Genomic DNA, 267,750 nt, shown 5'->3' with positions numbered 1-267,750 from the left:
GCAATCAGAAATAATGTCTTAACAAGTAATACTTTGACACTAAATTCATATCTATCAATTATCACTCCAAATGTAAGTGGACTAAATATTCCAATCAAAAGACATAGGGTATCAGAATGGATAAAAAACCAAGACCCATCTAAATGCTGCCTACAAGAGACTTATTTCAGACCTAAAGACACCTGCAGATTGAAAGTGAGAGGATAGAGAATCATTTGCCATGCTAATGGATATCAAAAGAAAGCCAGAGTAGCCATACTTATATCAGACAAACTAGATTTTAAACCAAAGATTGTAATAAGGGAGGAAGAAGGGCACTGTATCATACTAAAGGGATCTATCCAACAAGAAGATCTAACAATTGTAAATATTTATGCCCCCAACTTGGGAGCAGCCAAATATATAAAACAATTAATAATGAACATAAAGAAACTGATTGATAATAATACAATAATAGTAGGGGACATTAACAACCCACTTACATCAATAGACAGATCATCTAAGCAGAAAATCAACAAGAAAACAATGGCTTTGAACGACACACTGGGCCAGATGGAATTAACAGATACATTCAGAACATTTCATCCTAAAACCACAGAATACACATTCTTTTCGAGTACACGTGGGATATTCTCCAGAATAGATCACATACTGAGTCACAAATCAGGCCTCAACAAATACAAAAAGATTGAGATCATACCATTCATATTTTCTGACCACAACACTATGAAACTTGAAGTCAACCACAAGAAAAGATTTGGAAAGGCTACAAATACGTGGAGGGTAAAGAACATCCTACTAAAGAATGAATAGGTTAACCATGGTATTAAAGAGGAAATTTAAAAAAGAACATGGAAGCAAATGAAACTGAAAACATGACAGTCCAAAATCTTTGGGAAGCAGCAAAAGTGGGTTGAAGAGGGAAGAAAATAGCAATACGGGCCTTCCTAAGAGGCAAGAAAAGTCTCAAATACACAACCTAATCTTACACCTAAAGGCTGGGGAAAAAAAAACACCAAAAACAAAAACCAAATGAAGCCTAAAAGCAGAAGAAGGGAAATAATAAAGATTAGAGCAGAAACAAATGATATAGAAACAAGCAAACAAAAAAACCCAGTAGGACAGATAAATGAAACCAGGAGCTTGTTCTTTGAAAGAATTAATAAAATTGATAACCCCCTAGCCAGACTTATCAAAAAGAAAAGAGAAAGGACCCAAATAAATAAAATCACAAACAAGAGAGGAGAAATCACAACTAACACCACAGAAATACAAACAATTATAAGAGAATATTATGAAAAATTATGTGCCAACAAATTGGGCAATCTGGAAAAAATGGATAAATTCCTAGAAACATATAAACTACCAAAACTGAAACAGGAGGAAAATTTGAGTAGACTGATAACCAGCAAAGAAATTGAATCAGTAATCAAAAATCTCCCAACAAAGAAAAGGCCAGGGCTGGATAGCTTCCCAGGGGAATTCTACCAACCATTTAAAGAAGAGTTAATACCAATTCTTTTCAAGGTGTTCCAAAAAATAGAACTGGAAGGAAAACTTCCAAACTCATTCTATGAGGCCAACATTACCTTGATTCCAAAACCAGATAAAGACCACTAAAAAGCAGAATTACAGGCCAATATCCCTGATGAACATGGGTGCAAGAATGTTCAACAAAATACTAGGAAACTGAATTCAACACTACATTAAAAGGATTATTCACCACAATTAAGTGGGATTTATTCCTGGGCTGCAAGGCAATATTCACAAACCAATCAGTGTGATACACACATTAATAAAAGAAAGGGTAAGAACCACATGATCCTCTCAATAGATGCAGAAAAAGCATTTGACAAAGTACAGCATCCGCTCTTGATAAAAACCCTCAGCAAAGTAGGGATAGAGGGAACATACCTCAATATCCCATATACGAAAGACCCACAGCTAACATCATCCTCAATGGGGAAAAACAGAGCTTTTCCTCTACGGTCAGGAAAAAGACAGGGATGTTCATTCTCACCATTATTATTTAACATAGTACTGGAAGTCCTAGCTTCAGCAGTCAGACAACAGAAAGAAATAAAAGGCATCCAAATTGGCAAGGAAGAAATCAAACTTTCACTATCCACAGACAACATGATACTCTATGTAGAAAACCTGAAAGAGTCCACCAAAAAATTGCTAGCACTAATACATCAGTTCATCAAAGTCACAGGATACAAAATTAATGTACAGAAATCTGTTGCATTTCTATACACCAATAATGAGCAGCAGAAAGAGAAATCAAGGAATCAATCCCATTTGCAATCGCACCAAAACCCATAGGAATAAACCTTTGGTTAGTAATAAACCTAACCAAAGAGGTAAAAGATTTGTATGCTGAGAACTATAGAACACTTGTGAAAGAAATTGAAGATGACACAAAGAAATGGAATGCTCATGGATTGAAAGAACAAACATTGTTAAAATGTCTATACTACCCAAAGCGATCTACACATTTAATGCAATCCCTATCAAAATACCACCAGCATTTTTCACAGAGCTAGAACAAACAATCCTAAAATTTGTATGGAATCACAAAAGACCCTGAATAGCAATCTTGAAAAAGAAAAGCAAAGCTAGAGGCATCATGATTCCCAACTTCAGGCTATATTACAAAACTGTAGTGATCAAAACAGTATGGTACTGGCACAAAAACAGACACACAGATCAATGGAACAGAATAGAAAAACCAGAAATGGACCCACAACTATATGGTCAACTAATCTTTAACAAAGTAGGAAAGAATATCCAATGAGGAAAAGACAGTCTCTTTAACAAATGGTGTTGGGAAAATTGGACAGCCACATGCAGAAGAATGAAACTGGACCACGTTCTTACACCATATGCAAAAATAAATTCAAAATGGATGAAAGTCCTAAATGTGAGACAGGAAACCATCAAAATCCTAGAGGAGAACACAGGCAGCAACCTCTTTGACATTGGCCGCGGCAATTCTTACTAGACACATCTCTGGAGGCAAGGGAAACAAAAGCAAAAATGAACTTTTGGGACTTCATCAAAATAAAAAGCTTCTGCACAGTGAAGGAAACAATCAACAAAACTAAAAAACAACCTTCAGAATGGGAGAAGATATTTGCAAATGACATATCTGATAAAGGGCTATTATCCAAAATCTATAAAGAACTTACCAAACTCAACACCCAAAAAACAAATAATCCAGTTAAGAAATGGGCAGAAGACATGAGTAGACATTTTTCCAAAGAAGACTTACAGATGGCTAACAGACTCATGAAAAAATGCTCAACATCACTTATCATCCGGGAAATACAAATCAAAACTACAAAGAGATACCACCTTTCATCTGTCATAACGGCTGAAGTTAACAACACAGGAAACAACAGATGCTTGGGAGAACGTGGAGAAAGGGGCACCCTCCTACACTGCTGGTGGGAATACAAGCTGGTGCAGCCACTCTGGAAAACAGTACGGAGGTTCCTCAGAAAGTTAAAAATAGAGCTACCCTATGACCCAGCAATTGCACTACTAGGTGTTCACCCAAAGGATACAAAAATACTGATTCAAAGGGATACTCTACCCCAATGTTCATAGCAGCATTTTCTACAATAGCCAAATTATGGAAAGAGCCCAAATGTCCATTGACTGATGAATAGATAAAGAAGAGGTGGTATATATACACAGTCAGCCATAAAAAAAGTGAAATCTTGCCATTTGCAACGATGTGGGTGGAGCTAGAGGGCATTATGCTAAGTGAAATAAGTCAGAGAAAGACAAATACCGTATGATTTCACTCGTGTGGAATTCAAGAAACAAAACAGATGAATATAGGGGAAATAAAAAAAAGAGAGGGAGGCAAACCATAAGAGACTCTTAACAGTAGAGAGCAAACCAAGGGTTGGTGGAGGGAGGTGGGTGGGGTTGGGCTAGATGGGTGACGGGTATCAAGGTGGCACTTGTGTTGAGCACTGGGTGTTATATGTAAGTGATGAATCACTAAATTCTACTCCTGAAGCTAATATTACACTGTATGTTAAATAACTTGAATTTAAATAATAACTTGAAACATTAAAAAATAATTTTTAAAGGGATGTGTCATTGATTTGTTCATAAAAATGATGAAGTTTGGTGTATTCAAAGGGTAGTTTATTTGGATGAGAATCTCAAATTTATTTTTTCCATTTTTACTCTGCCTGCTTCTTGGGTATTTTTCACAGCTTTTATAAACTTTTTCAGACATACACTAGAGAGAATAATAAATGAACCCTCATATACTCAGCATTCCATTTTCAATAATTATGAAGCTATCCTTTACTTGCTTTCTCTTTTCTGTTTTTCCTTTTGCTCTCCCACCCTCCCTTACTTCCTTTTATCCTTTTCTCTCTTGTCTCAAACATTTTAAGAAGATCGCAGGTCATTTCACTCCTACATAATCCTCTATAGAATATGGACATTTTCTTACACGATCATGATGTTATTTTCACACCTAACAAAAAAGAACATTAATTCCTCAATATCATCAAAAACACACATGTCTGTCTCCTCAACATCATTTTTCAGTTGGTTTGTTGAAAAATAAGATCCAAAGAAGGTCCGTAATGAAAACTAGTTGTCATGTCTCTTTAGTCTCAATTAAGCTGGAGAATTCCCTTCCCACATGTTTCATATCATTGATTTGTGAGAGACGAATTTATTTTTTACTTTCATATATTCAAATTTTGCTACAAACAGAACTCCAAAAATTTGTACTTTAAGGAATCTTTTCTGCTCTTAGTCTTTGCCAGTTTACAAAAAGCAGACAGAGTTTCAAAACAAAATAACCAGTCTTGTGGTAAGGGTGGGGGTGGAGGGGGAGGGACATTACTCTGTTTTTATTAATTTATTTGGCTTCATGATATTAAGCAGATTCAGAAATCTCATTTTTCAAGGAGAAACTAAACATTATTGGGTGCGATGTAAGTAGTTCAGTCCCATTTCCCCAGCTTATCACTATTAACACGGCTTGCTTCTTTGGCGGCTTCATTTTTTTTTTTTTGAAAGGTTTATTTATTTATTCGACAGAGATAGAGACAGCCAGCGAGAGAGGGAACACAAGCAGGGGGAGTGGGAGAGGAAGAAGAAGGCTCCCAGCGGAGGAGCCTGATGTGGGGCTCGATCCCAGAACACCGGGATCACGCCCTGAGTCGAAGGCAGACGCTTAACGACTGAGCCACTCAGGCGCCCCAGGCGGCTTCATTTTTATCTCTGTAAGGACCTTGGAAAATGAAAGGTTAAATGGAAATCAAGATAAATTGGGACTGAGATTTTCAGTTCCTTATCTTGCCTTCTTCCTTATGAATGAAATCCTGACCTGACGTGAGGCGGAAATGTGTTTTCCAGCCTTCCTTGAAGATAGAGGTAGTACTACAATACATCTGGCCATTGAGAAGTAGGTAGAGGTGGTTGTGATGAGAAACAAGGAGAGCTTTCAAAAAATGGAGACAGACGGTTCATAGAGAAAGAAATAGAAATGGCCTTTAAACATATGAAAAAATGCTCAAGTTAATTCATAACAATATAAATACAAATTAAAACTACCTTGAGCTGTCATTTCTCACCGTGAGGTTGGCATAAATCCAAAAATTGGAAAGTTAACTCTTTTGGAGAGGTTTGTAAGGAAACAGCCATTTCATGAATACAAAATGATACAACACCTGGGGGGAAGATCTGGACAATGTTAGCAAAATTACAGATAAATTTGCCATTCAGTTGATAAGTTCCACTTCTAGAAATTTACCCTTAAAACATACCAGCACAACTATGAAGTCACATATGCACAAGATTTGCATGTATGTGTGTGTGTGCGATAGCCTTTTCCTGAGTTTCTTAAGTCCTATTTGATTATTGAAGCAAAAATCATAACATTGTCTAATGTGGTGTGCATCGTATGTAAAGGAAATACATAAAATTACTGTATTTAAAAAGAGGAGAGGGTGAAGGGACCTAAATGGAATAAGGCTTCTTCAATTCCCCCAAAGTGCTAAAACATTTATATCAGTAGGCTAGGGTAACTTGCCTATGTGTATTCTAATACACAGAGCAAACACTAAGAAAACCATACAATGCAATATACTAAATAAGCATTTCAAATAAATCAAGATGGGATCCTATGTGTCCAAATAATCTAAACACAGGAATGAGAAGCAGAGGAAACAAACAGAAAACAAGTAATAAAATGATGTACTTAAGCCCTTACATATCAATAATTACTTTAAATGTGGGTGGTTTAAATATATCCTTAAAAGACTGGCAGTGTGGTTTCAAATTGTTTTTGATCTGTGGGGAGTGGGACAATAGGCAAAATGGGTGAAGGGGAGTAGGAGATACAGGCTTCCAGTTACAGAGTGAATAAGGCAGCAGAATAAAAGGCACAGCATAGGAGATAGAGTCAGTGGTACTTAATAGTGTTGCATGGTGACAGATGGGCTAGACTTGTGGTGAGCACAGCATACTGCAGAGAGAAGTCGAATCACTATGTTGTGCACCTGAAACTAACGTAACATGTCTGTCAACTATACTAATATAAAATAAAATTTGATCTAACAATATGCTGCTTATAAGAAACTTACTTCAAATTCAGTGGTATAGGTTTAGGCTGAAAATGAAAGAGAAAGCAAAATGGCCAAAAAAGATTTGATTTTTTAAAGGTTTTGCTAACATCACTTAGTGACATTTCTTTCCAAATTTTTATGGAGAGTGGAAATTCAAAACCATTTTTATTTTCTGTCAAAGCCCTTGACCCATTTTTAAATCTTTTATTTTTTCAGCTTTATTGAGATATAATTGACATATAGTATTGTGTAACTTTAATGTGTACATGATTTGCTGTGTGTAGATATCACAAAATGGTTACCACAATAAGGTTAGCTAACACATCTATCACTTCACATAGTTACTGTTTTTTTGCATGTGTAGCAAGAACTTTTAAGATCTTCTCTTTTAGCAACTTTCAAGTGTACAATACAGTATTGTTAACTGTAGTCACCATGCTGTATGTTAGATCCCTAGAACTTATTTATCTTATAATAAGTGAAAGTTTGTACCCTTTGAGCAACTTCACTACTTCCCTCACCGCTTCCCCACTGGTCCCTGGAAAGTATCAATTTATTCTCTATTTCTATGAGTTTGGTTTTTTTAGATTCCTCATATAAGTGAGATCGTACAGTATTTGTTGTTCTCTGTCTGACTTAATTTACTTCACATAACACACTCAAAGTTCATTCATGTTGTTGCAAATAGCAGAATTTCCTTCCTTTTTATGGCTGAATAATTCTTATCCATTGTCCATGGATGGACTCTTCAGTTGTTCCCATGTCTTGGCTACTGTAAATATTGCTGCAGAGCACATGGTAGTGCAAATATCTCTTCAAGATAGTGATTTCACTTCCTTCAGATATATACACAGAAGGGGAATTGTTGGATGATATGATAGTTCTATTTTAAACTTTTTGGGGAACCTCCATAGTGTCTTCTGTGGTGGCTGCACCAATTACCTTTCCCATGAGCAGTGTACAAGGGTTCCGATTTTTCTACATACATGTAGCACTTCTTATCTTTTTTTGATAATAGTTATTCTAACAGGTGCAAGGCTGTAGTTCTTTGTGGTTTTGATTTACATTTCCCTGGTGATTAGTGATATTGAACACTTTTCATGTACCTGTTGGCCATTGTATATCTTTTTTTGGAAAAATGCCTGTTCAGGTCTTTTGCCCATTTTTAAATCAGATTATTTGTTTTTTTGCTATTGAGATGAATTCTGTATATATTTGGATATTAACCCCTTATTAAATAGAAGTTTGCAAAGATTTTCTCACATTCCTTAGGTTTCATTTTAATTTTGTTGACTGTGTCTTTTACTCTGCAGAAGTGTTTTAATTAGATATATTCCCACTTGTTTATTTTTGCTTTCATTGCTTAGCTTTTGGTGTCATATAAAAAAATCATTGCCATGATCAATATCAAAGAACTTATTAAGGCAAGATTTCATTCTTTTTTATGGCTGAATAATACTCCATTATATATATAATGGAGTACTGTATATATATCTATCTCACATCTTCTTTATCAATTCATCAATCAGTGGACACTTGGACTGCTTCTATATCTTGGCTGTTGTAAATAATGCGGCTGTAAAAATAGGGGTGTGTGTGTTTTTTGAATTACTGTTCTTGTATTCTTTGGGTAAACATCTAGTGTGCAATTGCTGGATCACAAGGTAGTTCTACTGTTAACTTTTTGAGGAATCTCCATTCTGTTTTCCACAATGGCTGTAGCAGTTTGTATTCCCACCAATAGTGCAAGAAGGTTCCTTTTTCTCCATATCCTTGCAGACACCTGTTGTTTCCTGGGTTGTTGATTTTAGCCATTCTGACAGAATTGAGGTGATATCTCATTATAGTTTTGATTTGCATTTCCTTGATGATAAGTGATGCTGAGCATCTTTTCATGTGTCTGTTGGCCATCTCCAAATTTCTTTGGAGAAATTTCTGTTCATGTCTTCTGCCCATTTTTTAATTGGATTATTTGTTTTTTGGGCGGTGAGTTTTATAAGTTCTTTATATGCCAGTAACTGTTTTGATTACTATAGCTTTATAATATAGTTTAAAATCAGGAAGTGTAATGTCTCCAGCTTTGCTCTTCTCTCTGAAGATTGCTTTAACTCTTCAGGGTCTTCTATGGTTCCATACAAATTTAAGATTTTTTTTTCTATTTCCATAAAAAAAAGTGTCATTGGAATTTTCATAGGGATTGCATTGACTCTATAGACACAATAGATGGTTTTGGCAATATAGACATTTTAACAATATTCTTCTGGTTCATGAACACGGGGTATTTTTCCATTTATTTACATTTTATTCAATTCTTTTCATCAATATATTATAGTTTTCAGTGTTTAGATTTTTCATCTTATTGGTTAAGTTTATTACTAAGTATTTTATTATTTTTGATGCTATTGTGGATGGGATTATTTTATTTTTCAGGTTGTTCATTGTTAGTATATAGTCTGGCTAAATGTCAATTTTATCCTTTCTAAGAATCAACTCTTAACTCTCGTTAATCTTTTCTATTATTTTCTTATTCTTTATTTCACTTATTTCTGCTCCAATGTTTGTTATTTCATTCCTTCTGCTAATTTTGGGCTTAGTTTGTTCTTTTTGTAGTTTCTTGAGGTGTAATGTTAGGTGGTTTGAGATCTTTCTTTTTCTTATGTAGGCATTTATAGTTATGAACTTTCCTCTTGGAACTGCCTTTATTGCCTCCTGTAAGTTTTGGTATGTTGTGTTTCCATTTTTGTCTCAAGGTATTTTTGGATCCCTTCTGATTTCTTCTTTGATCCATTGGTTGTTGAGGAATGTGTTGTACAATATCAACATATTTGTTAATTTTCCAGCTTTCCTCTTGTTACTGATTTCTAGTTTCATACTATCATGGTCAGAAAAGATACTTCATATAATTTTTATCTTCTTGAATTTGTTGAGACTTGCTTCGTGACCTAACATATGATCTATCTTAGAAAATGTCCCATTTGCACTTGGGAAGAATCTATATCCTGCTACTGTTTCCAGTAGCTACTGTTGGAAAGAATGTTCTGTATATGTCCGTTAGGTCCATTTGGTGTATAGTACTGTTCAAATCTACAGTTTCCTTTTTGATTCTGTATCTGGATGATGGACTATCCTTTGTTGAGAGTGGGGTGTGAAAGTCACAGCTATTACTGCATTGCTGTTTATTTCTCTTTCTTTTTTCCAGTTAGTATTTGCTTCATATATTTAGGGGCTCTGATATGGGGTGTAAGAATATTTACAATTATTATACCTTCTTCATGAATTGGCCCCTTAATTTATAATGATCATCTTTGTCTCTTTTGACCAGTTTTAACTTAAAGTCTATTTTAGCTGAAGTCTATTCCTTCTTTCTTTTGGTATTTGTTTGGAATGTCTTTTTCCATCCCTTTACTCTCAGCCTACATGTATCCTTAAAGCTAAAATGCATCTCTTATAGGCAGCATATCATTGAATCTAATTTTCTTTTATTTTTTAAAAATTTATTTATTTGAGAGAGAGAAACAGAGAGAGCAGGAGCAGGGGCCACGGAGAGCGGCAGAGGGAGAGGAAGAAGCAGACTCCCCATTGAGCAGGGAGCCAAAAACAGGGTTTGATCCCAGGACCCTGAGATCATGACCTGAGCCAAAGGCACTCACGTAACCGACTAATCCCCCCAGACTTCTGGATCTAATTTTTTTTTATCCACTCATCCATTCTATGTCTTTTGATTAGAGAATTTAATCTGTTTATGTTAAAGTGATTACTGATAGGTAAGGACTTACTATTTCTTTGTTAATTTTTTTTTTTTTTGGTAAATCCTTTGTTCATTGCTTCCTTCTTCTGTCTTCCTTTGTGATTTGATGAGTGTTGGTGGCAATATGCTTTGACTTCTATATCACAATCTTTGTGTATCTATGACAAGTTTTTCCTTTGTAGTTACCATGAAGCTTACATAAAATATCATACATTTATAACATCCTCTTTTAACCTGATAACAATTATTTATAGAATGCATATTATGTGCCTGTGTTTATGCTACTCACTGGGGAATTCAAAGTTGAATAAAAGCAAGCCCCTACCCATGAAAACCTTATAGTCTTTTGGATTAGACAAATGTTCTCTGGGCTGGGGAGTGCAGGGTAGAAAGGGCTTCTTGGAAGATTAGCAGGAGTTAGCCATGTGGTAAAGAGGGGAGAATTTCTTGGCCAGAGGGAATGCATATACAAAGGAAATGAGAAACAACATGTTTGGCATTTCTGGAAGAAAGGGTTAAATTCGAAGGTGGATGTGTTTTTAGACTGGGAAAATGGACAGGGACCAGGTATGGGAGGGTTTTATTTGTCTTACCAAGAAGCTTAGTGTTTATGCTGTAGCCAATAGGAACATATTGATAAATGGTAGCATAAATATCAGGTTTGTATTTTAGCAAGAACAGTATGGAATAGGGGGTGCTTCCCTGGAGACAGAGAGAAGAGTTAGAAGCTATTGCATTGTTCTAGGTGACAGACGGTAAAGACTTTGAAACGGGGCAGAAGCACTAGGGACAGAGGAACAGAACAAATTCAAGAAGTATTTAGGAGGTGAAAGTGTCAGGACTAGGTGACAATAGGATGTTTGGAAGTGAGGAGGAGGGAACAGTGTAGACAGAATTCCCAGTGTCTGCCTTGTGTGACTGACTGAATTGTAGATTAACTGGCATAAGCAAGGGGGGAGGGGAGCAAGGCTGGTGGCAAAAGAGGATGAGTTAAGTTTTGATCTAGTTGAATTTGACATACAGTTGGAGTTTGGTAGGCAGGTCTAACACACTGTGGAAGGACTGGGTCTGGAGATACGCGTATATAGCCAGGATTCAATGCCACAGCTGATATGCCTAGTGTGGGAGATGCTATGTCAGATTTGTTCATTCATTGATTCGTGTTTCAATATACTTTCTTCTTTTAATACTGTCAGGAACCTATGCAAGTGATAGAAATCGGATTTGAAATGTCATCAGCAATAGAGTGCTGGTCCACAGCAGTGGGAGAGAGAGAATACAACTCGTGGCAACCTCAGAGAGAGGCCAACAACATTTTAGAATCTGGAAAGTAGAGGGTTAGCTAACTTAGCAGACCACAAGAAGCTGAGTTCTGTCAACATTGACCAGAAATCACCAGCAACATACCTGGAGTTAAACAAAGTCATGTTTGTTTAGTCTTCCGCAGTAAGGGAGAACACACACCAGAGGAATCTTGGAAGCATCTCAGTATGGGAGAATGGGAAGGAATTCTTAGAGGGCTGATTTGTGCTGCATGATTCTAAAGGGGATTTAGGAAAGAGGATGGGATATAGTTGAGAACTAGGGGAATTTCTGAAATTGGATATCTTAGAAATCTTTGTTCAGGAAACTAAGGGAACAAAACCAGGTAGGGCATGTCACTGGCAGCAAAGCAGCAGTCACAAGAAAAGATTGTTAGTTGTTTTTGCAGCTGTGGTATAGCTTTGTATAGAAATACTGTTTATTTGACCTTGTCTAGTCCATGGAAACATTGTTTATGTTCTGTTAGGACTATCTGTTAGTCTGAATACCACCAGGCTGATTTTTATTTTCTCAAATCCAACTGCCTACAAAAGGGTAACTCCAAGAAGCAAGCCAATTTTCACAACAGTATCCTGGAAAGGCTTGAATTAGATACAGCAGGCATAGGAATGAATGGGATTGAACATTTGAAAAAGTCTATATGAAAATGAAAGTCTGCGTTAAGAAAGCAGTTGGGGGGGGTGCCTGGACGGCTCAGTTAGTAGAGAGTGTCTGACTCTTGTTTTCAGCTCAGGTTATGCTCTCAGGGTTATGAGATTGAGCCCCACATCGGGCTCTGCACTGGGTGTGGAGCCTGCTTGAGATTCTCTCTCCTTCTCCATCTGCCCCTTCCCCACTCTCTCTCTCTCTAGAAGAAGAAGAGGAAGGAGGAGGAGGAGGAGGAGGAGGAGGAGGAGGAGGAGGAGGAGGGGAAGAGGAAGGAGGAGGAGAAGGAGAAGAAGAAGTAGTTAGGATTTATTATGCACCGAATATTTGTGTCTACCACTGTCCCAAATTCATATGTTGAAATCCTAACCCCTAATGTGATGTTATTAGTAGGTGGGGCCTTTGGAAGGTGATTAGGTCATGAAGGTGGAGCCCTCATGTTTGGGATTAGTGCCCTTACAGAAAAGACCACAGAGAACTCCTTTGTCCCTTCCATCATTTGAAGACACAGTGAGAAGACAGCTGTCTCTGAACGAGGAAGCAGGCTCTCACCAGACACCAAAACTTCTCGTGTCTTGATATTAGACCCCCCAGCTTCCAGAACTGTGAGAAATAAATATTTGTTGTTTCAAACACTCAGTATGGGCACCTGGGTGTCTCAGTCAGTTGAGTATCTGCCTTCAGCTCGGGTCATGATCCCAGGGTCCTGCTCAGCAGGGAGTCTGCTTCTCCCTCTCCCTCTGCCTCTCCTCCCTGCTTGTGCTCTCTCTCTCTCAAATAAATAAATGCAAATCTTAAGAAAAATAAAACAGTTGATGCTATTTTTTGTTACAGCAGCCTGAACAAATGAAAAAAGCCTCTAGAACTTTTTCTCTACATACCCATGCTCCAGTTCACTACCCCAGTAGATGTCTGAGAGTTTCCTCTGTAGAGAGGTTGAATTAGAGAGACTGGATTTGGGAATATGAGAAATAGCAAAGGGAAGGGAGATTCTACTGGGAGGTGAGGGAAAGTTTGCATAATTAAGAGTTAGACTCTAGCCTCCTGCCCCAACTCAGCTGTCGTAAAACTAATTTTTAGGCTTACAAATGGGAGGATTCTTCTTTTGGGAAACCAGTTAATCCAAAGAAAACATTTATAGATATTAGTTATAGGGAAAGTGGGCCCCAACGGAAATAGCTGAGTCCCAGCCTGATCACCCCATAGTAAAACCCATATTTAGCTTCTAAGCAGCTTTTTTTATGCCTTACTCTTAAATATGGACAGAACCTGAGGACCATGAGAGATTTGAGAAAAGTATTTAATGTGAAAGAGAAAATGAAACAAACATTTTAAAAAATCTAGAGGAAAAGAGACAGTCCAAGGTGAAGATGTTATTGAATCCATGCAATAAGAAAAGGGTGCTCTAAAAATGAATATTCACTGTTCAAGAAAGAGGTTTTTGGAAATTAAAAACACAGTAGCTAAACTAAAAATTAATAGAAGCTTTGGAAGATAGACTTCTCCTTCAAAGTGGGAAAAAAAGAGTGAAATAAGGAGAGAAAAATGTAAGGAAATAGGCCCATTTTATCAGAACCTATCTTCAAATAAAGGAGTTCCCGAAAGACAGAACATAGAAGAGAGAAGAGGAAATAATCAAGGAAAGAAATATAAGAAAATTTCTCAGAACAGAAATACACAAGTCTCCAGATCTGAAGAGTCCACTGGGGACCCAGTAAATTGAATGAACACCAACAACAAAAATCCCACACAAATACGAAGCATTGTGAGATTTTAAAATATTAGGGTTAAAAAGATTCTAAAACTCTAGGGATGCGAGGGGAACAGATCACAAACCAAGGAGAGGTAAGCTGCAAACTGTAAGGCAATGCCTTCGAAATTCCAAGGGAAAAAGAAATCCCATCTATAATTCTATGGCTACCAGTGAAACGTGAGGGTAGAATAGAGACAAGACCTCAGAGTCTTTGCTCCAATGTGCTCTTCTCAGGCAGCTCTGGAGATGTACTCCATTGAAACAGAGGAGTGAATCAAAAGCAGAAGATGGAGGCTCCAGTAGATCAGAAACACGACCTAAGAGAAGGGAGAGGGATGATGGGATGGGTGATGGGAAAGGTGATTCCCAGAGTGCTCTAGCACAGCAGGCCTAGAGTACAAGCAACTCACATCAGAGCGGGAAGGTGGAGAGCTTGAGACAAAAGTACATTTAAAAATAAGTAAGTAGATAAACTAGTAGAGTAATTGTTATTTTTAAGATTTATTTGAGAGCGAGCAAGCAGGGGGAGGGGCAGAGGAAGAGGGATCAAGCCCCTGCCTCAGGCTCCCTGCTCAGTGGGGAGCCTGCTCTCCCTCTGCCTGCCACTCCCCCTGCTTGTGTGTGCGCGCGCGCGCACGCTCTCTCTCTCTCTCTCTCTCTCTTTCTCTCTGACAAATAATTAAGATCTTTAAAAAACAAAAACAAAAGGGTATGGAGAGGGAGGAAGGGACTGCAGTTGTACAGTAGAAGCCTAATAAAATGATTTAACTTTTAAAAATATATACATATATTAGTTTGATAAGTAAAGCATTATTTTAAAAAATCACAATAACTTGTACACATGAAACTAATATAACGCTGTATGTTAATTATACTGGAATTAAAATTAGAAAAAAAAATAAAATCAGAAAAACAAATGCAGCAGGAGAATTAAAAAAATGAAAGTGGATGGGCAGATTATTTCTTATGTTTGAACACATTGAAGGAGTTTTCATAGTTCTGAAATTTTGTAATGGGTAAATAAGAAATTCCTAAACGAATATTAATGGTGGTTATTCTAAATTAAACCCAAAGAACGCATATATTAATGTGGTACTTTTTTTCTCAGCATATTATCACAGTATGTTATTCAGTATCCGAGAACTTTATTTAATCATAATACTGTAAACACTGGAGAGCGACATTTTTTAACCATGTTGTAATTCTTCTGAGAGGATAAGAAGAGGTAGAAGTTATGCATGGTGAAGTGAGTTTTTGAGTGCTGAGTCCTCATCCTTCACAGAAAGTTAATAAATAACCTCTAAAACGGATTCAAAGGTGGTAGTATAAATACATAGAAATAGGGAGGTAAAAATACATCAAGTAGTGGAAAGGCTGTAAGGAATGGGACTTAGAAGTGGGGCTGGTTGAGCAGGGATTGCTATTTTTCTGTTTTTAAATCTAAAGTACTATTTGATCTTTTAGGAACATATACATCTCTCAGTTGGATACTAAAATTAAAATCAAGTCCAATAATTGTGAGAACTAAAACAAAAGTAAGTATTGAAAATAATTGAGGACTTACGTAAAGAAAAAAAATCAATAATATCCGAGAAAGGAAGGTAGATAGATGAAAACAACTGGAACCAAGAAGTAATCTCTCTGTCCCTGTCTCTCTCTCTGTCTCTCTCTCTCTGGTCTGATGCTGTCTGTGCATCTCATTCATTTTCCCTCACTGTGGATCAGGGTTATTGGTGCTCAGTGGGGACAGAGGGACTAGACAGGGATGTGGCTACTAGCAGACACATCCTAGCTAGGGGTGGCTCCTAGCAATTCTAGAGCCATTATTCTCGTAGTTTTGCTGATTGAGAACAAAGGATTCTTCCAACTCTTTTTTTTTTTTTTTAAGATTTTATTTATTTATTCGACAGAGATAGAGACAGCCAGCGAGAGAGGGAACACAAGCAGGGGGAGTGGGAGAGGAAGAAGCAGGCTCCTAGCGGAGGAGCCTGATGTGGGGCTTGATCCCATAGTGCCGGGATCACGCCCTGAGCCGAAGGCAGACGCTTAACCGCTGTGCCACCCAGGCGCCCCTCTTCCAACTCTTAATAAAGAATGACATACGCTTTTCTCTCCACAGCTCTCTTCTGTATCTGTGAAGGTTATTTTAGTGTTGGCGATTATGGAAATATTTGTAAATAAAGATTTTATTTCTTGTATTTGCAAATATATTTCATTTTTCATAACAGCTTAAAGCCTCATAATGCTTTCCAGTAATAGCTGTTGCTATTACCATTTGATGAGGAGATAAAAAAGAAAGCCAACAGATTAGTGACTAGTTTTCTTGGACATAACAACCAAAGTACCTACTTAGCAGTACCACATCTTTTCAGTCCAGTGGTGTTCCTTTCTTGTCCGAAGTTGTTCTTTCCTATTGCTGAGATCTTGTTAGAAATGCAGAATCTCAGGCCCTGGAATCTGAGAATCATTCGTCAGAATCTGATTTAGTTAGCCTGGGCTATGTTTGTTTTGTTTTGTTTGTTTTAGCTCCCCAGGTAACTAGGTTGTTAACTAATGGTCTGAACAAATCATGATTCTATTCCTGCTTATTTAATATTTATGACTGAGTTAACAGAGTCAGTGTTTTTAAATAGGTCAAACAGCCAGTGTGTTCATATAGGTCACCTGGGGGTCTTATTTTTGTAACTTTTTATTTTGAAATAGTTGTAGATTCATAGGAAGCTGCAAAGACAATACACAGGGCCTGTACCCCTCACTCAGGTTCCCCCAATGGTTACATTTCGTGTAACATGAGTATACAGTAGCCGCACCAGGAGATCCATATTGGCACAATGCGTTTGCGTGGTCCTGTGCTGTTCTGTTACCTGTGGAGATTCCTGTAACCATCGTTGCAGTAAAAATACACAACTATTCCAGAACCAAAAAGATCTCCCTTATGCTATCCCTTAATAATCACATGTTCCCCGTTTCCCCACTTACCATTGCACCTCTGCCAACTAATCTGTGTTCCAGCTCTATATTTTGGTCAGGTGGAGAATGTTGTATGAATGGAATCATATAGTATGTGGCCTTTTGAGATTGGCTTTTCTCACTCTGCATAATACCCTTGAGACCTATCCAAACTGTTGCCTGAAGCAATAGTTTTCTCTTTCTTTTTTATCTTGAAGTAATAATAGATTCATAAGATATTGCAAAAATAGCACAGAGAAACCTTGTTTCCCTCAATGGTACCATCTTAGATAACTAGGTACAGTGTGAAAACCAGGGAACTGACATTGCCACAATCCACAGACCTTATGCAGATTTTACCAGTTTTCTGTGCACTTATTTGTGTGTGTTTGAGTCTATGTAGTTCTATGCATTTTTTTTTTTTTAAGTGCATGGCGGGTGGAAGGGGCAGAGGGAGAGAGAGAATCTTAAGCAGACTGTGCGCTGAGTGAGGAGCGCAATGGGGGCTCCATCTCATGGCCCTGAGATCATGACCTGAGGTGAAATTAAGAGTTGGATGCTTAACCAACTGAGCCACCCAGGTGTCCCTGTTCTGTGCAATTTTAACATGTGTAGATTCATGTGACCAACACCACAATCAAGATGCGAACTACTCCAGCACCACACAGATCCCTGTGTTACCCCCTTACAGCCACACCCACCCCTCTTCCCTCTTCCCTCTTCCACCCCATCTCTAACCCCTGGCAACCATTCATCTGTTCACCATCTCCGTAATTTTGTCATTTTAAAAATGTCATATAAATGGAACCATGTACCTGTGACCTTTTCAGATTGACTCCCCCCCGCTCAGCATAATGCCCTTGAGATCCATCTAAGTTGTTACCAATATCAATAGATTGTTCCTTTTTATTGCAGAGCAGTAGTCCGTGATACAGAGGCACCACAGTCTGCTTAACCGTTCATGTATCGCAGGACATATTCTTGTTGCCATTTTGGGACTACTACAAAGGAATCTACTATGAATAATCATGTACCAAAAATGTGTTTAAAAAAAAAAAAAAAAAGCCCAGGCTCCAGACTAAGTAAATCAGGATCTCAGGGGTGAAGCCCAGGCATCAATTTTTAAAATATTTCCGAGAATTTCATGTGCATTAAAGATTTCTGAAACATAATTTGGAACTGAAAACCTAAAACCAAATTTAGTTTTAGAAATCTGTAAAATTGGTAGAAATCATTTACTAGTGACATTATCATTATTATGCACCTACCAGATGCTAGGCATTATACTTCTTTAAACCTCTTAACAACCCTGTGGGGCGTATATTATTCCTCTCTCTTTACATATGAGAAGGCTGAGGGGTGGGCGAAATGGGTAAATGTGGTGAAACGGTATAAACTTCCTTTTCTGAAATAAGTAAGTCCTGGGGATGTAATGTACAGCATGGTGACTATAATCATATTGTGTTGTATATTTGAAAAGTGATAAGAGAGTAGATCTTAAAAGTTCTTATCACAAGAAAAAATTTGTGACTTTGTGTGGTGATGAATGTTAACTAAATTTACTGAGGTAATCATTTTGCAATTTATATAAATGTCAAATCGTTATGTTGTATGCCTGAAACTGATATAATACATGTCAATTATTTCTTCAAAAAAAAAAATCTTTCCTTAGAGATGTCTGGTAAACATCCTGTATCATCAATTGTTCAAGAGAGAAAAATTTTCAAGAGAGATTTTCTTTTCTTCTTTTAACTCAAGGAACTATTTTAGGATAAGAGTTTGAAGAACCTTACAGGGGAAAAAAAAATCCCACAACTCATTGATTATAAAGAAAAAAGGATTTGTCTTCATTTTATTTTTTAAAAGATTTATTTTAGGAAGTGAGAGAGAGAGAAAGAGAGGGAGAGAGATCGTGAATGGGAAGGGGCAGAGAGAGATGCAGAGAGATAATTCCAAGCAGACTCTCTGCTTGGCCCAGAGCCGAGACAGGACTTGATCCCAGGACCCTGAGATCATGACCTGAGTCGAAATCATGAGTCTGGTGCTTAACTGACTGAGCCACCCAGGTGTCCCAAGAAGGATTTGTCTTTAAAACAATATCTTATGCAATTTGGAGCCAAGTAAACTTAATTACCATGTGAATGAGCCAGAAAGGCAAATTAATTGTAATAGGATAAATTTTGCTCTATATCCCAATTTTGGTTCTCTGTATCCATGCAACTCAAATGATATGTGGGAAAAAAAAAGAAAGGAAATGATCTCTATCTGGGGATAGCTACATTCATTGACCAAGCTATCTTTCTAAAGTGTGTGGACCAGAAGGAAGTGAGGGAGATAGACTCACAGATTTTTTTGAGGGGCGCCTTGGTGGCGCAGTCGGTTAAGCAACTAACTCTTGATTTTGGCTCAGGCCGTGGTCTCAGGGTAGTGAGACTGATCCCTGCCATGGGCTCTGTGATCAGCGGCAAGTCTGCTTAAGACTCTCTTTCCCTCTGCCTCTGCCCGCCCCCGCCCCCCCCCCCGCCGTGTGTGTGCGCGCGCACTCTCCCTCTTTCTCTCTCAAATAAATAATCTTAAAAAAAAAAAAAAGGAGAGAATAGAGAACTGTCTTTGAGTAGAATTTTTGAGAAGGCTGTTCTAGTGCTTGGCAATACCAAATGCCAGGGATACCAAATGCCAGCATGGAATGTCCACTGAATAATTTGATTAGTGGCCCATTGTCAGATGGCCTGAGAGAGAGAGAAATGATGGCTTCAGCCTGCACCTGTGAAGTTCAAAGTTTGAGCCTGCCAGATCTTCCTTTCCTGACACTCTGTCTTGCAGATTTTGGATTTGCTTAGATGGCCCTCATATTCAAATAAGCTAATTCCTTGTGATAAATCACACACACACACACACACACACACACACACACAGAAACAAAGGATTGGGCTGGAAACATAAGTTTTGGGAGTCATGATTATAGAGATGCCTATTTTAAACCACAGATTTCACGAAATTGGTTGGAATCACCAAAGGAGAGAGTATATAGAGAGAAAATGAGAGGAACAATGACTGAGCCCTGAGTGGTGAAAACATTTAGAGCTCCAACAGAGCAAGTGAGGCAGAAAAGAAAATGGAAGAGGAGTGGTCCCTGAGGTAAGAGAGACTGAGGAGAGTGTCATGTCACAGAAGCCATTAGAAGACTGTTTCAAGAGGGGAGAGGCCAAATGAGTCTAATGTTGGTAAACTGTTGAGTGAAATAAGTGACCATTGGATTTGATAATAACAATGACTCACTGTTTATGTAATACATTTTGGAGCATGTTTATGAAAACTGGAATGTCAGTTTTTTCTCACATAAGTCATTGGGAGGTCATTATGGTCATTATTATCTCGCTTTTCTTAGTGAGGAATCTAGGCTCAGATTTCAGGGAACTGCTCAGGCTTGAAGTAGCTGGTATGGCAGACCTGGGTGCCAGATTTCTTTATTCCGGCTCAGTTCTTTGATTCTAAATCCTGGTTGGCATAGGAATCACCTGTCGAACTTTCTAAAAATGCAGATACTCCTAACCTGCCACAAAAATGCCTCAACAAGGAACTATGGGATAAGGGCTGGGGAATGAACATTAAAAAGAAAAGAAATACAATTCAATGAGAAGTTCTAATGAGAGGCCAGGGTTGAGGATGACCTGTGTTCTGAGTAACCTTTTAGTTAGACTTCCTAGGATTAAAGTCTATGCAGGGTTTTGTTAACAGAGTTCGCAACATCAGCTGAACCCCCTTTGAGCTTCCTTGGAGTGGAAATGCTAATTAACCCAACATGTTAACGCATCAGTTCAATGTGCTAAGGTGTTTTCCTCTAATTAGTCTCCTGCTTCTGAGTGGAGAAAGCATTTCCCAAAAGACAGTTCTTTCCTTTGCAACTGAACTTCCAAATTAAACTTAGTTGTGTCATCAGGTGAATTTCCATGACCAGGTCTCCCAAGTTAAGAATCATTTGGTATAAAAAATACAACTCATGGGAATGTGTAGAGATAACTATCTAGTATAAGTTTATGAAATAAGAATGGTGTCCAAAACATGAGTATTTTTACCTATTACAAAGGAGAAAAATGTGCTTTATAGGTAATTTGTTTTCATTTTTATTTTTTATAGGTAATTTAAAACAAGGACTCAAATTGATTACATTCTGAGGTACTTTTTCTAAAATTTTAACAACCTGTGCTCACTGGGCATTCCAGCATTCTGTAAGAGGTCCTGCTATACCTCTTCTTCTTTTTTTTTTTTTAAGATTTTATTTATTTATTTGACAGAGAGACAGCCAGCGAGAGAGGGAACACAAGCAGAGGGAGTGGGAGAGGAAGAAGCAGGCTCATAGCACAGGAGCCTGATGTGGGGCTCGATCCCAGAACACCGGGATCACGCCCTGAGCCGAAGGCAGCCGCTTAACGACTGAGCCACCCAGGCGCCCCAACCTGCTATACCTCTTCTTTTTCCTGGGAGTAGTTAGTCCACACTAGAGCAACCCTGGAAGCAATCCTGCTTAGACATGGCACCTTAGAAGGACCCTTTTGCCTTTGCCTTTCACACATTATTCTGTGATGTCTTTTCCCACCCCTTCCTCTAAGGGCTTACTGCACATTAGAATCACTTGTGAGTTTAAAAAAAATTTGATGCCTACGCTCCTCCCTCCAGGAGTTTAGTTTTCTCAACTGCTGCTTCTATTACCATGTGTTCGGACTTGTACAGTAGCCTCCCCACCTTTAGTCTCTTAGTGAACTAATCCGTCCTACATATTCCTGACAGGTTAATCTTTCTAAAACCCAACATGATGTATTTAAAAGATTAAAGATAAAAAATGACCTTCTGCCTCTTCTCACCACGCACAAAAATTAACTCAAAATAGATCAAAGACCTAAATGTAGGAGCTAAAGCTATAAAATTCTTAGAGGAAAACCTAAGTATAAAGTTTGTGACCTTGGATTAGACAATGATTTCTTAGATAGGACACCAAAAGCACAAGGAATAAAAGAAAAAAATAAATTGGGCATCATTAAAAACTTCCGTGTCTCAGAGGACACCACAGACTGGAAGAAACATTTTGCAAATATACATCTGATAAGAGACTTGCATCTAGATATATAAAGAGCTATTACAACTTAATAAAAAGATAACTCAATTTAAAATAGGCAAAGGAAGAGGCATTTCCCCCAAAGAACGTAGACCATGGCCAATAAGCACATGAAAAAATCCTCAACATCATTAGTCATCAGGGAAATGCGAATCAAAATCACAATGAAATATCATTTCAACCCACTAGGATGGCTATAATAAAAAAAGACAGATAATGGCAAGTGTTGGTGATAATATAGAGAAATTAGAACCCCATACATTGTGGGTGGGAATATAAAGTAGTGCAGTAGCTTTGGGAAATGATTTGGCAGTTTCTCAACAATTTAAACATGGAACCATATGACCCATCAATTCCACTCCTAGGTGTTTATACCCAAGAGAATCAAAGACCTGCATCCACACAAAATCTTGTACCCAAATGTTCAGAGCAGCATTATTTATAATAGCCAGCACATGGAAACAAGCCACATGCCCATCAACTGATGAATGGGTCAATAAAATGTGATACATCTATACAATGGAATGTTATTCACCAAAAGAAGAAAGAAAGAAAGAAAGAACATATTGATACACGCCACAACGTGGATGAACTTTGAAAACATGCTAAGTGAAAGAGGCCAGTTCCAAATGACCATATATTGTATAATTCCATTGATATGAACTGTCCCAAACAGGCACATCTATAGAGATAGAAAGTATATTAGTGGTTATATAGTGTTGTAGGGAGTGGAGGTAGGAAGGGGGTGATGGTTAGGGGTGTGGGGTTTCTTTTTAGGGCAACGAAATGTTCTAAAATTGACTATAATGATAGATACCCAACAGTATGAATATACTGAAAGCTGCTGGATTATACACTTAAAGAAATTACCTTCTGAATTTTTGAGTGCCTTAGTCTGGTTTTCACTCATATCTATGGTTAGGGCTTCTACTGTGTTCAAACTTTTAGCTTTATCTCCTTTTATCCTTCTCCCTGTGCTAGGTGACAGCCGAACCGGTCCTCTCCAAGTTTCTCCAACAGGCCTTGCACTCTGCTTTCTTCTTGTCATGCCCTGCCTTCCCCCTTCTGCCTGCCATACCGTATCTTCAAAAGCCCGCAGGAAACACCTTCTCCTCCATCGGTTCCCACCTCAATTCCAATGCGAGTTTTGCTCAATCTTCTCAGTGTTTAGAAAGGCAGAAGGGAAACCTTGCCTCTTCCACCTTCTTATTCCCCAGGCTATGTCCATTTAATTGCTTTCACTCTCTCTTCTTAATTATTGCAAAATATGTGAGAAATAGAGTCCAAATTCCTTTGGCAGGAGAGGGGAGAGTTCAAAGTACACCTGTATTTTTTCATTTTGCTGTTTGTGAAAATGTTCATGTGTTGGTTAGCGTGCGTCTAGAAGCCGACCGTCAAGGTGAGGTTGCTCCAACCAGAACATACCTGAGGGAAGAGAAAGCTGGGCGTGAGTCAAGATTCCGGTGTCAGCTTATAACCCCCCCCCCCTTTCTGAAGGGCGTGGGATGGCAGGCACAGAGACTGTTCCTCCGCGAGGAGTCCTCCCACACCATCTGCAGTGCCTGCTCCCAGGAGGCCATGGGAGGCTCCCAGACACAAGAGGGGAGCAGGAGGACTGCCCCGCGATTATGTTGCCCACGGTGTCCTCTTCTTCCTTTACTCAGGACACGAGGAGAACTTTCCAGGTGGTGGTAATAAAGTACAAGAGGGACCCAATTATTTGTCTTTAATCACATGTGTTAGCTGTGGAATTAGAAATTGAAGAGCGGAAGCAAGAACGCAAAACCCTGTTCAGGAATCGGAAAGAAAATTTGAAATATGTTACGTGTGCAATTTTAAGGTCCCAAATTTTTACAGAAACTTGAGAATTCAGGAGTTGTTTTGGTTGAATATATCTTTCAATTCCAAATGTTCCTAAATTAAGATTTTGGAAAGTTATAAAAGTCTCAGGTTAAGGTCATCTAATCTGAAGTTTGCCCTACATTCCAGAGTATTACGCTTTTTTTTCTCATTAAAAAATACTGAAGGGGCGCCTGGGTGGCTCAGTTGGTTGGACATCTGCCTTTGGCTTGGGTCATAATCTCCGGGTCCTGGGATTGAGCCCCACGTTGGGCTCCCTGCTCAGGAGGGAGCCTGCTTCTCCCTCTGCCTCTGCCCCTCCCCCTGCCTGGGCACTCTTGCTCTGTCAAATAAGTAAATAAAATCTTTTAAAAAATTACTTAAGTAATACATGGTGTAGTAAGACCTTTCATCACTAAGGAAGCAAACATCCTTCAGTATCTGGTTTGTATGTACGGCATTTAGCCTATCCTCTCTCGTGTTCTGTACACATAGAAGCACCATACCATGTGTAAAAAGCATGGGCTGTGGGGTCAGACAAGGCTAAGCTCTAGCCTACTGGATGTTTTCCCTGGGGTAAATTGCTTAATCTCTCTGAGTCTGTTTCTGTATCTACCAACCTCCTGAAAGGATTGTTTATGAGGATTAAGTGAGATAATAATGATTTAGCATATAGTGTTTGGCACTTGGTTAAGTCTCAATAATTGGGAGTTAACTAGAGAAGTGCATACACATGTTCTTTTTTACTCAGTTATAAGCCCTTTTAGGACAGCAACCAGGTTTTATTCCCACAATGCCTAACAGAGTTGAGACTCAGTAAAGTTTGTTGAATGAGTGAGTGAGTGAGTGGAGTAATCTTTACTGGAGTCCCTGATATAATCAAGCAGTAAAACTTTCAGTAGTGAGTTTTTGTTTTATAATTTTTTTCCCCTGCGTGGTTTTCTTTTTTCTGAAGTCGGTCTCCTCTTTTTTTGTTTTTTTGTTTTTTTTTTCTTAAAGTAATCTCTACACCAAGTGTGGAGCTTGAACTCAGACCCTGTGAGATCAAGTTTCATGATTTTCCAATTGAGCCATCCAGGAGTCCCTGCTTGTTTGTTTTCATAGAAGATTTGATTGAAGTGGTGTTTTGTTTTTGTTTTTTTTTTGAATGAAGTTGTATACGCTCTGAATGTTTCATTTGCAAGTGTTCTTTCCCCGCTGTTTTCCATTCCTGCGGAGTGATGGAGATTTAGAGAACTCAGGGATTTATATCACAGACTTTTCAGTGAAATTAGCACTAAAATATTTAGGCATCACAGTCATGGAATCAATTCTTCTTCTTCTTCTTTTTTTTTTTTTTTAAGATTTTATTTATTTATTTGACAGAGATAGAGACAGCCAGCGAGAGAGGGAACACAAGCAAGGGGAGTGGGAGAGGAAGAAGCAGGCTCACAGCGGAGGAGCCTGATGTGGGGCTCGATCCCATAATGCCGGGATCACGCCCTGAGCCGAAGGCAGACGCTTAACCACTGTGCCACCCGGGCGCCCCTCTTCTTCTTTTTTTAATTCTGCTATCCTCTCTTTTCTTCTGTTTTTCTATTATGTATAGATAATCTATTAGATAAAAATCATCTCTAAAGTTCTTATTTCTTCTCAAAGAAAGCACTTCCCAGGTGAGAAATGGTATTCCAAATAAGAAACAGCAAAATAAATAGACCGTCCAGGTGAAAGGTAAGGGAGATGACTGATGGTGCAATTTAGCTTGGTGCCTGCCCTCCCCTTTTAAAACACTTTTATGGTAAAATATTGCACATTTGCTCAGAAACATGCAGCAATTTATTTGCACAGCTTAACAAGTATTTATAAAGCAAACCCCATGTAACTGGTACTTGGGTTAAGAAACCGAACGTTGTGAGTGTTTCATCCCAGTCCGTGTATCCATTTCTGATCTGAACCCCTATTCTCTCCGCAGGGGTAACTGTTATCCTTCTTTTATGTCAGCCATTTCTAGCTTTTCTTTATAGTTATACTGCATATGTGGGCAATATCCTTAAACAATATTGTCCGGTTTTTGCCTGTATATATTCTTTTGTATCTTGCTTTTTTCTCAACATTATGTTGTAAGTCACCCATATTATTGCATGGAGTTGAAATTCATTAATTTTGTTGCTGAGTGATATTCCCGCATGAATATACTATACACACACACACACACACACACATATATAATCCATTCTACTGAAAATACATTGCTTCCTATGTACCTTTTCATGTATATGTACATTTCATATGTAGTCTGGTTCATATGTACATACATTTTCTATACCCAGGAACATAATTGCTATAGAGTAGCAATCTTCAACTTTACTGGGTAGGTAGATCTTCAACTTTACTAGATACTACCGAGTTGTTTTCCACGGTGATTGTACCAATCTATAACCTCACTAGCAACGTATGAATAGAATTCCAGTGGCTCTTCATCTTTATCAACGTTTGGTATTTCTTTTCCTTTTTCCCTTTCTTTTCCTTTCCTTCTTTTTGTAGCAATTCCAGTGCCAGTATAGTATATATCATTGTGGTAATTTGCATTTCCATGATGACTAATGAAATTTACCTTTTCATTGGCAATTTGGATTTCCTGTTTTGTGAAGCATCTGTTTAAGTCTTACTCATTTTATTTATCGGATTACATACTTTTTCTCAGCAGATTGGGCTGTCCTTTCTTTCATGAGTAATATAGGTGGATGTTTGCAGAGTGGAGTTTTGTGGTCATAGCCAACGTTTTTGAAAATTGTCAAAAGCAGTTTACATTATTGGGGAAGAGGCTGTAATCAGTCAGTTGTCCTTTTTAGATGTTACTTCCAGGCGGTACATGAGTTTTTCTGCCCTTGAGCCTGGGCAAGTGACTCTTGGTAAGATTTGAGTAAGTGTCATCAAGGGAGAGCACAGGAAGGAAACTTTCCTACTCATTGCTATCAGGAGATTGTTTAATGGAGGACATCAAAGGATGTCCATTGCTTCGGGAAGGCCTCCAGTTAATTATTACCTAGAAGCTGAGAGCGGAGTATGGTCCGCTCAATCCCCTGAACTGGTGAGTCCCCTTTAATTAGTGTTTTGAAAACATTAAAATTCCCATCAGACTAATTAGTTCATCTGGAAACTCATGTTGACTTGGAAATGAGCCAAATGAGAAGGGGATTCTCTGAAATGATTTCCTGGAGGAATGTGTCTTTCCTCTCCTTCCATAAAGAAAAAGTGAAGGATAGAGAGGGTTAATTGCAGTTTCTAACCAATAAGCTGCTCAAGCATTTCTGCATATCTTTTTTTTTTTTAAAGATTTTATTTATTTATTTGAGAGAGAGAGAATAAGAGAGCACAAGAAGGGGGAGCAGCAGAGGGAGAGGGAGAAGCAGGCTTCCCGCTGAGCAGGGAGCCTGATGTGGGGCTCGATCCCAGGACCCTGGGATCATGACCCGAGCCAAAGGCAGTCACTTAGCTGACTGAGCCACCCAGGTGCCCCTCTGCATGTCTTTCAATGTTGTTTTAACATCGTAGAGGGGTTGACGCTGCAATATAATGACTGGTAGTTTCTACATGTGAACATTTTTTTCTATCCAGAGGATTAATCTTTTTTTGTTTGTTTGTTTAAGATTTTATTTATTTATTTGACAGCGAGAGAGACAGCAAGAGAGGGAACACAAGCAGGGGGAGTGACAGAGGGAGAAGCAGGCTCCCCAATGAGCAGGGAGCCCAATGTGGGGCTCGAGCCCAGGACCCTGGGATCAGGACCTGAGTGGAAGGCAGACTGAGCCACCCAGGCGCCCCCCCCCGCCCCCTGCTGAGGATTATTCTTATGAAGAGTTGTTTGTTTGTTTGTTAATAATGCTTGAGCTGGTTGGAATTTTGCAAATCCTTATTTATCAGACAAAAATGGAATTATAGCTTTTGATAAGCTCCACAAGAGCAGGGATTTGGAGCTCTTATATTCACCACCATTTTTCCAGAGCCTAGAGCAATGCCTGTACATGGCAGGCACTCAAGTATTCATTGAATAAATGAATGACCAAATGATTTTCTGGCACTAGAGGTGTATTGCAAGCTAATAGCCTGGTAACAGAAGGAAACGAAGAAGATGCTTGTCATTATGTGAACATATGCAGGCACACAAACTCAATGCTTTGATTTGGCTATGTTTATGACTTTCCAGGGAAAGAGATACACAATTTCTGTTCCTTTAAGAATAGTGTATATAAATAACTAATGAATATGATAATAGTTTTATCGTCATAAAACACAAGCAGTAAGATAAGGTTATAGTTCTTAAAGATAAGGTTTTAGCTCTTGAGGGCAGAAACTGCTTTCCCGTCTTCTATTTCTAAGGATCCGCTGACTCAGAAATGCCTACTCCAGGCTTTGTACATAGGAGGTTCTCAAAAAAGTGTGCAAAGGGTGAACATTGTTCCAACACAGTTTACCTGGAATTGGCATTTAATTTATTGCAAATCAACACATTCTTTGCAGCATTTTTTGCCTGTTGGAAGAAAGCCCTGAGGCGGGGAGGGAATAGGTGGGGCACATCATCTTCATCTCTGTGTTCTTAGTGTTCATGGCCAAGTGTATAATAGGCCTCAATCATGTTGGTTGAATGCATGAGTCAATCCTATAGAGAGGAGTTGGGGAACAGAGGGTGACTAACTTATAGAAGTCTTCGGGAGAAGACAAGATCTCTATCCTCGGATATCTGAAGGCCCAACCTGTGGCAGAAGGAGAGCCAAATGAGGACACTATGTGGAAGCTTCTAATAGGCAGATTTTTAATTGTCACATATCAGCAGAGGAACAGCTTGATCTTAAAACCAAAACGTGGAAGAGAAAACAATCCCATTTATTTTTTGGTCTTATTTTTTCCAAGGCATTTTTACGAGGCACCTCATTTCCCGATTACTCATTCCCTTATTTTCTCCGAGGTTCACTGTATGAGTTCCTTGATTCTGCAGGACAACTCCAGCTCTCACTCAGCATAGCTGCTTCCTGGGGAATGATGATTCTCTCAGGGTCATTACATAGAGATTTCAAGGCTTAGGATTCCATGGCTACAATCAGCTAAGGACAATACAGTTCTACCTTTGTCTAGGAGAATGAGATCTAAGACATGTGGTGAGATATAAATCAATTTTGGGACTGACTAGACATCCAGATTGCTCCTGATGAGTATCATATCGCTAAGGACTCCTCTCAAAACAACGTGAAAAATTAGTCTCTGTAGAAGGCACTGTATCTGTTGTTCTCGGCATTATTTGTGGATTACCTTGTTATTAATATGCATGGCGTCTTGAATTAAATATACTAGTTTTACCTTGATTTTTGTTGGGGTGATAAGAGTCTCAATTATTGGGCTACTACATATCAATCTCTTCTGCCTTAAATTCAAACCTCATTGCTTGTTTGAAAAATACAGGTAGTTTAAGAGAAATGTTATGACTTAGAGAGATAGGCCCAGAGAAGAAATAGAAAGTGCTCCAACCTGAAGTCTGCTTCTGAATCCTTATATAATCTTAGGTAAATTGCTCAACTTCTTAACATCACCTTCTTTTATGCATAAAGTAATGTGAATAAATTTACTATATTCTTTACTATATTCTTCCTGATGAAAGATGGAAGTATGGTTAAAAATTCTTGACATGTAATATTAAATTGCCCTGAAAATAGTGTTGAAGTGACTAACTTTGAAGTCATTAAGTCATACATTAAAAAAAAGTCTTTATGCATACTTCTAGCTTTCTTTACCAACACGGCTACATGGGACCTCAGTGGCTGAGGTTTACAGAGTGAATCATGGTGAGGAAGCAGAAATCACCTTGGTGAACTTACCCAGCAGGGAGAGGGATGGGATGGGAATGTGGTTCATTTGAGGGATGACCCCAAGAAAATGCCTGCAAATCAACCAGAGCAGACCATGTTCAGTCGTGCCTCACTACCCATGTGTGGCAGAAAGGTCGGTCTTAGGAAGCTTGGATTAGCTCTGGCTCACTACCAGCTGGCAACAACCCTGAGCAAGTCACTTAACCTCTTTGGGCTTCAGTCTCCTTGTAAGTCAGGAGGGTTTGGGTGAGATCTACACTGTCCAACAGAGTGGCCACCAGCCACCTGTGGCTATGAACACTTGAAATGTGGTTGATGGGATTGGAAACAACTGAACTTTAAATTTAATTTAATTTTTATTTTTATTTATTTATTTTTTTAAAGATTTTATTTATTTATTCGATAGAGCGAGAGACAGCCAGCGAGAGAGGGAACACAAGCAGGGGGAGTGGGAGAGGAAGAAGCAGGCTCGTAGCGGAAGAGTCTGATGTGGGGCTCGATCCCATAACGCCGGGATCACGCCCTGAGCCGAAGGCAGACGCTTAACCGCTGTGCCACCCAGGCGCCCCCTTAAATTTAATTTTAATGAATTCGAATTTAAATTAAAAAAACTAAAGCAGTGTAACAGTTTTTTTCTTTTAAATACAACTTTATAACATTGGTGGGACATTTCAAGTTAACTGTTGAAAATTTCGTGTCCTTATTGAAATGCATCACAAATGTAAGATATACACTATTTCAAAGTATGCAGAAGACTATAAACTATCTCATTAATAGTTTTTCTTTTTTGTATTGGTTACATGTTGAAATGATAATATCGTGGCTATATTGGGTTAAATAAAATATATTATTAAAATGATTTTTTTACTTTTTAAAAGTGACTACTTCCTAGTAGTCACTTTTTCAGACTTTTCTAAGTCTGAACTACATATATGGCTCATATTGTATTCAATTGGGTAGTAATGGGTTAGATGATTTAAAAAATAGAGCCTATTGTTCCAGGTAGCTATTGTAAAAGTTCAGCTCTAAGTGGCTTCGAGCTTGAATTTCAAAGACTTCAATAAGAGAGTGAGTTATAGGCCCCACTTGCTAGCTGTGTGACTTTGGGCAGCTACATGACCTCACTGGGCCTCAGTGTCCTCATGTGAGGGATAAACATATCTATCTCCTACACATCCATTAGGGTTAAATGAAATAGTATCTGTCAGGTGCCAGGCTGAATGTCCGTGACCCTGCTGAAATAAATTTTCTGCAATCTTCTCATCTCTCTTAAATTTAATGATTTATTTTTTTGTCTGGGGGCAGGGCACAAGGTGGGGAAGCGGCAGGCAGAGGGAGAAGAGGGCTCCTTGCTCAGCAGTGAGCCCAATGCGGGACTTGATCCCAGGACCCTGGAATCATGACCTCAGCCGAAGGCAGACGCCCAACCGACTGAGCCACCCAGGTGTCCCCTGATTGTGGTTTTTAATACCCATGCGGACCAAAAGGGGAAACCAGGACATGAGGGTTTTAGCACAAGCTCTATCTCTTAAAAAAAAGCCAGGGTGCAAGGACGTTTAGTCACAAGGTGACTTTGGAAACGGGAGTCTGCTGTCCTCAGGTTTGATCCTTCACATGATCAAGGGGCTCACTTTCTAGCTGTGCACACTCATGTCTCTCCCCCCTTACTCTTGCCTGATGGGCTTTCTAATTAGTTACAGTCCAGGCTTTTGAAGCTTCCTGCCCTCAGGGTGCAGGAATGTGGAAGGGCATAATAAGACTGTTTGGGAAAGAAGACATGCGCCCTCCTTTCCTGGGTATCGCTGTGGACCGTGGAGGCTCCCCTAGGAAGCAGGTGAGAGAAAACACTGTAGCAGGTGCCGGGGTCATTTCACTTTGTATGGGCTCCTCACGTCCTCCCCCCAACCCTAATCGCCAACAGGGTTCCCCAAGCAGAATGATGAAAAAGAAAAAAGGCAAGGAGTCTACACACTTTCTTTAGGAAACAGGGCAATCTGAAATGTTAAGGATAATAGATTTATGGCACGCTCTAGTTTTATTTCATCAATATTTATTCATCACAAGTTTTAATTTTATTTTATCAATATTGATTATTCAGAGTGATGACGAAAATAAGCCCTCAGGTCAGAGCAACCTGGATTTGGATGTTTGTCACAATACTTACTACCGTGTGTTCTTGGAAAGTGACCTCCCTTCTCTGAGTCTCAATTTCCTAGTGTGAATGTGAGGGCTCAAGAATTGGTAGTTACTATTATTTTGATCTTGTAATATTTACTTAAGATTACTGTTCAATTATTATTTAACAAACACATAAAGCTAGTCTTTTTTTGGATCAGGTTTTCATCTCTTGCCTGATTTCTGTTAAGGTTACTTTATTTCTTTCTTACCTGTGTAATCTATTTACCTTGATGCATAAAGCAAAGAATTATAAATCAGGAGAGAAACTACTCTCACTTGTGACTCTAAATAGTTCCTTGTCTCAGAGGGTGCTTGTTTCAGTTACGTTGCCCCCATGCGTGGTTGAAGTGGGATTCTTCTGTGTGTTCCCTGAGTCAACTAAGGCAACTGACATTATTTGATGTCCTCAGCCTGCTTCCCCCCCTCACCCCCAGCAGTACAGAGGCTCAAAAGGCTCTGATGAACTTGGCATTAGGTTTCTCTTCTAGAAAATGGGGAGAAATCACCAAGGGGATTAAATTAAAAAAAACATTTAACCACTTGTCGGTTTTACTCTTTAACACCAGCCAATCAGTGGCAGAATCCTGGGAAGGAAGGGCAAAAGCAGTAATCAGCCTTTCGGGTTCTTGAGTCACCTGTCTGTGGGCTGTGGAGCACGTAAAGTCTGCCCCACACCTCGCTGCTGCCCAGGATCTGGGCTTTGGGAGTAGATCTGGAAGCTAAGCGTCTTCCTTTCCTCTCCTATGAACCGCTTTCTAAAAACTCTTCCTAGATGCACAGGAACGCACCGTGCAGGGAGGCCTTTGCGCATCCCAACCCTGGGCCTGCGGCTCCTGAACTCGGGGAACGGGGTGGGTGTCGGACAGGATGGAACCATTTCGTTACCTGAACAGGTTCCCATGACCCCTCGCACATACTTTTATTTCTACACTTGTCACACATGATTATTTCTTTACAGCTTTGTCCTCGGCAGGAATATGAATGCCTCTAGTAGTGTTGTAAACTCCCAGGGGCACCGTTCACATGGTAGCTGGTGTGAAGGGCGCCTCCTGGCGGTGTGCAGTGCACAGCCTGGGCAGTCCTGCGGCCGCTCTGCCTGGGCATGGGTTGGAGCGGAGAGTTAGTAGATCGGCCTTGTACATCTTTTATCCGGGCATCTGGTACATGGCAAATATTTGCTCAACAAATATTTTTTTGCGTGAATGACACTGGCCCTCCCATTTATTTTAAGGTGATGTGACCCATTTTCCTGATCCTACTATCCTATTATTATGAGCTCCCCCTTCTCCCTATCCCAAAGGATTGGTATTACTGGTATTTTTTTGTGCATAGAGAGGTGAGCCCACGCCTGGAGGGAGCCGGGGGTGTTCAGGCTGCTTGATGCCCTTGGGGTCTCTCCTGCTGGGGTGAGTGGCCCTGGAGGGCTAGTTTGGTCCATGCTTGACCCACTTCTGATGCTGAGAAACAACTCAGTGACCTTCTGGCCTCATTTTCAATGTCACAGATGTGGCCCTGGAGAAGGACCAAGTTTGTATCTTCAGAATATAATAGCACAGAGTTTGGGTCACAGCTGCAGCAAAATCAGCCTGAAACAGACCCACAGGATGTAAACAAAGTGGGAACGAATTCCGTCCCTTTTCCAAATTTGGAGTTTGGAGCTGAGGAGTGAGATTGTGGGTGGATGATCTGTTTTGGATTCTTCTGACTTCCCGGATTCATACTTCAGGGAGGAGAAATTTGGCCCAGAATGCTAATGCACCAGGATGGGAAAGCCCGCGGATTGTGCCCTCACCCGTGAGCGGCTCGGGTTCAGGCGGGTAAGAAGTTACGGACGCTCCCCAGGGCCCAGGCCTGGGCGGCCTGCGGGTTTGCCCCTTCCTCTGCTCCTCTCACCTCACACTGCCAGTCTCGTGTTCTAGGGAAACAGCAGCCACATGGTTTTGAAGAAATTAAGCTTCTGAGTTCACCTGACCTGCTTCGTTTTTGCTGCAAAGGAACATAAAGGCACTTAGCAAATCCTTTTGTCCAAATCCATTGTGCTGCCGGAGATCCCAAACCATGTAATTCAGAGACTGAATACCGAGTCTTTCTCTCGCCGGTCCTGTTGTAAAAACCCTACCCCTCCTGCTCTGTGCCGAGGCGCCCCAGAAGGCCTGTAGAGAGATCACGCAGGCGAAAATGCACAAGGCGAGCTCCCATGACTGTGTTTCCTGTCCTAACCGAATGCATGTCCAGGCCAGGGGCCCAACAAATCCTCGGCTTCTTAGAGGACAGAAACGTTTCATGAAGCAAATGGGAAGAGACCCAGTGCCAAGTGTCAGGACACGAGAATACGGTTTTCCTTCAAATTTCTCAGGCAATTTGTGCTGCTGTCCTACCCCTGACCCCTGACCCGAGGCATCTCAGCTCACCCGAAATGCAAGCACAGCCGGGCACATACCAGGTTGGTGAAATCCAGCTTCTCTTCCCGAGGAGCCAATGGAAATTCATTTCGTTTATTAATAAAGTGTTAGTGAGAATCGACAGGCCATGCTACAAAATGCAGTTTAGGAAGGGATCCATCGATCTTTGCATGTGGTGCTTGCGATCCAGTCCGGGATTATGACTTGCGGGGTTTCTTTGCAGCTCCCCCCCACTTTGTTTTTAACTTGGCGGAGAAATAGGGCCTAGATTTCTCAGCTTGGGTGAATGAGTTGGGGTAATCCGTGAAGTTGCTGATTGTTTTTGCCTCTATGGCTGCAAAGCCAGGCACCTAATCACGTGCTCTGGAAATAATCATGGCGTAATGTGTCTTTACAGGGAGCCCTGTTTCCTTTTTTTTTAAAAAGATTTTATTTATTTAACAGAGAGAGACAGCCAGCCAGAGAGGGAACACAAGCAGGGGGAGTGGGAGAGGAAGAAGCAGGCTCCCAGCAGAGGAGCCTGACGTGGGGCTCGATCCCAGAACGCTGGGATCACACCCTGAGTCGAAGGCAGACGCTTAATGACTACACCATCCAGGCGCCCCAGGGAGCCCTGTTTCCTTATTGCCAAAATCACGGATGTCTGATAATTTAACTTTGTCAATATTGGTAGGTAGTTATGGGCTTCAATTTATGACTAATAATTGGCACAAACAGCAGATTTGTTTCTCTAGCCTATTTGCTCCTTTGTAGGTCATTAGGCATTTAAAGTGAGTAAAATGACATGCTGTCTTCCTCATCTTTACAAGTTTGTGAATGGGTCAGGTCTTCCGTAAAGGAAAGCAGAAAATAGGAATGCTTACTTTAAATGGCTTTCTAAGTGGCTTAGAAATTGGCAGAAACTCAACTCTCTAGAGTCAGCAAAAGTGAATTTATTGACTCATATACCGGGGAGTGGATAGCTTCAGGCACAGCTGGATCTGGGGATTCAAACCCTATCATCCAGGCAACTTTCCTCTATTGTTTTGCCTTGTCTGTTTTACAGGCAGGTGAGATGGGTGACAAAAGCCCGGAGCCCATATTCTCCAGCCTAGCAACTGTGAATGAGTATGGAATGTTTCTCTTCCATTGTCCTGACATTATTCTCAGAGAAAACACTCATTTGCTCAAGTTGAGCCTTGTGTTCATCTTTGAATTAGTCCCGTGGCCAGAGGGATGGTACATGTGAGCTGGACAGTCTGGACCAAGTACTCATTCCTATGGTGGAAATGGCAGGCATTAATCCCAGAAAAAGTTCCTTTTTTCTAATTGGCTCTAATTTAGTCACAAGCCCACCCCTGGTCGCATACATGACCAAAGAGTGTGATGTTCTTTTTTTTTTTTTTTTTGAAGATTTTATTTATTCATTTGTCAGAGAGAGAAAGAGAGAGAAAGTGTGCACAAGGGAGAGAGGAGCAGAGAGAGAGAAGCAGAGAGAGAGAAGCAAACTCCTCGCTGAGCCGGGAGCCTGAAGCAGGACTCGATCCCAGGACCCTGGGATCATGACTTGAGCCAAAGGCAGGGACTTAACCGACTGAGCCACCCAGGTGCCCCAAGAGTATGGTGTTCCAACTGGCCAAGCCTGAGTCACTTGTGTCACCTCTGGAGACAGGGACATAGGATAAGACTGAGAGTGAAGGAGGGGTGGTGGCACAAGAAAATTGGGGGACCAGCAGAAGGGAGAATAGAAGTTGGCTAGCTGAAACAACAACAAATATTAAGAGACTTCAGTAAAACCTTGCGCTTTTTTTTTCTTTTTAAAGGGAGGTCTACACCCAACGTGGGGCTCAAACTCACGACCCCGAGATCAGGAATCACGTGCTCTACCGACTGAGCCAGCCAGCGCCCTAGAAGCTTGCATTTATTGTTTAAAACTTTTGAGGTTGGATTTGTTTTCTCTTCTTTGCAACACTGTCTTGAGACCGAAGGAAGGGTAAGTTTACCCTGATTACAAATACTGTATTAATAGAGTTTTTTTTTTTAATTTTACACAGTTCTTCTCCCAATCCTTATAACAGCCCCATGAAGCTTGTATCTGTTCTCATTCTACAGGTGAGGGAAGGCAGGTACAGAGAGGTTGAGCAACTAACCCCGCACTATGCCACCGTAACCGGAGGAGCCCGTGCTCGCACCCAGGCTGTCTGCCTCTGCTTCTGCCTCTTCCACTCGGCCCCGTGAGAGAGAAGGAAGACTCAACTAAAGCAGGTCCAGTGTGACTGGGAGCAGGGCGAAGATTCAAGAGATCGTTCAGAGGAGTTAGCAGCCGGCTGTAGTGACTCACTGATGGTGGTGGAGGTGGAGGTGGAGGTGGAGGTGGTGGTGAAGAAGAGGAGATGACTCAGCCTTCCAGCTTGGGTGACTGATGGGGTGGATGCCGCTGCCATGAATTCAGACAGAGCTCACAGGCGGGGAGGTTCCCCAGCCTCTCAGGTACATCCCTCCTCTCATGTCAGCTCTTGAGCCACTACTGATGAGACCCAGGCAATAACCATCGCCCTTTTTCCTATGCCCGCCCCTACCTGGTGCAGCTCCTTCTGCTAGCCCTGGGATCCGGTGGTCGGCCTAGATCTAGATTTTATGGTGGTCTAGTGGTCTAGCCTTTCTGTCTTCTCTCAGAGTGCCCTCGGGACTCAGGGTCCTTTGCTGCCAGTTTGGACCTAGGGCTTGATGACCCTGGGGGTGAGTCCTGGGACTTAGGTGGCCTGCGTTTCAGAACACAGTAAGCTGCCTCAGTTTCTCCTCCCTAGTCCTCATGCTCTAGTGTTGCCCCGAGAACTGGTCTAATGGCTGGGCCCTGGTGTCCTACTCAACTTTTGCAATCCCCTTCTGTCTGACTTTCTGGTGTGTTAATTAGGGCCACACCTCACATGGACAAAATCCCTCCGTGAAGAGCTATCATCTTGACTCCTGAATATTGGCCACAGCTGGGAAGCCCTGGAGTGTTGCTTTGCTTGACGACTTGCATGGCCAGAAGCAAGTAGGCTTGCTTCTTCCAAGGCTGTGAGATCCTGCTTCCCCCACTTGGGTGTCCCAGCCACAGTCATCAGGTTTATTCTTGTTCATGTTGCTGACCTAGTTTCCTCCCCACTCTGAGCCTTTGCACTGGCTGGCCTCTGCTGCCCTGCTCTGCTCCCTGGCCTGCTTGGCTTCTCTTTGCCTCACGTCCCACATTAAATGCCATGTTCCCATTCAGTGTGCCCTGCCCTCTTCCCATCTCTTTCTACATCATCATCCCCATTTCTTTCCTCATCACACTAATATATTTGGAATTCTTTCATCTGGGTCCTTGTTTCTTATCTGTTTCCTCACTAGAATGAAAGCTCCTGGAATACAGGGGCCTCCCCTCTTACACTCACTGTTGTGTTGGAAGGTCTGGAACACTACCTGCTACACGTAGGTGCTCCATCAACTATTCATGGAGTGTTACTGAGTGATTCTTGATTGTTGAGACCACGTGACGCCTGGTCTGTGCCGGGGATGAAGGTGCGATGCATTTTGTGCCGGCTGAATGGGAGGGCTGTCCCCGTGGAGCTGTCCAGCTCCCTCTGCCAAAGCTGCCCACCTGGTCTGCAAAGCAGACTCCTAGATTCTGTTCAGAATTGGCCTCTCGAAACCCTTCCCTTGCCCTGACCTCCAAGCACTAGTCGTTCCTCTTCCGTGGTCTGGTAGCCCCTCTTTCCAATCTTTAATTGTACACCTTCACACGGCATTGTGGACTTGTTGGCGTACCTGTCTTTCTCCCCAATTAGGCTGCGAGCTTTCTGTCAGCAGGAACCCTACGGGGTTTGTCTTTGGATCCCTGGTGCCTGACACGGACTTAGGATTCAATCCCACAGTTATCTGTATGGAATAGACGAGTTGGTGGGTGCATTGGGAAACTGGGTGCGTGAATCTGATATGCAGGAGAGAAGTCAGGGTTAGTGACACAATCACTAAATTAGCAGATTTAACAGCCATTTATCCCAAAACCATGTCTCTAAAGAAAAAAGTCTCTGACACTTGGGCCAGCAGTTGCGAAAGAGCTCATGTCATCCTTATTGTGTCAAGTTAAGTTTATCTGAGCCATCCTCCCATTCACATCCCGTTCACATGCTCCTATTCACGAGCCTGGGATAGAAGAGGCTCTCTTGGGATAACTCCAGAGTCATGGTTCTGGCGTCCTTAGCTCTTGAATGACTATTTTCACCTAACCTGAGTTACAGTCTCCAGCTCTTGTGAGACCAGCCTCACTCATCATAACAGTATCTGTGCCGGGGAGGATGCCTACCTCATCCCGCCCACAGGGAGATTCAGTGACGTCAACAGGAAGGTTAGCTCAGGCTCATTCTGTTTTCTTTTGATTCATTGCATCCTTTGGTCTACTGTGTTATCACAGATTTGAGATCCACAACCGTAATTCAGTTGGTAATTTGATGTAATGCCACCCCTGGGGTGAAATTTTAATTGTGAAAGAAAATTAGTTGTTTATTCGCTAACCATTTATAAGTTGTGGATTACACGGCAGGCCTTGTGCTCGGGGCTGAGGACAAGGATGAGTAAGATCAAGTTCTTGTCTTTGAGGAGCTGACAGTCTAAAGGGCTATTCAAGAAGAGAGGGCAGATGATGTCGATCTGATTTGTGAGGGCCATGGGAGGGTGAAGTCTTGGGGGATGAACACAAGCTGGTCAGACAAAGGAGGGAGGGAACAGCAAGAACAAAAAACAGGAAAGCATAGACCCGGAGTGGTGTGGGACCAAGCAGAGTGGTCTCTGGGCCATGTAAGGCTCTTCAATTTTAACCTATGGACTGAGTGTTTTCCAAAATACATTTTAAATGATACTTGTTCTATGTGATGGTAATGGCTTTTGCATAGTAAAAAGGTTTTATGATGAGTGAATTTTGGGGAGCACTGACTTAAAAGGCAGTAGTAACACTGTCCAGTCAGTACCCGTTTTTCCTGGGCACCGTGCATCATCCTGTGAGGGACAGAAGGGGGTGCAGGGGAGAATGACACATACACCCTTGCTCGTGGGGCTTCACGCCAATGAGGAGACTAAGAGTCAAACAAATAGCTACAAATGATTTGTTAAGTATTTACAAGTGAGAGAAGTCCTAGAAAGAAGAATGTGTTACAGGATACAGGCTAGAATGGTTAATCAGAACAAGAATTGACATCTTTTAGCCCATGCCATGAACCAGACATTGGGTTAAAGGCTTCACAAACATTGTTACGTTTGAACAAAGCTAATTGGGACAATATGCTAATGTGTGTTTTGCATTTCCTAATGCTGGACATAGTAATAGGGCATTTCCCAAGTGGATTTGACCGTGGGATGGTTTTTTCACAGAACAGCCTTTCAATTCTATGGCAGTTCTGGCACGGGGAGCCATTGAGGGGTTCTCGACCAGGGAGAGATATGGTCAGGTTTCATTTTCCAAATGGTAGAAAACATTTACTCAGTGATCCTGGTGACTTAGAAGGGGCCAGAAATTTGACAAAAAGTTTAGGAATCGTCAACCTTGCCAGTAAAATAGAATTACCTTCACTTTTCAAAATCCTGACCTATTAAGGCTGAGTTTCCTACAGCAGTCTGTATTTTGTAGAGGTTCCTGGGTGCATAGGAAGCTGGTAACATTTGTTGCCTCTGGGGAGAGGTCCTGGGCGGCTGCATGACAGGGACAGGAGGAAGACTCCTTCCTGTAAAGTGGTGAGCCACAGTTACATACTACCTGTTACAGAATAAATGTGTGAATTAAAACAATCTTTATGGGTAATCCAGATGTAGACAGGGTGGGGAACCACTGGTGGGATTAATTAGTGAACTCAGAACAAAATGATGTGATTAAAATTTCCTAGTACAAGTAAGATGTGCTAGATAGATGTGATCATTAACCTTAAATGATTAAAGAAAGCAACTTTCTTGGAATGGGGAAAGGAGGTCAGACCATGAAGGGTTAAAGAGACAGAAAAAGGGGGAGCAGAGGCCAAAGACTGAAATTCTCTGGTGGGCACAACAGGTGAGCTGTCGGAACACTGACCCCTCTGCTCACTGACCGATGAGCTGTTGGACTTGGGGGTGTTTCTCAGTCCCACTCCACCCAGTCCTCACTGTAACACAGGAATAACATTAGCTGCCTTCGAGGGTGCTTGGAAAATCGAAGGAAACAATGAATGAAGGTTTTATGCACACACACACACACACACACACACACACACACTCGCAGAACTTAGCATAGCGCCTGTGCAAAGTGAGAAGATAGGGTAGACGTGGACATTTTTGTAGGGAGAGTGGAAGATGGAAGTTAGAAAAGTGGAGACAGATCAGGATCCTGGAGGGCATAGAGAGGGAGGCGAGCAAAGGTGCAGGCTGGGAGGGTTTCTTGGAGAGGAGGACCCTTTTCCTGTGGGAGGGAAAGGAAGGGGAGGGTGGGCAGGTAAAGAGGTGGCAACAGACATTTCAGGAGGGAGGACGGAAGCTGACGGAGATAAGGCAAAAAATCTTACTCCTCATCTCTGCAAAGAAAGAGGCAAGGTGGGAATTTCAAACAGTGTTTCAAATACTCACAGTATTTGATACGCAAAAGCCATGTTTTTCGGTTAAAATAAATTGGTGCCAGTCTGCGTATCTGATGAAAATATAGGCAGCCTCCCTACTGAGTCACCTCCCTGCTTCCTCTTTTTCAGTGCATTACCTCTGGCACAAACACTTTCAACAGGCCCTGTACTCTTTCCAACTTTTATTTTGAGCCTACTGTGCGGTAGGTCCTGGAAGGCCAGGGAGGTCCACCCAGTGAGAATAGTGCAGGTGGTAGCTCTGAGAGGGGTGGGGAAGAAAAGCACAGCTTAGCTCTCCTTATCTGGTGTGTGAACTTAGAGACTCAGAGAAGGCTGCGTGTTTGCAGTGCAGGAATTGGGTGGGCTTCTATTTGTAGAGCACACTGAAACGGACTTATTTCCCCAAACGGCCGATTGACATGGGATATGAACCCACTTGAGTACACATGTTCCATGTGGCCCAAGAAAGATGCTGGCACACTGTATCAAAAAGTGTGGAAAAGAGTATGTTGAGTCAAGCTTAAAAAATAATTTCTGCAACCTAATTGTCCAGTTTCTTAACAAGGACAACGGTAATGTTCGGTCCCTTCAGACCCAATGGCTCCTTCATAGCAGATAACTTTACTATTCTGAAATGAGATTCATAGATGACATAACCTACCAATACATTTAAAAAATAATATAATGCCCAAACTTTATTAGATAGGAAAATTAAAGTTATGTAAGTTACCATTAAATGGGTGAGTCTCCATGCAAATACTTGAGCATGGCTGCATCAGGACTACAGATGAAGGCCTCGGACAGTGACATCTACACGGACATTTACTCTGGATGCGGCAGCTGAAAACATAGCCCAGTTTCGGGGTTTTATTGTACTGGTAACTCAAATACCAACTAGAACAGCTTTGCCTATAGTGATGTGATTTTCTAAAATGTGAAGAACTATTTTTTAAATTAATTTATTTGAGAGAGAGAGAGAGGTTGGGGGGTAGGGGCAGAGGGAGAGAGCGAGAGAGAATCTTGAGCAGACTCCCTACTGAGCGCAGAGCCTGACTCGGGGCTCAATCTCAAGACCCTGAGATCAAGGCTCTGAAATCGTGACCCTGAGATCACGACCTGAGCTGAAATCAAGAGTCAGATGTTCAACCAACGGAGCCACCCAGATGTCCCCAAGATGTGAAGAACTTTTGAAGAAGTTCTGAGCAAAGCAAGTACACATTTCTCTTAATTTATACAATAATGCATTTTTGGAAAACTCAGTGGATATTGAAAAAAATGCAAAACACACTCAAACACAGGTATTTTGTGTATACATAAAATGAAATTAGGTTTTAGCTCAGATCATATAAACAGTTTTTTTCATCTACATGAATGTCCAGTGGGACATGGACATGGAAAGTTCCATGGCACTCAGGGCAATTCTTTGTTGTGTGGGACTGTCCTGCAGACTACAGGACACCTGCCACATCCAGCTGTCCACTCCAATCATGGGGCCAACCAAGACGCACTCCACAGATTTCCAAGACGCCCACCAGGGGGTGGCACCCTCCCCTTTGTGAACCACTGCGGCGGACGTGAATGTAATTGAACTCTGCGCTAGGAGAGGCTCACGAAATGCTTGTTGAATAGAATGATTACGAACCTTGCAGATCCTCACAACCATCGTTTTGAACTTTAATTCACACGGCGCAGAGGCTGTAGTTATACATGGAAGATCTAGACAGGGAGAGCCAAATGTTCTCGTCTTTCAAGCCTACCCCAACTGGTTGGCAGTAGCCCTTAATATCACCTATAGAATAATTTTGAGGGTCGTGTCCAGCTTATTCAATCATTCAGTGCTGTCTACTGGGCATCTATGCTAAGTACTGTTCTAGGAGCTAGAGATACAGTAATGAATAAAACGGACACAGATTTGGGCCCTCGTGGAGCAAACATTAGAGGTGTCTGCCATGAGATCAGGAACCCACCGGCCACAAATATGTCTTACACGAAACAGAAGAGTTACTCGAATCAGTACTAACTCGGGAGCTCTCCTGGAATTTTATTTTCAAAAAGTTCAGTTACCGATACTGGTTCATTTTCCTATCATTTGTTTTTTTCTCCTCAGAAAGTGAAATAGCCAAACAAAACAAAACAACCGAAGCAACTTCTAGTTAGTTGATAATTCTGACTGAATTCTCATGAATGGAGTTATTCCGTAAGATGTAAGGTTGTGTTAGAATTAACGAAGAGATATCACTTGCCAAGAAATGGAGACTTGGTCAAGTCAGGAACAAGAATTTATCTGAGAGTAATTAGGACACCCCAATTCCTAGCAAAATTTATGAACATCCTATCTGTGGGAAGACCTGGCCACCAACATTCCTCGGCAAACCTTAAGAATAAGACACATATCCCCAGCCACTAGGTGAGGACCTGCCCCTCATCGCTGTGGTTTTGTCACTGGGGCAAGTTACTTGGAGTTACTTGGCCTCTCTAGGCTCTGTGGCCTTACCTGCAGGGATATGTGGAGTACGTCCTCTTCGGGTCATGTGACTGAGCAAATAATGTTCCCAAAGCCCTGAGCACGATACCTAGTGCAGGGTAAGCATTACTCCCTGCAGACACAGGGTAAGGGTGGGTGGTTGGTTCTCTTCTTTCTAGGTTAGCAGGGCTGCTTATCAGCTCACGTGGGGTCTTCTTACCTTCTTGAACTCCAGGAGAGGAGATCATATTTTCTTGCAAACAAACTTATGGTTTCATAGATTTTATTGAATCTTAAAAGCGGAAAGTACATTAAATTATCTGCTCCGATCCCCGCACTGTACTGAGGAATAAGCTGAGATCCACGGAGGTTGTGAGATCTGGGACTAGACACAGTGTTTAGTTTTCTAAGGTCAGGCCTCCAAGACCTAATTAACCCATAAAGTGATGTGGGGTTTTCCAAAGTATGAATGTAGGACCACCTGTATTAGAATCATACGAGGAGCTTTTTTAATATGCAGGTTCCTGGGTCCTACACCCAAACTATTTTATCAGAATCTCTAGTGATGGGGCCTGGGAACCTGCATTTCATAGCAGGCCACACTTGAAGTCAAGTACCACTCACGATCAATATTGATTCATTTATGATATTATAAAGTATGCCCATACCCAGCACCAACTGAAGACTTGGTCACAGTGGATTTGAAATAGGAACATAAATCCGGGGCTGTTGAACTATCTAACAATTTCAGCTCTTGTTTCTATTAGCTTCTGCTTCAATTATCCAATGAGTTGTCTCTCTGCCAGGATAAGCTCCGTTCTGTGGCTCTTGTGAAATCGCATAAGTCAGTGTGGCTCTCTGCTCTTGCAAAAGCCCAAGAAATGAGTCAGTACATGTAAAGCCTTAGAACTGTGTGGGGCTCAAACTAAGTGCTCGATAAATGTTAGTCATTAGTATTATTTCTCATTAGAGCAAGAAGAGCATCTGCAGAGAGCTGATGCTGGTTTCTCGGACGTGAACTTAGATCATAGTATCAGTCTCCATTTGACTAGCGACGATTGACTAGTGACGATGGTTGGAGGCGGTCATTAAGATAAAGGAAATGGAGGATCCCATTAAGACGCCCTAAGTGCGGGGTACAGATCATACTCTCTTCTTGTTTTTGTTGTTTTTACCTGCGAAGGGAACGTAAGATCAGATATGACTTTACTTTTGACAGTTTAAATTGTTGTTTGCATCAGCAGAAATTACTCATATTGGGATGATGGTTCAGTTAGGGATTTATTTATTCTCCTACCCACAGATACACAGAGAACACACAAGTACATAGGCTGTTGTTGTATACTTTTTAGGTTGCTGTAAATTATTTGCGCATGTCTCAATCTGAAAAGAGAGATACAGTGTTCATGAACATGGAGATTTTCGGCCACAAAAGAATTCTTAACTGTAATAGGTAGTGTGTAATTGAGAGAATGTGAAAAGAATGAGGAAGCAGTTTCTTCAACATGATGAAAGGGGAAGGTGGCTCTTTTTTCCTTGAGCAAAGCATTTGTTAAATGCAAAAGAAACTTACTATGGACTCTGGAGGAATCTATGATGCCAGCATTTGCAACAACGCCCCCTGTCATCTATAGATCTTACCACAGTTTATGGACACTAATGAAGTCTCACCACACTCATACACTTCAGACTGGGTTTTCTTTACCTTTTACTGAGGAAAAGCAAGGCAGCAAATGTTTAAAGGGTTATTTGAAGTTACAGAGCTGGGATTTAAACCCAGTCTCCAAAGCTTCTGGCCCAGAGAGGAAGGGGACCCACGTGGTGAGTTTGACAGTTGACTCAGCTGACATTTTGTGGAGCAGGAAGTGATCTCCGGCAACTCTGAGAGGAAGGAGTAAGCTAGGAGCTCAGGGATGGTCTAGGGGACCAAGAGCAGGGACCAGAGATCCTGATGTATGGCGAAGGCCCGTGTACCTAGCGTCTCTGACCACCGCACTCTTTCTGCCTTACCTGCCGTGCTAATGAATACACACAGTGGGACTGCCATTCATACTGACTCCCCTGGATTTCTGAGACTGCGAGCTTCGAGGGAAGTGTGTGTGCCAGAGGGGAGCGGTCAGCTATCGGTGGGCAGACGTGAGTCACTTACCAAGTGAAGCCGCAGTAGGAGGGAAATCAAAGGGCAACAGGTTATGTTACTCCCTCTCACTTGTCATCTTGGCCCTCTTTAAAAAGGAAGAGAAAACAAAGCACAGGGTAGGTCTGAGATCAATCTCGGATGGCCAATTAGGTCAGCTACACCTCAGACATATTCAGGCCCTGACTTGTCCAGGACCCAAAATAAATGTCTGGGTCTATCAGAACTCTTGAATGGAGACTAAAAGTAATTTGAAATAACTCACTTTCTCTCTCTCTACCCTCTCAAGATGAATGTTTAAAGATCATGCAGGAGTATTTTCACATAAATGGAATAAGAATCAGAAAAGGGGGATGACCAGAAAGCCCCAGGAAAGGTTAAATGCAAGTACTGGGAGCCAAGTAGGAATCTCACAGGCTCAAACAGTATTACATTTCTGAGACTGAATCAAATGTGTAAAAATAGCATCGAATTATTTACCTCTTCCAAGAGAGTTACATACAAAATTGCAGGGGAACTTATTAGCAGAACTAAATCTGAAAAAGAAAGGTTATAGATTTACAAGGCTAAGTTGGAATAGGGGGAAGAAGGGAAAAAATTTTAGTTGCTGTTAGTTTTTATTCCAAATTGCATCAGTTCATTAGAAACAAATAGCTTATAAAGAGCTTAACACAACTCTAATAGAAAAATAATACAAGTCAGAAGTGTATCAACATATATTTTCTTCATTAAATAATATTAAAATAGTGACAGGCAGCAGTTAGTCTGGCTATATATACATGGATATTTACAGACAAGATTATGCTTACATTCTTGCTTACACCAATGTTTTGGAAAATGTTTAACTTTACTAAAAACATACACCAAAGTGTTCTATCTGACATTCTATTATCCACGTGTTAGTAAAGCTACATTATAATGGTAATTGATGTTCATGATTTGAAGGTATTGAAAGATCTCCAAATGTCTTCTGGGTTATCAAAGAAAGATAAAATGATATTTCATACCGTTCTTTAAAACTTTGATGTAGTTTTAATGGTGAGTTATTTTATGGCCCTCGAAAATTTGGAAAATCACCTGTTGTATAAAAACGAATTCTCTTAATCGGAGCATGCAATTCACTGGAAAAATCCATTCCCTAAGCTTGCATTCGAAGAGACAATTTGTGAAAAAGGAAACGTGGTCAGGGTAAAACATTTCCTCCTTTTACAAACCTCGAACTGGGTATGTCCCTCACCAATTACACAGGGTCCCTGGGGCCCCAACTTTCCGCAAGCGGTTGATCTCTATGGCAATGCCCGGCTGCTGAAGCCGAACGCCGCTGACGAGCCGGAGGCAGGCGCTGGGCGACCGCAGGGAGAAGGTCTGGCTGCGCAAGGCGAGGCGGCGTCTTCTCGAGAGTCTGGCATTGACTGCTCTGCCTTGCCAAGAGTCCGCAGAAGCCCCCGGGCCAGCCTGCCTCGCCTTCCCACGGCGCCTGGTAGGCGCGCCCCGCACCCCACCCCGTGGCCGCCCTGGAGGCCTGGGTGCTTCTGATGCCTGCGCTGGGACTGGTGGCTCCCGGGGGGACCCCACTTCCGTCGATGCGTCAGCTTCACCCTTCCTGCGCCCTCCGCGGCTATGACTCAGGTGAAGGGAGTCCATGTGGCCCAGCCCCCGGGTCTCATGCAGCCCTTCAGCATCCCCGTTCAAATTACACTCCAGGGTGGCCGGCGGCGCCCGGGGAGGTAAGTCACCACCAGCTTCCATCGTGCTGGGTAAGTGGCTGAAGGGCGGCCAGGACGAGTTGGCGGTTAGGTTTGGTCTGCGTCCTCTGAGGGCGCCCACTTGCCATGCCTCCCAGGCGTCTTCCCCCCAAGTCCGGACATCAGGGGGCGGCAACTGTAAGGGGGGAAATAAAAATCACACCCTACCTTAGAGGACGCGGCAACTCAACCCCATGAAGTCGAGAGAGACAGTTCTTGATGCAATCACACGAGGCTTTATTGCAGGACCAGCGCGCTGGGGCTCATCTCATAACCCTTGCAAGGGCAGCGGAGAAGAGCCTCGAGCTATGAAAGGGTTAGGTTTTTATGGGGGCTTGTGGGCGTGACCCTCAGGAGACAGTCATTGGGGTGTTTGCAGTTTCTACCCAATCAAGAGTCCAGTTGGCCAGTACAAACTGTCCAATAGGAAATTTTGGCGCGAGGGACTATCAGAGAGCTCCAGAAGATGCAGGGTGGTGGTCTTTCGGAGGGTCTCTCTGTGCGTCATCCTGGGTGGAGGGTGGGAGGGTAACATGCCGGGGGGGGGGTGATAGCTCTGGGTGGGATGCAATTAGGCACCCCTCCACCCAGGAGCTCGATTTATCTGTTTATCTTTCGCAAGCAGGCGTGCACAGAAGCGAGAAGGCGAAGCTGTGGTTAGCATTTTTCCAAGTGGGCCCCTTCCTTAAAGTATTTGGGGCGCCCAAACTTTGCTTAAGGGGATTTTCAGTTATGTTCCTCCACGTATGTTTTCTTGCAACCAAACGACTTCAAATATGTCCTTTCATTCCCCCCTTTTTGTTTTTGAACAATTCCAATCATGGAATAGTTGGATCCTCTGAGGGGTTTAACTCTTGGTATTCATGTCTTAACATGAATAGTTGCACAGTGCTGACTTGGCTACGGACAAATTGTATGAGACGATTCAGAACACAAGGGCCTAGGGTAAGGAGTAACAGAATAATTAGCAGTGGTCCTGACAGGACGGAAATTAGAGTAGTTAACCAGGGAGTTTTATTGAACCAACCTTGGAACCACCCCTGAGAGGCCTCTTGTTCTTTTCGTCTCTCTACTAATCTCTGTCTCAATTTAGTCATAGAATCCTTTATTACTCCGGAGTGATCGGAATAAAAACAACATTCTTCATTTAGGGCAACACATACGCCCCCTTGCTGCAAGAAAAGAAGGTCTAAACCCCTTCTGTTCTGTAAGACTACTTCCGACAAGGAAGTTAATGACTTTTCTAGGTGGGTAATGGATTGTTCTAACACTTTCAGGTCTTCATCAATTGACATCCGCAGTTCCTGATAGGATTGGGACCCTTGAACTAGGGCCGCCGCTCCGGTGCCTATGCCGGCAGCAATTCCCAATCCCAATAGGACCGCCAAAGAGATGGAGATCAATTCTCTCTTGTGGCGATCCCCGATTAGGGAACCACCTTGGCGGTATGAATCGAACCTGTCTTCAAAGGGGGCTGTCTCATAGTAGGTCACTTTGGGCAGCAACTGGATCATGATACAAAAGTCTGCGGACTGATTGAAAATACTAGTGTGCAAGCAGGGAGTTAGGCCGGTGTTGCAGGCCCACCATCCGCCCAGGGGAACTAAGTATTTACTGGTCACATTCTCATGGATAATCGTGGTGTTTTCAGTAATATTAGCCCCTGAAATAACATGGGTTTCACTGCATAAGGGCTGATATTCTGGAGTGGGATTTCCTATACAAAGACCCTGCCCAAAAATTTCTGTTAAGGTCAATTTTCCAGGTTTTCCCCAGTTACATCTGTCATCTCCTCCGGACACAGTGTAGTTGCCAGAGTGTACGATCCCTTGGTAGTAAGGAGGGATGGAGGACAAGCATAGCCAGCAGGCCTGTGTCAAGTTAGAACTAGTATGGTTTAAGGCCGTGTAGGCTCCCTGCACTATACTGAACAGCCGCTGCACAGGATGGTAAGTTTTCAGGGAGGAGTTAAGAAAGGGGTGGCGCCGGGGAAGCAGGTCTGCGGTCAGACCATGGGAGTCATAAAACCCCAAGTTCTCCCTTTTAGCCAGTCCCGGGATACTTTCCCTTTATTAGTGAAGGTAACGTTAAGGGTAGTGGCACTTCCTCGTGTCACGCTTATTAAGTCCCATGAGGAAGTTGGCTTCCACGGGGCTACCCCCGTGGTTTCACATCCCCAGCTTTTACAGAAGTAGTGGTCGAAACCTCCGCATTTGCGGACGATTGCCCTTGTTCGACCATCTTTAGGACATATATAGAAGGGGTCCGTTTTTAGTCTATGTTTGGCCATGGGGTCGCGACAGGCTATGTTTTGTTCATCTAAGATGTCCCAGGCATCTAAGCCTGAAACCAGTCTACAGAGATCGGGGTATAGGTTGGACCACCACGCCCAAAGGGGAACATTGTTAGAGATGCTCCATATTGGAGCCCCTAACTGAGAGGTGATTTCCCAGGTCAAGGTAAGTGGACCATGTGGGTTAAGGCTACTTATCGGTACTTGAATCAGCATCAGCAGCATACACGCGGCGCAGACGGAGTTTGAGGGGGTTGTCAGTCTTTTCCACAGTCCAATTCTTATCGGGGGGGGGCCTCCTTGACGTGAGACGCATGAATCCAAGCCGAGACGCCATCTACTTTGACAGCAGTTGGGGTTGTCAGCAGGACGATGTAAGGTCCTTTCCACCGGGGTTCTAGGTTACCGGCTCGATGTCTCCTTACGTAGACTGAGTCTCCCACCTGGAACCGGTGAGGTACCTGGAGGTCCCCAGGTCGGTAGGCGTCTGCTAATGATTTCCACAACGTCCTTTGGGTGATTTCAAGGGCCTTTAATCTGCTGAGTAAAGCTTGGTTAGTTACGTGTTCAAAGGTATAGAGGCCAAGGGAGGGGTAGTCCCATACAATATTTCGAAGGGAGTGACATTTAGAGAATTCGGGGTATTTCGGACCCGGAACAGGGCATAGGGAAGGAGGGCTATCCAGTCTGCAACGCCAGTCTCCAAGGACAATTTAGTTATGGTCTCTTTTATAGTTCTATTTATTCTTTCTACTTGACCTGAGCTTTGGGGTCTATAAGCACAATGTAATTTCCAATTTACCCCAAGGATCCTGGCTATATCCTGACTTACCTGAGCAACAAAGGCTGGGCCGTTGTCCGACCCGATTATTCTTGGGACTCCAAACCGAGGAAAAATTTCTTCTATAAGTTTTTTTGTGACAATCTGTGCAGTCTCGGTTTTGGTGGGGTATGCTTCTACCCACCCAGAGAAAGTATCAATGAATACTAGTAAGTACTTGTTACCATATCTTCCTGGGCGTACTTCGGTGAAATCGACTTCCCAATAAAGTCCCGGTCTGTCTCCTCTAAGTCTAGTTCTTCCGGTGTTTCTGGAAAAAGCTGCATTAACTTTCTGGCAAGGGATACAGTGCTTTACAGTTTCATAAGCTAATCTGTCTAGGTCAGGCAAAACAAAAGGGGAACTGCGGGCAGAAGTCACGAGATGTTTTTTTTTTCCAAAATGAGTCAAATGATGCAGCTGTTTCAGGAAGGCTTTAGCTTCCTCTTGTGACAAGGGAGTTTTTGGGTCCTTTGGCTGCATAACACTTTTATAAGGCAAAAGGCCGTCATTTCCTTCCTCCGAACTCAGCGTTAGGACGTTAAGTCCATGTGCAGCCTTCTTTGCCTCCCGGTCTGCCCTTTGGTTTCCTAGGGCAGTCTCCGAACCGTCTCCTTGACGTCCAGGGCAGTGTATAATGGCCACCTTAAGGGGTTTATGGACTGCTTCTAGGAGATCAAGAATTTCCCTTTTGTTTTTAATTTCCTTTCCTGCTGAAGTGAGGAGTCCTCTCTGCTTATAGATAGCTCCGTGTACATGGGCTGTAGCGAAGGCATATCTGCTGTCTGTATAAACGTTGACTTTTTTTCCTTCTGCTAAGCGGAGGGCTTGTGTTAGAGCGATTAGCTCTGCTTTTTGAGCGGACGTCCCTTCCGGCAAACTGCTGGCCCATATTACTGATTTTGAGTCCACTACAGCCGCCCCTGCCACCCGCTTACCTTCCACTATATAGCTGCTCCCATCAGTATACCAGGTATGGTCTGCATCTGGGAGGGGTCGGTCATCGAGGTCGTGCCGGATCCCAGTTTCCTCGGCGAGAACCTCTCGGCAAGAGTGGAATATCCCCGCGTCGTCTGGATCCGTTTCCGGGAGCATAGTGGCGGGATTAAGGGCGACTGGAGGGGCAAACTGTATCCGGTCTCGGTTGAGGAGGAGACTCTGATAATGAGTCATTCGAGCGTTCGACAGCCATCGGTCGGGGGGTTGTCTGACAACGCTCTCGAGTGTATGAGGGGCCACAATTGTCAGTTTCTGTCCCATAGTTAGTTTGTCAGCGTCTTTAACAAGGACTGCGACTGCTGCGACGGCCCTGAGGCAATTTGGCCAGCCTTTAGCAACCGGGTCAAGCTTTTTTGACAGGTAGGCTACTGGCCGTCTCCAGGGTCCGAGAGGTTGAGTTAGTACTCCCCGAGCTATGCCCTTTCGTTCGTCTACGTATAGAGTGAAGGGCTTCGATACGTCTGGCAACGTGAGGGCCGGTGCTGACAGCAGAGCGCGCTTGATATTATCGAAGGCTTCCTGCTGGTCGGCTCCCCATATGAAAGGGGATCCTTCTTTTGTCAGGGGGTAAAGGGGGGCTGCTAAAGTGGCAAAGCCCGGTATCCAGAGTCGGCAAAAGCCGGCTGTGCCCAGGAACTCCCGCACCTGACGGGGCGATTTGGGCACAGGTTTTTTCGTATGTCAGGCGCGGCTTGGCCTATAAACGCCATCGCTACTGAGGCTCGCTGGCCTTCTGAAGTCGGGTCGAATGGGGTGTACCTACGAAAAGCCTCCATCAGCCTTTCCAGGAAAACCGAAGGGGGTTCCTCAGGTTTTTGAAGCACCTCTCTTACCTTAGTCAAATTGGTGGGGCGCCTTGCAGCCCCTTTGAGACCAGCCACTAGAGCCTGGCGGTAGACCTGTAGCCGCTCCCTACCTTTGGGTTGACTGTAGTCCCAGTCCGGACGACTCAATGGGAAAGCGAGGTCTATAAGGTTAGGGAGAGTAGTGGGGAGCCCATTGTCTCCAGGGACGTTTTTCCGGGCCTCCATCAGGATTCTCTCGCGTTCCTCGGTCGTGAACAGAGTCTGTAGGAGCTGTTGGCAGTCATCCCAAGTAGGCTGGTGGGAAAACATTAAAGATTCTACCAGGTTAGTTAGGCGTTGGGGATCCTCAGAGAATGGGGGGTGGTTAGTTTTCCAATTATAGAGGTCTGAGGAGGAAAACGGCCAATACTGTAGGGGCTGGAGGCCATTCCCTTCGGGAGGGGGGCCATAGGCTCGGAGGGGAAGGGCCCGAGTGGAATCGGGTGAGATCCCTCGCCTGCTCCTTGTCCCTTGAGCTGGACCTCCTTCCCCACTTGCCCCGCTTTCTTCCCCCGTGGGTTCCATCGGTGGGGCAGAGGGAGGGACGTGCGGGTAAGGGGGAGGCCATTCTAGAAGGGCTGGATCTTGAGACTCAGGGTAAATCTTACGGGGCTCGCAGGAACATTGTTTTATTGTGGACGTTTTTACGTTTAGGGCAGAGGTTTGTGTAGGAGTCTGACTAAGCCACGGCTTTACCCAAGGAGGGGGGTTCTGGACGAGGTCCTGCCAGACAGTGATGTAAGGCTGCTGGTCAGGGTGTCCGTGCGGATTTGGCTGAAAGACAACAGCTTTGACTGCTAGAATTGGTGTTAAGTTGAATGACCCTCCAGGGGGCCAACCAACGCCAAAAGTGGGCCATTCAGAGGCACAGAAGGTTACCCATTTATTTTTGTTGACTTCTACTGACAAATTGTGGGCTCTCGCTCTTACTTCTGACCAATGCCAGGTGGTGAGACAAAGAGGGGTAGAAATAGTTTGCCCCATGGTTTCCTGCCGGATGGAAACCTGCCAAATGAAAAAAACGAAACAGACAAGCAAAAACGAAACAGACAAGCAGTAAAGACAGAAAGCCGTCAAGCGCCCACCGGCCTCTCCGACTCTTAAAAAAACTTGGGGTTAAGAGTGGACGAGGTCCGATATCCCTGGCCGTCTATGGGCAGGTGGGTCAGACCTTCGCCAGAGACCTCCCTATAAAGGGAAACCGAGCGTCCCCGATTCCCTTCCGAAACCACCGGGGCGTCCCCCGGGGGTGCAGCCTAGGGCGTTCGTGGCACGTCTACCCGCCCAACAGGCCACCAGAACCAGATCCAGATGTCAGTCAACCGACCAGATGGCAACAAGTGCCGTGCAGAGCAGACATATACCCAGATGTCAGTCAACCGACCAGATGGCAACAAGTGCCGTGCAGAGCAGACATATACCCAGATGTCAGTCAACCGACCAGATGGCAACAAGTGCCGTGCAGAGCAGACATATACCCAGATGTCAGTCAACCGACCAGATGGCAACAAGTGCCGTGCAGAGCAGACATATACCCAGATGTCAGTCAACCGACCAGATGGCAACAAGTGCCGTGCAGAGCAGACATATACCCAGATGTCAGTCAACCGACCAGATGGCAACAAGTGCCGTGCAGAGCAGACATATACCCAGATGTCAGTCAACCGACCAGATGGCAACAAGTGCCGTGCAGAGAAGACATATACCCAGATGTCAGTCAACCGACCAGATGGCAACAAGTGCCGTGCAGAGCAGACATATACCCAGATGTCAGTCAACCGACCAGATGGCAACAAGTGCCGTGCAGAGCAGACATATACCCAGATGTCAGTCAACCGACCAGATGGCAACAAGTGCCGTGCAGAGCAGACATATACAGCCCACGCAGACACAGAACAAGCAGCAAGCAGCAGGGGGATGGGTACCTCCAAGATTGTGGTCTCTCGAGACGTGGGGATGGTTGCCAATGTTTCCCGGCCAACGCACCAAATGTAAGGGGGGAAATAAAAATCACACCCTACCTTAGAGGACGCGGCAACTCAACCCCATGAAGTCGAGAGAGACAGTTCTTGATGCAATCACACGAGGCTTTATTGCAGGACCAGCGCGCTGGGGCTCATCTCATAACCCTTGCAAGGGCAGCGGAGAAGAGCCTCGAGCTATGAAAGGGTTAGGTTTTTATGGGGGCTTGTGGGCGTGACCCTCAGGAGACAGTCATTGGGGTGTTTGCAGTTTCTACCCAATCAAGAGTCCAGTTGGCCAGTACAAACTGTCCAATAGGAAATTTTGGCGCGAGGGACTATCAGAGAGCTCCAGAAGATGCAGGGTGGTGGTCTTTCGGAGGGTCTCTCTGTGCGTCATCCTGGGTGGAGGGTGGGAGGGTAACATGCCGGGGGGGGGTGATAGCTCTGGGTGGGATGCAATTAGGCACCCCTCCACCCAGGAGCTCGATTTATCTGTTTATCTTTCGCAAGCAGGCGTGCACAGAAGCGAGAAGGCGAAGCTGTGGTTAGCATTTTTCCAAGTGGGCCCCTTCCTTAAAGTATTTGGGGCGCCCAAACTTTGCTTAAGGGGATTTTCAGTTATGTTCCTCCACGTATGTTTTCTTGCAACCAAACGACTTCAAATATGTCCTTTCACAACCTTTCTTGTTGGTTTCCTCCTCCATTTGGGCTGCAAATTCTTGAAGGCCAGGGACCTTTTTTTAACTGACCCGGGGTCCCCTGGCACTAGAACATGGCCCAGAACATGTCCGGTGCTCAGTAAGTACCCCTTGGTTGAATGAAGGGGGGAGGAAATTACCACCGGCATTTGGTTCCCCTGGTGAAGCATGCTTGGGCCCTGGAATCACAGGCCTGGATTCAAACCTCGGTTCCACTCATTAACTAGCTACATAACCGTGGGCAAGTCATATAATCTCTGTCGGCCTCAACCCCTTGTCCATAAAGTGGAGATAGGAATAGTCCCTACATGCCTGAGCATACTTTCTACGTACTTCTCTCTACACTCTTCCATTACCCTCTCTATTTTAACCATTGTTATTAACCATCCACTTTGACTCCTTAAGGGAAGAAGTGAGAAAGGCTATCTTAAGGACCTTTTTTTTTTTTTCTCCCCAGAGGAATGCAAAACAGGGGGGCTGAGAGCCTTAAATGAAGCTACAGTCCTTCTGTGTGCTTCTGAGTTTGGGCCAGTGGAGCCATCAGAACTGGGCGCCGAACTGAGAGAGGAGCCATGCCTGAGGGTGTTTGAGGAATAGAATATTTAAAGTTTGCCGGGGTACATTTCTCAGCCAAGTTCACACACTGTATCTGGAAATGTGGGTGGTTTGTTGGTGGCTCAAGTGGAGTTGGGAGCTGAGTAAGTGGAACCAGTAAAGACCACAGTGGTCATCACATTACCCATTTCCGTCATCCTGTAACGACAGGCATGGGTATTCGAGAAAGGAAGGAACGTGAGATAGAGGGGTTTGGGCGGAGGTGAGGGTCGGAGGAGGAAGACAGACCAAGGGGGAAAGAAGAGATAGACACAAAAACACTTCTCTCTTTGGAATGCACTAATGCTTTTGTGAAAAGACAATTACAGCGAATTACTCTATGGCAGAAGATCAAATGACGAACAGAGAAGGAAACAAGTTTTAATGCCTTGTTCATAACACAATTAACTAGATAGAAGAGCAGTTGTGTTCTCCCCAAAGCAATACAGTCTCCCATTTTCATTGCTGGGATGCGCAATTGGATTATTGCCCTTGCCTCTTGCTGAACTCGATGAACCGTGCTGACTTTGCTCAACCTCATTTGCTGTTTCAAAAGAAGTTGTTAAACAATTTTATAATTAAAAAATAGAAGGATAAAAATAATTACCCAAGTCTCCTCTTAACACAAACAAATTACAGGGAAATATGAATTTAACATCCCAGTGCTTAGAAGTTACATACACATGTGAAAGGAGTGTCAGATGAATTACCAAGCTTTGATGAACAGCAGCATCTTTCTAAGGAACGCTTCTTGACAAGTCACAGTGTTGGAGGGAGAGGCTCTGGCTTCGGCAGGGATCACAGCCAAAGGAGCGTGTTCAAGCTCTTTGAAATCGAGTTTGCCTGAGGCTAAGCCAGAAGGTGCCTGGAGCAATGTGTGCAAAAGGGCTGGTGGGAAAATCAGTTCTGTCTGCAGGGAAGCCACAAAGGGGTTGGGTACAGCCTAGACTATGAATAAAACATCTCCAGGTAACACATTGGTTGGAAGTGGAAATATATTGCTGGCAAAAAGGAATAAAAATGCTATTTACTCTCTTACTGGCTAGACAGCAAAATTAGATCATGCTGAAATGCTTTGAGGTCCTTGGATGAAAGGCGCTTATAAATACCACAAAGTTAATTACAGGGATGTTTATGGTCTCAGAAAACTGGAAAAACCCCGAGAGTCAACAATAAGGAAATAGGTAAGGAATTTACGGCATATCCAATTGATGGAATACTATGCAGCCAATAGAAGGGTCACAAAGAATTGCTCCTGGCATAAGAAAGGGCTTATTATGTTAAGTGAAAAGAGAAGATTAAAAAACCCCCACTATATCCAGAATGATCTCATTCTATTTAAAACAGTATAGAGGAGGGGAATAACTCAGTAAGTGAATAGAAATTTTCTCTAAGTGGTAGAATTGTGGGTGATTTTTGTTCTCTTCTCTCAACTTTGCCACATCTTTCAAGTTTCCTCACGTGAGTGTATGAAAAGTACATTACTTTCATGAATCTTTTGACATTTGTTGAGGCTTTCTTTATGGCTCGGTTTGTGGTTAGGTCTCCTAACTCTTCCTTATATGTTTGAGAAGAATATGTATTCTGTAGGGGACAGTATTCTCTATTGTCATTTAGATAAAGCCCATGACTTCCTTTGCTCGAATCTTTTCCTCACTGATTTATCTGGTTGAGCTGTCAATTACGGAGGGAGTATGCAAAAGTATCTCATTTGTCAGTGGATTTGTCTGTTTCTTCCTCTAGTTCTTCAGTGAGGCAATGCTATTAGGTACGGATAAATAAGTACTGTTAGCTCTTCCAGGTGACTCTTTAATTAATATTATTACCTTCTTTACTTCTAAAAGGCTTTTTAACCTGAAGGTTCACATCAGCTTGCTTTTCTTTAGACTTTACCTGACAAACTTCCACCTTTCTACATCTGCGTGTCTCACGTGATTTCTCTCAGCATATTGACAATATTCCTGTCTTCTGGTTTCCATTCCTGTTATGGAGAAGTGAGATCTCAGCCTGTCATTCCATTTGAGGTTGGTCTGTCTTTTTCGGTGGCTGCTTTTAAGATTTTCTGTTGTGGTGTCTCTGCAGTATCTCTGTGATGTGTCTACGTGTGGGTTTCTTTTTATTTTATCCCGCAGGGCTTCTGGAATCTAGGACTGGGTTTTCGTCAATTCTGAGGTTCTATTATCTTTTTAAAATATTGCTTCTGACTTATTTCTCTTCTTTCTGGAATTCTGAATAGACCTTACGTTAGATCTTTCCTATTTATTTTCCATGCTCCTTCTCTTCTCTCCAGTATTTTCCATTACAGGGATTCTATGTCTTATACTCTGGGTATTTTGTGGTCCATCTCTCTGTTTACTAATTATCTTCTCGGATGTTGCTAATCTGTTAAATCTGTCCATGGAGTTTTTATTTAAATTATTTTATTTTTCATCCCTAAAATTATATTTGATTCTTTTAAATATTGGCCTGGTCATATTGTAGAGTCTTGCTCTTTTTGATATTTCTAATCCTTTCTTTCTTTCCTTAAACATATCACAGAAACATTTTTATATACTGTCCAAATATCTGAAGCTTTTCGTGGATCTGATTTTATTTTTTTCTCCCTCAAAGGCCCTTACAGTGTTTTATGACTTTTGAATGAGAACACATACTCCTTAAAATTTCATAGGATTCCTTTGGGGCTGAGATTGGAGGTGAGATCTTCCAGAGAAATTATGTATTTGCTTCTGCCAGTTGCCAAAAGGCACCACCTACTTGGGAAAACATTAACAATTCTTTTTTTTTTTTTAAGATTTTATTTATTTATTTGACAGAGCTAGAGACAGCCAGCGAGGGAGGGAACACAAGCAGGGGGAGTGGGAGAGGAAGAAGCAGGCTCATAGCGGAGGAGCCTGATGTGGGGCTCGATCCCATAACGCCAGGATCACGCCCTGAGCTGAAAGCAGACGCTTAACCGCTGTGCCACCCAGGCGCCCCAACATTAACAATTCTTAGGTTAAGGTTTTTGGATTTTTTGGGTAATGTGAACTCAGGCTGAAACTCTCGCAAGGATTATGTTAAGATAATAAAATCTGAGGGAAGATTGCCATTTCGTTCCTGTACTCAGCATCAAGGTTTGAGAAGGGCATTTTCCTTGCCATCTCCTATGGAGCTGTGTGTGAGGGGTGATTATTTCTAGTTCATTCTTATACTGAGTATGAGGTCATTGTCAGTCCATTTGTCTTTTTTGGGTTCTTACTTTAGCATAGTTTTTGTCCTTTGAGTATTTCCAACTTTTTGTAAGCTTTGACCAAAATTTTTTAGTTGTTTGCAGTTAGAGTATCTAGTCCACTATGCTGGTGAAATAGAAGTGTATTACTTTCATAATAATAAAAATTATCTGTGTATTCAGTTTTGGCAATTATACTATTCTTCCTCCCTAACATGAATTAGCTTCTTCACAAGAGATATATAAGTTGTCAACTTTTCATAAAGCCTTGGAATGAAGTGGACAGAAATATTAGAAAGAGAAAAATATAGTCTAGTATACTACCAGGTCTGTCTTATTTCTAAATTAGATCAGAATCAGGTTAGGCAGTTTTTTAAAATTTAAGTGTAATTGACATGCAATATCATATTAGTTTCAAGTGTACGACATCGTGATTCCACATTTGTGTACTTTGCAAAATGGTTACCACAGTCAGTCTAGTTACCATTTGTTGCCATACAAAGTTATTACAACATTATTGACGATATTCCCCATGCTGTAGATTATATTCCCATGACTTATTCATTTTATAACTGGAAGTCTTTACTTCTTGATTCTCTTCCCCCACATCACCACCACACCAAACTCCCCTCTGGCAACCACCAATTTGTTCTCTGTATCGTCGAGTCCGAGTTTTGTCTCATTTGCTTTGTATTTTAGATTCCACATGTAAGTGAAATCATACATTGTTTCTGTCTAACATATTTCACTTAGCGTTAACACCCTCGAGGTCGAGCCATGTTGTCACAAACGGCCAGATTTCATTCTTTTTTTATGGCTGAGTGGAATTCCAATATATATCTTCCATATCTTCTTTATCCATTCATCCATTGATGGACACTTAGGTTTTTTCCATTTCTTGGTTATTGTTAATAATCCTGCAGTGAACACAGGGGTATGTATATCTTTTCAAATTAGTGTTTTCATTTTCCGCAGATAGATACCCAGTAGTAGAATTGCTGGATCGTGTGGTAGTTCTCTTTTAAGTTTTTTGAGACACTTCCACAGTTTCCCATTGTAGCTGCACCAATTTACATCCCTACCAGGGGTGCATGAGGGTTCCTTTTTCTTCACATCCTCACCAACACTTGTTACTTCTTGTCTTTGTCCTTCTTTTTCTATTTCCTTTGGGTATAAAATTAAATCGTTTGTTTCTTTTTCTTGAGGTAGGCTGTATTGCTGTGAATTTTCATCTTAGAACTGCCTTAGCCGCATCCTGTCCGTTTTGGTATGTCATATTTCTGTTTTCATTTGTCTCTAGGTAAATTTTTAAATTTTTCCTTTCATTTATTCTATGATCCAGTAGTTATCCAATAACATGTTTTATCTCCAAGTATTTGTAGGTATTTGTTTTTTTCTTGTATTGAATTCTAATTTCATACCACTGTGGTCAGAAAAAAGCTTGGTATGATTTCAGTCTTTTTGAATTTATTGAGACTTGTTTTGTGGCTCAACATGTGATCTATCCTGGAGAATGTCCATGTGCACTCGAGAAGAATGTATATTCTACTGCTTTTGGATGGAATGTTTTATATATATCTATTAAGTCCATGTGGTCTAGTGTGTTGTGTAAGGCCAATGTTTCCCTACTGATTTTCTGTCTGGATGATCTAGCCATTGATGTAAGTGGGGGTGTTAAAGTCTTCCACTATTATTACTTCTACGATTACTACTGCCAACTTCCCCTTTTAGGTCTATTAATATTTGCCTTATTTTAGTGCTTCTCCGTTGGTTGCATATGTATTTATAAATGCTGTTTCTTCTTACTGGATTGACCCCTTTATCATTATGTAGTGCTCCGTTCTGTCTTTCATGACAGTCTTTGTTTTAAAGTTTATTTTGTCTGATATGAATATAGCTACAACAGCTTTCTTTTTATTTCCATTCATGTGGAATATCTTTTCCTGTCCCCCACTTTCAGTCCGTGTGTGTCCTTACTGTTTAGGTGAGTCTCTTGTAGGCTGTATATAGATGTGTCTTGCTTTTTTTTCCTTTTTCTTTTAATCCATACAGACATTCTGTACTGATTGGAAAATTTAGTATATTTACACTTAAATTAATTATTGATAAGTCTGTACTTATTGCCATGTTGTTAATGGTTTTCTGGCTGTTTTTGTAGTTCTTCGTTCTTTTCTTCTCTTTTTCTCTTCCTTTGTATTTTGATGATTTTCTTTAGTGTTGTTTAGATTCCTTCCTCTTTTTGTGTGTGTGTGTTTACTATCAGTTTTTGCTTTGTGGTTACTATGGGGTTCAGATATATCATCTTATGTATGTAACAGTCAATTTTTAAAAAATACTTTACTTATTCATTTGACAGAGAGAGCACAAGCAAGGGGAGGGGCAGGCAGAGGGAGAGGGAGAAGCAGGCTCCCCACTGAGCAGAGAGCCCAATGTGGGGCTCCATCCCAGGACCCTGGGATCAGGACCAGAGCCAAAGGCAGAGGCTTAACTGACTGAGCCACCCAGGCGCCCCATAACAGTTGATTTTCAGCTGATAGCGACTTGAATTACATTTAAACACAGTCCAGAACTACATGCTTACTCCCCTCTTCAGAGCTATTTTATATTTTTGATGTCACATTTTACATGTTTTTATTTTATGTATTTCTTAACTAATTATTATAGTTTTAATTTTACCACTTTGTAAATGATTAATTCACTACCTTTACTATGTATTTACGTGTGCCAGTGAGATTTTTTTTATTTTGTATGTTTTCTTGTTATTAATTAGTGCTGTTTCTTTTCAGCTTAAAGAAATCCCTTTAACATGTCTCGTGAGGTCAGTGTAGGAGTGATGTACTTCTTCAGCTTTTGCTTATGGGGCAGACTTTTATCTCTCCTTCAGTTCTGAACAATAACCTTGCCAGGTAGTGTATTCTTGGCTAGAATTGTTTTTCTTTCAACGTTTTGACTTTGCCAGGCCACTTCCTCCTGGCCTGTAACGTTTCTGCTGAGAAATCTACTGATAGCCTTATGGGGTTTCCCCATGTACATAACAACTTGTTTTTCTCTTGCTGCTTTAAGATTCTCTCTTTACTTTGAAATTTTGACATTTTAATTATAATGTGTCTGGGTGTGCCTCTCTTTGGGTTCATCTTATTTGGAACTCTCTCTACTTCCTAGAGCTGGATGTCTCTTTCCTTCCCTAGGTTAGGGAGGTTTTCAGCCATTATTTCTTCAAATAACTGTTCTGCCCCATTTTCTCTTTCTTCTCCTTTTGGACCCCCCCCCCATAACATGAATGTTACTCTACCTGATGGTCTCTTAAGTTGTCTTCATTCTTTAAAATTCTTTTTTTCTTTTGGCTGCTCTGTCAGGGTGAGTTTTATTGCTTTGCCTTCCAGCTTGCTGATGTGTTCTGTTTCATCCAGTTTGCTATTGAATCCCTTAAGTATATTCTTCAGTTCCATTATCATGTTCTTCAGTTCTGCGACTTCTGTTTGGTACTTTCTTATAATTTCTGTCTCTCTGATGAAGTTCTCACTGGGTTCCCTCATTCTTCTCCTGAGTTTGGTGAGCATCTGTATGATCATTACTTTGAATTCTTTCTCAGGTAGATTACTCATCTCTTTTTCTGAGGTTTCATCTTGTTTTTCTTTTTTTTTTTTCCATCTGGAAAGTATTTCTTTATTTCCTCATTTTGCTTGACTCTGTGTTGGTTTCTATGTATTGGGCAAAAGAGCTCCTTCTCTCAGTCTCAAAGGAATGGCCTTCGGTAGGTAATGAAACTTTTCATTCACCCTTTCCCTAGCTCTTGGTTGTCTGTCAAAACGTCGTGGTTGTCTTAGCTGCCTGATTTATTCTCTGTGTGTCCCAGCTGTTGAGGGTATGTCAAGACCTGTTAGTGTTCCAAGGGGAGGAGTTTCATTTACCACCTAGTTTAAGGCTGATTGGAAGCCAGACCCTCAGGCAGCAGCTGTAAAAGTGTGCAAATATATAGTCCTTTGGGGCTGCAGCTAGAAACCTAGCCGGCCTTTAGACTGGGTGATCTAGAGGTCTCCTGAATGAGAGTTGCAAAAATTGGGGCTCCAGACACGTGAATAAGGTCCTTTCTGGGAGGTCTTATTGAGTTACAGCAAGACCAAGAGGGTGTGCAAGGATTGTGTCTCCCTGCCTGTGTTCCCTGGGAGCACCTCTTAGCCTCTAGATATGCGGGAAACCTGAAGCCTGTACTTCAGGCTGAAGCTCCAGGCTAAGTAAATAGGCCTTTTTGACAGGAAGAGTGTGTGTTTCAGTCTGCTATCTGTGCATTGCCCTGGGGTGGGGTGGGGGTGGCCTGCCAAGAACTGTCTTTCTAATTAATACATTGGAACAATGTACAGTGGAACTCAGGAACACCAGCCTCTTGGCCAATAGGGTCAGGTGATCAAAGGTTGTCCGCTGTGTGGTTGCTGTCCACGCACACTGAAATTATGCCAGTTTTGCATATCAACACTTATATTTGGGTCTATTAAATCAATATATTGGAAGTGCCAGGGAGACCTAATAAGAAGCCTCTTCACGCATGGATTCCATGGGTATCTTACAACCAGCCTCCAGGATGACTTACAATACGAAGCAACTAAAGTCCAGTTTCAGAGCATGAGGGAAAAGACAGGGTATTGGTTCCTGGAAACTTACAAAATATCCAAATCTTACTTTATGGCTAAAACTCTTTATCATATTTGTTTATGAATTATAAAATGTACTGCTTCAAATTTCATTTAAAAACTTGTTTCCCCTGCCCATTCTCTGAGGGTGGGATGATAGAGGGTGAATAAAATATCAAAGGAGATTAAAAATCCCCAAACCATGTCCTTGATTCTCAAAGTAGTATTAACCCGGGAGTGCTGCCATCCTCTGAGGCTGGCGCTTCCCACGGCAAGCTCCTAGAACATCCTGGATTGCTCGACATTCCCCTCACTGTCTTTGAATTCTGAAGATATTGCCAGGGAGAAAAGGAGCGAGGGAGAGGAAGGGGAAGGATGTGGGGTAAAGTATAAAATATACTTTTGGAAGAAAACAACTAGCAAGTCCCTTGACAATGTTTTTGCTCAGCTTTAAATTTTAGTGAGCTTTTTATGCAGTTTGATGGTGTCTGAGTTTCTACCAATGTAACTGCATTTGTTTGGCTTAAGATTTTGTTAAAACTCTTAAAGTGGAAATACCTCTGGGACTCATACACCTACTGACCAAGGAACCGCAAATCAATGACAGTGACCATAGGAAGTGGTGGGACTAAGGCAAATTGGAGAAGAAATGCTGGTCCATAGGGACAGCCTCTCCTTGGCTTGGCCATCTGTTCATAGGCAGGAGTGTGGAATTTATGGTTTTTTTCAAAAGTCAGTAATCAGCATTTTTATGAGAATTCCACGATTTTTAAAGTGTTAGCAACTCCCACATTAAAAAAGCACACAGACAAGGCTAACAAAACACATCTGCGGGCTGGATGCTGTCCATGGGTTACCAGTGAGCAACCTTCGTTTTGGACTTTACTGTTCACTGGACCCCCATCGTGAAATAACTTATCACATCCTTTGCTGGTACAGAGCAGAGAGAGGAGAGGAGACATGTAGGGCCATTCGCACAGAGCTGTGAGTGAACAGAGAGGAGGAGAAGAGGGGTGGGGGGAGAGAAGACACCAGTGAAACCTTCATTTTTCTGAATGGACTGGCTATGGGCCACCAAGCCCCGTGGTAGATGGCTGCCTTTCCATGTCAAAGAACAATATAAAAGAACAAGTCAAATCCTACTATTTCCGGATGTTGTTAGTTCTGAATCTGAACTTTTTGAGTCATTCTTTACATATGGAACTCAGAGAAGAATGTAAAAATTATTTTCAGGGGGAATGGGCAGTATCCCTGACAGATAAGCAAGTTCATAACACTTATTTACATAACACAAATGAAAACTACTTACAGGTAATTCTTTTCTAGTCATTGATTAAGCAGGCTTCCTTACTGTTGTGTTATATGTAAAAAATATTATATAAATTATATTTTATAACACACAATTTTAGCTCATTTAGGTGGGCTTTTAGCCAAGCTCTTGACATGGGATTTCATTGTTGCTCTGAACCTGATCGCAGCCCTCAGGCGGATGGCAAATGGGACCATCCCTCCACCCACCATGCGTTGGTAAATGTTCCCTTTTCTCTATGAGCTTATTGAAATATCTTCCTCCTTCCTCCAAAGGACAGCCTTTTCTGCCTCAGGGAGGAATAGAAATATAGACCACACTGATGGTGACCTCCCAGACGTGCACAAGAAGCTACCGTCCAGTGCTGGAGAGGACCGAGCCGTGCTGCTAGGGTTTGCAATGATGGGCTTCTCAGTCCTCATGTTCTTCTTGTTTGGAATAACCATCCTCAAGCCTTTCTTGCTCAGGTAAGACACAGAGAAAGGAGACCAGGAATTTTCAATTCAGATCAGACCAAGCACAATAGTAAAGAAGAGGTTGGCTTTGGCTTCTTCAGCCCTCCTGACCATTGTCTAAGGGAAGATAGAATCATCTGTTTGTCTTTCAGGGCTGGGAGGCAGCTGGGGGTGGAGGAAGGGGTGATAAGAAAGTGGAAGATATTCCTTTGCCACTCCCCCTCTTCAATCTGAAAAATACTTTCAACAACTAATCCATACATTAGATATGCATGTAGGCAATAAATTCTTCCTTTAAGATATCAGGGGCATGTGGGTGGCTCAGTCAGTTAAACATCGGCCTTTGGCTCAGGTCATGATCCTAGGGTCCTGGGTTCGAGCCTCGCATCAGGCTCTCTGCTCAGTGGGGCATCTGCTTCTCCCTTTCCCTCTCCCTCTGTCTACCACTTCCCTGCTTGTGCTCACTCTCTCTGTCAAATAAAGAAATAAAATCTTAAAATAAAACCAGACAAGCAGATATCACAGGGAATGGTTAATTTATGAGCACAATAAAAGTTATTTTAAGTTTGAGTTTTTTGAGTTTGACAATGTCTACCCAACACATAGTAGTTGCTCAAGAGATATTAGTTTTCTTCCTTTTGTTTTTAAATTGGTTTCCTTATTAAATACATGGAATAACAGTTATCATTTATCAAACATACACTATGTGCCAAAATACACTATATTTTATCCTACTTAAGTCTATAGCAAACCCATGATGGTAGCATTATTTTATCATTTTAATTTTCCTTTTATAAATGAGAAAGCTGATACTCAGGCCAAGTAACTTCCCAAGGTCACCTAGCCAGTAAAGAACTTGCCTGTCATTGTGATATAAGACTCCTTGCCTCCTAATACTTAATTGAAGTTTGCAGCAATAGAAGAGATGGGAGAATTCACTAGGGAAGGGGAGGAGCTGTTTTATTCAGAGGATGGCTTACACAACATGGGGTACTTTGAGGGAGGGCAGTACTGGGTAGGGGAAAAGCAAGGGACAATTTCCCTTAGGTTAGCCAAAGAGTGATAGAAGGTCAGGAGAATAGGGAGAGGGAGGCCTGGGAGTTCAGTGAAGAAAAAGGGTCATAGGACAGGAAGTAGGTGGCTTTTGTTATTTATCAGATTCATCTCCTGCCATTCCTAAGTTACATTATTAGGGCAATAATGTGGAGGTCCCCATTGCTACAGCACCACAGTGCTACTATTAGAAGTGTCCAGGGGAATTTTCCCTTTGGTATTAGCACCAGGATTCTCCTTCTGCTTCTGATCAACCTGCTTTTATTCAGTGGACACCAGGAATCTTATATGTAGTTGTATTTCCTTCATTACTTTGGCTGCTAGGAAGCTCAGAGCCAAATTTGTGGCCCAGTTCTCATAACCGTAAGGGATCTTATGGTCTGCAGGATATATGATTGTACCTCACTCTTGATGTCTAGCTTTCTACCTTCCTTTTCCTATTACTCTCTCTCTCTCTCTATATATATATAGAGAGAGAGAGAGAGAGAAGGAGGGGGAGATCTGTATCTATATCTATCTACCTATCTAGCTAGTTACATTATACATATCTATGTAAGCTGAATAAATTGTGTGTGTGCATGTGTGTGTGTGTTTGTGTGTGTGCATACATGTGCACACATGTGAGTGTGCTTGTATGCAGGTCCAGGTTAGATTATTTCTTAAATGTGATAGTTTGGGAGATGGGTTGAGGATATCTTCCACAGCCTGATACCAAACAGTGGCTCGTATTTAAATTTTTTTTTTTTAAAGATTTTACTTATTTATTCGACAGAGATAGAGACAGCCAGCGAGAGAGGGAACACAAGCAGGGGGAGTGGGAGAGGAAGAAGCAGGCTCCCAGCAGAGGAGCCTGATGTGGGGCCCGATCCCATAACGCCGGGATCACGCCCTGAGCCGAAGGCAGACGCTTAACCGCTGTGCCACCCAGGCGCCCCTCGTATTTAAATTTTACTTTTCTAAGCATTTCTGGAAATTGTTTGCTTAAAGTAATGAAGTGAATGCTTAAGAGAGGTGCGTTCTCCTCTGTCTCTTGCCTTGTGATCTTGTGCCACCTCAGAGACTGGTTTTGCTCCACGGAAGGTGGCCTGGGTAGCTCATACCAGTCCGCACTCCCTTAGACTCCCATCTCTCAATCCAGTGATGGACCTTGTCTACTTGTGGGCATAGAGACACACAGTGTTATTGAGAGAACACGCTCATGTTTTCAGCTCTAAATACATCCCTGGTTCTACTTGAGAGGCCCGGTCTGGTCCTTGTGCGTGGAAATTCGGAGAGCTTAAGTTCCAACACAGATAAACAGGCACCTCTGAAATATCATTTTAAGATGCTTAGTCTAAATTAGTACAGAATTTAAGTTTGTGAAAAAGCAGGTGAGTGTTGAGCTATGGGAAGAACCTTATTTTCCATATTTGTATTTTCACTTGCCCAACATTTTATTCTTCTTAGGCTACATCCAATGGTTTTTTTATGCCCTGGCCTTGAGATTATTTTAAAAGGCATGGTGTCCCAAGTTTATTAAAGAAAATGCTTACTCATGACCAAAGATCTCAGTGGGAGGGCAGTGTGAACCTAGTTTCAATGAGGCTTTTTCAAACATTGACTTTAGAATTTGCTAAGCTCACTTCTTGTGTTTAAGTCGCCAGGAAATGAACACGGGGACCCACCTACGTGTGTGAGGGCGTGAGCAGCTGGTCCTGTACATTCAATCAAGCCTTTCCTCTCACCCTCATTTACTTTATTTTAGACTTGTCCTCTAATCATTTTATACATATCTGTCTTTTCAACACCACCACAAAATCTTCATGGGCAGGAGTTTCGTCTACCACTTCTCATAGCACCTAGAACATTCTGTGTGTGTCGTACATGTGCAAATTCTCAAAGGAACGTTTTCCAAGTAAAACTTAATTCAGGGTAACTTCTTGCACCTCTGCTATGTGGGAGGCATGGTGCTTCATGCTTTGAGGAACATAAAGATGAATAGGATACACCCCCTGACCTCAAGGGACTTACTGAGAGCAAAAGCATAGTAAGTTCGAATGAGACATTCTTTCTATGATTTCTATCTGCTCTTTGGAAGTAGAGAGAGTAAATGGAATTGTACCTTGTTACTAGGCTATGTTGACTAAGGGCCACACTGACTGTGGTTGGACCCCTTACAAAGGCACGTTTTCATCAGGACAGGCAAATGGGTACATCTTGAGATGACGAGGCATGAAAGAGGGTGAGATTTCTGAGTATGTGGTTACAGTCATATTTGTCAAAGCATGGTTTGCCAAATACGTGCATCTTAAATACGGCTAAATATAGATTCTTGGGCTTCAACTCAGATCGACTGAACCCAAATCTCCTGGAGTGAAGCCATAGAATCCACAAATTCTTCACTCTAACAAACTTGCTCAGGTGATTCTGAAGTTTGAAAACCATTGATCTAAGGGTTGGTGTAGTTAGAAATATGCCAAGAGGTCATAATTGAGATGAAACTTAGCAATTTGCTGTTTATTCCCTTTCTCAGTGTTCTTCATGTTCCCTAATCATTATGTGCCCTCTGTAATGGTTCTACCCTACCTTGAAATAGACAAATGCCTTGGGTTATCACATTAGAAACCTAAAACTAGGGGCGCCTGGGTGGCTCAGTTGGTTGAGCATTTGACTCTTGCTTTCAGCTCAGGTCATGATCTCGGGATCTTGAGATCGAGCCCTATATTGGGTTTCATGCTGGGCCTGGAGTCAGCTTGAGATTCTCTCTCTCCCTCTCCCTCTGCCCCTCCCCCCATTTGCTCTCTTTCTCTCTTAAAAAAAAGAGAGAAATATAAAACTAAATTTGTAGAGGGTGAAGATCACTTATTATTTTTTTTCCAACTGAAGCACTCAGAGAGAAGAATCAAACTGCACTATCATCCACACTCAGATCATGGATGACTGGATGGACTGTGCTTTCACCTGCGGTGTGGACTGCCGAGGCCAGGGCAAGTACCCATGTCTTCAGGTGTTTGTGAAGCTCGCCCATTCAGGTCAGAAAGCTCTCCTGCATTATAATGAAGAGGCTGTCCAGATAAATTCCAAGGTAATGTAAAATTCATGTGATTAAAGAGTTCTAATTGTAGCCCCCCTTCCATGCCTGACTGTCCCCAGCAGAGTGCAGGACCTGGGCCCATCTCTAGGGATAAATCTGTTTCCCTCCAGTGAACGCCTCTACAGTGGTCTAATCAGGATAAATGAAGCTAAAAGCATTCTTTCTTGGAGGGAAAAACAGAGTATATAGAATGGAAAGGAATTATTCCAATTTCGCAAACAGGTGTCTAGAATTTACAGGCTGAACCAGCAAACAGAGTCATTCATGGGCAGTCTTACTTTTGGAGGTCCCACTCCCCATCATATCAAAAATGTTAAAATGTACTCACAACCCATCTTAAATCAAGTAAACCATTTTTCTTATCAATGAAATTTAAAGATTATAATTTTGATTTCCATAGGTCACTAGATTGGCTCATACGTTTATAGTGTATATTTACACCCAACTATGAAAGGTAGGTTGTGTTAGATTCGTTGACATGCTATCCTTTGTTGTCTTTACTTAGGCACCAATCTGATGATTTCTATTTTCTGTTTTGGATGCAATAATTTTTAAGGTCTCAAACATTTCTGTAGGCCCTAAGCACAGTGCCCTGAGTGCCTAGTGGATATGCTAAAAAACCTCAAGCTTTTTTGGAAAAAAAAAAAAATCACCAGCTGACAGATCCCTTCACTGGTTCTGCCTTCTAGGAACCAAAGCCTATGTAGGACCCCTCTCTGTGGGCCTAGGGCAGAAGCCTCTACATGCCATCCCTTAGGGAAAGATTTTACTGTGGGAAATCAAGACAACTAGGCTAGAGGCATTCATAGGCGTTGAAAGCACATAGTGAGCTCAATAGATATTTGTTGAATGGACAAAGACCGAGTGCCTGTATGCGGAGAGAGCATGGCCCTTTCACGAAGCTGGTCACTGCCTCTTCTGCAATGTCTGTATTCTAAGAATTCCTTCCCACATTTCTGCTTTGTGCCTGGAAATGGCCATTTCCCTCTGTGCGCTCCCGCCCACCCTTCCCCATGAGCTCTGCAAGTTTCATCACCTTCTGAGATTGAAACTGTCCACCAGTAGCTTCAGTTTGAAGCTCTTTCAGAATCAAACCTGTTGTTTCAACGCTTGGTTTTGGGGACAGTGTCCTCATCTTTCTTCCTCCTCCATATTCCTAGTGCTTTTACACGCCTAAGTGCCACCGAGACAGGAATGATTTGCTCAACAGTGCTCTGGACATAAAGGAATTCTTTGATCACAAAAATGGGACTCCCTTTTCATGCTTCTACAGTCCAGACAGCCGGTCTGAAGATGTCATTCTCATAAAAAAGTACGACTCCATGGCTCTCTTCCACTGCTTGTTCTGGCCGACGCTGACCCTGCTAGGGGGTGCCCTGATCGTGGGCATGGTGAGATTGACACAGTACCTGTCCCTGCTGTGCGAGAAATACAGCACTGCGCGCAGAGATGAGGTGGGCGGCGAAGTACCTTCTGCGGAACAGCATCGATTCAAACTGTGGGGTGTGGGGAGGAGCCAAGAAAGGAGCAGAGAAATCTTACGATGGTGGCCAGATTAGAGTCTTGGCCTTCGGCTGCTGGGCAAGTTTTGCACCTGAGAACCTAATGACGCTTGCTTGCAGACTAAGCATGGAGAGGCAATTCACATTAAGTATGAGATCGCACACACGAAACAGCATTTTTAAAAAGCCTCAGGATGTGTTCCATCTATTCCGTTAATACACACAACTCGCCATCTTTTCTTCTACTCCACATTTCTTTCCACGTGGCCAAGGCAGCGTTTTCCCCTCACGGCAGCATGGGCTCCAGGTAGCTGTGCTTGATCTAATTTCGGCCCTCGTGGCCCTGTCGGTGTGGAAGACAATGAGGGCATCTACCTACTGACCACTGAACAACCAGCCGCGTTCTCTGCAACAGAGCTCACATCAAAATATTTCTCGAAAGAATCTTAGTGAAGAGCGAGTCATTCACTGCGAGGAAGATAATGATCTGGTAATTTCAAACAAATGTGGGCCTACCCTTCAACCTCCCCATTCATGATAAAGGAGAAAAGCTGCTGCCTAGCACATTCACGAAGTTTAGAGCTGTTCGTACTTAACCTTGCCGTGTACCATGTAATTTTGCTTTCAGCCACATTTTTCTAGTTAATTATGCTTTCCATAAGCTCATTTTATTCTTTGTGCACATGCTGGTGGGAGTGGGAGAGACGGCCAGAAATGTGAAGCAGGGAGAGTCTGTCCCGGGTGGAATTTAACATTCATGTCAGATCATCTGCATTGTAGACAAGTCCCGCGTGGAGAGTCAGCAAATGTCCGTCCTTTAATTAGTGACTCCACTGTGATTATTAACTAATGAATGTCACAAGGCTCTCCCAACAGGTGCTTTCCAGAGTAAGCTGAATAGGAGTTGAAGACAGAGTTCGTTCTGAAAACCAATGTGCCTTAAAGTATCTTAAAATTTTACTAAAAAGTCTTACATCATGGACAATAGAAAGAATAAGACTTTTGAAGCAACTTTTATACGCAGATGTAATCAAAACAGAAATTTTGCTTCTAAGTCAATATTATGCCTTTTTGCCATGGATTTCAAATCACAAATGACTAAATAGACTGAATAATTAGAGCAATATTGACTTGACAAGTAATGAACAGTTTTGGTGCTTTCTCCTCTTTCTACTGAGCATGGTAGAAAAAAAAACGTGTCTCAGAGGATTTTATGTGACTTTGTAGGCCGTAATTACAACTTTTCAGATATGTATCCTTGGGCAGTTCAGCTGAACTGAAAGGAAGGTTCAAGCCTCTCTCTTCTCATTTATAAAGTGAGGATAATCTCTTCCTTCATGGGGTTAAGGAACAAACAAGGGAGAGTATGTACAACACCTCGCTCAATCTGGCACTTCGTAAAAGGGCTCAAAATGTTGGTAGATAAAAAATTGGTTGCTAAGTTTCAATATTCCCCAGCCTTATCCCTCTTTTGGGTATATACCCAAGGAAATGAAATCAGTACCTCCAAGAGATAATCTGTACTCCCCAGCTCAGTGGAGCATTACTGACGAATGGCCAAGATATGGAAATAGCCTGTGTCCATCAATAGATGAATAAACTGTGGTCTTACGCATACACACACTGAACACACGTATACATGAGGTGTGTATCCATCCATACAACGGCATACTACTCAGACTTAAAAAAAGGAGACCCTGCCATTGGCAAGGACATGGATAAACCCAGAGGGCATTATGCTAAGTAAAATAAGCCAGACACAGAAAGGAAAAAAATTGCATTTCACTTATTTGTGGAATCCAAAAATGGCAAATACATAGAAGCAGAGTAGGACATGTTAAGAGTAGGATGGCGATTACTGGGAGTGGGGGAAATAGGGAGATGTGAATTAAAGTGTACAAACTTTGTTATAAGATGAGTAAGTCTAGAGATCTTACGTACAGCATGAAGACGATGGCAATAATACTATCTTGAATACTGGAAATTTGCTAAGAAAGGAGACTTCAGGTGTTCTCATCACACAGACACACACACCCCCACACAAAAGGTAACTACGTGAGATGATACATTGATGAGCTTGACTATAATCACTCGCTATACATGTCAAATCATATTGTACGCCTTAAATATATACAATCGTTATTAAAAAATAAAATAAAATTCAGTCAGCCTTGGTACCTTTCATTGGACAGCTGGTTATAGGGGCTAGGGTAGGGAGCTGTAGGAGAGGATTCCTTCCCACCTTCTCTTGGCTAAATATAACATACATTTAAGGTCCTGGACATGCCATTTAAGAGGTTACGGTAAATTATTTTGTATATCATTTTCCTGAAATAAAATAGATGTATGCACACATATTTTATAATTTTGCAAATTGAGTCTATAGATTTCTTAAGGGCACATCTCTAGTCCATTTCTTAGTTTGACATGCACCTAACAACAATTAATTCTTGGGATTTTTCTCCTAACAAATTGAAAACCACTGATTTGAAACCTAAAAAGTGAAAGTGTGAAACCTAAAGTGTTTCAATTGCTACAGTTTTCCACTCAGAGTGCGGCTACTTGGTTCTAATCTCATCTCAGGAAAGAGAGACATTATGCTTGGAGAATAGAGTCAATTTAGAACAATGTTAAATCAAAGTCACGCAAACCATTTGGCAAAGAAACAAAATTTAAGCAATTACTTGCTGTTAATTGCTTAGAAGTACAAAGTATCAATGCCTACATGTATTACTGGTCCAAGAAAAGCCCAGACTCCCCTTTTGCAAGGTTTACAATAACTGAAAGCTAAACCAGTTTGCCTAACCTCACTTTTAGGTTCTGGTCTTTAAATTTAGACTTGAAAAGAAGTCTGTCTGCATATACAAACACATTCATACGTGTATGTGTATACATATATTTCTGCTTGAAATACAAACACAGAATTCCTTATGCTTAAAGGAAGTTAATATTCAAACATATTTCTTTCAATATTCATCACTTTACCGGGGCAGAAAAATTGGCTTTTGAGGCATAATAATTTCAGGTTTTCAATCAACTGTTCTTAGTCATGACTTGGTAAGAACTCAAGTTCAGCTGAATTTTGATTATTAGCAATACTGGTTTGCTTTTAAGTATTCAAAAAAAAAAGGCAAAATATAATTATCACAGTTTTTTGTTTAAAATACACAGTACACTAAGGATTGTTTGGACACAAGTCATTTTTTCTTTTTCTTTTTTTAATAAAGAGCGTGATGTTACAGACTGCAAAGTTAAAAGAAAAGCAGACATTGACAGTTTCTGATGAGCACAAACAGTAAGTGCAGTCACAGGCCAAACTTCTTGCTGGGAACAGCAAGACTGGGAAGAGGTCTTAAACTTAGTGACACTGTATTATTCTGTAGTCTCAGTACAGTAACACATGCATCTTGCTGTGTCAAATCCTTTTTGGGCCATCATTAAAAGAACATTTAAAAACATTTTTCTCCTAATGAATGCATTATACCATAGGACTTCAATTCATTGAATGACAAAATATAGAGAAATAGATTTGCTACAATAAAAGGGGCCAAAAAAGGGTGGTGGGGGCTGCTTCTGGAAGCTTCCAAAGTCAACATTTGATGTGTTAGTAGTCTTCTTTTCGTAGTGCCACATTCTCCGAGATATTTAAAGTGTTATGTTCCAAAAGGATATATGCTTTTAGATTTTATTCAACCCAATTAAGCCCAAGGACAAAGTCACGTTGAAACTATTAATTGTATTTGAAACTTAGATTCCATAGCCAAAAACATTTCTAGAAACCACATGAAGTCCAAGCTCTCCAACCACTCTTTGGAACAAAAATTAAAACTGACAAGAGGCTGTTCTTATGAAATTGATAGATCATGACTATGTTTGGAAATTCATACTAGAATTAACAAGTTTAGTCTTATTAAAGATATTTTGAGAAGATATAAAACAATGAAAGTTTTCTGCCTCCTTGCTTACCTAGAAGGAGGAACAAAAATAAGAATCACCTAAAAATATACATGGCTCTTAGCATAACCACAAAATCATTGTAGTGACAGATTAAATAAGGTTTCAGATAGATTTACAGACTTAACTGGCTTACGAAATGCATTAAAAAAAACCTTTCCATACTTACCAACCTGAAGAATGGAGTCTATTGTTGGTAGTGAAAATCAGTTACCTAAACTACACTAAACGTACAATGGACCGATCCCCACCCCCCCACCCAGCCCCAACCCCCCACTAAAACTCATATGTAGTTGTGTAAAAATTAAGTCAGAAAATTTCCTTATGGCTCATAACTGTCACTTTATGCTAACTAGCATGGCTGTAATATTAGCATGTCTAAAACTAAGGAAAAGGAATGGCGCTTCATGAATAAAAAGGAAGAGTGAAACCTTAAGTGGAATACTCGGATGAAATAAGCTTATTTAAAAACTAACATCCCAACTTGGGAAACTCCTAATAACTTCTAAACACTTCTGAACTTTAGAACCTGATGTTTACACCTTTTATAAAAGATGCCTCTTGACTAGGACTAGCAAGCAGTGTGTACACAAATAGAAATGTGTGCAAATACACACACACCAATTTCACTAACAATAAAGAAAAGAGAACACAACTAATTTCAAATGCCGAATTCAAGAATCTAGTACCATAAGCCTCCTGGCGCTATAGCCTTTTCCATGGCTGCAGCAATGATTAAATTTTAACCAAAAATTTTTCTCAAGTCTCCATGCCATTAAAAATAAGGCATGCCAACTCTGACTTTTTATAAATCTAAACTACAGTGCTCTGGAAATTTCTGTAGCATCAGAGCCTGAAGTATTGAATTGTGACTCATTTATTTTTTTTTCTTATTAACCTTCTGAGGTAGAGTTACCAATCCAATTTTATCAGGACCGTAGTTATCTTGAGCTAAACCCCATCATCTTTTCAGAAAGTAAAAGTAACTTTTGAAAGAAAAGAAAAAAGGCTTCCCAGGCCATGGCATGTAAGACACACTTATAATTTTAATGTAATAATTAAAAAATAAAAATGGTTTGTGTTTATATTTTAAAAAACAGCCCAGCTGTATTACTCTGTCACCAAGAATCGTTATCTGAGGATCCTGTTAGTGCTGAGTTTTATAGGTTCAGCCCTCACAATCCCATCCTTGATGAAGAGTTATTTCCCTCAGGGTATGCACAATGTACTCCCAACTTTCTGCCTTCTCTTAGAAGGCTCCATCTAAGGCTGCCCTTAGAATTGCCCCTTCTGAGCAGGATGGATATGAAGAATGTGACTCATTCAAACAACTCCTCCCTGTTCTGCCCCCTCCTTCAACATTCCCCTCTTCTCAAAAACATCTGAAGTATGAAAGTTGTTTTTAAATAGTAGAAGCACCACAATCCCTTAACACCACATATGGTCTTTAAACTGAAATACGTTAGTGATGTCTTGGACATCAAAATCGATTTTTAAAGTGGATTCTGAGTGTGTGGGTCCAGCCCAGGTCTGCAGTTTGTGCAGACATAGAAACAAAAGAAAGTTAAAACATTCAGAAAAAGTTAACCGCTGGCTTTAAAATAATGCTGGAAATCAATTGTCTTCAAAGAGTTGGAAAGCATGGGCTATTGGTCAGAATATGAATTAGATGGGTTTACAAAATCATTAAGAAACAAATCCAAGTTTATGTGCTGTGAAATTTCCATGGTTCCTTTAAAATAGATAGGCTGCTCATATTTTTTTAATGCTAAATCACTCAATTTTTGATGGAAAAAGAATACAGATGGACTGTGTTTTCCCTAGGTGAAAATTACCAATCCATTGAAAATAAAATCCAAGAGGGTATATACATTCTAATCAAGTCATTGATTATTTTCCTGATTAATAAGAACTACACTTTACACAAAATACTTTATCAGCAGCTGTTTTCATCAAAAAAACCAATATTCATAGTTTCACAGTTGAAAAAATTACACATTAAAATATTTTACAATTCATTGTATATTCACCAGTTTCCCATTTCCTAAAGGGCTTGTAATATAAAGCAGATTAGAAGGGAAAACCTCAAAGTTGATTAACTTGACGCTGAGTTTTACAGAGGACACTAAGAACCACAAAAAGCTTAGGTTCTATCATAAAATAGTGACCAAATTCCATTCTTCTTTAAAAAATCCAATTAGAAACATCTTTTTTTAAAAACCAAATTCTACAATATGATTAACAGATTTCAAATTAACAGCAGTCTAAAAATCTTCAAAATAAATGATTTTGTATACTGAGAATATGATAAAAAGTTAAAACATGATTTTCAGATTATATCTTACTAGAATGTGTTTAAAATTAGGTTTTATTTTCTTTAAACCTGCTTGGTTCCCCCCCCCCCCTCCAAAATAGTCACTGAAGGAACTACTTCTCGAGTGACCAAATGAAACTATAAAGTCAATAGTTAGTTATACCACATTCAATGAAAAGGATGGTTGGCCACAGGAACTGACCAATCCATGGGAAGTGACACACCAAAGTACCTGGAAACGGCTGACCACTGACTTGACAGCCTAGTCACCCCATGTAGCATTCGAGTCAATTTTTGGTTCTTTGCCTTCTGAGCACTACCTGACCCTTTTTTCTTATTTTTAATGTTACTTGCTTAAGCTCTGATGGGATTCATTTAAAATTCGCTTTGCTTTTAGCTAGATCGCTTAATCTGCAGTCTTTGTAAAATTTGTCTACACTTCTTCAAATAGAATTAACTTGGTTGTAATAACTGTTGAAAATAAATGGATGAAATAAGCTATGTGGCTGTGTTTTAATGGTGGAGAGGTCCCAGGGGAAGGGGACTAGCTGGACTGATGTGAGACATGCAAAAATCATGTAACTTTCGTGCAAGGAAGCTTCAAAGCTTTTTTGGCACTCGGGTAAAACGCTGTTCTCTTAACAGTTTCCACCATCAGAGTTTCAGATTTGTACCATTTCATTGAGTTTTCCTGTAATTAATCCCTGATATAGAAAAGACTGGGATGTTAGTATGTATTAACTGAATATATCTAAAAGGCACAAAATGTTAAAGAAGTTTTAATAAGTTATGAAATCTACATCTGCAAAAGAATCTATTTGGCTTCCTGCTTAAAATGGGAGTTTAAATTCTTCTTAACTATTCCAAGACAGTTTACAGAAATAAGTTCCCCTAATCCTCAAATTAATTTTTCTTGTTGGCAATATTATATACATGCTTTAGTGAAGTACCTAAGTCTCCAATAATTAGGCCCTTTAAGGGCTCTAAAATAGCCAAATATTAAGAGTATTTGTATTAGAGTCCCTTGTTTACTATTCAAGACTTCTATTATAGGTAACTGATTTCATAAACGAATATCGTTAAGTGATGCTGTTTTACTAGAGTATATAATGTGCATTTTTTAAATAAAGTTGTATTCCAATAATATGCCTAATCTAGAAAACTGTCAGTAAATTATTGCACTTTTCTGGTGTGGCACCTGGACATTTGCTAAAGCTATTTCCTAGGGCATTAATCATTCATTTCAAATACTGAGTAAAATATCAGATTCTAGAGTGATGACTAGCGTTAGCCCCTACACCTTGGGTTAATGTTTTCCAAAGTGTTTAAGAATGTATCCTGTACTCAAATGCAATTTAATAAAGTTGGACAGTGAGCCCTAATTGCTTGGAAATGGGACATGATCTTAAAATGGTTTAAGGTCCTACTTTTATTATCCAGATATTGCATAAATAGCCTAAAAAGGTAAAAAGTTCATGGTTTCGATTCCCCCATATTATAAAGTATTATTCATGAGCATACCTCGGTAGAGGGTTTGAAGCAATCAGGAAGATATTCTATTGTGTTAATTTTGGTAACTAGTTTCATGACTGAGGCATTACCAACTATAAAAGAAGATGGAAAATGGGGGAGTCATATGAAAACAGAAAGAAATAAAACGAAAGAGGATGAACTTAAATCTGTTCTCCTTATGCAGTTATATACTAGTCATTGGTATAAATGGGATAGTGCCTGAGCCTCACCCACAGACCAAGAGGAAAGCTGACCATGCTGCTACGAACAATAAAAAATTTGGGGTGCAAAACAATGCATGACTATGGGACAGATCATGTAAATAAAGAATATATATTAATGATAGTTTCTATAATATAAATAGCCTTTAATAAAAAAAATAATCTTTTTAATAACATTAATACTCACTTCTATTTTCTGGAAACATGCATGAAAAATGTATTCAATTCAATTGCAAAAGGAGAAAAAAAAATCAACCTATGGTGAATACTGTACAATTCTGGAGCAAGAACTAGTCTTGCTCATTCTTTCTTTCTGATGATTATTGTACTTTGTGGGAGCCCAGAATTTCCCTGGGAAATAAGAATCAGATTCTTGTAAATACTGTCCAGAAAAAAACCCAAAAACACCACCTTATTAACAGGTCTCATTTGTGACTGCTTCCAAAACTTTGCAGATAAGACCCCAAATCGTCAAAAGGTTTGATTTATTAAAAAGGAAAAGTCTCTGGTGAAATCTCAAGAGTCCCTTCCACCCCAAGCATTTTTTCTTCATTAAACAAGGAGTCAAAAAACCCACTTCAAACTATAAATTGAACAGCAATGGAAAAATAAGAAATCTTCATTATTTTCTAATCTCAGTGTAATTTAACACCAAACTTCAGTTTCCTTGGACCAATGCAATATTAGACTTTTTGTGTCCACAATTTCAAAACATAGAACATTTGCAAGACAAAGAAAGAACATCATTCTTTTTCCTTCTCCATCATTTCTATATATTTTGGGGTTTTTTTGTTTTGTTTTCTTTTTTAAAAAAAGATACAAACAATCTTCAAAGTTTACCTTTTTGGACTTAAGGCATAACATGAAATTGCGCATTATTCTAAAGCTTAATTTTGAAATGAACTAGTTTAGTGCTCTCAAACCCTGTTTGCGTTTACATTATTTAAATTATATAGTATTTTATTTCTGTTCTTGTGTAACTTCTAATGCTGTTCATGGATTGTGCAATTCCTATGCAATCAGTCTTTGCCTGTTGACAGTTATTAACAGTGCAGTATAGAATCCAGATAATGAGCTTTCGGTTTCTCAGTTATCATTTCAGTTCAAAGCATGCTGCTTAATTGTGTGGAAGATCCAATCCATTTTTGTTGTCCAGCCACCATGATGTGCATCATTCATTTGTTTCATGAAATATTCCAAAGCCTCTTGTTCAGTTTTATCTAAAGCTAGGGTCTTTCGAATGTATGCAATATCATCAAAAGATTGTAGTTCTGGCATTCCAGAGCCAAGCATCATTGAGAAAAGATTTATGAAGAGATTGGCATGCTGCCGAATAGCTAGATAAGCCTTGTAACACATCTCCTGAAACCTACAAGTAATAAGAACAGTTGGATCAGTACGGAGCACATGGGGTTAATACCTTCAGGTCTTTGCTCAAACGTCACATCATTAGAGAGGCCTTCTTGGGCAAACCTATAAAAAATAGCATTCCTCTCCCCACTCCCCTTGCCAACACTTTCTGTTCTCTTCGCCCCATGCTAGAATGTAAACTCTGTGAGTCCATAAGGATTCTGTTTACTGCTTTATCACCAGCGCCTCAGAATAATGCCTGGTACATCAGCAGTTTACTAAGGATTTATTAAATGTAAGAAATGGTCCATACTAAAGCCTTTGGGATTTAGGCTAGGGGCAGGACAGAGTTGCAGATAAAATTAATTTTATACAAGGTTTTTGAAAGTACTTTAAGGTTTAGGTTTAAGATAGACTGATGATATATCAGAAGGTGGCCAGAAAAATTTTAAATAAATGTAATTACAGTTGACTGATTTCCTCAAATTGTAGGACTAAAAAATGTTGTCTTAAGCACTATACATTATTTATCAGTATAGAGAAGGTGTAGTCCAATTATTTAAACGGCAGTAAATAAAAACTTCTAATATATTAAGAAGTTTAAGAATCACTTTCTTAGGCCTTAATTAACTAAATAAATCATTTCAGGCCTTCATTAACTTAATAAATTGGTTTTTCTCCAATTTTCTTCATAACATTGCACAATAAATAAATACATTAAAATACTCAGGCCAGAATGTTAATAAAACGTATTTTAAGTTGCTTGAAAAATATTATTTTGATAGAACAGCAAGAATTCTGCACTTCGTATTTTTTCTTTCTTTCTTTTTTTTAAAGATTTTATTCATTTATTTGACAGAGATAGAGACAGCCAGCGAGAGAGGGAACACAAGCAGGGGGAGTGGGAGAGGAAGAAGCAGGATCCCAGCGGAGGAGCCTGATGTGGGGCTCAATCCCAGAACGCCGGGACCACGCCCTGAGCCGAAGGCAGACGCCCAACGACTGAGCCACCCAGGTGCCCCGTATTTTTGATTTCTTGAACTTACCTCTCAAATTCTCTTGTCTTTGTGCATTCCTGGGCTCCTTTACTAATCACTATTAAGAAATCTTGTGTCAAAACAAATGGCACACGTTCCCGTTTATAACCAAATTTTTTCTTCTTGTGATCCAAAAAGTGTCCAAAATCTATATGAAACAGCTTTCAAAAATAAAGAATTATATTATAGCTTGACAAATGCAGAAATACAGTATCCCAAATTAATAAATTTAAGAACGCCAAAACATTTTAAAAAGAGAAAGCTATTACTTGTCCATCATCTTTAACCATGATGTTACTATTGTGACGATCTCCAATGCCCAGTATGAAAGTAGCAACACAATATCCAGCACATGAACGTGTGAACAGGTCAATGGCTGCATCGTATCTGCAAAGAAGAAACAAACACCCGATGAGTAGTGTGTTAATACAGAGTAATCCCGTCCAAATTGGAAAAGATGGTCAAAGTCTATACTGAAGAGTGAAAACAATCACTGACATTAAGAGGAGGAAGTAATTATGTCCAAAGATTTGTGTTAGAAAGGACATTTCTGGATATTCTCTGACTAAAGTATAAGTCTTATAATGGTGAAAAAATACTGAAGGTGTCATGAAAAGATTTTTCTTCGAATCATTTTAACAATGAACTAGAAGTAAATTTTGAAATGTTCAATGTTGACCTTGAAAAAAAAGAATAAGCAAGAAGAAGAACACATTTAGATATCTAAAACTGGATGTATAAAGTTGAGTATATAGGGTTTCTCCAAAATTACAAGTAATTCTGATCGAACACAAACTCTCAAATTTTTCAAAAGGTGAGCATATTTTTTTTTTTCTAACAAAACCTTAGATTGACATAGGAAGAAGGGAATAACAGACTCACATTTCTCCTTTGTTCTTGTCTTTGAGCCACTGGTGGAGTGTGTGGCTGTTGAACTGCAGAGCGCCTTTCAGGCCACCTTTGCACTGAATCTGCATAATCGTGTGCGAGTTTCGCACCACCTCGATAAGTCCCACACAGTCACCGATTGACAGACAACCATAAGGTAACATTCTGAAAAGGATCAAGACATTTGCAATTAAGTGATGGAATTTCAAAACAGCAAATATTTTAATAGGCTAAAACAGGGATAATCTTTGTGTAAATCTGTCATGCATGACCTTTATTCCTTTAACTTTGGTTTTCTTTTAAAATTAGAAAAATACTAGAAAAATCCTCAAGATTATCTGCCATTGTGTGTTATAAGCTTCAACTGAGAAAGCACCTAATTGTATAAGAGACAAGCACTAAGATTATTGTGGCAATTAAAATTTTATAAACCTTTATGACTTTAAAAATATGGGTGAATTTCAGTTTGTTCAGCTGACATCTAAATACTTTAGGGCAGCAGTTCTCAAATTTTTGGTCTCAGGATTCCTTTACACTCTTAAAAATTACTGAGATCCCAAAGAGCTTTTATTTATGTGGGTTGTATCTACTGATATTAGCAATTAAAATAGAGAAAATTAAAAAATTAAAGTATTAATTCATTTAAAAATAACAAACTATTATGTGGTAATATAAATAACATCTTTTATGAAACAAAGAACTTTATATTAAAAAAACAATTCTTGGGGCCCCTGGGTGGATAAGTTGGTTAAGCATCTGACTCCTGGTTTCAGGTCAGGTCATGATCTCAGGGTTGTGGGGCTCTGTGCTCAACAGAGTCTGCTTCAGATTCTCTCTCCCTCTCCCTCTACCCTCACTCTCTCAAATAAATAAATAAATAAAATCTTTAAAAAAGAATCCTGGTTTCGGGTCAGGTCATGATCTCAGGGTCGTGGGGCTCCGTGCTCAAGAGTCTGCTTCAGATTCTCTCTCCCTCTGCCCTCACTCTCTCTCAAATAAATAAATAAAATCTTTAAAAAAGAAATTCTTAGTAAGAAGAGTGACACTTTCCCATATTTTCAAATTTCTTTAATGTCTGGCTTCATAGTACTGAGCTGGATTTCATATACACTTCAATTGTATTCAATCTAATGCAATGTTTTAATTGAAGCCTATGAAGAAATTCTGGCCTTGTACCATTATGCAGGTAGAAAAAGGGAGTACTGTAATAGCCTTTTCAGATAATTGTAGATATTTTTCTTTGATACTATTCCAAAACTTCAAAAAAGGTAGTTTCTCAAGTTGCAATACAGAATGTGAAACCATATCAATAAACTTGTCATACTCTGTTATGTTAAAATCCATTAGTCTATCTCGCCTCTGAATGGAACTTTTACCCATATGTGACTTTATCATATCCTGCATTGGTCATTTGGAAGATATTAGTTCACTGAGTTCCAAAGATCTTTCAGATGGTGACACTTTTCATTATACCAACTAAAAAAAAAATCACAATTGTTAATATTACCACTGATCTCATCAGAAAAGTCTTTACTTTGGGGGAGCGCTTATGCTTACAGTGGTACATACAAGTTTTTCCAAATTCTAATTTTTGCTTGAAAGCTCAAATTTGATCTTTGACAACATATCCTGTCAGTTGTTCACCTTCAAGAGATAGGTTCATATCATTCATTTTCAAGAAAATGTCTGCCAAATACCCATGTCTCAATAACCAGAGCTTATCTATTAGTTCTTTTTTTTTTTCTTAAGATTGTATTTATTTATCTGAGAGACAGAGAGTGAGAGAGAGATCATGAGCAGGGGGGAAGGGCAGAGGGAGAAGCAGACTCCCTGCTGAGCAGGGAGCCCAATGCGGGACTCGATTCCAGGACCCTGGGATCATGACCTGAGCCAAAGGCAGATGCCTAACCGACTGAGCCATTCAGGTGCCCTATTAGTTATTCTTTAAGTAAAAATGGTGTTCCATGAAAAAAGCAGCTAGTATGGCTTGCAACTCTAAAAACGCACAAACATCTTTACTTGATAAAACCATACTTGGGTATGCAGCAGAAGTGCTATATGGGGACTTCCCATTCATCACAGGGTAGCAAAAAGGACATGTAGTCAAGGGAGGTGTGAGCAGTTAAAGACACAATGAGAAAAACATCCCAACTGGCACATAAGTACTAATGTATGGTTTTTCTTGCTTTGTTATTCTCATAAACTACTGCCCATGCTTTCCATACTTCTTAAGTTCCTAAAAGAGTAATAGTCTATACTTATTTTCATTTTCTCAATTCCATGTAGCATAACTTCTATGCCTACCACTCTACTGACTCAAATCTTCTTACAGTTAACCATGAATCATCAAATCTAAAGGCTTTTTCATAGTCCTTATGCTCTTATATCCCCGGAAGAACCTGACACCATAAACTGTGAATCTCTCCCCTCTTTTGGGTTCTGCGAATTACTCACTCTGGTCTACCTATCCCTTTGACCATTTCTTTTATGGAATCTTTTCTTCTACCTGCCCTGGTAAATGTGAGAATTTCTTAAGCTTGTACTCCTGCTCATTCTCTCTTACTTTTTATTTTATTACTGTTGAACATGCTCATAGTTTAAAGAGTCACACAGTCCTATAAGGCTTGTGACATAACAAAACAAAACAAGCAGAGAATCCAAGTTTTGGCAAGAATAAATAAAAATGCTCTGACTTTTGTAAAATAAATTTTTTATTTAAAATCAAAATAAAAATTTTTACCTAAATTACTTAAGTTAAAAAAATTTAGAAAATATTCTAAGACTTAAAAACTTTTTGAAGATCCAGCTTACTTTCCAATGATCTAGCTTAACTTTAAATGCTTTTTAGCACAGTCACTAATTTACAATTAAATATTGTAATTATCAGAGTTATATAGTTAAATCCTTTACTCTGTCTAGTTCTGCATTCTCTTTTGTTTTGTACTTTCCTGGGGGCAGTGGTAGTAACGGCATGTGTATCTCTCAGACACAGAAAATTATACCAAAAGAGGAAGCTTGATCCGTGTAACAGTTTTGGGAAAGCAGAGGGGACTAAGCAAAGAATCAGGAGTTAAAAATTTCAAGTTGATGACCTAATTTTGTGCTTTAGCAAATTACTTGACATGTCCATTTTTCTTCTTTGCAACAAGACGATTCTACTATATGTTACTGATATATTTTTACATACTAGTTATCAGTCTTTACGACGCATACAAACAGACCCTAATCTGCTGTGCTGCTGCCGCGAGAGTTGACCCCTATGCCCACTTACAGGCAAAAACTCTTTTGAAGAGAGTGGCCTTTGCTGGAATGACTCTAGATTTGCAAAGAGATGAGAAAGAGAAGGGAACACTGTGAGAAACAGAAATGTCAAGGACAAGATGAAGCATGACAGAAAACTTAGACACAATTGTAGAAGGTTGGGCAGAAACCAACAGAATGGCAAAAGCTTTAAGATGAGTTCTTTTCATAAAGTTTGCTGTCAAACGGATTCAAGATTACAGGCTATATAAAGTTTTAAAATTAGAAAATTTATATTATGAAAGACACTTTCTTTTAACCTCTTAACTTCTGAATGAAAATAGGGGGCTTTTGTGTCTCCTATGTTCTGTCCTAAAAAGTGACACTCCAGACACAGTTGCAGTCTTTGCCAACTTACTAGAGATAGCTCTTCTTGCCTAGCTGAATCTCTTAGCTCTTCTACATTAAGGAAAAGGAAGACAAATGGAAGTAGCGTAATCAACTAGTATTAATTACTACTCTCTACATTTCTTCGTAGATACATGCCCCTTTATGCTTTATAACCGATGTTTACTAATAGTTAACTTTTTCAGGATAACTTTCAACATATATGTTGCCTTACTGGTTACCTACCGAAGATCAAGACCTTGATTTTGCCAGATATTTTCCATAATGCGAATTATTTGAAGTGTTAGCATATCTTGCCGTAAATCTGCAATTCAAATAATATGTATCACCACCTAATGCCATAAATGCAAACTTGAATGTCATGTCATCACGTTGCTTTCAAACAGAAAATAAATACAGCTATCTTTACTTTTCAAATTAATCTATAAGAAGCAATATTTTGATTTTTTTTTCATTTAATCTAGTTTTATCTGTATTAACTCAAATTCATACAAAATTATCAAACACTTTTAAATTTGGATACTATTCTTTTGGATAGAGAAAACAGAGACAAAACAAACATTTATGTTAATTATGTTTTAGGAGACAATATATGCATATTGTTCTGACATACTAAAATATCTTGATTCTTTAACCCATTTCTAAAGTATCTGCATAAACCCATCTGTATAACAATGTAGGATAAGCTAGCACGTATTTCACAAAAATTTTAAATTAAAACATTTAAAGTACTTATTTTTTTGAATCCTTAAATTTGAACCTGTGTATAAATATTGGGGTTAACAGGATTCAGTGCTGAAATGTCATTTCCCAATGGAAACCCATCAATGATTCTCCCCTTGCTTCCTGCCACAGGCTGTTTTCCAAGTACATTAGGACCTTCTTTTATATGATTTCTTAGCAGACTACACCTTTCTTTTGTACCATATTATAATTTTATTTTTGTAATTATTGTTGAATGTCTTCTTCCTGCTAGACTATAAACTTTTAGAGGGCAGGGACTCTGTTTTTATTCTTACAATTTGATGGCCTACCACATCAAATATTTATGGAATGAATGGCTACTCACACAGCTAAGTAAATTATAGTTAGAAACTTCTTTCAGGCCTTTCGATTCTAAATTTAGTATTTCTTTTCTTTTTAATAATTATATATACATTTGCTAAAGGTTAAGACATCTGTTTTTAATATTATATATTTTACCACATGCATATTCCTTAAATGGCTTTCGATAGTCTTCATGGTTCAAAAATACCTTGTGTATAAAAAGATAGCTAAATTCATGCATCATAAGTTCATTAATACTCTTCCTTACCATCCCCATTTTTAAAGATGATCTCATTGTTCTGAAAGAGTAACTCTGACATGATGTCTGGGTTCTCCCAATTCAACCACAGTGGCCTTTTTGCAGAGGACATAATTCGACACTCTTCAAGCCTTTAAAATAGTTAAAAACTTTACTAGGCACCTTGCTTTTTAAATTCTTTTTAACCCTCAAATTTATTAAAATACACAGACAATATAGTTTTTTGAAGTGTTATAAAAATTTAAAACCTTCTCAATTTCATTTATGAATTCATTTCTAAAGGAGCATAAAGAAAAAAGAAATATTAAGCTTAAAACTTTCTTATATAATAGCACATGAATTTTTGACAAACATAGGGGCATGCCACTCGTTTTACAGACAGTACATTTCATTTTTGAAATGAAACCAGAAATTCTGGCCAGAGAAAGTTTTAACCTCTATTATTAAAATAATAAAAACTCATTCTGACCAAATGCAGTTCTGAACTTAAGAAACCCGAACAACTTATTTTGCAAGGTAGGGTAATGGGAGAGGAAAGCATATATAATTGAACATTCTAATTATAATGGACATTTTAACTTTTCTTAAGATTTTCTCCAGGAAGGGTCCTTGTTTAGATATATCAATAAAACTTCCAAAAAGGTACATTACCTGAGATTTCCTAGTTGATGAGCAGGATTTAGAGGAGACAGAAAACCTTGTAGAGCATCCATGAAATCTGGTCGCCGCATCTGCTCAACTAAAAACTTCATCTGTACCTGATAAATGAGCATAATCATGGTTAGAAACTGATTTCATGAAAGGTAAAACTAACTGTTAATCTCTTTTGTATGTTGGAACCTCAGTATTGTAGAGTCCATGAATCCATATCCTGTATTCTGATTAGAAAGGTTTCTATCACACAGAGCAACACACCTCAGGCAGAAGCAAGAGGGGCAGCGCTGTGTGCTGTCCTGTGAGAATTCTGCATGCTGACACAGGCAGTGCTTTGGCTCTAGAGCAGGGCTTGGTCAACTATGGCAGTTTTTGTAAATCAAATTGGACTGGATAGAGCCATGCCCATTCATTTAGATACTGGCTGTTTTCACATTAGAACAGCAGAGTTGATTACAACAGAAACTGCGGGGCCTGTGAAGTCTAAAATAATTACTATCGGGCCTTTCAAAAAAAAGTTTGCTGACCTTTGTTCTAGAAGACAGACTATGGAGATCTCAGGTTAGCTTAGTAACTTTACTTTTAAGCTTTGCAGAAAACAGCATAGTCATGTTCTCTCTATTGACTAAAAAACGTCTAGTAAGGCTAAAGGAAATTGTTTGGAAAAAGACTTAGAGAAACATTTGTTACACTGAGTCGCACAGTATACTCAGGTTCCGGTATGTATGCAGAAACATCTCTTTTTAATCAACTGAAACCGGAGCCCAAACTGCTGAGCAATATCATGCAATAACTGCCATTTTATTTTAGGAAATTTTCATCTATCAAAAATATAAAAGATAAGTGGGGGACAAAAGAGGTTAGAAGCTAGGAATTCATGATAAATTCATTTTCATGCTGTAATTTTAGTAATAGTTTTTTTTTTTCTTTTCTTTTTTGCTATGGATAAGTGAGCAGCTGGAAAATCTAGTTATCACTGACTAGGGCAGCTCTTGCTCATGTAAAAGCAGTTCTTTTTCTATCACTATCAACCCTAATGTTAGCACACTGCTTCCAATGCTTTATCATTGTCACGATAATGCATGAAACCACTCAAAGAAGTTGCTTTTGTTCTTATGGCATTTTCAGTTCCCTATCACAATCCCATTTAAGCCCATAGTAAAGTGAATAATGACTTTCACGTTCCACTGTATCAAAGCCAACCTGCGATATGAAAATTCCACCTAAAAGAAATGCCTATATTTGCAAATTTAACTAATATCTAGTTTCTTTTTTTCTTACCTGTTACAATATAGTAAGTTTTATTCTTTCAAAGCAGTCCAGTTCCCTCTAGCTCATGATTCCAGCATCAGAAACAGTACAATCACTATTACTATTTTTAAAATTTTTTTAGAGAGCAAGTGTGAGCAAGGAGGGGGTGCAGAGGGAGAAAAAGAATCTTAAGCAGGCTCCACACCCAGCGTGGAGCCTGATGCCGGGCTTGATCTCATGACCCTGAGGATCATGACCTGAGCCAAAATCAAGAGTTAGATGCTTAACCAACTAAGCCCCCCAGGCACCCCCCACAATTATATTCTATCATTTATCTGAACTTCTATTTCACAAGTTCAATAAAATCAACTCACCCACTCTATGACATTTAGATTAATACAGTAACTTTCTTTAAAATTTTTTTCATGCAGTATCAATGAAGATGTTGGAAAAATTCATTCGGTACTGCCAATTTACATTCTTTGTACTTGGGGACTAATATACTGGGATTTTTTTTTTTTCCCCATTTCATTAGAGGTGAGGAACGATCTCACTTTTCACTACAGGATGTGGCAGATTGAAAAAGGATAGGAAGGAGGAAGAGGTCATAAAAAAGCCTTACATTTCATATTCCTCAGTTACACTAGGCTAGATTACCGATCACCAGAATGTGTGATAATGTTCACTGCAGGACTAAGAGTCCATTTTAAACTTAGAAATGTACAAATTAATTTCTTTACACTTACTTTCAGGGTCATTACTAAAAAATAAATGACATAAAATAAGGAAAAATAATTTTAAAAGTGAGGGCTGTGTAAAAGAGAAGCGAGGGAAAGAAGAAAGGACTAACATTTACTGGGCACCGCCTGCACTCTGGGGACTGTGATGTGTGCGTCAGTGCACCTCGTGTAATTTAATTCTCACAGCCACACTATGGAGAAAGCATCACTGCCATTTATAAATGAGGACAATGGACCTCAAAGACTAAATAATGTGTCTAACATTACCCAGCCGAGACGCGGTGGCACTTGGATCCAAATCCTGATATGCTGGATTCTAACGCCCACAATCCGCATCTACACCAGCCTCTCAAACCACCCTGCCCACTGCAATGAAGAGTCTCGAAAACAAACTGAAGATTCACATACCTTTTGTGTTTCATCCTTCTTCTCTTGTTTGAGAATGTCAGTTAAGTTAATGAGCTTTTCCATAGCCTCAACTTGCCTATTTAGGTGCTTCAAATACATCCCGCATGCACGACAATAGGACTCCAAAAGGAGGCCAAACCGCTGACTCACCGTTTTATTGTGCATCTCAGATCTAAAAGAGCAGCATAAGATTAAAAAAAAAAAAAAAGACCAAAACACACACACGCATGCACACACACACTGCATTATATATATGGTCTTAAATAAGTACACATATACAGTCTTTTTTAAAAAAGTATGAAAACCCATTTTCAATATCCTATAAATGTTACAATCATACTAACAATAAAATGATTTAAAATCTATCATTTGGAAGCAAAATAATGAAGAATATAAGATAGTTCCTGGAAATGTAAATTTAATAAACTAGCCTTTAGGCCTATTTCAACTACTTTTCATTTACTAATCTTAGCACAAGATCTATTAACTATAGAGAACAAACTGATGGGTTACAGGAGGGGAGGTGGTGGGGGCTGGGTGAAATAGGGACGGGGATTAAGGCGTGCACTTGCTTTAATGATAAGCACTGGGGGTTGTATGGAAGTGTTTAATTATTATATTGTACATATTGTAATATTAATATGTAATACTAATATTATACTGCTTGTTAACTAACTGGAATTTAAATAAGAACTTACAAGGAAAGATATATAAACATGAAACAAATAAATTCAGGACAAAAGTAATAAAATGAATAGGGAAGGAGTGAAGAGTGAGTGAGTACTATTTGACTCTTGTGGCATACATGTCCCTTTTCTATACTGTCTTTGAATTTAAGTTATTTTAAACCTAGCTCTGAGATTCCATTTTGATTCATTTTAACATTTAAAAAATCAAGTTAATTATTAAAAAAATCAAGTTATAAATCTTTCTAAATTTAGAAAACAGTGTATGGCTTATGATCTCAGAGTATTAGATCATATTCTACAAAATACTTTTAATTCTTTTATTTATTTATTTACTTGAGAGAGAGAGGAGAGAGCATGAGAGGGGAGAGAAGAGAGGGTCAGAGGGAGAAGGGGACTCCCCACTGAGCAGGGAGCCCGATGCGGGATGCGGGACTTGGGACTAGGGGATCATGATGTGAGCTGAAGGCAGTTGCTTAGCCAACTGAGCCACCCAGGCGCCAAAATACTTTTAATTTTTAATTAGCTTGTTTTCTAGTAAGAAACTTGGGATTTCTGTCATTATTATTCTGAATTCCAAGGCAGGATTTTTTTTCCCCTTTATTTTGGGTATTTTAATCCACACATACAGTAAAACCAACTGTAATATTAACCAATATCAATCTAGCAAATTTCCCTTTGCTTAAAGTAAAATCAAAGTCTTTAAAAATATTTTAGCTCTCATTTCTGTGTAAAATTCAGTTTTGAATTATACTGCTTATTTAATATTAAAGAGGAAAAGTTGAAGCGAAGCCTACCACTGGTATGATACACTTTCATTATGGAAACTTTTTCAGACAAAAACAACAGTATATAAGTAATATTTATAGATCTGTTAAGAAAGCAAGTAATATATATCTAAAGAATTTAATGGGAAAATAATGTGACTTACTTTAAATGCCAAAAGAAAAAGTGCCCAATCCTTTGATTAGTCAATGCTTTCTTGAGTAAAAATCTCACAAGCAGGTTATCCAAATACTGTTCATATTTTAGGACCTATGTGATTAAACACAAACATAAAAACAATGGTGCATCAATAAGGGTCAATTTTTAAAGAAAATTTTTTAGAAAGTAAGTAGGCACTACTGGTAACTGATTTTTAAAAAAGCATAAAATCAGTAGATAAAGATCCACAGTTTGGATAAAGTTGCATGGATTTAGAATAAAACATTATTTTACTATTTTACATTATTTTACCTGTACTAGCTGAATTAGGTACTGAGAAAGCTTGTCATCTGTTAAATATTTTTCCAAGCACCGGACAGCAAAACCTCGAACCATGGGATCTGGGTAATTACAGTCCAGAAGCTCCATAGCCTGTTCAGGTTTGATTGGAGGCCAATCTTTTACTAAGCAGTACATCTGTTACGGGAAAGACAATAAATCATATTTAAAAAGGAAAGACAGTTGTGAGTGAACGCTCTAAGACATTGTCTTAATTTCTTATTTTACTTTTTTTATAATAATATGTTTTTATTAGATTATGTTAGTCACCATACAGTACATTCCTAGTTTTTGATGTAAAGTTCCATGATTCATTACTTGCGTATAACACCCAGTGCACCATAATTAGTTAAGAGCTCTCCTTATGAATTTGGTGTTTAAAATGTTCAAGTCTAATTAACTGTATCAGAGGAAGTGGTGTGAATGGTATTTTTCTCCACTGTATTATCATTATTAATATAAAACATAGTCTATATCACCTCTTATATTTATGAAGACTCTCTGAGAGAAAACAATTTGAGCGACACCCCACTTTTAGACAACGGTTATTCTGTAATCTCGAACATGCATTTACCTGAGCTACTTCATCTCTAGAATTCCATTTAACGGACAGAAGCAATTTGGGTAGAATTTCAGGGATGGTTACACAATAGTGTCTGTGTGGAAAAGACAAAACAAAACAAAAAACATTCTTGCATGTTATTCAAAAGGCCTAGATATCTAAATTTTCAACTATATAATCTTTCCAAATACTTTCAAAACTTAACATTACTAGTCTTCTTTAAAATCAAAAGAAATCAGCATTTAACACTATAGTTGCATTTTTATGCACATATATACTTAGTTATAATGTCAAGGAAGACAAAACAAAAAATCCAAATGAAAGACAGATACTTTGAAAAAATTATGAATTTATTTCATAACACTATACAGCTCCTTTTATTTACCTACTTACCCAACAGAAACCATGAGAAAAATCGCCACTTCTACTGTAGTCACTGGACAAAATTTATGTTTCAATGGACTTTCTATAGAAATGCACTGCAACTGCTTTATTTAAGTAAACCAGTGTATAATTCCCAAGTAGTGGGTAATTTCTTCATAAATGAAAATAAAGCACTGCACTGTTACTTTGAAGAAGTGTAAGAAAAAAATGGAAGGAACACCTAAAAATTGAAATATCTAGACCAACTACATCACAACTAAATTGATCTAAAGCTACAGGTTTTTTTTTTTTTTTTCGGATCTTGAATTTCATTTAAAAAGCCCCCCAAACCAAATCCTAAAAAAGTCATATCAGGGATTTAGAATTTTAAAAAAGGCTTCAAGGCTTGAAGGTGGAAAGTTAGTACTAATGCAGCATGATTTTCTAGAAATATTGACATTTATCTACAGTTTAAAAAAGAATAATGCTTATAATAAAGTCATGTAAATTATGCTTTATGTACTTTAACAGGTATGGTAGAACCCGCAAGATAAGCCAGAATCAGTTGTTTCTTCTGTAACAGAAGAAACAGGGAATCGCCATCTAAACATTTACCTGTGGCTCCACAGAAAATCTTTCTCTTGCTCAGTGATTTCAGATAGAGGATCTCGGGTACAAATTGCTCGGAGCTGTTCTTTATCATTTTCTCTTAACTCGTTGTCTCTAGCTAATCTGTTACTCTGCAAAAAAAGTAATATCTTATATGATTTCCTTTGCTACATTTTCCCCTGGATTCATGAGTGATCTACAAAAAAAGACAATGGCCAACAACTTTACATTGCTTATTAACTGTTATGAACAGTTTATTCTCATCACAAGCCTTTATTTTCAGGGATAGGGGAGAATCAACTTAAGGCAGTATTTGAGGAACAAATCCAGTACCTTAGTTAACATTACCACCAGCCACAGAACAGTAACTGCCAAAGTGAGTCAGGGACAAGACCAGACTAGGGTACTAGAGGGTAGAAGTGAGTAACTGACTTCTCTTCCTGATGAGGCCCCTTCCTAGTATTCTATTAACTAATCTGCTCATGTTTCTGGAATAATAAGAAATAGTAAAATAATAAAATAAAAATGTAAATTCTTTCATAATCTTTGCTAGAATACATCCTTATAATCACTGCAAGGCTTTCAAATTCAAAAAGTAAAAATAAATAAGAGAAAAAAGGAAAAGAAATACCCCCATTAAAACACAGGACATTAAATGTTTAGAAACTACGGTGAAAACATCATAACCTTTGGTATAATTCCAAGATTCCAAGTAATGTATTTATTCCCTTTAAATACAGATATATTAACTGCATAATGAGTAATTATGAATGTATATTAATATATTATGAAAACAAGTATATATCCCTTAGAATGGGTTACACATATTCACAATGGCTAAAAATGAAAGCAGGCATCCATGCCACTTGGTTTTTATTAACATTTGTTAACATTTTATGAACATTTATATGTTATTAATTTATCCAACAGTATGAAGAAATATTATTGGCACATATCCATCAACAAATATTTATCAAAACATGTACTGTGTGCCTTGTTTTGTTCTTACTGCTGGGGGTCTTAAATAGTAAAAGAACCTGCACTAACAGAGTCCCCGTTATAGTGAAAAATTAAACGAACAAATAAAAAAAATTGGCAAGTTGATATAAATACTTTGGGTGATGTAATGGAGAATGAGAGTGGCTACTTAACACTGGGTGTTTGGAAACGACCTCTGAGAAGGGAATATTTAATTCGTGATCCAAATGACAAGAAAGAACCGCCCACACTAAGATCAGGGAAAAGACCACTGCAGATGGAGGAAACAGTGAAAGTGACCCAAGGAGAGAATGAGTTTGGCGTGAGGGAGGAATAGGAAGAAGATCTGTGAGCCTGAAGCCTGGTGGACGAGGGGAAGAATGATGGGATGTCACGTTCAGAGCACATAAAATTTGCAAGTCAGGGTAAAAGGTCTGGATTTTATTTATGTTTTATAAAGATTATTCTAGGGGCTTTGTAGACTGAGGAAGCACTTAGGAGGCTACTGTAATACTCCAGGTTAGAAATAACAAATACTTAACCCTCGATTCACCAGGAAAAATAGTCATTACCATTTATCATCTCGGTCCAAGGGACTCTTAATATTACTGGCTTATTTTTTAGTTGTTTTCATTTTTAATACAAAATAACTTAAAGGATAAACAACTGTGAAAAAAATTTTGTGAAAAACAATTGTGAAAAATAACTTTATTAGACATTGTATTAAGAATATAAACACAGCAGAACCAAATTCAGAATCCAAAATGGGCAACATCCTTTGAATATCATTAACTGCTTGCTCCTCAACCGTCATGCATGAGTCTGGAACATACGCATCTTGTAGATACTGATTCCTGACTTCAAATGCATATCTAGTAAGTTCTAGCTTATCATTATTCCTGGTTTTTCTTCTTGTACTTGATTGTCAAAATGTAATACTTTTGAGAACTTTTGTAGTAATCCAAGCAATTTTATATTTCTACATCACCTTTTTCCTTCCACTCATCTTTGCATACACACCTGCCTGTGATGTTTATCCACTTAAAAAGTGTATCAAGTAAATTTTGGTATACAGCAGCATTAAAACTGGAAAGAAAGATGAGGTGTAGTCCAGGTTCTCATAAAAAAATATTGTGTGTTGAAGCTATTCCTGTTGAATGACTAACTGAATGTGAATACCATATTTCCTTTTTGTTCTTGGAAATATATTGTTCACTGATCATATCTTGAGTTCGAGAAAATTCACATAGGATATTATTTGATGTTTTACCTATATGATCAATTTTACCATCATCATTAGAGTCTGGAGTAATGATTCTCAAGTGGCGTAATTTTGTCCCCTCTATCTCCCAGGACCTTTGATACTGTTTGTATCTTAGATTTACAACAGTTTTCAATAGACCCAATGGTAACTGAAAAAATGAACCAGTTTTATTCTATCATAAACAAATTTTTTTCTTTGAAGAAAAAATTCTTCTAAGAAAAAAAGTCCTAAAATATTCAGTCCTTACAGAGTTAGAACTGCTCAAATAAGCTCAAAAGCTAACTGAGACAGACTCTGATGGTAAAGTGAATGTATGAATAAAAACAGGAGATAATTGAGTCTTAAAGTGACTTGACTCTCATAATTCAATTGGTTTATAGGTATAACTAATGGTACAGGACTATGGACAATTCATGGGAATGCTCATCAATATTTCAATCCCAATTTCAAAATTAAGGAGCTTCTGTTCAGTTACAGCAGAACAGTTAAGAGTAAGAGGCTCAGTGATACTGGATAAGTTATTTAAACTCCTCAAGCCTATTTCCTTACTGGCAGTATAGAGATTATAATAGTACTACCCTCATAAAGATTGCTTTTAAGATTAAATGAGATAAACCGTGAAAATTGACTGGCATCGCATTTGATACACAGTAAGCACTTGATAAATGTTAGCAATTATCAAAAAGAAATTAAAGTTACAAAATAGTGGCTACATTTTTCAAGAAAAAGAATTCCTTTTTAATGTGAAAAAGTTAATTGTACTTTTATATCTGATAGAATTCAGTAATGTTTTAAAATTAATTTGTACTTATCAAAATACCTGCTACATATCTCTGAAAGTATATTGGCAGGAAGGTTATGATTATCACTAATCAGTTGACAAAAGGGATTTGTAAACTCCTTACTGAGAACACAGCTATAAACTAAAAGTTCCTCGGGGCAGGATTCCAGCTGCCCCTGGGTACAGCTATTAGCCAGGCAGGCATATTTCAGGACCTCTTGGCCCCAGACTCATCGGTTGGTCTAGCTATAAGGTGTCACCAGGCCAAAGAAAAAGGGATAAATTTGGAAACTAGGGAAAGTGACAACAAAGAACAAAAATATCTTCTTCTCTTAGCACTGACACCTTTGCCCTTGAGAAGTAAGAGTTAATGGTCCTTGAACCCAGTTATACTGTGGTTCCAAAGTAATGGCCAAGATCAGACAACTTGATCCATATTTAAACTCCATTTTATATGTAATCTTTTCTAGGGGTCTGGAGTATGGTGGTAACTCTGCTTCCAAGCTCAACCAATAACATACTCATATTTTTGTTTCAACTTTAAGGTTACTATGTCAGAGGAGTAAAAAGTTCTTTCTTGAAACCAATATATGTTAGTTTTTCATCCCAACCCTCTGTAGTCATTCTTGGCACACTACTGGTTTTTCCATCATAGCACCTACCATGATTTATAATCTTATATTTCTTTTACCATGTTAATGTCTGTTTTTACCATTAGACTGTATATGCAAAAGAGGTCTCTTTAGGTCACAACTTTATTACCTAGTACCTCTCATACAATAAATATAAACATGTAGCTGGCATTCAATAAATATTTGTTAAATGAAGGCAGGCTAGGGCTCTGAATAAACTAAGAAGAGGCAGAACGGCATTAGCATATGGAGAATGTGATTATATTGCAACTCTGTCCAGAGCCCATAGGAGCTACGCCAGCGTAACTAAAACATATGAACCCTTCTCCTAACAAAGAGGAAAAACCCAAATCCACTGATTATGATTGATACTTAAGAAAACTCAGTCATCTGTCTTACCAGTCCTGCATGGGAATAACTAAATCCTGCTTCCCGAGACACCGACCAGTTGGCATGCTCTTCAATCACTGACATATCTGGGAACTTGACCACACTGCTGAACCAGTCAAACTCCAACTCTAAGCATGGGGTTTCCTAAGAGATGGAATAAAAGTTATCATCTATATTGTGCCTGACAGTCACAAAAAAAGGAAAAAATTCTAATTTATGATAATAAAAAGCTTACTTTATTTGGATTTGACCCAGTAACACCAATAGGGTTCAGCAAATCTTCTAATCCATGAGGTACTGGCCAAAGATTCAGAGCCATTTTTCCAGATACTAGAGTATCTGTGTAATCAAACAAGTTTATATTTCCCCAGGCCAATGGACAGTGTTCCTTCAAAAATGAACAGAAAAATATTCACTACTCTGTGGATTAAATTACAAAATGCAAAACACTTTTCTTCCCCAGAAAGAATTCAATAACTATCGCTACAGTGGTATCTATAATAAGCCACATCAATTTTTTTTGAAAATACAAATACTTTGTTTTCCTATTTGAAATTACATGAATTTTTCTTTAATTATAAATAGGAAATATGAACCAAAGCAAGCCAGGCAGATATTGGCCTGTAGTCACCTAATAGATATTTGTGGATAGTCACTCTGTATGTTTAAAAAATTGTCAATGCGAATTCAGGACATGCTCATCATAAATAAACTCGGGAAGCTCTTCTGAGGTATTCTACCATGACACATTTATTTATTAAAAATTAAAAAATATTTGACTAATTATTTTAGATAAAGAAAAAATCCTTTCTTGATAAAAATTCAAATCAGCAGTATAATTAGGAGTTTTTTAGAGGTAAATATAATTATTCCTTCTGAAATACTTTACCTCTTTAGCACCCTTTCGGCCTTTAACAGAACAAATGGAAAGGCAAAGTCGAGCAGCACGAGGAAGATCAGGAATGTATATATCATAATTTAGCCATTCATTCCACCTATGTAAAATTTTGAAGAAAAAACAGAATTTATCAAAAAAGGCTTTATCCAGAGTATATAAACAACCTCTACAAATCATCAAGAAAACGAAAAATCAAATAAAAACAGGCCAGAGATCAACTGAATAGACATACTTCACAAGATCATATCCAAATGGCCAATAAACATAAAATAGTAGTCAATATTATTTGTTATTCAGAAAATGCAAAATAAAATCTCATGGAGATATCACTATACAAGAGATTGGCTAAAAACTATAAAGGCTGACGATACCAAGGCAGGGTAAGGACATGTAGTAACAGGAAATCTCACACATTGCTAGTGATCAGTATTTGCAAATATCCCCCAAGTGTTAACAATCCAAATGTCCAAAAGTAGAATAAATTGCAGTATATTCGTACAATGGAATACTACACAGCAATGGAAATAAACATGTTACTTACAATATGGATGAAATCTTACAAACATGAGTGAAAGAAGATAGACATAAAAGAGTATCTATTCCTTGAGTACATTTATATAAAATTCAAAAACAGTTCAAACTAAGAAATAATGCTAGATGTTAGGTTAGTTGTTGCCCTTCGGGAAGTGAGAAGGTTAATGGGAAGGGGCAATGTCATATTTCTGTAAATGTTCTACTTCTTGGCCAGCATAGTGGTTATATAGGTATTAACTTTGTGATAATTCACTGAAGTTTATGATTATGATCTATATACTTTTATGCATTTGTGCTATTCCTTAGTAAAAAAAAATAATTAAAAACAAACTAGTTTATAGAAAAGGCACATGAAAGAGGGAAACTAAACAAGAGTGAGATTTCCTTTATGATTATAATTATATTTACTTTATATATGCTGTAGTTTTATTCAGAAGAACCCATTAAGTCAGTATGTAAATAAAATGAAGGATATGTAAGCAGAAAGTATTTGAAGTTGAGAATAACTACTTCACAAGAGGTAACAGTTAACATTCATAATAAGAATAAAAAGTTGCTATAGAAAGTGATGACAAAAATTATTCAAATATTTATGATAAATTCAATTTACTGGATATTATATGTGAAATTATGTCTATATTTGGTGGACATATTTGTAAATAGCCAAGTACCAACACATTGTTGTTGTTGCTTTTTTAAGGAGTTTATTTATTCATTTGAGAAAGAGCACATGCAGGGGGAGGGGTGGAGGGAGAAACAGACTCCCCACCTGAGCAGGGAGCCCAACGTGGGGCTTGATCCTAGGATGTGAGATCATGACCTGAGCTGAAGGCAGTTGCTTAACTGACTGAGCCACAACAGGTGCCCCACAACACATTGTTTTGTCTTGTTTTGAAACATTATAGCAACAGTTACCAGTATAAACTCAGAAGCCAGACTACCTAGAGTAGACTCCTCTTCCTATTATTTTATTAAATGTGTGACCCTTTGTGATGTGATGAGCACTGGGTGTTATACACAACTAAGGAATCACTGAACACTACATCAAAAACTAATGATGTACTATATGTTAATTTAAATAAAAATGTGTGACCCTTGCTTTTGTCTGTTTTTTCATCTGTGAAAGGATACTACTACTACTACTTACTCCATAAGGTTGTTTTAAGATTAAATAAGGTAACACAAGTAAAGGGGTGCCTGGCTGGCTCGGTCAGATAACACAAGTAAAGTGATTAGAATAGTAATTGGTCCACAGTAAAAGTTCAAGTGCTAGACGTTAATTTAGAAAATTTCTTGAAAAGGCTTTTTCATAATTCTATTTATTATAAATAAAATAAGACTTAACAATAAAATGGTATAAAATTCTTTTAGTTAGCCAAACTAAGGTATAAATTTTATCAGTAAAATAAGTTCTACTTATGGAAAAAGAAAAAAAAAATATGGTCCTTTGATAAAGTGAAGGCTTACGTTTAAATGGGAGAACTCAGTAATTAGAAATTCTAAAGGGAAAAGAAACAATAAATGCAAGTAGAAGAAATACTGTGGGATCTGGTAAGTCCACAATAACTCAGGAAAAACTAAAGATACATGTACTTACTGTACCTAGGAATTTTTATTACTTCAAAATCTTTAGAATTGCTCATAATTAATGAGAAATAGTCTAACACTTTCTAAGAGAGCTATCCTATAAATGTAGTTGTTCAATACTATGCTAATTGACCAAAACATGTTTCTCCCTTCCTCTAAAGTCCAGACAAACACGTGTGTGCACACACATCAATTAAATTCTTTATTTTTAGGCAATGGTTTGGTATGTACAGTCCAAATTTATTTTGATTTTTGGAGAGGACTGGTAACATCTATGAAGAAATCAGTAAGTGTCTACTTTATTTAGCATATGGGAAGTACAGATATGGAATAATTACTTAATCTCAGTTAGAATTTTTTTAAAATCAACTTTGCTACCTTTCTAATAACTTCATATTCTTTTATCCTTGATTTTAATTTTGTGAATACAGAAAAGTTAAAAAATCTACTTAAATCCTCATACTATTACCACAGGGATTTTACCCTTTAACTAGAGAATTCTTTTTTATTAAATATTTTAATTTTAATTCCAATAAAGTTAAACATAAACTATTATATTAGTTTCAGGTGCACAATATAGTGATTCAACAATTCTATACAGTACTCTTCATAAGTATACTCGTAATCCCCATCACCTATTTTTCCCATCCCCCCATAACCTCCCCTCCGGTAACTCTTTGTTTGTTCTCTATAGTGAAGAGTCTGTTTCTTGGTTTGTCTCTTTTTCCCCCTTTGCTCATTTGTTTTGTTTCTTAAATTCCACATGACTGAAATCATATGGTATAGTATTTGTCTTTCTCTGACTCATTTTGCTTAGCATTATACTCTCTAGCTGCATCTATGTTGCTGCAAATGGCAAGATTTTTTTTTAATGGCTGAATAATATTCCAGTGTGTGTGTGTGTGTGTGTGTGTGTGTGTGTACACACAGCTCTTTAGCCATCCATCTATCAACGGACATTTGGGCTGCTTCCATAATTTTGCTATTGTAAATAATGCTGCTATAAACATAGGAGCACATATAGCTTTCCAAATTAGTGTTTTCGTATTCTTTGGGTAAATACCTAGTAGTGGGATTACTGGATCATAGGGTAGAACTTTTTTAATATTTTGAGGAACCTCCTTACTGTTTTCCACAGTGACAGTACCAGTTGACATTTCCAGCAACAGTGCACGAGGGTTCCTTTTTCTCCACAAACTCACCAACACTGTTGTTTCTTGTGTTTTTGATTTTAGTCCCTCTGACAGGTGTGAGGTAGTATCTCCTTGTAGTTTTGATTTGCATTTCCTTGATGATGAGTGATGAGCATTTTTCATGTGTCTATTCACCAGCTGGATGTCTCACTTCTTTGGAGATGTTTGTTCATGTCTTCTGCCCATGTTTCAATTGGGTTAGTTTTTGGGTGTTGAGTTTTATAAGTTCTTTACATATTTTGGATACTAACCCTTTATTGGGTATGTCATTTGTGAATGTCTTCTCCCATTCAGTAGGCTTTTGTTTTGTTGATTGTTTCCTTTTCTGTACAGAAGATTTTTATTTTGACGTAGTCCTAATAGTTCATTTTTTACTTCCGTTTCCTTGCCTTTGAAGACATGTATAGCAAGAAGTTGCTACCTGTGTTCTAGAAGGTCTTTCATCCATTTTGAGTTTATTTTTGTGTATGGTGTAAGAAAGTGGTCCAGTTTTATTCTTCTGCGTGTGGCTTTCCAATTTTCCCAACACCATTTGTTGAAGAGACTGTCTTTTTTCCATTGGATATTCTTTCCTGCTTTGTCAAAGATTAGTTGACCATAGAGTTGAGGGTCCATTTCTGGGTTCTCTATTCTGTTCAACTGATCTATGTGTCTGTTTTTGTGCCAGTACCATACTGTCTTGATGATTACAGCTTGAGGTCTGGAATTGTCATGCCTCCAGCTTTGGTTTTCTTTTTTTTTTTAAAGACTTTATTTATTTGTCAGAGAGAGGGAGAGAGCACAAGCAGGGGGAGCGGCAGGCAGGGGAAGAAGCAGGCTCCCCGCTGAGGGGGGATCCCCGATGCAGGACTTGATCCCAGGACCCTGGGATCATGACCTGGGCTGAAGGCAGATGCTTAACGGTCTGAGCCACCCAGGCATCCTTGGTTTTCTTTGTCAACGTTGAGTCTTTAGAATTTTCTATATTGAATATCATGTCCGCTGCAAATAGTGGAAGTTTTACTTCTTCCTTACCAATCTGGATGCCTTTTATTCCTTTTTCTTCTCTGACTGCTGTGGCTAGGACTTCCAGTACTATGTTGAATAAAAGCGGTGAGAGTGGACATCCTTGCCCTGTTCCTGATCTTAAGGGGAAAGACCCCAATTTTTCACCATTGAGTATGATGTTAGCTGTGGGTTTTTCATAGATGGCCTTTATTATGTTGAGGTATATTCCCACTAAACATACTTTGCTGAGAGTTTTTATCATGAATAGATGTACTTTTTCAAATGATTTTTCTGCACCTACTGAAATGACCATATGGTTTTTATTCTTTCTCTTATTATGTATGGTATTATGTTGACTTATTTGCAACTATGGAACCACCCTTGCATCCCAGGAATAAATCCCACTTGATTGTGGTGAATGATTTTTTTAATGTATTGTTGGATTTGGTTTGTTAATATTTTGTTGAGGATTTTTGCAACTATGTTCATCAGAGATACTGGCCTGTAGCTTATTAAACAAATTTACCTTTTACTTTTATAAAACTAGTTTACTTTTGGTACTTGAAACAACTAGGATATATCTACCCAATATTATTTTGGGGTCTTTGGTTGGGGCTTGTTGAACTCCTTAGAATGTTTATAGTTTTCAACAAATTTGGAAAATATTTGTTCAGTATTTCCTCAAATATTGTTTTTCTGTTCCTCACACAAACACCCCACCCAACCTGTGACAGACATGCAGTATGGGCAGGAAATAAACTTTTGCTGTTACAACAAAAATTTAAAAAGATCCTGTAGTTGTTTGTTTCACAGTGTAACTTCTAATTTAAGTGATGTACTTTCTGACTGACAACAGTTCAGGTACGGTAAGGAACTATTTTACTTCCTCCTGGTAGAGAAGGTTATCACCTCTTTGAACTTCACCTAGGCTCTAGAATGGTGGCCATACCTAGCAACTTATTATAAGACCCGAACTTTTTCTTGACTCTCCTAGAACTCAGTCTAAATTCATTATAAAATTTACTTCCGGAGGTTTTACCAGTTGTCTTTATTGGTAGTCTACAAAATCCATCTTTAATCTTTAATAACAATTTGAGTACTCTTAAAATATTTCTATTATATTCAGGGTAGATTCTTAATTCCCAAATGATTCTATAAAGAGCCAAAGAAATAACAGGATGGCAAACTGTTGGATTATATTCCCTTTTATTTCTTCACTGTATTTCGTATTTCTAGGCAGTAATCATTTAAAATGTTCCCCCAAACCCCTCTCAGAAACTGATTCGTTCCCAAAGACTCTTTATTTGAATGTCATAAAGATCTACTCTTGTGAGTGATGTGAGTGCCTCAGAGTAGTCTGGCTCTGAAGTTGTTTGCCAACTCTCATTTCTTCTTAATGGAAATGGAAATGGAGGTAAGAATAAAATACGAGGTTTATGGATTTAATGTGGGGAAGCATCAGCACAAAATGTAACCATATTCTGTTCTCTACTTGATACAATGGAAAGAGAGAATCAGAAAAACCTTTGGATAAAATTTTACAAAGAATCGACAAAATGATCCTGTGATAGATACTCATTTGACTGAAAGTCCTTATGGTCTATATGTAAATGCCTGGTAATTTAACTGACTTGTGTGAAACTAACAATGCAAAAAAACATTACTACTTTTATTGATTACATTGCTAAATACTAACATGGCTTTTAGAAATATAAATCTATACACTTCCTTACCTGGGATTGGAACAAGGTACTCTTTGAGTGTTCACATTATCACATAAGGGTTCTCCTCCATGATAGATACCTGTTCGAACATAGATCTTAAAAAAGAAAAAAAGTATATGTATATAAATACACACAAACATAACACACACACACATTATAGAACCAATATTAAACAATGTTAAAATAATATAACTGATATGAATGAGAGAATCCACTTAAAATTTCTGTTCAGATGTAGCTTTTCTGTTCTTTCTTCACATATATAATAAGTTAATACTAATGCAGACTCTTCACCAAACAAAATGTGTTGCTGCCTTTAAGAGGGACATCAGACTATAAAAAATCAATAAATAGACTCACAATCCCTTTAGGCCAGGTATGTAATTCAGAGTTTTTCATATTTTAGAAAGATAAATTGGTATATATACTAAATATTACTTCATATTCTTAGCAGTTGAAACAGCACTGCATAAAGACATTAATATTTCTGCAACAAAACACATGTATATTTACACTAAATGGGATAATAAAGACTATAATATAAAGAGATAATAAAGACTATAAAAATTCTTGCTTCAGGTTAGGTCAGGTTTTGCTGCCAAATGAATTCTGTAAAACTCTTGGTTTTAAGAACTTAGATTTATGGAAATTAGAATTATTAGAATATAAGAATTATGGATATCAGCATTATAGACAAAGGACTGTAAGCTGTGCAACATCTGAGGGAGAGGAGCGGTTTTCTAGCTATCTGAAAACAGTGCAGGTCAATAACTATACATTGTTGATAACAAAGTTTATATAAAATAATTTATATAAAATAATAAGCATCAACACTTGACTTTACCTTGTCAATGTCTCTAATATTTACATTCACATAGGTTGCACAAAGGATTTTTATTCTGAGTGCACTATTTATAACCCAAAGGGATTTTGTAGATGTTTCTCCATTCATATATGGTGTAGCTGTGGAGATGCGTCTGGAATATGAAGGCATTGTGAAACAGTCCATTGGCAGTTGGGAGTAAAGGCTTTCTTTAGCCATCAGCATCAAATTGGGCATCCTCCCAAGCATTATACAGCTTCTTATATACTGTAAAAGATTAAGAGGGGAGGGGAAAAGCCATTTCTTATAAGGCGTTTCATTTTAAAAGCAATAAACATGTAAGCAAAAAAAAAGAGAAAAGAACAAAGGAATTAAAAACAATGATCAGAGGATACGCCTTATAAAAAAAGCACTGTTTATATCTGAACAACGTTAATCAGCTTATCCATATATCTACAGTCAGGCCCCAAATATTAAATATATAAAATCTAAAGGAAAAAAAGCATCCATTCTCTCAAATTCATCATCAATCTCTCAAATTAAATATAGTATATATATTTTTAAACTTTAAAAAAATTTTATTTATTTGAAACAGAGCGAGAGAGAGATGGAGAAAGCACAAGCAGAGGGAGAGGGAGACCTATGTGGGGCTCGCTCTTAGGACCCTGAGATGATGACCTGAGCTGAAGGCAGATGCTTAACCAACTGAGCCACCCAGGTGTCCCAAATAATCAGAGTATTAAAAATAAACTTATGAAGCTATTCACTAACATTAAGCACTGAATTTTCAAGAAGTATGTCCTAAAAATACAGATACTTGTCCCCAACTTTTACATTTCATATTAATATTTTTGAAGCTTGTTACTCACCTTATACTGACTTAGAGGGTATTTTTCAAGGAAGTATTCATCACATCCACACACTTTTAAAATATACTTGCCCTGATATTCTAAAACACAGAGTTTTAGTTGTTCAGATGATAGCAACATACTTCTAGTTTTTTTCCTGATTGCTTCAGCAATTACTTGTTCTGGCACACAGTCATGGTTGATTTTCAGAGTATACTTCTGCTTGTCATTATTTGGAGACACTATTACCCAAATCACCACTATTATTTGCCCTATAACAGGAAAACATTATTAGATGCAATCACCATATATACTTCATTTTTCAAGAGACAAATTTCAAAAAGTACGTACTACCATTATTCTAACCATAATCAGAAATGACTTATAATCAAACTAATTAAATACAGGTAAATATCAGGTGGAAACCACTAATCTTCAAATATGATAGAGCTGCCAGGCCATGCCCAAATCTCATGTTTTATGGCAAGCACGCAAAATTGTGACTAGAGGGTCACAATACCTGAGGCCAAGCTAATTTCCATTCTAAACTGCATCCCATACTTCATGAGCACAACCCCCATAAAGACTGACTCATGATGGTATCAAAGGTTCAACAGTACCTAAAGTAGAAGAGATTTTGGTAACTATGGGAAAGAATCATGGAAACTTAATGAAAATGCTGAATCAGAGGGAGAGAAAAGATAGTGGAAGAAGGGAAAGAATATGAATTTTTAAATGTTTTCCTTTTAATATCAAGTAAGCTGGGAGGAGGGGGTAAGATGATGAAAATGGAAAGATTACAACTATGACAGAGTGGTCCAAGTGTTCACAGTACAATTCTTTCAACTTTTCTGTAGGAAAATTTTCATAAAGAATGCTGGCGGAAAATGAAAAGAGACTTTCATTTTAAAAGGTATGCTAGAGTAGAAAAGAATTTCAAATGAAGATTTTATGTTATACTGCATTAAACTACTTTGAATAATATGAATGAAATAGTAATAAGATATCTTAACTTATTCTACTAACAGAATTTTGTATTTAATAATGTGTGAAAGCTAATTTACTCTAAAACTTCAAAATGAAACCTTCACTTTGTTATGTTGAAAATACAGATATCTCTCTGATACAAGGATATTTTCACTTCCGAACAACAGAGTGTATAAATTTCCATGTTCACTTAATTCTAGAAATTGATACATTGTCAAAAGTCAATCTATATATTATCACTCATGATCAGATTTAATTATTTTATTTAATATTAAGAAATTTATTTTTCTTTCTTTATATATATAACAAAAATCTGCACATTTTCCCCAAAATTTCATTAAGTATTTCTTTCTTATTTTTTTTAAAGATTTTATTTATTTATTCGACAGAGAGAGAGACAGCCAGTGAGAGAGGGAACACAAGCAGGGGGAGTGGGAGAGGAAGAAGCAGGCTCATAGCGGAGGAGCCTGATGTGGGGCTCGATCCCAGAACACCAGGATCATGCCCTGAGCCGAAGGCAGACGCTTAACCGCTGTGCCACCCAGGCGCCCCTCATTAAGTATTTCTATTTATACTTCTTTTATTTGTAAAAAGATAATCAGCTGCAACTTTATAATAATGAATTTCAAACTCAAAGTTCTTTAGTTTTATTTTAAGATACACAATTCACAGGGATCAGCACTGTATGTGCACAATTCATACAATCAATAAATATTTAAAACACACATATATATTTGGCACTCGGCTGTATCTTGTCAGTATAAGCAGTCCCTGTCTTCTTCAAGAAGCTTATCATCTACCTGGGATAAAAAGAGATAGACATTTTTACTATAGTAGCCAATTATGGCAGATTCACAATTTTCTTACCTTTATCTAATTTATTATATATGTGCTTTGGCAGTTCTGGTGAGGATTCTACATTTGGAGGATAGACATACATTGCTCTACTATGAGGTGAATTAAGATCCCGAAGATCCACAGCTTCTTTACAAACATTCAGAATATTTCTTCGGAAGTCCTGTACTTCTGGATCTTTAACCATATCAAATTCACACACTGGCATGCCAATAGCAAAACCTTAAAAAAATTATATAAAGAATATAACATTCTATTAGACATACAGTATGAACATATTTCTTACAAATGGGGAATTGACACATTTGGAAGATCAAAATAAAGAAGTCTCTCTGGGTTTAACGAAATTTTGATGAATACATAGAATAAATTAAGAGTTGACAAAGACTAAAATATTTTTAACATATAATAAATAATATACTCAGCAACTTGGAGGGAAGCAGCAAACATCCATATAATTTTTAAAAAAGAGTAACAAAACAAAACTGGGATATAACAAATCTAAGTCAACTGTACAAATGATATTTCCTAAAGAAAAATTTTTAGGATGCTACCAAGGTGTCAAAAATCGTTCCTTAGCCAAGCAGTCAAAAAAATACTTTTGATTTGTAATGGTTTTTATTTCAAAATCTATTGATTCAAAGTTAGAAAGCTAGTTAACTGATTCAGACAGAAATATTTTAGTAATGAGAAAAATAGTTAAGTTTCATAGTTATTTGATTTTAGAATAGGATGACAATGCCATTTAGTCAAAAACTGTGTCATACCAATTTCTCGATTGAGGATCTTTTCTTCTCGGTTGCCTACTGGCTCAATTACTTTTAAAAAGGGTTGAAAAAGCCGAAGGTCACAAAGTCGTCTTGTTTCATCAAAAAATTCTTCCCTTTCTGCTTCTTGGGTAACACTTACGAAAATGTAAGAAGATTCATCTTGAAGAAGTTGATGGAGAGGGTACTTTCTTGCTTCTTTAAATAATTCATGCTTTATAGTTATTAGTGTAGCCTCACGGAGGCATTCTAACGTCACTATCATTCCATTTGGTAGTAAACATTCTACTAGGATTCTTGGGGGCATCAAGTGGATGCCCCACAGTTCACCTGATGATGGTCTTGGAGGCATTGTTCTGATCCTTTACAAGTTTTACATATAAAACTATTTTAAGGAATTAGATGCGTGTCTGTCCCAAAGCAGAAATCTAAACCAAAGGAAAAAAAAAAACATATGTTAAAAGAAAACTAAAGAAGAATATATTTATGGCATTACTAAATGTAAAAACTCATTTTCTGTAGTTTGAATTGATTAGGGTATTAATAATTTATCTTAAATACTTTAACAGAGACTCTTGCTCCAAATTAGGCTGAAAGAATTGATTCCAAAGTAGGAATTAGAAAAAAAAAAAACACTTGTATTTAATTATATTTAATAAAATCATTTAGTTAAAAAGATTTTATTTTAATAGATTTTTTAAGGTCAGGTCTTATCAAGACAGAGCCAAGGCTTTGGGAAGAATGAACAGTAAGTTGTAATTGAAACTAACATTCCCATCACATATCACCTTTATCATTCTATTTTATGGAGCAACAGAATTTGGACCGGAAAGGATCTTTTAGATCATGGGTCCAATGCTCTCATTTTAAAGGTGAGTAAAGGTGAGAGAAGTCAAATCTTCCTTTTCACTCCTTACCTCTACCCTGTGGTAATGAGAAATTACATGGCTTAGTCTTTTTCTTAAATTAATCTTTGTGATTTCCTTCTTTGTATTGATTATTGTCTAAGTGACATCTTAGACCATTCTTCTTTTAAAGTATAATTTATGTATATATTCACTATAATATAAAGTGTCATCAGTGCATTTTCCTTGAGATATGGTGATGAATTTGAATGATCCATCTACTTTATCAAATAACCCAGCCCTAATACTTCTGATTGAAATGAACTGATCTACACACAAATGAGACCCACTGACTCTCTTTGTTAGTAAAATGTTCCAACAGTGTTAAGTACTTGTGATATTTTTTAAAATACAAAGTATTATTATGATTTGAAGCCCTCATTTTTAAAGATGTCAAAAATCTCCGGGATTCTTTAGAAAATACTGCAAAACCCACAAAGCCACAAATTTATTTTGTGCTGTTTATGTTTTCTTTTATTCAGCAATCTACACTGTAAAGGCATAAAAAAAGGTAAAGTGAGAGACACTATAAAAAAGAAATGAAAATTAAGTTAGAGAAATGAATCAAAAGGGCCCAGATAACTTATTATATTTGATTATTCTATGAGGCACTGTGGACAATAGTCATAATGACACTTTGTTTATTCACTAAAAATGTACTGGAGCTAAAAAAAAAATGTCCTGGGGCTTTTCCACAGGACCATGTTAGGTCCTGGGAATATGATAATGAAGAAGACAGACAGAGCCCTTGCCCTTACAGGGCAAAGTCAAGAGTGTGAAGATTATGGGTTTGTTAGGTATAGGATAATTAAATTCACATGTAATTAAATCCAGAAACCTGTTTTCTCTGACTCCCGTATGTCATACCCATCAACATCTAATCCATCAACAAACTTTGTTAATTCTATCTCTTGAATCTGTATACTCCACTACCACTCTTAGTACCTTGGGTCAGGCCACTACTATTTCTTGTCTGGACTACTGCTAAAGCCTAAATGGTCTCCCTGGATCTAGGTTTGCCCCCTACAATCCATCTTTCACTTTACAGCCAGTGTGAGCTAGCCAGGGCAGTAGGGTCTACTCTGAGCAGACATTTTTGCTGTTTTAGTTGCAAACAAATACTTATAGTATGCTTCAGAGTTCTAATACATGAAGATGTGAGAAATAGAAATACCAAACATTCCAAGCCATCCCTTATCTCTAGAAATATAGAAATCAGTTGGAAGACAATACAGATGTAAAACGATTTTTAATAGTTGAAAATCTTTCTTCAAATTTATAAAAGAGACCCATTAAAGTTATAGGATTTAAAATATAATTATTCTATTTCCTACACTTCTAAATGAAAATTCATTGGTTAGTAAAAGGACCAGATGGATCAATCTGTGTGCATAATTATAGAAGTGACTTAAGCTAAGCTTTTTAAAACATACAAAAAAATTTGAAGAATGCAAGGGAAATGCCAATGATTACTTTTAAATGATGATCTGACTGCATAAAAAAGTTCAAATAAAAACAAAACCAAACCACAAGCCACACCAGAACAGCAGCTGTGTTTATAGTTTTCTTTGTTGAATGGCACTAACAGGTCCATGTTATGGAATCATAGGGGCAACTATTTTATATAATGAATAACACCTCAGAGTCTCGTATGTTCCCTAAGAATTACCAAAAGAGAAGTCTAGTATAGTAGAGAGATCACTGGTTCTAATCTTTATCCTACTATAGTATATTTACAGTTAGCTAACAATTACTAAATACTCCAGACACACCCTTCTCATTCAGAGAATAAATGTGATCATAGCTACAAAACACTTGGAGATCCTGGAAGGCAGGCACTGGTTGGCATGGTGGTAGTACTAAATAGAAGAGAGATGATGCTAACTTTCTTATTTGTTTTCTTATGTCAGGCCTTACTCTGTACAAGCCATTACCTCAGAGCTCACATGAACAGAAGCAGAGAAGAGGGGAATGGAGCTAACATTACTAGTCAGTATACACCATACACTTAGGTGGCAATAACCCTTTCAGGGTAGGTATTACCATTTTATATATGAGGAAACTAAAGATCAGAGAAATGAAGTTATCTAAATGTTAGATACAGATTTTGAATCCAGGTCTAGATGATTTCAAAGTGCACACTGTAACCATGCTGCTATTTGGGCTTCAGTTATGGCCAGGTAAGACTCACTGGTGGTGAATCAGAAAATGGGCTCTAAAGTTACACTGGATTCGAATTCTCACTGCCTTAGTAAATAGCTGCCTTGAGCAGTTTAATTCATCTCACTGAACTTCATTCTCCCCATCCCGTTTTGTTAAGTTGGGATAATGGCAGAAAATTCATCAGATTGTTGTATTAGATGAGGTAATATATGAAAAACATGTAAGCAAAGAGGCTGGCATACAGTAAGCATTCAATAAATGTTGAATATTAATAAACCTGTAAAGTATACCCACACTACCTTTTCAAGCTATTATGAATTATCCAGGGCTGGCACCAGATAGGAATGGGAAAAAGACGTTTGAGTTCTTTTACAGAGGGAGGCAAGTAAATAAGGAGCCTTATGAAGGAGTGCTAGTTTCAAGAGCTGAACTGGTAATGCAAGGCTCACCTACCAGTCTGGAATAGTACCGAGTGGCTCAGAGGCTGGTACTTTCACAGCTGCCTCTAGTTCCTTGGACTCCTAACATTCCTATTTAAATGGTACAGCTATCAGCAGCTTAAGTAAGGACTCCCTTGCTAACCCCTCCGCCCTTTTTGGGCGCGGGGGTGGGGGGGAGGGAGAAATACCTACTTGTGTTGGGCTCTAAGCTAAATATTCTATGAAAACTAAAGTAAATAAAATGCTTTCTCTTCAGTTGTTGAGGGACTCAAACTTGGAGAATGAAAGACAAGAACAACTTTGACAACGGAAAATTGTTGTAGGACAAAATATGAACTTTAGTAAAGTCACAGGAAATCTCTAACTGCTTGAGGAGGTTAGGGAAGGCATCAGAGAGGTAAAATCTAAGTGGAATATTACAGATTAGTAGGGATCTTGCAGGGAAGGAAAGGGGTAGCTTGGACATGGGGGAGCTAGATGAAGAAAGCGTTTTAGATTGCCACAAGAGTATGTGTGCAAAGTCAGAGACCACGAAAGAATGCAGCCTGTTCCCAGCAATACAAGTTGTTTTTTATTACTTGAGTCTGAAGTGCATGATAATAGGTAGGGTATGTGGCAAGGAGGGAGAGGGATGAAGAAGGCAGGGGCCAGAAAGGTGGGCAGACTCCTCGTTAAGGACTTTGAATTTTATGTGGTATGCTTTAAGTAAAGGGAGTCTTCTAAAGTATTTTGAGCAAAAGAATGACATGACATGTTTTTCATGATTTTAAATTTCAGATTTAAAAGAAATATATTTCTCTTTGAATATAGGATATAATCAAATAAGCATCAAACCAACGTGTAAAAATGGTATCTTTTCAATTTCTCTAATTTGGAAAAAAAAAAACCCTAAAGTTAAGAAATCAACATATATACATATGAACATTTTAAATAAAAGGGCCTTTACACTACAGAAGAAATTAAATGCTGATAAAGAAGGTGGAATTATCCAAATATAAGTGCATAATCTATTTACAAAGGAACTTACTTGAAAACAAGAGGGGGATAAATCACTATAAAGCTAATATTTAAAAATAAGAATCTCTGCAATTTGGCAGTTTGAAGTCACAAACATGTATTTACTAAAAAATAAAATACTTTAAGAGTAAGGAACTACTCTATTTTTTTTTTTCTTTCTTTTCTTTACAGACCCTTGTGTTGAGAGCTGACTTTCCACAGATTGCAATGAGCTATATTCCCCTATGTGGGAAACCCCAACCCAGAAGCAGGGTCTGCCAATGGTTTAGCACCAGGGTCCCCATGAATATGTACTGAGTGACCGTGAGGGGCAGCCCCCTTTCTGGTCATGCCCCATTTCCAGGGACAAGGGGCTCTGCACCAGACCCCAGCCTTGACACTACTGGGCTTTTGAGTTCAGAACGCCCAGACTAAATATTGATATACTGAAAAATCACAACTATTCAGGACTCTTAGGAAATAAAATGGTTTTACTTATCCTAACTTTTTATATATCTAATGATAAGCTATTTCAATTGGGGTGCTCCTGCTCTCTTAAAAGAGTATACATAACTCACAATTTACCCTTTTCTTGATGAATTACAGTTCTCATTATAAAACCAATTACTGTGCTATTCTGAAACACTATACAGCAAAGCACTTCAGTATTATTGAAGAGTCTGAGTGTATTTTTGGCCCTATCCCCAGTGACCCCAGGCTGGAGATGATGCTTTTTAAAATGGCCCCCATCCTTGTTTTCCAGTAGTCAACGGTCACTTTTCAGCTGTGGCCAGCCTGCCTATGATAGTAACCTCCTCTTCTTCAGTTGCTCATTTCTAGCCAGCAACAACACTGACTACGATTTTATAATAATCTCTAGACCAGAGACCAACAGACCAAATGATAATACCAGAGCCACTGCTGTATGAACTTAGGAGTACAACATATGTAACAGATACCATGCTGGTCGGAGATTTTGTTTTCTTCCTTGTTCCGGTGTTAACATTACTGTTAAAAATTACTGTGTTTGGGCAGGAGGCACTGAAAGTCTTTGGTTCTTAGAAGGCCTGAACCCACATTCATTTCTTGGTTAGGGCTGGGTCTGCATTAGCAGTCCAAGTGAGGGCAATGGTATTGCTCAGCTGGAGTAAAGACAACTTTAAGCACAAAATAAGCAGCAGAAATGAACAGTAGAAAAATAATTTCAGACTCTCCATTGTCACTTGACTTTTATAAGTTGAGGGTTTCTTAATTCATTGGACAATTTAATTTAAACATCTAATGTGCACTCTTTCAGCCCAAGAAGACAATGACATTTTGACAATTTGTTTTTTAACTCCTAAATTCAAAGCCTTTCCTTGCTTATATTAATATAACGGTATTTTCAGGTTTCATTGTTTTAGGCAAAGATTGTCAAACTATGGCCCACATGCCAAATCCAGCTCACCATCTGCTTTTGTAAATAAATTTAAATGGGAACCCAGACAATAAATTGTGTTCGTATATTGTCAATGATGCTTTCCCACTACAACAGAGTTGAGCAGATGCTATAGAGCCCATGGGGCTTAAAACATTTAATATTCGGTCCTTACAGAGTTATCCAATAAATCAACCTGAGAATTTTCTTTCTTTCTTTCTTTTTTTAAAATATTTATTTATTTATTTGAGAGAGAAAGAGCATGAGCATGAGTGAGGGGAGGAACAGAGGGAGAAGGAGAGTCTCAAACAGACTCCCTGCTGAGCACAGAGTCTGATGTGGGGCTCAATCTCAGGACCTTGAGATCATGACCTGAGCCGAAATCAAGAGTCGGATGCTTAACAACTAAGCCATCCAGATGCCCTCAACTAGAGAATTTTCTAAATGGACATCACTTAATAAATCATCCTTACCCCTGCCTTTTGGACCACAATCCTACACTTTCACTTGAAGTCCTCTGGGGCTGAGGTGGAGAGGAAGCATTAATTTTAAGCCAGTGAAGTTAAAATCCTGAAACAGGAAAGTATCTCAGAAGTCACTAAATTGAATATTTTCAGTGTTGGGAGATCTGATGTAGAAGTTTTTGTGGAGCACTTTTGTGGAGCACTTTTGTGGAGCACTTCTGAAGTTATCCCTAAACGTTATTTCTAAACTTCTTTATTCCATCGTTTCTGCCTTTTCTATCTCTTCACATGTTTGTCAGCTATTAGAATTTTCTCTGGGTCTTTTTACCCCCAATTCCTTTAACCATTAATTCAAGAGATAGTTTATCATCATCTTTGCCATCACTTAAAGTGTTCTTTTGCTAATTAATATTCATCTCAAAATGCAGCAACCAAAATCTAGTATGTACCTACGAATTATGAGCCTCTATAAATACATTCTAAGACTGCAGAGACTTTTTCTGACTTGATTACTTTAATGCATACTTTAGATATTTTAATTCAGGTTTCAATTTCAAAAGTGTATTATATTTAAAACAGTTATTTGTTTTTAAAATAATCAATATTACATCTGCATCAGAAAGTCATTAAAATAAGAAAGCTATTTTGAGGGGTGTCTGGGTGGCTCAGTCGTTAAGCATCTGCCTTCGGCTCAGGGCCTGATCCCAGGGTCCTGGGATTGAGCCCCGCATCGGGCTTCCTGCTCCGCTGGGAGCCTGCTTCTTCCTCTCCCACTCCCCCTGCTTGTGTTTCCTCTCTTGCTGGCTGTCTCTCTCTCTGTCAAAAAAATAAATAAAATCTTAAAAAAAAAAAAAAAAGCAAGCTATTTTGAAGTGTATGCTTGGAAATTTAGAGGGATATCTATACTGACTCTATTGGCAGCTTAATCACCTCAAACAGCCATAATCCGGTAAAATAAGCATCTTGTATCTACTAGGTATCTATGTTCCACAAATACAGAAGCTTCATAAGTATTTACCAAGTGGACCAAAGTTTTACAAATACTTATTTCTTATTTAACCTATACATTTAACCAATGTTATTTGATTTAATGGACACATTTATAAATGAGTATATTTAGATATATGTTGAAAAAATATTTTCCACCCTCATTCTCAGAGAGGTCCACGGGAAAACATTAACATGCTGTTTTGTTGCTAACTCAGTTGCATCTCTTTATTTGCTCATGAACTAGAAAATACACTTTCCTGTTTTTTTAAATTAACAAATGAATCCTTACTTTAGTGTGATTTAGAACAAAATAAAAAAACTTGCCTCTATACTTCCTACAGAAATAACATGATTAAAATCTGGATTAATAATTCTATGATCTGATTACTCTCCTTAAAAGTTACTTTAAATACTTCCAGTGAATTACTCCTTTTCTTAATGTTACCCAGCCTCTTACATGCATGTCTCTGATTATACCTTAATACATTCTTATTAAAATTATCTATATCCATATTTGACTTCCTATTAGACTATGAACTTTTTCAGCATAGGTCTTTTTGGGGTCACTACAGTCCTGGAGCATAAGAAGTAGGAAAACTAAATTGTTAAAGTTATCCCAGAGAAAGTCCCAGGGCCTGAAACAAAGAGAAGTAGCAATAGTAGTAAGAAAGAGATGGAAGAAGACACCTTATAAAGGGAAATCAAAAGCACTGAGAGATTAACTGGATTTGAAGGATAAGCAGCATAATTTTAAACAAATTTCACTGCAGTGAAATGCATGGGAAGCAAGTCTTTTTCGGTACAATTTTTCATGAGCCCCAGTTAGGGCCTCTAAAATTCTCTTCCTCCAAGAGTCACTGAGCTGTTGTTGGAGTGAGTCCAAAGGGACAGCTGTAATATACACTAGTGCTGGAAGGATGCATTTTATCCACTTCTTTCAAAATGCTGTCCTTCACTGACCTTTACAAGCTAACCATGAGAAAACAGATTTAACTCATTCTCTTAGTTATTCAGAGAGAGACCTTAACAACTTCAGGGTGTAAAACTGAGTTCTCATGACCATAGTATGCAGAAAATTCAAATTCCTTTAGAAGGGGATATAATTCATTTTCACTATTAAATTCACAGTGCTGTGAAATACACTTCAGAGATTTAAAAATACATTTCAGAGATTTAATGATTTATTTAAAACAAGGGTTTCCACATATGAGGTTCACAGATGGGCTTAGGAAGGGTCTGTGCTGATGGATTTTTAAAAAAATAATGACAAACAATTAAGGTCTAAGTAATGTCTATACCAATGCAGACTTTTTTAAAAAAAGATTTTATTTATTTTGAGAGAGAGAAAGAGAGAGTGAGAGCATGAGTTGGGGGGAGGGTACAGAAGGAGAGGGAGAAGCAGATTCCAGGCTGAGCAGGGAGCCCAACGCAGGGCTTGACCCCAGGACCCCGAGATCATGACCTGAGCTGAAGGCAGATGCTCAACCGACTAAGCCACCCAGGTGCCCCTGTAGACTTCTGATTATCAATAAATGTGCACAAGGACTTTATTAAGGTGGGTTAAAAGAATCTAGTGATTAGCAGAACTGAATGGGGTAAACAAGCATAAGAGGCACTAATGAAGTATATACTAATAAATAATTGATCTTAGATTATTAAATAATGACTTTAAATTCTATATTTTATATAAAGAAACCTTTCCAAATCTCAAAACGTGTAGTCACTAATTTTCCCAATTTGAACTTCAAAAATTCAAATTTCAGTGTGTGATAAAATTTCTTAAAATTTAAGCTCAAAAAGAGACTAAATATTAATAGGTAGAAGTGATGGTTAGAATTATAGGCAGGATTATAAGGAAAAGTAAGCGTAGTTAAACAAGGCAGAAAATACAACAGAAGATATTTCATAATATCATACAATTTAATAAGACAAATGACTCCACAGTGACACAGAGTTTTCCAGGAAATATTTCTTTTCTCTTTGTGAGGGAGTCAAGGCAGATCATCAAGTTTCACATAAAACAAGCAGCAGGCAGTCAAAAGTCAATGGTAAATTAGGCAACTCTAGAAACCCCATTTACTTTTTTAGATCCAGATGGTAGTATTTGGTAAGTTATGATTTCAAAACACAGAACTGAAAGAATGACTAGTACTTCAAATGAAAAAATGCATCAATATTTGCCTTATTTTTCTAGTAGTAGAATACTTTTGCTCTAATTCTTTGACTCCTTCTTATTAACCAGCCCACCTTGTGACTGATGGTGTATTGATAAGACAGGTGGACAGAATTAAGGGTGCCTCCTTCTGCCCAAAGAAAAGGACAAGCTAACAATTCCATAAAGAAAATCTAACCAGTGACTTGAGCTTTAACATCTTAATACCTGGAACAAATAATCAATGGAGCTGAAAACATTTTGGAAACCTCTCTATTTTTTTCAACTATGGTATTATTCAGTGTTTAGTAGCAAAGAAAACAACATATATGAACCCAGTCTAGTTCTAGGGGTAGAGTGGAAATGGTCTAACCAGTGTTTTTGCTTTTGCTCAGATCACTGCTCCATCATCCTCAGCTCTACCAACCCTACGGAGAACTCTGCAATTCTTCTTTAAGATTTTATTTATTTGAGAGAGAGCAGGGTGAGGGGGGGAACGGGCATAAGGATAGTGAGAAAGAGTCCTAAGCAGACTCCGCCCTGAGTGCAGAGCCCAACATGGGGCTTGAACTCACAACCCTGAGATCACAACCTGAACCAAAACCAAGTGCCCGTGGCCTGACTGCGCCTTGCAGGTGCCCCAACAGAACTCTGCAATTCTTTAGACTTCTCCAGGAGTTTCCTTATTTGCACAAAGTGAATAAAAATAGCTATTACCTCACAATGATAAGAGTTAAATGAAACAATACACGTAAAATCCTAGCATAGTGCTTGGAGCATGGAAATTCAATAAAGGTTCCCTCTCTTATCTATTGGATCCATGCTATCTAGATCCATGGGTCCAGAAAGGAGCCATCAAAAAATATTTTGATGCAGAATATTTTACCTATATATTTGAAATCTGTACAAATGTCTCTGTCCTCATCTTTATATTTGTCTCTGTATTCTTACTGAACTGCAAAATTCCTAAAGGATGAAGCCTGTATCTTTTTTTTTTAAAGATTTTATTCATTTATTTGAGAGAGAGAGAGAGAGCGGGCACACAAGCAGGAGGAGGGGCAGAGGGAGAGGGAGAAGCAGACTCCTGGCTGAGCATGGAGCCCTACGGGGCTTGACTCTAGGACCCTGAGATCATGACCTGAGCCGAAGTCAGATGCTTATCTGACTGAGCCACCCAGGCGCCCCTGAGGCCTGTCTCTGTTTAACTCAGCTTATACATTCTCAATAGAGCATAAGCATCAAATGGACATTTGATATATTTCAATGATAAAACATAAAACAATCAAATACAAGTCAGCAAAAGACATAAGAAAATAGAAGAAATATATACAACAATTCTTATTTTACAATTATGCTATACATAATTGGTAAAATCTACTTTACATGTGTACATGAGATAATATTGGTTTTCTTATTTAAAGAAAAAGAGGGAAAATGCAATGAGTGATAGAGATAAAAATGCAAAGTCATAGTAACAAATATTTTTGGTTTTTGGACTGAAAAAAATAATGAGCAGTTAGGAAAAGAAAGTGAAAGGGTATTACATAGACCATACCACTGATTTTCTCTTCATATTAAGAAAAAAAATGCCTTTTAATCATATTTGGTTTGATTGAAAGTATGCAGGAATGATCTTTTTGGGCTAAAAACCAACAACACAGCTCATCTCCTACATTGAGAATATATTATCTGGTTCACTGAAGCAATACTTAAAGGAAATTTGGTATAATGAGGACAGTAACTTTTTACTGAGAGAAAAAAAACTTTCCTTGTAATTTGTTACAAACTAGTCTCTTTTATATAAAGAGAGAAATCCTAAAGTATTTAAATTTTACAGCTGTATCTACATCTTGAAGGGCCAAAAGTATACTTCAACAAGACAGGGAAAATAGAACCCCAATTATGTACCTGGTCGTCTCCATGAAAATTTAACCAATATGAGATCAATGAAGAGACCAGCACATCAAGGAAGGAAGGAAATGCAAAATATGGAGGGGTTCTTGAAATGTTACTCTTATTTTCTGCTAAGCAAACATTTTAGCTCCCAGGGAACATAAAGAGAAAAGGACCTGAAAGCATAACCTTTTACAAATAAGTTTATAACCAAACTTATTACTGATGATAACTAAAATATGGGGCTCACAGTCCTTCGTAATCTCCCTTTACAAATGAGACTCATGTCCTATATACTTCAGGAACAAAAGCAATTTAGTATTTGGTATTACATAGATGTTGCCAACCACACACAGTTTCTTTCTTGATTTATGGGTTAAGAAAAAAGTATAAAAGAGTTTTACTTTTCAGCTTAAAATCAGTATGAGAACTAACTCTCCCCTGTTTTTCTTTCAAAAGCCCTGGGGGCTTCACTAAAAATAACTTCATTCTTTCTTGCCCTAAAGAAGCTAACACCATCCTGGATTTGGTTGATTTTGTAAAATTGTTATTTCCTGGCTGCTAATGATGGAGAAAGAAGAGACAAAAAGAGTACATCATCCAGGTCCTAGCTAATAAATTCACTGGGAAGTTTAAGAATATCTAGAGTAAACACTTTAAATGAGAACAGCTAGAAAAAGGTAACTGTAACAATGTGTCTTCTAGCTCACTGACTAGTCTTTTAAAGACCTGTAACAAACTGAATGCAAGATGTTTCCATAAGCCACCAGGAATAAGAACTTACTTCCCTTAAGTTTATCAAATGACTTTTTCTTTTTTCTTTATGTTTTTTCTAGTATAGTGTAATGCCTTTGTAAGCCTTTTCACATCTTTGAGAATACCTCAACAATCTTCTTTCAACTCTTCCTGCCACTATGGGTGAGGGTGGATGAACTTCTGGAAAACACTTGCTTCACACTATTTCCTTTTGTTTTCTCTATTTATCAAGAATGAACAGCTATCTTATTTCCTTGTATCATGGGGTGAAGACACAGTTTAATTACTACTGGGGCTTCTAGTGGTAGCTCTCTAGTACCTAGATGCATTAAAACTTGTTTGCACTCCACTGATTAACCTTATGGTCTTTCTTGACAATGATGAAAAGATGAGTCTTGTATACCGACCTTATACTGACATTATGAAGTGAAACTTGAGTTAGCTACAGATTTCTCAGTAGATCCAGTTGTTCTCTCCCTTGTACAGAACAGGTAGTTTGTGTCCACAAAGAGAAAAGAATCCCAAAATGATAAAATAGTAAATGTTCAGTCTAGCTCAGTCCAATAGAGAGAGCTACCTTAGACTGGAGATACTAGCAGACACAATATATTCATCTAATTGAATCTGGACATATTTCATAGAAGGTCTCATTGCTTTGGAGTATTATTATCAATTTTGACCAACTCAACATTCTACACTCAAAACCTGCCATCTGCTCCATTTTCTGACAGTAACAGAATAGTTTAGTATTTAATAGTAATGGTGAAAAAATTCCACTGCAAGTAATTATTGACTAACTTTAATAGTGATTTATCATCCTTCAATATTTGATCTCTGATAAAGGGGCTATTTCACTAAAGCAAAATCCGAAGTAATGATGAATAGCTATTTGGCAAGCAAAGGACACAAATCTCCCAGATCTCCCAGAAGTGCAATCAGAGAGCGAGGAGCTTAATTTCAGCACAAGCACTGCCTAGCCAAGATGTGAACAGAAGAGTTCTAGGAGTGATAGCAACAACAGTGTGGAGGCACGTAAGCACAAATATTTTAAAAATCACTTTTTTTAAGCCAATACAATACGGTCACAGTACTTCAGAATGATGAGAGAGAAATATTAGTAGATGGTCTTTACTTTGCCTTTTTAAACATTTACTGTTCACTTACACTTAATGTGGTGTAATATAGCACATATCTGGAAAGCTATTGTTACTATACCTTAAAATGAGCAATGAGAATGCCAAATTGAAATGGGTGTAACTGTGTAAAAATAGCAACGTAAGTGATCAGTAAGTAGAATATTTCTCTTATTCACTGATGTTTAATATGTCATCTGTTGACCACTTAAGGCATATTATTAAGCAATAAATTACCTTATTATTATTCAGTAAGTTAAAGTGCTTCCTTAGAAAATGTATCAACTGACAAAAACTTGTAAAACATTTAACTTAAGTCATTAAACTATTATCCCAACAACTGCTTCACACATTACAATTTATTAGGTTATCTTGCTGAAATTAAAATAAAGGCACAGGGGGCACCTGGGTGGCTCAGTCGTTAAGTGTCTGCCTTTGGCTCAGGGCGTGATCCCGCCGTTCTGGGATCCAGCCCCACATCAGGCTCCTCCGCTGGAAGCCTGCTTCTTCCTCTCCCACTCCCCCTTCTTGTGTTCCCTCTCTTGCTGGCTGTCTCTATCTCTGTCGAATAAATAAATAAAATCTTAAAAAAATAAAATAAAATAAAGGCACAGAGTGAGATGTAAGAAAGTCTGAAACAGAGAACCTAAAGGAGATAAAGTTTTAAACCTTCACCAGGGAGTAAGTCAAGAAAGGGAACGAATGCAAAGATTAAAGTGAAGAGAGAAGGGAACGTTCTGGAGTTGGAGAGAGGTATTATGGGGGACCATAGAAGAGACTTTTTTTAAAAAAATATTTTATATATTTATTTGACAGGCAGCGAGAGAGGGAACACAAGCAGGAGGAGTGGGAGAGGGAGACGCAGGCTTCCCGTGGAGCAGGGAGCCCGACGCGGGGCTCGATCCCAGAACGCTGGGATCATGACCTGAGCCTAAGGCAGACACTTAATGACTGAGCCACCTAGGCGCCCCAATAAGAGAGACTTCTGAGTCCATGCTCAGTAATGGTTAATTACAAGGATGTATACGTGATGGAGAATGCTGATGTGAAAATGCGGAAAGCATCTATTAAGGTACATAAAGAGCATATTCAAAACTCTATTTCTTAAATCGCAGGATTAAGGTTAAACTAGAACTAGACCATAAACTTTTATTGACTTATTTATTTTAACAAGATTTATTTATTTAAGAGAGAGAGAGAGAGAGTGCGCGTGCGCCCGAGCATGCGGGGGTGGGGTGGGGTCAGGGGGTGGGGGAGAGGGCAGAGAGAGAAGCAGACTCCCTGCTGAGTAGAGAGCCCGATGTGGGGCTCGATACCAGGACCCTGGGATCATGACCTGAGCCAAAGGTAGATGCTTAACCGAATGAAACACCCAGCACCCCTAGACTATAAACTTTTAACTTCATCTAGTCAATACTAATAATTACTAGGTGCCTAATGGTCTAAGTGATCACAATCTGATAGTCTCATACCAATTTGGTGGCACCTAAGAAACAAAGGCACAGAAAAAAATTCTTTAAAGTATTCCCACTGTCAATACTGTAAGTCAGAAATTCATCTTTTGGGGCGCCTGGGTGGCACAGCGGTTAAGCGTCTGCCTTCGGCTCAGGGCGTGATCCCGGCGTTATGGGATCGAGCCCCACGTCGGGCTCTTCCGCTATGAGCCTGCTTCTTCCTCTCCCACTCCCCCTGCTTGTGTTCCCTCTCTCGCTGGCTGTCTCTATCTGTCAAATAAATAAATAAAATCTTTAAAAAAAAAAAAAAAGAAAAAGAAATTCATCTTTTGTCACAAAGACCTCAAAATGATAAAATTTTTTTTCAAAGATGAAAGTATGAATTCTATTTTAATAGCATAATTAACAAAACCACAATAATTAGCTTATTAGTTAAAAAAAATCTATTTTCACATCTCTAGGAATCAGCTAATTAAAACGTGTGCTTGGTTCCTTTGTTCCAATTGGCCTTACAATACTAGTGTTCTTACCCATCACTAGTCTACTCACAATGGTATCATTAGCACTAAGATCCAAATAACAGTGCTGTATTTATGACTGCACTTTAGTTTACACAAAAGCAAAATTCTGAGAAGAGCATGAGTCATTATCCCCAGGGTAAAAAAATAATGTTTCTTTGGTCAGAATATGAAACTTATTACTGAAACCAGTAATTTAGCCTAGAAATTCCTTTTCTGAATAAATGGAACAGAATGTTTCTTTTCTCTACTCGAACACTCCAAAACTAGCAGAACTGTCCATCTGTCTGCTTTTACTACTCTACATATCTGGTGTGTGGTGACAGAAAAACAACCTTTAGTCTAACTATTTCCAGTACTGCTCTTTTGTTCTGTCCTGTCAGAATGTCATCTTCCCGGGACAAAATACAGAGAGACAGACAGACACAGACACAGACACACACCCCTCTCCCTGTTTGGGTAATCTATTACAAAGTCACTGTAAAATATGTAGAGAACATTCTAAAAGTGAATATTTATTTCCATAATGTTAAATGTTAGAAAGTTCTCAGGTTCATATTTTATATCTCATCTTAAGATATCTTCATAATTAAAAGGTAAAAGTTACAAAGATAAGGAACTATTGGGGCACCTGGGTGGCTCAGTCAGTTAAGCATCTGCCTTCGGCTCAGGTCATGATCCTGTGGTGCTGGGATTGAGCCCACATTGGGCTCCCCGCTCAGAGGGGAGTCTGCTTCTCCCTCTGTCTGCTGCTCCCCCTGCTTGTGCTCTCTTTCTCACTCACTCTCTCTCAAATAAATTAACTCTTAAAAAAAAAGATAAGGAACTACTAATGTTTTAAATGATTTAAAGTTTTCCCCCAAATTTTTCCAATAACAAGTTAAAATAATCTTTCTAGGATATTTTTCTGGCCTCTTTTCTTTTATTGGTACCTCTTGCTCTGCTTATTCATGATACCACCACTCTCTCAATTTCTAAGGTTGGACGCTTTGTAGTTCTCAACCCTCTTGCATGATGTCACTTCCACCCATTAAATCACCCACAAATTCATCACTTTTGGGGGAAGCATCTTCTCTATCACCACTAAACTCTAAAGAGTTCTCATATGGAATAATGATAGGTCTCTAATTCAGTAAGAACTCATAAAGCCATTGTTATCTACAAGACACTGATAAAGTGAAGAGGGGAAAGAAACATTCATATGTTTATATAAGTGAAGGTGAAAAGGAAAGAGTTCTAACCTTTATTACGTTACAATCTAAAAGGCAGAATATAGTAATTATAGGAGAAAGTGTATGTATGTGCTTGTTTAAGGGAAAGATGCTTAATGACTGGTAGGATTTCTGATAGGCACAAAATGAGGGGCCGGTTAAGCACGCAGTAAGAACTAAGGCAAAAAGCCCTGAAAACACAGCATCCAATTCCCTCCCCCAATTCGCTATCCAGTGTCACTAAAAGTGGCTACCTAAAACATATATCTAATCACATCACTACTCAATTAAAATAATATGGTGAATTTTTGTTATCTAGAATATACTTTAAACTCAAAGCCTCACCAAACATTACAACTATGCTCTGCCCTTACGCTTTTTCCCCACACTTCAAGCTCTAGTCTTTCTAGATCAATATTTTTCCTTTACAGTTTTCTTTGCCTTTGTAAGAAGGGCCCATGATCTTTCTCCTACGTCTATTCCCATTCACTGCTGTTTCAATCATACTTTTCCTTTAAATTCAGCCCAATGCTTTCCTTTCTGTCCCTTTACAGTCTCACTAAACTTGGTTTATAATTTCAGATTAACTTTAGAATCATTTTGTGAAATTCAAAAACAAAGATCAAAGCAAAACTTGTTTGTATTTTGATTGAGAAACTTTGATTTATACTAATTTAGGGAGAACTGACATTTTTACAAGATATCCTTCCTATCCAAGGATGTACTTATACTTATCTGTTTTTCAATGTTCCTTAGTTGTTACTTTTTAATTGTACCATAATTAACATACAGTGAACTGCACATATCTTAAGTGTTAAGTTTGAGGACTTTTGACAACTTTTTGTATCCACGTAACCACCATACAAAACAAGATATAGAACATATCTATTAACCCAGAACATTACCTCATGCTCTTTTCTAATTCACTTCTCTCTCTGCCCCTAGATTATCACATTTTGATTTCTGTAATCATAGGTTATTTTTGCAGGTTCTTGACTTCATATAAATTGAATCACACAGTGTATACTCTTTTGTGTTTGGCTTCTTTTGCTTAACATACTGTATCTGAGATTTATCCATATTGTTAATGTATCACTCATCAATTTTTTTAAATTGCCAAGTAGCAGTCCAAAATATATTTCAACTTGTTTATCCATTCTCCAGTTGTTGAATACATAGGCTGTTTTGGCTTTGGCCATGAACATTCTTACATTAGTTTTTTTGTTTTTGTTTTAGTGGACATACATTTTTATCTCTTTGGGTAAATACTTAGGAGTAAAATGTTGGGTTACATGGGATGCAGACTGACGACTTATCCTTAAGAAGGCTTGCTTGCAAAGTTGGCCCTTGGTTGGTATCTGGGAATTGGATCATGGATTTTGAAAGAATTTCCACCCCCTAAGTGATAAAAGTGGCTCACTGTGCCTAAATTGTTTATGAAAACAATATGTTTTATGTTTAACACCTGCTTGCCTTCTGGAATTTGGGTATGTGCTGGGCAGAGGGATCAGCCCAGCACAAAATATTTGTGTACTGAATCTAACAAGCTTCTCTAGATGTCTACATTTCTTGCATGTTGTTTCAACTTCTTGCTGGGGAAATTAAGTGTATCTTGTTTGACTCCATTGCAAGAAGATCCTTGGAAGCCTGCACCTAATCTACCCTGGATTTCTCCCCACGCACCTTTTCTTTTTGCAGACTGTGGTTTGTACCCTTTTACTGTAATAAACCATGGTCATAAGCACGATTACACATAGAGTCCTATGAGTACTCTTCGTAAACCACTGAACCTGGGGGTGGTCTTGGTGACTTCCCAAAACATAAGGTAAATGTTATGTTTAACTCCGTAAGAAATTGTCAACCAGTTCTCCAAAGTGATGGACCATTTTGTATTCCCACCAGCAATAAATGAGAATTCTAGTTACTCTATATCCTCATAACTAGTTAGTGGTATCGGTTTTTCTATTTTAGCTATTCTAGTGGTTACGTAGTGGTGTATAAAAACACTATGGTTTTAATTTGCATTTACTGATGACTAATGATGTTGAAATTTTTTCACATGCTTATTGGCCATTTGTTTATCTTCTGTGAAATGTCTGTTTGAGTCTACACATTTTTATATTAGGCAGTTGATTTTTTTAAATGTTGACTTCAGAGGTTCTTTACATATTCTGGATACAACTTGTTTGGTCACTTACAAGTACTGAGAATATTTTTTTCCATTCTGTGGCAAAACTATTCTAAAATGAATTGTGTTGTCTTTTGATGAGTACAAATTTTTAATTTTGATAAAGTCTTATTTATCTCATTTTTCTTTTATGGTCAGTGCTTCCTATGTCTTGTCCAAGAAATCTTTGCCTTCTTAGTAGTCTTAAAAGATTTCTTCATGTAAATTCTGCTACAGCTTACGAAGTTTATTTCTTAGATAAATGATCTTTTTGTTAATTTTATAAATGAGTTCTCCTCTTCAATTATATAATTGGTTATCGTTCATATAAAGGAAAACTATGGTTTATTTATATATTAACATTATAATACCAAAAAGACATACAGGAAAAGGTGGATAGATATGACTAAGTAAAAGTAAAAAATCTGGTTTGGCAAAAATACCACAAACCAAATGGAAAGACCACTGGCAAACTGGTAATGATATATTGGTAATACACAGGATAAAAGGCTATTTTTCAATAAGTCAATAAGAAAAAGATGAATAAGAAAACAGTACAAATACAGATTGCAGAGAAAGAAATTTAAATGGGATAAGCTTAAGAAAATTTAAAAAATGCAAATAAAACAATGATATATTTCCATTTTTTACTTATCAGATTGAAAAACATTAAGTGTTAAGTGTCTGCCTTTGGCTCAGGTCATGATGCCAGGTTCCTGGAATCAAGTACTGCATTGGGGCTCCTTGCTCAGGAGGCAACCTGCTTCTCCCTCTGCCTGCTGCTTCCCCTGCTTGTGTTCTCTCTCTCTCTGCCCCCCTCTCTTTGGTAAATAAATAAAATCTTAAAAAAAAAAAAAAAGAAAAACATTTGAGCTTGATAAAACCCATTACTACAAAGATAGCACTCTTAGAAAGTTGGTGGAAATGTAAACTTTCTAGAAGACAATTTTGACAATATGATTCAAAATTTAAAATGTACATATTCTTAGACTAGGCAATCCCACCACTAGGACTTTGTTATATGGATATATTTGTAAAAAATTCACCAAAAAGTAGGTTAAAGAATATTTAATGAGGCAACGTTCACAAAAGCAAAAACTAGAAACAACCTCATATCAACAGGAGAATGGTTATGTAAATTAATACAACACAGCTATTAAGATGAATGATATAGAACTGCATATATACTGATATGAAATGATCACCAAAATACAGTAAGGAGTCAAGGAACAGCTACAAAGCACTGTGTTTATAAAAAGGGAGGGAACAGACTTCTGATTTCAAAATATCAGTGTAAAGCCTTTTGTGCCCCCACTCACTCCTAAATGAGAGTAAGAAAAACAAACACCTTCTCTGATGAAGCTAGAAAACCATCACCCTAAACCATAATATACAGACAGGGTAAAAAAAAAGAATGATAAATGAGATGATGAATATTAAATTTAAGTGCCTATAGATAAGAAGGAAGCCAACTGTCACAGAACCTTAGAAAGGTCTCTAACTCCACTTAGTACAGTCAGTGACTTCCCAATCCTTCAGAAATCAGAAGGTGTAGTTTCTGGAAAAATTAAATCCAACTGACTTTGGATTTAAATAGACACAGAAGTAGATAAGGGTAAAGATGTGACTAAAACCAGAAGATTACATGAAGTCTAATGAGATTCAAAGCCCCTTTCTTCAGGATAGCTCTAGAACACAAGTACCTTTACACAGGAGGCAGTAAATTTTCTCCAGAAAAGGATCAAAAACTGATTAACCTAGAGAAGATCATGACATTTAGGGATTTCCTACAGCACAGTCCACCAAAGACAAGAGCTCTGCTCTCAAACTCCACTTTCCACCAGCTTTTAACGGTGTTTAAATATAAATGACAGTCAAGGATTTTTATGCATTTCAGGAAAGTCTCCAGTGTTAAGGACAGAGACTAAAACATCATGGGAGTGCTGAGGAACAGAATGATGGAACAGAAAAAAATATCAAGGAAACTAAAATATTCTAAGAGAAGGAACTATTGTATATCATTAACCAGATGAAAAACCAATAAGAAAAGAACAATTAGACAATAAAAGCTGAAAAAAAGTTCAATAAAAGTTTGAAGTTATAGTCAAGGCAATTTTCCAGAAGGCAGAATAAAAAGAAAAAGATGAATAATAGGAGGGAAAGGTAAAAATACAGAAAAAGAAATCCAGGAAGTTTAATACCTGATTTATAGGAATTCCAGAAAGAACAATGAAAACAGAGGTGAGAAAATATCAAAAAAGTAAGGCAAGAAAATTTACAAGAATTGAAAGATGTTAAGTCTGCAGAAAGCAGGACCTACTTAGCGCACAGCACAATAAATGAAAAATACAATACCTTAAAACTTCAGAACACCAGGCATAAAGAGAATAAATACTTCAAATAGAAAAATAAATAACTAAAAGATCAGGAACTAGAATGGCACTGGACCACTAAATAGCACAACTGCAAGCCAGAAGGCAGTAGAGCAACACTGCAAAAATTCTGAGTAAAATGACTTTCAATCTAGAATTCTACACTCACTTAAAATATCACATAATTGTAGGAGTAGAAAATGACATATTCAGGCATGTAAAATCTCAAAAAATTTACCTCTCAGTTATCCTTTTCAGTAAGCCATTAGAGGATATGCTCCTGTAAATGAGGGAATAAACCATGAAAGTATGGGGCACAGGAAATTAAGGCTACAACACAGGAAGCAGGTGGAGGGAATTTCCAGGATGAGAGCAAAGAGAAGTCTTAGGACAACAGCTGTAAAAGAGACCTAGGGAGCAGTCAAGATTAAATCAAAAACTGAAGGCTCTAGGAAGGATATCTCAGGAAAATAACCGAACTAATTATCTCACAGGTGAAAGATATTACAAAGATGGATTGAAGTGTGTGGGAAGAAACTCAGATAACAAGGGTAACTAAGCAAAATTTTTAAATGAGGTAATTATTTAATTAAAACAATAAAAACAAAACCAGAAAAGATATAACCACATGCATTATTTGCTTCATTACTGAATAATATTTATATGGTCATAATAATGAAAACATTAAGTGTTTATTTAACCAGTAATATTTAAATATATTACGATGTGAGATAAGGCAAAGTAAGGCATGAAAATAATTAAAATCATTTACAAGAAGAAACGAATGGATGTCAAGTATTGGTGGACCAAGAGATAGCGCTATACCCCATTATTATAAGCTAGAAAATATGAGTAGCTAAAATAGTTGAATGTGGTTTTCCTGAAGAATTATATAAGGCAAGACAAGTTCAGGGGAGAAGATGGGAGGAAGGAGGAGTAGTAAACTTTTAAATTAATCTTTCAGTAGTAATTTAAAATCACATGATTATATTTTTATTTCAGTTTATCTGAGGTAATTTAAAATTAGGTTCAATGTGTTTTGGTAACTGTGTTAACAGTTGTGAAAATTACCATCATAATCAAGTTAAAAACAGTTAATTCCTACGCCTAAAAATTTTCTCCCTTTGTAGTCAATCCTCAATCCCCATTTTTACCCCAGGTCCTAGGTAACTAACTACTAATCTGGTTTCTGTCACTGTGTATTTTTCTAATTCTGGAATTTCATAAAACTGAAATCATTCAGTATGTAATCTTTTGTGTCTAGCTTCTTTCACGTAGCATGATGTTTTCATTTTTAGCATTTATGTTTAGGTCTGGATCCATTTTGAATCAATTTTGGGTTTTGGTGTGAAGACTGTGTTAAGGATCTTTTTAAAAATTCCTCCAAATGGACATCTGGTTATTTAGAACCATTTTTTGAAAAGATTCTTTCCCCCTTGAATTACAATAGCACCTGTGTAACAGATCAATCATCCTATTAGGTATGGTTCTATTTCTAGACTCCAAATTTCTTCCATTCATCTATATGTTTATCCTTAGGCTAATACTGAACCATTCTGACCACTATCGCTTCATGGCAAGTCTAAAAATCAGGTATTGTAAATCCTCAGATTTTGTGCTTAAAATTTTTTTCTGCTACTTTATGCCTTTGCATTTCCAAATACATTTTAGAATCCTATTGTCAGTTTCTATGAAAAAGACTGACAAGATTTTGATTCGGACTGTATCGACTCTATAAATTAAATTTTTTGAGAATTGACATCCTAAACACTTAGTGTTTCAATTCAAAAACATGGTATATCTCTCAATTAATCTAGGTCTGAATTTCTGTCCGCAATACTTTGTAGTTTTCAGCGTACAGGTTTTGCATATCTTTTGATGAATTCATTTCTAAGTAATTATATAATGCTACTGTGGTTTTGTATTTGTTTTTTAATTTCATTTTGGATAGTTCACTGCAAGTATATAGAAATATAATTAGTTCTTATCATCTTGTATTCTACAGCCTTGCTAAATTCACATCACTAGTTCTATTAGTTTTTATTTTATTTTGCAGATTCCTTAACAACTTTTTATATACATGTCACCTGAGAACAATAGTTTTACTTCATCCTTTCTATTCTGTAAGTCTTTTCATTTTTTTTTTCTTGTCTTAATGCACTAGCTAGGACCTCCAATGTAATGGTGAATAAAAGTGGTGAGAGTAAACATCCTTGCTTTGGTCTTGATCTTAAATGGAAATGTATAAAATCATTTACCATGAAGCCTACCTTCATTCCTCCTTCTGTCCTTCCTTCCTTCCTTTCGAGAGAGAGCATGAGCAAGCGTGAGTGGGGTGGGGGTGGGGGTGGTGGGAGGAGCAGAGGAAGAGAGAGGTTCCTTTTTTTTTTTTTTAAGATTTATTTACTTATTTTAGAGGGAGAGCAAGCCAGCATGTGCACAAGTCGGGGAGGGGCAGAGGGAGAGAGGGAAAGAGAGAATCTCAAGCAGACTGCCTACTGGGCACAGAGCTCTACGTGGGGCTTGATATCACAACCCCGAGATCATGACCTGAGCTGACATCAAGAGTCAGACACTTAACTGAGCCACCCAGGCGCCCCAGTATATTGTTTTTTCATAAACATCCTTTATCAGGTTAAGGAAGTTGCCTTCAATTCCTACTTTGCTGAGAGTTTTTGAGTTTGTATTGAATTTTGTCAAATACTTTCTGCACGTACTGAGATGGTCATACGGTTTTTCAACTTTATCTTAGAGCATGGTACATTACATTGAATTGATTTTTGGAAGTTAAACCAACCTTGCATTCCTAGGATTAATCCCACATAACTATGATGTATTATCCTTTTTATATACTGCTAGATTTAATATGCTAATATTTTGTTAAGGATTTTTGTGTCTATGTTCATGAGGAATATTGTCTATTTTTTTTTTTTCTTACAATGTCATTATTTGGCTGTGGTATCTGAGTAATACTGGCCTCATAAAATGAGTTGTGACATTTTCTACTCCTGTAGTTTCTGAAAATCTGGGCAGAACTGGTATTTTTAATTCATTCATTGTTTGCCAGAATTACCAGCTATGCCTTTGGGGGCTGGGTTTTTTTGTTGTTGTTGTTTGAAGGTGTTACATTACTAACTGAATTTCTTTATATAACTCTACTTAGATTTTGTTTTTTTCTTCCTTAAAAAAAAAAGATTTATTTTTTTTTAGAGAGAGAACGTGAGTGAGTGTTGCAGGGAGGGGCAGAGGGAGAAGAGAATCCCAAGCTGACTCCATGCTGAGTGCAGAGCCCAATGCAGGGCTGGATCCCAGGATCCCCAGATCGTGACCTGAAATGAAACCAAGAGCTGGATGCTTAACCAACTGCACCACCCAGGCTCTCCAGATTTTCTATTTTTTCTTGAGTCCATTTTGGTCATTTGTACTTTTCAAGGAATTTGTCCACTTCATCTAAGTTGTCAGAATGGTACTGTAAAGTTGTTAATGATATTCTTTTATTATATTTTTATGTATCTATAGTATTTTTAATACTATCCATCCTTTCATTTTAATATTGTTAATTTGCATCTTTTTTCTTGATCATTCTTTTATCAATTTTATTGAGCTTTTTATTTTTATTTTTATTTTTTTTAAAGATTTTATTTATTTATTTGACAGAGATAGAGAAAGCCAGCAAGAGAGGGAACACAAGCAGGGGGAGGGGGAGAGGAAGAAGCAGGCTCATAGCGGAGGAGCCCGATGTGGGGCTCGATCCCGTAACGCCGGGATCACGCCCTGAGCCGAAGGCAGACGCTTAACCGCTGTGCCACCCAGGCGCCCCTTATCGAACTTTTTAAAGAGGCAGATTTTCATTTCACTGATTTTCTTTCTACTTTCTATTTCTTTGATTTCTGCTCTGATCTTTATTATTTCCATTCTTTTATTATTTACTTTGGGTTTAATTTACTTTTCCTTTTTTAGCTTCTTAAAACAGCAGCTTAGATACTGATTTTAGGCCTTTCTTCTTAGAAGTAGGTCTTTAAACCTATGTCTTTCTTAGCACTGCTTTAGCTATATACTGAATATTTTCATATGTTGTATTATTTTCATATGTTGTATTATTTTCATTCAGTAAAAATATTTTCTAATTTCCCTTGTGAGTTCTTCTTTTGGGTTACTTAGAAATATGTTATTTATTTTCTATGTATTTGGGGATTTTCCTTATTTCTTTCTGTATTGATTTTTTTTTGGCATTGATTTTTAATTTAATTCCTTGTGGTTGCAGAACACACTACATAATTCCAATTTTCTCATATTTATTAATACATTTTGTTTGCGGGTCAGCATATGGCTCATCTTGATGAATGTTTCAAGTCCACTTTGAATGTGGTGTTGGGTATAGTTTACTGCAGATGTCAATTAGGTCGACTTGCCTTACTCAGGTCTTCTTTATCTTGTTTTTCTGCCTACTTATTCTATCAACTGCTGAGAGAAGGGTACTAAAATCTCCAACTCTAAATGTAGAATTATCTATTTCTCCTTTCAGTTTTGTTAGCTTTTGCTTCATATTTTGTGTTTCTCTTATATATAATTAGAATTCTTATCCTTTCCTGCTGTATTCATTTCTTTATAATTATAAAATGTCCTTCTGTGTCTCCAGTATCACTCTTTGTTTTACAGTGTATCTTCACAGATATTATTATAGTTACTCTAACATTCTTGTGTCTGTTTTCTATGGAGGAGAATCACCCAACTTCACCATGCTGTCATTACTGGAAGATGCAATTATTTTAATAATGAAAATTAAATACAAATTTAAAAGGCGAATATAATGGTAGACTCAATATATTTTAAAAAGGAAAATATTGATTATAATTCTATACTAATAAAAATATGGATTAAAATAGATGTAAATATACATTCCTTTATCCTCTTCTATTTTTCCCCTAGAATTAATCACATGCTATAAACACTGGCTGCACTTTGGAGGGCAGAATATGATTGGGAAGTTAGGATAGAAATGGATATGCAAAATGGAAACCAAAATTTGGAAATAATAATTTGTCTCCTTTATTATACTCATTTTCTTTCCCTTAATCCATTAGTATTGTACACCAACACAAACAGGAAAAGTTATTGTTCCTTGTTATTCACAACATGAATGGACTGTGAATCTTTCATTATTAAGCCTGACTGAAGTTTCTGGTTTGGGATATTTATTATTTAATATGTCAAGGAATAGCTTTCTAATCATATTTTACTAAGGTTGTATGTTTTTGTGTGAGTGACTGAGAGAATATATGTGTATATGTGTTACTGATATCCTAAAGTTAAAATGACCCACTGTATTTCTAGCATAAATGCCATGTGATTGTGGAGTGTGCATGTGTATGTTTTCACAAACTACTAAATTCATTAGCTAATACTTTAAGATAACTAATACATGAAGTGAGGCAGGTCTGTAGTTTTCTTTGTGTGTACGAGAGAGCGAGCCTTTAATACAGTGTAAGAAATACTATAATAGCTTTTAATATATTGAATGTTTAAAAGAAGAATAATGAGGGGACATTAGCCTTAACAGACATTAAAGTTTCAGTTTAAAAAAACAATATATAGGGTATTGGCTGATGTAGATCCAAGGAACAGAACCAAGTACAGAAATGAACCCAAGTAGTTGTTGCAATTTTGAATGGGAAAAAAACCAGAATCTCTAAGTGAGGTAACAGGATGTATTATTTAATAGATGATCCTGGTAGAAGTGACTAGCCACGTGGAGGGGGACAAAAGTTTAATTTTTACTGCTTTAAGATAAAGAAAACTTTAAAATGTTCCTGCATGACATAAACGACCTGAAGGAATGGAAAAACATTATCATATTCTTAGATAGGAAGACTCAAGTTCATAAAGATCTCCATTCTCCCTTAAATAATCTAGACATTTAACATGATACCAATTAATACTAGTATGATTTGTGTGTGCAGAATTTATCATGATGACTCTAATGTTCAAAAAGAAAATTAGAAATAATAGCAGAAAACCCCGGAGAAATTAGGGGAGAGTTGGAAAAAGAAGGGAGAGAACAGGGTCTAGACCTGCCAGATATTAAAATATATTATAAAAGCACAATAATTATAATGGTAAGATATAGCTCATGACAGGTCACATCAATAGAACAGAAAATTTAAAAATAGACACAGAAGGTATTATATAATAAGGGTGTCATTTCAAATCAATAGGGAAAAGACCATTTGGAACAACTGGCTAGACACTTGAAGAAAAGAGTGGGTTCCCTATTTACACCTCACATTAAAAGAAATTCTACTTATAATAATAATCACAATGTAAAAAAAAAAGATAAAGGTACTACAAGAAAACATGAGATGTATTTTTCAAAACATGAGAAGGTGAAAGGAAGTCTTTCCTAAGTAAAATCAAGATGCCATAAAAAGATGAATAAATCCAACTACACAAGAAACAAAAAGTACTTTATGTACGGGAAAACTACCATAGGTAAAGACAAAAGATAAACTAGTAAAAATTATTTGCTACTCATATAACTGATGATGGGAGAAATCCCTACAGTATAAATAGGAATGACCCAATAAAAAATGGACAAAAAGATATGAACTGAGAATTCATAGAAAAATAAATGTAAGTGACCAAAAAACATGATAATTACACATCTTTATTCATAATAAAAGGCAAATTAAATGATATGTGTCACCTATTGGATTTTCAAAATAAAAAAACCCTGCTAAAACACAGAGCAAAAAGAAATATATTGAAAATAAGGGGTAAACAGATATATAAGATGAATCAAAGAGGTCCAACAACCAAATATTTATTATCCTAGAAGAAATAAGAGAAAAATGGAGAAAGAAAATTAAAGAAATAAAAAGCAACTGAGTTGGAGAGAATTTCATGTTTAGATTAAAAGAGACAACTGAGTAGAATGAAAAAAAAAAAAAAACCCACAAAAAACCACAACCAAAACCCCTCCATACTAGACAATAAAATATAAAGATAAAAGCCTAAAAGCTCTCAAAAGGGGAAAAATAGGTAATATGGAAAGGAACAATTGTCTTACTGGCAACACTCTTCTCATCAATAATAAAAGTAGTGAATACTGTACACCTGAAACTAATAAAACACCGTATGTTAACTACACTAGAATTAAACCAAAAAATAAACAGTAGTGAAAAACTGTACAGTAATTAAAGTCTGTTGGAAAATACTTTGACCAGGATTTCTGTACTCAGCAAATTATCATGTGTAAAGAAAAAATATAGGTATTTTCATGGGTTTTAGTTCCATGAACCAATTCTGAGTCATCTGATTAATTACTCTAGCCAACCAAAGACGGAGATCAAGAAAGAGGAAGATACCCATACTAGAAATGGTGGAACTGACCCAGTGGCCAAACAATAGAAATAACAAGTAAAAGCAATCCTACAGTAAAGTTTTATCAATCGTAAGAAATAATAAACCTAAGCTAGCAGATGAAATCTGTACGGCCCAAGTAAAAAACATTCAGGACGAAGAATAAAACTGGCTCTAGGCAGCATATAAAGGAATTGAGAAGTTACATAGTATTAAAGACATGTATATGAAGAATATATATGATTATTTTCACAACACAAAAAAAAAGGCAACTGGAAACTTAAAAAAAAAAACCCAAAATATACAATAAAATCACACTCAAAATATGAAACAAAACTGTACAATTTTGAGCAATTTATAGACTGTATGAAAAGAGGAACCACGTGACTGAAATACTAAAAATATTCTTTGTATAGTTCATGATGTTGAACACAGAGAAAGAAATCTAATCCTAGTGTTCTACTTAGTTGTGGAATAAAACATTTTTACATAATCATATTCATGTAAATAGTATGTTTCAACTATTAAAATCTACTTATAGTCAAAACATAAGTGGTTTTCAAGTATGATTATAGTACGGAATGTAAATGTTAACATTACCTGACACTGTAAAAATTATATAATATGTGGTGAAAGGGTAGAAGACTTGAAAGGAAAAATGGGGTAATATTGTCTAACACTGTGGGGAATCAGGACTGTTACTGAAAGCTGATGTGATAGAAAATGGAGATTTGAGTATGTTCAAAGTAGAAAGATGACAAAAGCTAAAGAAAGGGAGAATGGAAGGATAGTGAGATGCTGATTAAACACGGTAACAGAATTAAGAAACAACAAAATTCCAAAATGAAATTAAAATGCTCCAATTTACTTTCATAATCTTCAAGTCCGGTAGCTATTCATAGAGGCAATTTTTCAAATTCTCAAATGCTCCTATTATTGACCAATGCATATATTTCAGCTTAATATTGGGGTTATTATAGATATTTGCTTTTTATAAATATCTTTGAGACACTGACTAAGGAACTCTATTTGGAAATCTTTATAACATATAACAGTTTTTCAAGTGTTTAATGTATTTCAAAGTATGGTACCCTAATTTCCATTTTCTTGATTTCAGTTCCAGAAATATTGGCAGAAAAAGTAAAAAGCTGACAGCTGGGTATAAGGATATTACAAGATGACTCTAATTATCTAAAATGTTTCTTTTAAAAGAACAGTTGCTACTAAATACTTCATTGCTAACATTTGGTTCAAGCCATAGCTACATGTATTCTATGGCATACTGGATCTGAACTTTGCAGCTGGTGGTTGATTTCCATCAACACCTTAAGACTGAAGTCTACAGTAAGGCTAAACACATTTAAACTATGAAAATAGAGCTTTAAAAAATATGGTGGAAACCTACTTGAATACTCAGGCATATATAGCTTTTTGTCTTAATTGTTGCAGAATAAAATGTTACCTACATGTCAGCTGAATTTAATTAAACTAGCATTTGTGGAAACTCCATTAGGTACTATAACATGGTTTCTGCAAGGGATACAAGTAAGTTTCACAAAGTAGAGCACAGGCGGTTGGATGTGAAACTGAAAGACAAACAGTTTAATAACTAGTAATCAGTTCTTGCTCTGGAGGAATAGGTTTTATTTTATAAAGAGTGAATATGATGAGAAAGTTTATTGAAACACCTGCCCCAAACATGATCAACTGATAAATGAGTGGAGGGAGATGCTTAAAAAGGGGGTGTGTTTGTGTGTAATTTTACTGTGAGAGTCTACCTTACCTGTAAGGATCAAAACCAGAAAAGAAGCCAGGTATCTTAGGTGTGTGAATTTCAAGTCTATACTTACAAGCTGGGTAACTGTAAGCAAATACTTAATTTTTTAAGACCTCATTTTCCTCACTGAAAAATGGGACGAATTACTCCTTCCCTGTCTTCTTCATTGGATTGTTAATTACGTGACACTCATTTATTAAGCAGTATTATGGGCCAGGCTTATGCTAGAGGTACAAGATAGATAAAATGACATCCTTGACTTCAAAGGGCTTATAACCTATGGAGGAATACAGATGTGCAAATAAGTAAGCAAAACTTAGTACAGTGTGTATGTGCTGTAATAAACAGAGGCTACAGAAAAAGGAGAGGGAGAGACTGACTCTTGTTTAGGAAAGTTAAGTCCAGGAATACTTAACACAGATTACAGAGAAGCTCAAGATAGTGTACAGGTCAACAAGTTATTGGGTAGGGGCAGCCATAGCGATAGGGGCTTGGAGCAGCAGAAACAGCACAAGCATGATGAGCACAGAAGTTCAGAAAGGCCTAGGTGAGTTTGAGGCAGTTCACAATGGCTAGATTGCAAGGTGTTCAGCGAGGGAAAAGTATAGAAACTCCATACAGAAAAGTAGGCTGGTGCCAAACTGTGAGAATGACAGTAAATTAATGAGACTGCACTTTATTCCAAGGTCATTGTTCTTCAAAATTCTGTCCAGGGATCACATGTATAGGACCAAGAGTAAGAAGACTTATTCGAATGCACGTTCCCAGGCCCACTGATGCACTGAATCAGATTTTTTAGAGTCTGAGATAATTTACATTGTAACAAATTCCCCTGACGATTCTTAAACACCCAGAGCTTGAGAAGCAGCAATGCAGACCACAAGGAATTACTAAGCTTTAAGCAGATCAATTTTGTATTTTAGGATGAGTGATATTTTGGCAACAGCGTGGAAGCAGTGTCAATCTCTCCCCTGTTCTCTTCCACATAATCTATTTATTATAGCACATTCATGAAATTCTGCTAGCTATTTACACGTCTGATAATTTTGGCAGCAGTGTGGAAAGTAAAAGAAAAGTGGAAAGACTAGTCAGGGTGCTTCAGTGATACAGGAAAGAACTAAAATAAGGCAGTGACTATGAGAAGAGGTGAAAATGACATCAAAAGACATTTCCAAGAAAGAAATACCCAAGATTTGGTGATTAGTTGGATTTGGTAGTTCAGACAGGATAAAGGTTAACAGAAATTCCTAACTTCGTAAGTAATGATATTATTAACAGAAAAGGATCATATGAAATAGAATTGTGAAAACATTTGAAAACTGGAAATCTAAGGGTAAGATATTAATCAGGTTCCTTTATAGAGCACTTCCCACACTTCTTTTCTTAACTTAGATGTGGACTGTATTCATATTTCTTTTAATGTAAAAGTAACTCATGCTTATTACAGAAATTCATTCACTTAAATACCGACTGAAGTGTCTATTAAGATCCAGAACTGTGCTCTGTGCCTACTTAAAATGCAATGGTGTATGGATGAACCAAGAAAACAATGAAAACGCATCTGGGACAACCATTACTACCATTTTTTGATGTTCTCTCATCTTTTTTTCTATATTTTAGTTTATTTCTTTAGTTTATATAGTCGTGCTCACAGAGCATAATGATTTTCATCTTGCTTTTTCACTTCAAAAACATTTCATCAAATTATTGTAAATTCTTCATAAACAATAGTGTTCTACGACCACCTATTTCTATGGGAGATATAGCAGTTTACTTATAGAATACTTAAGCTGTTTTAAAATTTTCATTGTTATATATAATGCTGCAAATGAAATTATGGAATCACAAGGTATGTTAATTTTAAAGGCACAAAAATTGCTGACTTGCTTTCCAAAAGGGTTCAATCAGTTTAGACTGCCAATAGAAATGTATGAACAGGGGCGCCTGGGTGGCACAGCGGTTAAAACATCTGCCTTCTGCTCAGGGCGTGATCCCGGTGTTCTGGGATCGAGCCCCACATCAGGCTCCTCCTCTATGAGCCTGCTTCTTCCTCTCCCACTTCCCCTGCTTGTGTTCCCTCTCTCGCTGGCTGTCTCTATCTCTGTCAAATAAATAAATAAAATCTTAAAAAAAAAAAAAGTATGAACAAGCACATTTCATGGTACCTTCATCAGCAACAAAACCGTTAGAAAAAAATTCTTGCTAACTCAAAAAGTAAAAATACATCACTGTTTCTTAAAGTTTCACTTCTTTGATTATCTGTCAGGGAGAAACATTTTCCCATTTGCTTTTATTTTCACTTTAGTAAATGAGCCTGTTTTCTCAAGTTCTTTGCTCATTCATGTACACTGAACTTGGTGCTTTTGAAAGCATTTGTAGAAAGACCTTAAAATTTAAACATAAACATTTGGCTTTCTGCAACTGTGAAGTTGGGGAGATCTCAGCCTGGCCAAGAGCGTGGGATCTCACTGGTCTCCCAGCCCTTCAACCTTGCTTCCCTGAAGCCCCCCAGTAAAACGGCATGATCCAAACAAATAAACTAGAGATAAACCTCTGTCTGCTATATATTTGCAAATCTCTAACCCTGCTCTGCACATCTTTAATTTGTTCATTAGTACTGGAGGAAAGGGGGGTGGGAGAAAAGGACAGAATAAATGTCAATGTTCTGAGTCAAATGTAATGAACTTTTCCTTCATGAGTCCTTCCAGTTCTTTAACATTTGGAAGGTATTTCCCCATCCACATAAATATCTTTCTTAAATGAGACTAGCATAAGGATATTTACTCTATTTCATTTAACTCTTCAATCTACCTGGAATTTATTTTTGCTATGTATTTATTTTGCTACATAAAGATTCAAATTTATTTTGAACACTATTTAACACTCTCAAAAACATGCACTGAATGTCTTCCTTTTTCTACTGATTTCTGAGGATTCCTTCATTATATTTATAATATCTATTTTTGGGATCTTGATTCCCTTTTACCAACTTTACTATCAATGCTATGTTAGTATCCAACTTTTTTATTATGGTTTTATAGTCTGTTTTGATATCTGATAGGGCTATAGTGGTTAGCTCTTTGCCACTGTTCTTCGTTTTTCACTTAAGTTTTTTATCTCACTTTTTACCTCTTTAGTCTCTTGGGCAAAACAAAGAATCATCTTGTTAATTTCTCAAACACATTTTTAAAAAATCAGAATTCTGCTAAGCTGTAAGTTACCTTGAGAAAAATGGATATTTGTAATAGTCAGGACTTCCCATTCATGCACATGATACTCTTCTCCCTGCATCCCCCCCGCCTGTATCCCAGTAGTTTTCAAATTTCTTTATGTGAGCTTACACATTTCTTATTAATATAATTCTATATTTTCTGTCATCGTTATAAGTGATTTTTTCTACCACATTTTCTATTTTTCTAAAGATTTTATTTACATGAGAGAGAGAGAGAGAGAGAGGGAGAGAGAAAGTGCACTAGCAGGGGGAGGAGTATGGAAAAGGGAGAAGCAGACTCCCTTCTGAGCAGGCAGCCTGATGCAGGCTTGAATCCTGGGATCATGACCTGAGCTGGAGGCAGACGCTTAACCGACTGAGCCACCCAGGTGCCTCTCTACCCTAACTTTCCAAGTAACTACTGCTATTATAAAGGTGAACTACTGAATTTACAGTATTTGTCTTAAATCTAGTTACTCTACATTCTTATTAGTTCTGACAACTTCTCAGTTGACTTTTGGTTTTCCCGGAATGTAATCATATCACACCAAAAATGGGATTGTGCAGTTTCAGTATTTACTCCTCTTTGTTCTAATTCATGTCTTACTATAGTGGTCAGAACTTACTGAAGAATGTTATATGATAATGTAGTGATAATGGGTTTCTAAGTTTTTAATAGTCATTGCTTCTCTAGTATTTCACCATCAATTATTATTTTAGCTTTTAGTTTGATATGTTTTTGAAATTTCTCTTTATTCCTGACTCTTAAAGAGACAAAAGGAAATTATTAATTTCTTTTCCATGTCTACTGGTACGTTTATTTTCCTTATCAGATTCATTGACCTAGGCATTATAAAAGTCATATTTAGCCATCTTTGCATTCTTAGATATTTGCTAATCATAAAGTAGACTTAATGTAATGTTGAATTATTTTTATTTCTCTAATTCATAGCTGTTATTTGAGTCCTACATTCTTAAAGTTTGCTCAGGCTCATTTCTGGAACACAGCACCCTGGAAATACCTCTTTTAGTCACTAGCCATCTAGTGACAACTTTTCAGGCTCATAAAACCTAAGTGTCATATGGTTGGCAGGGAGGTTAGATATTCTGGTTCTGATCTAGAATTTTAAGCAAATGTCTCATTTCACTGTGCCGTCCCTTTCTTCTCCCCCAGTGTGACAGAAATCATGTCTTCTTGGTCTGATAGTCTTATCTTCCAGCTAGCTAGAAAGACTGGCACATGGCAGCTCAGGGTACACTTTTCTCTTTCTAAGGCTTTAGGGGACGTTCTACCTTCCTGCACAGATCAGATAGGACATCCAAAAAGTGGGTGTTTGTACAAAGGGAATGAATATTACATAAGGAGGTTAGAGTAATACGTAAATCTGTCCCCTTATTTATATGTCCTATCTTTTAGTTTTTCCATTTCTCTAGGTGGAAGAGTTAGCAGAAACCTACTCAGAGTTTTCATAAAATAATTTTGCATAGTATGGCTGAGTTTCCTTTGGCAAATCCTAGATACATATAAAATAAGAGATGGGAGAAAGGAAAGAAACATAAGAACCACTAAGTCCAGTGGTCACATCAGGACCAGATGTTGTCAGATAGCTGTAATTTCTAATATTCTATTTCCGTACTGTTCTAAAATGACTTACGACTAATTTATCTGGGGTATGAAGCAGATTTTTCAAAGCTTCAAAATTTGAGCTGAGAAAATACGATCACTGTATGTATATTTATATTTAAAAATTAAGCAGCTAAGTATTAAAGATTTTTTCCCAGTGATGCAATAAACTTTGTGCTTAGCAATGTGCTTGACCCTGGGTATATAGTGGCAAACAACACACAGTCTGTGGATGTACAGAATCAACATTTTCCTTGAAAAATCTCTTAAATCACTCATAAATTACAATGTACACACTTTCTGTATATCACCTTGTACAGAACCATTCTTTATAAAGACAGAATATATTTACAGCAATCTAGAACACACAATAAAATTATATGTGCAATATATAAAATATATGTATTTAAAAGGGTGTGGGTTTACGCATGTGGATGTATGTATCAGAGAAGATGCACATGTGTAGGTGATGGTCTGTTGTGCCCATATCTTCAGGCCACCTAGGAAATCAACACAATTGCTCAGCAAGTCTAAAACAGCAGTTTCTCTTCCAGCACTGGAATAAATTGCTGTTCTTTGGTTAAACACTATAGGTTTGGCATTAGAAGCCATGTTGTATGAACATTACATATGACTGGCTAACACAATCACACTCAACACTGTGAGATGTGCATACCTACACAATGAGATCAGTTGAGGTGACAGAGATTCACATCTTTAATCTCATGTCTATTTCAAAACAAAAGCTCAGTAGTAGGATGTGACTGCAATATTTAAATGATTACTTTTATCATGATTATACTTTTGGCTGAGTATATATAGCTGAATTCACATAAATTAAGTGTGATGAGACTCCACTGTAGTGATTAGATATGGAACTTTAGTTTCTTACTGTGTGTAGTAGAGAGACTACATGTGTACAGAAGTGCTATTGTGAGGACTAAGGGAGATAACATATACAAAGTCCATAATATTCCTCTTTCCCAGATTCATGATATTAAAATTTGGGTTTGAGGTAACTCAAAGTATACATACTAATGTGTACATTTAGAAAATCAAGGAAATTTTCTAACACAGGTTGTCAACTATAACTCTCCATGATGCCATTTTAAAATAAGCAGTTAATTATTAACTTGAATGCCTAGGTTAATCATAACCACATAGTATGGCAATAAACTCTTGGTCAGAACTAGGCAGTCCACTCTCATGTTTTGTTTAATTTTTTTTTTCATTGTGCATACCACCCCTTAAAAGAGATGAAATTCTATAGAGTTTCACATGTATAAAAAATGGTCAGAAGTATAATTAATGATCCTTTAAAAGTAACAAGAATTTTGAATAACTGTGCCAAAATTATAGATTCTTTTTAAAGCAATCTCTATATAAATTAATAATAATTATATATATATATATTTTAAAGTACATGGATTTTATTGTTACTATCAATCTGCTTTGAGAGACACAAGTGATGGGATCATCAGCTTGAGAAGAATAAGTTACAGCGTGTGACCATCAAGAGCAGCCTAAATTGCTAAAAAGTAGGAGGTGAGAAAACAAACACATATATTTACCAAAAACTTAAATATGAACTTACAGTCTGTCTCATTTATGTCAGGTGCCAACAAGATGATGCTGTAAAAAGTTGTATCAGTGATGCTCTGTAGGTAACTTAGTAATTAAAGGCAAAGAATTAGAGACTGAACTCATGGAAAAATCAAAACACATGGTTGCTTTCCTTATTTTCACACAAATGACTTGCAAGTTTTACACAATTTCCCATAAGTTTAAACCTGGTATCAAAATCATATACAAAAGAGTAAATATTATATTTAATAAAGATTTCATAACAAATATAATGGGTATAAGCAGCTTTAAAACATGAGAATTCTATAAAAGCCATGTAACACAGGGACTATGTGACAATATGACACAACTACGGTCCTTTAGTACCTGGAGGACAGGGAAAATAAATACCTAGTAGCTCGAAACAAGTACTGCTTCAAGGGCAGAGTGCTCTGAGGATATCTGCTGGGGATTTTGAGATTCCAGGAATTGACAGGGAAAAATCAATCCATAAGAAGATCAGGCTAGATGTGAAAAATGTACACCCATTTTCTTGGTATCATCTGTCCATCAAAACCTCATTCCTATCAAGCTAAATCTCCATATGCTAACTTCTCTTAGGAGCAGGTATGAAACAGAATTCAACCTAGAGCTTGAATGAAATTTTAAAAGTTGTAACAGAACAAAAAACAAGCAGTAATCAAAAAGCTTGTTAGAAGGCAACCTTACTGTTCACTCTCCAGAGACTGGATCCATTAGTAAATCCTCAGAATGGACAAAAGTTAATTCACTACCTAATGTTAAAGCCCCCAATTAAATTGATGAACATGGCATAGTTTGTGCTCTGAAGGAGCCTACAAATATTTATTGAGTGCTTACTACATGCTACGCACTGTTCTAAATGCTTTAATGTATTTGTCACTTAATCCTCATTACAATATTATGATGTAGGTACTGTTATCATCCCTCTTTTACAAACAAGGAAATGTCTATTAACCCAGAGAATATTTAACCCAGACAGGTTAAATAACTTGCCCTAAGCTACAAACTACTAATCTCAATAGTCTGGCTCCAGAGCACATGTTCTTAACCATTATGACATATATTTTGGAGAAAGAAAAGAAAATTAAAGAGGCCTAACTACACTGACCGTATTTTATGGATATTCTAAGACTGTCCTAACTTCAAATATTCTGTCCTATTGTCAAATTATTACCCTCATTTTGGTTGGAAAAAAAATTATTTACAAGAGAAATGTACTAATTTATATGCCTGATATTTAAACTCAACAAAGAACACCATAGCATGATATATTTGCTGTGCTTAGTAGTTATACATTAGTAGATACATTTAGCTACACATTAATAGTACCTGTGAACATAACATGGCTGTAAAAAATGCTGCCTTTTATTGCACACAATTAATCAAAATCATTCAAAGTGATTTTGAAGAAATCTGGAGTACCATAATATCACTAAGATTTTTGAAATTTGGTCATTTTTAGTGAAGAGAAAACAAATAACCAGTCTCCACACTATTAAATTACTAATATTCCAAACTACTTTGAGTGTTACTACCATTATAATTATCAAGACAAGTACAGAGGCTGCTTTGAAAAAGTCATGTTCAACTTTTACAACTGCTATATAGAGAAAAAGAATGCAAATATCTCTTCCATAAATATATTAAGATGCTACCTATTGGAGTCTCAAATGCAAATAATAATAGCCATTAGATTTTAAGGAAATCTTCATATGGAAAATAACTTTAAAATGATATTACTATTAATATTTATGATAAGTAAGAAAATGACAGTATGAAACACAGTTTTTCCTTTCCCTACTGTCATTTATGGTTTGATTTCAGATTGGACTTTAGTAGTCCTAATTTCAATCTTTTTCCCCACGATTTTTCCCATTAATGATGCTTTATATTTGATGATGTGCTCTATAAATCTCTATACACAGAACAGTAGCTTACTTAGCAAAAAATTCCACGATTTTTATTTTTGCACTTGCCAAAGTTAACCTCCTAAAGAAAACACACACACACAAACACACTTCACTCACTTTTAAGCTAGAGGCAGTCAACTGTTTCAAAATGCAATTGTACTTTCAGGTCTAGACCTGCAGTAAATCCATCAGAAAAGTTCTTGGGAAAGTATGATCTCTCAAAGACAAATAAGCCACAGAAATGTGCTTAGCTTGTTGAAAAATGAGTACATACTCAAAATAACTCTAAACAGGGGCGCCTGTGTGGCTCAGTCAGTTAAGTGTCTACCTTTGGTTCAGGTCATCATCTCGGGGTCCTGGGATCAAGTCCCACATCCCGCTCCCTGCTCAGTGGAGAGTCTGCTATTCCCTCTCCCTCTACCCCCAGCCCCCTCATGCTCTAACAAATATATAAAATCTTAAAAAAAAAACCAAAACCAAAAACCTCTAAATAATATCTCATAGCTTCAACAGTTTGCTGGTTAAAAAATATTCAAACCCTATAGGTGAGTAATTTGAACATTTATAGAAACAACAAATCAATGGCATAAATACCAATGCTTCTCAATCAAGAATAATGATTTTTGTCATCTTTCCTTATATTTATCTGCACAAAAAGGATGTGTGTGTGTGTGTGTGTGTGTGTGTATATATATATATATACACACACACACATATATAAAAGAGGCTTACTGTGCCTCTAGAATTATATTCCTAAGATTAGAACACATTTTCTGAAAATCATCTACTGGGATGGGTCACTAAAGGAGACTGTGGAACATACTTTCCTAGAAGTCTTTAACAAGTAAGGATGGTGACCAGTGGCTATTAAGGGTGCTGTGACAGGTTTGCTGGCCTTCATAACCCTGGCAACTGGTGTTCAAACGGATGACCTACTCTCAATGCCTGTCAGTCATTCAACTGCTCTCAGTGCCAGTAACCAAAATGGCCATGCCTGCAGTAAGTTTGATTCTCCAAAGTCACTGATGGTTTCAGAAAGAAAAAAAAATCTTTCCAGTCCATTCTTTTCTGATGGCAGCTTGTCTATGCCACAAAATTTCACACAGGGGCCTTCAAATATGTGCCAATTTATAAACAGGCAGACAAAAAGATTTCAGCTTTTCTGAAAATACAACAAACTGACACAGACGGTCTTCCCTTTTTAGGGAGTGGCTTACTGATTTTTCCCTGAAATTAAAAACAGAATTTAAAACACTAGGAATCGCACAGAATTTTGGAATTGTAAAGAACATTAGAAATTGTGTAGGTAAAAGGAACAAGTGCTAAAAGGTCAAGATCTAAAACCAGACGATTAGTTAACAGTTCAATGTGGAATCCAGATTTTAGATTCCTAATCCAATGTTCTCACCACAGCACACAGCCTCTCCTTAACCTATCAATATGGTGTTAAAAATATCTCCAAATAGCAACAGAAATATGCAACTAGTTAACAACTTACAGAAAAGTATTTCTGATATACTTCAAGTCTATACTCAATAAATGATCAACTAAGACTGGCACAGAGCAATTTGCCTACTTTTCAGACAGTTTAAAGTATACAGCTACAAAACTGATAAAAGGTAAGAAAACTATTTTGATTCTCAATTATGATTCTACTGCAAAAATATCAATGCATACTGGTCACTTACTTTTAGGCACTATGCTAGGTGCTGAAGGTAAGAACGAACATGATTTCTTCCTGTTAAAAAATTTTTACTAAAAATTATCTTCATAATATTGTTTTAAATTTCTATAGTACTTTTTTTAAAAGATTTTATTTATTTATTTGATGGAGAGAGAGAGAGACAGCCAGCGAGAGAGGGAACACAAGCAGGGGGAGTGGGAGAGGAAGAAGCAGGCTCCCAGCGGAGGAGCCTGATGCGGGGCTCGATCCCAGAACGCTGAGATCACGCCCTGAGCCGAAGGCAGATGCTTAACGACTGAGCCACCCAGGCTCCCCAAAATTTCTATAGTACTTTGTAAGATGCATCTCTCCACTGAATCTTACTAACTCCTGAGTTAGTACTGAGTTTAGAAAGAGAATTATGATCAGAGTATATGATTCTATTCTGTTGCAGCTTTTTTTTTCAAATCACAACACTGACACTTCTGGCTTCCACCACACAAATATTTAAAATCTGAAGTGTACCAGATAGGTATGATCTGTAAGAATTCTTACTATTTTTTAAATCCCACCTTTATTTCAAATTATTCAAATGGTAATGCTGGTTTTGATACAAAGACTCTTTCATAACAATTACAATTATATGCTAAAAGTTGCTAAAACTTAATTTCTAATAAATGACAACAATTTTGATAAATTATCAAGGTAGCTACTAAAACAATACAGGAGAAATGAGTAATTGTTGGGCTAAATATGAAATATGTTATTCTTGTAGTAGATATAAACTTGGAATAATGGTTAGTATGTATACATTTTTCCTTTTTAATTTTATGTAATTTGGGATCACTTAAATTATCGCATTAATTATATGAGTTATTTAGCAAGCAACATAATACAATTCCTATCCTAGCAATGAAGAAAAAGAGGCAAAAATCTGATATAATCTGCCTTTTCTTCCCCATACACAAATACGAAGTAGCAGTTTGGGACTGGAATTTAGTTCCTTAACCCTCTAGATCAGAACTCTCCATAATCCACACCAAAAACAGCTTCATCTTAAGAAATATTAAACTTGAAAAAGCTCTAAGCTACCACATTTATTATAAACTTACAAATTCTTTATCGGCACATTTTAACTTTAAACTCCCCAAACTATGATTTTAGGGAGAGGGAGGAAGAGCACCTAAAAATTTCTTAACCAGGATCAATCAGTTCACAGAATAAAGTATTAAATGCAAATAAGATATAGCTATAAAACATTATTGGTATATTTAAGGTTTAATAACCTTTTCCAATGATGGAAATCTCCACACCTTCAAGTTGAATCCTCAGACTTCACTATGTGTGGCTTCATATTTCTTTTTTATGCTCTAACATTTTAGTTTCTCCTCCCCAATTTTTAATTTTTATTATAGTATTTTCCCCAAAATAATTGGTTATAAAATTTGCTTTATTTTTTTAATTAAAATTTTTAACATTTATTTCTTTGAGAGAGAGAGAGAGCACGAGCAGAGGGGAAGGGGCAAAGGGAGAGGGAAAAGCAGACTCCCCATAGAGCAGGGAGCGCAATGTGGGACTCAATCCCAGGATCCTGGGATCATGACCTGAGCCGAAGGCAGACGCTTAACCAACTGAGCTACCTGGGCACCCTAAAATTCACTTTAAACATAAACTTAAGGGAAAACTCAGGCATACCAATTCGATATATATAAAAATAAGTGGTATCAAGAAACTTCAGCAAATAGGCATTATTATACTGCATGTAAGGTTACTCTGTATTACTAAATAAAGTCTAATATAACTATCTATTTAAAAACATGGCTCCCAAATGGAGAAAAATATCAATAATTTCAGTCTATTGATAGCTGAAATTGCTAATCTGACATCAAGAACAATTTTACCTTCTGGATTTGGTCCTGACCAGAGGTATACAGATTTTTTTATAATAATATTTTTTTATTATATGTCAGTCACCATACAGTACATCCCTGATTTTTGATGTACAGTTCGATAATTCATTAGTTGTGTATAACACCCAGTGCACCATGCAATACGTGCCCTCCTTACTACCCATCACCAGCCTATCCCATTGCTCCCACCCCCCTCCCCTCTGAAGCCCTCAGTTTCTCAGAAGGGGGAATGAAGCATGACATATGTATATATTTTTCTATATCTCTTAGAAACTACTAAATAAAGATCCCTGAGCTTTGATGAACAGAGATTTCACCAAAATTTCTGGGTCTTCTTTTACAAATCACCCTTAATTTTAATTTGTCCCCCCCCTTTTTTTTTTTAAAGATTTTATTTATTTATTTGACAGAGATAGAGATAGCCAGCGAGAGAGGGAACACAGGCAGGGGGAGTGGGAGAGGAAGAAGCAGGCTCATAGAGGAGGAGCCTGATGTGGGGCTCGATCCCAGAACACCGGGATCACTCCCTGAGCCGGAGGCAGACGCTTAACCGCTGTGCCACCCAGGCGCCCCTAATTTGTCCCCCTCTTTTGGAATGGTCAAGTCTGATTTCACTTATCTTTGGAGATGGTGTAAGGTCACCTGACTCTCTCTTCCTTCATATTATTTACTACAGTTGTATTGATAGCTTGGCACTTGATATCCTGTCATGGTTGAAACTTCTAGGCACAATTACTTTCCAAATAGATTAACACCTGGGTGTTTGACAGTGCAATGGGGTTCTAAGAAAATGAAACTAAAAGCCACAGTGGTTTGGGTCCCTAGTCACATCTATAATGCTAGCAGTTAGCAAAGTGGCCAACAGGATTACACAAACTATGTCTTTCTGTTACCTCAGGTAAGTCCACTTATGAGACCTAACACCTCGTAAGGGGAAAGGAAATGAACATTTATTAAGTGATACAGAACAAAAACTCTCTTGGATCTGTATTTCATTTAATTCAACAACAACTCTACTGAATAGTAATTATTCCCATTATACAGATTAAGAAGTCTGTCCAAAGTAATCCTGCCAGGAACTGTAAGAGCCAGGTACTGAACCAAGGAGCTTCAGATTCCAAAGCCAATACTTTTAGTACTCATAAGATTTTAAGGCTAGACCACTGAATAGCATGTAGAGCACCTGGTACAAACTCTCTGTGTCATATAAGAGGAAACAGAGGCCCAAAAAAGTTGAGACTTGTCTAAGGACCTAATACTTGTGGTGAAACTGGGATTTGAATTCAAGTCTCCTGACTTCCAGTGCAGGTCCATGCATAATAATGATCCTTATTTTTGCTTGTGTGTGTGTTTGGGGTTGAGTCTTGCTTGGTATAATTTATATATATTTTATAACGTCTTGACTGTCTCCAAATGAAATTATATGTGTGGCAAGTTCAGGGATATACATTTTTAGTGACCAAAGATATTAAATGTATTTGGCAGGAATAAAAACTTAATTGGTGTTTGTAAATTATTACATGTTGTAAAGAAATCTCTTGCCAATATACTTATTTACTCAGTTAGTAAGTGCTTATTATGTACTGGCTACATGCTTGGCAATAAGAATATAACTGTATATAAAATAGATTCCCTATCCTTCTCATGGAACTTATATCCTGGTGGAGGACATACAAATAAATAGGCAATTATAATGCAGTGAGTCAATGCTATGACGGTGGGAATACAAGATGCTACGGGAACAGGAAGCAAGAATACCTAACTCAGACTAGACTTTTTGAAGGAGGTGGTATGAAAGATGAGTAGGAGTCAGCTAGTTAAGGAAGAGGTATGGAGTGTGCAAATATTTCAGGGAGAGCATTTGCTCAAGAGATCAGGGAAAGGCCAAGGAAGCTGTGGGAGGAGAAATGAACCCAAAGAGACAAGCAAGGACCGAATCATACAGGTCCTTGAAAGAAAGGGCTTTATAATCTTCTCTGTTACTATTACTTGGGGAACTTTAAAACAAACAAATCACAGATGTCTGGGCCCTATCTCAGACCAATTAAATCAGAATCTCTGGGAATGAGATCCTGGTACTGGTACTTTTAAAAAGCTAACTAGATGATTCTAATGTGTAGCCAGGATTGAAACTACAGTTTAAGCTATACAGGGAATTAAAAATATACACTTATTACTGGAAATAAAGAAAAAGGTGATCTTAAGTAATTAACTTCTCTGGGCCTTAGTTTATCTATTAAAAAGCAGGATGAAGCAGGTTAGAGGTAGCTTGAGATAGTGAAATGACTCAGAAAACACTGGTTTTGTCAATGAGCCTGTCATCTGACACCTGTATGACCTTAGATTAAAATGTCATTTCTCAGAGATAGTAATTCTGCCTGCCTACAGGATTGCTGTAACTCAAGACAACACTTAAGAAAACAGCTTGGTAACTGTGCTAATAAAATATAAACCACAATATTACATGATTTATGCTGCTAAAATTGCACAATTTTAAAGATCATATTTTTACCAAAGATGAGATCTTTTATGATGCTTAAGGAACACATTTCACTTAAAGAATCTCACCTATCTTGGAATTCAAGATATTAAAATAATAAAACAGAGAACTGATCCTTTTAATGCTACTCTAGTTACTAAAGAGATCAATTGGGATTAAGTTAGCTCTTTTCAAATAAACAGATCAACAGCGCAAATGCCCTTTAACAACAAATGTAAAAATTCTTTGTTCAGTAAAGGGCTCTAATCAGGAAAGCTACACACAAAGTAAACTACTTTAGGAAAAACGTTATTATGATCTATCTTCTTATACAAGCATTTTATTTATAAATTTAGGTGTTTTGTTTTTTTTAAGGGAATACTTATTTGGGATGGAGAGGATCTTAATCCTGACAGGAAGGAAGCTCTGCCTCCAGAAGGACTGTTCCATACACAGAGCCAGGCAAAGTTACTGTTCTTTTAGTCTCCCTTTTACATATATCCAGCCCCATGAGAATACACACATTCATGCAGTAATCTTTCAGTTCTAGTATAGTATTGTATCGAGTGACATCTCTTCCATGCTATATCCGGTTCACTTAAAATTTAAAAATTTTAGTTACATAAAAACAGTGTTTTGCATTTACATATGGTTCATTTTTAATTCTTCAACTAAAACTGACAGAAATGCCTTTCAAACTTTAAACTCACAGTCAACTGAATATTAAGTTAATATTAATTTACTTTCTTGCTATTTCCTCCATAGAGCTATTACTATGATGATATGCTATATCATTTCTTTCAATCACCTATTTTGTGAAGAGAAGCATTATTTTACAAAGATGAAAAATGAACAAGAAACTTTTGAAAAAAGTTATGGATGACATTTTATTTAATTTTATCCCAAAACACAAGACAAGAAAACTTAAAAAACAAAACAAGCACCAACACACACACACACACACACACACACACACACACACACACACACACCTCCCCTACTGGGCCCCCTTCAGATAATTTTGGTTGATGACACTGCAGAACAGTTAATCTGATAATTAAAATTTTCCATAACGTGTGATGTTTAGCTAGAGATCTATGCTGTCAACCAGAATTCAACACTTCAGTTAAAAAGCTTAAAACTTGAAGACACAGACATATTAACAAATTCTTACACTGCAGTTGCTTCAAGGGCCTCCTATTAAAGACATAACGTATTCTGATTTATCCAAATTAAATTAGCAACATGGTATCTTAAGTATTTTTCAGGTCTTTTCTCAACATCATCACACAATCCAGCATGAAAGCAAATTTGTAAGCAAATACTCCCGAAAATCTATTCTCTAAGGAGAAACGCATGCGACCAATACTGCTTGCGGTGGTTGAGATGTGGCCACTGAAATCTTCCGACTTGAGTTACCAGGAGTTTATCCACCCAAGTTTTCGAGGGGTTCTCCCAGGCCTCACAAACTAGATTCAAAACATCATCTCGAAAACCCAAGTACCGCATGTGCACAAAGGCGCTGGAATGAGGAAGCTTTTCTAAAACGAAATCACAACTCTAATTCATTAAAGAATATGCAGGCTGTTTTCCTCAAAGCCCCCTCTTGTTACGCTGCCTTACCCTTTATACAACTATGTAAACAGTTCCCCAGTTATTGACATCTAAGAAAATAGCTTTCGATTCCTAAGTCTGGGAACTAGCCACCATCACCACTATTCCTTTAGCATCCTAAAATAAACCCCTCAAGCCGCGGTCAAAACACTGGCTGAACGTCTGGTGTTTACATAGTCCAATCCTGGGCGTACCCTACCTTTCTGAACCACTTAGGAGCTGTGAAACGGGCATCACATAATAGACTTAGTAAAGACACAAATCACGAGACAACGTCTCGGGTCTATGAATGAAAGATCCAATACGTTTGATTGTCTCGGTTAAAAAGAAAAAAACAACCTCGAGAGGAAGGGTGGGAGGGGAACTGCGGGGTGGGGGGAGCGGTTTTCCTTCCCTGCCCCAGCCGGGCGATTTAAACTCAGCGTGAGGCAAACGCAGGGTCGCCGGGCTGGCGGGGCCGGAGTCCTGGGGCATGACAGCCCCTGTGGAACAGCTCGCGGCTCCGCCAGGATCCCTCACGCCGCGGTGCTCGCGGCAGACCGGCCACCCGCGGGCCCGGTGGGCGTGCAAGGGTGCGGGGGACCGAGCTACCGCGACCGGGGCGGCGGCCCTGGGTGCACTTCCTCAGATTCCAGCCGCCCCATCCCCAAAAATGAGAGAGGAAGGAAACCAGGAACGAGGCGGCGGCCAGGGGGAAAGGAGAGTAAGCGGCGAGCCCTCGCCTCTGCATCTGGGTGAGGCCAGCAGCAGGCGGGGAAGAGGGAGCTGCGATCACAGGCGAACTCCGCCGCGGGCCGACGCTGAGAGACGACCCGTGGGTAGCCCCCGCCCAATACCACCGGCGCGCCGGAGAGGCCCCCACACCCACCCCGTTCCCATCCCGGCCGCGCCCGCTCCCGGCCAGTCCACGCTCTACTCACGCTCGGGGCTCCTCCAGGTTCCGCGGCTCTAACCGCATCGGGTCCCAGCCCCGCGGGCGGCGGCGGCGGCGGCGGCGGCGCCGAGGGAGAGGAGAGCGGGCGGCACGGCCCCCGCCTCCCGGCCCCTCTCCCCCGCCGCTCCGGAGCTGCCCGGCCGGGCCCGAGCCCTGCCTCGCCGGCGGCCCCAGCCCCAGTGGCCGCGGCAGCAGCAGCCCAAGACCTCAGCGGCCGCAGCGGCGGCACCGGAACTGCCGCTTTCTCCTTCTAGCTCCCTCTCCTCTCTAGCCCCCGCCACACGCCCCCGCCCCCGTCTCCTTTCTCTGTCACCCTGTTTTTTTTCCTTTTGTTTCCAGAATAAACTTTATTGGTCTCTTTTTCCGCTCACATCGTGTAAACAAACAACGAACTCTTCCCCACCCCCTCGACTCCCCCCCTCCTCGCGCAGAGGAGGGTAAGAGCTGAGGAGTGGCTGAGCCTACAATACCCCGGAAGCAGATGTGCAAAGGAGAGGAAGTGAAATTACTGAGACCGGGAGGGGGAAGTGGGCAAATCGGGTAACAGTGCGCCAGTGCGCCTGCGCCTTGCTTTTCCGCCCGAAGTTCGGGTGGTGGAGGAGACTGTTTCTGGAGCGCGTGTGTTAATGCTCGGTCTTTTGCAGCAGTGAGGATGTTGTGTCATCCTAGGACGGCATATGTGTTGTTTATCTGTTTCCACGGGCACTAGGCAGGCTAGCGTAGAGATACGGGAGTATTGGGATCGAATGATTTCCTTCGCTCATTTTACGAAATGAGATTTCCTTTCGTTTGGAGGCGAGAGAAGGGGCCTCGGTGGCTAACCGCCGCTGTCAGTGGCTAACCCGAAGTGGTTATGGATACTAGAAAGAAGGCATTTTAGGAAGCGTTGCTGCGCGTCCTTCTGCCAATGTAAAGTTATGTTATAGCCCAAATCGGAAGAGGAATACACTGCCATTGCGCTCTGCAATCCCTTGACTCGCTCCGGGGAGACCTTTTGCAATGCTTTTTTTTTTTTTTTTTTTAATGCAGATTTGGATTAGCTTGTAGGATTCAATTCTGACTTGAGAAGAAGAGGTTTTTTCGCGTAGTGCCATGGAGACTTCAGAAAAGCCATCTTAGCTATAGATTTGATTCAAGTTTTGGTGCTGCGTGCCACAGAAGCCCACTCCCCCCCACCCCTTTCTTGGAGAGTAATGTGATCTGTTGCCTTTTGAGATCGCTGCTAGTAAGGGTACAGTGTTCTGCGTGTTTCTCCCCCTGGTGGTCTTTCATTGTATTGAAAAGGCACAGGAGCGTGATTGTAAGTCTGCAATGCAAGTCCGCAAACATCCGTTCTTTCTTGAATTTTTAAGTAGAGGACTTGGAAGTGACCCACCCTAGAGAGGTTACAGTCTTATTTATCATCTGAGAGCAAAAACTGGACCAATAACCAATTTTTGCTCGAACACCACACGTCCATTCGCAATCATAAATGTGATTCATTCCTTTATGTTGTCATAGTTTCATTTGACTCTTTCTCGTTTTCTTTCTTTTCTTAAGCTCTGGTTTTCATCTCACATTCCAGGGGTCTATGTTTCTAAATATCTTTCTTGAACCAGGGTTTTTTTCCGGCAGTTTCAGGACACGATGTTACTCCAGGGCAGGGAATTTAAGGGCGGGGGGGGGGGAGCAAATAATACTGAATCAGGAGTCAAAGAAACCTTAAGGCAGCATGTTCAAAACTATGTTTCCAGGCACAGAGTTTTGTGAGATATTAATAGGTAGACTTTGCTAGGTATATTTTTCTTTCTAAAATTTATTTTTAAATAAAATGTTAATTACATTGTATAATTTTTGTTATGTGATGATAGGACTTAAATCATGTGTCATAGCAGAAAATCCCATAACCTGGTACTTGAATGCATGATTATTCATTTTGCAGGAGTAGCATTTATTGCCCAATTCTCAGTCGATGCATTTGGTTTATTTGGTGACCATTGATCTATCATGTGTTTTATCTTGCTTTCAAAGGTGTTTGCACTATTATTCAGTGTGTACAGTATGTTAGACATCTATATGACAAAACTCATTGCTCAAGTATCCTGTGGCTGTAGGAAGAATGTTTTAAAGGAAAAGTTGAAATAGCAATTCTCACACTGTCAATCAAATGAAAAATGGAATACTTCAGAATTTAAGAATTGCATTCTAAATTTTTCAAAGTTAGGAGGTGAAATGTCCAAGATGAAACAGTTATTCTATTCTAATACATTGAAAATATGGTTAACAGCTACTTGCCTTTTGGATTTATTTCCACTGGAAATAAAGATAACTGATACTTGAATATGCATTGTGCTCCAAAACATTCTCTAACAGAGCTTAAGTCATTGCTGAGCTTCGAAGTCACTTGAAAACAAGAATCGGTTTGGTTATGCAGCAATGTACTCTGGGTGTATAAAACTGCCAAGTTCAACAGTGAAAACGCACCAAAGGATAACAAAGTGAGCTACTGTATAGCACTTTTTGATTCAGTTATGGTCAGAAAACGTATAATTTATTTTCAAGTTGTTAAGTTTGTTCTGCCCCAAAATATCTTACTGAATGTGCCATTTGCACTTACAGAAGATCGTTTTATGTTCATTGTTGAGTGGAATGTTCTATAAATGTCAATTATATCAGGTTGGTTTATAATGCTGTTAGGTCTTCTGTATCTTTACTGGTTTTCTCTACCAGTTCTATCAATTTCTGGGAGAGAAGCATTGATGTCTCCAGCCATAATTGTGGATTTGTCTATTTCTCCTTTCACTTCTATGTATTTTTGCCATATATTGTATATTTGAAGCTCTGCTGTTAAGTACACACACATTTAGAATTATGTTTTTGATGATTGACTCTTTTTAACATTATGTGCTATATCTCTTTGTCCCTCGTAATAGCCTTGTTCTGAAATCTATTTTTTCTGTTATTAATATAGTTACTCCAGCTTTCTTTTGAGTAGTATTCCCATGATATATGTTGGTCTCTCTTTTTAATCATCTGTGTTGTTATATTTAAAATGTGTAACTTGTAGGCAACACATAATTGGGGCTTTTTTTTCTTTTTAAAATTTATGCCAGTCTGACAATCTCTTTTATCAATTGCTATGTTTAGATGATTTACATTTAATGTAATTGTTGATATGGTTGGATTTTGGCCTACCATTTCATTATTTGTTTTCTGTTTGTTCCTTATGTTTTTTCTGTTTCTACTTTCCTGCATTCTTTTGGATTATTTGGATATTTTTAATTTTACATTTTAATTTATATATTGTCTTTTTGGACATCTTTCTCTCTTTTGTATTTGCTTTATGGCTTACAGTATATGTACATAAACTTTCAGTGTCTACTGAGTGTTAGAATTACATCACTTCAAGTAAATTGTAGGAAGACACTTTGCAGTCATAGGTCCTCTCCCTCCACTTATTGACTTTTATGTCATAGTTTGTATATGTGTTATATTTATAAATATGGAAACCCTTTCGGATAATTTTATAGTATTTGCTTTCAACAGTTATACATATTTTAGAGAATTTAAGTGGAAAAATAGTCTTTTATATTTCCTCACCCATGTCTATTTCTTTTCTTTCATTCCTAAAAATCCATGTTTCCTTCTGATATCCTTTCCCTATAGCCTGAAGAACTTCCTTTAGCATTTCCTTTAGAGTGGTCTGCTGGTGACAAATTCTCTTAGCCTCCCTTCCTCTGAGGATATTTTTATTTTGTTTATGTTCCTAATGGACATGTTAGCTGATTATAGAATTCTGGGTTAACAGGTTTTTCCCCTATGGTTTTTAGAGATGCTTTACTACTCTCCTTAGGCTCCACGTGCAGTCATTCAAATAGTTTATCCCCATATGTAATTTGTCATTTTTCTCTAGGTTATTTCCATATTTAACATTTTTTCTTTCAATAATTTATCATGTGTCTAGATGTTTTTTTCTGTTTATTCTACCTGGGTTTGCTGAGTTCTTGAATTTGAAAATTTATATATTTTGCTAAATTTGGGAAGTTTTCAGAAATTATTTCTTCAAATATTTTCCTACCCCAATTTCTTTCTCCTCTTCTGGGAATCCAGTGACAAGAATGCCAGACATTCTGATATTGTCCTACCTGTCTTTAAGGCTCTGTCCATCATTTTCGATCTTACTTATCTCTCATATTGGATGATTTCTATTCATCTGTCTTCTAGTTCACTTACTTTTGTCTCTTTTATATCCATTTCTGCTATTGAGCCCACCCAGGAAATTTTAAAATTTCAGATACTGTATTTTTCAATTCTTAATTTTCTAACTGGCTCTGGTTTCTATATCTCTCTAAGAACCTGTATTTTCCCATTCATAAATTTGTTTGTCCTTACCTCAGGGAGGATAGTTAGTAATACCCTACAGATATTTTTATGAGGTTCAGTGGGAGAAACAGCTTTTAAGGGAAGAATAGCCAATTTTACTGCCTTTAAAAAAATCCAGCATTGCTAAGAAAACAAATTTTGCACCTTGATCACAACCAAGAACAATTTTCTTACACTCAATAGCTATGATTAAAATTAATTCTGTACTTGCTAAGGATATTTTCAATGCCATTGTATAGTCTAAGGATTTGCACACTACTCTGCTAAAATATTTCTACCTAGGAAACAAGAATATGTGTATTTGTGCTACGCTTGTAGTTGGTCAAACCAGCTGTGTGAGAAGGATAGGATTGTGAGGTTCTGATAGGAGGGCCATTTCAATGTCAGGTAAAACAAATCTTTTAATTTAGCCAAGTAATTTTTAGTGTTCCCAAACCCATGAATACCTGAATATTGAAAAACCAGCAGTTTATTTTCTTCTTCCCTTTTGTGAAACATTCTCATGTGAAACAGAATTTTTACATTATGTGACAATAAAAACAAATTGTAGAGGTGAACTTGAGTTTGCAGTAAGTAAGAGTGTCCACTTCAACAAACATCATTCCTGGCAGTTAGTGGGTGTTGTATGATAATAAGGCTCTGTTCTTATTACAATGTTGGGTTTTGACAAATGTAATTTTATAAGAGCTTCCTCACTCAAATGTTATTTTTATTCCTTTAAAACTAATACATAACAATAATGAAAAGTTTAAAGGGAAAAAAAGTATTCCTAAAAGATAAAAGATGATTATTTTTACTTCCATGTACATCTTCCTAGTCTTTTTTTCCCCAAGGTATATACACAAAAATTATTTTACAAAAGAAGTAACCAAAAATTACAACCAACTTAAATAGTAATCAGCGATAAAAAGAAACAAACTACTGATACATGCAACAATTTGGATGAATCTCCAGAGATTCACCTTTTGTAAACAATTTATTATGCCTCTTCGCCATTTTCCTGGCCTCTTCATTTATTTGAAGTGCTGTATTTTTCATGTAATAAATTCCCATATGCATCTGAATCTGTTTCTGGACTTTACTCTGTTCCATTAATCTCTGTCTATGCTAGCATAGCGGTATTTGAATTATGGTAACTTTATTATTCATTTTGATATCTGATAGGTCAATTCTGTTTTCACTATTCTCTTAAAAAATGTATTGGCTAATCTTTCTGAGAAATTTTAAATTCAGGAAAGTACAAAAAAATTATATAAAACACCCATTTTCCTGCTACCCAGAATTAACAATTGTTTAGCAGTTTGTTATACTTGAGTGAAATTTATTGTTTTACATCAAAGAAATAAAACATTGCAATAAAGCTGAAGTACCATTTGACCCCTACCCAAGTTTCATTCCAATTTCTCTTCCCCAGAACCAAATGCTATTTTTTAATTTGGTATTTCTCCTTCTTAGTTTTATCTGTATTTTTCATACTTTTACCTACCTATATTTAGGAACAAGAAATAGTATTATTTTTTTAAATTAATTTTTAAATTAATTAAATTTTAAATTAATTTAAATTAATTAAAATTTTAAATTTGTAAATTAATTTTTAAAATATTGTCATATATGCCAATCAATAGACAATTAAGTTATTTTCAATTTCAATTATTTCAATTTCCATATTATTTAAAAATTTCCGTATTACAAGCAACACTATGTTATCTATCCTTCTATGTCTCATGTATGAATATTACTATGTCGCTACACAAATTTACTGTTCTATCAGTTGTGGATTTCCCCTTATCTTTCCTAACTATTGATAATGTTAGAGTTTTAAACTTTTGCTAATTATCGAGTAAAAACTGACATCCCATCACCAATTTGTTTTCTTTTAATATTATTGCTGTTGAGTTTCCTTCTCTTCTTTTTTAAAAAAACTTTTAATGCAGTTAACACATGCACATAGTTGAACAGAATACAATACTAAAAAGATTATATAAAAAAACGGTAGTTTCCACACCTTCTATTTTATTTTTGAAGACAAACCCATTAAACTCTTCGGTTATTCCAGAAATTCATATTATAGAACTGTTTATTTCTTGTTTTAGCAATTTCTTGTTTTAGCTCCTTTAAGTAAACACAAATTTACACTCTCCCCTTATCCTATACTCTCAGTATAATTATCAGTTAAGAATTAATATTTACACTATGACTATATTAATATTTTAACTTCATAGCTAAGTAGTACATGTTTTTCTGTCTTGATAAGATTTTAATTTTCTTGCATTATTTATCATATGTATAACTTTTCTATATAGCTATTCTTACTCTTTTTCCCCACTTACACAACAATTATGTCATGTGCCTAATACTAGTTCTTGTCCTCAAGGCTCAGATATATGAGATAATCCATCAATTCCACTTGTTTTTTCTGAGACCTCTTCCTGGAGCCCTTCATCCTCCTGCTCTAGTCTGGACTGGTTAATTTCTAAGCTCCTGCTATCTGTCATCTGGGACTTCCCTTTGCTATTTCCTATTTTGCTGTCCTTGTTTCCTGAGTCCTGTGTTTTCCTCTTTCTTACTACTTCCTCATTTCAGAGGAGTACTGCTCTAGTAGCTTCTTGAGAAAGGGTGAGTTGGAAGTAAGTTCTTTGAGATTTTGGATATCTGAAAAGGTTTTTATTCTATTCCAGTGGTTTTCAACCCTGGTGGAATATTGGAATTACAAGGGAGAGTTTTTAAAACAAAACCAAAATCAAAAAACCTTCTCAGGCTCTGCCTCAGACCAACTAAATGAGGAGTCTGATATTAGGATCTAGTAGTTTTTGAGGAGATTCTAATGTGATACCAGAATTGAGAACCAGATTGCCTCAAACTTGAAATGAAGGTTTGGTTGGATGTGATAGGCAGAATTCTAAGATGGCCCTCAAGATTTTTTCTCCTTGAAGTACACGACTTGCATAATACCCTTCTATTAAGGGTGGGTGATACTAGTACATATAATGGATATTATTCCATGAATAAGTTTCTAATCAGTTTACTTTGAGTTAATCAAGAGAGATTATCCTGGTTGAGTCTGCCTAATTAGGTGAGTCTTTCAAGAGAAGGAGTTTATTTATATTTTTCAAGAATCCACTTAATGTCATCTTAAGTTTTAAAATTCTTTTTACAAGATTTTATTTATTTATTTGAGAGCGAGAGAGAGAGAGAGCGAGCGAGTGAGCAAGAGAGTACAGAGCGGAGGGAGGGGCAGAGGGAGAAGCAGGCTCCTCGCTGATCTGGGAGCCTGACACTATAGCAGCGGCTGGGCCCCATCCCAGGACTCCGGGATGATGACTTGAGCCAAATGCAGATGCTTAACCAACTGAGCCACCCAGGTGCCCTGTTTCAATGTCATTTTTAGATGGGAATTTGGAGGGAGAGGAATTCAACTTCTGTTGTCAATGTGCCGTCTGCTTCTATTTCAATGTATTGTTCTTGATAGGAATTTATAATCAGTTTTCTATGTTATTCTAACTGACTTACCCATCCACAGACATGGGAATTTATTTAGAATTGCATTAAATCTATAGGTTGATTTAAGAGGAACTGATATCTTTATAATACTGTCTTTTGTTCTAGAATTATTTATTTATTCTAATGTTCTTTGATTTATTTCAGTAAATTACCACCAGCTTCTTCATATAGAGCTTGTATATGTCCTATAATCTTGATAGATATTTCATCTTTTTTTATCGTTCTAGGGGATAGACCCCTACTCAAACTTCACCATTACATTTTTAAAACTGATTATAGAAAAGATTTGTATATTTATTTTTTATCTGATCACCCTAATAAATTACTGCAAGTTCTAAAAAATATAGTTGTTTTATTTAAATGTGTATAAACCTAATTTGTAAATATGTATCATGTTTTATAACAAAAATTTGAGATGAAAGCTATTTTACTAAGCTTGATAAATTTTTGTTAATAAATATTATTTCTTTGTTTTCTTGGAGCAATTAATCCGTGAAACCTTTTTTTTCTATTGCCTTTTTATGAAAACAAGCATTATATGTTGGAAGTTCCTCTTGATGGAGATATGTTCACACACCTTCATTTGAGAAATATTCTGTAATCAAATAAATTTGAAAAATGCTGTCTCGAAATACTCAACACCTAGCACAGTGCCAGGCACTTAGCAGTAGCAATAAGAAGTTACTGTATGAATGAATGTATTCAGTCTTCCTAACCATCTTTCAGAACTTACTGTATGAATGAATGTATTCAGTCTTCCTAACCATCTTTCCTTCAGGCTTATTCTTTAAACTCAGACAGATGGGAAATGTTTTCTAAAAACTCTCCAAGGCGAAAATTTTATAACATCCCTAGAACCTATGTTAGTGTTTAGCAAACCTCAATGTCAGGAAACTTCCTTACCCTAAGGCTATTTTGCTGTAGTTTAAGTCATTTCCTTTTATTCTTCCTTTAGTGCTGTTAGAGAACAGGTTACCAATCCTTGTGTATAAATCTCAGAAGAATGTCACATGGAACTAAAATTTAGTTAAAGATGTGCTTTAAAAATTCTTTTCTCCTCCCTTCACCATGATTCTCTAAAATTCGGAAAATTCTGATGCACATTAAAAAAGTGGAATAATTTATAGCAGAATATTAGAAAAATATGTCCAACAACTTTAGAGAAAAGAGATACTTAAATATGAAGATGTTTATCTCGTTCTCCTCAGAACTCTTTAAACAATGATTCTAAGCTTGGCTAATCTTTAAAAATGCCTGGGGAACTTAATAGATATAAAGATTTTTAGTCCCTATTGCAAACATAATGAACTTGAATAGCAGATGAGTGGTGCTTGGAAACTTGTAATTAAAAAAAAAATTCTACTCTAGAAGCTTTTAGGATGTCCTCTTTAATCTAGTGTTGATAACTAGAGTTCTAGAACAAAAGACCAAAACTAGAAAATGTTTTGGTTTGGGTCATTTTTTTTATACTTTGTACTAGGCAGTAAGGAGGCCCTTTTATAAAGTTGGAGATTTGTATCCTTTGAGTCTGGGAAAATTTTGTCTTTAATTATTTTCCCCCTTTTGTTTTCTTTGTTTTTCTTTCTGAGATTCCAGCTAGTTGGGAATTTAAGCTTCTGGATTAAAACCCTATTTTTCTTTCCATTTTTTGTATGGTAGCCATCTCTGATTTTTGTCAATTTTTCTCAACTTTACCTTTTAATGCTTCTATTGAATTTTTATTTTGATGGTCATACTTTGATCATATTTAATCGCCTGGAGCTATTCTTCTTCTTGTGTGGTGATTTAAAGTATGTCCACAAATTCTTCGAAGCTCCCATCAGAAAGTAGAGCCAAATAATACTACCTGTGAGTATGGGCGGGACTTAGTGACTTGTTTCTAATGAATAGAAAAAAAAGTACAAGTGATACTGCGTGACTTTTGGATACCAGGTCATAAGGACACTATGGCTTTCTTATTGTTCTTTCTCTGGATTACTTGCTCTGGGAGAACCCAGTTCCTATGTTGTAAGGACGCACAGAGTGTTATGGGAAGTTCCATGTAGTGAGGAACTGAGGTCTTCTGTCAACAGCCATGTAATGAGCCATCTTAAAGAGCATCCTCTAGCCCCTGTCAAGTTCTCAGAGAATTGCAGTCCCAGCTGACAGCTTGACTGCAATTTCATGAGGGACCCTGAGCCAGAACCATCCAGCTAAATTGCTTCCAGATTTTTGACCTATAGAAACTGTGTGAGATAGTAAATGTTTGTTGCAAGTTGCTAAATTTTAGAGTAATTTGTCATGCAGCAATGAAAAAGTAACATATCTTGCCTCTAAGTGCTCCTTTTTATAACATCCTATTCTTGTTTCTTAAATGCTTATCTTCTATAATTTTGCAGCACGTTAATAATTTTTGTTTATTTTAAATTTCTTTTCCTTACTTCATTGCCTCCTCCCCCCTCCAAGTTTTTGTTTAAATTCCAGTTAGTTAACATTTAATAGTTAGTTAAATTGCAGTTAGTGTAATATTAGCTTCGGGTGTAGAATTTACTGATTCAACACTTACATACATCACCCAGTGCTCATTATGGCAAATGCACTCCTTAATACCCATCACCTATTTAGCCCATCCCCCTACCCACCTCCCCTCTGGTAACCATCAGTTTATTCTCTATAATTAAGAGCCTGTTTCTTGGTTTCTCTCTCTCTCTTCTTTTTCTCTTTGTTCATTTGTTTTGTTTCTTAAATTCCACATATAAGTGAAATCATATGGTATTTGGTTCTCTCTGACTTATTTCACTTAGCGTAATACTCTCTAGCTCCATCCACATTGTTGCGAATGGCAAGATTTCATTCTTTTTTTATGGCTGAGTAGTATCCCATTTCATGTATATACATATATATACACACACACACTACCTCTTCTTTATCCATTCATCGGTCAACGGACATTTGGGCTCTTTTCATAATTTGGCAATTGTTGATAATGCTGCTATAAACATCGGGGTGCGTGTATCTGTTCAAATTAGTATTTTTTATCCTTTGGGTAACTACCTAGTAGTGCAGTTCCTGGGTTGTAGGGTAATAGTATTTTTAACTTTTTGAGGAATCTCCTTTCTGTTTTCCAGAGTGGCTGTACCAGTTTGCATTCCCATCAACACTGTAAGGAGGGTTCCCCTTTTTCCGCATCCTCACCAACACCTGTTGTTTCCTGTGTTGTTAACTTTATAAATTTTATTTATTTATTTTTTAAAAGATTTTATTTATTCATTTAAAGAGAGTGAGCACAAGGGGAGGGGCAGAGAGAGAGAGAATCTCAAGCAGATTCCACACTGAACACGGACCTGGAAACAAGGCTCCACCCCAGGACCCTGAGATCACGACCAGAACTGAAATCAAGAATCCAAGGCTCAACTGACTGAGCCGCCCTAGTGTCCTTCCTGTGTGTTCATTTGAGCCATCCTGACAGGTGTGAGGTGATATCTCATTGTAGTTTTGATGTGTATTTCCCTGAGATGAGTGGTGTTAAGCATCTTCTTGTGTGTCTGTTCGCCATCTGGATGTCTTCTTTGGAGAAATGTCAATTCATGTCTTCTGTCCATTTTTTAAAATGGATTATTTGCTCTTTAGGTGTTGAATTTGATAAGTTCTTTATGGATTCTGGTTACTAACCCTATATTGGGTATGTCATTTGCAAATATATCATTTGCATATGTCTTCTCCCATTCGGTAGATTGCCTTTTAGTTTTGTTGATTGTGTCCTTTGCCATGCAGAAGCTTTTTATCTGGATGAAGTCCCAATCTTTGCTTTTGTTTCCCTTGCCTCAGAAGACATAGCTAGCAAGAAGTTGCCCCAGCTGGTGTCAAAGAGGTTGCTTGCCTGTTTTCCTCTAGGTTTTAATGGTTTTCTGTCTCACATTTAGGTCCTTTTTGAGTCTATTTTTGTGTATGGTGTAAGGAAGTGGTCCAGTTTCATTCTTCTGCATGTGGCTGTCCAGTTTTCCCAACACCATTTGTTGAAGAAACTGTCTTTTTTCCATTGGATATTCTTCTCTGCTTTTTCAAAGATTAGTTGACCATAGAGTTGGTGGGTTTATTTCTGGGTTCTCTATTCTGTTCCATTGATCTATGTGTCTGTTTTTGTGCCAGTACCACACTGCCTTGATCAGTGCAGTTTTGTAATATAGCTTGAGTCCAGAATTGTGATGCCTCCAGCCTTGCTTTTCTTTTTCAGGATTGCTTTGGCTATTTAGGGTCTTTTGTGGTTCCACACAAATTTTAGGATTGCTTGTTCTAGCTCTGTGAAAAATTCTGGTGGTGTTTTGATAGGGATTGCTTTAAATGTGTAGATTGCTTTGGGTAGTATAGACATTTTAACAATATTTGTTTTTCTGATCCCCGGGCATGGAATGTTTTTCCATTTCTTTGTGTCATCTTCAGTTTCCTTCATCAGTGTTTTATAGTTTTCAGAGTGCAGATCTTTCACCTCTTTGGTTAGGTTTATTCCTAGGTATCTTATGATTTTTTGGTGCAACTTTAAATCGGATCAATTCCTTGATTTCTCTTTCTGCTGCTTCCTTACTGGTGTATAGAAAACTGCATTGTCTCTAATTCCTTTGCATTTTATTTATTTATTTTTTATTCAGGATAGTTGACAAAAGCCAAAGAAATGGAAGGGGCTACAGATTCTGGGAGTGAAGTGGGTTGTGGGGGGAGAGGAGGCAAGCAAATGGCAAATGTCTTCTACAGAAATCCAGAAAAGTAAAGTTGGAGGAAAAGATTGAATAGCCTATAAGAGAAAGAGATCTATGAATATATTCTAGAAGCCTTCTGTCTGTTTGTTTTGCTCATGATTTCATCAACGATCACTGCATTCAAATTCCATAATCCACACCATCTTTGGCAAAGATTTTTACTATAGTGTAAGTTAGAAGTACTCAGTGGTGATTTTACAGTGTTTTACTTGAATTCCCACGTTCCGAAAGCTGGATGATGGAAAAACCAAGGAGTTATATGGCTGTGTTAAGAAAACCTACATGTTATTTGTACAATAGATTGAGTGTTGAATTAGTATGACAGTGGTTTCCAGACGAAGCTAAAGGTCAATGGAATCACTGGAGACCCCATCACTTACTGTCTATGAGTTTGAGTAAGTTTCCCAAATTTTAAGAGCCTCTTTTGTAAAATGGGACTATTAATAGTATCTACCTTAGGGGTGTTATAAAGATGTAATCAAATAAGATTCTTAAAATAGTGTCTGGCACAGTGTTCTATGCCTCTTCTCCTTTTGCTTCCCCTTATGCTCTTCTTTCTTTTCCTCCTATTCTCATTCTTCTTCTCCATTTCTGCTTCTCCTTCTTGACCTCGTATTTCTCTTCAGTATTAATATTATAAAACAACGTATTATTATGAACCTTGACTCTGTCTTGGAGGCACTTCTGGCTTTTTGGCCATTTTCACAAGTCTTATGCATATGCTACCACATCACATTATAAAATATTGGTACATACATTTGTAAGTTAGAATCAGACTTTTAACATAGAAGCTTGATTTCCTGTAACACACCTACATCTCTTAGGAAAATTTTACAAAAGGCCTACTCTGAAAGAAACTGTGCTGGATAACAGCCATATAGAAACACTGCTCATTTATATGAGGAGGAGACAGTCAAATATAACACAGAACTCTCCACAATTACAGGCATTCTCAGAATTCTGTGACAATATAGAAGAGGGAGCTCTGCTTTGCTTATGATGGCCATTGAAGCCTTGGCAAAGAGAAAGCACTCAAGAGGATGATAGCGGGGTGTGCATGTGGGGAGTTGGACATAATTCCGGACATAGGACATCATATGCAAACTACAGAGATATGAGCTCTCGTGTTGTGATTGGAAACTAGCAAGTAACTATGAAATCTGAGGACCTACTCTATATCAGTTATATAGTAAACGGGGTATTCAAAGATAAAACATTGTTCTTGCCTGTACAAGAGTAACAAATTAAGTCCTCATGTGCTGTTTCAGGATTATAAAATCAGCATGAAGTACTCCCATTGCCTTTTGTAATAGTCAAAATATTTGTTAGTATTTGTTGAATGAAGGAATAAATAAATGGCAAATCTTACAGAATGCACAGGAGTCAGATAGAAGTTTTATTTTTCTTTCTCAAATATTATCATTATTTCTTTATTCACTCCAGTGCTTCAATCTTTATGTGATACTCAAATGTTTTATTTGGTCCTTCTGATTATTTGCTGCCACCTAGTGTAATAAAATTGATGTTATCATTTTTTCCAGTTTTTTGAAAAATAATTGACATACATCTTTGTATAAGTTTAAGGCATATAGCAAGATGGTTTGATTTACATATATTGTGAAATGATTACCATTGGTTCAGCTGACATCCATCTTCCCATATAGATGCAATAAAAAGAAAAGAAAAGGGGGAAAAAACGTTGCCTTTTTGGTGAGAACTCTTAGGACTTGCTCTTTTAACAGCTTTTCTATGTATCAGTGTTAGCTATAGTCATGTCATACTTTACATCTCTTGTACTTATTTATCATATAACCACAAGTTTGTATCTTTTGACCACCTTCCTTCATTCCCCTCCCCTACTCTGCCTCTGGGAACCACAAGTCTATTCTTTTCCTATGAATTTTTTTTTTTTTAAGATTCCACACATAAGTAAGATTATACAGTATTTGTCTTTCTCTGTCTGATTTATTTCACTTAGAATGATGCCTTCAAGTTCCATCCATCTTGTCCCCAATAGTAGGATTTCCTCATTATTTTTTATGGCTAAATAGTATTTCATTGTGTGTGTGTGTGTGTGTGTGTGTGTGTACAATTTCTTCATTAATCTATCAATGGACACTTAGGTTATTTCCATGTCTTGGCTATTGTAAATAATATTGTAAATAATATTGCTATGAACATGGGGGTGCAGATATCTTTTTGAGTTAGTGTTTTTGTTTCCTTTGGGTATATTCTCAGAAGTGGAACTGCTGGCTTATAAGGTAGTTCTATTTTTAATTTTTTGAGTACCTTCTTTATGTTTTCCATTGTGGCTGTACCAATTTACAATCCCACCAAGAGTGCACAGGGGTTCCCTTTTCTCCATCTCCACACCAACACTTGTTGTTTCTTGTCTTTTTGATGATGATCGTTCTAACAGGTGTGAGGTGATTTCTCATTGTGGTTTTAATTTACATTTCTCTAATGACCAATGATGTTGAACATCTTTTCACGTACCAGTTGGCCTTTTGTTTGTAATGCTGTTTTTAACCAACATGATTCTGGGGCGCCTGGGTGGCACAGCGGTTAAGCGTCTGCCTTCGGCTCAGGGCGTGATCCTGGCGTTACGGGATCGAGCCCCACATCAGGCTCTTCTGCTATGAGCCTGCTTCTTCCTCTCCCACTCCCCTGCTGTGTTCCCTCTCTCGCTGGCTGTCTCTATCTCTGTCGAATAAATAAATAAAATATTAAAAAAAAATCAACATGATTCTCTGTTGGTTTTTGAGAAGTACTGCCCTTCATAATTCATTTTAAAATTTAAGCCATAACTAAAGTTTGAAAAAAAGTAGGGAAGAGTCATAAATGATGGTGTTATTTAATAGAGCGTAATGATGATTTTTCAGATTAGAGTCTATGTATTAAAGCTAAGTCGGTGAGAGAACTCAATATAAGTCAGTGAAAGAATTCAAGGGATGGCGGGTACAGAAAAACTAATATAGTTTTAAAAATTAAGAACACTCTAAAGTAATATAATGGAATTTGATGCAGTTTGGAGTAACCCTCTGTCCTGTGTTGCTGTCCGCTCAAAGTTTCTCAAAGTTTTCCTAATGATCATTTTTAATGTTTGTATTTGTTTGTTTGTTTGTTTGTTTTTAGAGAGAGAGAGAGCACGAGCAGGGAGGGGCAGAAGGAGAAGGAGAGAGAATCCCACTCCATGCTCAGTGCAGAGCCTGAGGCAGGGCTCAATCTTACAAAACTGAGATCGTGACCTGAGCTGAAATCGAGAGTTGGATGCTGAACCGATTGAGCCACACAGGTGCCCTGATCATTTTTAATGTTTAAAAATTAGGTAGATCATGTAATCTTTTTGATAATTGAAAAAAATCCTAAGTAAATTAAGGTCAGAAAATACCATTTAATTGATTCCCTGGCTTTAATTGTTATATACCTATCCTACTGATGTTTTCTATTTCTCCCTCCATTCCCTCTCCTTTCTTTTTGCGTTCTGTGCAAAGGAAAATACTATTTTGGTTTTTATCTCACTTTTAGAAAACTTGTGTCTCTGAAGGAAATGTTGGCTGGGTAGGTCTGCCATGACATCATTACTAGACTTTCAAGGCAAGTGTAAAATTAAGTTGTTTTTGAAGCCAGTGCTTGCTGTGATGGAAGAGACTCCGGAAGGAGGACTTCCTGACCTTCCAGGCTTAGGGCCTCTCAGAGTTTCCTCTGAGAGGTACCAAATTAGAATGGGAATGCTTTATTAGAATATTTCATCTTCCTTCTTTTCCCCAATTCTCGCCAGTTGTACCATTAACATCATGGATTCCTACACAGGAGAAAGTCTTAAGTTGATGCCAGGAGATCTGGAATTCTAATTCTGGCTCCTGTAGCGAGTGGTGGTATGACATTAGTTAAGAGACATAGGCTACTCTGGGCCCCACTTTCCTCTTTTAGAAATTCAAGCAATGAGTTTAAACTTTTTGTTTGTTTGTTTGTTTGTTTTGGTCCTTTCCATCTTCAAGATGCAGTGATTTTTCTTACCATTTACTGAGCTTTATTTATTTTCCAGATTTGAAAGGAATGCAAACCTTGATTAGAAAACAATTCCTGAAGAGGGAGGGTCCCGCAGTGGAAGAGCTGTTGGAGAAATAAAGAACCATTCCTCTCTTAGGTCCATCCCCTAAAAGGTAGTCGAAGAGTTTCAGACATCCTCTCACGATTTAAAAAAGCTGACTGGATGAAGCCTGAACATGCGTTTCTGTTAGTAAAAGGATACAATATGCAGCGTTGGGAAGGATGTGAGTTCACGCTATGCAGTTTATCACAGACAGCCTAACGCTCAAGTGAGATAAAATGGAATGGAAGGCACAGGACAGTCCTGGAGGCACGTTGAAACATTCAAAACACCACAGGAGACGCAGAAAATCCTGACTCCTCACTGATAAGTTTCAGGCTGTAACCGTCTACTTGTGTTACTTGTGGAAACTGGAGCTCTTTTTTATGAAGTAATTACTGATTTTCTGGAGTGGTTTATGAAAATTGGTCTTATTATCAGCTCATAAATAGGATATTAGACTTAATGAACACATTCTTCAGATGATCTGAGAACAGAAAGAATTTCACCTTTAAAAGTGAGGCAATTTTACTTCATCTGGAGATAGCAGCATGGAACCACTTGACCTTATAAAGAAAATAAAGAATTATGTGTCAGATTGAGAGTCTATCACCATTAAGAACCTTTCCCAGGAGCTTGTATTATGGGAAAGAAGATTCAAGCCCTTCACTCTTTCTTTTCTATTTTCTTCTTTCTGGCTTCTATAGTCTATCCAAAGACATTTATTTAGCACCAGTGGTTCTGCATTATTTCAAGGACCCTTTTTAAAAAACATTAAGATAATTATGAGATGGGGGGGGCGCCTGGGTGGCTCAGTTGGTTAGGTGTCTGCCTTCGGCTCAGTTTATGATCTCGGGGTCCTGGGATCGAGCCCCATGTCGGGCTCCCTGCTCAGCAGGGAGTCTACTTCTTCCTCTCCCTGTGTACTCTCTCTTTTTTTCTCAAATAAATAAATAAATTAAAAAAAAACCCTCTAAAACAATAATGAAATGTTCTTCTCATGGTAATGATATTTTTGTATCTAATAATTAGAAGATGACCCAATATGTAAAAACGTGCCATGAATTTAGACCACTTTTAATGCATTTGATTAATTATGCCTTCCAATTCTACACATTCGAAATATAGTGTATATATTATCTGGAGATACTCTTCAGACTATAGATCATGTTAAGTGAGCAAAAGGATTGGATAATCTCTTGTATTGTCTCTAAGATCCAAAGATAGGAACCTGTCTACAGCTTTGAAACAATGAATCTCAACCAGGTTGGGGAGGGGAAGCCCTGAGAGGCAAGTTGGTTAAACTTTTGCTTCTGTAGTTAGTGTTATGAAAACAAAGGGTATATGGAAAGTATGTACATTCTTCCCCCTCAGACGTTCTCCTGCCTTGAGATTTGTGCACTGCTTTGCCAACTTCCTCACCGTCCCTCAGTATTTCTCTAGGAACCCAGGTTCCTGCAGAGCGGTTTCATGCGCTGGGAACATTTAATAAGACAAAACCAAACAAAAACACATAAATGCTAGGAGAAATGAGAAAATGGCATGATTAAGAATATTGAAAAAAAAAAACCCCACACCACAATACACTATCACTATTATATTTTCAAAGAAGATGCATCAAGATTAGAAAGAACATAATCTCAGGATGCCTGCGTTGCTCGGTTTGTTAAGCATCTGCCTTCAGCTCAGGTCATGAGCGCATGGGCCTGGGATCAAGCCCCGGTGTCTGGCTCCCTGCTCAGTGGGGAGTCTACTTCTCCTTCTCCTTCCTGCTTGTGCTCTCTCTTGCTATCTCTCTCTCTCTCTCTCTCTCTCTCTTAAATAAATAAATAAAATCTTTTTAAAAAAAGAACATAATCTGAACATAAAATTTTTTAAATTTTTATTTAAATTTCACGTAGTTAACCAACAGTGTAATGTTAATTTCAGGTGTAGGACTTAGTGATTAATCATTTACATATAATACCCAGTGATCATCAGAAGTGCCCTCCTTAATCCCCATCACCCATTTAACCCATCCCCCCACCCACCTACCCTCCAGTAACCATCAGTTTATTGTCTATAGTTAAGAGTCTTTTCTGGTTTGTCTCCCTCTCCCCTTTCTCCCTAAGTTCATCTGTTTTGTTTCTTAAATTCCACATATGAGTGAAATCATATAGTGTTTGTCTTTCTCTGGCTGACTTATTTTACTTAGCATAATACTCTCTAGCTCAATCCACGTCACTGTAAATGGCAAGATTTCATTCTGTTTTATGGCTGAGTAATATTCCAGTGTGTGTGTGTGTGTGTGTGTGTGTGTGTGTGTGTGTGTGTGTATCTTACCTCTTCTTTATCCATTCATTGGTTGATAGACATCTGGGCTCTTTCCATAATTTGGCTATTGTTGATAAAGCTGTTATAAACATTGGGGTGCCTGTGCCCCTTCAAATCAATATTTTTGTATCCTTTGGGTAAATACCTAGCAGTGCAATTGCTGGATTGTAGGGTAGTTCTATTTTTCATTTTTGAGGAAACTCCATACTATTTTCCAGAGTGGCTGCACCAGCTTGCATTCCCACCAACAGTGTAAGAGGGCTCCCCTTTCTCTGCATGCTTGCCAACACCTGTTGTTTTCTGTGTTTTTAATTTTAGCCACTCTGACAGGTGTAAGGTGATATCTCACTGTAGGTTTGATTTGCATTTCCCTGATGATGAGTGATGTTGACTATCTTTTCATGTGTCTGTTGGCCATCTGGATGTCTTCTTTGGAAAAATGTCTGTTCATTAACATAAACAAATTTAAATTGAATAAATTTAATTTAATGAAAATTGACTGCATTGCCCTCATTTTTCTTGTTTTCTAGCAGACTGGTGAAAATATCTCTTATAGACTGGCTATTTGGAATCATTATGCAGAGGATAAAAGTATAATCTTTGTTTCAAGTAACTTATAATTTTGTTGATTATTTTTATTTTTTCCTAGAATTTACATTCAAATCCTCTAAGAAAGACTCAGATAAGAACTTTGTTACATCCTTGTCGAAAAAAACTTCAAGCTTGGGTCTAGCTGCAATGTTTATTTGTTTATTTATTGATTTAGCCTGTTCTCTTACCTTTCTCTGGTTATAGTTCTTCATTTTATCATAAAAAATACTTTGCCTAATTTTTAAAAAACTATTTGAATTGGCTTATAGCATATATTGTAATATGATTAAATAAATAGAAGAGGAAATTGAAATAAGTGAAAAATGAAAATAAAGAAATAATATCAGAACACAAAAATACATGTTGAGAGTCCTGTAGAAACTTTAGAGGTGAACCTCACATTTGAATTGAGGATTCCTAATAGCCAAAAGAAAAAGAGAAGCAGATTGATAAACTATCTACTATGGGATAACAAATTACCTCAAAACGTATCTGCTTAAAAACAAAAACAAAAACAGAAAACATTTGTTATCTCTGAAATCCAGGAGTGGTGTGGCTGGAGGGTTCTGGCTCCGAGTTTTTCATGAGACTGAATTTAAGATGACAGGTGGGGCTGCGGTTCAAGGCTTGACTGGGGCTGCAGTGTCTACTTCCAAGATAGCTCATCACATGGCTGTTTGCTGAGATTAATGGCCTTAGTTCATCAATGGCTGCTGGCAGAAAGCATTAATTCCTCACCACGTCTCTTTTCATAGGGCTGGCTAGGTGCCCTTACAACATGGCACTGGATTTTCCAGAGTGAGCGATTTAAGAAAGAAGGCAGGAACCGTATTGCCCTTAATGATTTAGTCTTGGACATATTATTACTTCTGTGGTATTCTGTTGGTGACACAGACCAACTCTATCACATTGTGGGTTGCAACTACACAAGAATGTACCAGGAGATGGGGATCACTGGGGTTATCTTGGTGGATGGCTCCACAGTTATCAAATTAAAGGATTCAATGTTATTAATCTAAGAAACAAAGCAGTTTTGTGGGAAAAGGTTGTCCCGCCCCTCCTCCTGCCAGACTGAGACATAAAAGAAATTTATTTCATGGAACTACATAAAGGGGATGTTATGTGAAATTCTAAAAGATGGTTTCAACAATCTAAAAGACCTCTAGTATGAGTTGCATATGAATGTTTTTTATGTTACCTCTGGTTGGGAACTGAATGATTGTGTCCTCCCAAAATTCATATGTTGAAATTCTAACCCCCTATGTGGTGATACTAGGAGGTGGGGCTTTGAGGAGGTAATTGGGTTTAGAGGAGATTATAGGGATGGGCTCCTCACAATGGGAATTGTGCCCTCGTGAGAAAAGAGTGCGCGCTCTATCTGTTAGCCACGTGAGGATACAGCAAGAAGATGGCTATCTGCCAATTGGGAAAGGGGCTCTCACCACACACTGAGTATGCTGGCATTTGGATCTTGGATTTCTCAGCCTCTGGAACTGTAAGAAATAAATTTCTGTTGTTTAAGTCACCCAATCTATGGTGTTCTGTTACAGCAGCCTGAACTAAGACAGCCCTTACTGTAAACTAATGGCATAAAAACAAAGTATCACTAAGTGAGAGCACTGATATGAGAAATCTATACACTCAATGAAGACTCAAAGTGTTCAAACACATTATACAAGGATAATCTTGAGGTAAACTGAAATGATGCTTCTCAAATTGGGGTAAATTTATCCTGAAAATTATACATACTGTGTGTTGGGGAAACTTGAAACCAAAGAATTAACATGTCCCATCTTTCTGTAGCATTAAATTTACATAAATATTATAGAGAAAAATTGTGAATATTTTTTATTAAAACATCTTCTTACATAAATCTACAAGAAAGAAGAACAGTTTATCTTGTTTTATGTTTTTACATGTGTGTGTTTTATCAATTTTGTTTTACATGTATTCAATTTTTGCATGTTTTAGTATTTTTATATACCAGGAGTTACTGGGAAATTTGGACTTTTGTGTCATTGAAGAAATCTGGTTTATTTGTTCCTTCCCTCCTCCCAGTTGGCTGCATTATGACTGTGAACTCACCCCCTCCCTGTTATCCACCCTCTGACTCTGCCTCCAAAGTAGTGCTTTCAGAACTGGGCCATGTGATTTCTCAGTTAGCCTATGAAGGTTCACACATTAAGCTTTTTTTTTAAAAAGATTTTATTTATTTATTTATTTATTTATTTATTTATTTATTTATTTATTTGAGAGAGAGCACAAGAGGTGGGGCGGGGGAGGAGCAGAGGGAGAGGGCCAAGTGGACTCCGTTACTAAGCGTGGAGCCCCATGCCGGACTCCATCCCACCACCCTAAGATATGACCTGAGCCAAAATCAAGGGTCGGATGCTTAACAGACTGAGACTTGCAGGGGCCCCCACACATTAAGTATTTTGAAGAATAAGGTTCCTTTCAAACCTGTATTTATGTATTTGTTTATTTATGACTTTAATTATAGAAAATAATTTTCTCACAAATCAGCTCAACTTCCTTACACGATTTCCCATATTCAAGTCTTTGGTTTGTAAATATAAAACTTCACTTAATGTTACTTCTCATGGGAGTGAGTTCCTTTTTAATACAAATATACCTGAAATTCTGCTTTAAAATGAGTGTAATGCTTCTCTTTGTCTTCTTAAAAATGTAATATTTAAAACTGTATTTTCCATTAAGACCACCTATTGGTGGTGGCAAATGAAAATTTTGATGATTAAGCTTAAAACTATGAATATGTAAACTGTTATACTCAAATGAAGAAAGTAATGGAAAAGATCAAAGCTTGTGAGCAAGTGGCATTTTCCTTAAAGACTCCCTCATTGGCAGAAAAAAAAAAAGAGTTAGCATTATTCCAATCATAGTAGTGAGTCAGCTGCAGTAAGAAGCAGCAGTTAATAAAAAAATGTAGAATATACTCAGATGCTAGGTTCGGTGCAGTAGCAAACTAACCTCAAAATCTTAAGGACTTACGAGTACAATGGTTATTTCTCACTTGATCCCAGCCCCAAACTAGTCACACAGGCTTCTCTACCTGCATACGTCTATTTGGTGAGTGGTATATGTCTCTGTCATGGATGTATCTCTATGCAAGAGTCTTATTATTATGGAGATACAAATAGCTTGAACCTTAGTACGACTTACAGGGATACATTTTGAGTACCTAAAACCACCCATCTTTCAGTGGCTTTTAAAAACAAACCTCATGAATTATGAAGAAAAAAAATCCCTAAAAAAGTTAAACAAAAACAAAATTTAAAATTAGTTTCAGAACGCTTGTTGGCAATGAAGCTGCCGAATAGGAGAAAATTTTGTGAAGATTTGGTCAAAAGGTTTTGCTTCAAAAATTGGTACCCAAGCTGAAACAATGGAACTTTTTGAACTATACCATCAAAAGACACACTTTGATGTGCTTAAAACATGTACTCAAACAAACGTAACACTATTATGTTGAAGACAAATTCTCGATCTACTTTTCATTGATTTTTCTTTACTATTGTTGACCGTGAGAATATCTGTGAAATCATCTTTATTTGCCAAGGGCAAACAAAAATATTTTCAATAAGATATGTGAATTTTAAGTGAATAGAGGGGCAACTGAAAAAAAATGAATAAATGGATATCACATATAAAGCTATAGGAGTGCTTATCTCCTGAATTTATTAACTAATCCTGCATCATTTACCAAGAACATTTCACATGAAAAAATGTGCCTCTCTACTTAGCATGTTTAACAGATGGCAGAAATGACAGGCTGAGAACACTTTTATCGAAAACAATAGCATTGCTTCAATGAAAAATGATTTTGGGGGTATGTGAAGAAAGTTGAACTTGAGGATCATGAACCATTTGAGACTTTTAAATTTACATGTGATAAAAACTACAGATTTAATGGTAAAGTCTCACTTTCTTCATTGAAAATGTCTTTTGACAAGTAATCCCCAAATTGCAAAAGGTACTGACCCTGGATTAAGTCTTTCTTATGTCACTAGGGACATGTTCTCATAGGGATGCCTGACATTAGCCGGAGTTTCTGCTTGCACCCTATTATCTTCGTAGCTGCATTCTGAATGTCTCCTCTTGACGATTTCCCTTCACAGCTTGTGATGAATTAAAAACAAGCAAAATACAAATAAACATCTTGTCAGGCTCAGCCGCAGATTTATGGGATTCTGGGGTCTCCAAAATATTGTTACCTCAAGAGAGAAGAGAAAATTGACAAGAAATTGAAAACATGTTTGGTAGGAGCTTGCTTCAATCCAATTTTATAAAATCGATGCATTCACTGCTATAACATTTTGTCCATTTACCACAGGACATGCTGTTACTCATTTTCCCCCTGGCAGTACCTAATTTAAAACATTGTTTCTATATTCAAACAGACATATTATAAAACAGGATGCAAGAGTTCTAATAGCGCTTTTTATCCTGCCTGCCGCTCCTCATTGGGCTGATTAAGACTGTCAGATCCGCATTGTTTCTTGAAGTCTTTCCTGCGTAGTCCTGCTTCCTTTCCTTTAAATTTCGTAGACATCAACCTCCAATAAACCTCTGGCCCTCCTAACATTACCTTGGTGCCTGTCTACTCAAGTACCTGAAGTAATGCAGTAAGGCACCAGCTGTGAAGCCTGGGGATTGGATCATTCACCAACTGGCTGGCAATGACAGCCCCATTGCAGGTGGTATATGAGGCAAAGAGAGTTTATATAAAAGATGGCAGCCAAATTGCTAAAACTTCCACCCGTGATGATTTGGGAAAATGTTCTTGTGGAGGTGAGCACCTCCAATGGTGCAATAATTCAGGCTTCTGAAAAGTGCCTGGTGGTGGGTGGACATGCATGCTGAAATGAGGGCTGTTATTAAGTTGCATTGATGCCCCAACATCAGGGATAATGGAATGTTGAGGACATTTAGCAAACAATTGAAAACGAAGTATGAAGGTCATAGGGCCTCTTTGGTTAACTCCTAAAGGCCTTTATTTCCTGAACTGAGAGGACAGAGATTGCTGAAAACCATACTGGGGACTTAACATTTTGAGTCACCAAGCTACAAAGACAATTGAGTACTCAGCTAAGGCAGGACTGCTATGCTAAGGTCAGGGCTGTGGTTGGGAAGCTTGGGTCCCTGGCACATGGGATGGGGACATTTGTGTGGATTACCCCAAAGATTTTGAATCCTAGATTCCTTTGAACTCTCAGAGCCAGCACTGGTCATCCTCCTTATTAAAAGCTAGCACTCCCATCTCCTATTCTCTCATGGCCTCTCCTCTGCAAGGCAGCAGAGACTCCCTCAAGATCTGCCATTGCTTACTCTCCTGGCTTTCACGCCGGTAACTGAGATTAAATCACAGTATAGCCAGTCCAGTGACATACTAGACTTGCCCAAAAAGGGGAAGAAAGACCATACTACAAAGGAGCTGCAAGAATTGGTCAGCATGCACTGGCAGGAGCCAGGGAAAGTTCTTGATCAAAATGGCTAAATTTAAGACTAGACATGGAAGTAGTTATTGACTTGGGACCACTCTCTTGCAATACGAGATTTAACATCATGACAGGGACCCCAGAGCATAATGTAAAGTCATTGCCAGGGTGACTCTAAGAAGCTTAAAGAAGACGGGCCCATGATGAATGAAATTGAAATGCCTGAATTACCGTGGCTAATGGAGGAGGAATGGATTAAAAGGCTTAGAGATGGGGCATGCCAAAATGTTGATATTATATGCTGCCAGAAAACCCACCAGGGAATTAAGGTCCAAGACCCAGAGGACACACTATTTACCAAGGACATCATGAATGCACAAGTGAGAGGGACATCACTAATTAGGTCAGTGGTGGTTCTCCTTTGTAGTCTATGATTAATGGTAGGAGAGGCTGTCACATAGCTTGGCTTATGGTAGTAATAGGGACAATGGGGCCTCAAAGCTATAGAGCTACAGAGAACTCAAGAGAGAGTTAATAGAGCATGGTATCCCTAGTGACAAATGTAATATTTTGTGAGACTGAAACATCATCTTGCTTGATGCTGAATCTTGCTTGATGCATATGATTTAGAGACCTCCATAGGGCACTGTGTTCCCAGTAGGAAGTACACATGGGCCCAGGATCCAAGGGATTGAGATAGGACTAAGCCTTATTCATCATTATTCATAATGATCCATTGGAGGAAAGAGTGCTTCCTGTCCCTGAAATCCCCCTGCAACTGTGGGATAGAGGTCCTGGTCGCTAAAGGGGATGCGCTATCCAGGAGACACAGCTATAGTCTCATTGAACTACAAGATATGGCTATTGCCTAGGCACGTTAGATATTGTTTACCTAGGAATCTGCAGATGAGAAGAGGAGTCACCATCTGGACAGGGATAATTATCTCTGATCAGCAGGACACTGTTATATCATGGGGAAAAATATGAGAAGGACAATGTGGAACTCAAGCAATCCATTTGGGTGCTTCTTGGTTCTCCCTTGCCCAATTGGAGCTCTGACTGGAGAAGTTTAGCAACCATAGCTTGAAAAGTGAATGGTTACCTGGGGCTCAGACCCCTCAGGAATGAAGGTGTAGTTCACACCTACAGGTAAGCCATCAAGACCTGCAGAGATGACAGTTGAGGGTGAGGGAGAATGGAGGAGGTTAGAGGATGAGGACCAGTTGCAGTCTGGAAATCATCTATGAGAATGGGGCTATAGTTTGTTCTACTAACCTCCTTCTACTAATTTTCTCCAATAGCAAGAGAGGAGAAGATGCTTCCTAAATGAATGTGAAATAGTGGCTCTATTTGGTGCAAGGGAGGGACTGTGGTAGCCTTGGAGTTGTGCTATTCAGATCCCCCTTTAAGAAAGAACTTGCCATTCAACGGTGAGGTGTGCATTTAGCTGACAGCCTTCACTCTAGCACTTTGGAATCAACTGCAGTATTTGAGACAAAGTCACACTCTTTAGCCTATGACTAGGTGTTGGGGGTACTGAAGTCGGATTTTTTTCCTGCCTACTTCTGCTGGGCAATCTCTGCCTTCAAGTTTCTCATTGGGTTGGATGACAAGACTTATCAGATCTGCATTGTTTTATGAGAATGTTACATCTTTTGTACTGGTTCCACAGCTCTCAGACATTCTGTTTTTTGTTTTTTGTTTTGTTTTCTTTTGTTTTTTGTTTCCCCACAGTCTTTTTTCTCTTTGCTTTTCAGTTTTAGAGATGTCAGTTGAGATATCCTCAAGCTCGGACATTCTTTTCTTTGGTATGTCCAGTTTCCTAATAAACACATAAAGGCATTCTTCTTTTCTGTTATAGTGTTTTTGATCCATTAGAGCCCTTAGCATATTAATCAGAGTTGTTTTAAATTCCCAGTCTGGTAATTTCAACATCCTGCCATATCTGAGTCTTGTTCTGATGCTTGTTCTTTCTCTCTAAATTGTGTTTTTTTGCCTTTTAGTATGACTTGTAATCCTTGTAATTTTTTTTTTTTTGTCTTGATATCTGGACATGACATACTGGGCAGAATGAACTGCTATAAATAGGCCTTTAATAATGTGGAGGTAGGTGTGGGGGCAGGGGAAGTGTTCTATGTCCTCTAAGTAGGTCTTAGTCTTTAAGTGAGCCTGTGCCTCTGACTGTGAACTTTACACATGCTTCTTAGTCATTCCCACTTCCTTGAACCCCTTGGGTTGGACAAGTTGGCTAGAGTGGGTTGGAGTTTGGTTTTTCTCTTCTCCCAGGCCAGTTAGGCTTTGTTAAGACACTTGCAGGTTAGTCTCTGGTTAAACAGTATCTCCTGAGGGCAGATCTCACTAAGAACAGAATGCTCTTGCATATTTAAAAAATAGTTCCTTTTACCTCCCCACTGCTGGAAGAGCAAGAGGATTTTTCTCTGATACTCACTTTGAGAACCCGGTAGAACTCCAGGAGCTAAAACTTACAAGAGTGTGCCCCACCCCTTAACTAGATCCTCATGGAGTTTTTAACTCTCAGAATGGTCAATAGTGAACTTCCGGTAATTTGTCAATTACAGTTCAGCTTTGCCTACTCTAGCCACTAGCTCCCAAGGACGTTTCTGATAATGGGTTTTTGCTCCACTAAGTTGTGATTCTCTGTATTCTCTTGTTGGTCTCTCTAATTTTAGGGACAGTGATTTACCCTTGACCTCATTTATCTTCAACTCTGAGGAGAGTTGTTGATTTTTCAGTTTATTCAGTTTTTTACTTGTTGTTAGGGTGAAGTGGTGACTTCCCAGCTTCTTACATGCCAGACTGGAAACTGGAAGTGCTAATTTTTAAAATCATAAACAGATCTTGCATTTTTAATCAAATGCTTTTCCTGCATCTATTGAAATGATCACGGATTTCCGCTTTTAGTCTGCTAACATGCTTAATTACATAATTGGTTTTCTAATGTTAAGCTAATATATTTTTGGAATCAATCCAATGTGGCAAGCCATTTTTTTTTTTTTTTTAATTTTTAAGTGAACTCTACACCCAACCTGGGGCTGGAACTCACCACATCAAGATCAAGAGTCACATGCTCTACCAACTGAGCCAGCCAGGTGCCCCCAGGCCATTTTTCACACAGTTAATAAAGTGATCATAAAAGTAAGAATCAGATGGTGTTACTCTCTGTTCAAAAGAATTCAGCCTTCTCTTTGCACTCAGCATAAAACTCAAATTCTTTCTGTGGCTTCCATGATCTGGTCTTGCTTCTTTTCCCTCCTCCTCCTCCTCCTCCTCCTCTTTCTTCTACTTCTTTAAAGATTTTATGTATTTATTTGACACAGAGAGAGAGTACAAGCAGGGGGAGAGGTAGGCAGATGGAGCGGGAGAAGCAAGCTCCCTGCTGAGCAGGGAGCCCTATGTGGGGCCTGATCCCAGGACCCTGGGATCATGACCTGAGCTGAAGGCAGACGCTTAACCGACTGAGCCCCCAGGCGCCCCCCAACATCATCTTCTATCACTCCCCTTTTAATTCGTATTGAACTTTTTTCTGTTTCTCCACCACATCATACTAATTCCTGCCTCAGGGTTCTTGCCTTCTGACTGTAATGTTTTTCTTTTAAATCTTCAAGTGACAGACTCCTTCTGCTTATTCAGTCTTCTGTTAGACTATTACCTTCTTAGAAATATCTTCCCTACTAACCCTTCTCTCAGGTTTCTTCTGTTATGCATTCTCTAGTCCCTTTTTTTAAAGACACATTTTCTTCATAGCACTATGGCCCTTTGATATTATTTTATCCATGCCTTTATTTTGCATTTATTATTCATCTTCTTAATTAGCATAGAAGTACCAAGAACTCTGGGATCTTGTTTGCCTTCTTCTCTGCTGTATCTCTACATCTAGGACTGTGTCTGAAACATAGCAGACTTCGATATTTGTTAAATGAATACATGAATGAGGTGACAGAGTCCTCTGAACTAATAGCAACCTTCTTGGAAGTTAATCAGCAGGGTCTTTTCTAGTCATACCTTTCCAGCTGAAACTTCAACCATGGATATGTTTTTATTACTTGTGGTGATTGTTTTCCAGGCCCCTGCTCCTAAAGCAAAGGGAGGGTGGGTTGTCCTGCTCAAAAATAAAAACAAATTTGACACTATAGGCCGGGGACAGGTGATAACAAACCACAAACAGTTCTGTCAACTTTGAGTGACTCTCCTTTCAAAAGCACCTTGTGAGTCACGGTGACTGATGTTAAAGAACGTTAGCCTTGGAATGGGTCATTGGGACCTCCTCAGGTGTGCCTACTATTCTTTAATCCACTTTGAAAATACTAATGGAAGATGGTGCCATTTGAGAGATTTTTTAAAAAGCTAACAGTTAAACTGGAAGGAATTCTACATTTTTATCACATGTATGTATAGACTCATTAAATTTTATGTTTGGATATGAGCTCAGATCTCTAATCCAAAGCACTTATTATGCAAATAAGGAAGATGATTCTCCAAGCTATTAAGTGAATTACCCACAGTCACTTAGAAAACTAGCGTCACAATTGGGACAAGTACCTAGGTTTCTTTCAGTTCTTTCCCTTGGCACTAATGTCTTTCACTATAGTCATCACCAATTGTCTCAATGAAGTAGCTGGTACTTCACAGCAATACGCTCGTCTCTGAGTCCTTGCCCTTCTGACCAGTGATGTTGGATTCAAGGGTAGACATCTGACCTACTCTGGTGCAAGGGAATTCTGTTTCAAGGGTTTTAAAATTTGGACCGAAAGATAGAGCCTAGATTCAGTCTTCTCTGATGGTGTAATTCTTAAGCTGTAATGTTTGGGAGCTATTGGCATCCAAGTCTCCTGCCTGTGAGAAACAAGACTCCAGTGAAAGAGTGTGAATCCCATTTGCCCTAGGAGAGAAACCCAGCAGCATCTGAGTCCTTGGCTCATGGGGCCCAGCTGCCTTTCGCATAGCTGGGCTACTAGGAAATCCCCAAGATCCTTCCATTCCTTCTGCCCAAATCAGTTTTAGTTGTTTTCTGTCATTGCCACCAAGAAGTCCACATATTGAACAGCTGTAAAATTTCTAGCAATAGTCTAAGTTCCCAAGAAGAGGCAAATCAAGGAGAGGCTCTGTTAGGTGTTACATACTGGACATAACATTATCTTTTTATCCTAACAATCCTGTGAAGCTGGTCTTATTTTCTCCATATTTCATCCTAAGGAACTGTGGTTCAGAAAGAATCTATACTAGGTTAGAAGACGGCTAAGTAACTGCATTAGAATTTGAATTCAGACGATCAAATTCCGAAGCCTGCTCTCCTTCCAAGGAGTCAGATTGTCTTAAATTCTGAGCAATCCTTTTTGTGACTCAGAGTGTGGTATAGAGACTACCAGTGTTGTGTCACTTGGGAACTTGCTGGAAATGCATAATCTCAGTCCTTATCTCAGACCTACTGAAACATTATCTGCACTTTAGCAAGATCTTCAGGGACTTGTGTTCATAGTTAGAGTTTGAGAAGCTCTGACTGGGTGGAAATCTAGATTTTGGGGTCCAAGGGATCTACGTTGAACAACCTTGAACTATAATCCAGGGTTTCAGAATCACTTCCCTCATCTATAAAATGGGTAAATGAGTACATACATCACTGGAGTGGTTGTAAGGATCATAAAGCCACCAGCCCAGTGTCTGACATAGTAGGCTCTTATTTCACATTAGTGTCCTTCCTTTCCAACATTAAATCAATATATCACTCTTGCCATTATTGGATATCACTGATAAGGCCATACACAAAATGGTACAGATAAGACTATGTGGGTGCACAATGATTTCTCCCAAACAGAATAGTGACTGCAAGGGTGAAGGGTCGGGAAAAAGTATGGTTTGGCTTTTTCATAATGGGAGTGCAAAATTGAGATCACATTAGTGATGTCAGTGACAAAGAGACAGATGGAAACTAACTGGTCTGAATAAGAAAGACATTTTTAAAACAAAAGTTAACTTCAGTAATTTTTAGAATTGACAGAGTAAGTTATGCAGATTATGAAAGGAGAAGGATATTAGGCCAGGGAAGAAATAAGGAGTTTTCAGGAAAGTAGCCAGTTACTTCTGCAGCTTGTAGATCTTAAGACCTAAATTGGATAATCTTAAAACTCACAGGACACAGAAAAGAAATATGATTGCCATGATATTTAAAGTATTCTTTTTCTCTCTTGTATATTGATAAATCTGCCCACAAGGCAGAATGTTCAACTCTACTGATAGCATAGCAGATAAAAAAGTTACTTATATGCTTGAGTATAATACAGGCTTTGGTGATTTTTCTATATGCCAGCAATAATTACTTAAAATAATAGATTTCATTCAGTAAGACAAAATGTGTATTTTACTTATTTCAATTAATTGTAATAATATATAAAATAATATACCTATAATAAAAAAATCATCTTAGCGAAGGACATACAAGTCTTGAATCATTGTCGAATGGCTAGGAAGAGAAAGCTGTAAAATTTTAACTTCTCCCCAAATTAATAATTAATTAATTAATAGGTTAATGCAATTTGGATTAAAATCCCAATGGGTTTTATTTTATTTTATTTTTTTGGAATTTGACAATGGGATTCTAACATTAACCAGGAAGTATAAACAGCAAAGACTAGGCAAGAAAACAACACCAAAAAAGAGTAAACTATATGTATATATAGTTTACAAAATTTTTAAAAGGGGGCAGGCTTATATTGGTTATCTTTGCTTAACAAACTAAACAATTTGTTTAATAAATTAAACAGCATTCATTATATCACATGGTGTGATTATTAATTTTATGTGTCGACTTGGCTGGATCAGGAGATGTCAACATATCTGGTTAAAACATTATTTCAGGGTGTCTCGAGGGTGTTTCTGGAAGAGATTAGCATTCCAGTCAGTAGAGTGAGCAAAGTAATTGCCCCCAATCCCCGAAATGTGGGTGGGTATTATCCAATCTATTGAGGACTGAATATAACAAAAAGATGGAGGTAGAAGAATTTGCTTTCTCTCTTCCTGACTGCTTGAGCTGAATATCAGTCTTCTCTTGCCCTTGGTGCTCCTGGTTCTATAGAGATCTCTTCTTCCTGGAGGGAAATGTTAATCTGCAGGTTAAACCTTTAAAAAAATATCCCCACCCCCTTCTTTCGCTGTCCCCATTTTGCTGTGTAATTTAATCTTGAAGAAATCAGGTCATTTGTCCTATGTCTGGATTTTGTTGAGTGCATCCCCATAATGCAATTTAACATGTTTCTCTGCCCTCTGTTATGCCTTGCTAGTTTGGCATTGAATCTACAGGTTTGATCAGGAGCTGAAGGATGGGTGGTTTAAGAGCCTTTTCAACTTCGGGCTTTAGAGCTCATTCTTCTCTTTTCCTTATGTTATGTTCACCAGGCTCCTGGCTTACTTTCTGAGATCTCCTGGCTCCTTCCTCTCTTCAATTCTGGATGGTCTCTTACCTACTTCTCTAATCCGCACTATTTGCATTCTATTCCCAGCACTTTCTCCTCAGTTTGGGAATGGAGTTAGGGTTAGTTAGCTCTCAGTCGATAGGCCTCAAAGTGCTCCATTCCCTTCAGAACTCAAAACGTACTCACTGCGTGCCTCTGCCCCTGGCCTGGGCCGAGTTCCTTTCAGTTTCAGGTGCTGTCCTCAGATTGGCCCACTGAGCTTTCCAGTGAGTCCGTGTAAGCTAGTTTGGTATTCTCAGTCTGTCCGTTGCCCCTGCTGTTTCTCTCTGCTTTCTCTTGTTGAAACCACACAGCTCTATAGCTCTTGGTGGTTTGCCATATTGCCATTTGTATTTGGGGTTGTGGGGATACTTTATGGTAGTAGTTGTCTACAGTGTTTTGGGTTTGCTACTTTGTCTAGTTTTTTTAATCAGGCGAATTTAGGGAGATTAAAAACTCATGTCGGGGCTATCACCATTTCCCCACTATTTCTTCACACTTTATTTTTAGGTAAAAAATGTTAAAATGCTATTAAAACGCCTAAGAGATTATTTTGCTTGATTTTTGTTGTACTGCTTTGGTTAGAAAGGCAGGATTATGTTGAAAAGCAGGGGTTAGTGTGAGAGACAAATAATTTTGGAGGCTTTCTCTAGGATTTAAAAAATGAGGGAGATCTGGGAGCTATAATGTGTCACAGCCTGGGTATGAGTGTGAAGGATGTAGTCTCAAAGAATGATGGAAATTTACACTCCAAAGGGGATCTGACCTGACAAATTGCATCAGTCCATGGAGAGGAATGAGTAGTTCCCCTTTTTTCTGATTTTGGGAATAGCATGAAGACTCCTGGCTTTGATTCCCTATAGGCTCAAGCCATGACACCAAAAGTGTGTTGGAACTGTCTTCTTGGTAAATAAACTCACGCAAAATGTAGATTTTCTCAGTATGGGATCTAACATAATGAAAAATAATTATCCTTATTTCAATATGGGAGTTTCCTTCTGATAAATTCAGAAAGTTTCCCACATAATAGTTATACCAAGGAGACAACATTCCTATGAAGTATAATTGTCAGACACTATAATCCCTATTATAGAAGGGAGGAAACAGAAATATCTTTATCCAGTTAAGCATGGTGATACAAATGTACTAGTTATGTTAAATCAGGTCATTAAACTCAAGAGTGCAAAATATGTAAAAAAAAACAAAACTGAAATTGGTCTCAACGTCGAGACCTTATTCTACCTAAGGCCAGAAAACTTAATTTGGCCAATTCCACATGTACATCTGTCACCCACAAATCTCTTCTGTCCCCAAATCATTTCTGGTTAAAACGTAATCTCTTTATAATGATCTGACTCCCCCTTGTTCTTCTCAGGGTAGCCACTAAATTCTTGGGGGTGGGGTGTGGAAGCAGGTGGCAGGGGGAGGTACCTGGTTCTCAGATGCAAACATCCTTGGCTTTACCTCAGAAACTGATGTCTACTTTTCCATTGCTTTTGGATCACTGATCTGTGCACTTAGCTCTGTCCTTCTTCATTTTGACCTCTAAGCCTTTCCACCCTTTATAGTTGTCTCTCGGCCCCTTTTAATGGTCTTTAATGCCATAGATACTAAAGAACAGGTGTTGGGGCATTCCTCTGGCTCTTCATACCCAAATACTTCATGCTAACATGCTGCTTTCTGTTGGCTTATTAAAGAGAAGCCCCAGGACATTGGTTGTTTTCCTGATTTCCACCCTTGCAATAGAACTCAGATCTCCTCTGTCTTCAAATCTGAGAAATATATCTGGGGGTTCTGTTATTTCTAACTCCATAGTTTCTTTCAAGCTAATCTTGACTATGAGGGGGAGGTATAAATCCTTTCTTGAAGATACACAACAAAACCTCTAGGATAAGAAAAATTGTTCCCCTGTGTTTTTGGCGGATTGCATTGTTGCTTGTTATTAACCACCACCCATCACTGCTCTGTAAGATTATAATCCATGCCCACTGACATGTGATTTGCCTATGGAAGCTGTAGACTTCTTCTCCACTGACTTGGGGTTTGGCTATATGAAATGTTTTGGCCAACAGGATTTGACTGGACGTGTCATGACACACTGAAGAAAGAGCTTTCAGAGGCCTCATGTGTTTCTACCAGCTCTCTGGTTCTTCTCATGTCATGAGAATTGCCAAGTCCCATACAGGAGCTGATTCTTCAGCCTGGACCCTGGAACAAGAGGACCTAGGGAGCTGATCCACAGCATGTTATTAATAAAAGCAAGAAATAAAACTTCATGGCAATTACCATTGGGATTTCAGAGTTGTTTGCTTTTACAGTAAAGCTGACTTAAACATTGTGGTCTAATTTCTTCTTTTTTTTCTTTCAGGTCCTGAAAAGCTATTCCAAATCCAAACCTTTGACTTATAAGACTATTGTCACATCATGAGCTTCAAATATCTATTAAACAAACATCTGAGACTTGCCTTCTTCTTTTCCCCCGAGGCAGGGAAGGAAATACCCTCGCTGTTTGGGAAGAGGATAACACCAGAAGTAGAGGACATGGAAATGAATGTTTTGGACAGAGCTGGAGGGTGAGGTACTTCAGTTAATATTTCAGATTGTTATCCTGACATACAGAACTGAATGAAAGAATGAAATATACAGTTTGAAAACTCCCAAGTTATGTATCCTTTCTGTGCTTAAGGAATTTGTAGGGCAGATTAGTGATTTCTTTAAGTAACTATAATATGGAGTGATAAATATTAAGTGTGTCACCCAGGTGTGCAAAGAAGTGCTATGGAGCTCATTGAAGAAGAGGCCTTGAAGGATAAGTAAGATTTTAGAAATACAGGGATGCGGAGAAAAAGCACTTTGCACTCAAGATGCAGGTAGAGCTAAGTTACAGAAGCAGGAAAGTGAGTGCCATAGATGGGGCCTATCCACGAGTAAATGGGTAAATACGAGTGACTCTGTTTTGTTCATTATAGAAGACCGGTGGGAGGGACAGGTTGGAAAGGCTAGCAGAGGTCCTGTTGCAGTCCTAGCTAAAGAGTGTAGACTGTGACGTGGCTAAAGACCATGCAGAAAAGGGGCTGGAAAGTGGATTTCAGCAGCATTTATTATTATAAAAACAGTGTGTCCCTTTAAGATTTTGACACATAAAGTACATATACATAAACAGAGAATCAATTCAGAACAATTCTGTTTTCTACCTAGGCATGATAGATTACTCTCCCCCAATGGCCTGTGTACACTAGCTGTCTGTGTATGATTGCTAAACAATCATTGTATTTATGAAGTCATTTCCAGAAAACAGTCAATCTGGTTTGTTGTTGGTGGTACTGGATGGTGTGTTTCCGTCAAAGAAACAGCCTTAATTTCCTGCAGCAGTTGCCTACTACTAGGGTACATCTTGCTGTACTTAGATCTTCTTGACATTTTAATTAATGATTAAAAAATAAGCACATGGCCATGTGAATATACTTAATGGCACTGACCTGTACACTTAGAATAGTGAAAATGGTAAATTTATGTATATTTTGCCACCCCCCCGAAAATCTTTCTATGGAATAGTTTACAAATTAATAGAACTTTAGAGCTGGAAATTCCCGAGTTCATCTCTCAATGCCAACCCTACAGGTGTCGAGGTTAACTAGGAGAAGATGTGACATTCTAGCATCAGCCAATCTCTTCCTGGTCTTTTCTGTCCTGCAGGTAAGGATCCAGGGGTCAGGAGAAAGTCTGCTCTACCTCTTGCCCACCGTAGTACAGGAGTGTGTGTGTGTGTGTGTGTGTGTGTGTGTGCACACGCGCGCACACACGCGCTCTTGTGTGATTGGAGACCACTTAGCCGTTAGTCACGCTCTTCTTCCTCCACCCTGGGGAGAGGTGCCGTTTAGAGGTTCTGTTACAGCGCTTTAAAGGATCCTGGACAATTTGGCAGGACCTTAGGCGGCAACCAGCTGGACTGAGGGCGCGGCTGGAGTTGAAAAGGTCTGGATCTCAATGACAGGAGATGAAAGTTGCAAAAGCTCTCCCCAAGCATCTGCTCTGGATCAACTTTCCAGGGTGTACGTGATTAACAGCTCTTAGGACCTGTCCGCGGGGTGGTGCGCCCTTCTTCTGCCTCAAGCTTGTTTCCCATCCCGGCTCCAGCGCCGGTGCGCTCGCGGTGCCCGCACCTGTCCAGCGCGCACCCGGCCTGTCAGGGATGCGGGAGCCACCAGCGCGGCTGCCTCCGCCACTACTGCCGCCGCCGCCGCCGCCGCCGCCGCCGCCGCCGCCACCGCCACCGCCACCGCCGGGCCTGCTCTGCCCGGCACATGCGCAGTGGTGACGCCGAGCCGGCGCCTTCAGTCTCCTCCTCCGCCGCCTCCCGGTTCCGCAGTCACTTCCTGCAGCTGTTTCCCTGTGGGTCCGGCTGGACTGACTTTTGACAGTCAGCGTTCAGCTGCGGCGGGGGCTTGGCGGGGGCCAGCCGGGAAAGTTGCGCCGAGAGAGGCGGAGTTGAGCCGGGCCGAGCCGGGCGCGCGGGGCAGACGGCGGCGGGCGCCCCGGGTGGACGCGGCGCCCAGACTCCCTGCGCGTCCGGAGGGTTCCGGTAAGTGCAGGCGATCGCGAGCCTCGGGGCATTTAGGACGAGCCCGGGAGCGAAGGCGACTAGCGGTTCCTTTCGGGTGCGGGCTTTCCACCTGCCCTCCACGTGACAGGCTTGCGCTGCTTTTATTTATCTGTTTGTTTTTGAGCTTTTCACGTGTACCATTTGGATCATCTAGGCGTGCTGCTGCCTTGGCCCTCGCGCTCCCCCCGCCCGGTGGGAGACGGGGGATTCCATCTTCCGTGATGGCATCCTTACGGGATTGAGGTGCGTGTGTGTGTGCGCTCGTGTGTTTGCAGGCACGTATTAGGAATGTAAGGTATATGTGAGCGATGCTGAAGTGTCTGTAGCTTAGATTCAAATGTGTAGACGATTCCCTTGGATTCGGAGCCGTCATAGCTGAGACTGGAAAACATTCGCCAATTCACCAAGGCCTCTTCTCCCCCAGATCCCTACCTTCTTTTGAGTCTTCCTTACATGATATACCTTGCCTCAGCTGATTATTTTTCTATTTCTCTCTCATTCCTTCCCGATGCGTTCTGATGACCTCTGATTAATGCTCACCGTTTTCCCCTCGTTTCCAGAATTCCCAATTACTGTACAGACTTCCCTAGTTTGCTGAGGTGCCAATAACCTGTTCCTTTACACTGTTCTCTTTCCTCTAGATTTCTCCAAATGAGAAAGTGATTGTCTTTAATACAGTATGTGAAGAGTAGGCCCCAGTCCAGTCATGAAAACTGTGCAATGATCATCCGTTTTCTTTAAACAGGGTACACCACGGAGCTTTGACTTTATTGTCTCCTCAAAACCCCTTCCAAACCAAGACATTAACCACCATAAATCCTTCATTTATGTCACTTCAAGCATCAAATTGAATGGTTTTTAAGATCTGAGGAATATTTTATTTACATCAGCCATCGAGTTAGTTTCTTTTAATCTAATGCAGTAGTTGAACGGATCCGAGTCGCCTATGCTTTGGGTCTCTCTCTATTCCACCATTCATGCTTTCACTAAAGGCTTGGTTTTATTTCTTTTCGATTTATGCTAGTTTTTGTTTGCTAACATAGTAAGACCTGATGTAGTTGTCATGCACACAGCCTTTTTGGGAGTTACATGACCATTTCGATTGTTGAATATTACAAGAAATAAATTTGGAATATCTAGCTATTCTTTAAAAATTATAAAGATAAAATGTGATAATGGGTACATCTGTACTTGGCAAGAATTTTTTCTGTAATGCAGGGGATTTTATCACTTCTGGAAGGGGGCTTCTTGTACCTCTGGGCTTTGAGACTGGCCTTTATTTTGATGGAAACCTGTAGGCAACACTGGGGAGATGCGTGCTGGAATTTCCTCAAGTGGGAGTGAGCTTTCATAAAACAAGTCCAGACATGTCTAGGCAATCGGTAGTATTTGATTTTGTTTATATTGTCGATTTCCTTTATCCAGATGTTTCAACACCCTCCTCCATTTTCTCTTCTGAACTGGCAACTTGTCTGTGATGGTTTGGTATCAGTATGTCTGTGTACAGGTGGTATGTGTCGTCTTTTAATACTATGAATTGTTATAATTAGGTGGTTAACTTTTTGAATAAATGGTTTTTGTCTCCTTAGTTTTCCTTTTTAAAATGTCCATGCCTGTCTTTGCTTGATTTAATTGAGAGGAATAATATGATTACAGAGAATCTGACTTTTTAAAGCCCTAAATCTGTATTGCTTTTCTTCATGTTCCCAGAGATGTGGACAGCATACTTCTGTTTAAGAATAAAAAAATATTGTTCTGTTAAGTATTGTGATGAATGAGAAGTATTGTTGAATATTATGACTAATTTTTGTACTTTGCCTTTAACTACATTATTTTCCCATCACCCTGATACCTCTGCTGCCCCCAGGCCCTGAATTTAGTATAAAAGTTGTTACTTGATTGCAGTTTCCATGTGTATACTTATTAAATGTGGTAAAACAGACTTTTAACTTTTTAAAATTTTGGTTAATTTTAGTAAATGTATTATCGTCAGAAAGTATACACATTTCTCTTGTAGATGGAAAATTTCAGCAGTTTAAAATAGTCATATTTTATTGACCAAGGAAAGAGGTTTTTAATAGTATTGAGAGAGTGGAAGGAATAGTGTATTTTGGAATAGGGATTTTAATTTGGGTTAATTAGAATCATGGGAACTCAGAACGTGTACTGTGGTTCATTTTGAGATACTCAGGGCTAGAAAGCACCATCTGGGTGGGAGGCAGGAGAAATCATATATAAAATCGAAGAGGTATTGGAACATATTGGATCTTTTCTGAGCGAAACAGAATAATCAGTTACTTAATTAAAGGGAAAAGGAAGTTGCTGAAAGACTGGGGAACTAGAATTAAATGGGGGCTTCTGACAGTGTGATCCATTACTTCAGAGGACATTTACTTGATACATTGTTTTATGCAGATAATTTCTGACTAGAGGGAGAGAAGATATTCTGATTTTATAGGGGACTCATGAATATGGTTTAAGGCCATATGAGGTGGGGTCCTAAGCGCAAGGGCCTACAGGAAGCAGGTAAGTAACACAATACAGACAGCAGGCTGAGCGGGAAGGAGGTGCCCTGGAGAAGACAGACCTGGCTACTGGGGACAGTGCCTCTCTGCATTAACTAGCCAATTTTCCGTGTAGAACCGTGTGTCAAATATTGCCAGATCATCCTTTTATCAGGAGAAGCCATGAATCTCTTGATTTTAAAATGTTGATGACTAATTCAGTTTAAAAAGTGAAAGCAAAACACAACACGTATATTCCAAACAGAGCACATCTGAGGCTGCCTGTGGCCTACTGCAGCCTCTGCTGTGAGGAATCATTGGCTTACCTATTTAAATACTACTGGTTGATGGGAAGGAACTCTTTTATTTATTTTTTGTTACACAGTAACCGAGTTACTCCGAGACTTCCTTGATATTTTGCTAGCTCTGGAAGTGTTGTAAGGGTTCTGAGACATGGAAGTCTTTATTTTGCTCTTTTTGATTCATTTGGATGGAAAGACTAGTTTGGATGAAAAGGAGACATTTGCTGAGGTTCTTAGCCAGTGGTGTTTTTGTCTATGCATAATTATCATCGAGGGTATTTAAGTGTAAGTGTGCCTGAGGGAAGGGGTCTGGACTAGGTGACCTTTGATGTCCATTTCAGCCGTGTGACGTTTAGATTTAATTAGCCATGGATGCAATGCTATTAATGTTCATGGGCCAGAGGGACCGCAGTTGGAGCTGTGCCAAGCAAAATAAAGCGAAATCTATAAAGCTGTTCTCCGTGGAAGAGCATAGTGTCAGTGTGGATTAACAGACTGAGGAAGTCTGCTAGATGAGGCGAAAAGAAATCCCGAAGGTGGTTTGGAGAAGTAGAGGAAAGGGTCAGATGGTGTGGTCATTTACATGTTGTATTGCTGAGGTTGCAATTTTAAGTGAGCTTTTTTTTTTTTTTTTTTTTTTTTTTTTCTGTTGATTCAGATTTGAAGACCTGAGTTCTCATCGCCCATTGGATTATGCCCAAGACTTTCCTACCCAATGATCCTCTTGCAACACGCCGGGCTTCCTCTGCCTAAGCGGCCCTCATCCTCTCCTCCTATGTCAGTAGCCACCAGGTCTACAGGAACCTTGCAGCTTCCGCCACAGAAGCCTTTTGGGCAGGAGGCTTCCTTGCCTCTGGCAGGGGAAGAAGAGTTACCTAAGGGAGGGGAGCAAGACTCTGCCCTGGAGGAGCTATGTAAGCCCCTGTACTGCAAACTCTGCAATGTCACCTTGAACTCCGCGCAGCAAGCCCAGGCTCATTATCAGGTAAGGGGAGAAAAGAAAGCCATGGAATTTAGCGAGAGAACCTTTTAGGGCTTTGCCTATTTCAGAGTCTTCTCTCCAGATATGACCAATTGTGCCTGGAATAATCAAGATGGCTCAGTGAACAACTAGACATTAGTTTGTTTGATTAAAAGCCTAATGTTCCTACATTAAAAGAATGCTTCACTTTTCACAGAAAGAGATCTCAACCTAACTGTGTGGCTTTTGATAGCTTACTAGTCATTGTAGGCTAATGTACATCATCTATGCTTGTGTACAAACCTGTGAGCCTAAGGTGAATAGTTTTTGAAGTGTGATGTACCAAACTCAGTTCAGTGTCAAATTGTTTAGGAGAATTAGCCTTACAAATATTCTCTTCCAGCTGATACAGTTTGCATTAGTTCAAGGTAATCCGTCAATGAATGTTATGCTTTTTCTCTTTGACCTCTGACTTTTCCTATATAACCTATCGCTGCTAAAGAAAACACAGGTATTTTTCTGTAGTTGGAATAAAATGAAATTGGAATATTGAGCCTTACCCTTCATAGGAAACGTACTCTGAACTGATGATCATTTGTAAGATTTAAAGCTTTCACCTCCATGTAGAATATCTAGTGGAAAGGACAATTTTAAAGGGTGTTATTACCTAAGAACAAATAGAAAGCTAACCTTTGGCAAGAAACAGAGAGTACAGTATTTCTTTTTATTCTAGATTGCTATCCGTATACAATTATGTAATTTCCTTTTTTGGAGAAAGGAGACCCGAGAAGCAATTGAGGCCAAACGCCACTGAATGAAAGGATGTCTTCTGGGTCAGCATTGATTTGACTCTTTATTCTCTGCATGAATAGCTGCAATCATTAGACATCTGGTAAAAAGATGACTTACACACGTATTTCCTCTATAGTGACGCTCTGTCTCTAACGTAAAGTTATTTACTCTAGGTGGAAATCTTTTTTCTGTTTTGTTTGGATCCTAAAGACTGATGATTGTGTCACTTTGTGATCGTACCTCAGAAATACTTTGGGGGTGTATTGTTTTCCCTGGGATTGAGGGGAAGATATACTGTGTTGCTTCCCTGGAGTTCCCTTTGTTTGGGTTTGTTTTGCCCTCAGGTGCAGAGCAGTGAGTTAATTATATCTCGGATCCTGGCACCTGTCCTCAGTGGTGCATAAAGGCATCTTCTGGTTTCATTTTTACACTTCCTCCCCCTCCTTCAACCTCACTCTCATTCCCTCTGTGCACCACTCTCCAAACCATAGTGGTTTGGTACAGGGTCTTCCTTTGCCTATTTTGCCATTTGAGGGGAGTCGGTTAGGATGATGCTTCTGAAACCCAAGACCCAGGGCTGGCTTTCCTCTTCATTTATTCCTGTGAAACATTCCTGTGATAGCCTAAGACTCACTTGGAAAAATCAAGCTTGCGTTCTAAAGTTTTGATTTGTAGTTGTATAAAGCCCCTTGTAAGTCATTAGCTTGAGAGAAAACCCACTTTTGTGCCTTTTAAAGAAGAGTTGTTTACTTTTATGAGGTAAAATTCTTGGGCAATGTGTAATTTTAATATGTGTGTATGGCTTGTACCTCTATCTCCTGCCTTTTTTTCCTTCTAATATCACTTTGTCTCTCTATAGACAGTGATGGATGCTTCTGGTTATGCATAGAGAGGATTCAATTTGAGCAGGGTCATTGGATTATAAGGCTTAAATTAGATAAGAAACAGAATGTGCATTTATTTGGGTTTTTTCTTTGATTCTGCATCTTTGTGTGTATGTGTGTGTGCTCTGAACTTGTTAGTTGACAAGATTAGTAATTATACCTAATTTCAGCTCTGTCCATGATATGGTAAATATAGGAATTAGAAAATATGAGACTAGGGAAGGGAAACTTAGGTAAATGTCTCAGTAATCAGAATTTTTAAGTGCAAAAGTTGAAGGAGAAGGACAGCCTGTCATAGTGGATAATTTAAGCAGCCAAAAATTAGGGTAAAGATAAAGAAGAAGCTAGTGGGTATTAAGAAAGTAGAACCTAATGGAAAATTAAAAGTTTGGTTTTTTTTTTTTTCTAAGAGTTTGTTTCTAAGAGCTTAGAAGCAAAGATTTGAATGAAATCCATGTTATTCTTAAAGAGGGAGATTTTTTTCCTTTACAGAGAAATAAGCCAAAGCAGTTAGTATGTGAAAGTATAGAGCAATTTCATTAGGATAGTATAGAAGAAAGTTAACTTTAGAAGTAAAATCTGGATTTCAACAAGAAAGATATGGTCAAGATGAGAGAGTGTGGATCAAAGAGTAGATCAGAATAATAAACAATCAGAGCATGAACATACCTTGGAGGTGGGTGAAACTACCATAGACAGGAAACAGAAATGTCAGCCTGAAAGATGCGTCAAAGGCATCATACACGGTACATAGATGGGCAGTGATTTAAGAAGGTTACTGAAGACAAGGGTGGGACCAGTGAGTAAGGCTTACCAAGAACCAGGAATTATGTAGATTGGCAATGGTTGTAAGTAGACCAACACAACGAAGTGGTAGATGAGATGATGGTAAGTTTTATTTCTGAAAACCTGCTTTATAATTTTTAATACAGAGTGAAGCCAAGACTACAAATTCACTATTTCAGTTATGTGTGAGATAAAAGGGGTCAGTGGTAGCCTGTTTATAAGCTAGAAACACGTTTGTGTAAAGTGATAAATCACTGTGATTACATTTCTCCAAATGGTTGGGTCAGTTGGTGCCATTGTTGAAATCGCAGTTTCAAATTGCCCACGGTATTGTAAACAGCCTTCAGTCTGGGGTGAGCCGTGTTATACTAGAGTCTAACTAGATCATATTCCAGAAATCCAGCACACACAATGGAAGCTGCTCGATAAATACTTCCCTTTAAGCTCACTCCCTTCTTTCTCTGACATTCTGCCATTCCTAAGTTGGGGCTGCCTTAGCAATGACCCATGTGTATCTGTGGTCACCACAGATTTAGTTTAATTCTCAGGACTTGGCACCCAGTCAGTCTGCTTTAGAATACCCTGCATTGTTGTTTTATTTTTAATGAGATTACCTATTTTTACAGTCTCAAAATTATGGCTTTAGTTATATCTTAAAACCTTTGGAAGAAAAAACATGTCTTCATTTTATTAAAATCTGTCTGCAGGCTTCAGGTTACTTAGGGCAAGCCTGGCACGGAGTAACACAACACTGTGTTTGCAGCATACATGCCCAGAGGAAGAACTACTTTGGATGGAAGGTCATTAACAAATAAAATGAGCAAAAAACAAAAGTGGATAAATTTTGCTAGGGCATCCACAGCGTAAAATAACGTCAACCAATTTATCTGCTAATTTGCGTGTCCATTTGAAAACTAACTGCTCATTTACTCAAAGTACATTTCTAAAGTTTGTCGTAAATGTAGATTCCTATTTGTAATATTTAGCAGCCAAATAACAATGTTCCATATTCATTAGATTAATTTGAAAGGGAGACAGGATGCAGGTTAAAAGAAAGGTAGTTCTAGAGTTATGAGTCGGATTGTAGTGATCTTAATTCACCATCCAGAGAATGCAATTGATCTTATCCCCAAATTTAGAATACTGATTTTAGCACTTATATTTTAACATTGGCCACTCAGGTTGGGATGGCATGATCAGCAAATCAGATCTCAGCTAATTTTATGTTTTCAAAATTCTCCCACGTGGTTGTTTTCCAAATGAACTTGCAGTGGACTGAGAATCGTCAAATGCTCTTCATCAGGGGACAGAAGTTCTCCATGACGCTGCTGGTAGCTGCGTCTCGCCAGCTGTCTGCCTCCCCATCCCAGTGCCCCTACCTCATTTCTTCTTCGTTCCAAAGAGTACATATCTCTTCTTCTGACAGGCTGATTCCTCACTTTAACTCTGGATTTCCTCACCTGTCATCACTTCTTTACCTCGATCAAATTAAAAACCTGCTCAAGTTTTTCTATGTAAATAAAAATAGCAACAGCAGCCTTCCCTTTGCTTTATTTAATCCCTCTGGTTGGCAACTTTTCTCCTCTCATTAGAGTTCTGACAGGTGTAATTGTCCTCTCCTGGTCTTCATTTCCTATCCATTCTCTAGCCCGCCACTGCATTCTGGTTTCATTCCAATATTCTACTGAGAGGGTCCTCTCCATGCTCACCTGTGACCTTACAGGCCAAATCTAGCTCTTTCTCACTTGACCTTTTGTAGCATTTGCCACGGGTGGCAGCTTCCTCAAAACATTTAAAGACATTTTAACTCAAAACAATGCCTATGGAACAAAGGGCGTATAATGGAAAGCAGCAATCACCTGTGCTCCCTTCCTCTTCCATCCCCACCTTTTCTTCTCCATTTTTCCTTCCACCTCTCATCTTGCCTTGGCTGTTTTACTTTGACACTGTTAAGGTTAATCGCATTTTTGTTTACTCAAGAATCAAATTAAATTTTCCATGCTCTATTTGTAGGTTGATTCTCGTTGGACATTGACGTTCAGCATATGCATTGCTGTCAGCAGGGAAATATTGTTCCCTGCAGAGCTGTTTTCTTTCCTGTGTTTCCAATGTCACAGTCCCATGCTACTCAAGAGAGATGTTCAAATGGATGACCCTTTCTCGAATGCCACCAATAGCTTAAAATCATGCCCTTTTTAAAAGGTTTGTTTTGTATGTGGATTATAACGAGAAATAACCTTTTGTTTTTCCTTGAGTTTCTGTCACTTTAAAAAACAGGGAGAAGAATCTTACACACTTATAGAAAACAACTACTAGCTCCTTAATCTTTTTTTTTTATTGCTTACAGTCCATTTTATTCATCTTCATTAAATCCACTGATTTCTTGTTCTAGTTTGGACTAGTTTCATAACTGGATCATGACTTCATTGCGTAGCTTTATTGTACATCCTGGAGTTTTTAATTGCTTTTCTTCTTTTCCCTTCTTTTTCTTCTATAATAGATCTTTAGCATCACCACATTTCCCCCTCCAAACTCGCACACTTTCTATTGTATGGAATCCCTGCTTTATCCTAGATCCCCCATCACCCTGTTCCATTTGCCACTGGTTGCCCCTGGGGTTTGCTGCACAGCTGTTGAATTTGGATTTCTCTTCATTGCCCTTTGGCTTCGGCTACAATTTTCTAAATATGCAGGCTTTCTTTCTATTTTTCAGTCTCGTTTTGTTGGAGTACATCTTCACGTTACTTGAAGGAAGAAAGAATAAATATAAATGTATGTTACAACACATCTCCGTCTTTAAAATAAAGTGAGAGAGTAATAAGAAATTTTTTTGAGCCTTTGTATGTCTAAAAATGTGTGTATTTTGTCTTCATATGTGACTGTTCATTTTCCAGTTGAAAATTACTTTTCCTAAGAATGTTAAAGGGTGTACTTAATTGTGTGTGCATGTGTGTGTGTGTTTTGTTTTTTTGTAATCTAGTATTGATGGAGAGAAATCTTACTCTGATTCTTATTCTTTTGTGGGTGACCTGCTTTAATTTTGGGCTTTTTCCCCCCTGGAAGCTCTTAGGCTCTCCTTTTGATCCTCGATATCTGAAATTTTACAGTGATGGATGTGTTTAGTTGTGCGTCTTTTTTTTCATTTGTCTTGGTCAGCACTAGTTGTTCCTTTCAGTTTGCATATTCCTGTTTCTCTTGAGCTCTGGGGAATTTTCTTTGATACTGTTTCCTTGATAATATTCTTCTCTGTCTTTCCTCTGTCTCTTTTCCTGGTAATTCTATTAGCGCTAGCCTGGGCTAGCTGGATTGATTCTTTATATTGCTTATCTCTTCTCTCTTTTATCATTCCTTTATTCCTGAGAGGTGTTCTTGAATTCTAACCCTATACTGAATTTTTAAAAAAAATTTTGACATTTATGTCCTTAATTTTTAAGGGTCTTTTGATTTCTTATTGTTCCTTTGCTAGCATCTGTTTGACAGGCTATTAGTTAAGAAGATGAAATCATGGACTTTGGGGACAGACTAGTCTTCTAATTGTAGTCTTGCTACTTACTAGATGTGTGTCATTGGAAGATATATTTCCTCCCTTCTCTGTGTCTCTCTCATGAAGAAGAATTTGATGATGATACTAATGATACCTGCACATTAGTGTGTATAAGACATTTAGAACAGTTGCTGGTATCTGAGCTGGTCTTTAATACTGTTGGATTTTCCTAGGGTGCAGTGGAGCATGGTGGCATGGCTCTGGAATGAGGCTGTCCCCAGCTCTGCTGTTTACTTGTGGCTTTGGGCAAGTTTTATTTTATTTTATTAACTTTTCAGTTTGAATAACATTTAACTTACCAACCAGTTCCAAAAGCAGTACAAACAATTCCTGCATGTACCTCATCCAGATTCCCCAAATGTTAATATTTACATAACTATCCTACAATTCTCAAAATCAGGAAATTAACCCTGATAACAATAATATTATCTAATCTACAGACTACATTTCACCAATTATCTAATGGTGTCCTTTTTTCTGGTTCCAGGATCTGATCCTGGATGAAATTTTGCTTGTGGTTGTTTTGTCCAAATTAATGGACAGGTTTAGCTTTTCTTTGCTTTTTACAGTCTTGCAATTTTTGAAGAGTTGTTCTGTAGACTATCCCAATTTGGGTTTGATTGATGTTTTCTCATGATTGAATTGAGGTTATGTGGGGTTTTTTTGGCAAGAATACCGCATGGGGCACCTGGGTGGTGCAGTCGTTAAGCATCTGCCTTCGGCTCAGGGCGTGATCCCGGTGTTCTGGGATCGAGCCCCACATCAGGCTCCTCTGCTATGAGCCTGCTTCTTCCTCTCCCACTCCCCCTGCTTGTGTTCCCTCTCTCGCTGGCTGTCTCTCTCTGTCAAATAAATAAATAAAATCTTAAAAAAAAAAAGAATACCGCAGAAGTGATGTTGTGTCTTTCCCACCGCATCATATTAGGAAGGATGTGAATATTTTGCATCACTGATACTATTACTTTGGTCACGGGCTAAGATGGTGTCTGCTAGGGTTCTTCTTTGTAAAATTACTGTTTTTCTTCTTGTGTTTAATAAGTATCATGTGGGGAGATACTTTGAGACTATGTGAATATTTTATTTCTTATGGTGTTTTCATTCAGTAATTTTAGCATTCATTGATGATTCTTCCCTACCATGATTACTACTGTGGTGTTTGCCAAATGGTGATTTTTCTGTTTTAATTATTCTTTCTACATTTATTGGTTGGAATTTTACTTTAAGGAAGAACTTTCTGCTTTCATTCACTCATTCATTCAATCTCCATGGATTATGGATTCTTATTTTTATTCTGGGATATAATCTATTACTATCATTATTTATCCTGATGTTTGTTTTTTCCAGATTTGACCAGTGTGAGTCCCTTCAGGTTGGTGCTTGTGTCCTTTTGACATGTCCCTGTAATTTTTGTCATACTTCCTTATTTCCTGAATACAAAAGATTTCCAGAATTTTCTTGTATTTTCCCCATGCCAGCCATTTCTTCAAGGAGTCAGGTTTCTTTTTATTGGAGAATGGTATTTAGAAACCAAAATCTGAGTGCAGGGTGTGCATTTTGCTACTGGGATGTTATTGTTTCTAGATCTTCTCAGTGATAGAGCTAGTAATATTTATCTTTGTATGCACACATTTATATTTATCTACATTCATGTATGTTGAAAACAGAGTTCAGACTGATACTTCCAATTTCAATCAACGCAATTTCAATGGAAGGATGAACCTTCCATTTTTTCTTTATGTTTCACTCCTTTCTTTGATAGGGAAAAATCTAGGCTTTCCGTTAACTACAAACCACACACATACACACTTTCTCTTCCTCTCTCAGTATGTATAGTTTGGAGTTGAGAAGCTCTCTCCCCATGAAAAACAAACCTACTAACCAGGGGATAGCATTTGTGTTTTGTTCTTTTTGTCTGTAGCATAATATATAGTCAAAATACTGTTTTACAAAGTTACTTAGGTTACAAAGTTGCTTCCTGCTAAGGTTCTTGTTTTGTAAAGTTACTATTTTTCTTTTTGTGTTTAATAAGTATCGTGGGGGAGATACTTCAAGACCATGTGAATAGTTCTTTTCCTTCTCTCCCCATTCCCTATGGTTCTGTTATTCATTTTTCTATACAGTTAGGTTTGTTTGTTTCTATTTGTATTTCATTTCGGGTCCTTCCCAATCCTTGTTGACTATGATTGTTTTTCTAAGTTTGTGAAATGTTGATATAGTTATAAAAGTCAGAACTATACAAAAAAGTATATGTAGAGAAGTGTCACACCCTACCATCATTTGTAGTCCATTCTCATTCTCCTATTAGTCATACATTTTTTTTGTTTTTTTTCTTTTTTTTTTAAGATTGAAATGAATGGATTTTATTTTTATTTTTTTATTTTTTATTTTTTAAGATTTTATTTATTTGACAGAGAGAGACAGCTAGCGAGAGAGGGAACACAAGCAGGGGGAGTGGGAGAGGAAGAAGCAGGCTCCAGCAGAGCAGGGAGCCCAATGTGGGGCTTGATTCCAGGACCCTGGGATCATACCCTGAGCCGAAGGCAGATGCTTAACGACTGAGCCACCCAGGTGCTCCTATTTTTATTTTCTGAGAGAGAGAGAGGGCGAGAGAGAGCGAGTGTTTCAGCAGGAGTGGGCAGGAGCAGAGGGAGAGAGAATCCTAAGCAGGCTCCATGCTCAGTGCAGAGCTTGACGAGGGGTTCGATCTCATGACCCCTGAGATCATGACCTGAGCTGAAATCAAGTGTCAGACACTTAACCTACGGAGCCACCCAGGCATCCCTTTATACATTTTTAAATGATTTTACTACCCTGTTCAGTTATTTAATGTGTTACTATCTGGGTTTGTCAGTTTTTAATGGTATCCCAGCTAAATTGCCTATTGCATAATCAATGAACTTATTCTACCTTCTTCTTCCTTTTTCTGTCTCTTTTTTGTTGCATTATTTCCATTGTGTCATAATGAGTAATATTTGAACATTAATCTTTCATCCTCATCTCCACCTTTAATTTAGTCTTTGATCTACAATTATATCTATGAAAATACTCACCATCAGCCTTTTTGCTGAAGTTTTCCCAGTCATTTCTTAGTTGAATGAAGCCCCCAAAGATTCCTCAAGCAGGACTTATGAGTACTGAATTCCTAGGGTTGTGTACTTTTAAAATGCTTTTCTATAGTCTTGACCCTTGATACAGGGATAGTTGGCTGTACATAAAATTCTTACTTCACACTTTCATTAAGTTAAAAAAAAATACTTCTCAACTAATGCCTTGTTTTACATTTTATGGATGCCATTCTAATTCTTATGCATTTGTAAGTTATTTGATCTTTTTGCCTGGAGAGCTTGAAGTGTCATACCTTTTAAAGATATACTTCAGATCTCATTGTTCTAGATTAATTTTCCCAGATACCCGGTATGTCTTTTCAATATGCAGATTCAGGTCTTCAGTTACTTTTGGACAATTTTCTTGGGTTATAGTTTCAAATATTAGTTCTGTTTGCTTGATTTGTGTTTTGTCTTCAGGCACTCTGGTTTAACATAAAGTATTTCTTCTTTACCTGTCTCCCATTTCCATTGCTTCCTCTCTGGCCCTTTAAATTTTTTTCTTCATATTGTTTTATTTTTGTGATTGCATTTCTTTCTTTCTTCAGTACCTCTTACTGCGTTTTCATTTGTGTCTGTTTTCCTTTGGCATGTATTTACTTCTCATTTTTGATATAATTCTCTTTTTTCTTTCCTGAGTTTAATTACCTTTTTTTTTTTTTTAAATTTCTTACCACTTTGGCCATTTTTCTTTGTACATTTTGGATTCCTGTTTGAAGGTGATTTTTCATATCCCCAATTCTTGTTCGAATATATTTAATTCAGTTTGGAGTTTTGTCTTAATGGTTTTCTTCTGTTTCATGTGTTTTTTGGGGGTGGTTTTCACTTGCTGAGATACGTTGATTTTTTTTGGTAGTAACTTTGTATTGACTCGATTAGTTTTCATCTGTTCATTATGTGGATTTTGGGTGGTTTATGAGAGTCTTAATTCAATGGCAATCTCTTTTATAACCGTAGCAAAGTTCACTTCTTCAATAATTTTTTTTGTTTTTTTTTTTGTGGTGGTGCTGGTGGTCAGGAAAGGGTTTGTATGTCCTCCAGATTTTTTTTGCTCTTTTCTGTCTTGTAGGATGCTAGCTTTTCCTGTTTTGCTTTTTACCCCCCTTCACCTTCCAGTTGCCAAAAGTGAGCTCCCTTTTTTTTGGCTCTTTCTCCTCCAGAAGCCACTTTGCCACTTCAGGTCACGTGTACATTTAAGTCCCTGCGCAGCAGTCAGTGCTCTGCCACCAGATCATGGTTTAGTATCTACAGACCTAGGGTGGGTTTATTCTTCTTGGTGGTGGCTTGAAAGCAATTGTAGGCCTGCTGCTAGCTCCCTCTTCTGACTTTTCTGCAGTTTTTGTTAGACTGCTCTTGCTTACTGTGAATGCTTGTGGCAGGAGCATGAGTGATTGCTCACTGGGATTTGCTGTTTTTTCCCTTTTTTACTTACAGTTACTTTGAAGTCTGGGCATTCTGTGGCTTCTGGTTCTGTGGACGGCATGGCTTCTGTGTATTTTATTTGTTTTCCTGATTGTTCTGTATTGTTTGTAGAGGGCAGATGGGGACACACAAACCCAGGTACCTGCTGCCAAGCTTGCTAGAAACTCTTGGGCAAGTTTTTAACTCTCAGAGTTTAGTTTCCTTACATGTAAAATTCAGATAATAATTATACCTACTTGATAGAGATTTCATGAAGATTGCAGGAGTTAATATTTATGAAGTATTTAGAATATTGTCTGTGATGTAAGTGCTCAAAAATTGTTAGTTGCCATTATTATCGTAATGTTATAGATGTAATGTCAGCTTGAAAACTGTGCTGCTTTGGAAGTAAAATACTTGATACTATCTAAAGTTACCCTTCCTGCAGTACTGTGTACCTGTCTTCTGCCTTTTCAGGGTCAGGCTCTAGTGCCTGCACCAACTGTTCTTTGGTTCTTACTGACTTCCTTCTGTTGCCATGCAAACGAGCCTAAGGAAAACCCCTCTTTAAGACCAGACTTCCATCGACCCATTTCCCCCTTCTAACTCTCAACCCTATCTCCCTGTCACAGAACTCTTCTGAATAGTTGGCTATACTGGTTCTTTCTACTTTCACATCTCCCATTTTCTCCCCAAGCTACTCCGTGTGACCTTTTAACCCCTAACACTGCTGAAATGGTTCTAACAAAGTTACTCTTGATCTTTCATTTTAAACCCAAGCATTACTTCTCTGTCCCAATGTTACATACCCATCAGTAGCATTCGACCTGATGAACACTCCTTTTTTTTTTGTTAGTGTTGTTTTCAATTATTATGAAATACTTCAGACATAAAAATGTGCGAAAATAATATAATGAACATGTATATTGCCATTTAGCTGAAAGAGTGAAAACTATCCATTCACCTGAAGCCCCCAGGCATCCCTTCCCAATTGTATCCTCTCCTGTGCTCCCAGATGTAGCTACTATACTGAATTGATATTTATTGTTCCATTACTTCTTTTGTACTTCTGCTACTATGTGTTTGCTTATGTAATATGTGGTGGTTTTCATGTTTTTAACTCCCATATTAAAAAAATTATTCTCACATATCTTCTTTGGCAACTTGTTCTTTTCATTCAGCATTTTGTTAGGAGAGTCATTCATGTTGCCATGCATGGCCCTGGAATGTTTATTTTCACTACTGTTGTTGTATGAATAGACTATAATTTCTGCATTACCCTATAGATGGGCACTTCAGTTATTTTTTATTTTTTTAAAGATTTATTCGTTTATTTTAGAGACAGAGAGAGTTTGAGGAGGGGGAGGGGCAGAGGGAGAGGGAGAAAGAGAGAGAAGCAGACTCTCTACTGAGTGTGGAGCCTGATGCAGGGCTCATTCCATGACCCTGAGATCATGACCTGAGGCCGAAATCAAGAGTTGGACTCTTAACCGGCTGAGCTACCCAGGTGTCCCGACACTTCAATTATTTTTATTTTTCAGTGTAACTAATAGTCCTCCTAGGAACATTCTTATAGATATCTCCTTGTATGTGAGTTTCTGTTTGGTGATACCTAGAAGTATAGTTCCTGGGTCATAATGTATCTAACTAGATTCTTCTTTTGAAACACCTTATTCTAGGCTTCCATAATACCCCACACTTGTCCGGTTTTCATTTTATTTGGTAGGCCAGACATTCTTAATCTCATTTTCTGGGTCCTCATTCTCTATATTATATTGTACTAGGGCTTTGTCCTTAGCTGTCTTCTGTCTCCAGCTTTGATCTACTCTGATTTATTCCCCGTGCTAATCCCAGGCTGATTTTTATCAAATGCAATACAGTCATAGAACTACTTTGCTCAAAGTCCTTCAGAGGCTCCCTTCTGCCTCCAAAGTCCAAGATCTGTTTCACCATTAAGCCCCCTCAGTATCTCGACTCCTGCTCGTCTCCAAAGGATCCAGAAGACCATCTGTCCTTGTGGCTTCTCAACATAGCAGGCTGGGCTTTTGATCATAGTATTTTCTCTGTTCACAGTTTTCATTCTCCTCACGCCTTGCCTGCCTGGTAAACTTTTGCTCATTTTAAAAGATGACTTGATTTTCTCCTTTTCAGGGAAGCCTTCTCTGACACGTTTAGGCAGAAGTAAGAGATTCCTTCTCTCTGTTCTCCTAGCAGTGTATTCATTATCTCCATTACAATACTTGGTTCATTTACCCAACAAATTTTACTGATTGCCCGCTATATGCTAGAAACTGTTCTAGACATTGGGAATAGAAGAGTAAACAAGACAGGTCCTTATTTTCAAGGAGTCTACTTTCCAGAGAGTATAGAAGAGAAACAAACAAGTAAACAAACAATACCATTTTAGATTGTTCTAAGTGGCAGGAGGATAAACCAGACTGGTAATGTGATGGAGAGTGTGTTGTGCAGAGTAGGGGAGGATGGTGGGACACTCCAGATTCAGAGAGATGCCATTTGGATTAAGATCTGAAAGGTAAGAAGGAGCTAACCAAGCAGAGATCTGAGAGAAGAACCTTCCAGGCAAAAGGAACAGCAAGTACAAAGGACCTGGAGCTAGAATGAGTTTTATTTCTCATAGTTCTGGAGGCCAAAAGTCTGAGATCAGAATAATAGCATGGTTGGGTTCCGGTGAGGTCCTCTTCCACACTGTAGACAGCCAACCTCTCCTTGGATCCTCACATGGCAGAATGAGGGAGAGAGAGCTCTTGGACTTCTTTTTATAAGGGCATTGATTATCCTCATGACCTAATCACCTCCCAAAGGCCCCACCTCCAGATTACATCACACTGGGATTAGATGTCCACATATGGGAAGGAGCCGAGATGCCCTTCAACAGATGACTGGATTAAGAAGTTGTGGTCCATATATACAATGGAATATTACTCAGCTATCAGAAAGAACGAGTTCTCAACATTTGCTACAACATGGACGGCACTGGAGGAGATAATGCTAAGTGAAATAAGTCAAGCAGAGAAAGACAACTATCATATGATTTCTCTCATCTATGGAACATAAGAACTAGGATGATCAGTAGGGGAAGAAAGGGATAAAGAAAGGGGGGGGTAATCAGAAGGGGGAATGAAACATGAGAGACTATGGACTATGAGAAACAAACTGAGGACTTCAGAGGGGAGGGGGGTGGGGGAATGGGATAGACCGGTGATGGGTAGTAAGGAGGGCACGTATTGCATGGTGCACTGGGTGTTATACACAACTAATGAATCATCGAGCCTTACATCGGAAACCGGGGATGTACTGTATGGTGACTAACATAATATAATAAAAAATCATAAAAAAAAAAAAAAAAAAAAGTAGAGAAGCAAGTGCCTCAGAAGGAAATAAAATTCATTTTTTGCATAAAAAAAAAAAAAAGATGTCCACATATGGATTTTGGTGGGACGCTATCATTCAGTCCATAACAGAGGTGGAGATAGATAATTTGGGAGCTACTAACTTGTCAATTATATTTTAAAGCTATGAGACAGGGGAAAATAATGTGATGAAGAAGAGGGACAAGGGTGGAGCTTTGGATGTTGGAGCGTTGAGAGAATGAGAAGTGGTGGGGTTACAGGGCATCGTAGTAGACAACAGAAGGGAGTATCCACGGTGTTGTGCTGCCTAGAGTTAGAGCAGAGGGAAGCCACAGATGTGACCCCTGGATTTGACTCCCTGGAGGTCACCGTGACCATGGCAGAGCACCTGTAGGGCATTCCAGTGGTCAGAAGGTAGAACTCATCTCCTTACTTTAATTGACTGCTCACACATCTGTCTTCTCTTGAGTGTGTGCTGGTCCTTTTTATTTCTAGGGCTTAGCATATACTAGATGGTGAATGAATGTTTGCCTATAGGTTTGAAGGTCACAGTGCAGTCTGAAGAATAACACATTGTTTCATCTCATTTAGAATGCTTTCAGACCACTGGCCCTTCCTATCAGTTTCTATCAGTTCAAGGAATATAACAATGTGAATAACTACTTAAACAAAACATGCTGAGAGAGGCGAATACATTTTAAGAGAGGTTCCCAGTGCCTCCTGAAGCCATCCTGAAGTAGTCAAAAGGTCTTGCGTTGGATTCAGAGGGCCTGCCTGAGGCCCTGGCTCCGCAACCTGGCCCAGCTGAAGGAAGGTGCCAGGGCACGTCCTCCACACTCCATGGATTGCAGCTGCTCAGCTGTCATGTGTGGATAATATTAACAAATTCCTCTTACAGGAGTTTTTGTGAGCAGCAAATAAGCTAATGCACACGAGGGTCCTTTGCAAGTAAAAAGATACTCTGTAAGTGCTATTTTTGTAAAAATAATTGGATTATCCATTTCATTACTGACTTATAAAATAGATTAGATCACAGTGTAATAAAATTCGTATTTAGGCAGTGGCATATGAATGGCAAGTTGGGGGAGGAAGTAGATCACTGGAAAATGTGATACTTTTCCAGAAATATATAGGAAATTAATTTCTTTTGGCTTTGTTCCCTTCTCTTTCCCAGATAACTCATTCTGTTAGAACCGAGGCATCGACTCTTATTTTAAGATCTGGTGGGCTCTTTGCCCCAGTGTTGCATATATCTGAAAGAATAAAATGTAATTAATATTGCTTGGGTTTTTTCCCCATTTTTCTGTTTTTTTTTTAATGAATACATTAATTTAAGTTAACACATTTTTTCATGGTGATTACTCATTTCATTTTACTTCTAGGGTAAAAATCATGGTAAGAAACTCCGAAATTACTATGCAGCCAACAGTTGCCCTCCTCCTGCCAGAATGAGCAATGTGGTAGAACCCGCGGCTACTCCAGCCGTTCCTGTCCCTCCGCAGGTGAGACACACGTATCAGGGTGGGAGTTGTCCTCTGCACACATGCTCATGGACGAAGTTTGTCATCCAGGAGCCCATCAAGGTACAGTTGGGCAAATACTCCTGGAAGGTTCTACCTGGCACTTTTAACTCCTCGAACTGTAGTGCCGGGTTTAAAGCATGCCAACCTCCACGACCTGGAGATTTCCATTGGCTTTGGTTGTAATGCATGAAATGAAGAAAGAAATATTGTTACATGTGTCTTTCTCTTTGCATTTCTCAGAATTCTGGGTTAAATGACCCTAAATGTCTAGGCCATGCCCTGAATGAAAAGAGAGGTTTTTCAACATTTATTTCTTTATTGTAGTTAATCCCATTTACTTTATATTTTGCCTTCCAGCAAGGTCAGTCTTTGGAGAGTGCCCCTTTCTTACCTCTATGGAGAGAGCCTGTATAAACTTTTTCTGGACTTCGGTATATTGACACACACTTGAGATCCAAGTTCCTTTCACTGTTTGGTAGATAAAGCAGGTGTTTTAGGCAAGATAATGCTGTACTTTAATAGCCTCTGAAATATGAATTGTATTCCTTAATCTGTCTTTGTCCATAGAATAATACATGGTCATAAATAGTAATAACTCTCATTGAGTACTTACTATGCCGAGCACTCTGCTAAGCACTTTTCTACGTTACTTCGTTCAGGGCTGGGACTAAGGTGAGGTGAGGGATTCACTTGACTGAGGCACAAAATTTAAGAGGGAACCAAAACACAGTAATGAAGATAAATATTTTAATATAATATTTTAAAAATCCAAATTAATGTGAAATCAGTGGTAAACAAAATGTCAAAAGCTTAAAGCTGGGGTAAGTATTACTGATTTTCCTTTTGCCTCAGGCTGCGGTATGGCTTGGCATGGCACTATGACGGATCCTTTTTTTATTTAAAATTTTGACATTTTGCTTACGATGATTTCTTGAATTAGGTTTGATTTGTATAAACGTTCCATTAGCATATTATTTGTCTTGATTGCTGAGTTTTTTGAGGCACCCTTAAATTTTGTGCCCATGGCAAATGCTTGCCTTGCCTCATTCTAGTCCTGGGCCCTAAACGTCATTTCATGCTTCCAAGAACTCAGAGGTATTGGCCTTATTCCTCGGAGTGTAATTTATGGACCAGCAGCATTTGTCTCACCTGGAAGTTTGTTAGCAGCTCGGAGAAGCTAAGTAACTTGTCCATGGTGTTATGCATTTTGTGAAGTGGTGGAACAGGATTTCTTTGACCTTGGACCTCTACTCCTAGCCACCATGGTGTAAGTGTACTCTGAACGTCGGTTTTCCAGTCTTTAAAACATGGATGGCAATACCCCCGTTCCTCTAGCCTCATGAATTTGTGGGGTAAATGAGAGGGGATAAAAACAGAATTAGAGAACAGGAACATTCCCAGATAGTTCTTCAGGCTGAGCAGTTTTCAGGGCCCTGATTCCTGCTCTGGACAGGACAGCAGCTCCCAGCTTGGGGCTGTTTTCAGCTGGCCCCCCTCCCTGAGCAAACACCTGGAGCCGTCTTTCGTAACATAGCCCTTTGTGATTTTTGGAGACTGTCCCCCAGAAAATCTTCCCATCCAGGTGAATCAGTGCTGTTTCCTTCAGCTGGTCCTGATAGATATGCTTCCAGACTCTTTATTATGTATTTTATTCTCCTCTAGCCAAAATCTAGTTTGTCTTTTTTTGTTAACCCAACAATATTTATTGAGTATATACTATCTTCCAGGCACTGTGTTAGGTTTCCCTGAACTCGTTTCTCAGCCTGAATACCGTTGGCTGAATCTGCTGGTTATTTTTCCCTAGTTATGTTATATGCATAGCTAATTTGTAGACTTTTGGGGGGACAGAGGCTCATTTTTAACTGTATGTCCGCATAACCCTTCTGCTTTAGGTAACAAGCCCTATAAACAGTAGGCATTCATTAAATGTTCATTATGGATTCTGGAAGGACTTTACCTTTCTAATAATGTGATTTTAGGCTTTCCCTCTACTGCCCTGTATCTTCTGTGCTTCCTTTAAAAACTTTCTCCATGGAGATAGCAACAAGCCATTAACCGGTTTGGTACAAAGGTGATTGTAATACAAAACCATGATTGTCTCCCAGCCTTTTTTTCTTTTTCTCTTTGTTGTTGTTGTTGTTCTGGAATGAATTACATCCTCTCCTTATAAAGCTGAGTGCTTGTGGTCATACCCCAACCTTCGGTTATCTTTTGGCTGTTAGAAGAAACTTTGAGGGGAAGGAGGGCATAAGCTCCACATTTTTCGTAACTTTGTCTCTTGTGTCTTTGATGTCAGATGGGCTCCTTGAAGCCCGGAGGCAGAGTGATCCTGGCCACAGAGAACGATTACTGTAAGCTCTGTGATGCCTCCTTCAGTTCTCCGGCCGTGGCTCAGGCTCACTATCGAGGCAAGAATCACGCCAAGAGGCTGCGGCTGGCGGAAGCGCAGAGTCACTCATACTCGTAGGTATTGCCACCTTCTCCCAGGCCAAAGTGTTGTGTAAGACCGACTGTCTTTAGAGGGAAAGAGTTGAAAGGGACCCTTGTTTAGAAGCCTCACGCTTTTAAACATTTCTTTTCTTCAGAGAATCCTCAGAAGCCGGTCAGCGGCGGACCCGGAAAGAAGGGAATGAGTATAAGATGATGCCTCATAGGAGGAATACGTATACGGTACAGAATAATTCAGGTATCCCGCGGATTTCCATGTGCCTCGGCTGCATTCTGCGAGTGGTCTTCTTTATTTGTATTTCCTTTAACGGCAATAGACAGCCCTGAGAAGTTGGGGTTAGCGAATTGTTTTGTTCTGTTTGTCGAGTGGCTTTTCAAGCTGGTGTTTATTTCAGGTCTTATTTACTTATTTACTTTCGGTTTCGTATATTATTTACTTTGATTTTAAATTATAGTTTATGTTTTAAGGTCTTTGATCAGAGTCCCTTTACACTGCTTCTGGTGTTTGCCAGCCGAGAAATGTAAAATGCCTTATAAAAATGGGCTGCTTGGCTTAAAGGTGCACCATGTTAAATCTCCATTTGCTGGGGAAAATAAAAAAGATTGAGCAGTGGCTTTAAACTGGGGTAGTGAATCAGAATTACCGGGGGAGTTTTTACAAAATACACTTGCCTGAACCATGACTCAGAGATTTTCAGTCAGTAAATTCAGAGTGGAACCCAGATGGATGTGTGTTTTGAAAATGCTTGCTCAGTGATTCTGATATACACCTTTAATTTGGAGCTGCTGCGTTATAGGAATGTTTTCTGCATTTTCTGATTATCTCCAGTAGGGAGAGTTGGACTGAATAGTCCCTCATCCTCCCCCTATCACAGCCTCCAATTTACACATATACCAACAGAGGTAATTCATGTGAACAGTTAAGTCAAATGAAAAACAAAAAAGTTAATTGGAAAGGCAAGAGAAATATAGAGAAAAGGGACATATAGAAAGCATAGTGTAATATGATTAATAAAAGTATAATCAGTGATTATGCTAAGTGTAAATTTACTGAAGTCCCAGTTAAAAGACAAAGATTATAAGATTGGATTTAAAAATTCAGCTGAGGGATGCCTGGGTGGCTCAAGTGGTTAAGCATCTGCTTTCGGCTCAGGTCATGATCTCAGCATTCTGGGATCGAGTCCTGCATGGGGCTCTTTGCTCAGTGGGGAGCCTGCTTCTCACTGTCCCTCTGTTGCTCCCCCTGCTTGTGCTCTCTCTCTGACAAATAAATAAATAAAATCTTAAAAAAAAGGTTAAGCTGAGATGTAATGAGCACTGGGTGTTACGTAAGACTGATGAGTCACTGAACTCTACCTCTGAAACTAATAATACTCTATATGTTAATTGAATTTAAATTAAAAAAAATTTAAAAAGAAAAAAATAAAAAATTCAGCCGAAATGAAGGAAGCTGAGCTAGCTGTGTTAATATTAAATAAAATAAACTTTAGGACAGAGGGCAGTTTAGACTACATTTTCTGGCCAGAGGTCAGTAACAAAAAATATACTTAAAAAAACCCTACAAAATTTCCATTTGTTTGGAAATTTTAAAACACTTCTAAATAACTCCTGGATCAAAGAAGAAATTGTACTGGAAATTAAAAATTCTTTTTTTTAAAGATTTTGTTTATTTATTTGACAGTGAGAGAGAGAGAACACTCGTGCATGAGTGAGGGGAGGGGCAGAGGGAGAAGCAGACTCCCTGCTGAGGAGGAAGCCCGATGGGGGACTTGATCTCAGGACCCTGGGATCATGACCTGAGCCGAAGGCAGACACTTAACCGACTGAGCCACCCAGGCGCCCGGAAATTTAAAATTCTTAAAATCAAACAGTAATAAAAATATTATTAAACTTTATAGGATACAGTGAAAGTAATATTTTGAGAAAAGTCTTAAATATTTATTATAGTAGAAAAAAAAGCAGAAAATGAATAAGCAATGGTCCAACTTAAGAATTCAATTATATAACTGGGTATTTACTGAAGGAAAACAAAAGCACTGTTTGAAAAGATATATGAATTCCTGTGTTCATTGCAGTGTTATTTACAATAACAAAGATATGGAAGCAACCCAGGTATCCCTTGATAGATGAATGAGTAAAGATGTGGTGTGTATACACACACACACACACACACACACACACACACACACACACAGGAATATTACTTAGTCATAAAAATGAATGAGATCTTGCTATTTGCAACAACATGGATGGACCTAGAGGGTATTATGCTAAGTAAAAACAGAGAACAAATGGTTGCAAGGGAGAAGGGGGTGGCTTGGGCAAGATACAGGCTTCCAGTTATGGAGTGAATAAGACATAGGGATGAAAGGTACAGCATAGGGAATATAGTCAGTGGTACTGTAATAGTTGTATGGTGACAGATGGGCTACACTGTGGTGAGCATAGCATAATGTATAGAGTTGTGGAATCACTATTTGCACATCTGAAACTAACCTAACAGTGTGTGTTAGCTATACTTCAATAAAAACAAACAAACAAAACCCCCCAAACCTCAAATACATTAGTTGTAATTTGGTTTACCTATAAATATGTCACACTGAGTATTTTGAATGCTCAAGGAGAATTTATTTAGGTAATTATAGATTAGCTTTTTTTTTTTTAATGCAACAGGTCAGTAAATTCAGTTTAACATTGTTAAAAAAAAGAAGTCAGTTATCTAAAAAGAAAAGAAAATTACCGATAATTCTACCAACATTTTTTGTATATGTCATTCCCATCTTTCTGTATATTACTTCTTTGAAATAGAAATGTGATTATATTTTGTGATATTCTTGTTTCACTTAATAGCATATTATAATCACATTTTCATGTAATCAAAGAAAATCCAGAGTTTCCATTACTTACAGGGACTGCATGGTTTTCGGTCGCATTCATTACCATAATTTTTCAAATCATCTATCTGATCTCTCCTTTTCCCACATCCTCCCATTAAAACTTGTGTGCACACTGATGAAATAATGTCCTTGTTGATAAATCTCCATGCAAAAGTTCTCAGTGTTTTCTTAGGATAATTCTTAGAAGTAGAATTTTTGGATTAAAGAGTTAGCATAATTATGAAACTTTTCTTATCATGTCGGGAAGTTAAACAATTTTTAAAATATTATTTACTTTTGAGAGGCATTGTCATTTGGAGCCTGGGCTTGGCTCTACAGTAACTTTTCTGACACTAGCTGGAAGAATCATTTTTGCTTCTTAGATTGAACGAGTATAAAATTGTAATTTAAAAAGAATCTATTAATTTTGCACTCATTGAAAGCTGAGAGTCAGTGAATTTTATAATTTGAGCTTACCATGACAAATTACAGTGATCATCAATGAGACTGTCGTCATTTATTTAGTGACTGTTTTGAAGTGGAGACAGCATTTTTATCTCTTGCTTTAGCAGGTCCTTACTTCAATCCCCGCTCTCGGCAGAGAATTCCACGTGACCTGGCCATGTGTGTTACCCCAAGCGGTCAGTTTTACTGCTCCATGTGTAATGTGGGGGCAGGCGAAGAGATGGAGTTCCGGCAGCATTTAGAGAGCAAGCAACATAAAAGCAAGGTGTCTGAACAGCGGTACAGAAATGAGATGGAGAACCTGGGATATGTATAGTGGTCGTTGTATTCGGATATAGCAGCTTTTCCTGCCTCTTGTTTGCCTTCTGTCAGCGTGCCCTGCTTTCGTGGTCCTTTTGATCTGAGTACATTCCTCTGCTTAATGTTAATACGTGTAACCTGCAGTGGTACCATGAGATGTCAAGACCGGGGAAAGAAACTAATGTGCTTCTTAGGTCATGATGCGTTTTCAGGTCAGTTGTGTTGAGCTACTTAGAGCATGTGACCTACCTACCCCACGAGAAATACCTTTTTATCTTGACCAAATTCTGGTCAACCAGTAGCCTGATCACTTAGAGCTTTAACTATTTAAAAAGTTCACTTTCTTTTGCAGTTTTAGTTTTATGTACTGTTAAGTAAAGAATGTCATTGAGTTCTTACTTCAGATAATTATGGTAAAAACAGGTAAGCAGAGATTTTGGTTTCCCAGGGTTTCTTTGGAACCACCTCAACACAATGCCTTGCCAGTAGGATATACGATTACAAACTGCATTAAGGTCTTACCCAGGACATGTTTTCCCCTTGTCTTCCCATTACTGATTGAAATACAGATTTTCTTGGATTCATACACTTTCAGTGTGCTTGTAGACTTCCAAACGGTGAAATTTCATTTCCACTTGTGGATTTCACGCATTTAAATGCCGCCTTCTTCCTTCCTCCCCGCTTCCTCCCCCCTCCCCCCGTTGAATTAGCTTGTTTAATAAGCTCATTTTTATGCCCCAGCTATGTTGTGGGCTTTCCAAGCCCCCCCCCCCGCCCCTGTTCCAATATCCAATGCATTTAAGATAGATATGCTATTTTTTTAAAAAATATTTTTCAGATGGTTTCGGGAAATGTAAAGATGTGTTTGATTTTTCAATTTAGAGTTATTCATTGATAATAATGTACTTATATGATGGTCTCGATAGTAAGTTCAGATCTCTTGATATTTTTTTTGGCAGACTTTTTTGGTAAACTGATCCTTTTTTATCATGTTTACTTACATTCTTTCCTGTCTTGCCAGTTGGTTGGCTGCCCTGAAAAATACTACTACCTTACTGTTTCATAGATAGAGAGGAGTTAAAAAAAAAAAGTTTACCAAATTTTAGTATCATCCTTTCCAGTAGTTAAATACATGAACTTTGGTTTCCTTCTTTATAATTCAGCTTCTTTAAAGGTCATAGAAATACATTATGGATTACTTTGGTATCTGATAATGGTGACAGTATTATTATTATTATTATTATTATTACTATTATTATTATTTGGTTTTTAAAATAAGAAGCTCTAGTGTATGGCTAGATAAACTAATGGAGTACCCTATGAACTTTAATTAGTTGTATTTTATCTACTTACTATATTTACATGGATAAGACTGGTGCTCATCCATACTTGTTTTGAAAGGCCACATTCACCAGGGAGTTTAGAATGAGCAGTATCTTTGCACTATGGTCAATTCACATTTGATTGCTTTTATTACGAATTAAAAATAAAACTCCTATTTTTCCTTGAGAATTCTATAGGCAAAGAGATGGGGAGAAGGAAATTATAACCATCATTCCTTTCCTTTAATCCTAATGAGCAGTTTTTGAGCAATCTAGATCCATATTTAAAATTCAGTTTTGGGATAACCACTGGTACAGTACCAAGTTGCTCTTCTGTTGAAGAGGTGATTTTTTGAAAAATAGAATTGTTTAGTACATTTTTTTTTCCTCCCAGAAACAGGAGAATGAAATAACATTATTGAGATTCTATCTAGACCTGTGACTCTGAGTATACTAATCCTTTTATACAATTGATTAGGGCAACTTAGAGCTTATTTTAATGGTCAGTACGTAACTCATCTTGCTGCTAAGTATAATTTTTGAGTAGATTTTAATATTACAGTGCTGGCCACTTGGTTCTATAATTATTTAAAAATCTTATTTTTCCCCCTTGCTCTGTATGTCTGTGTGTGTATGTATATATGTATATGTACATACATACACACATACATATATATTTATGTGATACCGTAGAGAAGATTTCATTGGATCCTTATTTCAGGTAATAGTAAGAGATTGTGGATAAGAATTTACAGTTTGTAAAAGTGGCATTTATCCACTTTCAGTTTTTCCTTTGCGAGTAAAATTGAGGGATTTCCCGCACTCTCCCCACTTAACAATTTCGTTACATATATACAAAAAGCAGTGGACTTAAAGGCCTTGATGTTTTTCCTGGCCTTGCATATTCAGGTTTCCAGTCTCCCAGTGCCCTTAATGGATGTTATGAATGCATAAACGCATTTTCTTTAAAGAAAAAAGTTAGATTTATAGTGTTATTTCTTACTTGCTGTATTTCTTTGCACTAAAAAAGAGCTATGTGTTTGTTTATATGACACTTTAGATAACCATATTGCCTACAATTACTCGGTTTGCTCCTTAATTTCCAAACTGTAGGAAGTTGAGAACTTCCAAACAGTAGGAAGCTGATAACTTCCATGATCATTTATAGGGATTACATACACATCAGAAAAAAAAAATTGCAAATCTCTATGACAGTGGGTTGTTTTGGGCTTGTTACCTTGCAGTATTCTCCTGTGTTCCATAGGTGAAACAAAGGTGACAGAAGTTGTCAGAAAGGAAATACCTAAATAAATATATCTCTGCATGGTACAGTTTCTCATCTTCATGCATTCCTATTAGACAGTGTTTTTTCCCTGTCGAAGGAGGAGATTGTTACTACCACAGTCAGTGATACGTGATCTCCGTTGGTTTCCTTTTGTGAAGTCCAGTCCTGCTTTGTAATGTGCTCTAGAATCCGCACCCCGGGCTGCCCAAGGGTCATGTTAGTATCTTTTTATATGCTGTGTACAAGGATGGACAGAGGCCTAAACAACAGAAGACCTTTAGCCAAGTCAATAGATTTCAGTAATCGTCCGCAAGAAGAAATCATAGCATCAAAGTCTCTTTTCTCTGTGAATATCTTTGGTAAGTTGTCAAAGTCAATGTTAGAAGATAACACTTAGAAACTCTTCTTAAGATATCGAGGGCAAGAAGTTGTAAAGAAAAATTCCGTGTTCCAATTAAAAGATTGGACTGCTTATTGCCTTTGAAGTGTTTTTTTCAAAAAGTTAAGCTGCAAAATGGAGTGGGCCATGTAACTGCTTTTGACTCCACACTGAACAGAAAATACTTTGTTGGTCTCGTCTTTGTATCATGTACTGCAACTTGTAAATATGTGCACGTTTTTATTAATTTGTCTGCTTGTCTCTTATTGCACTGAATTCTGCAAGATGAATAATGTTTTATACCATTCATATAGAAAAAGTTCCCTCTCCAGCTCTTCCTCATTGTTTCCCCTTCTAATGAGTTGGTTAACTTAGAAAACCATTTAGGATTTTTTGAAACTCTGAGATTGAAGAATCATGGCTGTCTGAGACCATCCTTATGTTCCTCTGACTTACACAGCTGAAGGGAAGCATGAGATCTTCCTTCCACCTTTTTTACAGAACTGATATGCTTGCTTATAGCTACCTGTCTACACTTTCAATGAGGGGAATGGGATAAATATATATTTCATGTTTATATATAAACATATATATATATTTGCTTAAATCTTCCTCTGTAGATAGATTCTAAGAATTAGCAGTGGGATTTATGATTCCTTGACTTCTGAGTTGGCTGGGACCATGAGCAACAACAGTTTGAGGACTGTCCAGTGACCTGTGTAAAATGAGTCTTGCTTGTGTCAGGGGAGGCATGTAATTGTTGGGCCTGGTATCCTCTACAGAGAGGCCTAGCGATAGTGTATTTGGAATCTGTTTTGTTTCCTTAATATTGGAATGTAGGCTGAAAGTGCTCTCTAAAGAACTTGGTGAGGCATATATAAGAGAATAGAACTTCTTTAGAAATAGAAGTATTTTGTCAATATAGGCAAAAGTTTAATGCAGGCTTTTGAACAAATGCTTAAAAACGATTTCACCTTACCAACTATTTTTTTTTTTTACCAGCCAAATTATTGTTCAGGAGTTTCGTACATAATAATGTTTTGTTGTTGCTTCCCCCGTCCCCCCCCACCCTTGGCTTTAGACCTCTATCATCATGAGCTGTAACTAGCAGTCTAGCCGAATGGACAAATAGCTGTGTAAATAGCTTCTCATATGATGTTTCTACTGAAGCTGTTTGACTTTTTCTTCCCATTATGAATGGGAGGGTCATTTGTAAACTCCCTTTCTGGGTAGCTACCAAAAAAAATACTGGCTTATGGTCCCATGTGACCCTGTCTCCATTAAGCCCAGAATATGAGTGCCTTTAGCAAGTTTTAGCATTCACAGAGAGAAGAGATGATAGAATCATTGCCATTAATTACAATTCATAAAACAGAAGCTTGGAATAGCAAAGGTCTGTGTAAATTCTGCATTCTGCATTTTTTTTTGGCTTAATGCGATTTCAATTTGATACTGAGTAAAACTGTTAACATTATTGATCAGGAACCATACTCCCTGAAAATAAATCCAGTTGTCCCAGGCCAACAATAGTCATAGATTATTTTTCACCTTGATCTGTGTTGCATTTCTATTTAGTGAATAGTAGTGTGGTGGATTGGGAAGGGCTTGATATTTGGAAAAACTTTATTGCAGTGGTCTTTTCAAAACTTGTCTATTCTGTAGAGAGGAGAGAATAATTTATTTGCAAATGAGGTTTGTGAAGAAGAGACTGTCTTGTCCACAATACTTACTAATTGTGTTAGTTCATCCCTGTGTTAAAGAAAGGATCTTCAGAAATTGGGTTTGAGGCCTTAATCGAAAATTCCGACTTCAGTTAATTTACAATTCTAAATTGCCGGAGTCTTTAAAACACACCGCTAAATTAATTTTATTGGAGAAATGGTAACATTTTTTTCAAATTTTGTTATGAAAAATTTTAAACATACATTGGAGTCAAAAATTTTTTTACAATGTATCCACCAGTAAATTCTACCGTCAACACTTTACTAGGCTTGTGTTATCGCATATCTGTCTTGTCCCTCTATCCATCCATCCATGGAGTTTTAAAAAATACATATTTCAGTATAAATTTCAGACAATACAATTCCCTTAAACACTTCAGCATAGGTGTCATTAACTAGAATTTATTATTTGTTTAAATAGTACCATCTTTTAAAAAGTGGTGTATGAAGTTGATAAGTGGAACCAAATAACATACATTGTTTTCTCTTGTGGACTTTAGCCTTCTCGTTTCTGTTTTTATATGTGCTTAGCGTGAAGGAAGACCATTCCTTTCCAACTTCAAGTTTTCTGGTGTTCATCATTTTAAATGCTTAGTTGTCACACCTTTTAAAGTTCCATAAGAATTTTTTTCTTACTCCCTCTTCTGTGATGTATTTTTGCTGAACTATGCAGCTTCTTTAAAATAACTGTAAATTATGGATTGGGGTTTATTAAATCAGCTTATACCTCACTTCATTCTATTGCTGCTTTTCTCCATGAAACCACGTCTCTGACATTACTTTCACCTGCTCTACCAGAACGTAGAGAGGTGGAAAGAGTCAAACCCATAGATGATTAGCTGTGTTAACTCGAGAAGAACAGATTTCGTAGTTTGGAAAGTTGAAACCATTAACTTATCTAAAGCCTTTGACTTGCCTGAGGTTGTCATTGCCCATGCTTCCTCTAGCCATAATTAGCAGGATCAAAAATGACTGTACTGTACAATGAGTTGTTGAAATTGTGAGCCTTAGTAACCATCTTTAGCTTTACTCTAGTACTGTTTAGAAAAAACTTTTTTTTTTTGACATATGCCTTTATTTTTATGCCAATTTTTTGCGGACAAAATCTGAAGAATTTAAGTGACTTGCTCCAGGTCATGAAGATTCAATGGATAAGTCAGAATTGAAACCTCACTCTTCCTGATTCATATTCTTGTGCTTGTGTGATAAGCATCATGGCTTCCAAGATAACTGAACATTCCTTTGGGGACCGAAAGTATGTATTTTTTACTAATTAGGACTTTCGTTTTTAGGCATTTCACGATTCTTTGGACTTAAAGATTTTTTTTTCATGGTCCTGTTCCTCGTTAAGCCAATGTAATTGCTAAAAAACCTCACTTCACTGTTGAATACCAACTAATAATGCAGGTTTTATCAGATTTCTTTTTGCATTTAAAAAATCTTCATAATTACTCATAACTTTTTCTATGTAAGTGCTTAAGGGACCCCCTCACTAGTGAAAATAAATGTTCTATATCACTGATTCAATGTATATTCTCTACATGATATATTTTTTTAAGCAGAAGTAACCCCATGTGTCAGGATGAGTGATATCCTAGGGCCAAGCACATATGAAGTTTATTTCTACTCTGCAAATCCGGCATTTACGGGAACAAGACTCTTTTAGAGTGGCTGGTCATTGTTTTGCCTTCCTTTGGTCCTTGAGCACCTTTCTGTGGTTTTGTAAATCCGTGTGTCATTTTGTAAGAATTTCATGTTGATTCTGTGTTAATTGGTGTTCCCCTTGTGGTATCCTCAGCTGACTGTAATAATTTGGTTTGGGTATGGTGTGTCTGCTTTGAAATGCCTTACTAGAGCATGTCAGAGTCTGCTCTCGAGCATTCCATGTATCTGCTAGGGCAGTGCGCTGCCTGTCTTGGATGTATGCTCTAGATCCAGAAGCAAAACTGATTTTGCTTCCACTGTTAAGCTTGCATTTTAGTGTAGTTATTGTTTTAAATTAGAGAATAAAATCATAAAAAAAAAAACAACCAAGGGAGACTTTAGAACCCTTCATTTAATGGCATGGCAAACTTTTAAAACCGCTTTTGCTGTTTCACTAGAAAAAAATCTAGTAAAGGATATAGCTAAAACCCGCCAGCCAGAAATGTATGAGATTGGAGTTGTTTCCTAAACATTTTTTCCAAATGTCATACAGGGGTTTAACATCTGTGTAAGCCGTTGGGGCTAAGGGCCAGTCACCAGTTTGGAAATCTGTTTGCGTTCTGGGGCTATAAAATGGCAAAAGTGTCATGGGATTAAAACCAATCAACTGTGAATTGTGAAATTGAAATTGCTTTTTTGGTTTTATTTTCTTCAGCATATTGAAAATAGAAATCCAAAAGTTATTTAAAATTTACACTGCTTATGTTGATGGCTCATTTTGGCTGTGTATCCTCACTTATGTACTGATTTCTGATAAAAGCTTGACATTATTATAACAGGTATTTTGTGTTCAATTTAATAAAACAGTTTCTGAGTCTTGTCTGCACATTGTTTGGTTCTGAGTTGGAGATCACGGGAAAAAGATACACCATCCGCACTGATGTGTTATTTTCAGTGCTGATGGTCAATGGCTGTAGGCTCACCGTTCATCAGTCTGCACATGATCCGCCATGGACTTCTCGAACTTGTGCAGAGTATTGTCAGCTTTTGGGCTCGCGGTAGACTTGACCCAACCGCTCACACTTCTTCCTTACATCACTGGAGTTAGCCCGAGACTGGAGCAAGTTCTCAATTTTATCGAGATGTTTTAAAATTTATCTTCCCTTCAAATTCTTTGGGCTTAGCGAGACCATAATCGCTGCTTCTGAAAATAAAAACACATGAAAAGGCATCTACCCATTAATCTTTTGGGTGTTTCACATATAAAAATACTCTTATAATTAGCTTATATATACAATATGTTATTGGGCTCTGGTCATTTAAGAACGCTGGTTTACTCAGTGCAATATGCTTTTGAATTTAAATGCTCATTTTAAAAAGTAGATTATAGGCCTGGAAGGTGCTGTTATGGTTTGTTTAATCAGGATGCGAGACACATACACTTACTGTCGTGGGAAAAATTCTTGTGTCTGCACAAAAAAATGTTTCTGAATGAAGTGAATAGATCACATTGAATCTGTCTGTGTGTTGTAAAAACACTCAAGGCAGCACATTTAAGCTAAGAGATCTTTAGCTTAAAAGAAAGCTATGATAATGGGCATCAAAAAACAGAGTCTTAAACCACTAAGCTTTTCAGCTTTTCTTTCTTCAGGCATTTCTGAAGCTTATTTGCTGAAAATCTATTCAAGATCAATCACTGGGTGTTACCCTTTAAAATTGCCTGTATGTAAAAGACTAGCGATGAAATTTCCCAGTCTGTTATAAATTAATATAAGATTGTAAAGAGATCAGAAATAGATCAATGAAATTTCCCAGTCTGTTATAAATTAATATAAGATTGTAAAGAGATCAGAAATAGATCTTTTTGTGATGAGTTTTAAGATATTTATCATCTGAGTTGAGTCTTAACCCACCAAGTTTTATACCTTTTTGTGGGATATTCATAAACTTGAAATTTGGGAACTTACAAAAAGATGAAGACAGGCAACCATCGTGCACTTTAAGAATTATTTAATAGGGATGTGATTACAAATCTTGGCCATCCCCCCGCTCCCATCACCTAAAAATACACTCCATGGTATAGATGCGTATGTGTACTTATGTGTAAGAGAAAGAGAAACGGAGATAGATGGACAGAGAGAGAAATGTGTATTAGGAGGAAGTGCGTGGAAGTATGTTGCATGTGTGCTGTAATGAAGTATGTCTGAAGGAACAGATGTATGTTTGCCACTGGAAGAAATAGGCTTCCTCCTAGGAGTCTGTAACATCTGCTTGGCACTTTGGATGTCTTTAAGTATGTAATTAGAGCTTCAAATATGCTTTGGCTGGCAGCCATCCTTCCAGATGGGAACAAGACGTCTTTCATACTAGCTTGAATTTTTAATCTTTGCTAATGCCAGAGGCTCTTCTCTATCCCTATTTTTTAAGAAATAGCTTACTGGGTTATGGACTTTGACCAAAGGTATCTACTGCCACCATGTGGACTTTTTAAATCTTACAGCAGTTTGAATGTGGTTGGTGCACTACCTCGGAAGCAGGCTCTTTGGCTAAAAACCACCTAGTGGAGGAGAGGAGTTTTTTTTTTTTTTTTTTTTTTTAATTTTATAATGATTTTTTATTATATTATGTTAGTCACCATACAGTACATCCCCGGTTTCCGATGTAAGGCTCGATGATTCATTAGTTGTGTATAACACCCAGTGCACCATGCAATACATGCCCTCCTTACTACCCATCACCGGCCTATCCCATTCCCCCACCCCCCTCCCCTCTGTAGCCCTCAGTTGAGGAGTTTTTAATGCACAAAGCAAGGCAGACACCGTGTCTCAGGATAGCAAGGAGTGTATTGTTTTACACGGTTGGCTACTGAAGTATGCAGAATGGGAAAAGCAGTGGATTGGGGATCGGAATACATACATATGTGTATGTGTATGATTTTTTTGTGTGATTTTTAAAAATGTCTGCTTTGCTGTAGAAGAATCCATTATCCACTCACTGTTGGGTATGTGAACAGCAAACACGGAAACTAAATAGGAGTAATTGTCAACAAAAGCCTCAACCTGCAAGCAAAGGACTAGAAAAATCCCTTATCAAGGGAGATCGTTAAAAATAAAAAATTACGTATAGGGGCAAATGTTACCATATATGTGGAAACGATGCTGACAATATAAAAACTAAACTACAAAATGCAAAATACAAAAAGTTTTCCCAAACATAATTCATTTTGGGGAAAACATAATGTTTTCTGCTTCAATAAGTTGGCAATACAAAAGTAGACATATTTTTAAGTCTTTTGTTAAATATCTCAAACATTTAGAAAAAGTGTGCCCTTGGATAACTGGGGCCAGTTCTGTCACCCGTGTGCTCCTGGGCATGCCACTTAACTTTCCAGTTATTCAGAATTGGGGTATTAAGTGTGAATTCCTGTTACTTCTTTTCATCTCTCTCAGTAGTGTGGGTGACTTAGAGAATTGATCTTTAAAAATCAGTTGAGTTTTTTGAATAGCTAGGTCCTGAGCTCACCTCTGAACTCATGCTCCCCTGATTTCCTCCCGGAAGTGATGGCAGTTTCCAGTTTCTTAGGTGTTTTCCAGAGGTATTCTGTGCAATAGGAAGGGTGGCATTGCGTACACACTTGAGTTTTTCTGTTGACCAGTGTGCCTTAGCAATCATTCCATACCAGCACACCTGGGCCTTATTCTTTTTGAATGTATGGTATTCCCGCATATGATTTCCAAAATATCTTTGGTTCTTCTCTGATTGGTCCTCCTTGATTTTTTTTTTAAACTGAAAACTTTAGAAAATTGTGGCGAAATGTACATAATGTAAACTTTATCATTTTAACCATTTTCAAGTCTGCAGTTTAGTGGCATTAAGTATATTTGCACTGTTGGGCATTGTCACCACCAACCATTTCCAGAACTCTTTTCATCTTCTCACACTGAAACCCCATAACCCATTAAACAAGAACACCCATTTCTCCCTCTCTCCAGCCCCATGGCAACCATCATTCTACTTTCTCTATGAGTCTGATCGCTCTGGGTACCCCATACGAGTGGGATCGCACAGCATTTGTCCTCTTGTGACTGCAGTATTTTATTTAGCATAATATCTCCAAGGTTCATATGGTAGCATATGAACTCTTCCTTTTCAGGCTGAGTAATATTCCAGCGTATGTACCTACCACGTTTTGTTTATTCATTCATCTGTCGATGGACATTTGGGCTGCTTCACCTCTTGGCTATTGTGAATAATGTTGCTCTGAACACAGGTATACATAAATTAAAAGCTTTTAAAAAGTTAGAAATTATTTCAAAGATGCAAAGTATAGAAGATGATAGAAATAGACATACAGGTGCTCACCACAAGGCTCCCAGCACCATCAAATCCTAGCATTTTGCTACGTGCTATTATTTTTAGGAGAAATAAACATGGTTTCTGCTGAAGCGCACTGTGTACCTCTCCCCAGTTCTAATCTTTCTCCCTCCCCAGATAAACTACACTCTTGAATCTGGTATTTATTGTTTTCATGTATATTATTATATTAATACCGTATGTATCCATAAACAATACATAGTGCTGTTTATGCTTTCAAAGCTAATATAAATGGCATCATAATGTGCAAATGCCTTTGTATTTTTCTTTTTTCTCAACATTTTGAGATTTATCTATGATGATACATGGAGCCATAATCTATCCATTTTAAATGCTGTATAATGTTCCATTGTCTGCATATACCATAATTAATTCATCCTCCTGTTGATGGACATTTAGGTGGCTTTGAATGTTTCCTTATTACACACAATACCTCAGTGAATGTTTTTTACATATCTCCCTAGGCATCTGTATGAAAGGCTCCAGAAACCAAATCCTTGCTACATCATCTCGGAGCTTGTTAGAAATGCACCACCCCAGGCCCCACTCCAGACCTACTGAATTAGACCTTATCTTTAGTAAGGCCTTCCTTTATGTAAGGTGTTCATAGGTATATTGAAGTTTGAGCAATTGGTCTCAAGCTGAACCTGAGCAGTGGCACATTGGAATCACCTGGGAAGTTAAAAAAAAAAAAAAAGCAAAACAACCTTATGCCTGGGTCATACCCCCAGAGGTTCTGACTTGATTGCTCTAGGGTGTGCCCAGGTCTCCAGGGATTTTTAAAAGCTCCTTAGACGATTCTAATATGTAGCCAAGATTTCGAATGACTGCTTGGACCAATACAACTGTTGACTGCATTATATGTGTCGCTTGGCTTTTGCTGGGATACCACTCCAGAAAGGCGAGTTTTACCCGTAATGGGCTATGGCAGGCAGGTAGAGACTGTAATGGAACTTCTAATCCAGGAAATTATCAAAACACTAGAACAAATGCTTCATCCTATTTTAAGTACAATTCGTTTTTAGTCGACAGAGTTTAATTTACTTAACAAACACTTGGAAGGCACTAACTGTGTATCAGATAATCTCCTAGAAAGCACTTTATTAATATTATTTCTCTTAATATTTGTTGGAAAATTTCCTTTCCACCTAAGGGAACCTTGAAATTTTGCATGGGATATCAGTGCAGTTTATCAGAAAGCCAGAAGAACCTGTTAGGAAGGAGAAAGAACACCCTGCAAGATGGTGAACCCCTCTGCTTTGTGCCCAGAGAAGCCCTGCGGCACCCGTCTCTCAAACTCCAGCCTGGGACACCTGCAGAGAGAAGCTGGCCTCCACTCACCCGACAGGGCATGGTCAGGGAGCTCACAGAGCGACTGCTTCCCGAAGGAAGAGAACTCAGCGCCTTGTCGGTTAGTGGTATGAGCTTTTCTGCCCAACAGTATATCATTATAGTCAAAACTGGGAAAATTCCTGGGGAGGCTTGGGGCTAATTATTCATCTATCCCATCACTCTGCATTTTAGTGAATAAGTCGTACAACAGAGCTCTTAAGTCACAACTGGATTTCTAAGTATATTTATGTGACCTGAAGGAACTTTCTCAGAGACAGGAAATTCTTCTTTTCCGTTACTTAAATTCATGTACAATCACATAAGGATACATACATACATTTTTGCTGTCTAATATTCAACCCTTTTGTAAAGGGGAAATACTCCTTAAACTCCCCATTTTCCCAATTCCACTTTCTATTTCCTAGAGGTAATGGGTATTATTAGCATAATGCTTATCCTTCCAAACCTTTTTCTATGTATTTCTAAGTATGTTGTTTTACACTTTATGGAGAAGAATTGCTATGCCCTCTACTTATAATGCTTATTATAGTGCTTCTTATTTAACCTTATACAATAATGCTGGCCAAGATGGACAGAAATCCAAATTTTTATGTTAAGTTGCTTGACCTTGGTCTCTTGGTAATTCTATTTCCTCTAAAACACGTTGGGGCCAAACAAAACATATCTGCGAGACAGATTCAGTGCTAGACTGCCGCTTTGTGGTCTCTGCTTTAAGAAGGCTTTGATTTAATTCTATAATAGAATTGAAATTTTTGGCGCTGGCTACCCAGTGAGTTTTTAAGCAAAATGATGTTATGGCAAGCTTTTACTTGGAAATATGCCCCTTCTTCACATGCTTGGCTTTTGTTCTTTGGCCCATCAGCCCATGAATTCCAAAGTGGCAAGCACCTGCAATAGGGCAGTTAGGAGGGAGCATAAAGATATGTCCTGAAAGCTGGCCCAGGCTCCCGTTCTCCTGATAGTGACTTTGCAACGTCCTTGAGCCCAGAGATGAAATCCTGTTTTGCTTGCCAGCTACCAAGTGATAAAATGGTGATCACATGCAAAGAAATCTGAAGCTGCTCATTCCCTTTCTTTGGTCCACTAAGAGGGACTTGGCAGGAGGGTACGTTGATGGAATGCTCAGTGGCATCAGGCAACAGTCATTCTGGCAGCCCCCAGCCACAGAACAAAATGACTCTTTCCTACGGCCCCTGCTGGAAACACAAACCCATTGGCGGGGTGCTAGCCTGTCAGCAGTCAGAGAGAATCCCTACAGAACTAAATTCATCAGTCCTCCTGCAGAGGTGGAAGAAGGGAGCAGAGGAAGAACAGTCTCACGCTCAGCAAATGAAAATCCGCCAGGCTGCTGGTGAGATGAGCCTCTGGCTCTAGAGAACAGGGAGTTCGGAAGCAAAAAGAGAGGCACCTCTCTCACCCCCAGGAAAGCCTGTGGCCCTACAGTTTTGTCCATTTAGAACAGGACGTATCTTTTCAAATATAATTTTGACACAGCAATGAACTCTTCAACGTTGGTTGTCTTAATTCTCCAGAGTATGTTTAAAAAAATTTTTTTTAAATGTTTTTAAACTTTTTAAAAAGCATCATATTTATTTATTTGAGACACACACACACACACACACACACACACACACACACACACACACGGAGAATGAGCAGAGAGGGCTAGAAAAGCAGACTCCCCACTGAGCAGGGAGCCCAAGACGGGGCTCAATCCCAGGACCCTGGGATCATGACCTGAGCTGAAGGCAGACGCTTAACCGCCTGAGCCCCCTGGGTACCTGCGTGTAGAGGAGGTTTTCAGGCTGTATCCTGGGTGAATGAACTCACGGCTAGACCAGCACGTGGCTAAGTAAGAGGCTGCCTTACAACTTCCCTTCTGCTGCGATCTGGGAGGCAGGAAGGAGGTCACTAATCTTTGCGGTACAGGTGCAAGCCTGTACGTGTGAAAGTGTTAATGCCCTGTGGGCAACCTTTGAGTGTAAAGGATCAAGAGCTAGTTGGTCGATGTGCTCCACTTTTGTGTCACAGGTGGGTAAGGCCGAGGTGCGTTCTACGTCGTAATTCTACATAGCTCTTCAAGCTATGGACGAGAGCCTGTCTCCGCAGCAATAACGGCTTTCTCTCCTTCTTTCACTCTGCCTGATTCCTCACTCTCATTCCATGGGAACATCTCCTAAAATAAATGCTCCCCACTTGGGCCCCTGTTGCAGGCTCTGCTTTTAGGTGGGAACCGAGGCTAAGACCTCCTCCATTCCGAAATTTCCTAACCCAGCTTACTTGACTCCTTCAGTCGCCTTCCTGGCTCTGTAGGCATTGGCGGTTGTGACCCTGTCTTAGAGACACCTTGAGGAGCTCGTGGCCTGCGTCCAACACCATGAGCGCCCTGAGCCACTGACTCCTCAAGCAGGGCGGGCGGTAGCCAGGCTCGTGGCTGGCGCGGTTTCCTCTGCAGGACACCCACCCTTGCTGCCCCCCACCCATTTCCTGCTACCCTCCATTTCATGAAGCAGATTCCTACTTGGTCTTCAAGGCCGGCTTCAGTTTAGCTTCCTCTGTGGACCCTTCTCCACTACGCATCTTTAAAGGCCAAGGAGAGGGAGCTGAGGGAGAGGAAGAGATCTGCAAACGGGAAGAAGACACTCATGGGGCAGCTCTTGTTGGAGATGAGAATGGCATCAGCCCACCTCCAAAGAAGAAGGATCCTTCATTCTCTGAGGTGGGAATAACGATGGCAAACACGGACATGTACTACTGTGGGCCAGCCTCTGTTCGGTAGGGCTGCACAGGGCTTTCAAAATACTTAGTAAGTGTTAGCCTTTCTTCCAAGGACTGTCTAAGAAACGTGTATGTATAATTATTGTCTCCATTTTTCAGATTAGAAAATAGAGGCATAGAGAGGTTGAATAACTGCCCAAGATCACACAGTTGGTGGGTAAGTCAGGTGCCAGCTAGTCTGGTTTCAGAGTTCATGCTCTTGACCGCTATATCTTATCACTTCTTAAGGGAAGCTAGTGTAGAAAGTAAATACATGGGGAAAAGAAAGCTGAGATGGTTTATGTCTGTTGGCCTGCATTTTCTCAGTGAAACAGGAGACAAGGCCAGCTAACATGACTGTAGAAGGCAGTGACCCTGTTTGAATTTGACTAGGGTGAAAAAAAAAAAGAAGCAGGAAGAATAAATTGGTCTTTGTCTTATTTTGCAAAAGTTCCTGAACCGCCAGTAACACTTTGCCTGTCTCTTAGCGCATTGCCAACTATTTGGCAACTAAACTACTTTTACCAAATGGCATCATTCCTCTTTTGTTGGTTTTCCCTGTAGCACTTCCAGAAAGCACAGTACTCGAGGCTCTGGTATGTTTCGGAAATGATAGTTACAGGAATACACCTCAGACTGTTTGGCAGCCTCAGTCTGGCAGGAGCTTGCTTCTGGGGAAAGGACCTTTGCTTTTCCCAGCATTGCTGTAAATACTGAGGAAGGATTTGGGGGTGTTTTGTAGTCTGACATAGGCTGGGTGATTTCCAGAACAGAGGCATCAGATCTCCATGAGAATGGAAAAGACGTCCCATACCTAGCAAATTCTCATCCCTGGGAGGGTGGTTTAGCCACAGCAGTGCACCCCCCCATGGAATGTGGTGGAGACCTGGGAAGTTTTGCTTCTAATTGTGCTGTTGCCTGCTTTATACGACCCTCTTTGAGGTTTTCGTATCTGCTGCCATTAAAGAGACTTAATATCCTTGGTGTCTGTGGGAATCTTTCCACCATCTCATCACCATCCTGTGGGGACACACAACCGATTTACCACAACACAGGCAGGAATATAGTTGTGTGGGGCCATGGTAGGTTGGGGACCTGGTGGGGGATGTAATACTCAAACTTATGAGATTTTACCAATTTAACCTGGAGCTTAAACTGAAGTAAACAAACCCACGTGTGGATGTGTATGTGGGTAAAGTAATGGAAAAGAAAATGTGGGAAAGGGAAATGGCGTTTTCCGATTTCCCTATTATGGCTGTTTTTTCCCCATTTATTTTTGGGAAACACTTACCTGTCGTAGTGTTATATCATCCTTACCTTATTGAGAAGCCTAAAAGCCCTTCAGTGGGGTAATCACCTTTCACTCACGCGATGTCACAAAAGAGAGAACAAGAAGGAGGACTAAAAGGCAACATTCTATGTCATCGTCAATTTCTTTCATCAGTGTTCTATGGTTTTCAGAGTACAGGTCTTTCACATCTTTTTTAAGTGTATTCCTAGGTACTTTTTGGGTACAATTGTAAATAGGATTGTTTTCTCAATTTCTCTTTCTGCTGCTTCATTATTAGTGTATTTGGAGACTTTAGGGCTTTCTATATAGAGTATCATGTCATTTGCAAATAGTGGAAATTTGACTTCTTCCTTACCAGTTTGGATGCCTTTTATTTCTTTATGTTGTCTGACTGCTGTGGCTAGGACTTCCAGTACTATGTTGAATAGAAGTGGTGAGAGTGGACATCCTTGCCTTGTTCCTGACCTTAGGGGAAAAGCTCTCAGTGTTCCCCCATTGGGGATGATGTTAGCTGTGGATTTTTCATATAAGGCCTTTATCATATTGAGGTAAGTTCCCTCTAACCCTACTTTGTTGAGAGTTTTTATCAGGAATGGATGTTGTACTTTGTCAAATATTTTTTCTGCATCTATTGAAATAATCGTATGGTTTTTATCCTTTCTCTTATTGATGTGATGTATCACGTTGATTGATTTGAGAATATTGAACCATCCTTGCATCCCAGGAATAAATCCCACTTGATCATGGGGAATGTTTTTTAATGTTGTTGGATTTGGTTTGCTAGTATTTTGTTGAGGATGTTTCACATCTATGTTCATCAACAGACACATGAAAAGATGTTCATCACTCATCATCAGGGAAATACAAATCAAAACTACAATGAGGTATCACCTCACACCTATCAGAATGGCTAAAACCAAAAACATAAGAAACAAGTGTTGGTGAGGATGTGGAGAAAAGGAACCCTCTTACACTGTTGGTGGGAATGCAGACTGGTGCAGCCCCTGTGGAAAACAGTATGGAGGTTCCTCAAAAAGTTAAAAATAGAGTTACCTTATGATCTAGCAATCACACTACTGGATATTTACCCAAAGAATACAAAAAACACTAATTCAAAGGGATATATGCACTCCTATGTTTATCCCCTATGTTTACTGCAGTATTATTTACAATAGCCGGATTATGGAAGCAGGCCAAGTGTCCATCAATAGATGAATGGATAAAGAAGATGTGGTATATATCTACAATGGAATATTATTCAGCCATGAAATCTCACCATTTGCAACAGCATGGATGGAGCTAGAGAGTTATAATGCCAGTGAAAAAAGTCAGTCAGAGAAAGACAAATACCTTATGGTTTCACTTGCATGTGGAATTTAAGAAACAAAACAAATGGGCAAAGGGAAAGAGAAGGAGGGGGCGGGGAGAGTAGAGAGTGAGAGAGGGAGAGCAGGGGAGAGGGGGAGAGGGAGAGAGGGGAAGAGGGGGAGAGAGATAAACCAAGAAACAGACTCTTAATTATAGAGAACAAATGGATGGCTACCAAGGAGGGGGTGAGGTGTTGGGTGAAACAGGTGAAGGGAATTAAGGAGCGCACTTGTCCTGATGAGCACCAGCTGATATATGCAATCACGATATCCTGCACCTGAAACTAATGTAACACTGTATGTTAGCTATACTGGAATTAAAATGAAAAACTTAAAAAAAGGCAACATTCTAAAAACAACCAGAGGGCTCTTTGGCCTTGGAGGCTTCTTGGGATGGAGACTGTAGTTCTCAAGCTTCAGGGTGCAGTAGAAGCCTGAGCGTTTGTTCTTTAGCCCCACCCTCCATGATATGGATCAAGTAAACCAGGGCTTGAGTCCAGGAGTCTGCATTTTGAACACGTACGTAAGGTGAACCTGATGGAGGGAGGCCTACAATGGTTTAGAGGGAATGTTTATGTTTTGTTTTAAAAGATAAGAAAATAGAGGTGTCTTAGGGGCTCAGTTGGTTAAGCATCTGCCATGGGCTCAGGTCATGATCCCAGGGTCCTGGGATGGAGCCCGTATTGGGCTCCCTGCTCAGTGGGGAGTCAGCTTCTCCCTCTGCCTCTGCCTGATGATCCCCCTGCTTGTGCTCTCTCTCTGTGTGTCAAATAAATAAATAAAATCTTTAAAAAAGGGTAAGAAAATAAATAAAAAGAAGGCATTGCTTTAATGCTTCAACCCATTGTTGGGATTAGTAAAATGAGTAGACTGGCACTATATTGATACTTTGGGTGAGTTGGAAAAGTTTGTGTTTTTGAAGATATGGTTTTCATTGTCTTAGTTGTCAATGTTTGTTACGTGTGTAGAGACATTCATAGTATTTCCTTCTTATCCTTTTGCTGACTGCAGAGTCTGTAGTGATAGCTCCATTTTTATTCTTGATATTGGTAACTTGTGTCTTCTCTTTAATTTTTGTCAGTCTTGTTAGAGGTTTGTCAATTTTTAAAAGTTTTTATTTTAATTCCAGTTAGTTAACATACAGTGTAATATTAGTTTCAGGTGTACGATGTAGTGATTCGACACTTCCATACAACACCCAGTGCTCATCATAGCAAGTGCACGCCTTCATGCCCATCACCCATTTCACCCCCCCACCTACCCACTTCTGCTCTGGTAACCATCAGTTTGTTCTCTAGAGTGAAGAGTCTGTTTCTTGGTTTCTCTCTCTCTCTCTTTCCCTTTGCTCATTTGTTTCTTAAATTCCACATATGAGTGAAATCGTATGGTATTTGTATTTCTCTGTCTCTTTTTGCTTAGCATTGTACTCTCTAGCTCCATCTATGTCATTGCAAATGGCAAGATTTCATTCTTTTTCATGGATGAATAATATTCCATTGTATATATATCCATATACCACATCTTTTTTATCCATTCATCTGTTGATGGACACTTGGGCTTCTTCCATAATTTGGCTATTGTAAATAATGCTGCAATAAACATCCTATTGAATTGGTGTTTTTGTATTCTTCAGTCAGTTTAATCTCTCTCTCTCTCTCCATATATTTCACTTGAGACTTCCTCTTTGACTCATGAATTATTAAAGAGTAAAGAATATGTTAACGTCCAAGAATTTGGAGATTTTCTTATTTTTCTATTGTTGATTTCTAGTTTGATAATGCTGGTCAAAGAACAACTCTGCCTGATTTCACTTTTTTTTTCCGAAAGATTTATTTATTTATTTTGAGAGAGAGAGCATACACAAGCAGGAGGAGCAGAGGGAGAATCTCAAGCAGGCTCCAGGCCCAGCACAGAGCCTGACATGGGGCTTGATCTCATGGTCCTGAAATCACGACCTGAGCCGAAAGGAAGAGTTGGCACTTAAGCGACTGTGCCACCCAGGCACCCCTGATTTCAGTTTTTAAAAATTTGCTGAGTTTTGTTTTATGGCTGGAATATGGCCTATCTTGGTATATGTTCCGTGGGAACGTGAAAGGAATGTGTATTCTGTTATTGAGTGGAAGAGTTGATACATGTTGATTTAGATCACGTTGATCAATGTGTTTTTGAGTTCCAAATCCTTGCTGATTTTCTCTCTAGTTGTTCTAGTAATTACCGAGAGAGGAGTGTTGAGATCTCTATCTGTGATTGTGGATTTGTTTGTTTCTCTTCTCAGTTGGATCAGTTTTTGCAGCTTTATCGTTTGGTGTATCTATATTTAGGATAGCTGTATCTTCTTGGTAGATTGACCCCTTTATCATTATATAATGCCTCTCTGTCTCTAGTATGTTTCTTTGTTCCAAAGTTGTCTTTATCTGATATTCGTACAGCTACTACTGCTTTTTTTTGATGAGTATTTTCATGGTAAATTTTTTCCATCCTTTTACTTTCAACATGCTTATATTGCTATATTTAAAGTGAGTTTCTCATGAGAGACTATGGACTATGAGAAACAAACTGGGGGCCTCAGAGGGGAGGGGGGTGGGGGAATGGGATAGACCGGTGATGGGTAGTAAGGAGGGCACGTATTGCATGGTGCAGTGGGTGTTATACGCAACTAATGAATCATCGAGCCTTACATCGGAAACCGGGGATGTACTGTATGGTGACTAACATAATATAATAAAAAATCATTTAAAAAAAAAAGTGAGTTTCTTGTTGACAACATATAGGTAGGTGATGATTTTTAATCCACTCTGTCAATCTTTGTCTTTTAATTGTTGTATGTAGGCCAGCTCCATTAAATGTAATTATTGGTATGGTAGGGCTTACATCTTCCATTTTATTTTGTTTTCTGTTATTTTCTCTGCTTTTCGTTTCTCTGTTTTCCTTTTCCTACCTTCCTGTGGGTTACTTAAACGTCGTTTAGATTTGAATTTGATTTATATATAGTGTTTTGGTACCATCTCCATTATGTAACCTTTACGGCGGTTGCTTTAGGTCTTACGTTATATACACCTTAGTTACCACAGGTTACTGGTGTTGTCTTTTTACTCGTTCAAGCAAAGTATAGAAACCTTACCCACTGTTATGTTCTTTTACCCTCCACCATTTATAATTGTCTTGATGGTTTCCTTCTATACATTTAGAACCACAACAGATAGTGTTATAATATTTGCTTCAACCCTCAAACAAATAATTTAGAAAATGAAGAGCAGAAGGAGTCTATCATATTTACCCATATTTTTGGTTCTTGTGTTTTTCCTTTTCTCCTGATATTCCAATATCCTGATTTTTTATCATTTCCTTTTTGTTTCAAGAACTTCCTTTAGCTGTTCATTTAGGGTAGGTCTGCTGGTGACACATTCTCTTAGTTTTCTTTCACCTGGGAATGACCCGATTTTCTTTTCCTTCATACAGGTTATTTTTGCTGGGTATAGGATTTTGGGTTGACAGTTCTTTCTTTCAACATTTGTTATGTCATTTCCTCTGGTCTCCAAGGTTTCTGATGAAAAATACACTGTCATCCAAATTGTTTGCTCCTATAGATAACGTGCATTTTTTCTCTTACTGCTTTCAAAAGTTTGGTGGTTTTTTTTTTTTTGTTTTTTGTTTTTTTTTTTGAGAAATTTGACATGCTGTGTCTTGGTGTGGATTTCTTTGAATTTTCCTCTTTAGGATTTTAACACTTCTTGAAGCAGGAGGTTTATGTCTTTGCCAAATTTGGGAAGTTTTCAGCCATTACCTCCTTAAGTCCTTTTTCAGCCCCATCTTCTTTCTCCTCTTTTTACAATTCTGGTAATACAATTGTTTGAGTTCTTTGTATAGTGCCACATGTCTCTGAGGTTATGTTCATTTCTTTAAAAATCTATTTATTTTTGATTGTTCAGATTTGATAATTTCTATTGCTATATTTTTTTCTATTTCATTGATTCTTTCCTCTGTCACTTTCATTCTCCAGGGCAGTGGTGAAGATCCTGCCTCATCTGTAGGCCTCCTCTGACACCACCAGTGGGGAGGGTGGGGAAAGTCCAGGCTCCCATGGGATCTCTCCTGACACTGCTGGAGGGAGGCTCATTACTGGTTGATGGGGATGAAATTAAAGGCTTTTATTTGACCTTCTTGGACACAACTCTGGCAGGGGTATTGGGGTGTCTGGTGAAGGGAAGGCTGGGCTTCCTACTCAGCCTTGTTGTCATAGGTAAGGTGGGGACAACAGTGTTTTTCTGTGGTGTTTGGATGGAGTAGAGCAGTTATTGTAAAAGTTTTCTATTTTGCTTGCCTCCCCCTTTCTTAGTCTTTTAGCAAGACATTAGGCTTTTAAAAAATCTGCATTTGTTGTGTTTACTTGGCACTTGGCTTCCTTAGCTGCAAGTCTGAGATATGTGAGGTAAACAGAAAATCCAGAAAACTTATGACCATATTATTCCTTGGGTCTTGGGATCCCTAGCTGTTCTGCTTTCTTTTCTCCACCTTTCTGATTATTCTTATGTTTATTTTTCATAAAACGTTCCAAGCTTTTAGTTGTACTGAGCAGAAGGAATAGGGAAAGGTACACTTACTCCATCTTCCCAGAAGAAGTTCAGAGCTTTGCAAATAAATCTACACACACACACACACACACACACACACGTGAGCTATGAACTCTAGCTGCTATTTCTACTTAACATTTTATTGTAGGGATTCTCTGTAGGCTGTACTGCCTGAAAAATGCCACTTTTAATTGCTGTATAATATAGCATTGTTTTGATGGGTCTCAATTTATTAAACTAATCTCTTATTTTTAAAAATATTTAGGCTATTTTCAATTTTTCACTCATTTGGGTAACACTAAGTAAGCACACTTTTTCATAATAAGTGCCTGATTTTCTAACTATTTTCTTAATGTATATTTCTGGAAGGGTAGTTGCTAAAAGAGAGGGTATGAAACATTAAAAGGTCCTTGGTACACAGTTGTACTGATTTGTACTTATTTGACTTCTAAGAGCAGCATTCTCCTAAGAGAGAATGCCTGACTTACTATGCTCTGAAGTTAAATACTATCAGTTGAAAACTTTGCTGATTTAATGGGGAAAAAGGAGGACTTTAAATAGGTTTTCTTTGATTAATAGTGAGGTTGAACATCATTACAATGCTAATTCAGTAACTTTACCAAAAACGAGGTAGTATAAAGAATAAATCACCATATTTAGGAGATTTAAAGCTTGATAATATAATCATGATATGATCTTATGGTATAATATGATAATGTGTCATGATATAATATTACATGACTCTCTATATATGATAAATTACATAAAATTACCCACACATACACAGAAACACATACAAATGAGTGCATATAAAACAGGTGAAATCATACACTTGTTGTGATGAGTACTGGGTAATGTATGGAAGTGTTGAATCACTATCCTGTATACCTGAAACTAATATTACACTGCATGTCAATGAATTGGAATTTGAATAAAAACTCAAAAAAATGCAGGTTTATTTATTTATTAAAGATTTTATTTAATTTTTTGAGAGAGAGAGAACATTAAGGGGAGGGGCGGGGGCAGGGCAGAGGGAGAGCAGAGAGCCCAACTTGGGTCTTGATCCCAGGACCTCAGGATCATGACCTGAGCTGAAGACAGGTGCTTAACTGACTGAGCCACCCAGGCACCCCCCAAAAATTCAGGTTTTTTTTTTTTTTAAAGATTTTATTTATTTATTTGACAGAAAGAGAGACAGCCAGTGAGAGAGGGAACATAAGCAGGGGGAGTGGGAGAGGAAGAAGCAGACTCCCAGCAGAGCAGGGAGCCTGATGTGGGGCTCGATCCCAGGACCCTGGGATCACACCCTGGGCCGACGGCAGATGCTTAACTGCTGAGCCACCCAGGAACCCCCAAAATTCAGGTATTTTTAAAAGGAAAAAAAAAACCCAGGTGAAATCTGAGTAAGATCTGTGGCTTGTACCGATGTTAATTTCTTAATTTTGATATTATACTATAGTTGTATAAATTGTAACCATTGGAGAAACTTCTTGATGGGTACGTGGGACCTCTATGAACTATTTTATGGAAGTTGATAATCGGTATCTTCCATCTTATTTCCATAAACATTATTTTGGAGTGTCTGAACCAGCCTTGCTCTTGAACCAGTTTCTTCCAAAGTTTCTCCGCTTATATCAGAGACAGGAAAAGTCTCTATTCTGGTCAACAAACCTGAATCTGATATGGACAGTTGTCCTTGCTCATGGGGGGGCCTCACCCCTGTTGGGCATATCAGATATCTGGCCTGGACAGTGCTTCATACCTTGCTCCTGACTCTACTTTCCACTTCACTATTCTGCTGGGTAGGACACTGTATCTCTTGCCATTTGAAAATAGTCTGTTCTGTCCTTTGTTTTTCCCAGAAGAGGATCTTGTAATTTTCAACAGAACTTGTGACATTGGGGGTTATGAAGAATATTGACAGGGTTTTCTCTGACCAAAAGTAAGAACAGGCATATAAAATGATTAACTTTTAAAATAGTAAATAACTTTCTAAAACTATAATAGTAGTAAAGAAAAATTTCTACTAGAAAGAGATCAGTGTGTAAGAATATTCCTAGGCTGTCAGGATTTTTCCCTGTCAAGCAGGACCAGAGTCAGGACTTGAAAGGTTGCTTTTGAATTATGTCTGCTCCCATCATAATATACAACTTTCATCATTCTGACTTGGGTCATACATAAAGCATACTCAGTTAGATAGCAAAGTTAATGTGCCTTGCAGTTATATTCTCAAAGGACAGAATTGGCAAACTATTTTATCCAAAAGAGGTGAGGCTTTGGAAATAAACATGTGTGTTGAGATCAGAGAAGGCAACGGTCTCACTGGACCCTGAATTAGTAGGAGGGGGTTTGGAGTACCATGTCCAGTCTGTGGTATCATACTTTAATGTGGCAACGATATGCTAGTGCACGTTCTCAAGTGTGGCCTTAGGCTACCTGCATCAGGAAGGGAGACCTACACATTCTGGTTGAGGGCCCACCCCAGATATCCTGACTGCATTAGAACGTGGCGGGGGGTTGGGAGACTGGCAGTCTTCATCTTTAACAAGCATTTCAGGTATTCTTAAGCACACTGAAACTTGATGTCAAAACATAGCCTCTAGGGTTTTTGAGAGCTCTAGAAACCATGCCATCTGAGTTTCAAAGGGAACCGTAACTGGTTTGGAGAGAAGCAGGCTTGTAGAGGGACTGGTAACTATCATGAGATAGACAGGTCCAAGACCTGTCACGGACACTTACTCTCATTATTGCAGAAGTCCTAGGTTTAGTAGATGTAAGTTATACGGTGGCAGATTCCAGCCTGATGTAAAAAGAAAAAAAATTATTTTAAATCAGCTTTTAAAAATGTAAGACTGCCTTGCTAGTACCCTTCTGGACACTGGAAAATTTCAGTCAAAGGGTACAGAGGCATGTTGAGCAGAATCAGTGTCTATATCTCTAAAACTTTACCCAAGAATCTGTGACCCCACATCACTCAGTTGGTTCTTCTGCATTTGGGGTGTATGTCTCCCAAATCTACAGATTTTATATCTGCCCTTGTTAAGTCTTGAAAAACCAGTGTGTTAGCTACTTTGTGTTTTGAAGTACTATTTTAGATGAGACTTAGCCTTCTTGAGAAGTTGTGTCTCTTTCTAGACCCCAGAGGTCTATCTAAAGAAAATTTCTAGGGGCGCCTGGGTGGCACAGCGGTTAAGCGTCTGCCTTCGGCTCAGGGCGTGATCCCAGCGTTATGGGATCGAGCCCCACATCAGGCTCCTCCGCTATGAGCCTGCTTCTTCCTCTCCCACTCCCCCTACTTGTGTTCCCTCTCTCACTGGCTGTCTCTATCTCTGTCGAATAAATAAATAAAATCTTAAAAAAAAAAAAAAAGAAAATTTCTAGGCACCACGGTGTTATTGACGCCTTCCATTATTCCTCTGCCTCTTAAATGGCAGCCCTGCTTTGTAGGAAAGTGTCACTGACAATGACGCCTCATATTTCTTACCATTTTGTAATTACAACCCCTTTCACCCCTCTACTTTACTTTTGGAAAAATATCAGGGGTTATTTCTGTCTATTCTTTCACTTTTCTGAGATGATTTTGGATTTGTTGCTTGGAGTAAATGTCTGAACTCAGGGGTCTGGGATTACTCTTGGACCTTGAGTGGCTACTGTGAATTGAGGGAATCTCTTATTCATTCCATCTATGTCCATGAAGCTTACTATCAGCAAGTTCAGGGTCAGAATGGTGTGTATGCTCCCATACACTCTGTGTGTGTGTGTGTGTGTGTGTGTGTGTGTGTGATGAGAACTGATTGAAATAATAGGCCCCATGATCCTCGTCTTGCTAGGTGTCCTAGAAGATGGGGAGAAGAGTATGATGAGAGAGGGAAGTTATACTTTCCAAGTTAATACTATCACCATTTATCAGAAGGACAAATTATAGGAGAAGGCAGGGTCCATATTTAGCCAGCGTTTTCAAAAAGGAATTGACACTTCCAAATCAAGGGAATGTGCATGGTCCCTGATAGAGGATCTTTTCCTTGGCAGTGACATGCTGTGGCTTTGTGTAGAAATGCCTAAATATCCCTTCTATTGTCAACAGTTCTGACACCACATGTGTGGGTTTTCCACACCAAGCAATTCTCCAGTTCTCTGTCCACACCACCTGGATGTCCTACACTTTAATTAAACTCTCATACTAACCACCCAGAGTTAAGAGAACTCACAGTCCCATAAGACTGCCCCCAACTTAACATGCCAATTGCAAGTAGTGGGTCCCCAGGTAACCCACACTTTGATGTGACTTGACTACAAGTCAGAGGTTCCCATGACCCCCTCCCCAGGTTCAGTCATTTGTTATAAGGGCTCACAGGACTCAGGAAAACACTTTACTTACTATTACCAGTTCAGTATAAAGGATATTATATAGGATACAAATGTACACCTTGATGAAGAGGTACACGAGGCAAGATCCAGAAAAGTCCTGAGTGCGGGAGCTTCTGTCCCAACGGAGTTTGGGGTGTGCCACTTTTCCTAGCACACGAATACATTCACCAATCTGGAAGCCCTTAGAATCCTACAATCTACGTTTTTTTTAATGAAGATTTCAACATGTAGGCATGAATGATTAAATCATTGGCTGTTGATGATTAACTCAGTTTCCAGCCCTTTTCCCCCCCTTAAGGTCAGGAATGGGACTGAAAATTCCACCCTTCTGATCACATGATTGGCTCCTTTGGCAACTTAGTCTTATTGAAAGCTATCCAGCACAAACTCAGGTAGGGCTGGAAGGGGCTTATTTTGAATAACAAGACACTTCTCTCACCCCTATCACTCAGGAAATGACTAGGGTTTTTGGAGATCTGTGCCAGAAACTGGGCATGAAAATAAAATATAAATTCGTTATTATATTAGAGTTTCATTTATTCTTGTTTTGTTTAAACTTTCCCTTTCTTAAAAATAGATAACTACTCACAATGACCACTTACCATAGGAGAAGGTGATTAACTAATGAGGTTAAACTATTTGAAGTTCTTGGAGAAGATTGCTTTAGAAGAGAAAGCCTTATTAGTATTGAAAGTGTTAATTACCCTTTTTGTAATGGTTACTTTTTCCTAAATAATTATTAACAAATTCTGAGATTTTCATCCCCATTAAAAAAATTATATATCATATCTATGTTTCCTGTATAGAGCTGCCAATTCTGGAGTCCTTGCTGAAGCTGGGGGCTACTCGCTGCAAGTCGCCTGGTCTTTACCTCTCACATTACCAAGCCTTTCACAGTCCAGCAAGTGTGCTCACGGACGTTGTCTCCCCGGGCCCTGTGGCGACCTCGTGAAGAAGGCTGAGGCTTAGGTGGCTGGAACTTTGAGGTTTGCTCTTCAGTGAGCTGAAAACCCTGGTCCATACTTGCTTTGTCTGTGCTTTTGCAGCCTGCCCCTCCCCCCCAACTGCCTGTGGAGGGGACACTCTGTGCTGTGCCTCACTGCCTTCCTCACCAACTCTTCCTATCAATGGTAGGGGAGTCTATGCCACAGCAGGGTCTTCTCGACTGAACGACAGCATCTGAAGAGTCTGTGTGATTATTTTCAAAAGGGTCTCAGTGATGGGTTTTGAGTGTTCTTTCCTCTTCTTATGTCCTATTCTCTTTATTTCCTGGAGGGTGAAGAATGAAGAGGGTGAAAATGGAAAGCAACAAAAATCTCATTGATTTGATCATTTTCTAGTTGTAATCAGAGAGCGTGAGGCGTACGGTAGATGATCAGTACAGAGGTGATGAATAAATGAGAGCACAACAACCCTTGACATCCGTACTGGAAGGCGGTCTGTGTAAACGTGGTGGTGTGAGCTTTGGCCCCACACTAACTGGGTCTGAATCTCAGAGGCTCCATGTGATAGCTGGGAGATCTTGGGCAAAATGACTTATTCTCTGCCTCAGTTTTCTTTCCCTTCCCTTCCCTTCCCTTTTCCTTCCTTCCTTCCTTCCTTCCTTCCTTCCTTCCTTCCTTCCTTCTTCTTTCCTTCTTTCATTCAAGATTTTATTTATTCATCTGACAGAGAGAGAGAGAGAGCACAAGCAGGGGGAGCAGCAGGCAGAGGGAGAAGGAGGCTCCCCGCTGAGCAAGGAGACCAGCGACGATGTGGGGCTTGATCCCAGGACCGTGGTGATGAGGTTTTGGAATATAGGTGAGGTTCGGTGATGTGAGGTCCAGAGGCGAAGACCAAGAAAGAATTCTTGAGATGTCTTTGGTGCAAAATGATGGTTTTATTAAAGCACGGGGACAGGCCCCATGGGCAGACAGAGCTGCTGCCCTGCAGTCTCGAGGAGTGGCTGATTATATACTCAGGATTGGGGAGGTGAGGACAAAGATGGTGTCCAGAAGGACTGTCATATGCTAAAGAAGACTCTTAGGATAACGGAGACCTGGTTATTGTCAAGCCAAGGCTGTTTTTCCCTGTATTGAGGCACTAACATGAAGAGAGTTGGGAGTTTCCTGGGGGAATGTTACTTTTCTCCTATCACACGTCCTTGTCCTTGTCGTCCTTGTCAATGGGCTTCAGGTTTAAAAGAAATTCATTTTTATTTACATTTCCTTCTGCCTCAGCCTCCCTAATTTTATGGAGGGAAGGGTGATGTTAGGGTTCCAGGAAACTGAGTTATGGGTCTCTGGAAGTTAGCCTATTGGTAAGAAAGCTTTTTCCTTGTAAATTACTAAGACATTTGCACACTGAGGGAGACTCTTGTCCTGTAGGACTGTGATCAGTTAACCATTTGTTCTTACTTTAGGGCGGCCAGGAGTGCCTGAGGAATGTCACACATATCACACGGGGGTGGGGGGGGGTGTAGGGTGCCAGCTTCTGCTTTGTCCTCAGCTAGCCTTCTGCTCCCTCATCAGTGGGATCAGGACCCGAGCCGAAGGCAGACGCTTAATCGACTGAGCAATCCAGGTGCCCCTGCCTCATTTTCTTATCTGTAAAATAGGGATGAAACAATCTTCATAAAGCTCTGAGGATTAAATGAGTTAATAAATAGTAAGTGCAAAGAATAGTATCAAAGTGCATTTCCATATGTATCTCCTTTGTCCTCACAGCCGCCTGGTGATCTAACACAAACAGGTATTTCAGACTCTTGCAGCAGAGGGATCTCAAGTTCTCGGAACTGGTAAGTAATAGGTGTCTAAAATTCAGCCCTGATTCCAAAGTTTAATCTTCTAGAGCAGAGTTGTTTGTTCAGTTTTGAACACGATGAAAAGACGAAAAAAAAAAAAAAGCAATTAGCTTTGACTTCAGTCAAGGGTACAGGTCTTACATGAGGACAAAATCACTTTCTACAGTCGAATGAGATGAAAAGAGGTTGTATGGGGATGACTGGGTGGCTCAGTGGGGTAAGCCTCCCGACTCTCGGTTTTGGCTCAGGTCATGATCTCAGGGTTGTGAGATCGAGCCTGGCCTCCAGGCTCTCTCTTTCTCTCTCTCTCTCTCTCTCTCTCTCTGTGCCCCTCTCCCCTGCCCATCTCTAAAATAAATAAATCTAAAAAAAAAAAAAAAAGAGGTTGTATGAAGTAACAAAGACGAGAACTGGTACTCTGCAGAAATAATGAGCCCTTATCAAAACACCTCAGTGACTCCAGGGAAGAGGCAAAGAAGTAGTTTAGAATGACCGAAGAAAAGAATCAATCAATCCAATTTAACACTAAATAATACCGCCTTTATTCATTAGTGTCAGCACTGAGCTTTTGCTGAAAAATCGCTTTGCTCTAAAATGGCCTAATTTTTCCTTTTAATTTGCATTTCCTTCCTGCCCAGATGCAACTGGCAGCAGCCCAGTGGCAGTTCCACTAAAACAACTGAGCTCCAGCACCTCAATTTAGATCTCGGAACTGTCCTTTTACATTTGTTTCTTTGCATAATTTGTCAAACTTTGCAAGCTGCACACCCAAATCCTGCCAACAAAGAACAGGAAGTTTGGGCCATCCTTCTGGGTTGACTGTTACTGGTTTTTTTTCAGCAACTGGAATCAAGCCCTGGTGAAAATATTAACATATTTGCAGTTTGGAATTGTGCTCCAGGCTTCTGGGCAATGAATATATTAAAAAAAAAAAAAAACCCAACCTGAGCAACAACACTTGGGCCCATTATGTATACATTTGGTGAGCTCATTCACTCGCCCAGGGAAATCAGGCGCACAGCCGCCTGCCCAAGGTTAATTTTATTTTCTTCTCAGCCAGGAACAGGGTGTGCTATTGCACAGAGAGAGGAATGAGGCCTTTTTAATTGGCAAAGAGAAACTTCTGCTGCATAAGGAGATATTCCGTTCGCTGGAGGTCAATAGAAGTGCTTTAAGATTTTAAAATCCTGCTGTGGTCACAGTTTAATAGGAAATCCTCCAAACTGCTGGGTTTCAAAAAGCCCTTGCATTAACTGTTGAGAAACAGAAGAGGGCATCTCGTCATGCCTTATTTCAGGTGGCTTTTTTTTTTTAAGAATGAAAAGGAAGCTGGTCTTTGAATGAAAATGAACAGCGTTTCCCGTTCAGATGAGTGAATGAATGAAAATATTCTGTTAATGTTTTCAAAAGCTTAATTATGACTAAAATGCTGGATTTGCCTTCTAGTTTCAAGAGATCTGAGTTTTAGCTGGAGACTAGCTGCATGAAGCTTTATTATATCATAAAATGGCTGTCGAACACAATGCCTTTAGATCTTAAGCATAATAACCACATGGATAACCTTCTCCCCCACTGGCTAGGGAGCCCTCATTAGGTCACCCCTTTCCCCCTTACTTCCTGTCTTCAAATTTCAGTTTTTCTGAAAATTTAATCTAAGGGTTTGTGAATCTTCTAAAACTGTATATGCAAAATGTGTGTTTGTGTATTTTTCTAGAGGAAGGTTGTAGTTGTAAACATACCATCTTCCCTCTTTCTCAGGTTAAACCCCTAGAAGTTTCCATGTTTAATTCTACCTTGTACTAATTGGTTCTTTACAAATACTGTGTATATTTAAAAGTTCAGTTTGGGATACCCTGGATGGTGCCTGTTTTAATAAACACCACTGAAAAACTCAGGATTTGCCTGATGATTTTAAACAACCCTTATGGAACACAACAGCAAGCCTTCTGAAAGTCTTCGGTATTCTTTTTTTTTTTTTTTTTTTAAAGATTTTATTTATTTATCCGACAGAGATAGAGACAGCCAGCGAGAGAGGGAACACAAGCAGGGGGAGTGGGAGAGGAAGAAGCAGGCTCATAGCGGAAGAGCCTGATGTGGGGCTCGATCCCACAACGCCGGGATCACGCCCTGAGCCGAAGGCAGACGCCTAACCGCTGTGCCACCCAGGCGCCCCTGAAAGTCTTTGGTATTCTTGGTATTAAGCTCTTGTCAGAGCCGAAACAAACTTTTTTATTTAATGTGGTCACTTCACTTGCTGGTCCAAGAGAGGAGCAGTGCTCTGTGCAGGATTACACAGGCAGGGTGTCAGCGTTCAGGATTAGATTCCAGTCTTTGACCTTTTGCTCTCCCCTTTATTTCCTTCGGCTTGCTTGGTCCAAAGATGGCACTGGCCCAAAAATACATGGGACCCTTATATTGCTCTGCTCATGCATATGTTGTTTTTGTGTGTGTGTGTTTTATAGTTTTGTGGGTATATTTTATTTTCTAAGTGAATACTTTAAAAGCAGAGAAATACATTTTGTTTCTTTTCCAGTTGTCTTAGATTATTTAATCCAGCAGGACGTAATTCAGTTTAATGTGGGCAAGATGAGTTTGGAAGCAGGGAGGGTTTGTTGGGCAGGATGGGGTAGGAGAAGTTGGTTCTTGATTTGACCCCTGGACTTTTTATAATACTTGTTATGTGGCAGGAACTTGAAGTTCATTGTTTTATTAATGTCTTCTTCGAAACTTGGAACTGCCTATTGTAGCATCCTCTCTATTTCCATGGAAGCACCTAGAACAGGCAAGTTGGTAATTTTCTAAGAACCATTCAACTTTCAGGAGAAAAAAAAATTCATTGTTATATGAGATGTCTCATTCCTGAAGCTTACCCTTTATTCCTGAGCCCCACGATTGAGGTAAAGATGAGGAATATTTGTAGGTTACATTACTAGATGATTAAAAAAAATACGTTCACATTTTGATGTGGCTATTTTGACTTGATTGATCAAATCAGTCAATAGAATGTCTTGCTTTGCCCCGGGAGTCTCCGGTAGGTCTTGTAAACTGTCCTGGAGTTGCAAGTAGAGCCTTGGGAACCAGAACGGCCTGGGGAAAGGTTCTTCATGTGTGGGTTAGGGCTGAAGTGCAAGGATCTCCCTGTCCTGCTGGGCAACGCTTCAGCATATAGGTTGCTTCCAGGAGAGATCATTAAGACTCATTATACTTTATTCAATGATACTCATGTCCATGTATTTCCCCTTACTGCATTTATGGAATGTGTATGTAAAAATGTAATAGTTGCCTAGATTCTCTTCTTTATAAAATTACCATCGGTGCTTTGTACATTCCTTTATATTAGGTACATGATTTCTTTTCTTTCCTTTCCTTGCCCCATATCACACCCCCACCCTGCCATAAGTCCCTGACCATCTAGGTAGAAGTTTTGGGGCAATGAGAAAGACGTTTGTTGTAAGCACTTCCTTTTAGAAGGGAGAAAGTCGGAGGTAGAAACGTGAGCTGAAGGGACTTTTAGTTAGATGGGGCATCAATACTTGTAGAGCCATGAGGGGAACTTCTTGTTGAAGACATAATTGTTATTGTTTTTAGGGGGACCTGGGTGGCTCAGTTAAACGTCTGCCTTCGGCTCAGGTCATAATCTCAGGGTCCTGGGATCGAGTCCTGTATCAGGCTCCCTGCTCAGCAGGGAGTCTTCTTCTCCCTCTCCCTCTGCCTGCTGCTCCCCCTGCTTGTGCTCTCTCTCTCTGTCAAATAAATAAATAAATAAAATAAATAATTGTTATTGTTTTTAGACAAGTTTTTTGTTTATTTTTAAATTAGGAATATGTAGGCAAAGTGAGGAATTTAGAGAGTTGATGCAGATATTTAGACATTTTAGGACCTGAGTTCTACTTCCTGCTTTATAAGGTTAAAAAAAATTAGGACCTGAATTATCCAGGCAAATTAACTGTCTACATTAGTTCAATTTATTCAATAATTGCTTTGCTATTTAATTTTAATTGTGTAGACACAATTTCATCAAAGTGTTTGTATGTATTCTGGGGGTTGATAATTCTATAGAGTACGATTGCCAAAATTACACTGGGCCAGGTGGGAATGTTTAAATGGACAGTTCTTTTCTTCTAATAATAGTAGTGAACATGTTGTCAAAAACCAAACTCTGCTTACTCAATAAAACAAAGCAGAATGATGAGTTTATTGCAAGGCTTTTAACCAGCAAGTTTGGAAACTCAAGGCGACGGGAGCAATGAGTTCTGAGTTGCTCACAGACTATGGGATTTTCATAGGATAAATATAGAAGTTATTTGAATTTTTCAGCTACTTGGTTGCCTAGTGGTCTTCTTGCTTATTCGGATCAGGGTAGCTGAGTCAGGGGGATAAGAAAGTTCCGAGGTAGCATGAACCGATTTGGTGTTTGAGGATTGGCTGGTGTCCTCTGGTGATTTCGGAGAAGAGCTGTAAGTATCGAAAGGAATAGGTTTCTTTTATGCACCTGCATTGAACATCTCCATTTTGTCCTTGACATAAGTGACTCCACTTTGGTTTGGTTCTATACGTGTATAACATGTACTACTTACCAAGCACCGTTCTGAGCACTTAATTTTACCCTCAAATGACCCTACAAGGTAGATACTACTATTATCTGCATTTTACCAAAAGGACAGCTGAATCTCAGAGACATTAAATAATTTGCCCAAGACCACAAAATCTATAATGGCCAAGCCAGGATTTGCACTCAAGTATCTGGCTCTAGAATCTGGTAACTATTAGACTATATAGTTTGGAGAGCTTCTTGATTCCCTTCTGGCATAGGCCATCCTCATAAGCAAGAACCCCACAATATTGAATTATTTTTATTTCAAGAGATTATTTGGTTCTAATCTAGGAATAAAAAGTGGTGACCACAAACTCAAATGTCTAGACAGGGCCAAACAGGGAGCATTATTAAGTGAACAGGACTGGGCGAAGGAGAATCAAACAGCCCTCTTAGTTTCTATTTTTTCTTCCCATTTAAAATAGACATTTTTAGAGGAAATATTTCTCTACCATAGAAAGGAAAATAATGCAAGTGCAATAATTAATGGTAGTTGATATTGGTTCTCAGTGTTAGTGAGACTACTGGGACAGGTGGGGATTCCATATTGAAGGCTGCTTGCCTTGTTTAGAAAGGGCAGACAGGGATGATGCCTGGATGGCTCCCGTGGTTAAGCACCTGCCTTTGGCTCAGGTCATGATCCCAGGGTCCTGGATTGAGTCCTGCATCGGGGTCCCTGCTCACAGGGATCCTGCTTCTCCCTTTGCCTGATGCTCCCCCTGCTTGTGCTTGCGTGCTCTCTGGTGAGTAAATAAAGAAAAATTAAAAAAAAATAATTAAAAAGGTGGACATTTTAAGTTAGATATCACCATATCTTTTCTCAAAAAAAAAAAAAAAGGAAAAGCAGGTACTCATATTTTTATATGAAATATGTACATTTTTAATTGTTAGCTCCAAATTTAAAAAATTATAATAGCTAAATAAACCCTATTCTTCCGCCAGAGGTTACCAGTTTGTAGCACGTGAAGAAGGAATATCTTGTGGTTGTGTTTATGGGTATGTGCAAGTTAAAGACTAGATGAGAAAGCAGACTTACTTTGTACCTTAATAGCCCTGAAGTCAATAATAACTGGTTACATTTATCACCTTGGAGCTGGACTGTATTATAAATAGGAGTGGTTTTCTATGACTTAGCTTCCTAATCAGAGAAAGAAGAGCTACGGAAACTTCATAATAACAGGCTTATAGATTTATAAAGTAAAAAAAAAAACTTCATAAATATTTAAAGTGAATCAATATGGTCCATGGATAATAATAACAGGCGAATATTCTTCTCCGCGCACAGAGTGATCTGAAATTGCTGTAGCAATTTGCATCTTGATGGATGGATTATTCTATGTAGATTTCGAACTCTTCCTTTTATTCTGTAAAATACAGGCTTAGGCGATTCTACCCTTTTCTTTTACTATTGAGATATTGAGAAATGTTGACAATAAACATGCTTGAAGGAAAAGAGAAACTAAATTGTTGTCAGTTCCCGCTCCATCCAGTCCCATCCTGACTGTGCAGAGTGCGTATTTCTGGAGACTTCTCTCTTTCCTTCCACTCATGAGAGTACAATTGCAATGTGGCAAAGGCTCTTTTTAAAGTTAATATCAAGAGACTGGGGAGTGAGGCTTTTGCAATGGTAGAGCGACTGGGATAGCAAATCCTCTTCCCCCAGAACAGTGATAAAACTGGATAACACTACCAAAAATAACCATTTTAGAAACCTGGAAATTGACTAAGGGCATACAACAAACTGGTAAGTGTTTATTAAATAAGAACTGCTGAGCCTCAAGTATGAGCAGTGAGAGTCTGGGCTGCTCCTGTTCTATCTTTTGTAGTTCTATCGCGTGACAATTTGGCCAGGGTGAGCGAGCATGAACAAGGGGAGCTTAGTTGCTGGAGGCGGATGATTGGATTTGGAGAGGGGAGTGCACAACCCCTCGCTCTCAATTATTGTCAGAGTCAGCAAACAAACAAGAGAGGCTAATGATGCAGCTAGCCGGAAGTGGTGCTCCTACCTGTGAACGTGACCTTGTTTGGAAATAGAGTCCTTGCAGATGTAATTAAGTGAAGGTTCTTGAGATCCTCCTGAATTTAGAGTAGGCTCTTAATCAACGACTGGTGTCTTTTTAAGAGAAAGGAGAGGGGAATTTAAGACACACAGACACGGAGGAGAAGGCCAGGAGAAGGTGGAGCGGGGAATGGAAGGATGGGGCTACAAACCCAGGAGCACAAGGCCTGCCAGCACCTACCACAAGCCAGGAGACAGACCCGGAACAGATCCTCCTCGCAGCCTCCGAAGAGCCCAGCCCTGCCAACATCTCAATTCCAGGTGTCTGGTCTCCCGAGCTGTGAGAGAATACATTTCGATTGTTAGAAGCCACCCAGTTTGTGGGAATTTGTTACAGGAACCCTAGGAAATGAGTACACTTGGTGTATTCCGGTTCCCACCAATTACTAGTTTGTGATCCTTACCTGTCAAATGGGCCCCCTTGTAGAAGCCTTCCTCTACATCCGGCCGGTAGTAAACTCTGGTTCTCCAGGCTAACCTTCCCTTTCTCTGTCTACTCAGCTCCTTATGTTGAACTTGCACTGTATTTGTACATACAGATATCCTCCCCCCACGCTTCAAAAGTTCCCATGATACCACGGCACTTTTACGAAAGACCTACATTCATGCCTGTTTTCTAACTGAAAGAAATCCCGACAGGAGTTTTGATTTTACAACAAAAGGTGAAATGCGATATTCGGCGTTACTTTGCCACGGAGCGGAGCTGTCTCGGAGGCAGCACGTGGGGAGCCCCGAGAGCGGCCCCGCCCCTCTCCTGCCCCAGGAGCTGCTCTCCGCGTCTCAGCCTCAAGCGGCCACGGCTTTGACCTGTGTCTGTGAGCCTCTGTGCTTTCTCTGCGTCTGTTGTGTGCATCCGGTAGCAAGATGTGCTCGAAGGTATCAGAAAAGCCTACGAGAGTTATTTTTTGGGTCTGAAAATACTAAAAAAGTTTCCTTATACATTAATGGTAATTGCTTCTTTGTTTTACAACTGTTTTGGCTTATGAAAGATTTTATAGGAATACTTTGCTTTCAGGTAGTGGGGGAAATCTGTATTTGATTCTATCAGACTGAAAATTCTCTAAGGGCAGAGACTACGTTTCCCTTGCTGGTCACAGTATCTATAACATAGTAGATCGGTATAATCAATTCATGCTCGTGAGGTTGGTAGGAGGAGTAAGTCAGGTACTTAGTAGCAATGGTACCTGTGATTATTATTTAAGGTTTGTATCCCCCCTTTTTATTTTTAGCCACTCCTGTGTACATCCCTCAGGAAAAAGGCAGCGTTTGAACTGTTCTTTGAGCAATGTGTAGGCCTTAGGCTGGTGGAGAAGTTCAGGGAGGATGCTCGAGGTGAAAGAATTAATAAGACCATCAAGGTCTGCTCACAGGGTGCTAGGAGCCTACCAGCTTGGAGGGGAGGCTGCAACCCTGCCCCCCAAAATGTGTAGCTGTACTATAAATCCTTTCTTTCTTAAAGCCTGGTGTGCAAACTTTATAATATAGGGCCCATGTTTCTGCGCACATGCTTTATGCTTATTAAACTTCTTTTTTTTTTTTTTTAAGATTTTATTTATTCGACAGAGATAGAGACAGCCAGCGAGAGAGGGAACACAAGCAGGGGGAGTGGGAGAGGAAGAAGCAGGCTCATAGCGGAAGAGCCTGATGTGGGGCTCGATGCCAGAACACCGGGATCACGCCCCGAGCCAAAGGCAGACGCTTAACCGCTGTGCCACCCGGGCGCCCCTATGCTTATTAAACTTCTTATTTCATACACCTGCCCTTCATGTGTTTGCGGTCTAGGGTCATATGTGGTAAAACCAAATGGGATCACGGATCTCAGAACCAGACCAGCTGTCTGAATCTGGGACTATGTCCAGTTATAAATAGTGACTGGGCACAGAATCAACTAGCAAAATTAAGGGGTAGAGGGCTTGGGTGTTTGGGGAAAAGAAGGAAAGAGTGCCAAGAAACCCAAGTGCTACAAATTAACCCTCCAGGGGCAAGAGCAGTAGAAAGCTGTAAGCGACTGTAACTGAAGGCAATCAAGTTGGTCTGAAAGGAAATGTATGAAGTGGTAACAAGGAAAATACAGGAAAGAGCCTGTTTCAACAGGCGAACCCCCCTCTGAATCAGAGCCGTGCCCCTTCCTTTTAAAAATAATTTAAGATGGGGTGCCCAGGTGGCATAGTTGGTCAAGCATCCAACTCTTGGTTTTGGCTCAGGTTATGATCTCAGCCCAGCACAGAGTCTGCTCGTTTCTCTCTTTCCCTCTGCCTCTCCCCCTGCTACCACACTAGGGCTCTCTCTCTCAAATAAATAAATAAATCTTCAAAAAATAATTTAAAAAATTACACTTTTTAAGGAAATTATTCGTGGAAAAATGTGTATTAAGTTTATAAAACAAGAACACTACAACAAAAACTTATCATGTACTATATGCTGGCTAAATGAACATAATAAGAAAAAACAAGTACGAAAATAAAGTTAGCATGTAAAAGGCTTTTTTTTGTGTGTGTGTACATGTCATAACAAGCTTAATGTGCTTTTTTTTTTTTAAGAAAGCATCATACGTTGTTTAACTTTCTGGAATCATAAAAATTATCAGTAGAATTAGAAAGCTACTTAATTGTTATTTTGGTAAAAAATTATTACACATGTAATACATATCAGTGCATATAAGTGGCAGAAAAATTTAAAGCTCTAGCTAAGCATACATTTTTAAAAAATTGCTCTTTTCCCACTACCCAAAGGTAGTAGCATAAATGTTTTCATATGGATCCTCCTAGATAATTATATGTGTCATGCTAAATGGACTTCCACACTATTATTAAATTCTTGAGATTAGTTTGAATATTGTATAGTGATCATTTTCAGTCATGGTCAGAGGGGTTTAATTTATGTAGACATGAATGTATTCTTTAAGTTGCTCAAATATCTTACTTGCTGTGGACAAGGGTTTACTTCTCTGCCTGTCTAGAAGCTGGCTAGCTTTCCTGGATCTTGACCCCTTCCTACATTTGGGGAAGTCCTGTGGCAGAAGCTGAAAAAGCCAGATGTCTGTTCCCCATCCTGCCTTGCAGCTAGGGCTTGGGTGCAGGGCTTCGCTTGGACCGTTCTTAGAATCCTGAAGCGATACTGGAGGCTAGTAGAGAATCCTGTCTGGGGCACTGGATCCGAGGCTGCATGGGGAGGACGGGAGGAGACGCACAGGGTCCAGAGCGTAGTGGCTGTTGTGCTGGTGACCCCATCCATCTGGCCTATCGCCTCATTTCTGTTGTGGTCTTGGCTGCTACCTCACTACCCTTGTTCCTGTCTGTTTTCCTAGCCTGTTTCTCTATAGTTTCTGGTGGTTCTGGAAACTACCTGGAAATCCTTTAAAAAATTCCTTTCCTTTGTACATCAGCCAGTCTTTCGTTACTTGGAACGAAGAACTCTGATTGCTAGAGCGCTCCTCTCCATTCCACCCAGAAAAATGGAAGGCTTAACTATGTTTAGGAAGATAGTGAGCCATCTAAACTTTAACCATCTTTAGGGAGCCTAGAAATGTAGACTAGAAAGAGCTTTGGAGATGGTCTTGTCATGTGCTATACTGAGGGCAGTGATTGCCTGTAGCAAAGAGAGGCAGAAGGCCTGTCACCTGCTAGCTGCAGGATATTAGGAAAATCGGTGAATTCCCTGGATAAATATGTATGCGAATGTGTGTATGTGTATGTAAATGACCTCTAAAGTGACGGAGTTAGACTTGAATTTCCTTCAGATTTGGAATTCTATGACTTCTAAGCAGATCCAGAAATGTTAGACCTCAGACCATTGCTCCTAATTCTGAATTCTCAGCCCCAGTAATTACACGATGACTAAATATAAATAATAATTAAAATATCAGGGAGGCATACAGGGAGTAAATCTACATCCTTCTTTTGAAAGTTTGAGCTCATTTGATCTTTTGGTGAATCAGTAACCGCACAGATATCCAGATGGAATAATTTATACGGATGAAGGTACACTGTGTGTCCTGTTCATTGCTAAAGACACAAATTAGGCTTTCGTGATAGTAAGTTTTAGTTTCCTGTATTATAGCTTCTCAACTTATAAAAGAAAGTGCTTAAATGCTGTTAATACTGTGTTAAGTATGTCCTTCCCAATAGCACCTCAAAGACCCCCAAAACCTTACCTCAGGTGAAACTCTGAACATTAAAACTGGCCGTAGCTGACCTGTGTGTTCCTAGGAGGTCACAGGCAGTCAACTTTACAGTGTCCCGTTGATGTGTGGAGAATGAGCATTCATCTGCTTCCTGCGATGCAAAACTTGGTGGCAGAAGCATGAATATTCATAATATTTTCATGCTAGAAAGGATCTAGTTCAACTTCTGTATTTTAGAGATGAGAATAAAGAGGTTGGGAGAATAAGTGACTTATCTAAGGTCATCTAGGTCATATAACTGTTCAAGTTCTGTGGTAGATTGGAGGCTGGAACCCAGGACTTCTACCTTAAACAGTGTGATGGCTGAGACGCAGTTTCTCCAGATTGCTGTTGAAACCCAGAGGCTTGTACAGAGCGGGCACTCAATCACTAAATGTTGACTATCAATTCCAGCACAGTAAGATTTTTGCTATGACATGTGTACTGAGGAATCTGAAAACCATTCAAAGATTTAAGTTTTTAAAAATAGGACTGAATATTTTAATGCCGGGAGACAGTGATTTATTTTAGTTGCTCAAGTCTGTGACTGTTAATCCTGTATGGAAATTGATGCTAACTGACCCAATGTCTTTGATTCTGAAAGCTCGAGTTGGTGTAGGATGGTGATGACGTTGCCTGTCTCTTTAGTATCAGAATATTAATGTTGATGTCGAGCAGGTGTTGGGGCCATTTAACTGGTGCTCTGATTAATAGGCCATTATTACTTCATCGAGGTATCTGACGTACGCACAGCATGGCTCAGTGATGATGTTCTTATCCTGGCTGGGGAAGGATTATTTGCTTAGGTTTCGATCTGAAATACTTAGGGTGTATTAAATAGCGCCGACACTTATTTGAATGTGACTGAAACAGAATAGCAAATCTCCAACAGTGTCTGGTGACTTGTTAAAATATAATTTATCAGATGAGATTGATAGGTTCTGACAATAATACTCCAATCAAGTTAAAGGGGAGCAGAGATCAAATCCCACCGAGGATAAATTCAGAAGTATGTGTCTAGGTTAATTTTGGAATCTTGGTAATTATGACATAGCTGATCTGCTTTCTTAGATCTCCTCTGCCTCCTCCCATACTTCACTGTCATCTCTTCCCAATATAAGGCTCCTCTTTCATTTTCTGCTTTAGTGTGCTGACATTTACTTCTTTTCCAGTGAGAGGGAGTTGGACCTCTTTTTGTACATAAAACAGTAGTCTTTTATATCTTAAGGTTTGCAGTTAGTTCTCTGGAGTTAGAGGTCTATTCGAATAAGATAAAATGAAAAAAAGAAGTATATTCCTCAATACTTATGGATCCAGAGTTTTCACATTACGGATATTTCCTGGTAAGAGACAAGTGGCATTGGTTACTCCAGGGAAAGAATTCTGCGCCGAGATTTGTCACTGAGGGATTCCCCTATCATGGAGTTCAGACTGTGGCAGGGACCTTTCCCGGGTTCTGTGTTCTACAGATTGCTGTGAACATTATTTGTACATTGATGTTAGCTAGGAGATGGGAGAGGAACGGAAATGAGCTTGGATCAATAGTCACCGCTATGAAAGAAGCTGCAAGGAGGTGGGATGTGTAACTGCCAAAAAAAGATCACATTGTATTTTCAACAAACATTCTGTTATCTAACATGCTAGTAATTCCATTGCTCATTGCTGGGCACTTCCGTGTAGATATAGGACAGGAAGATTTATAATAATAATACTAATAGGGGCGTCTGGGTGGCTCAGTCGGTTGTGTCTGCCTTCAGCTCAGGTCATGATCCCAGGGTCCTGGGATGGAACCCCGCATCGGGCTCCCTGCTCAGCAGAGAGTCTGCTTCTCCCTCCCCTTGCTCCTCCCCATCTTGGGCGCGTGCGCTCTCTCTCTCTCAAATAAATAAATAAAATATTAAAAACAACAACAATAGCAACAATAACCAGAGGCACCGTGAGATCAAGTCCCTTTTAAAAAACTGGGTTTTCAAACTAAGAAAAAAAGAAATTAGTGGAAATCTTTCAAAAATGAAATCATGTATGAAACCAATACATTCAACAGAAAAGCAGAGCTTTTTGTTGCTTTTAGGGTTTGCAGGAGTGCAGGGGCTGAGCCTGGCTTATTTGACCCCCTGTATCTGCTCTTCCCAGGCCTGGATTCCCTGCAGAGTGTTTGCAAACACCCCTATATAATTTCAAAGAAAATATCCACTTCATTCGGTATCATTTTAGTGTAGCATATTTTAAAAATCCACTTCTGATTTGGAAAATATCGTCTATATATTTCACGTATGTTGAGATTCTCTATGAACTAAAATAGAAAACCCCATTTTCAGACCTTGCCAGATAACACGATATTATCTAAGCAGATCGTATAAGTGGTTTCAGTAAGTGGCTTCATTTATGATTACATTTGAAGGGTGTCAAAAAGCCTGTGGGCAAAAATATCTCCCTTTTATAAGATTAGAAGCTGCCCCTGAAAGAGAATTCTGTGAGGACACTTGATTTAAGTGGCTTAAGTAATTACCTTATCTGGGTAGGTAATATATTAGCAGGGAATTCGATACAATGTGAGGGGAATGTGTTGAATGTCTATGATGTGTGAGGTGCTGTACTATCTTTCTGGAATATGAAGATGAACAGGCATTTCTTTTCCTCAGAAAGTTAATGGTTTGCTACTGGATCTTGGCAAGTATACACTTACTTATATGATATAATTCTTGTTCATGGCAAGAAGAACTATTTTGGTGGAATGATACTGGTGAACTTTGGGGAGGCCATGCTACTGAGAGAGGGTGGAGGTCACAGTTTTATGGAATTCATGGGTAAATTGGTGAATTTGGTAACAGTCAATGAAATCTATGTCATAAAGATAAGGTAAGGAATATTATAAACAAACTTCGTTCTTTCTTGACACTTGAATTTTACACCCTGGTACTATTGGACTGTGGCTGGGAGAGACCAGCCGATTGGCTGTCAAGAAATCTAACAATGTAGAATTTACCTTGGTTAATTTATTCAAGTCCAAGATTGAGCCCTTAGCTCTGTAGACTTGGAATCTTTATGCGATCCCCCAGAAATGATGAAACCTGGGGCTATTGCCTCAAGTTTGCAAAGCTGGCAAGAGATGGATATTAAAGCCATAGTAGAATGACAATGATTAATTTGCTATAAAAATATATCATTGTCAAGTAGACAGTCTGCAGAATGAATTCTCTGTCCGGAGAAAGTTTCAGAATGTTACTAGGTGATCATGAAATCAGAATAAGAGAATTATTTTTGTCATTTAAATATTTAATAGCATCAGGCTCTGATGCTGCCGTCTGAACATTAGGCCTATACTCGGTGGCTGATAGGCTATTTGGACCTTTGGGTAAAAATTCTGTCTTGGACTTTCTGTCTCCTAATTACCATGTTTGCCACTGTGTTCTCCCTGAAGGTATACATTTCTTTTGTATCTTTCCAGAGATACTCTGTGTCTATCATAGCACATATATATATATATAAAATATATTTTTAGATGAAATAAATATGTATATATTTCATCTAAATGATGGCTAAACACATGATTATGCAACTCGCTTTTTTCCCACTTAACAATATATATCCAGGACATTTTTCCTATTAGCCAAGTACTTACTCATTACTTTTTTTTTTTTAACAGCTGCAAAGAATTCTACCGTAGAGTAGAATGTCATGATTTATTTAACCAGACCCATATTGACAGGCATTGATTATCTTAAATCTTTTGCTAGGACAAACAATGTATCCATGGAGTATCCTCCACCTCGTTGTCCCATCTCAGTTGACTGACCAATTTCTTTTCCTCTTCAATTTGATCTTTCTCAAGATTGACTCTCTTCACTTCTCACCGTATACTCACTGACCCTGGGAAATCTTCGTTCTCATGATTTTATCGTCTGTATGCTGATGCTTCTTACATCTGTATTTCTAACCCCTATGTGCCCTTTCCTGTCCAGAACTGTATGTGAATTGCCTATGGTATCGTTCCATTGGGATATTCATTGCGAATGTCAAGTTTGCGATATGTGCTTCACTGGTTCTCTTGATATGCACCACTTCCCTGCCCCCATCAAATACGTTCTTCCTCAGTATTCCTCCCTACCTGAATGACTGACACCACAAACTCCCAGTGGCTCAAGGTAGAAAGTTGAAAAGAACCATGACTCCTCCTTCCTCTTCAACATCTTCAGGCAGTCAATCATCAAGTATTTTGATTCCTCTTCTCCTATACTTTCACATATCTTTTTTGTTCCTACAGTCCCGTGGTTCTCCAAGTGTGGTTCCCTAACCAGCAGCATTAGCATCACCTGGGAACTTACTAGAAATGCAAATTCTTAAATCCTGCCTCAAACACACTGAATAAGAAACTCTATGGCTCATAGGGCCCAGTGGTTTAACAAGTACCCCGTGTGATTTGGATGCATGCTGAAGTGTGAAAAGCATTCCTCCAGGCCCAATTTCTTAGTTTAGCAATTTGTTCTCTTTCGTTCCTGGATCATTTCAGCAGCCACATAGGTGGTTTCCTTGTCTCCGGACTTATTCACCAGAAATCTCCACACAGATTCCAGAGTCATGTTTCTGAAATGCAAATCTGACCACATTATGTGTGTTTAAAAGTCCTTGGGATTTTCACAATAAAGCTCAGGCTCTCCTTAGTATGACGTGACGCTCTGGCCCCTAGTTTCTCCTCTAGACTCATCATCTCTCATCAACTCCTTCTTTACACTCCGAAGACGGGCTTTGCTGAAATACTTGCAGTTCCAAACATGAATCATTTTCTCTCTTGTTCTTCATTTGTCCCTCTACCTACCATGTTCTCTTTTTCCCTTTGTCACCACCTTTCTTTTCTCCCTCAGTTACAATATTTAGTTCTTTTACCGGCTACCCTTGTCCCTCTAAATAATATCTTTAAACCCCTATTTCTCATTCCCTCAGTGATTGATGACTCTGTGGCTAGAGCAGATTTCTCTGCTGTGGTGTGAGGAACTCAGCATGGAACAGGGATCCTGACTGGCGTCTCCCTATAAATAGGTCGTGCATTTACTTTGATAGACTTCACTTCAGGGGAGTGAGAGGGCAGTGCTTGTCTGGCTTCTCAGCAGTACTTCCTGCCGTGTTTGATGGTTTGCACCCCTAGGTTCTGGTATACCTGTATCCTCCTAACTTCCTTTCCTCTGCTTATGTTTTCCAGAGATTTGTGAAATCCGTATGATTCCCTGTCATTTAAGCATTTAAGCCCTGCATCCCCTGAGGCTACTTTTGCAGTATTTTTTTTCAGTGAGGTTTCAGAAAGTGAATGAAGTGTGTGTGTGTGTGTGTGTGTGTGTGTGTGTGTGTGTGTGTGTACGAGAATCCCTTCTTAAACTGGAAGCACTGGTGAATTTTTATTTTCATTGGGGTATAAGGAACACACGTTCACAATTGTGTAACTAGTAGTTTATGGGTTACAGATTGTCATTTGTTTGCTCATTCGAAGAATATGCAGAGAACAAACACATTCAATCACTTAGCTGCATTTGGCCAATTAAATGTTTGCATTTGGTTTGCATTCTTAGTATCTTGGTGTTTTCTTACCTTTTGGTAGGAGGGCACGTTGAATATGTGTCACTTCTTGATTTAGAAGTGCCCTTAGTGGGTCTCTCAGCGTCCTCTAGTTCGTCAGGAGTTGCGTGATGGTGATATTATATCATCTCTTTTCATTTACGGGCTGGAATACTTCTCTAAAGAGAAACATTCCCTTGTCCATTGTTTGGTTAGAACAGTGGTGCCGTTTGAGTGGTAAAGGCAGAATCAGTATTTGATTTTTTCCCTTTATGTATGAGACTTGATTCCTATCATTTTCCAAGGGGACAAATAAGGGTCCCCCCCCCTTAGGTATTATTGGGAACTCATGGAATTTAAATAAATTTGATGTGTTTTAACCAACTGCTCTTATTATTCTTATTGATGCACAAATTTTCCCATCTTTGGCCCATGTGAATCTCTTCATGTGGACTCCTGAGTCCTTCTGACGTGACCTCAGTCATCTATGATAGTTAAGCTGCCTTGCTATCTGGCATAACAAGATTTTCCACGTTTGCTACTATATTTCCTTCCCACTTACCAAAAGTTAAGAGGAAAACACAAACACTTCTTAAACATGTTCCTGACTCAGAATGGCAAGATCGAGTTTCAGTGGTTCTTCATGGTATTAACCTTCAGAGGATAAACCCTCCGAGGCACTGGTTCTGAATGTGAGTCTGTGCTACATGGAAGCTTAGCTACTTTGGACCACGCTTACCTTCACTGGCACCGTGCCAGGTTCTTGTCTGAGCCACTTTCACCAGCCTTCAGTCATGTCGCTTCTTCATGGAATAAATAGTGCCTTGCCAGGGGATTCTCTAGCAAAGATATCATCACTGAAGAGGAAGTGATTCATTATACATCTCTTGTCCTGAATTGCAAATGAGATCACTTCTCTTTTAAGACTGTCAAGTTTCTCCGACTATATATTCCCCCCTCATCACTGTAAGGAATTATGTTCCCTCAAAAGATATGTTGAAGTACTAAGTAACTCCAATACCTCAGAATGTGACCTTATTTGAAAGTAGGATCATTGTGGGTGTAATAAGTTAAGTGGGGGTCATACCAGAGTCAGGCAGGCCCTTAATCCAATATGACTGGTGTTCATATAAGAAGAGAGAAGACGACGTGAGGAGAGACATGGGGAGAACAGCATTGGACGCTGAAGGGTGAGGTCGGGGTGATGTGGCTGCAAGCCAAGGAATGCGGACAGCTGATGGCTACTTCCAGAAACTAAGAAGAGGCAAGAGAGGATTCAATCCGGAGACTCAGAGGGAGTGTAGCCCTGCTGACATCTTGATTTTGGACTTCTAGCTTCCAGAACTGCCAGGGAGAATACCTTTCTGTCATTGTAAGCCATTCAGTTTGTGGTACTTTGATCCAGCAGCCCTGGGAAACTCATATAATCATCTTCAGCAATAATGTACTACCCTGACCGGTCTTAGTATTGAACTACGGAGTCAATAGTAGAAAGTGTTTTTTAAAAAGGTGCATGTTTTTAAGATTAAAAAGAAATTGTTAGCATTTCTTGGTTTGCACTTAGCACAGAGTGGCTCAAACCCTTATTGAACTGATGGGGAAAAGGAAGTCTCCAGGAGGAAAGTGATTTGCCCAAGGTCACACGGGTATTATGTAGACCAAACAGAACCAGAACTCAGTTCTCAGAATGTGTAATTCAATGCCTTCTCCATTACGTACATTTGAACAATTCCAATTATTTTCAAGTTCCTTTTAGCTCTAGAGACTCTTTGCCTCCTTCTTTTTATCTTTGCAGTGAAAATGTAATAACATGCAATGCAGTGTGCCTAATCCATGGAGTATAGCATGAAGCTCAGAGGAAAGTCCATCCTTATGCCTAAATATAAATCCTTTTATTATATTCACACTGCTTCTGTGAAGGCAGGTTTTGATTTGAGCATCTTTGTAATTCCTCTATGTCTCTAGAGGTCAGTGTGGCTTAAAGAAACTTTGTTTCAAACTATATTCAGTTAACATTTAATTCAAGGCACTTTAATCAAAGGTGACTATAAAATAGTGGCCCAGGGAAACATAAATTAATTCAAAATAACAAATCCTACGAACACTAATATGTATAATACTGATTTTTGGCATATGGAACTTTTCACTGAACCATTAGACCTTAACATATTTGTAAATAGTTAATTCCTATACCTTTTAATGTGTGAAATATTATCGGTTTTGCTTAAAAAATGTATGACTCAATCATTGTAAATTCTTTTTAGAAAGAGATGTTTGCACTTCTATTGAAGGCTGTTTGAATGAACACTTATGACTAGTCATATTATTTCTCTATGATGACATTAGGAAGCAGGTATGTCTTTGTGCTCATGTGGTGTTTCATGCAAACAGGCTTCGTGAGCTACTTGGGATAGAGAATTTCTGTGGGGAAACAAGTGATGCTATTGACAAGTTTGGTCAATCTCTCTGACAACTATCGGTTTAGTTATTTACCAGAGCTTTCTAATTATTTTCCTTTCTTGTTTCCTCTTTCTTTTCTTTTCTTTCTTTCTTTCTTTCTTTCTTTCTTTCTTTCTTTCTTTCTTTCTTTCTTTCTTTCTTTCTTTCTTTCTTGGGATAGGGCATGGGTGAATTACTGATAAATTTGATAGGTTTTACGCCATCAGTAAGACATCTTAGGTGAATGAGAGGCACCTGGGTGGCTCAGTTGGTTAAGATGCCGTTTCTTGGTTTCAGCTTAGGTCATGATCTCAGGGTCATGAGATGGAGCCCTAAGTCAGGCTCCCTGCTCAGTGGGGCATCTGCTTGAGAGTCTCTCCCTCTGCCCCTCCCCCCACTTGTGCATGGGCACACACACTCTCTCTCTCAAATAAATAAATAAATAAATCTTAAAAAAAAAAAGAAATCTTAGGTGAACATGCCAATTGAAGTGCCTTCCGATGAGCAAATAGTAATGTTGAGGCAAGGGAGGGAGAGGAAGGACGACCTAGATTTCCTGAGTTTCCTTGGGGTCAGGCAGCCACTAAAATAGCTAATGCCCCCACCAGCTACAACATAAACAGTTCTGCTATTAATTTTCCCCTTTACTGGGGCTCCATAGGTGATTTTATTTGTAGGAAAGTTCCCATGGCTAAGATTTTAAAAACACTGTATAGCAGATTAAAGACAGGAAATTGTGAATAGGGAGTGCTGAATGGAAGAAGCAAACATGTTGGAGGAATGAAAAGTAGTAGCTTAAAGTATGACTCTAGGGCAAGAGAAAGAACACCCAAAAATGTGGACCAAGATCTCTCTATTCTTAGCAGTCTGGAGCCATTTAGTGTACAGGGAAAAGACTTTACACACCTCAGCAGCCCGTAAGGGCATTATTGTTATTCTCATCATTCAACATTTATTGAACTTTTACAGTGTGCTGGGCACCGCTCTAATAGCAGGGATACTAAAAAATATTTAGGACAGTTTCTGCCCTAAAGTTTAGTTGATGTGGAAAGAAATATACTATATGATAAAAGAACACCTTACCCAAGTCACCATGGCCTACACGATAGCAGAAAGTGATAGCAAAGTTCAGAGGAAGGAGGAATTATGGGTAGTTGGATTTGTCCGGAAAGGAGTCACAAGCAAGTACAACAGATACTCATAGTTATTTGTCAAACCCATTCTCCCTTATTCCTTGGCCCACAGCCTCCTTTGCAATTTTAGGTGTGACCATGTAAATGAGTTCTAGCCAATGAAATATTAGTAGTCAAGAGGTGGGGCACTGTTAGGCCCACTTCATAAAGTCCTCCTACATGTGAGCCTCCACACACTTTCTTTACCTGCAGCAACAACACTGGAAGCCAAGTGTTAAAGATGGCAGAGCCATCGGATGGAAGGAGCCTGGGTTCCTTGGTTCCTAATCATT

At 38.7% G+C, this 267,750-nt stretch overlaps 5 protein-coding genes across 11 annotated transcripts; 2 read left to right on the top strand and 3 right to left on the bottom strand.

Moving 5' to 3' along the window:
• Nucleotides 1–32,135: 32,135 nt before the first annotated feature.
• KCNMB3 (potassium calcium-activated channel subfamily M regulatory beta subunit 3) lies at nt 32,136–75,602 on the top strand. 2 transcript variants are annotated; one of them, XR_015724130.1, is made up of 4 exons: nt 32,136–34,439; nt 36,201–36,370; nt 36,490–36,867; nt 64,953–65,019. XR_015724130.1 is itself a non-coding variant. In XM_045788695.2 (4 exons), the coding sequence occupies exons 1-4, from the start codon at nt 47,240–47,242 to the stop codon at nt 70,815–70,817; spliced, it is 852 nt and encodes a 283-aa protein (XP_045644651.2). In that variant the 5' UTR covers nt 47,232–47,239; the 3' UTR covers nt 70,818–75,602. The 2 variants fall into 2 exon arrangements, 1 of the variants encoding a protein (XP_045644651.2); XM_045788695.2 differs by lacking the exons at nt 32,136–34,439; nt 36,201–36,370; nt 36,490–36,867 and adding exons at nt 47,232–47,301; nt 69,051–69,249; nt 70,419–75,602 and having other exon boundaries at nt 64,953–65,144.
• Nucleotides 47,533–52,017, bottom strand: LOC148110208 (uncharacterized). The gene is made up of 3 exons (XM_087861414.1): nt 50,445–52,017; nt 49,840–50,149; nt 47,533–48,259 (listed from the first exon to the last, which is right to left on the bottom strand). The coding sequence occupies exons 1-2, from the start codon at nt 51,690–51,692 to the stop codon at nt 50,135–50,137; spliced, it is 1,263 nt and encodes a 420-aa protein (XP_087717540.1). The 5' UTR covers nt 51,693–52,017; the 3' UTR covers nt 47,533–48,259; nt 49,840–50,134.
• Nucleotides 52,013–53,275, bottom strand: LOC148110207 (uncharacterized). The gene has a single exon (XM_087861415.1). It carries the CDS (start codon nt 53,258–53,260, stop codon nt 52,013–52,015), a length of 1,248 nt encoding a protein of 415 aa, XP_087717541.1. The 5' UTR covers nt 53,261–53,275.
• A 980-nt stretch (nt 75,603–76,582) lies between the features above and the next one.
• On the bottom strand, nt 76,583–156,362 carry PIK3CA (phosphatidylinositol-4,5-bisphosphate 3-kinase catalytic subunit alpha). 2 transcript variants are annotated; one of them, XM_045788693.2, is made up of 21 exons: nt 155,878–156,362; nt 108,775–109,202; nt 108,020–108,229; nt 106,187–106,437; nt 105,339–105,584; nt 104,504–104,589; nt 98,461–98,566; nt 97,807–97,959; nt 97,581–97,715; nt 93,533–93,657; nt 92,567–92,648; nt 91,966–92,130; nt 91,661–91,764; nt 90,044–90,215; nt 87,642–87,748; nt 87,000–87,121; nt 85,910–85,988; nt 82,031–82,201; nt 81,418–81,535; nt 81,158–81,309; nt 76,583–80,130 (listed from the first exon to the last, which is right to left on the bottom strand). In XM_045788693.2, the coding sequence occupies exons 2-21, from the start codon at nt 109,124–109,126 to the stop codon at nt 79,860–79,862; spliced, it is 3,207 nt and encodes a 1,068-aa protein (XP_045644649.1). In that variant the 5' UTR covers nt 109,127–109,202; nt 155,878–156,362; the 3' UTR covers nt 76,583–79,859. The 2 variants fall into 2 exon arrangements, with proteins under 2 accessions (XP_045644649.1, XP_045644650.1); XM_045788694.2 differs by lacking the exon at nt 155,878–156,362 and adding an exon at nt 145,371–155,816.
• Nucleotides 156,363–192,749: 36,387 nt separating this feature from the next.
• Nucleotides 192,750–225,507, top strand: ZMAT3 (zinc finger matrin-type 3). 5 transcript variants are annotated; one of them, XM_045788687.2, is made up of 6 exons: nt 192,750–192,988; nt 196,474–196,800; nt 212,041–212,160; nt 214,478–214,644; nt 214,767–214,867; nt 218,075–225,507. In XM_045788687.2, exons 2-6 carry the CDS (start codon nt 196,531–196,533, stop codon nt 218,284–218,286), a joined length of 870 nt encoding a protein of 289 aa, XP_045644643.1. In that variant the 5' UTR covers nt 192,750–192,988; nt 196,474–196,530; the 3' UTR covers nt 218,287–225,507. The 5 variants fall into 5 exon arrangements, with proteins under 5 accessions (XP_045644643.1, XP_045644647.1, XP_045644644.1 ...); XM_045788691.2 differs by having other exon boundaries at nt 192,751–192,988; nt 218,078–225,507; XM_045788688.2 differs by lacking the exon at nt 192,750–192,988 and adding an exon at nt 193,005–193,252.
• The last annotated feature ends 42,243 nt before the right edge of the window (nt 225,508–267,750 follow it).

Source organism: Ursus americanus, chromosome 4 (assembly GCF_024610735.1).
Source record: "Ursus americanus isolate L20-20 chromosome 4, mUrsAme1.1.p, whole genome shotgun sequence".
Classification (NCBI taxonomy): Eukaryota; Metazoa; Chordata; class Mammalia; order Carnivora; family Ursidae; genus Ursus; species Ursus americanus.
Note: the sequence above shows the minus strand (reverse complement) of the source record. Positions and strands in the feature narration are given on the sequence as shown.

Bases quoted from the DNA above. Each gene is read 5' to 3' on its own strand.
- LOC148110207 (XM_087861415.1), bottom strand. From the start codon at position 53,260: ATGGGGCAAACTATTTCTACCCCTCTTTGTCTCACCACCTGGCATTGG.
- PIK3CA (XM_045788693.2), bottom strand. From the start codon at position 109,126: ATGCCTCCAAGACCATCATCAGGTGAACTGTGGGGCATCCACTTGATG. The intron at 97,716-97,806 runs GTAAGCTTTTTA...TCCATCTCTTAG, and splicing joins CTGGGTCAAATCCAAATAAA to GAAACCCCATGCTTAGAGTT. The intron at 87,749-90,043 runs GTATGTGAATCT...CTCATTTATCAG, and splicing joins AGAAGGATGAAACACAAAAG to GTACAGATGAAGTTTTTAGT.
- KCNMB3 (XM_045788695.2), top strand. From the start codon at position 47,240: ATGCAGCCCTTCAGCATCCCCGTTCAAATTACACTCCAGGGTGGCCGG. The intron at 47,302-64,952 runs GTAAGTCACCAC...CTTCCTCCAAAG, and splicing joins GGCCGGCGGCGCCCGGGGAG to GACAGCCTTTTCTGCCTCAG. The intron at 65,145-69,050 runs GTAAGACACAGA...TTCCAACTGAAG, and splicing joins CTCAAGCCTTTCTTGCTCAG to CACTCAGAGAGAAGAATCAA.
- ZMAT3 (XM_045788687.2), top strand. From the start codon at position 196,531: ATGATCCTCTTGCAACACGCCGGGCTTCCTCTGCCTAAGCGGCCCTCA. The intron at 212,161-214,477 runs GTGAGACACACG...CTTTGATGTCAG, and splicing joins CCGTTCCTGTCCCTCCGCAG to ATGGGCTCCTTGAAGCCCGG. The intron at 214,868-218,074 runs GTATCCCGCGGA...CTCTTGCTTTAG, and splicing joins TACGGTACAGAATAATTCAG to CAGGTCCTTACTTCAATCCC.
- LOC148110208 (XM_087861414.1), bottom strand. From the start codon at position 51,692: ATGGGACAGAAACTGACAATTGTGGCCCCTCATACACTCGAGAGCGTT.